This window comes from Pongo abelii, chromosome 4 (genome assembly GCF_028885655.2).
Source record: "Pongo abelii isolate AG06213 chromosome 4, NHGRI_mPonAbe1-v2.0_pri, whole genome shotgun sequence".
Lineage (NCBI taxonomy): Eukaryota > Metazoa > Chordata > Mammalia > Primates > Hominidae > Pongo > Pongo abelii.
Window position 1 is genome coordinate 181,588,402 of NC_071989.2, and position 262,586 is coordinate 181,850,987.

Consider the following 262,586-nt stretch of genomic DNA (forward strand, 5'->3'; position numbering starts at 1 on the left):
ACCTCTGTCCTCTTCATAGGTTCCCAAGTCAGTGTTACCCTGAGCGCATGGCACGTGCTTCTCATTCCTCTACAGGAGGGGACATATTCCAATAGCCGTCCATTGGGCAGTTGTTCTCATTGGACAGTCTTGGGTCACATGACTACCCCTGAACCAATGCCTGTGGCCAAGGCAATGGGAGGCATTAACTGGTTCCAGCCCATCAGAGCCCTCCTTGGAGTTGAGGGAGCTCCCCTCCAAGCAGGCTGTGGTGGGGCGGGAGGGGGGGTGGTAGGTACTTAGAAGGAGATCTGGGGATTGTTAGAATGAATGGCTGCTGGGTAGGCAGCCAACAAGTGTCCCCAGCTCCTGAGTTCAAACTTTGACCCTGCCTCTTCTGTCACCGTGGGCAAGTCACTCCACCTCTCCAGGCCTCGGTTTCCCCACCTGTAAAATGGAAGAGTTGTGTTTCCATCACAGAGTGGTTGTGAAGACTCAGGGAGACAGAGTCTAAGAGCCTAGCCCAGTGGGAGGGGCCCAGGGGTGGGTCCCAGGGTACCACCTTCTTGGTTGCTGAGGTTCTCAGGCTAGCTCACATTTCTCCACAAAGGAGCAGTGGTCTAGCCTATGAGAAATGTCACATGAGAAATATTTCTTGTTGTTTGTGAGACAGGAGAGCACGTTTGTCCCAACGGGGCCGGCCGAGCCATTCAGGGGACAAGAAGGGCCTGTATCTCACCTGGACTTGGAGTCCATCTCAGCAGCACTGGGCGCATCCTCGTGCTCAGCCCCTGATCCGTCCCAGACTCACTGGTGTCCCTTGACACCTCAAGTGTTCTCTTCTGCAAAAGGGGGCTGCCTGGCCATGTGTTCAAGGGCACAAACTCTGGAGCAGGTGGCCCAAGGTCACCTCCCGGCTGTGCAATTTGGGGCCAGTTAACTGACCTCTCTGTGCCTCAATCCCCTCATCTGAAGAACAGGGACAATCATCATTCCTACCTCCCAGAGTTGTTACAAAACTTCAAATAAATCAAATCTTTATAAAGCATTTTATGAATGGCTATAGTGCAAAGCTAAAGCTATTGGACCTGGTTCAATGAACGCCAGAGCATTGTTTTCCAAACTCAGTCAGTTCCAGCATGCTTTGATGATTTTTGCTAAATCTGCAGAGCACTTGTTTTCAAACTTAATATTTGTTTTTAATTGGCTCACTGAACTAAATGTATCTTAAAAGGAAACGTTGCATCACCACCCCGAATGGAAAAGTGGAAACATTTCCCATCAACACAAAAATGAATATAACAAGTGCTTACCATGTGCCAGGCACTCCGCTAAGCACATTACAAAAATTAACTCATTCATCCCCATGAAAACCTTATGAGATGGGCACCACTGTATCTCGGTTATATAGAGGGGGAAACTGAGGCACGGGGCTCTTAAGTAACTTGCACAAGGTCACAGCTGGAATGCAGCAGCATTATGATTTGAAACAAGGCAGCCTGGCTCCAAGAAACAGACAGATAAATAAAACAAGGTCACCTCTTCTGTCTCAAGGCGGTCGCCTCCTGCAGGCTCTGTGCTAGGACCGCTATCTGTTTGTCATGACGGTAGATCAGCAAGTGGTAAAGAGGCGTTAAAGCCCGAGTAGCACAAGCTGAGACTTTCTCCTTAAAGCAATCAGAGAATGGAAGGACAGACAGAAAAAAACAAATTTCTCACTGCGGGATTTACTGATGTCCTTAATGCCAAGTGTATATAAAAGCATCTTTCCTGGAGCCAGCAGTGTGCAGCCCGTATTTTGTGAAAGCCTAAAGGAGAGGGAGCACCCAGCGGCACCACCAGCATTTGCATCCCCCCATCCACACCCCCAGCCCCTGGCATTTTTTAGGTCAGGACATTGTTCAACATCGAGATGGGCAGAGCCAAAGACTGGGATTAAGAAAGACATTAAATCCATTTAATAAGAACAGGCGAAAACCTAAAATTAATCACCAATAAAAGCAAATTAACTACCTGTACAGCAAAGTAATATCATATCACTGTCATACTACAGAGAGGGGGAAAAAGGGCAAACCCATATAACGTCTTAACAACCTGAAGGCTACGTTACCCTTGGTGTAAAGGCAACAGTACTGGAAAGAAGGCTTGAACTTTATTTAATAGATTTATTGTTCACCAGGCCTGAAACGATTTTGTGGCTATTGTAGCTTTCAGCAAATGAGCAAATATGTTAATGTTGAAGAGTCAGGGTTTCACCAAGGAAGCTGCAGATATGGAAAAGGGGAGTTAAGAAAGAAGCCTGTGGTGTTGGACTGGAATTTGAGGTAAAAGCATGAGCTCATGACTTAAATATACCCAACATACTCTGTCTGCTGCAAGGGCCTAAGCCCAGTGACACCCCCGTGTCAATGAGCCCACCTACCACCTATCACCCCCATCTTGGTTTCTTTTATTTATTTATTTATTTATTTGAGACGGAGTCTCACCCAGGCTGGAGTGCAGTGCAATGGTGCAATCTCAGCTCACTGCAACCTCTGCCTCCCCCAGGTTCAAGCGATTCTCCTGCCTCAGCTTCCCAAATAGCTGGGATTACAGGCACATGCCACCACGCCCAGCTAATTTTTGAATTTTTAGTAGAGTTGGCATTTCACCATATTGGCCAGGCTGGTCTCGAACTCCTGACCTCAAGTGATCCACCTCCCTTGGCCTCCCAAAGTGGTGGGATTACAGGTGTGAGCCACCATGCCTGGCCCCTAATCTTGGTTTCTAAATCTCCTTCCCCAACAAAAGGAACCAGGGCAATTTGAGGAAATGGACAAGTCCAAGGCTGAAGGAGGAAAGATACAAGATGAGCCTGGAACATCAAGTTTTGCCAAGAAATAAGGAAGTGACCAAAGAATGATGGGGATGCATCAAAAGGACACAGGAGCCAGTTTAAAGAGGCCACTGTTCCAACTGTGGAACAATTTGGGCATTGACTCATCGTGGACAATTGAGCATTGAATAATGATGGCAGTGGATTATAGCATATTAAATGAAAGAGAACGCATGAATTCACCCTGATAAATATAAAATAAAGGAAAAAAAGGAAGGAGAGAAAGAGGGAGGAAGGGGGAAGGAAAAGCTTTTCCTAACAGAAAAATGGCACCTAATAAATGAAGAGGGAAAAGTGGGTTTATACAATCCTCATTTGTTAATTATCACAGTAAACATTGATTCATTTATCATCAGTGGATGTCAGTGGATCATCAGGTCAGAATCACCCAAGAATGGTGGAACTAGAAAATCATTAGGCTCTGTAAAAGTCAAAATTGATTTGGGTAAGGGAGAGAGGTTTGTTGGGAAGTGGGCAGGACCTATACACAGTCTCGGAGCATCATCCTCCGTACCGCTTATGGATCCCAAAAGGGAAAAGTGGCCCTTAGCAGTGGAGAAATCTGGCAGATACCAGCTTAACCAAGGGATCAGCTGGGACCATCCAACGTTGTGCGCCTCTTGTTATGATGTGCTAAGGACACGGCCGCACTGCTGTGTAATCCTTGCCAAAAATGAGAAACCTGAATCTCATCACAAGGAAACAATCTAACAGACCCAAACTGAGCTGGAGGACATGCCCAAAACAATGAGCCTGTGTTCTGCAGAAAATGTCAAGGTTGTGAATGAGGAAGAGAGCTGAGGACACAACTACTCCAGATTAAAGCAGGGGAAAGAGGCGTGGCAGCCAAGCATCGGCTGGATTCCGAGCTGGAGTTTGGGTGGGAGAAAGAAGTACTATCAAGGGTGTTATTGAGACAAAATTGGCAACATCTGAATGGAAACTGTATATACGATTCTCATATGGGAGCAATGTTGCCTTATCAAATTTCTACTGTGACCATGCAGCGGGGGATACTGAAGTTTAATATTTAGAGATGAAGAGCCATGATCATGATGTCTATAACTTACTCTCAAAGGGTTAAGCAAAATAATAATGTGTGTGTGTGTGTGTGTGTGTGTGTGTGTGTGTGTACAGAGGGAGAGAGAGAAAACACGTGAGTCAAACATTAGCCATTGGTCAATTTAGGGCAGAGTTTCTCAAGCTTGTCACAACTGACATTTTGGACCAGATAATCCTGTGTTGTGGGGACAGCTGGCCCTGTGTATTGTATGATGTTTAGCAGCATCCCTGGCCTGTACCCACAGGCGCCAGCAGTGTTCCCTAGTTGTAACAACCAAAAATGTCTCCAGACATTGCCTGCAGACAGGTCCCCGTGGACAGCGGTCATACCCAATGGCTGAGAGCCACTGGTGAAGGACAGAGAGGTGTTTATTGAGTTATCCTTGGAACTTTTGAAATTTTTCCAAATAAAAATTTTTTAATGTTAGGCTATACACCAAAGGAAGAGGGCTGCAGATAGTGGGAGCAGGGTCAGCGGAGGGTCATTTACTCTCCTGGCTGAGCTTTTACAGCTTTGCCGCCCCCGCCACCATCAAGCTCCTTACGGGTAGATGACTTTTTCATCTCCATCGCCCCGCAAAGGAGCTTGGCCACAGTGATGTGCATCAATGCTGAGCAAATTCACAACACTGTCACTTACAACTGGTGATCAGTTAATCAGCCATCAGATGGGCCTTGTCACCAGTCGATAGAGCCAGCGTCAAGTCAACAGAGGCGAGGCTGGCAATGGAAGCCAGACCCAAAGGGCAAAGGTTAGGCTGACAAGTGCAGAGGGCGGCTCAGAGCCACAGCCGGGACTGGAGCTCCCAGTGGATCCGGTGTGGGATGTGGAGACTTTTGATGGAGCTGGACAGAGGGGATGTGAATAAATATTGATTGGGGTCCTAGGACCTCAGTCAGACAGAACAGCCACATCTAACAGTGAAGGGACATCAGGCCCCCAAATGCACCCCTCCAAAGGCAGTGAGATCCCTGACTGCAGCCTTCCACCCCTGCAGTCACCATGGCCATCCCAAACTGGACTGATGGAACATTCCAGAAGGAGAGACTCGGACAAGAAGAAGGAGAAAGGGGTGGGGGGCATCTGTGGGATGTCAGTCCCTCCGCACAAAGCAGGTGTTTTATCTGGCCTTGCCTGGGAGCAGACTGCTGACTTGAACCCAGCCTTGCTAGAACATCTGTGGCAGTGCCAGGGCCCCAAAGACAAGGGTCCGGCAGCCCCGCCTGGTCTGGCTGTCAGTACCTCTCTGACCTCCTCTCTAGTGCTGTTCTCCTCCCTTACCCCGCTGCAGCCACGCTGGCCTCCCTGCTGCTCCTAAGGCTCATTCCACCAGTCTCCCGGCCGCAGGGCCTTTGCACTTGCTGTTCCCGCTATTGGGAACACTACCTCACGTCCTGTTGGCATTCCTCTCTTGCTTGTTTCAGGTCTCTGCTCAAGGATCACCTTCTCAGGGAGGTCCAATCCAGCCACCACCCCCACCCCAACCCCCACCCCCAGCCATCCTACCCGTCTTACTTTGTTCACAGCATTTATCACGCCCTGAAATGACATTTTCATTTGCTCACTTGGTAATTCCCTCTCTTGCTAGCAGGTAAATTTTGTGAAGATGAGGACTTTGTCTTATTTGCAGTCATATAGCCTGCACTAGAACAATGCCTGGCACATAGTATGTGCTCAATACATACTTTAATCAATGAAATGACTTCATTAATTCATTTTCCTTCTGCTCTTTGATAAGATTGCTTTCATCTTCAGAGGAAAAATGTGAAACCTGCCTCTCTTCCTCTCGAGTCCTTGCTTGGCCTAACCCTTTTCTCCTACTCCAGGGGAGAATTTGATTAAGTGCTTTTTGTTTTTTGAAGGGCAGAAGAGACCACAGTGAGCATGCCATTGAGCCTCACTTATCACCGCTTTGCTCTTGAAAGTAGATCCCTGAATGCAGATTCTGACCAAACCCAACATCCTATTGCACAGCATTAGGGCCTGGCTTCTGAGCCTCGCCACAGCTGTTCCCTCTGCTGGAATGCCCTTCCCTCGCTGTGTGTATGAAGACTTCCTGCTAATGACCCTTTTCACCTTAGCTCAAATGTCGTTTTCTCTAAGAAGCCTTCCCCAATCTTCCAGTCTAAATTAATCTCTCCCACGAAAGCAAATTCTCTTCATTGTGGGGCTCACATTTATAATGAAATACTCTCTGCTCATTGGTTGATTTTCTGCCTCCCGCCCTAGACTGTCAGCCTAGGAGGGCAAGGGTCTGCCTGTGCGGTGTCCCACTGCACACCTAGTGCCCAGCGACGCCCTGCAGCAGGTGTTGGCCGAGCTTGTGTTGGAGGAGCTGGAGAACAGCCCCTTCCCGGAAGCCTGCAGCCTACAGAGCCCACCTCACTGGTCCTCCTCGGTGAGAGCTCATCTGTGTCCTGTCTGCTAATAGAGGAGCCCCACAGCCCAGCTGCGCTCCGTGTGTCCCAGGAATTCTGCTGGAACACGCCAGAGACAGGCAGCTCACTACCTCCTCCCCAGCACTGCGCTAGGCATGGGATGGAAGGAGGGCGCCACTGGGGAATTTTCTTGAGCAGTAGAAGGGCCCCTCCTGGCCATGGGGTTGGGCATGGAGACTGTCCCTTTGGGGAGGATTCAGCCCCTCAGTCCCCATCCCCCCACCCCCCATGGTAAAATAAAGGTTCCAGTTCAAGGTCATGACCTTCACTGTTAACACGTCAAAGGGAACAGGTCCTGGTTCTCATCCTCCCCAACTTTCCAAAGCCCTCCCGAGGCTCCCCCTGGCCGTCAGAGAAACCCCTTAGCCTGACATTCCAGGATCCCAACTGGTGACAGCTCTGGTCTCATTTGCCACCACTCCTCCCTCCCCCACACCTCCTCTGCCACACCTGGCTGCCCAGCATCCCGGGGCACCCGAGCCCTTTCACAACCTCACGAGTCTGTGTGTGTGGAGCCTCTTCCAGGACACCCTCCTGGCAGGGCAGAGCTGGCTTTTCCTACTGCAGCGCACCTTCGTCTAGCTGGGCCCCCGAGCCTCTGCAGCAAAGGCAAACCTATGCTGAGCACTGGCCCATGCAGGACATGGCCAAGGTGCTGCTCATGAACTCATTCAATCTCACAACAAACCTATGGGTAGGCGCTATTCATTCATTCAGCACGTGTTAGTTAAATATTGACTGTGGGCTACACACTCTTTTAGGTGCTACGGATACAGCAGACAACAAAACACACAGAAACCCTGCCCTCTGCAGCTTCCATTTTAGTGAGGGGAGGCTGTCAGTAAGTAAAATCTAGGAGATATTCCGTGATGATTGGAGTTATGTGGAAAAATAAAACAAGGAGGGTGACAGAGAGGTCCTGGGGGGGATGGGAGCTGCCCTTTAAGTATGAGGGTCAAACTGTGGGAGGCTGAGGTGGGCAGATCACCTGAGATTGGAAGTTTGAGACCAGCCTGACCAATATGGAGAAACCCCATCTCTACTGAAAATACAAAATTAGCCCAGCGTGGTGGCACATGCCTATAATCCCAGCTACTAGGGAGGCTGAGGCAGGAAAATCGCTTGAACCCAGAAGGTGGAGGTTGTAATGAGCTGAGATCACACCATTGCACTCCAGCCTGGGCAACAAGAGCGAAACTCCATCTCAAAAAAATAAAATTGGGGGTCAAATAAGATGCTTGAAGCAAAGACCTGACAAAGGTGAAAAAGTGAAGGCCCATGTCTGGGGAAGAACATTCCAGGCAGAAGGCACAGCCAGTGCAAAGTGCCAGGGCAGGACTTGACCCTGCAGGTGAGAGGGAGGCCAGTGTGGCCCAGGCAGAGAGAACAAGAGAGGGGTGGTAGGAGATGAGGCAGGGAGGTTAGGGGAGGCCATATGGAGAGACCACGGGCCACATGAGGACTGCAGTTTGTACTTTGATCGAAACAGGTAATCACTGCAGAGCACTGGGAATGAGCTATCGGGAGCTGTGGCGGGGAGCAAAGAAAACAAGCCGATGACCCTTGCAATATGCCAGGTGAGAGGCAATGGGTCTGAGCAGGGGAATAAACCGGAAGGAGAAAGACGCAACTGGACTCCGGAAATATCTGAAGGTAGGGCCACCTGGACTTCCTGATGGATCGGATTTGGGTGTAAGAAAAAGAGAAGAGTTAAAGATGTCCGCCACGTTCTGATCTGAGCCACTAGAAGGATATAATTGTCAACTCTTTTATAGATAAGGACACTGAGGCCCAGAGAGTCAAGTAACCTGCCCAAGATCACATAGCTGGTCATTAGCCAAGCTGGGATTTGAACCTCTGGCCTTGGAAACTTTGACCTCGCCAATCTGCTCCAATTCACCGTGGTGCTTGACAAATGTTGAACTTTGGAAGTAGGGTTTTCAAGAGAAATAGACACAGAGAGACAGAGTCAGTCCCTGACCTTGAAACACGACTGCTTCCAGGGTTGAGATGGAAAGTGCTGCTTTGGAGCGCATGGACTTGGGCTTACAGAGCCTCCTCACGACTGGCTGGTCTACATGCCCTGGGCCTGCCCTGGGCCTCACTTTCCAATGCATAAAACAGAAGAATCATGATCACTGCCACCACTTATAGAGCAGTCCCTGGACCTACTTCACTTTATCCCGCCTAATCCTCCTAACAACTGTATGAAGTGGGTGTTAATATCCCTTTTTCACCGATGAGGAACCTGAGGGTCAGACAGGTCCACAGCTAAGAACCAGCAGCCTTGGGATTTGAGCTAGAACCAAATGGACACTGGGGCCTGGATAACTTAACTCTTGCCTAGAGCTTTCGGAATAGAGGACTGAGTACTGCACACAGGAAGCCTTCAACCCATGCAAGTTCTTTTTCTCCCTCCCCATGTTCCCCTACCCATGACCCAGTGTGGGAGTCTTCCACACCCATTTGCAGGTTCTCAAGAAAGTGCCTGTGTGCCAGTGCCCGAGACCTAGCTGCTCCTACGGGTTCACTTGGCTGGCCCTGGCCTGTGCGAGCCGGCTGTTTCCTGCAGTGTCCCAGGGATGGGGACAGCACCTGCGGGTGCCTGACACAGAGGACACTCCCTCGCCCCCATGCAGCTTGGGGCACTGTCACCATGGAGAGGCACCAACAGGCCTCTGCAATATTTGGGTAACACAAGCTGGAAGGGTTCCTCCTCGTTCCAGGGCCCAGGCCTGGGCACGTCGGGCTGTGGGCTTGGGGAGGGGCCTGGGGAATTCTGAGGTGCAGCCTGACAACCCCAGAGGAAAGCAGAATCCACGATCAACACCAGTGGGGTTCCCAGCACCCTTCGTCTCAGCGCTTCCTCCCTCAGTCCCACCAAAGAACAACCGCTAATCCCAATTTTCGTATAGGGAAGCTGAGGCTCAGAGAGGCAAGGTCATTTGGCTGGAGTGAAACAACCCAGAAATGGTAGAACCAGGATCTGCACCCCAAAGCCTATGTTCTCTCGCTGTCACAGGCCTCTCACTAAGCCCAGCACGAGGGTCATCCGTTCTGGCTCACGATCCCTTACCCATAATTCCAAAACCCTGAAAACCAAAAGATAGTTCATAAGTTTGGCCCCAAAGCTCATTTGGCATGACCCAGCTCCACCATTCACAAGCCGTGAGGCCTTGAACAAGTAATGTCATCTCACTGAGCCCCACAGTCCTGTAAAATCTGTAACATGGGAGAGTCGCCATGCTGTCCTCACCAGCAGCCAGGAGGCCTGAGTGACTATGGGGGCCCAGGATTCTGCATTTAACAAGCCCTCGAGGGACTTCTGATGCACACTCTGTTTGGGCATCACTCTTTTAAGGCATCTACCTGACCATGCCACTTCCACGCTCTAAAGTCTTCCATAGCTCCCTATTGCCTTCTGGATAAAATCCAAGAGCCTTAGCATGGCCTGAACTAATGGGAAGCTACATACTAATAGTTTTTATTTTTTTCCACTTTGCATATGCATGTTTTGATGCAGAAACAGCTGTGTGTTTGTTTATGGATGAAGACCCCCACTGGGTGTGTTAGGTGATAAAGGGTGTACAGTTAACCCTTGAATAACACAGGTTTGAACTGAATAAGTCCACTCATACATGGATGTTCTTCTGCCTCTGCCATCCCTGAGACACCAGGACCAACCCCTCCTCTGCCTCTCCCTCCTCCGGCTGCTCACCATGAGGAGTATAAGGATGAAGATCTTTATGATGAGCCATTTCCGCTTTATGAACAGTAACTATATTTTCTCTTCTTTATGATTTTCTTAAAAACATTTCCTTTTCTCTGGCTTACTTATTGTAAGGATACAGTATATACAACATATAAGACACAAAATATGTGTTAATTGACCATTTATATTATGGCTTCCAGTCAGCAGCAGGCTATCAGTCATTAAGTTTGGGGGAAGTCCAAAGTTATAGGTGGATTTTGACTGTGTGGGGGGTTGGCACCCCTAACCTCCATGTTGTTCAAGGGTCAACTGTATTTCCCTTTTTAAAACCTGAAAAACCCAGAATCCTGAAACCTCCAGCCTCAACGGATTGTGGGCCCTTAGTATTCTAAGGCACCTGTTGTTTGCTAGGCACCAGGCTGAGCGCTTTGCACAGGTGATCGTATTTCCTCCTAGCCGACCTAGGCAGACGCGCAGTTATCATCCCCACTGGACAGATGAGAACACTGAGGCTCCAGAGAGTGAAGCAACTTGGCCAGTTCACACGGCGGTAACAGAACGAGCCTCGAACCGCCACCAGGAGCCACACACGTCGTTAGCATGTGCTATCATTTTCTCCTGCCCTCGTCCCTGTCTGTCAGCCTGGCTGGGCACCAGGTAAACAGGTCCGAGGCATGAGTCACCTCCAGCAGCCTATCACGGGGCTGGGAAAACAGGCTGGCCACCTCCTGTCAGCCAGGGCCATAAGGGGAGGGCTTTGAATGCTGGTTAGAGCCTTTCAATTTTATCCAGAAAGCAGCTGGGAGCCATGGAAGGGTTTAGAGCAGGGAAGTGTTGTGGTTATGTGGATGCCCTAGAGGAGTGGTCCCCAAACCTGAGTGCACGTCTGAATCCCCAGGAGGCTTGCTCAACACAGAGCGCTGGGCCCCACCCCAGAGTTTCTGATTCAGTCGTTCCAAGGTGGGGCCGGGGAATTTTCATTTCTAACAGGTTCCTGGGCAACACTGTTGCGGGTGGTGTGGTGACCACACTTTGAGAACCAATGTTCTAGAACAACACAGTGGGGGGAGGGTAGCAGGTGTGCCCGGACTTTCCACTGTAATAAGAGCTGTCATTTTGGGGTGCCAGGGATGTGCCACATTCATCACTTAACCCCCATAGCTCACACAGGATGAACTGAGCCTCAGTAAGGAGAAACTGCCTGCCCAGGACCACACAGCTCAGAAGTGGTGGCCAGGGACTCCATCTTGGGGACTGGGGTTCCAGAAGGATCCCCCCACGACTGCCCTACCTCTTACATGGTACCTGTGACAGCTTGGAGGATAGCATGGGAGGTTGTCCTTAGTGAGCTGCGCTGAACCGCTATGGACTAGATCAAGGCACTCTGGAGTCGAGCAAACAGATGGAGGAATTGGCATCTCCGAGCTCTGGACCCCCAGACCCACTCCTTCTCTGGACCCCAGACCCACTCCTCCTCTGGACCCCCAGCTGTAAAGAGACTGTTCTGACTCCCCGTCACTCAGGCAGGGCGAGGAGCAGTTTCAAGCAGACCCAATTACAGATGCTGCAGAGGGAGGGAGGGGTCGTCAGAGCGAGCCTGGAGACCCCCATCCCTGGAGAAGCCTCTGCCTCCAATCCCCCAAATGGCTGCATCAGAGAAATCCAGGGCATTTCTCCCACAAGCCCTGCTCGCCAGCCGGATCGTGCCCTCAGCCTCCCCTCTGAAGGGCTCATCCTGGAGATGGCCCTCCTCCATGTACCCCCAGGAAGGGATGGCACTGGGTGAAGAGGGGCCCATCAGTGGCTGTCATCGCTCTGCTCCCAACAAGGCCTTGGCTCATTGTCCTGGTCCCCTTTCTGGCTGAGTGACCTTGAGCCCCAATCTGGGCTTCTCTTTCCTCATTTGCAGACTACTTGCCTGCCTCACTGGCTTTGAGGTGGGACGCAACAATATCAGGAAAACCACTGCTCCCTGAGGACCCACTGTGGTGCCAGGCCTATTTTCAGAGACCTGCTAGACATCCATGACGGATGTGATGGGCATTGGAATGCACACAAAGACGCTGCCCCTTCCAGAGCCTTCTCTAGCTCTGCTGGTCAGCTTGCTCCCCAGACAGGCCTGGGGACACTCCACCATCACCCCCTGAAACAAATCAGGCAGATCATTAAGGGTTAAATAGGAGTGACGGCTGTTTGGCCGAAACATGATTTTCTGAACTTTTCCATATGCTTGAGATATTTTATGGTACAATCACGCCGGCCCAGTAAGTGTGAAGCTGGCCTGGGAGAGAGGAGGCAGGATGGAGGAACTGGGTCAGGAGCTGGCCAAGCTCCTGGCCATCCAGATGTAATGATGGAGCAGATGGGAGGCTGTGAGTCACTGAGAAATGCCCGGATGATTGGGATGTTGCTAAAACTCTGAAGTCCCAGATTCCCTTGTGGGCTCCTGGCAAGGGTGTGGAGCCAGTGAGCGCATCAACCAGCAGAACAAACCAGGATGTCCAGGGTGACTGAGTCTGGGAGCAGGGACCAGCCAACTATACCCTTCTCAGTCTCTCCACGTGGTGGAATGGGGAAGTGAAGCCATTCCTGGGAGCCCTTGTGGTTCTGTGTCCAGCCTGAGCCACAGCTTCACCCAACTGGCACCGGCCAGGTGGACCTCCTGAGGTCTTGGGGTGGGCCTCTGGCTCCACAAGCCAGCCAGAAGCGGCAGATCAGCTCCCAGCTCCTAACCCCTGGGCCTGGCCGGAAAGCACCTCAGCTCCAGGGACGGGTCAGCTGCAGCTTGTTGTGCTGTTGCTAAGTTCTGTGCTGATCAATCCGGGCCTCATGGGTTTTTTCCCTCTGGTTTCATGTTCTGACGGGAACTGAGTGAATCTGGAGCGAGTTAATTACAGCCACAGCATTCCAGAGGGTGTTACGCTGCAAGTTCCTCCCTGGCCCCAGCTCCCCGAGTCCACACCCTCCCCGGCTGTGGGCTGGAGGCTGGAATATGAGCAGCTCTACAGGACTGGACCCTGAAGAATCCACTGTTCTTTCTAGACACTGACTTGCCTTCCAGGGAGAGGAAAAAGGTTTAGGGTCAAAAACGCAGATCTGCCCCTTGGTTCCACACCTCTCTTTTCTGGCATTTAAGGCTCCACACATTTTGTTCCAAAAGTCATCCCCCAGCCTCATGTCCCACAGTGCCCTGTGCCCTCTCTGAGCCAGCCGGACCAGGCTGTTCCCCACATATCCCCGCACCGGCTCACCTCTCCCCTCCTTGCTTTCTCTGCCCAGCCAGATCTGATCCACCCTCCCTCCCTCCCTCCCTTCCTTTCTTCCTTCCTTTTTCTTTCCTTCTCTCCTGCAGATGATATTTGTGCTGTCATTCAGTGAGACAGGCAATATTGTGAAGCTTAGAAATAATTGATTTATACATTTCATAAATAAAATTATCAGAGAATATAATTTCAGGTGGAAATGAGCACTTTGAAAAAAAACAAGGAAACAGATGAAGAGGGGACTAGGCTGTGTGTGTGTGTGTGTGTGTGTGTGTGTGTGACATATATACCCTAGTCTCTTCTTTATTGCTTCCCTCCTATTTATTTATTTTTGAAACAGAGTCTTGATCTGTTGCCCAGGCCGGAGTACAGTGGCTCAATCTTGGCTCACCGCAACCTCCACCTGCCAGGTTCAAGCGATTCTCCTGCCTCAACCTCCCAAGTAGCTGGGATAACAGGCGCCGGCCACCACACCTGGCTAATTTTTGTATTTTTAATAGAGATGGGGTTTTACAATGTTGGCGGCCAGGCTGGTCTTGAACTCCTGACCTCAGGTGACCCACCCATCTCGGCCTCCCAAAGTTCTGGGATTACAGGTATGAGCTACCACACCCAGCCACCTCCTTAGCTTTTTAAAGTGCTTCTTTCTACCCAAAATTATTTTATCTTTTAATTTTATGTATGAAATGCACAAATCACTTATTTATAAACTTTACAATATTGTCCATCTCTCTAAAGTGTAAGCTCTATGACAGCATATTGTATGTATGTGGACTTGCGTGTGTATGCTGTCCCTGTGTATGTATGTGTGTGTGTTTGTGTGTATATCTATGTGTATTTGTGTATGTGTGTGTGCATGTGTGTGTGTGTTTGTGTGTATATCTATGTGTATTTGTGTATGTGTGTGTGCATGTGTGTGTGTGTGTTTGTATGTATATCTATGTGTATTTGTGTATGTATGTGTGTGTGTTTGTGTGTATATCTATGTGTATTTGTGTATGTGTGTGTGCATGTGTGTGTGTGTGTTTGTGTGTATATCTATGTGTATTTGTGTATGTATGTGTGTGTGTGTTTGTGTGTATGGGGGCCAGTTGGGGAGACCAAGGAAGGCCTCTCTGAGCAGGTGAATTTGGGCAGAGACCTGGGGGAGATGCTGGCACTGAGGGGCAGGTGCCCAGGCTCTGCGGGCACCTGGGAGGGAGGCCTGCAGGGTAAAGCAAAGAGAGCGAAGGCAGGGAGGGGGTGGCAGGGCCTGAGCAGCTAGGGCTTGGTGTACCGGCCAGGCATTGGGGGTGTCCCCCGAGCGTGTTGGGGAAGCGGCACTCTCAGAGCCATATTTTCAAAGGACTCCTCTGGCTGCCTTGTGGCCAAGGATGGAAGCCCAGCAGGGACTTGAGGCTAGGCGAGAGACAACCGGGCAGTCCTGAGGGGTGGGCACCGGAGGCGTGGGCAGCAGCCCGGCCAGCATATGTTTTGGAGGAAGAGCTGTGAGGCAGGCCTAGGTGGGAAGGAGATAAAGTCATCAACACAGCTCCAGGGTTTGGGCTGATCCACTTTCAGGAAGGGATGGAGGCCACGGTGGGGAAGATGGGAACAGAGCAGGGTCACAGAGGCAAACCCCAGAGGTGCGCAGGGTTCCAGCCCACAGGCAGCCTTGGGAGCCCTGCAGGCAACCAACAAACCCCCTCTGGACTGCTCTGAGGACAGCAGAGGAGCCACCGAAGGCTTGCAGGCAGGAGAGTTCCAGAACAATTCCAGTGTGACCTCCTCGCAAGAGCCTCTTGGTGCACGTGGCCTCTCCCCTGCCCAAAGTCATAAAGTCACTTCATCTGGTGATCTTGACTCAGTTTCCCCAATAATTTGTTGCATTCTAAAAGCTTTTGCTCTGTGCCAGGCACTGGACTAACTCCTATACCAGCGCTGTTGCATGAATGATGAGGCAGAGACTATTTATCCCTCCACTATTTCACAGAGGCAAAGACAGACACAGAGAGGGACAGCCACTTGCCCAAGGGCACACAGCTGAGAAGCTGGGATTCAGACCCAGGCAGTCTGGCTCTCGAGTCTGCGTGTCCAACCACTCCACTCCACCCCTTGGCTCCCCACACACATACATGCGTGCACACACACACACACACACACACGCATAAACATACACACGTGTGCATCTGCACGTGAGGCGTGGAGAGCCTATGCTGGAGGATGCTGTCCCAGCCTGGTTTTATGTGCAGGGCTCCCTCTGTGTTTATTCATTCACTAGATAAATATTTCTATGGGAGGGCCAGACTGGGGCTGCTGGGAAGCCGAGGTGAGGAGCCCGCGTTTCCTGCCTGCACAGGGATAGGGAGAGGTGGGGACCCGGGGCGGTGAAGTTCGTCAGGCAGGTTGCGCGGTGCCTGGAGAAAGGGAAGCCCCACACGGGGCCAGGGGCGGGCAGGAGCAGGGACAGGAGAGCATGGGGAGTCACCCCAGCCCTGTGTGACCATGGGCAAGTCACCTCCGCTCCCAGCCTCAGATTCCACCTTGCTGTCACGGGGACAGTGACGCCTACCTCCTAGAGCTGTCGTGAAGGTTCAGCAGGAAGAGTCACAGCACAAAACCTCTCATGGTTGTTCTTTCTTTCCTACCTTAGCGAAAAAATGGTGACTGTTACACTCCATGGAGGGAAGCAGGACTTCCGTTTCACAGACTAGGTGTAACATTCCCAGGGCCTTTTTTTTTTCTCTCTCTCTGAGAAGTTCCTTTGCTCAGCAAGGCTGTCAGGGGCACTGGTAAAGGTTGGGTGCTGGGTCTTGGCTCCTTAGCACCCCACTTCCCACCCCCCACCCCCCACCCCCCACCCCCAGTGACTCTGGCAGCGGATGTGGGGACGCCGAGCCACAGGGATTCTCAGCTGCCGCTTGACACAGCAGATCCAGGGCCCTTATTTACAGCCTTGGCTCGGGGGGCTGTGGGAGATGCTCTCTGTCCCAACAGTAATTGCCTTGCTCTCCCCACCTCCTCACCCTCCTAGGGGTGGGGCTCAAGAGCTCAGACTCCCCAGCCTTGGGTCCGGGCTCAGAACCTTTCCTGGGCCCTTCCAGAAACCCTCCCTGCCACTGGCTGACCAGTGGCCTGGACCCCTCCATTTGGTAGCTGCTGCGGAGTGAGTTAGTGACCTGGAGAGAAGGGAATAGAGGCTCCCTCTGGAAGGGAGGTGTGTTATAAAAATGTTTCCCTCTGCTGGGACACCCAGACCCCTACCAGTATCATTGGAATTGAACACCACGTTAGACAACATGTGTCTTCATAAGAATACACATAACATAGCAAGATGGCCTAGAAGGAAGACTAGAAGGAAAGATGGCAACATGTTGATATTCCCGTCTCTGGGTGGCGTGAGGTTATGAGTGGTCTTTATTTACATGTCTTTTTTTTTCTGTATTTGCTAAATTTTCTCCATTGAAAATGTACTACTGTTAAAATCACAAGAAAAAAGGACCTTTTAAAAAGGATATAATATTTTGTTAAATGGAAGCATAAGATATAAAATATCTCACTTCTGGACGCAAAAATACACGTGTAACATTGAAAAGTGAAAATTATAAGATTAAAAATATGACCCACATGAGAACAGAACATATGTCAGATCTGTGACTACAGTAATGTATATGTGTATGTGTAGATTTTGAATAAGAAAATTATATGTGAGAGAGAATGGAAGTACTATGCCCTGTAGGGTCCCCCACTACAACACAAAGAGAGGGCTCCCATTTATTTATGTCTGACTGTTGTGCTAGGCTACGAGGCAATTGAGGGTCAAGGGAAACTTTTACTTCTCTCTGTGTCCTTCTGAGGACTTGACACTCAATAAACATTTGTGGATGAACAAGCAAATATTTGCTTTAAAAATAAATGGGCTGGGCACAGTGGCTCATGGCTATAATCCAGCACTTTGGGAGGCCGAGGTGGCAGATCACTTGAAGTCAGGAGTTCAAGACCAGCCTGGGCAACATGGTGAAACCCTGTTTCTACTAAAAATACAAAAATTAGCCGGGCATGGTGGTGGGCGCCTGTAATCCCAGCTACTTGGGAGGCTGAGGCAGGAGAATCGCTTGAACCTGGGAGGTGGAGGTGACAGTGAGCTGAGATGGCGCCACTGCACTCCAGCCTAGGTGACAGAGTGAGACTCCATTTCAAAAATAAATAAATAAATAAATAAACACATTAAAACTCTACAAACAAAAAGCATACCAGGAAGTGGTGTATGAATGTGCCTGGTAAGTCAGTAAAACACAGAGGGTTGCATATTTTCGTTTTTTTTTTTTTTTTAGACAGCGTCTCACTCTGTCGCCCAGGCTGGAGGGCAGTAGTGCGATCTCAGCTTACTGCAAGCTCCGCCTCCCTGGTTCACGCCATTCTCCTGGCTTAGCCTCCCAAGTAGCTGGGATTACAGGTGCCCACCACCACTCCCGGCTAATTTTTTTATATTTTTAGTAGAGACGGGGTTTCACCGTGTTAGCCAGGATGGTCTCGATCTCCTGACCTCGTGATCTGCCCGCCTCGGCCTCCCAAAGTGCTGAGATTACAGGCATGAGTGACCGCGCCTGAACAGATATCTTCAAGGGCCCTTGGGGCTGCTTGTGGACCCTCTGTCGTGCCCACCAGGCTGGGAGGTCCAGGTGGATAGGGGCTCTCTTTGTTAATCTCGGAACCTGAGGCACCCAGTGCAGTTTGGATGTACTTGGGAGTACAATGAAAATATGTGGAAGTGGCCAGGCACAGTGGCTCACACCTGTAATCCCGACACTTTGGGATGCCAAGGCAGGTGGATCACCTGAGGTCAGGAGTTCAAGACCGGCCTGGCCAACATGGTGAAACCCTGTCTTTACTAAGGATACAAAAATGAGCCAGGTGTCTTGGCACGCACCTATAATCCCAGCTACTCAGGAGGCTGAGGCAGGAGAATCGCTTGAACTCTGGAGGCGGAGGTTGCAGTGAGCCGAGATCGTGCCACTGCACTCCAGCCTGGGCAATGGAACGAGACTCCATCTCAAAAAAAAAAAAAAAAAGAAAAGAAAAAGAAAAAAAAAATGGAAGTATGTTGACAATCAGAAAAAAAGCAATAGGCAAGATGCTCTTTATTTCATAAAAGAGATCAATAGGTCCTCAACGTCAAAGATAGGGACAGGTGTGTCCCAAGTACAGGCCAACATCCTCCTGAAGATGGTGCTTTCTCTTCCTACTGGGGCTTCTCCCGTGGAGACAAGAGGCAGCCCACAACAGGAATTTAGGGGACGTGCCATTGGCTCAAGAAGGAAATGCCAAAAGTGAGGAGGATAGAAAAGAGTCCCTGCTATCCTTCCTGTGTCCTGGTGCTGGGTTTACTTGTCTGCGTTTCCCTCTAGAATGAGTTCCTTACATGCGGGGGCTAGGGTTGGGGGTGCTTCTCCATCTTTGTCTAGGGAACCCGAAACAATCAATTAAATTCAAGTAGCATATTTGTCACATTTCTACCCCCGGGCCTTTTCACTGGGGACAACAGAATGAGTGAGCATTTGGGCATTTGTTCAGAAATATTCATTGGGCTTCCAGGATGTGCCAGGCACAGCTGTGGCTCCCACGCTTGTGAAGTTCACTTGTGCTATTGCAACTTCAATTGACATTTTAAATCCACTCCACACTGTATGCATTTTGACTTGGGGAATGTTTTTTCTTTTTTTTTTTTCTTTTTAAAAGAAAATAGTGGCTGGGCATGGTGGCTCACATCTGTAATCGCAGCACTTTGGGAGGCCAAGGCAGGCAGATCACTTGAGGTCAGGAGTTTGAGACTAGCCTGGCCAACATGGTGAAACTCCATCTCTACCAAAAATACAAAAATTAGCCGGGTGTGGTGGCGCATGCCTGTGATCCCAGCTACTTGGGAGGCTGAGGCAGGAGAATCGCTTGAACCCAGGAGACAGAGGTTGCAGTGAGCCGAGATCATGTCATCGCACTCCAGCCTGGGTGACAGAGTGAGACTCTGTCTCAAGAAAAAAAAAAAGAAAACAGATTTCCACTCCTAGGAATATACTAGGTATATACAAGAGAAATTAAAATATACATCCACACAAAAACATGTACACTCACAAATGTTCATAGCAGCATTCTTCATAATAGCAAAAAAATGGAAACAACCCAAATGTCCAGCAACCAAAGAATGAATAATAAAATATAGTTTATTCATACAACGATGGAATATTATTTGGCCCTGAAAAGGAATACAGTACTGATATGTGCTATGACATGGAAGGCCTTGAGAACATGAAGCTAGGTGTAAGGAAACAGTCAAAACAGGTCACATCTTGTATGATTCCATGTATGTAAAATGTCCAGAGTAGACAAAACTATGGAGACATAATTGGATTATCAGTTGTTTACGCTGGTGGTGAAGGGGAAGAGGAGTGACTCCTAATGGGGTAGGGGGTTTCTTTCTGGGGTGATGAAAATGTTCTTAAACTGATTGTGGTGATGGTTGCACAACTGTGAATATACAAAAACCATGGAATTGTCCATTTTGCATGGGTGAAGTATATGGTATGTGATTATATTTCAATAAAGCTGTTATAAAACAAAAAAGAAAGAAAATAGAGAATTTCCCCTTTCAAGCACACCAAGTGTCACGGAAATTGATTTCACAACCGAGTGGTCTGCTTTGGTTTACGAGTGGAATTTTTATTTTTCAACAGCTTTGAGCTCATTCTTCAAGACTCCTTTTCTCAAGGTTTGCTTTGTCCTCAGAAGTTTCCCTTGCCACCGCCTGTCTCCAGTCCAGAAAACGCTATCTGTAGCCCTTGGCCCACCTTGTTCCTCGCCCACTGCTGCCCCCACCCCCAGTGCCCACCCTGCCAGGCTGCTGCCAGCTCCCAAATGCCAGAGCTGCCACCTGGGGCCCTGGAGACGCCGGGGCCCACAATGTTGTGATGTGTTTGGATGACGAGTGCATTCGGTGCCAGCGTTACCAGGCTCGAAGGGTGACTAATCCCGTCTGCATTTTTGGTTTCAGCTGCCTGGCCTGCTCAGCTGGAGAACCCCGCATCTGTCAGCTGTTTTCGGAGAAGCTCACCTCACAGTTGTGGATGCCAGAGCGTAAGCCCATTCCCCAGCCCCTCAGCACCACCTACACATGAGTGTGAGCCACAGAAATCGATTGAACACCTACTATGTGCTGGGCACTATTCTGAGGACACAGCAGTGATAAGAAAGAGTACTTGTTCTAACAGAATAACAAAAATACACAGGAAAGAAGGAAGGAAGGAAGGAAGGAAGAAAAGAAGGAAGGAAGGGAGGGAGGGAGGGAGAGAGGGAGGGAAAAAGAAAGAAAAAGGAAGGAAGGAAGGAAGAAAGGAAGGAAGAAAAGAAGGAAGGAAGGGAGGGAGGGAGGGAAGAAGGAAGGAAGGGAGGGAGGGAGGGAGGGAAGGAGGGAAAGAAAAAAGAGAGAAAGAAAGAAAAAAGAAAGAAAGAAAGAGAAAAAGAAAGAAAGAAAGAGAAAGAAAGGAAGATCTAGATAATGTTAGAGGCTCTGCTCATCTAAATTAAACAAGGTGAAGCGATCGAGAATACTTAGAAGAACTTCTGATTGGGTGGTCGGTGTGGGGAGGCAGCCTCTCTGGGGAGGTGGCTGAGGACAAACTGTCTGCGTGAAGATCTGGAAGGAGAATGAGCCAACATGGTTCTTACCTCACAGCCAAGAGGAAAGGAGAAAAAATGAAGTTGGGGCAGGGAGCAGGCCAGGTTTTCCTTTTTAAATGCCACAGGGCCAGGTGCGGTGGCTCACACCTGTAATCCTAGCACTTTGGGAGGCCAAGGTGGGTGGATCACGAGGTCATGAGATCGAGACCATCCTGGCTAACACGGTGAAACCCCATCTCTACTAAAAATACAAAAAAAATTAGCCGGGTTTGATGGCATGTGCCTGTGGTCCCAGCTACTCGGGAGGCTGAGGCAGGAGAATCGCTTGAACCTGGGAGGCGGAAGTTGCTGTGAGCCAAGATCACGCCACTGCACTCCAGCCTGGGCAACAGAGCAAGACTCCATCTCAAAAAAAAAAAAAAAAAAAAGCAACAGGAAACCATTGGGGGTTTTCACTACAGAGGAACAGAATTTGATTTACATTTTTTGAAGCTCATTCTGGCTGCTGGGTGGGGAGTGGACAGGTGTTGGGTAACGGGAAAGTTGGGACCAGGACAGCCTTCAACCCTGGTTCAGGCCCTGCTCTGTCTGCTCCCTACTTCTTCCAATGGGGCCTGGGCAAGACTCCCCCACTCACTCTGGTAACACTGTAGTGGTTTTGGTTGGGGTTTATTTTTCAGCCTCGGGATCTTGCTCTGTTGCTAGGCTGAAGTGCAGTGGGCTCAAGCAATCCTCCTGCCCCAGCCTTCCAAGTATCTGGAGTCACAAGCATGACCCATGGCACCCAGCTAACTTTTTTTTTTTTTTTTTTACTTTTTGTGGAGAACAGGATTTTGCTGTGTTGCCCAGGCTGATCTCAAACTCCTGGGCTCAAGCAATCCTCCAGCCTCAGCCTCCCAAAGTGCTGGGATTATAGGTGTCAGCCACTGCACCTGGCTTAACTTTATTTTTTAAAAGGAAATTATATCATGGCCAAAGGCCATGGGTTTGATGCACAGGTTACATATGTTTTCTAATCCACATGAACATAAATATATAACTTTTTTTTTTTTGAGACAGAATCTCACTCTGTCGCCCAGGCTGGAGTGCAGTGGCGTGATCTCGGCTCACTGCAGCCTCTGCCTCTCAGGTTCAAGCGATTCTCCTGCCTCAGCTTCCCAAGTAGCTGGGATTACAGACATGTGCCACCATGCCTGGCTAATTTTTGTATTTTTAGTAGAGACAGGGTTTTGCCATGTTGGCCAGGCTGGTCTCAAACTCCTGACCTCAGGTGATCCACCCACCTCGGCTGCCAAAAGTGCTGGGTTCACAGGCAAGAGCTACAGTGCCCAGCCTCCAAAATATATAACTATTTTTAAAGTTTAGGTGAATGAGTGAATATAGTCTTAATACTAAAGATAAATAGTGAAATTATAAGAATAAAGGTTTATGGGAACACATGGATTTGACACAGTATTTTTTCTAATATACATTAAAATAAAATAATTATTTTTAAAAAATGTTAACCCAAGTACCAGTTTGAATCATCTCATGCAAGTTTGGGAAATAGCAATACATAAATTAGGGTTGGCGACTTCATGCTAGCCGGGCTCTGGCTATGGTATTTCCTGGCTGTGAGGCTTTAACCTGGTTACTTAACCTCTCTGAACCTGAGTTTCCTCTTCAGTGAAGTGGAGATAATGACCCAACCTCATCAGGGTGTTGTGAGAACTAAATGTATGAGAAGTGTTTAGAATGGTTCTGCACAGAGCACTGGCTGAACACACAATATCTAGTTACACAAATCAAACAGGCTGCAATTAAATTCCACCAGAAGGCCGGGTGCACCACTGCACTCCAGCCTGGGCGACAGAGTGAGACTCTGTCTCAAAAAAAAAAAAAAAAAAAAAAAATTCCACCAGGCTTTCCTGAGCACCTACTATGTCCTGGACCCTGTAATAAGGACTAAGGGTCCAGAGGTAAACAAGAACAGTCCCTGCCCTGATACTGTTAATCATCTAACTGGGAAGACAGACAAGCCTCTATGTAATCACAACCCACGGTAAAAGGGGCATTGTAAAAGGATGCTACAAGGGGCACAGGTGGTCCAGAGGAAGGAGGGAATGCTGCTGCGCAGGGCAAAGTCATGGACAGCTTCTAGGAGAAGGTGCTGGTTAATCTGGGTTTTAATGGATGAATAGGAGTTGGCCAGGCAGACAGAGAGGAATGAGAACATTCCAGGCACAGGAAACAGCATATGCAAAGGTATGGAGGCCTGAAGTAGGAAACTACTAGAGCATAAAGTGCAAGAGGTTGATGGCGATACCTCCAGGTCCTACCTTTACCTCAAGCTTGGACGGCGCCTAAATCCATGAGGGCTGTGAACCCACGCCCCCACCTCCATTTTCTCCTGAGCCTGAGCGGAGATAAAGAAACTGGTGATTCGAAGATGAATAGAAAGAACTCACACTCCAGAGTAGATGGCCATGGCGTGAAACCTTTTACCCTGTGCAAACGGGTCCATATTTTCCTCATCTGTGACATGGGAATGAGGTACCTGATTTGCTGAGAGTTAAACAAGACAATGTGAATAAAGGGCTGGGCACATGCCTGCCTCACGGTAGGCACTCAATGCCAGGCTTCCTCGTTCTTGTCCCCACCCCACCCCCACTGCAGTGTGTAGCGAGCTGACCCACCCAGGGAGGGTTGGAAGGAGACTCCCAACAGCCTGCACGCCCAGCCCAGCAGAAGCCAGACCAGCTAAGCCAGCCCCAGCCTGTCCTTCCCCTGGCCCCACCATGCCACTCTCCACACCCGGGAGTTCCCAGGTGGGCAGGTCATGGCAAATGAGATGCATACACATTGCTGAGGACAACTGAGTGACCTGTGTGCTCCAGCCTCTGCACACACGATTCCAGCCAAGGACCCCTTTGCTGGATCTTATCACAGCCCATTTTATCACCTACTGTGCAGACAAAGAGGCCTTGTCCAAGGTCACACAATCAGGATCAGGATTGAAACTCTGATAGGGGCTCCAGGATTCCTTCTTTGTCTCCTGCACACAAAAGTGCATGTGTCTGTGTGGTCTGAGTCCCTCCAAGGGCCCCCCCGACCTGCCTTTCTGGCCACCAGCCCCACCTCTGATTTCCTCCCTCACTCCCTCCACCCACATCATAGGGAACCGCTTGCAGTCCCCGACGACTCTGCTTACTCTACACCCTTTGCCTTCTGTGGGCTATCCTCCACACCTGAAATGCTCTCCCTTAACCCTCACTCCTCACTTCACTCCTCTCCCATCTGCCAAACTCCTACTCATCCTTCGGGGCCCAGCCCAATTGCCTCCTCCAAGAAGCCTTGCCCAACAGAGTCAGTCTTATCATCCTCCTTGATCATAGGGTATCTTTAAATCCAATGACTGAAGAGAGAACAGACTTTCAACTTTGATCCTCTTAGTGTCTACTAATAACTTTTTTTTTTTTTTTTGAGACGGAGTCTCACTCTGTCGCCCAGGCTGGAGTGCAGTAACGCGATCTCGGCTCACTGCAAGCTCCGCTTCCCAGGTTCACACCATTCTCCTGCCTCAGCTTCCCGAATAGCTGGGACTACAGGCGCCTGCCACCACACCCAGCTAATTTTTTGTGTTTTTAGTAGAGACAGGGTTTCACCGTGTTAGCCAGGATGGTCTCGATCTCCTGACCTCGTGATCTGCCTGCCTCGGCCTCCCAAAGTGCTGGGATTACAGGCGTAAGCCTCCGCACCCGGCCTACTAATAACTTCTTAATGAACAAATAAGAGAATTCATAAATCAACTACTTTGCCATTGCATGCTTTTAAGAGCTGCAATTTTGTTTATTGATTTTTGTTGTTGAGAGCACAGTGTGGCACGCTGATGGGGTTGCCATGTGCAACCTCATAGACTGTGCACTGCACAATGCCTTGGGGTGCTGAGCACACAGGCAGCGATGTGAATTACACTGTCTGGAGATGGGCAACGTGTCAGCCCTGACCCTTGGCCATTCTGGAAATATCTGCAACCCATCAAGTGGTGGAGCAAAAGGGGCACAGGCATTGCATTCAGACTCACTTGGGTTCAAATCCCAGTTTTGCCACTTCCCCACTGTGTGCTCTCAGACAAATGACTTAACCTCTCTGAGCTTCTGTCATAAAATGGGAACAGGCACCCACCTCACAGAGCTTCTGCTAGAGTTATATAAGTCAATAGAAAATGTCTAACATGTAGCAGGCCCACAATAAGTGTTCATTCCCCTTCTTGAACATCTGGAATTCCTGTTCTTCTCCCCTAACTTCCAGATTGTTTGCATGTCTAGGATGCAAATGAGATATCCTAAGCCAGGCTCTTCCTAGACTGGCTGCAATACCTTTTTTGTCCTTGCTCCTATAAGCTTTGGCACTAGGTCCAGTTCTGACACGAATTAGTAAGGTCCTATTCCTCCAGGAATTTATCTCACTGGTGATCTCATATATGTGCAAGAGAATGTGCACTGAAGTATTGTGAATAGAGGCCAAAGACTGGAAACAACCTCCATGCCCATTAGAAGAAACAGATGAATGAATTACATGCATGCATGCAGTCGGTACCACACAGTCGTAACAAAGAGGCAGCTCTCCACATACTCACAGTAAGTCATCTCCCAGATAATGTAAGAGAAAAAGAAAGGTATGGGATAATTTGTTGAATTGAGCAGCTGGGGGTCAGGGTCTAACCACAGAACAGAGAAAATGGCATGAGGGACTAATGCTCAGTTTGCCCAAGGATGGCGCAGACCTGGAACCATAGGGATGTAGAGGAGAGAAGTTAATTCCTTACACACCACAGATGCCATGGGGCATTGAGACCTAGTTCTCTTGTGGAAGCCCCCTGAGAAAGCCTGGACAGACCATCTCTGGAAGGACATGCAAGAAACTGATAACATCAGTTTCTGGAATAGAGAATGAGGTGACTAGGGGTAGGCTTGGAAAGAAGTCACTTGTCACAGATCAGACCCTTGAGTAGTTTTAAGTATTTTGCTATGGATGTGATTTAATCTGTAAAAATGAAAGCAAACCATTTTAAATAAGGATTTTGTAAGGCCCATATGTATGAAATAATAATAACTTGCTGTTTGACCTTGGGTGGGACTCATGGGGACTCCATATCTCCATCTTTGAAATGAAAAGACTGTCTCAAGAAGAAATGCAGATTCCACATCAGAGACTCATTCCTGAGTCCCACCACCCAGGGCTGTGGGCCTGGGCAGAACATTGCATTTCAATGGGGCCAAACCAACCAAGACAGGTTTGTCCTCAGAGGGAATGAGACATCAGCCATCCTGAGCCACTCCAGATTCAAGCACACGCTTTATGTCCCAATAACAGAAGCTTGTTGTTTACATCGTTTCCCAGGGAGCAGGATTACAGCAGCCCCTGGCTCAAGGGGCCTGATTTTAAACACTGGGTTCTGGGCAGACAGAATAAAAAGACCAGACCCTGGCTACCTATAAGACACATGTACTTAAAAAAAAAAAAAAAAGTGACCCTGAGGGCAGATAACAGAAAAGAGAAAACAGTCTCTCCCTCCTACCTTTCTCCTCCCACAAACTGACTTTTTCAGCAAGTACCTATCCTCCAGGAGCTCCAAGGAGCAGGAGACAGACAGATATCACTGCCTTGGGGGCAGTTCGCATTTAACCCAAAGTCTCAAAGCTGCCTGATCCTAAGAATCCCATCTGGGAGCATCAGTTCAAAACAGATCACTAGGCCCCAGACAAGTGGTTCTTAGGGATCTATTTGAATTTCCTGATTATTTCATAATGTTTTTCATTTGTTTGATTGGTGAGTTGGCTTCACAGTTTGTTTCGATCAGAGTCCTAATGAGATCCAGACATGGTGACTGGTTGGCATGTCTCCTAATCTGCTTTACTCTAGACATTCCCCCTCCCTGTATTTATTTATTTACTTGTTTATTTCTTATTTGTCTGTCTTTTTTCTTGCATTTTATTTGTAGAAGAGACCAGCTGTTTATCTATAGAGTGTCCCACATCTGAAGTATGCTGACTACAACCCTGTGGTGCCACTTAACATGTTCCTCTGTCCCCTGTAGCTTCTGTAACCTGGTTGAATCTAGGGACTTGTTCAGATTCAGGTTAGAGTTTTGGGCAAGACTGTTCCATGGGCGGTGCCATGTTCTTCCACCCACAGGCTCGTACTACCTGCTTGTCTGTCTCTTTGTGATGTGAGCAGCTGTAGTTGCCCAATGCCTGGTTCCAGTACTCCATCAGGAGTGGAACGATGACTTTCTAGTCTATCATCCCTTCTACATTTTTAAGCAGAAATAGAAACTTCCACTCATCAACCATTTGATTACCTGGAGGTGCCGTTTATATAGAAAGGGCAGAATTAATTATTTAAATCCTTTTGGCACAGTGAATATGAACTTGCAATGTGAGTGGGCAGGTTCCTCTGAGCCGGTCTCCACAGGTGTAAACTGGAGGTGCTGGTGACCTCACAGCTTTATCCTGGTATCTGGGGAGAGCTCATTCTCTTAGCAAATGCTGTGTACATATGCATGCTTTCCAGGGCACCTCACAAGGTTTTCCAGCCTCTTCCCTGGCCCCAGCCTCAGTCCCAAACCCACTGTTGAAAGATGGCCAATGCCCGTAGGACCCTCTCTAAGCAATGCACAAATTCTAAACAAGACACAAATCCAGTTCGCCTCTGTGGCCCTCTCTGCAGATGAGAATGCTAATACCTCCCTCGCAGGGTGGCTGTGGGTACCAAATGAGATAAGGCAGAAGGCCCTGACACTTGGGGAAACCCAGCAAGAAGTCCTCCCTTTTCCCAGTCAGGAAGCATAGGGCTCTACGGCCCTCCCACCGTAAGGATGGTGCGCGCGCGCGCACACACACACACACACCGGGCATCAGTCCCTCCCAGCAGCCCCGGCAGCCAGCCGGGCAGCCCTATTGTTCAGCCACTTTCCCAGCCCGAAGGGGGCCGCTGGGAACGCGAGGAGGCCCCGGCCCTTCCTGCTCCGTCGCTGACGCGCGGCCTGCGGAAGGAACAGCGCGTCTCTTGGGGCCAAACGCATTCCATTCATGCCCCGGCCGGCAGCACGCACGTCCGCACCTCCACTCCCAGCGCACAGGCTCACTGGCGATCCGGGCCCAACTTGCTTAGGGAGAGAGAGACTTGGTTGGAGAAGTCAGATGAGCAGATCCCACTTGATCTCCCGAACCCTCCCTCCGGGAGCCCTGCGAGGATGCGCGCATCAGCCCATTCTACGGCTAAGAAAAGTGGAGCGCAGAGACCGGGTGCGGGAGCTCACTCCTGTAATCCCAGTTCTTTGGGAGGCCAAGGCGGGCAGATCTCTTGAGCCCAGAATTTCGAGACCAGCCTGGCCAACATGGCGAAACTTTGTCTCTACAAAAATACAAAAATTTGCCTGTTATGGTGGCGCAAGCCTGTAGTCCCAGCTGCTTTGGAGGCTGAGGTGGGAGGATCACTTGAGACAGGGAGCCCGAGGCTGCAGTGAGCCATGATCGCACCGCTGCACTCCAGCCTGGCTGACAGAACAAGACCGTGGAGAGAGAGAGAGAGAGAGCCAACACCTCCTAAGCACCTGCTTTTCTGCTTTCATCCTCCTGACAACCTGGCCAAATACAGTGTCTTTCTAGGAAGTAACTGAATCCAGGTTTTTTCTCCACACAGCACAATGGTGGACTCTGACACCATCACAGCAGAACTTAAATCCTGGCTTCATCACTCAGATAGCGGCCAGGCAAAGGCAAGTTGCAGCATTTCTCTGTGCCTCAGTTTCTTATGTGTAAAATGGCGATGATAACAGTCCATACTGATAGGGTTATTGTGAACATTCTAGAAAATGATACATGTAGTTCAAGCTATTGTTATAATTTAGCTTCTAGAACGTAAAAAGCTGTGAAATGGAGCCGGAGTGACCAACTGTCCCAGTTTGCTGGAGCTGAAAGCCCTTCATGCAGGAATTTCCATGCTAAAACCAAGACAGTCCCTGGCAAACCAAGACAGATGGTCACCCATAACAAAGCTGTTGGTTTTTTTGTTTGTTTTTGTTTTGTTTTGTTTTGTTTTTGAGACGGAGTCTCACTCTGTTGCCTAGGCTGGAATGCAGTGGTATGATCTCGGCTCACTGCAACCTCCACCTCCCGGGTTCAAGCGATTCTCCCGCCTCAGCCTCCTGAGTAACGAAGATGTTTTTAAAAGTCCATGCTCCTCTCTAAAGGGCAGGACGATGGCCATTTCATGCTCTCACTATTGAGATTTTCCCAGAATTCCTTGGGCCTTGAGCCCTTTGTCCTGCTCTCCCTGCTCCACCCTTGCTTAGCCAAAGGGAAACCAGACATTCTTGACATGAAAATTTTCCACATCCTTCAGGGCAATCTTTTGGTGCCAGAAATAGTCAGTAGGATTTGGGAGTTAGCCCAGGCCACTAAAAATAGCTTTCATTGCCCCCCGGAAAGCCTGCGCCATCTCGACTCCAGACGGCCTAATGAGCTCCCCGCCTGGGCCAGCGCCTTAAATGACCAAGAGCTCTGCTGGTCTGGCTGATCAAGGGCGCAGAGGAGGTCAGCTCCCACTCAGCTTCCTCAAACCGGCTATCAGGCCAGGACCACCCGGGCCACCCACCCAGAGACATCCCCTCCTCCACCCACTGACATGCTTATGTCCTTGACCCAGGCAAGCACAGCACCAGCGCACACGTCCACACCTGGACAATCACCCACAGCCTCACGGGCGTCCCTACAAACGGGAACACACAGCCACACACATGCACTCATGGCTAGCATATCATTTTCACTACATGAATGTCAAGCTGTCCTCTGCATTCCTAACATAGTGGTTCCAAACTTTTCTATCTTTGCATCTATTCCTCCGCAACTCCCACTCCATCCCAGGAAGATTTTTGTTAAATTTGCATTTTTCTATTGGGACCTGGAGCTTGAGAACAAGAAAACAAGAAGTTTGAATATACATTCTCAAAATATTTTCAAACTGTCTGCTGCTCCCCCGATCAGACATCTGTCCTCTATCTGCCTCGTATCAAGTCAATGAGAATCCAAGGCCAATAAAAAAGAGGATCCGGCCAGGTGTGGTGGCTCATGTTTGTAATCCCAACACTTTGGGAGGCCAAGGTAGATGGATCACCTGAAGTCAGGAGTTCGAGATCAGCCTGGCCAACACAGTGAAACCCTGTCTCTACTAAAAATACCAAAATTAGCTGGGCGTGGTGGCAGGCACCTGTAATCCCAGCTACTCGGGAAGCTGAGGCAGGAGAATCGCTTGAACCCAGGAGGCAGAGGTTGCAGTGAGCTGAGATCATGCCACTGCATTATAGCCTGGGCAACACAGCAAGACTCTGTTTCAAAAAAAAAAGGAAGGAAGGAAGGAAAGAAAGGAGGGAGGGAGGGAGGAAAGAGAAAGAAAGAAAAGAAAGAGAAGGAAAGAAAGAAAGAAAGGGAAAGAAAGAAAGAAAAGAAAAGGAGGGAGGGAGGGAAGAAAGAGAAAGAAGGAAAGAAAGAAGGAAAGGGAAGGAAGAGAAGGAAGGGAATGAAAGGAAAGAAAGAAAAGAAAGAAAGAGGAAATCCCTGGGGAGCACCCAGGGGGCTCCAGATCCTCAGCCCAGCCTCGCAGTTTGACCCTCACAGCCTGGTGTAGGAGGGAGAAGGTGGGAAGGTGCCCTGCCCAGGGTGAGGGACCATGGCTAGGAGGCCAGGACACCTGGAGGTCATTGCTACCTACAGGAGCAGAAGCATTTGCTGGTACTTCTACCTAGATTCAGCCCCAGGCTGCCTGCCTGCTCTCTGAAGGGGAAACAGAAGAGGAAGAAGAAGAGGTCTATACTGGAACTAGCCCACCAAAAATGTGGAGGCCACATCTTTGCCCTGCGGAAAAGCAGAGAAAGGAGAACTGCCTGCCAGGGTCTGACAAGACCTCAGCAGCGAGGCAGGAAGTGGGGTTCCCACCAGGACCCTCCCACCCGCATTCTGACCTGTGCCGGGAACTTTCCCTTCACTATACTTCAGCTGCTGCTGGCAGGTGGTGTACACAGGGCACCTTCCTGTGCAGACAGTCCATGTTCCTGTTCATTCACTCATCCATTTATTCCAAAACACATTTCTTGAGCACCTGTTATGTTCTAGGCCTGGGCTGGTGCTGGGAGAAACAGCAGTGAACAAGACCGCCAAGGTCCCTGCCCTACAAGTGCCTACAGGGCTGTCAGGGAGACAACACTAAGCCACAGTCACCCTTTAACAGAAGCTGGAGCAGTGCCTGGGGCATCGTGTGCTCAGGGAATGCAGGCAGCATGGGACAACCATGGCTGAGGGTGCTATTAACCAAGTAATGGGTGCCCAGACAGAGCAACGTAGGCCACAGGAGGTAATGCAGTCGATAAGACCCTCTGAGCAGGGGGAGAAGCCAGTCTCACAAAAGGGAGTGGACAGGGGTGGGAATGTGTTGGGTGTGAGTGTGCATGTGTGTGACTGCATGTGAGTGTGTATGGGAATGGGTATTGTGTGAGCAAACATATTTGAGTGTGAATATTACGTGTGTGGGTGCGTGAGTGTGTGTGATTGCTTGTGAGCGTGTGCGTGTGTTTGTTAGTGTTCAGGAATGTGCGGGTGGGTGTGAGCATGCATGAGCGTGAGCATGTGTGAGTGCACGTATTTGAGCACGCATGTGAGCGTGTGAGAGTGCACGTATTTGAGCGCGCATGTGAGCGTGTGTGAGTGCACGTATTTGAGCGCGCATGTGAGCGTGTGTGAGTGCACGTATTTGAGCGCGCATGTGAGCGTGTGTGAGTGCACGTATTTGAGCGCGCATGTGAGCGTGTGAGTGCACGTATTTGAGCGCGTATGTGAGCGTGTGTGAGTGCACGTATTTGAGCGCGTATGTGAGCGTGTGTGAGTGCACGTATTTGAGCGCGTATGTGAGCGTGTGAGAGTGCACGTATTTGAGCGCGTATGTGAGCGTGTGTGTGCATGTATTTGAGCGTGTATGTGAGCATGTGTGGTGTGCGTTTGTTGGGTGGAGGGGTTAGAGTTCCAGGCAGAGGGAAAGGTGCAAATGCACTGCAGAGGGAATAAGCTCAGTTTCTCGAAGAAATGAAAGAAAACCCACGTGTTGTTTGCAGTGGTCAGTGGAAGGGACACTATGCCATAGTGATACACAGTGAGGGCTCGCCATGTGCCTGACCCTGTGCTTACTACAGTAACTCATCTGGCTCTCTCCACAACCTGATGAGCTATATTCCGTTACTAATCAATTTTACAAGTGAAGAACCTGAGACACTGAGAAGTTAAATAACGCCCAAGGTCACAGACATCGGAAGCAACACCACTAGAATTTCAACCACAGGCCTTGCTCTTAACCACTCTGCCAGAGACCCAGACTAGCTGGGCCTATGGAGGACACAGAAAGAGTTGGGCTTTATCCTGGATAAGATGGAAAGCCACTGGAAGGTTCTAAGCAGAAATATGACTTCATGTATTAGAATTAGGTTCATTTCCAATAAAAGCCCAGCATCACAGTAGCTTAAACAACACAGAAAGATAAAAATATAGTTTGCTCACACACACAAAAAGTCCATCACATTTAAGAGAATGAGAAGACAAGCCTCAGGCTGGGAGAAAATATTTGCAAAAGATATATCTGATAAAGAGCTGTCATCCAAAATACACATAGAGCTCTTAAAATTCAACAGTATGGAAACAACCCACTTTAAAAATGAATAAAACATACCTTAGATACCTTACAAAGAAGATACACAAATGGCAAGTGAGCCTGTGAAAAAATGCTCGGCATCATGTGTCATCAGAGAAATTCAAATTAAAGCAACAATGAGACACCACTACACACCTAGTTAAATGGCCAAAATCCAAAACTCGGATGCCACCGAATGCTGGAGAAGATATGGGGCAATAGGAAGTCTCATCCAGGGCTGGTGAAAATGAAAAATGCTACAGTCACTTTGGAAGACAGTTTGACAGCTTCTTACAAAACTAAACAAACTCTTGCCATGCAACCCAGCAATTGCACTCCTTGGCATTTACCTAAATGAATTGAAAATATTTCCACACAAAAACCTGCACGTGGATGTTTATAGCATCCAAACTCACAATTGCCAAAATTTGGAAGCAAGCATGATGTCCTTGAGTAGGTAAGTGAATAAACTGTAATACATCCAGAGAATGAAATATTATTCTGTGTTAAAAAGAAATGAGCTACCAAAGCCATAGAAGAGACATGGATGAATCTCAAATGCATATTACTAAGTGAAAGACATCGATGTGAAAAGGCTACATACCATATGACATTCTGAAAAAGGCAAAACTACGGAGACAGTGAAAAGATCAGTGGTTGCCAGGAGTTATGGGGAGGGAGGGCTGAATAGGCAGAGTACAGAGGGTTTTGAAGGCAGTGAAACTCCTCTGTATGATACTGCAATTGGGGATACCTATCACTATACATTTGTCCAAACCCACAGAAAGTCCAATACCAAGGGCAAATCCTAATGTAAACTATGGACTTTGGGTGATACTGATGTGTCAGTGTCGTTAACCGACTGTAACAAATGCACCACTCACTCTGGTGGGGAATGTTGACAGTGGAGAAGTCTATGTGTATGTGAGGACAGGGAGTATATGCAAAATCTCTGTACCTTCTGCTCAATTTTGCCATGAGCCTAAAACTGCTCTAAGAAATGGAGTCCATTGAAAAAAATTTTTTTAAAAGAGCCAATGATGCACACAAAAACATGGATTAATCTCAAAAAGCATGCTAATTGAAATAGACACAATAAAGGAATACTAAATAATTCCATCCATAGAAAATTCTAGAAGTCACAACTTTAATCTATAGTGACAGAATGCATCATGCTAGTTGGCTAAGGTGGGGAGATTACGGACTGATTAGGAAGGAGCACAAAGGAATTTTTGACAATGGATATGTTCCATATCTTGAATGTATTGGTAGGTATAATACACTCTGCAAACATTTGTTGAAATTTAAAAATATATAAAACTGTGTAAATCTGTCAGAATCTATTAAATTGTAAGCTTAAGTGAGACATATTTATTAAAATAAATATTATCTCAATGAAGTTAGAAAAAGGAAAACTTTAAAAAGTGCACCAGAGCTAATGATAGTGCTCTGCTCCATGAAGTCCTTGTCAGACATATGAAGGGTCTGAGATTTATTTTCTCCTACTTGCAGACTAACAACTAAGCTTACCACAATTGCACAGATGCCAGCAGAAAACACAGGACTCTTAGGTCAGAGACAAAGGACTTTATTACTCACAACACAGTAGGCAGCGAAACCATTGTCTTTGCTCTGGTTTACTTGCCCCCTAAGTTCCATGGGGCTGGAGCAGGAGGCCCAGGTGGATGCTGTGCACACAGGGCTCATGTCAGAGCTGAGATATACTGAGCTTAGGAAACTCCTAATCTTATAAGCATAAGAGGCTGCTAACAAACCTGGTCAACATTTGACCTGGAGAAAGGCATTATCTTTATAATCCTGGTCAGGAAATAAATCTGTCCTCTGCTCCAGAGTGAGACACTATTCCTGCTCCCCCAGGCTATTTGCCATACAAACATCCTTGAAAAGATGGTTCCATGCAAAAGGTGTCACAAGATTGCCCCTCAACAGTCCTAAGGGAAGGAGACTCCTTCTGTCTTTCTGCTCTGCCGTCATTCCCAACATCACTTCATGGTTAAAAATGGCTGCCTCAGGTCCAGCCATCACTCTGTATTCCAGACCATGGAAGGACAAAACAGGGAAGAAATGAACCAGCCCTCTCTTTAAGGACACTCCCTGGAAGTTGCACACACATTAGGTTTGACATTCAAATAGCTATGCCTGGCTGCAAGAGAGGCTGGGGAATGTGAGACATATACCTGGCTAAAAGCCTATTACTAAGGAAGACTAGAGCCTGGGGAAAAACCAGCCTTTCTGCTCTACATAGTCAGCGTCACAGTGGTCTGTAAATCTCTATGTAGTCAGCATCACAATGGTCTGTAAGTGGTCTATCAAGTGCTGAGGACACAGGACACATGAACCTTTATTCCAGGAGTCCTTGGGGGAGCTTCTCATTTAGTAGCCATCCTTGGTACTTCCTACTTTCCCCAACCTTAAAGGGGATGTTAGGCCCCTGAGTGAGGGTGGGATTCACCCTTGTCTTGCCTGGTACAGTGGAAGGCCCTGCCAGGCTTGGGTCTTGGACCACACACTGTGTTAAACCTGAGCTGTGGGTAAGTCCTCTCCTTCTCCAGGCCTCAGCTACTTACTCCAGGTGACATGGTGTATTAGTTTGTTTTGCATTGCTATAAAGGGATACCCAAAACTGGGTAATTTATAAAGAAAAGAGGTTTATTTGGCTCACAGCTCTGCAGGCTGTACAGGCAGCATGGTGCCAGCATCTGCTCAGCTTCTGGTGAGGCCTCTGGAAGCTTCTAGTCATGGTAGAAGGTAAAGGAAGGAGCCTGTGTATCAAATGCTGAAAGGGTGCAAGAGGGAGAGGGAGGAAGGGCCAGGCTCTTTTAAATAGCCAGATCTCAGCAGGTGCGGTGGCTCATACCTATAATCCCAGCACTTAAGGAGGCCGAGGCAGGCAGATCACTTGAGGTCAGGAGTTCAAGACCAGCCTGGCCAACATGGTGAAATCCTGTCTGTACTAAATATACAAAAATTAGCCTGGCGTGGTGGCAGGTGCCTATAAACCCAGCTACTCGAGAGGCTGAGGCAGGAGAATTGCTAGAACCCAAGAGGTGGAGGCTGCAGTGAGCCGAGAGCATGCCACTGCACTCCAGCCTGGGCAATAGAGTGAGACTCCATCTTAAAAAATATATAAATAAATAAATAAACAGCCAGATCACACGTGAACTCGTAGTCAGCACTCACTTGGCTGGGCACAGTGGCTCATGCCTGTAATCCCAGCACTTTGGGAGGCCGAGGCACGCGGATCACTTGAGGTCAGGAGTTCAAGACCAGCTTGGCTAACATGGTGAAACCCCGTCTCTACTAAAAATACAAAAATTAGCCTGACGTGGTGGTGGGTGCCTGTAATCCCAGCTACTCAGCAGGCTGGGGCAGGAGAATCACTTGAACCCAGTAGGTGGAGATTGCAGTGAGCCGAGATCAAGCCACTGCACTCTCCAGCCTGGGTGACAGAGCGAGACTCTGTCTCAAAAAAAAAAAAAAAAAGAACTCACTCATTACCCCGAGGACAGCACCAAGCCATTCATGAGGGATGAACCCACCCCCATGGCCCAAACACCTCCCACTAGTCCCCACCTCCAATACTGGAGGTCACATTTCAAGGTGAGATTTGGAGGGGACAAAACATCCAAACTCTATCAACGGTTTGCTAAACGTGGCAATAATAATAAGCCCACCAAGCAGGCTAGATGGATGTATTAAATCAATCACATATGTAAAGCAAATACTGGCTGAGACTCTGTCTCAAAATAAAAAATAAAGCAGATAAGTAGGAATCTGAAGCCCAGAGAGGTGATGTAACTTGCTGAGAGTCACACAGCAAGGAAATGCTACACTTGGGGCTAGAACACAAAGCTGCTGCCTGAAGTCTTTGGCTATGGCTCAAAAGGTGTTAAGTCATTGATGATGATAAGGATATGACGAAGCAGAGTGGCCAGTGAAACCTACAACAGACCCTTCCTCTGGCTCATGATGAAGGGAGAACAGCCTAAACTGCTCATCCGATGATGACATTGAGGGAAGCTGGGGCCAGCGGCCAGGCTAGTGCTTTCCAGTCCTTCTTCCCGGCTGGTCATTTCCTTGGCTTCAGAGCAGCACGGTGCCCACACTCTGAAACACCCACCGCAGGGGACACGGGGCTCTGATCCTTTTTGAGTAAAATAGCAGGATAAGGGCAGGGACCCTCATGCGGGCTCTTGGGAATTCAGTTCTAGGGAAGAAGGTTGGGCCTGGAACAAGTCCTGGGGCCTTTATTCCTCTTATAAAATCTATGGAACAGCAATAAATTGGCATCAGGTCATCCCTCAACACTTGAGATGGGAGTCCTTCCTGTGCCATGTGCTCAGCCTTCTAGGGCTCAAAGGTCACCTCTTCCAGGAAGCCTTCCTGTATTGTTCTCTCCTCTGCCAACTCCTCCCTGCATTTCTCCAACCCCTTGCTCTGCCTGCACCTCGCCTACAGCCCCCAGATCACTGTGCCAAAATCATGGGCCAATGCATCAGTCTCCACCACTTGCCAGGAGAGCCTGGGGTCAGAAACCGTGTCTCCCCCATCCCTGTGCATCCAGCCTCCCACGCAGGGCCCGGCACTACTAAGAGGTCAGTATGGTTGGTTCCCTGACTGAACTGTGGGCGGGGGCTAGAGCATGTGTCTCCACCAGAACTGTCTTCCAAAGCCTCCCTAGCAACACCCACAGCAGGACCCCAAACCCTGCCACTGCCTTGAGGCTTTTCCAGGCTGGTCATATCCTAGAAGGAGGTCCCTTGCCCAAAAAGTGTTCCTTCATGTATTCAACCATTCACTTCCTCAACAATGTGCCTAGCCCTGCAGTGGGGGCTGGGGACACAGAAATGAAAAAGGCACGATCTTGCCCTCAGGTGGCTCACAGTCAGGTGAGGGAGGCCAAGACCCTCTCCTCTGCCTCCCTCCATCCTTGCCTGTCTTCCTTCTTCCTTTCCGTATGTATTTATTGGGCAGGAGACACACAACTACACAGTGACAAGTGCCAGGAAGGTGGCTGTTGAGAGCTCTGTGGGAGTCCCGAGAAGAATCCCCAGCAGTCACTAGAGGCCTTGGCGAAAGAGATTTCCAGGAGACTCAGCATGGATGTCAAATCTTCCTATTGGAGGAGAAGCTGTGAGTCATAAGCCCCAAGCAGCCCTGCAGATTTCCCCATGAATCACTCACTGCCCTCTTCTCTTCGTTGGAGACACACGCCATGGGGAATTCTCCTTCGGACGGGAGGGAGGAAATATGGGGGAAGTGGTAGGAGGACAGGGCTCAGAGTGGAGTCCCCGAAGTAGATTTTCCCGTTATCTTTCTAGACCCAAAACCCTGACCCCAGAAGCTGAGCCCCAGGATGGCCCCGGTCTTGAATACCCAGGACCCTCGTGTGGCTTCCTGCTTACAAAGTGCTCTCACACACTTTATTTCATCTGCACACCACTGTGTGTTATGGGAAGGTCTCCAAGGGAAACTGCTTCATGAGGAAGGGAAAGAGGCTGGTCGAGCAGCAAAGAATCACTTCCCCCTAGCTTGGGCCCAGGACCCACCCAGGAGGGAAGGGAATCGTCCGCAGCCTGCAAAGATCTTTCACTTATCCATCACATTCATTGAGCACTTCCCTGCACGCCAGGCACTGTTCTAAGGGCAGGATGGCCAAGGTCCAGGCAGAAAGAAGAGCATGGGGCCCAGTGCAGGAGTGAACGTTGCCAGTGCTAGATAAAGCAATGAGGCCGGGCTGGCTAGAAGAGATGAATGAGGGAGAAGAGTGGCAAAGATGCGGTCAGAGAAGTGCAGCAAGATAGTATGAGGTCTTGTAGCCTTTGTTGGGATGTGTCTTTTAGCCTGAGTGAGATGGGAGCCACGAGAGGGTTTGAATAGAGGAGAAAAATTATCTGATATGCTAAAAGTTTCCCCTCTGGATTTTTAAAAGCCTGACTCCCTTCTAGTCATGGCAGAGCATGGAATTCAGAACAATTCTACTGGTGAGGACAAGGTAAGTTGGACAAAATATTAACATATTTTCGTTTAAAGGCATTATGACACTAAAAGGCAGTGAGGAGCTTTGGGACCAAGACCTGGGAAAAGAAAAGTCAGAGAGATGAGCTGGGCGCAGTAGCTCACACCTGTAATCCCAGCACATTGGGAGGCCAAGGCAGGTGAATCACCTGAGTTCAGGAGTTCAAAACCAGCCTGACTAACATGGAGAAACCCTGTCTGTACTAAAAATACAAAATTAGCCGGGCGCGGTGGTGCATGCCTGTAGTCCTAGCTACTCGGGAGGCTGAAACAGGAGAATGGCTTGCACCCAGGAGGTGGAGGTTGCAGTGAGCTGAGATCACGCCATTGCACTGTAGCCTGGGCAACAAGAGTGAAATTGTGCCTCAAGAGAAAGAAAGAAAGAAAGAGAGAAAGAGAGAAAGAGAGAAAGAGAGAAAGAGAAAGAAAGAAAGAAAGAAGGAAGGAAGGAAGGAAGGAAGGAAGGAAAGAAAGAAAGAAAGAAAAAGAAAGGGCAAGCAAGCAGGGAGGGAGGGAGGAAAGGTAAGGAAGGAAAGAAGGAAGGAAGGTTGGTCAGAGGGATGAACAGAGCCCTTGGGGCCTCTTTTCCCCAAAGGGTATCTGCCAATTCTGAAATAAAAGGACCAAAGGCTAAGAAGTTGAGTGGAACTTTTAAAAGACTCATGGTTCTAATGGGATGAAAGTTAAAGCTCAGGGCACACCAAGGGAGATCCTGGCACACCCCTATGCTTTTGGGAGTATTACCCAAAAAAAAAAAAAAAATCCAGGCTGGTGGGTCTGGTAGATCCACCAAGCTTTTAGTTGAAACTCCAAAGGGATGCACCCTTGGACTAAGAATGAACCAGTCATAACAGGATCTAAAGCCCAGCTTCAAGTCATCTCAACCCATCTCAATCTCTGCTTGGATTAAGGTGATGTGGGGTTCCTAACACCCCTAGACACCTCCTACAAATGGAAAATAACATTATCTTAAGCTTCAAATGATCTCTAAAATTTTTCATATACAATGCCTGACAACCAAAAATATGAGAAAATGAAACATAATCAAAAATCAAGAGAAAAAATAGGCAACAGAAATAAACACAAGGATCCAGATAGTTATTGGTTACACACATTAATTCTGTTTAATATGCTAAAGTATATAAATGGAGAAATAAGAACTGAGAATTATCCAAGGCAAATGAAAGGCATTAAACCACAGATTCAAAAACCCCATGAATCACAAGCAATATAAACAGGAAAAAAAAAACTATAGGCATATTATAAATAAAACTGCTAAAAATCAAAAACAAAGAGAAATTCCTGAAGCAGAAAAAAAAGACAGATCACCCTCAGAGGGACAACAAGGCAGTTAGCTGACTTCTCAGCAGACGTAACAAGTCAGAAGACAATGGATTGTATCTTCAAAGTGATTAAATAAGGTCAAAACTTGAATTCTTTACCCAGGAAAAATTATTCAATAATGAGGCCGGGCACGGTGGCTCACGCCTGTAATCCCAACACTTTAGGAGGCCGAGGCAGGTAGATCACCTGAGGTCAGGAGTTCGAGACCACCCTGGCCAACATGGTGAAACCCTGTCTCTACTAAAAATACAAAAATTAGCCAGGCAGGGTGGCAGACACCTGTAATCCCAGCTACTCAGGAGGCTGAGGCAGGAGAATCGCTTGAACCCAGTGGGGTGGAGGTTGCAGTGAGCCAAGATCACACCACTGCACTCCAGCCTGGGTGACAGAGCGAGACTCCATCTAAAAAAAAAAAAAAAAAAAAAAAAAAAAAAAAAAAAATTCTTCAGTATTGAAGATAAAAACATTTGTAGGGAATTAGAAACTAGAATTTATTCTCAGAAGCTAATGCCCTAAACACAACACTAAAAGGAAGCTTTGCCTGCTGGTTGAGAATAGACATAGAGGGGCTGTGCTGAGGCAAGAAAGCCAGCTTGGAGGCTGCAGTACGTAGGCAAGATATAATGGTGGCTGGACCGGAGAGGTAGGTTTGGTCTCAAACTCCTGGCATCAAGTGATCCTCCTGCCACGGCCTCCTAAAGTGCTAGGGTTACAGGCATGAGTCACCATGCCTAGCTCAGAGAAGTAGTTTTGGAAATGATGAGAAGTGATACGTTTGGGAAATGGATGTGTTTGAAAGTGGACCTGTCTCAATTTGCCATTGAATTAAATATAGGTTAGGAGGGAAAGGGAGGAGTCAAGGGTGTCTCCAAAGTTTTTGACCTGAACTAATGGAAAAATGAAGTTGCTATTAACAAAGGTGGGAAGACTGCAGAAGGAGCTGGTTTTGGGTGACTCAAAAGTTTGTTTTTCGAATTGCCAAATTTGGAAGTCTATTTGACAAACAAATGGAAATGTCAAGGAAGCTAATGGTTATTCAAGTCTGCAGTTAGGGGACAGGTCTAGGCTAAAGATATGAGTTTGTTTCCTTTTTTCAAATTTCCCTTATAATGATGAAGATAATGACAATGATGGTTAAAATAGCTAGCATTTATTGTTTACTATGTGTCAGGTACTGTGCAAAACATTTTATATATACTATTTCATTTCATCTTGACAGCTACCATGTGAAGCAAATACTTTTTTTTTTTGAGATGGAGTTTCACTCTTGTTGCCCAGGCTGGAGTGTAATGGCGCAATCTCGGCTCACTGCAACCTCCGCCTCCCAGGTTTAGGCGTTTCTCCTGCCTCAGCCTCCCAAGTAGCTGGGATTACAGGCATGAGCCACCATGCCTGGCTAATTTTGTATTTTTGGTAGAGACAGGGTTTCACCATGTTGGTCGGGCTGGTCTCGAACTCCTGACCTCAGGTGATCCGCCTGCCTCAGCCTCCAGAAGTGCTGAGATTAACAGGTGTGAGCCACCGCACCTGGCCATGAAGCAAATACTTTAACTCCCTTTTTATTTTATTTTTTTTGACTTGCATCACCTTTTATTACACAAAATAGATTTCAGCCGTGTTGCACATTCATTCTCGCTATAGATCTGGCTTTTAAAAAATCCCTAGGGATTCAGTCTCATCGATTTCATGATTTTCCTTTCATTGATGTCATGCCTCTATTGTAGTCAGAGCCCTCTCAAAGGACAAAAGCAGATGTGGCTGCCTTGGGTCAGCTGCGCACAGTGCACTCCCGGCCTGCCGGCTGGAGGCGCGGCTCCCATCCACCTGGACCGCGACTGCTAGGGACTGTCAAAGCGGCAACATGCCATCGCCTTCTCCAGCCCTTCTCCAGCAGCACAACCAGTCCTCCCAGCTGGTCCTCTGGGGACCAGCCGTCATGGCGACGTGGTGGCAATGTCCCCAGGCAGCCGACCATCCTGGGCTTCTCTTTGGGCAGGCCTGGGCCAGGACCTTAGGGGATCTCTGTGTCCATGGTGTAAATCTGAATGAGATCAGACACAATATTATCAATGATCGGCTTGGTAAGGTCGTCACCAAACACCTGCCACCACGGCTTCTCAGCCTCAACCTCGGCGGGCACCTCAACTCCGTAGACCTGCAGGGCCAGGTAGAGCACCGCCACCGCGATGCGCTGGGCCTGGAAGCGGAGGCACAGACCCCCGTGGTAGCTGTCCCGCAGCAGGGCCCAGGCAGTGACGGCAACCGGGGTCCGCTGCCAGCTGTGGCGGTTCAGCCAGTTCTTGAGGGAAACCAGGTAGTGGAGCAGGTGCTTGTGTGGATGCTGGAAGGAGACCTGGAAGCGCAGAGCTCTCAGCATGAGAAGCTCACACTGCACAATGCTGTCCCGGAGCTTCCAGAAGCGGGAGTCCAATTCCAGGGGCTCACCGCTTGGGTTAAAGTACCTGTTGGACACACTGATGATGTCACGAGTCCGCAGGTGCTGCTCTTCCACTTTGCCGGCCAAGTAAATGGAAGACACAGCAATCAGGTAAGGATCATAGGCGTCCAGGTTGGTATCGCAAAAGAACTTATGGTAAATGGTGCAAGCAGTGGCAATGGGAATGGACCTCATCCCTAGCTTGACACCTGCCTCCATGATGAAACTCACCACTCGGAAGTGCACCCTGGCTTCGGGCGCCGGCTGCCTCTCGGGGCCCCGCGCTGCAGGACCCCCTCCGCCGCCCTCCGGGGCTTCCATGAGGCCCCGCGGCCCCGGCGGAAGGAGAGGCGGCCCGGCGCGCAGAGGCCGGCAGAGAGGAGGGTGCTCGCCGCTCCTCCGCCCCGCCCCGCCCCGCAGGGCCCGCATCCGAGGGTCTAACTCCCTTTTTAGAGATGTCAAAACTGAGGGTTTGAGAGGAGAAATAATCCACTCAAAGTCATACAGACACTAGTTGGACCAGGTATTTGGAACAGAATCTCAAAATTTCCTTTGGTGGTATGATTTTCACATCTACTGAGTGTTTTACAAACCATGGGTACTTAAAATATGTTTATTGAATGAGTGAATGATTGGTGTCGATCTTGGTGAAACTTTTAAATCCCATCTTTGCAGTGTGCTCCACTGCAGAGGACTGTGCAGGCTGGCAGGGAAGGAGGGCCCAGGGGTCAGAGGTATGCAGTGCCCCCACAGGCCCTTGTAGGGGAACCCATCCCTGCAAGAACCAGTCACATCTCCATAACACCAACCGACCTTCTGAAGGTCCAGGATCCCTCACTGCCTCTTCTCAGAAAGTGTCTATTTCCTCCCCACTTTGTCTCCCTGAACCAGCCTTCAGGAACCCTGGGGATTCCAGGACCCTCCCAAGTTTGGGTATGGAAGGGACTTAGCACTGGCAGATGGGTGGGAGAGGAGAATAGATGAGGTTCACTGCAGGTTCTTCTTACACATGAGGGAACTGAGGCCCCGAAAGGGGAAGCAGCTTGCCCCAGGTTAGTGGAGCAGGGCTAGATGGGCTCAGAACAGAGGCCACTTCTCCAAAGCTCTGATGGCCCAGAGAAAAGCATTGTCTGATGCAGGCCCAGGATGTCACTTTGGCGAGGCAGCCCACTTTTGTTTTTGTTTGCGACACTCAGGAGGGGCGCTCCTGCTTGAGGGACAGAATGGAGAGCAGCTGAGTCACAAGAGAATGATATTACTGGGCCATATTACAGATTGGGAAAACTGAGGTTAAAGAGTTTGATAGCAGGCCGGGCGCCGTGGCTCATGCCTGTAATCCTAGTACTTTGGGAGGCCCAGGCGGGTGGATCACAAGGTCAGGAGATTGAGACCATCCTGGCCAACCTGGTGAAACCCTGTCTCTACTAAAAATACAAAAATTAGCTGGGCTTGGTGGCGTGTGCCTGTAATCCCAGCTACTCAGGAGGCTGAGTCAGGAGAATTGCTTGAACCAGGGAGTCGGAGGTTGCAGTGAGCTGAGATTGCGCCACTGCACTCCAGCCTAGCAGGAGAGCAAGACTCCATCTCAAAAAAAAAAAAAAAAAAGAGAGTTTGATAGCTTACACACCACTAACAGGTGGCAGAGTCAGGACTTGAACACAGGTCTAGCCAACTCCAAATCACACGCTGTATCCACTAGTCCACAAACATACCTCTCAAACCTCAGGTCTTTGCTGCTCTCCTGGCCTTGGAGCCCTCTTTCCAGTTCACCTCTCAAATGGGCCACTGGGTTATATCATTCAGGTCTTAGTTTATCCTGCCTTCATAGCCTTCATCCTTATCTTATTTTGTGATTATCTTATTTCTATAACCCCCCCCATATATACTGCCATGAGATGGCAAGTGACAAAGTAAAATTACTTTTGCTGTTTAGCGAAAATAGCAAAAGTAATTTTAGCTACTTATAAGTAGGAATTTTGTCTTGCACCTAAGTATCCCCTGAGACTATACTTATCAATATTTGTTGAACACATGAATGAGTGAATGAATGAATGAGTGAATGAATGAATGAATGAGTGAATGAATGTGTGGGCCTTCTGCCTAGCTTTAAAAGCTACAGTCAAGGAAAAGGTGGCTATGAGCTTATCTTCCTCGGCAGGGCACAGTTTTGTCCACTGTGGCGCTAGCAGAGAGCACACCCTTTGTTCTCCACAGGGTGGAAGACACCTCCTCGGCGGGCAGAGGGGAGCAGGGCTGCTGGTCTGCACCTACAGGCTGTTCTCAAACAGGCTCACCCCGCAGAGCTCTGGAAAAGAGGTGAGCAGCCCTCCCACCTGCTCTCCAGAAAGCAACCTGCAGAGAAAAACAGCCCGAGATGACCTGGATCCACCCGGGGGGCGCGGGGCGGGGCCGCAGCGGCATTGTTTGCCTCTGTGTATGGCAACCAGAAACCACCGCAGCCAGCACTTCTCAGAGGCACCCCGCCCCCCTTTATTTTAATCTCCTAAACTGATTTGTCAGCAGCAGGAAGTGACATGACAGCTTTCCTCACAAAAGGGAAACTCCTCCGCGTTACCATGGGGATAGAGGCCACTGTAGGATCACAGATTTATATAATCTTAAAGGTGTACACACAATGATGTCATCCTCTGACGGGCCAAGGGAGGGAGGGAAAGGGACGCCAGAGGCTGCAAGTCCAAAGCAAATTAGCTACGATTTGCAAAATTCCAAGGAAAGGAGAGGATGCGGTGGAGATGGGGGAGGGGGAGTGTTAGAGGTATTATAATGAAATAATGGGTGCCTGGAAACCACAGAAAAGCATAAAGTATGCATTGATGCATTTTCTACATCCCAGAATTAGAGAGATGGGAAGAACAGTACTCAGATCCAGTGCAAATTGGTCATTTTACGGGGTGGGAAAACTGAGCCAGGAGAACTGCCAGAAGCCATTAGGACAGAGACAAGGGGACGGAAACTTTCTCCATGGCCCACTGTGTGCCAGGCACTTTACATTCATCAGCCCATGTCTTTCTCACAAGCGAGCCTCAGTTTTGTCCTCTGTAAAATGGGTATTGCTGTTAAAGGTTACTTAACCTTAGCAGTACCTGGTACACAGTGCTCACTCTAAAACTGGCAACCATCATTGCCACATTATCAGTATTAAAAGTCTTATTTCAATCTCTTCCTGGGAAAAAAACACATTAATAGACTTTAAGTATCTTTCATCACAAGGTATTAATTTTTTCCCAAGGAAAGCAGTCTGAGGCCAAATATGAGATTTTCCGGAGGGTCTGAACACAGTGACTCCGGTACATGGGGATCGGGGGTTATCATCCCTGGCTCTCAGGGCTGGCATGAGGCAGAGTGGCTTGAGCCGGGAGAAGTGAGTGACTTGTTTTCACTGGCGGCTCCCTTAGGCAGCCGCTGTATTTTTCCACTGCGTGGATCACACTGGAGATTAATTTTGGTTCAGCCAGTGCCTGCCAAGCAGAAAGTGAAGGCCCTAGCCCACGGGGAAGTCAGCCATGGCATCTGTCACAGACTCAATGTCGCTGGTACATTTCCACGGAGAGAGATATTTACAATAGTAAATTTCTAGGCTTTGATAAAAACACTGGGTACGATTTGTTTTGATAGGCATGAACATACTTGTAATCCGAAACCCAGCTGAGGAAATGAGCTTGCCAGCCCAGGGTAAGTTCTTAGAACTTAGAACACACAGATCTTTCAGACCCTGGGAGTCAAGTGGCAGACAGTGAGCCAGAGGGGCAAAGTCAAGGACACTTACTCTGTGTAAAGACCTTGAACAACAGGACAGGAGCAGAACCATAGCACAGGGTGCTCCTGGATAAGGCGAATGGGATATTTCCTTTTCTGCTTCCCATAGCACTTTGCCCAGAAACAAAGAGTGGGGTGGGGAGCTAAGGGGCCAGTAATCCAAGAGCTTCGCTGTTTCTTAACACAACATTATAGACTGGATTATGTATTGGTAGCAATTACATCTCTTCTGTTTTTTGCCTGCTTGGCAAAGGAGTACAAATTCAGAATATTATCCTAGAACAAGTCAGGTTTAACTGCTTATTGTCAACAAAATGATGAAATCAGAGCAGCAGGTGACCTGAAGGAGGCAACTACCAAAAATGCCATGTCTATATGCAGAAACGCCAGCGTGCATGTCCTCCACAATGTTAGCAATGGTCAGGTTGGGGATGGGCTGTTGCAGGTGATTTCTTTACATGGTATTTGCTTATAATGCTTGGATTTTTTTTTTTTTTTTTTGCCAATGTATTTAAATTTTCACAAAAACAAAAGCCTTTTTAAAAGCAAAAAGATAGGTCAGGAGTTCGAGACCAGCCTGGCCAACATGGTGAAACCCCGTGTCTACTAAAAATACAAAAATTAGCTGGGCATGGTGATGTGCACCTGTAATCCCAGCTACTTAGGAAGCTGAGGCAGGAGAATGGCTTGAACCTGGCAGGCGGAGGTTGCAGTGAGCCGAGCTCACGCCAGTGCACTCCAGCCTGGGCGACAGAGGGAGACTCCGTCTAAAAAAAAAAAAAAGCCATGAGATGAGCAAGTGAAAGTCCGAAACAGATGTAGATTCCAATTCTCCTATTTCTGCCACTTAGCCATGCTGGGTCTCAGCATCTCATTTGCAAAAGGCCTTGCTGAGTTTCTCTGGGGGCAGGTAGCACACACCTGCCTTATGTCATGTGTTTGGAAAAATGTCTCCTCATAACTCCAGCACAGCTCAGAGATGGGAAGGCGACTTTTTATATTAACCTGAGGAGGGTATTAAATGAAGAAGGCAATCCAGGCAAGTGGCTATTTCCTCCTAGCTTTGGCTCTGGGGACACCTTGGCATCCTGGGTGACATGGTAGGTTACAGAGCTGCGAAAATGGACAGGGGTAGACACACTGATCCAATACTAAGAGTTCAGCTGTAGCGTCTGGTGTTGCATGATACTCACTTGTCTTCCTCTCTTGCAACCCAGCCATTTCATGGGACCAACGGGCCACCACAGGGCATGGGATCACATCTCGACACATTCTGCAGGCCCTTGAAATTCTTCCCTAGTTCACTAGTGGGAGAGGGATTGGGTGTGGTTGCCAAAGAAATAAAAGCATTGAAATTTCAATAGAAATGCCATAATTTATTCCATTGTATAAAAAAGTCATCCTTATGTAACAAAATGTCTTCTTAGAAGAAGAAATATATTATTTCAGGTCATAAATAATCAGCAAACATACAACTGTTGGCAACTAAAAAAAAACCCAACACTGGTATTTTCCATCAGTGCTGAAAACAAACCTGCTTACGATATATTTACAGGATAGTACAGTACTCAAAAACAAAAATTGAGGTATTTGGTTCTTCTAGGAGTAGACAATGACATTTGTGAAGGCAGACACCTACACAAAAATAAATAAGGTATATTCTCATATGTATATGTGTCGTCGGGAATGATAATACTGGTAGGTATGTCAAGCATGAAGAGATTCTACAAAAAACAGGGGTGAGCAAAAAGAAACCAGCTCACACACCGAGTCCTTTCTCTTCTGCCCCATTTTGTCAGATGGACTTGATGTACCCACTATATATTGGTCCCGAATGTGCTGAGTTCAGCAGATGTCTTGACGCTAAGTCATCACCATGACTGCTTAGGAACCCAGTGGAACTCGGGTGAAGTTAAATAAATAAGGACCAGCCCTCTTGAGCCCCTCCCAGAGTTATTGCATTTCTCCTCTCAAGGAGCCTGAAGTCCCAGTGGGATGTGAAGAGCCTCACCTCCCGTGGCCTTTCAGCAGCTGGGAGAGGTCGTAATGGGGCTCTGAAGGTAGCTCAGCGCACTGTTCGTGGAGTGGACAGGGATGGAGACGGGGAAGTTGAACACGGTGGTGGTGGAGGTGCCTCGGTCGAGCACAGCCATGGCAGGGCTCCCAGCCTCTGCCGAGCAGTGCGGGGCCAGCACCTGGGACTCAAACTGCAGCAGCTGGCCCATGAAGCTGAAGTTGGGAGAGATGATGCTTCGCCTCTGCTTCACAAACTCAAAGGCCTCGTCCAGCTTGACTCGGTTAGTCCTCATGAGGTAAGCAAGGCAGATGGTGGCTGACCGGGAAATGCCTGCCTGGCAGTGGACAAACACCCTTCCTCCAGCATTCTTGATGGAGTCTGGAAAACAAAAGGAGCGGCTGGTTACTTGAGAGCTCAGGAGAACCACCCCAAGCCCAGGTACAGTGTATCTGAGAAAGGTCATGTGTGTCTTGTCTAGAAATGGTCAACATCACCACATGCCATCACATGGATACTGTTCATGGAGGCAACGTGGGCACTGTGCAAAGGATGGCACAGGATTTAAACTCAGACTGGGGATTTCCACTTAGCAGATAGATCTCAGACCAGTCAATTCAACTTTGTGAGCTCCAGTTTGCAAATCTGTAAAGTGGGACATCAAATCAAATTCATATTTTACAGGAATGTTGCCCACACCAGACTGATACTGAATGTGTGGAAGAAGGCTCAGAAGACTTCAAGCTCTTGCCACAGAGGTTGGGCTTAGGGGCTAAAATGAGAAGAGAGAGGCAGAAAAGCCCCAGGCATCCGTTCCATTTACCTATGAAGTCAATGGCCTCGTTGAACCAGGAGCTGATGTCTGCCTTGTGGTTGTCCTCCACAGGGATGCTCTTGTACTGGTAGTGACCCTCAAAATGGTTGGGACAATTGGCTGAGACGTTGATCAAGGCAGTGATGCCCAAGGCATCCAGCATGTCCTTGCGGGAAGCGTGATAGGCACTGCCCAGGTACAGAAAGGGCAGGATTTCCACCGGGCCACCCTGAAATCCAGAAATATCCAACATTCATCAAGCTTGCTCAAAGCCAAGGCCAGTGCCCATACCCACGAAAACTTTCTGCTGGAAAAATCAATTTCAGATGCCGAGTGAACTCAGTTCTGTTGCTGGAGGATAAATAAATAGGGAATAAGCCCATTTGCCTGGGCAGGACCAGCAAGTTCATTTCTGTAGAGCCTACAATTAGACTCGACTCCATCAGACCACTTAAATGTGGAATAAATCATATCCCTGTGTCCCCTCCGTTATAAATAATGCTGCAGGTCACTTTCTATATTCTCCCTGGCACTACTCTTCCATGCCTTTGCCAGTTCTTCTCCCCTGTGGCAGGGACACCTACTAACCTGATCGTAGAGTGGGGTACTGCAGGAACTGCACCCAGATTCCGCGCTGTCAGGGACGCTAGTACTCAGGGGAAGGCTGAGCCCCATGGGGGTCGACTGTTTGCTGCACAGCTCCGGGCAGGAAGCCGAAAACGCTTCGTATCCTCCTGGGAATACAAAGACATTTTTTTTTTTTTTCCCATTAGAGACGCCGGGGCAGGGCACCTTCATACAACTCCCCCACCCACCAAGGGCTGGAAGTTTACATCGGAAAGGCCCAGGCAAGTCTTTGTTCCCACAGCCAAACAAAGCCAATGACAAGTTCCAGAGATAAATGTACTCCAGCGCCCACGCGCTGCAGGTGGGGCGACCCTCCGGGAGCCGAGAGCCAGGGGTACCGGGCAAAACCTCAGGGGTGTGCGGCCCGCCCCGAGCTTCCCCGAGGGCGTACCTTTGAGGAAGAAGACTTGCGCCGCGCGCGCCTCGCGGCAGAGCGCGCCGGCCGCCAGGGCCAGGGTGCCGTCGCGCTTGGCGCCGTCCAGGGCGGCGCTGCGCTCGTCCAGCAACACCACGGCGTGGTAGGCGCCGGCCAGCAGGCGGCCGCGCAGCTCGGCGTTGGGCACGATGTGCTCCAGGCCCATGGCGCCCTTGGCCCGGCGCCGCACGATGGTGCTGAAGCGCACGTTGACAGAGCCGGCGATGTGGCCGGCGTTGAAAGCGAAGAAAGAGCGGCAGTCCAGCAGCAGGCATTGCGCCGCTCGCTCCCCCAGCAGCGCCCGCAGGCCTCCAGCGTCCAGGGTGCCCACTTCCATGACCATGGCCGGCCTCAGCGCCCCCAGCGTGATCGGCCCTGCGGTGCTCTTTGTCTGTCCTCGGGGCCAAGGGCAGGGCGGCGCTTTTCGAGGAAAAGCTAGACCCCCGGGTCTCTCTGCGCCGAACCAAAAGCCGCTTTTGGACTGAGAGAGGAGCGTCACGCGGGGCTCCGGGCTCCTCGGCTTCTTCGCGGTTTCCCCGACTGCCCCTCCGACCCGCGTCCACACACAGCCCAAATGTCCTTCGCAACGAACCTGGCCCGGGGAGCGCGTTTATATGCGGCCTTTCGGGGACGGGGCGGGCCAGACCCGCGCTCAGGGGGAGGGGGGTGTTTGTTTGAATGGCGATCACGTGACGGGGCGGTGACGTCACCCGCCCTGCCAGGCCAGGCGCCGCCGAGCCAGAGGGGAAGACGTCATCAGCCTCGGAGCTGGGTCCGCTCGCCGCGCGCTGGCTCGCGGCCCGGCCCCCGCGCTGCTGTCCGACCTGCTCTTGGCGCGTCCCCAGGGACCGGGCCCGCGCCGCGCTCCAGGCCCAGCGGGGAGGAGGAGGGCTCGCTGCCAGCTGAGGCTGACCTCCGGGATGCGAGCGGCCGGGAGAACGGGCGACGTGCCACCTGCCTTGGCCTCGCCGCTCCTCCCTCTCTCCCTCCTCGAGTCCCCCTTCCCCGTGCCCCTCGGCCGCCGACCTGAACCGAAAGGGGCTTCCTGTGCTTTTGCATACTCTTGTGCCCCGTTCTCTCATTTCCTCATCACTAACAGGCGGGGAAACTGAGCTTCCCCAGGCGAAGCGACAGACTTGCCCAGAACCACACTACTGGGGTGGGGGCAGCAAAGAGGCGCCTAAGATGAAGTTTAGAGAAAAATGAACAACTCTGCCGATAGAAAAGTCGTCCCTACCAAGACCGACTCCAGCGAGTTGGGGCGGAGAGGTTCAGGGCAATGCTTTCCCGTTTCCCAGACTTTCTTTAAGGTGGCTCTAAAATATCAACATTTGCCATGAAAGTGTAAGCAAGCAAACCCTCACCGGGAAATAATGCTATTCCTAGTCTTGTGGCCCCGGGAAGACTTGGAGCCAAGGGAGGCAAGTCAGGGGGCTGAAATCCCGGTGAGGGGTCGCAAGGCCCCGCAGTGGATTCCAGGGTTTGGCGTTTGGAGGGGTGAGGGGCGACCCGCAGCGCGACTCGACGGCGCCCCCCAGGGGCCGCCCGACACGTTTCGGTCAGCTTGGCTCCAGACCGAGCCTCTCCATCCCTTTCTTTATTATACAAATAGGCAGTATACTGAGTGAGCGCCCACTAAGCGCTGGGCTGGGGGTCTCCAACCCGGAACAGAAGCCGGCCACAACCCTCGCTCCTTGTCCTCGCGGCCGTTATAGGCCGAAAGCAAAATCCAATCCCGGGCCATTCTGGGCGGATTGCCAGAACCTGGATCGCAACGCTTGGGAAGACCCCCGCCCCGCCCAGCGATATACGTGCCCTGAGTCCCAGTGACGGCCCCCTGGACAGCGGAGCCTGCTGCAGCGACGCGACGCGCTAGGTACACAAACATAAACATTGCGCCACCCGTCCGGGTGCCGAGTCAGGAACATTCTGCGGTTTCCTCCCCTCCTGGGGGAGGGGATTTCGCTGGCCACCCTGTGTCGTCGCTGTGCGAGCTGTATCACCAGTGGCAACTTCTGCATTTGCCTCGCTTAGCTTGTGTGTTTTCGCCTGCGCAAATGTTCTGCCTGGATTCTTCTAGAAAAGTTCAGGGCATGGAGTGCTTTTTTTTTAAAAGGGCGTTTTCTACCTTCATTTGAACATTGGTCAAGGACAGCAAAGAGGTTCTCAGATAAGAGCAACACCCTCCCTGTATGGAGAGATAGAAGAAAAAGAAATTGTTTATACTACTTATTCAGCTGAGGAACTCAACATAGTTTTTGCGTTGAATCATAGAATGTTACAGCTGCTGACTTTTCACTGCATACCGACTTGATTTGTCCCATTTTTTTTTTTCTCACCAAGAGCATTTATTATACCTTCCCCTACCGAAATTTTTCAAAAAGAAAACTTTTTTAAGAGCTGGGCGCTGTGGCTCACACCTGTAATCCCAGCACTTTGGGAGGCCGAGGGGGGCGGATCATGAGGTCAGGAGATGGAGACCATCCTGGCCAACATGGTGAAACCCTGTCTCTACTAAAAATACAAAAATTAGCTGGGCGTGGTGGTGGGCGCCTGTAATCCCAGTTACTCGAGTGGCTGAGGCAAGAGAATGGCTTGAACCCGGGAGGCGGAGGTTGCAGTGAGCCAGGATCATGCCACTGCACTCCAGCCTGGTGACAGAGCAAGACTCTGTCTCAAAAAAAAAAAAGAAAGGAAAGAAAACTTTTTAATACCATTATCACAGTAGTAGTGGCACAGTTTGGCCCTAGAGCCAGGTGTCTGCTGGCCTCTCCTGATTTTCTGTCTCCTCCCTTGCTGGAAAGAGTGCAGAGAGTAGACTTGAACCCTGTCATTTTGCTGCTGGATGGTCAGAGGTGAGTCTCGACCCCTACTGAGCCTCCAAGCCCACATCTGTACAGTGCGTCTACACTGGCCCACTTTGTAGATGGTTTGAGGCCCAAGTGAGAGATGGGGGGTTTAGGGAACCCAGGCCCTACCTCACCCCTGGTCTGTATGATTCACTGTATCTCTAGGGTTTCCCCTTCCCAGCAGAATGGTTCTTTATATATCATCATGCCCCTGTGCCTTTCAGAGACTTGCCTCAGAACCAGGTAGAAGGTCACTGCAAGCCATCTGCTTATGAGAGACATCGGTGGACAGGGGCCCAACTCAGGGAGAGCTCCTCTTTAAGACCCACTAACACACAGTGCTCGGGGTCAGTGGGTCACCTGCCCGGAGACAAGTGGTAAACGTGTAGCCACCTAGGCCCCCAATCCAGGCAGTGGAGATGCTGCTTCTGACTGAGGATGGAGCCAAAGAGAGCCCAGCGGAATCTGGTCACTGTAACCACAGAAGGAGGGAGGGACTGGACTTGTGGGCCTGGCTGCCAGAGGGAGGGAAGCAGATAAATCAGTGGCTGTTGACTCAGGGGAGAGAATTGGGCCTTTCTGACTTGGGCTGTTCCCAATTCTACCTAGTCCTGCTTAGGAATAAACCTGGAGACAGTGAGGAGTAGCGGGAAGAAGGGTTCAGGGTTCCATACTCCCCAAAAAGCTGGCCTGGATTTTCTACCTTTAATGTGTGGCCTTGAGTAAGTGCCCCCATGGTGCTGAGCTCCACCCACTCCTTCCCATGATGGAGAGAATAATAATAACATTCACCTCTAGGGACTCTGGGGAGACTCAGTGTAGCCAGGGTTGGCCCTAGCTCACAATCCCTGTCCTAATCCTGCTCTCAAAGGCGACTTTGGATCTCTCTTGGGATCACAGGAAAAGAAAAGAGTTGAGCTCCCGCTGATGACAGTCAGAAAGAGGCCCCCGCTCACTGTCTGCTTGGTAACCTTGGGCGAGCAGCTTACCATTTCTGAGCCTCTGTTTCCCCATTTGTAAACTGGGAATAATATCCATTTAGGACCAAGTAAAACAGTGTATAAGAACCTGATGTGGATGACACCCAAAGAGGGTGCTCTCAAGAGAGGGAGCAGAGCCCCACATTCATGTTCCCTCTTTCAAAACCCACAGCCTTTTTCCTGTGTCCCCTGTGGTGTATGGGGGTTCCTCCCCTCAATATCCTTCTATAACTCCCCATTTCTTAGCAAATCCAAAACTCATTGCCACTGGGCCTCGGCCGTCTATATGGCTCAGCTTCCCACTCTCTTTTCGTTCTCTCTTGTGCTCCAGGAAAATTCTGTGGGCCTGTGTTCCTAGAATGTTCTTGTCCTCTCCCACATCTTTGCTCACATTCCTCCCCCTCCCCCTGCCAGACAGTGGCCCCTCTGGGCTCCCCCATAGTCTTTCCAGGTGAAGACTCCTCTGGTTTCTCCAATTTCTCCCTCTCCTGCGTCTGGAGGAGATTGTCTGTATATTCTGATTGTGTACAAGTCACCTAGATCTTTGTCATACTCCTCCCAGGTTGTAAGTTTGTCAGCTTGAGGGCAAGGGGTGTGTTTTTCTCAACATTGCACTCCGCAGCCTACTACCTTTGATGCAGTGCCTGGCACATAGTAGATTCACAATTTGAGAAACAGTAGAATTGTTTCAAAGGGTACTGTAGAAAAGTGTCAGAAGAGAGGAGGGTGGTCATTGACACTTATTAGGCCTCACTTCTGGGCCAGGTGCATTACAGATATCATTCCATGAATCTATCAGTGATCCTGTGAGGTGCTTGTTGTCCCCAATTTATAGGCAAGGAAAGAGGCTCAGAGAGGAGACATGCCAAAGGTCACATGCCTGAGGTTATAAAGCTGATAATCATCAGACACAGATCCAAATCCAGCGCCTGTCTGACTTGAGAGAGGGAGCTGGGCCTGGGTCTGTTAAGGCCTCCGCGTCTGCCAGCCCCCTGTCTGGCAGCACTGCCTGAAGCCTCTGCCTCCCAGCTTCCTGGAGCTCTTCTCGCTGGACGGAGTGGTCCCTGGTGTCAGCCCAGTAGGGAGCCTGGAGCCTTCTAAGACTCCCAACTCAGGCCCTAGTGCCGCTGCTAAAGAGACTCTGTAGCCACTCAGGCCTACCTTGAGGGACTGGCAAGGGGCTGACTTCATCCTCTACACCCAGGCAGTTGGGACAGAGCTAGCTGCCGTTGCACAATCTTTACAAACAGATCTCCATGCTCAGACCTGGCAGGGCCCACAGAGCTGTGTCATCCTGTCTAACCTCCTCATTTGAGAATCAAGGGCCCAGAGAGGTTAGGCAATCTGTCCAAAGTCACACAGTGTTCAGAACATTCTAACTGTAGTCAGCATTGTGTGAGCTGTGTGTCCAAACCCTTAAGAGTGTTTATCTTTGGAAGGTGGAGTTCCTCTCATTTTCTTCCTTATGACTCTGAATGATTTGAACTTTTTAAACTTAAATGTGTTGTAACTTTTGTAACGAAGAATAAAAGATAAGATCAGAAGGCAACCATATGTAGGTAACGGCATTGTTAAAACCAAGTTACAGAGTTAGACTGCCTGGATTAGAATCCCAGCTTGCTTACTCACCAGCTGTGTGTATTTGGGCAAGTTACTTTACCTCTGTGAGACTCAGTTTTCTCATCTTTAAAGCGGGAATAATAATCATATTGATCTTGTAGGGCTGATAGGAAGGTTATATAAAACAGTGATTGGCACATTAGAGCCTGTGAGACAAACCTAGCTCGCTACCTCCTTCTGTACAAACCACAAACTAAGACTGGTTTTTATATTTTAAGTGGTTGGGGGAAAAAAAATCAAAAGAAGAATCTCATTTTATGACATGTGAATGTCATATAAAATTCAAACTTCGGTGTCCATAAATAAAGTTTTATTGGAACACAGCCACACCCGTTCCTTTACGTGGCATCTGTGGCTGCTGTCACACTACAATGGGAGGTATATATTGTGACAGAGACAGTATGGCTCACAAAGCCTCAAATATTTACCCAAGTCCCTTTACAGGAAAGTTTGCCAACCCCTGATAGGAGCTCATGGATGAAAAGTACTGTAGAACAATGCCTGACACAGAGTAAGTGTTTAGAAAACTTTGTTATTATTATTATATAGGTATTTATAAAATCTTCTTCCCTTCCGATGTTTTTAAAAGCAGTAATTGCTTTCATCATATAATTCATTGTGTTGAAGGTACAGTTTTCGTATTTTAGCATTTCTCAGAGTGTAACAATTGGAGGCATGTCATCATTAATTGACAGCATTTTTCTTTCTTAATGGTGCACAGATTAATGAAAGGGCCTCAGAACTGATGACATCTTAGAGCCTGTAGGTGCAGTAAAGTATAAAAGGTTTAAGATGGAAAAGAATTAAAGTGCTACAGTCATTCAGTTAACAGCCGTTCTAGTGGTGGGACAGACTTGTTAAGTGCCAGGATAGAAACTGGGTAGCCCAGGAAAGATGCCCAGAGGAGGGGACGTCTACTTGGAGATGTAAAGGCTGATGTAGGATAGAAATACCTGGAGGAAATGCCTTTGAGAGGTGGGCCTCAGTTACCTACCACTTTCCCCCAGAAGCCTCACCTCCCCATAAAATAAGAATAGTAATAACCCCTAAAGACCACTTTGTGATTCCTTTTCTTTATTTTTTTTTTTTTCAGTTGGAGTCTCGCTCTGTCGCCCAGGCTGGAGTACAGTGACGCGATCTCAGCTCACTGCAACCTCCGCTTCCAGAGTTCAAGCGATTCTGCTACCTCAGACTCCTGAGTAGCTGGGATTACAGCACCTGCCACCACGCCTGGCTAATTTTTGTATTTTTAGTAGAGACAGGGTTTCACCATGTTGGTCAGGCTGGTCTCAAACTCCTGACCTCATGATCTACCTGCCTTGGCCTCCCAAAGTGCTGGAATTACAGGCGTGAGCCACTGCGACCGGCTTATCAATGATCATTTCTATCTCTCCCACTAGCTTGGAAGCAAGGGCATGGTTTCTTGTCTCTCTTGGACCCCAGTATAAATCTCAAAGCAAGGCTTGTTGGACAAATAAATGAAGACAAGCCCAAGAGCCCAGGAAAGGGACCGGGAACAGCAGGGCCTCCATGACTCACACAAGCTTCATCCCTGAACCAAGGACGCAGCCTGCCAACAATGGCCCCAAGCCACACCCCGCCACTGGGGGAACTGATGCTGTGGTGAGAAGTGACAGCTTTCTGTTGACTCTTTTTTTTTTTTTTAAACAGAATATGAATTGAGACGTAATTTCATTTTCATAATCAGAACCTAACACTTAGTAACTAATGTTGGTGGAAGCAAATGAGATCGCAGTTTGTCTGTTCCAAACTCATCTCTGGGAAAAGGAGGAGGAAAAATTATTGGCGCTATGTTCAGAATCATAGCTGAAGATGCAGAAATTGTTCATCCCAATGTTGCCTTTGTAAGTAACGTGGGGGCAGTTCTTATTAGTAATTGCCAATCTCTACTAAGACACAGTACTTTGCTAGGCGCTTTATATTCGTTTCCTGGTATGATCATGACATTAACCCTGTGAAATGGGTACCCTTACTATCTCCATGTGAAGAAATGGGGGAACTGAGGACCAGAGAGGTGAACTAACTTGTCCAAAGACACACAGTAAGGGGTCTGACTCTCCGCTTTCTAAGATTTTTGTTGTTATCTCTCCACAGCACATAGCGGGCATAGTATGAAGGTGGCATGCTGCACAATTTCACTGTTTGTTTCTTGGAATAATAATTTATAGGGGGCTGCTTCTAGATTCCAAAGGAAAGAGAAAGGAAATATGCCCCAAACTCAGGCTTTCTGCGTGGCCCTGCCTGACTCACTGAGCTGCATTGGACAAATGATTCATTCACTGGCCTTGACCTCAGTGGGTTTGGCCACCCATTGAGAGTGAAGTCACACCTCCAGCACTGCGATGCACTCATTGATCCACTCACCTAGCTTCATGACAGGCAAGAAAGAGGCCTGTGTGAGCCTGCCCGGGATCAGCGACAGGAGAGCACACAAGTGTTTCTGGATATCCTCAAGCTGTAGCTGGGCTGCTCAATTCTTCCCTAGGAGATCCTCCGGGGGCCTGAATTAGTTTGCTAGGGCTTCCGTAACAAAGTGCCACAGACTGAGCGGCTTAAATAAAAATGTGTCATCTCATGGTTCTGGAGGCTGGAAGCCTGAGATCAAGGTGCTGGGGATTAGGACTTGAACATATGTTTTTTGGGGACACACTTCAACCCGTCGGAGGGCCTGTGCCCCAAAGAGAGCCTCCTTCTGTGTGCAGTGAAGGTGCGAGTTCTAAACATGAGAAAAAAACAGCCCTTGTTCTTGGATAGGGTGACTCAATACCACAAACAGGTACAATTGGCCCAGGTAAATATATCCATTTAACATGAACGTCACAAAAATATTGAGGGTAGGTGTTTTTTTCTGGAGTTAAACAAGTTGATTCTGGAGTTGATATGAAATAATAAACAAGCAAAAATAGCCAGAATTTTTTTTTTAAAAGAGGGCAGTGGGGTGGAGGTAAGCCCTACCAGACATTAAAATACACCCTAAAGCTCCTGTAATTGGCAGGGCACAGTGGCTCATGCCTGTAACCCCAGCACTTTGAGAGGCTGTGATGGGAGGATTGCTTGAGCCCAGCAGTTTCAGACCAGCTTGAGCAACATAGCGAGACTCCGTCTCTACAAAAATGAAAAATTAAAAATTAGCTAAGTGTGGTGGTGTGCCCCCATAATCTCAGCTGTTCCAGAAGTTGAGGTGGAAGGTTTGCTTAAGCCAAGGAATCTGAGGCTGCATTGAGCCATGATCACACCACTGCACTCCAGCCTGAGGGACGGAGTGAGATCGTGTCTCTAAATTTTTTTTTTTTTTTTTTTTTTTTGAGACAGAGTCTCACTCACTTTGTCACCCAGGCTGGAGTGCCGTGGTGTGATTTCATCTCACTGCAACCTCTGCCGCCCATGTTCAAGCAATTCCCCTTCCTCGGCCTCCCAAGTAGCTGGGATTATAGGCGCCTGCCACTGCGCCCAGCTAATTTTTGTAGTTTTTAGTAGAGACAGGGTTTCATCATCTTGGCCAGGCTGGTCTTGAACTCCTGACCTCATGATCCAGCCGCCTCAGCCTCCCAAATTGCTGGGATTACAGGCGTCAGCCACCACGGCCGGCCTCTAAATATTTTTTTTTAATGTTTTAAAGCCTCTGTAATAAAAATGGTGTACCTGGAAACGAATAGCCAGACAGACCAATGGAACACTATAGAAAGTCCAGAAATGTATCCAAGTACACAGGAAGATTTGGTGCACGGCCAAGGTGGCGTCTCGGATCACTGGGACATAAGACTTCTTAATAAACAGTGCTGGAACCACGGGATTGCATTTAGAAAAAAGATAAAAGTGGATCCATACCTCACACCAAACATTGGAATAAACACCAAATGGTCCAGAGATCCAGATTTTAAAAAACGAAACCTTACAACTTCTTTTTTATTTTTCTTTTTTCATTTTTTAAGACTAGTCAACTACAGTAGCGAGAAGAGGGGAAAGGGTAGAACAAGGAGTTTGATCAGTAACTGACAGTCAACAATTCATTGAGATAACTCACTACCTTTGAACTAGCCAAGGAAAGTTTACAACTCTTTTTTTTTTTTTGAGACAGAGTCTCACTCTGTCACCCAGGCTGGAGTGCCGTGGAGCAATCTCTGCTCATTGTAGCCTCCGCCTCCCAGGTTCAAAAGTTTCCTGCCTCAGCCTCCTGAGTAGCTGAGACTACAGGCACCCACCACCATGCCTGGCTAATTTTTCTATTTTTAGTAGAAATGGGGTTTCACCATTGTTGGTCAGGCTGGTCTCAAACTCCTGACCTCAAGTGATCCGTCTGCCTTGGCCTCCCAAAGTGCTGGGATTACAGGTGTGAGCCACCACGCCGGCCAGTTTACAACTTTTAAAAGAAAACAGAGGGAAATGTATTTATAACCCAGGAGTGAGAAAATTTTTTATCTATTTAGGACTCAAAAGCCACAAATAATGAAAGGAAATTTTGATAAATTCAACTATATAAAAATTAAAGCCAAATTTTTAGAAAGCTTTTTTATGCCTAAAGCTCCTTAAGCAAAGTTAAATTTTATTTAAAAAAAGGGCAAATGCGGCCGGGCGCGATGGCTCATGCCTGTAATCCCAGCACTTTGGGAGGCCGAGGCAGGTGGATCACGAGGTCAGGAGATCAAGACCATCCTGGCTAACATGGTGAAACCCCATCTCTACTGAAAAAACAACAACAACAACAAAAATTAGCCGGGCATGGGGATGGGCGCCTGTAGTCCCAGCTAGTCTGGAGGCTGAGGCAGGAGAATGGCGTGAACCCAGGAGGTGGAGCTTGCAGTGAGCCAAGATCACACCACTGCACTCCAGCCTGGGCAACAGAGTGAGACTCCATCTCAAAAATAAATAAATAAATAAAAATTAAAAGTAAAAAAAAGCAAATGGGAAAAAAAAATTTGTAATTTACAGATGAAGGCCAATTCCACCAATCTTAAAGGAGTTCTTAAAAACAGAGGATGAAAAAGCCAAAAATATTGTTTTAAAATAGACAAAAACCGTGAGCAGATAGTTTACAGAAAAAGAACTACAGTCCTTCTGAACACGTAAAATGCCGATTTTTTTTTTTTTTTTTCTCCTTTTTGAGACAGAGTCTCACTCTGTCACCCAGTCTGGAGTGCAATGGCATGATCTCAGCTCACTGCAACCTCCATCTCCCGGGTTCAAGCTATTCTCCTGTCTCAGCCTCCCCAGTAGCTGGGACTATAGGCACCCGCCACCACACCTGGCTAATTTTGTAATTTTAGTAGAGACAGGGTTTCACCATGTCCTGACCTCAGGTGATCTGCCTGCCTCGGCCTCCCAAAGTGCTGGGATTACAGGCATGAGCCACCGCACCTGGCCAAGATTCCCATTGTTAATCATAATAAGAGACAAGAAAATTACTTAAGAGACTGTTTCTCATCCATCATCAGATTAGCCAAAATCCAAAAACTTGACAGCACCCTCTGGGACAAGGGAAACCTGACTATGGACTGGATATTAGGTGATGTTATGGAATTGTTAACTTTGGTGGGTGCCTAGAAGAATATGTTGTTCTTCAGAGATGCATGCTGAAGTATTTAGCAGAGAAGGGTCATGATGTTGGCAACTTGGTCTCAAATGGTTTGGGGAGGAAAAATATGCACACAAATAAATCAATTAATCTTGGCAAAACATTAACAATTGTTGAGTCTCTCTGATGGGCATAAGGGTGTTCACGTGCAATGCTGTTGAGCCCAGAGGGCATTATGCTGAGTGAAATAAGCCAGACACAGAACGGGATCCCACTTACATGTGGAATCTTAAAAGTCGAGCTCATAAAATCAAAGAATAGAATTGTGGTTGCAAAGCACTGGGAGGTAGGGGAAATGGGGACATGTTGGTCAAAGGGTACAAACTTTCAGTTATTGAGGATGAATAAGGGTTAAGGTTAGGGTTAGGATCAAGTACACCTTATATTTATATAATTTTATTTGTCAATTATACCTCAATAAAGCTGAAGAAAGCCACCACTAAGAAAACGAAAAGAGAAGCAGCAGACTAGGAGAAAATATTTGCAAAACCAAATCTGATAACGGACTTGTATCCAGTATTTGCAAAGAACTTCTACAACTTAGTAACAACAACAACAACAACAACAACAAAGGAGCAAAATCCCCGGTGGTCTAGCGGTTAGGATTAAAAAAGAAAGAGAAAAGAAGCAAAATATATGAACAGCTATTTCTCCAAAGGAGATATACCAAAAGCTAATAAACATGTGCACAGATGCTCAACATCATTAGTCATTAGGGAAATACAGATTAAAATCACCATGAGGTACTAGTTCACACACACTAGAATGACTAATCAAAGACAGATAACAAAAGTTGGCTAGGATGTGGAGAAACAGAACTGCTATGGTTTTAATGTCCCCTCTAAAACCCATGTTGAAATTTAATTGCCATTTGCAGTATTAAGTAGTGGGACCTTTATAAACTACCCAGTCTGTGGTATTCTGTTATAGCAGCAGAAAACAAACTAAGACAAGAACCCTCATACATTGCAGGTGGGAATATAAAGTGGTGCAGCCTCTTTGGAAAACAGTTTGGAGGTTCCTCAAAAAGTTAAACACAATTACCATATGATCCAGCAATTCTACTCCCTAGGTATCTACCCAAGAGAAATGAAAACAGGTACTATACAAAGACTTGTGAGTCACTGTTCATACAGCATAATCCACAATAGCCAAACACTGGAAACAACCTAAATATCCATCCACTGATGAATGAGTAGGCAAAATGTGCTCTATCCATGCACTGGAACACTATTCAACAACAGAAAGGAGCAAACTGCTGACACACGCTGCCGTATGGATGAACCTCAAAGGTGGGAAAGTGCAAGAAGCTAGGCACAAGGAACTGCATATTGTATGATTCCATTTATATGAAATGCCCAGAAAGGCAAATTTAGAGAAACAGTAAACAGATTAATGGCTGGGGCTGAGGTGGGAACATGATTATCTGTAAGTGGGCATCAGGGAGGAATCTTCCTGGGAACCATGAGAATGTTCTAGAATTGATTTTTAATTAATTTTTTTTGTTGTTGTTGTTCTTTGAGATGGAGTCTCGCATTGTTGCCTGGGCTGAAGTACAATGGCGGGATCTCGGCTCACTCCGACCTCCACCTCCCGGGTTCAAGGGATTCTCCTGCCTCAGCCTCCTGAGTAGCTGGGATTATAGGCGCCCACCACCACACCCAGCTAATTTTTTGTATTTTTAGTAGAAACAGGGTTTCACTATATTGGCCAGGCTGGTATTGAACTCCTGACCTCATGATCCGCCCGCCTCGGCCACCCAAATTGCTGGGATTACAGTCTTGAGCCAACGCACCTGGCCCTTTAATTAATTTTTTAAGAGATGGGATCTTGTTCTGTTGCCCAGGCTGGAGTACAGTGGTGTGATCCTGGCTCACTGCAGCCTCAACCTCCCAGGCACAATCAATCCTCCCACCTTAGCTTCCTGAGTAGCCGGGACTGTAGGCATGAACAACTGTGCCTGACTAATTCTTAAATTTTTTTTTGTAGAGATGGAGTCTTGCTTTGTTGCCCAGGCTAGTCTTAAACTCCTGGGCTCAAGCAGTCCTCCAGCCTCAGCCTCTCAAGTAGCTGGGATTAAAGGCACAGGCAATTGCTCCTGGCTATAAAATTGATTTATAGTGATGGTTGCACTACTTGGTAAAGTTACAAAAAAAATTGAATTGTATACTTGAATAGGTTGAATTTTACAGTATTTAAATTGTACCTCAATAGATCTATTTTTTAAAAAAGATTCAAGGTTCTTTTTTTATGGTAATCGAGTATTTTATTTGTTCTGTCCATTAATAGCTATTATTTGAGAACATCTACAATATTAATGGAGCTTAATCTAAGATAAATTTAACTTACTTTTTTAAATATCTCAATACTGGGCATTAATTAAAAAAATAGTCAAAATAATTATGGTCAAAATTATGCCAAAAACTTAAAAACAAATGCTTCGTATTAGTATGTCTACACACAGTTCAGTATTTGGCATAAAGCTTTTTGGCTGCAAGAAGGGATGTTAGTTTTACTTCACTACAGGGTGTATCTCTTAATGCTTGGATGACCTCTTTTGGTATTCCTTCTGTTGTTGGTTTTTGGCCTAGTTATCTGTGACTGTATGAATGGAGTTGAGTGGAGGGGTATCCATTATGTTAATTCCAAATAAGAGTGCATAACTTACATAGTTTGGATATTTGTCCCCACCCAAATCTCATGTTGAATTGTAATCCCCACTGTTGGAGGCGGGGTCTGGTGGGAGGTGTTTGGATCATGGGGGTGGATTCCTCATGGCTAGGTGCTGTGTTCATGATAGATCTGGTCACACCTGTAATCCCAGCACTTTGGAAGGCCAAGGCGGGCAGATCACTTGAGGCCAGGAGTTCGAGACCAGCCTGGGCAACATGGCAAAATCCAGTCTCTACTAAAAATACAAAAATTAGCCAGGCGTGGTGGTGGGCGTCTGTAATCCCAGCTACTCAAGAGGCTGAGGCAGGAGAATAGCTGGAAGCTGGGAGGGGAAGTCTGCAGCGAGCCAAGATCGTGCCGCTGCACTCCAGCCTGGGGGACATAGTGAGACTCCATCTCAAAAAAATAAAATAAAAGTATATGGTACCCCCCACACCCTGTCTCTCTCATTCCTGCTTTCACCGCGTAATGTGCCTGCTCCCCCTTGCCTTCTGCCATGATTAGAAGCTTCCTGAGACCTCCCCAGAAACAGATGCTGGTGCCATACCTCCTGTATGGCCTGCAGAACCATTAGCCAATTAAACCTCTTTTCTTATAAAGTTCCCAGTCTCAGAATTTTTTTTTTCTTTTTTTTTTTGAGATGGAGTATCACTCTGTCACCCAGGCTGGAGTGCAGTGGCTCGATCTCAGCTCACTGCAACTTCTGTCACCCTGGTTCAAGTGATTCCCCTGCCTCAGCCTCCCAAGTAGCTGGGATTACAGGCTCCTGCCACCGTGCCCAGCTAATTTTTGTATTTTTAGTGGAGACGGAGTTTCACCATCTTGGCCAGGCTGGTCTTAAACTCCTGACCTCGTGATCCACCTGCCTCAGCCTCGAGAAGTGATAGGATTACAGGTGTGAGTCACCGTCCCCAGCCTCAGATATTTCTTTATAGCAATGCAAGAATGGCCTAACACAATAACTGATTACTAAAATAAGGAATAAGGAGATAGACAATGTAACTGCCCAATAATTTTGAGGTCCATAAGTTAAGCCTAAGGAGTTTAACTGCGATTCAGGAATAAAGGCCCACACAACATACAGTATGAAGTTAAACTGGAAACAAGAAAAAAAACAAGGCTGGGCACTGTGGCCACACCTGTAATTCCAGCACTTTGGGAGGCTGAGGTGGGAGGATCACTTAAGTCCAAGAGTTCCAGACCAGCCTGGGCCACATGGCGAATCCTCGTCTCTACAAAAAATACAAAACTTAGCCGAGTGTGGTGACACACACCTGTAGTCCCAGCTACTCAGGAGGCTCAGATGGGAGGATCGCTTGAGCCCAGGAGGTCAAGGCTGCAGTGAGGCAAGATTGTGCCACTGCACTCCAGCCTGGACGACAGAGCAAGATCCTGTCAGAAAAGAAAAGAAGAGAAGAGGAGAGGAGAGAGAAGAGAGAAGAGAAGAAAAGAGAAGAAAGAAAAGAAAAGAGAAGAAAAGAAAAGAAAAAATCCATAAATGCCTCTTTCTGGCAATAGCAAGGGTGAACCTTCCACCATTTTCCCTGTGACTTTGGACAATCTCAGCACGTCATTCACATTGTTCTCAGCTCAACTCTGGCCAGGGAACCACAGGATCCAGAGTTCAAGGTTCAAGTTCAATAATTCAGTGTTGAACACCTGACCCAAAAGGCCTTCTGGCTGTGCTAGGCAAGGATAGGACCCACTTCTTTTGCCATGGAGCCCTTGCCGGGCATGGTAGCATTGTAGACACTGCCCCACCCCACGTACGATGGGTACTGGTTTATATTCATTTATATAGTCAGCTCCCCACTTCGGTATAAACTTCTGAGGACAAATGGGACTTAATAAAGGCTTACAAAGTTAGTAAGTGTGATTTGGAAAGCCAGAGCCAAGCAGAAAGAGAATGCCACTTCTGATTTTATTTCATCAAGGAAGTCTTTGATTGAGATTTACATTAGTGTGAGGATAATGAAAAAGAAAAACTTAGCATGGCAAAAGTACAATATATTTAACCTAATGTGATTTTATCCTAGATATAAGAGAACGCTGGGCAAAAGGGAAAATAGCCCACTTAATGTGAATGAAGTGAGCAAACAACCTACTGTTTCCCTAAAAAGGGTTGGTGGAGAATAGAAAGTAAGAGGATATAGGTAAATGAAAACTTTGGTTGGAGAAGCTGATGCATCTTGATGATAAAAACATGTTATATGAAAGAAACAGAGAGACAGGAAGAATGAATGAAGAGAAGGAAGGAGAGAGAGAGGAGGCCAGTGTACGCGGACAGCATGAATGAGGGGGAGAGAGGAGGAAAGAGTGCAGAAAGGTAGGGGACCAGACTCTGCAGGGCCTCTCAGGCCATCGAAAGGATGGGGGGCTTCTCCCCTGAGTGAAGCAAGAACCCTGGACACAGTGGACAGAGCAAGGACGGATGGTCGTGTATGGTACCGGGACAGTAGGACACACTTCATTTGGGAGGGTGAGGAGGAGATGGGTTTACAGGAAAGTCCTCAGCACAGTGACACACATTAAGCACCATGCCCACCACTTATATCATGAGCCCTATTCTATCCCCCAATACCTGCAGGCCCAGAGAGGTAAAGCGGCTGCTCAAGGTCACAGCCACAGAGACACACAGACACACACAGACACACATAGAGACATTTGTCTAGAGGACCGTGGGGAGCCGGGCTAAGCGAGCGGGAAGTCCAGAGGCAGGTTGGCTGCTGGGCAGGAAAGGGCAGAGAGTACATGGTTACCGTGCCACTGTTGGCCTCTAAATCTGTTCCTTACCTAGGGGATGGGGGAGTAGCAGTGACATCTCCTACATGAGTCATTTAGGTGGCACACACACACACACAAAGAAACACACACAGACACACAGAGAGACATAGACACACAGAGGCACACACAGACACACACACAGAGACATACAGAGACACACATGCATACACACAAACACACATACACACAGATACACAGAGAGACATCTAGAGACACACAGATACACAGACCTCTAGAGACACACAGACATACAGAGACACACACATACATACACAGAGACACACAGTTATACAGACACATAGAAAGGAATACAGAGACACACACAGACACACAGACACAGACACACACAGACACACACATTCATACACACACACAGAAACACACACGTAAACACACATAATACATTAATAAACTGAACTGCCAAATTGTCAAAATAACAAATTCCAGAATGAGCTAAGTGTTGATGAAATTCTTCCTGTAGAAATGAACAGAAGAGGTGACACCAGGGCTAACCTACTCAGGAATGACCTGGGTAAGCTCTTCCGAGGACAAGCTGTCACAGTCTCCCCAAGGAGAAAGACAGACTATGCCATTATGGTTAAAATAAAGGGGTATTTCCTTGACTTCCCTCCCACCATTGTCCCAGGCAGAAGGCAGCACAGTGAGATTCAGATGCAAGGACACACTAGTTTTCACCTTGTCAGGCCTCTGGGCCCAAGCTAAGCCATCATATCCCCTGTGACCTGCACGTATACATCCAGATGGCCCAAAGTAACTGAAGAATGACAAAAGAAGTGAAAATGGCCTGTTCCTGCCTTAACTGATGACATTACCTTGTGAATTCCTTCTCCTGGCTCATTCTGGCTCAAAAACTCCTCCACTGAGCACCTTGTGACCCCCACCCCTGCCTGCCAGAGAACAACCCCCTTTGACCGTAATTTTCCTTTACCTACCCAAATCCTATACAATGGCCCCACCCCAACTCCCTTTGCTGACTCTCTTTTCGGACTCAGCCTGCCTGCACCCAGGTGAAATAAACAGCCTTGTTGCTCATGCAAAGCCTGTTTGGTGGTCTCGTCACACGAACTCAAGTGAAACACCTCACATGCCACGTGGAGGGCCGGCTCCGATGCTAGCGGCCCGGAGAAGCCCAGAGCAATACTCCATCCCAGGCTCCTCACCTAGGACTTTTCATGATTCCTGCCTCTTGGGTCCCACCTCCAGAACCTCTGATGTCACTCACTTGGGGTAGGCCTGGGCGTGTGGACTTTAAACATCTTCACAAGGGTCCCAATGTACAGTCTCAGGACTGCAAACTACTGACTTAAAGGGTTATCTTTCAGGCCCAGCATATATTATGGAGAGAAAATAGCAAGTCAAGGAATCTGCACGGTGGTTGGCAAATAGTAGGTGCTCAGCATATGTTCACTGGAGGGTTGAAGTATCCAGCATGGATTCCCTCCTGTTATTAGACTTGCCCTTTTCCATGCTTATGCTTTCTAGCTTTGGCATTCTTTACTCCAAGCTTGTATGATTTTTTTTTTTTTTTTGAGACGGAGTTTCACTTTTGTTGTCCAGGCTGGAGTGCAGCCTGGACACCGCAGGCTCATTGCAACCTCCGCCTCCTAGGTTCAAGTGATTCTCCTGCCTCAGCCTCCTGAGTAGCTGGGATTACAGGCATGTGCCACCATGCCCAGCTAATTTCGTATTTTTGGTAGAGACAGGGTTTCTCCATGTTGGTCAGGCTGGTCTCGAACACCCGACCTCAGGTGATCTGCCCGCCTCGGCCTCCCGAAGTGCTGGGATTACAGGTGTGAGCCACCGCGCCTGGCCGCTTGTATGCTTTTTAAAATCAATAATAATGGAGACGGTTTGCCAGCTGTTCAAGGACCCACAGGTCAGGTTTTTTGCTTCCTTTTTCTTTCTCTATTCAAGGGACAGGAAATGTCCATAAATAGCCATGGAAAGGAAACGCCTCAGTGGGGGCTGAATCTGTGAGCTGAAGCCCACAGGGCTGAGCTGCTGAGCCCTCCAAAACCCCTTCAAAAGTCCCTATGCTCTGCAGCCTGGATCCCGCTGTGGGTTGTGGTAACAGAAAAGCTTGGGAGGCCCTGGGGGCTGGTGGCACTGGTGGGGGTTGGGGGTGGTCCTGGGTTCCTGAGTCAGCTAGCCTTGGAGCTCCACGAGATCACTAGATCAAGGTCATGGAGACAAGTCATTCTAGTGACCTCACACTGACAGCCACCAGGCCCCGCCTCTGGGTGTTTCAGAGAAAACTCCAGGCAGCGGTACAGAGAATGCTCCAAGGGCTGTGTTATCTAGGGTAAAAGCCACGTGACACTCTGTGAGGGCCAGCTCAGGGTCCTTGGGCCGCTGATAGGGACACCAAGGCCAGGCTCAGGGTCCCTCAGTGCTGGTCCTAAGCCACACAAGCTCCTGAATTTTAGGACCCTGAAATTCATGGCATCCTGAGGCTCGGCTCCCCTCCCGCACCATCCTGGGACTCTGCCTCGGGCTCTCCTGGCTAGACACAGAGCAGGAGCCAGGTAACTCTACAGCCTAAGGAAGACCCCCAGGAAACCTGAAGCACGGGAAAGCACTGGGAAATCCCCGCTCCAGCCCTAAGCCTGTTGGAGCAGGGTCCTAGCAACTGCTTCCCCAACCAGAAGCATAGCACCTGCCAGGCCAGGAACTTAGAGAAATGAAGGCCTCCCCTAATCCCAGGGAGGCAACACTATTATTCCTCCTGTTTACAGACAAGAACCCTGGGGCTGAGAGCAATTTGGTCACATGACCAGGGTCTTCCCTGCAAAAGGGGCAGAGCCAAGTCCCCTGACCCCGAAGTGCAGGTCTCACAGTGCTTTCAGAGCGCCTGAATGGTGGAGGGGGCTGAGGGCTTTCTTCCCAGCCCTGGTCATCTTGCCCCAGGCCTCAGCTGTGGGCATCTACCCAGGAAGGCCAGGAGAGGCAGGCCTGAAGAAGAATCTGGAAGGAGGAGATCCACCATGGGGCATCAAATACTTCATTTGTATGCTGAGCCAAGCTGGGCTGGAGGCCGGGGGCCCCTCGAGGGCAAGCCTCTGGGCCGGGAGCCAGGCTGACCTCTGCCCACTGAAGCCAGGATGACTATGTCCTTTTCTGCCTCCCTCTTTCTTAGAAGTACTCTCAGCCCAGTACTTCCTGAGATTTCTGCTGCAGTGCCAAGCAGCCTGCTTAACCCCTCACCTCCCACTCCTTCCGAGGCGACTCAGAACCCAGAGGGGAAGGGTCAGAGGTGTACAGGTGCCTAGGGGTTCCAGGGAAACACAGCATGCATCTGGGACCCTGGGGTTCCAGGGAAACAGAGCATGCATCTGGGACCCTGGAGGGCTCTGTTTCAGCTTTACCTCTTAGCCTATGCCTTAGATGAACCACTTCACCCCTCAGAGCCTCTTCAGCTTCAAATGGAGTTTGGCAATGACAACAGCCTGGTAGAGCATGCTTGCAGATGGAACAAAGACAGACCTAGATGGGACACCAAGCACCTTCTCTGGGCCAGGCACTGGCATTACCGATTGACGTGAATTTCCTATTCATTCCTTGCAATCACCCAGTGAGGTGGAAATTAATATTGCTGCCATTTTATTTTCATGGGACTAAAGCACAGAGAGGAAAGGTAATTGTCCAGGGTCACGCAGCTGGCAGGTGGTAGAGCTAGCGGGTAGTTGAGTAGAGGCAAAAAGAAGTCTCATTTGGCCTCTGATGAGTATTCTCAGCACTTTAGGGGCTTCTGGTAGACTGTGGCTCATGCAGGGGTCAGGCCTGGCCCACTCACCGTGCATCCCAGCACCAGCACCTAGCAGGATGCCTGGTGCAGAGTCGGTACTCTGAATGGCAAGACAGCAATAGGGCAGACATAGGAACGAAATTCCCTGGGATCTGGAGTGAGGACTCCCCTCCGTCCCCCCACGCCCACTGTTTGCCAGCTCTCTCACTTCTCCACTCTGTTACTGCATGATTGCTTCTGCCTCTTGGAACCTCCGTCTCCTCATCTGTAGAATACAATTATAATATGGTACCACAAAGGGAATTGTGAGGATTCAAGGGTAAGAGGTGCACATAAAGTCCCCTTACACCTGCAATGCTTGATAAATGGTACCTGCCATTATTAATTGGAAATGGGGAACTGTCTGCAAAGGGACTTTGAAGAGCAGACCCAGTGTCTTCGGGTATGTTTTGCTGCTATTGAACTTCCTGAGTTCACAGACAGAAAGAGAACTTTCCTAGGTCAGGATGAAGGTGTGAGGGCCTCAGCTCAGAGGAGGGACTCAGGGATATTTGATGTCATCTTGTGAGCCAGCGTGTGATGGGGCCAACCAAGGATCTGAGACACGGCCTGAGACTCGGGTGGGGCCCACCTGGGAGCAGGCTGCCTGCTCTGGCCCAGAAGAACCCGCTGAGGGCTGCCAGCCGGATTCTCAGACCAGAGCCTAAGGCTGATGCCAGCCAGGTCAGGGGCATCAGGCAGGTCCTACCCCCACTGCCTTAGCCAGCTCAAAGAGCCTGCCGGGACCACCCCCACCCACACCCAGCTCTTTCATTCTGATAGGGAAAAGCAAGGCCCAGTGAGGGGCAGGGACTGGCCAAGGTGCCCAGCAGGCACTTGGCAGGGACCAGGATGCCTGGCTCTTGACCCCAGCCATGCCCCTCACTTGGCGGGGCACTCCAGCTGAGGCCACCCTGCCCACCTCCAGTGCCCAAGAGAGGACAGACTGTGGACAGGTTGATTTCTGCCCCATGATCGCCAGCACCAAGCTGATCTTCCCTGGTTCAGGCCCTGGCATGTGGTAGGGCTTGGAAATACCCGCCGTGCAAGTGAGACCCTACTTGGTGCTGGGCGCAGGGGTAGGACCCTTGGAGCCTCACGGGGCTGCCCACCAGGAGACCGTGAGGTCACAGAGGTGGAAACCATGTGAATCAGTGAGGAGGGTGACACAGGCGTGATTTATTAGGGTAGCAGATTTATTAGGGTAGCCGGCTGGTGTGGAGGGTCACGGGCTTTGGGCCACACTGTCCAGGTTTAAATCCCAGCTCTACCAGGGACAAACTGTGGGGCCTTGGGAAAGTGCCTTAGCCTCTCTGTGCTTCAGTTTGCTCGGTTCTGGAGTGCTGACCCCCTAGGGTTGCCATGAGGATTAGTGAGCTATATGAACTTGGCATGGCCTGGAGTACAGTCAACACTCACCCAATGGTGGCCATTGTTGACCTCCACCATCGTTGTCTCCAAGCCATGCACATGCCTGTATATGCGTGTGGAGTCCCAAAGAGCCGCACTGCTTCCAACAAGGAGCTGTCACTGCGACGCACTGGGGCAGAGCTTTCTGAATGGTGTCAGCTCTTCCCTGCTGCTGCTGGCTTTTACATTTTTATTTATTTATTTATAAATAAATAAAAGGCCCTGGTGACAGGGCCTTGCTCTTGTCACCAAGGCTGGAGTGCAGTGGCAATCCTAGCTCACTCCATCCTTAAACTTCTGGGCTCAAGCAATCCTCCTGTCTCAGCCTCCCAAGTAGCTGGGACTACAGGTGTGCTCCACCATGCCTGGCCAATTTTTTTGATTTTTTTGGTCTTTTGCACAGACAGGATCTCACTATGTTGCCCAGGATGGTCCTGGCCTCAAGCAATCCTCCCATCTTGGGCTCCCAAAGTGCTGGGATTACAGGCATAAGCCATTGCATCTGGCCTCTGCTGCTACTGTTAATTCCCTCCGATCTTTCCAGATGACTCCAGTCCATCTGAAGCCCCTTCATTCCTGCCCTGGGCTGTCACTCAGCAATTCCCGGGGGTGGGGGCACTGAGGCCCATGGGCCTCCTTACTGTAAATGGCCCCAGTGTGCTGGATGAATTGGGGTCAGCCAAGAGCCCTGGGCAGTGGAGCAGGGCTTCTATCCTGGCTCTGCCTGTAGTTTGCGACAGCCTCGGGTGGGGCATCTCTCCCCTCGGGGCCTCCACATTCTCGTGGTAAGGTAGCAGATGATCTAAAATAAGATGGTGATCTCCACGGCCTCTTTGATAGCACAGACTCCGTTATTCTATTTTTGTGTGTTCTATTAATAGCATTGTTGTCCTCAACAGTAGCGAGCATTTACTGAACACCTGTTATATGCCAGAGACTGAACTTGGTGGTTCGTATCACGGTAGCTATCAGTTACTGCATGCTCGGATCCACCAGCCTTGAGCGTGTGGCAGGAGCGTCTCATTTAATCATTACAGCTCCCTTCTGGGGAGGAATTATGATCATCCCAACCATAAGGATGAGCAAAGCAGGTTCCACATGATGAGATGCCCTCATTCTGCCAATTTGGACATAATCACCAAACCATGCCCAAATCCCACCGCTTTGTGAAGGAGGAATTTTCATCTCCCATTTACTGATTAAAGAAAAACCAAAACCCGCTGCCCAGAGAGGGGAAGTGACTCAGCCCTCATCCCACTGTTTGAGATGGTGGCCTCTGAGGACATTCTGCCTCTACTCTCTATCTTCTTTGATGCCAATGGTCTCAGCTGAGGCTTCAAATAAATGTGGCCTGGGCTTTGTGACTCCCAGTTCCTCCTCAGAATTCCTGTTCAGTTACTCTGGGCCTACGGTGGACGCCAGGTAACTAAGGGTCTAGCCTTTGGCCAGAGGTCTGACCTCCAGATAAACTTGAGCTCTAGGGAAGAAAGGCAGAGATCATGGAGGGTCACACCCTCTCCACTGCTCCTTCCTCCCTGAAGCTCAAGCAGGGGCTTCTTCCCACCTGGGCCACCTGCTCCGTGATGCACCCACGTTATCTTCTTTGTGGCCTGTGACAATTTGCTGGCTCGGGATGAGGATCTTCATTTTGCAGACGAGGAAATTGAGGTCGAATGGTTTATCCAAGCAGGGAATCATTGAGTGGTGCCCCAGGAAAATAATATTATCAAAGACGCTTTTTAAAATTCCAGCAGACTGGAGAGGGTGGGTTGTTTTTCCACTTTTGGGTAAGTGGATTTGGGTAAGTGGATTTTGGGTAAGTGAATTTGGGTAAGTGGATTTTGGGTAAGTGAATTTGGACTTCAGCCTGCAGGCCCTGCCTCCAGCCAGGCAGAGGAAAAGGTCGCATGAAAGATGCAGCCCTGGTTCAAAGGTCCCTCACGGAGAAGCCTTTTCCTTCCAGCAGCCGCCACGGAAGGCCGACTTACTTGCTCTTTTCAGGCCTCTATTATACTCACCTTTTACCCCTGAGAGCAAAGAAAAGAGGAAGCAAGCTGCTGTTTGCTTTCTGGAGGCAAAGTGAAAATAGGAGCACCCATGAGAAAGATGGTGACTCATTCCCTGACGGAGGGACAAGGCCAGCTAGAGCAGACGGGCCTTGGGAAGACCTGGGCTTTTGTTCCTTTTGGGACCAAAATGAATCACTGATCTCATTAAGTCACACCGGCCAGTCCCAAACTTTCCCAGGTAGAACCACTGCAAGCATCAAATCTTAGGTGAGGCCCCATCAATGGGCGTGAACAGGAGCAAAAAGGCTGAGCTTCTCCTCATTCAAGAGGCCAGACAAGACCTTGTTCTCCTTGGAGCAAAGTGGTAACTGGACCCAGAAGAGGAAGGTCAGGCACGATGCCTTGAACAAGGCCGGTCAGCAAGGTGGTAGCCCCCTACCTAGGCACACTAGTGCTTTGGGACGCCATACAACACACCCACTCATTTGCCCATGGATTCAGACAGGTAGTCAGCAAGCATTGACACGACATCCAGCTGGTGCCAGGTGTTCTACATGCCATCTCTTCTCCAGACCCTGCATAAGAGGAAGAGGAGCCTCATTTCACAGACAAGAAAACAAAGGTGGCTGGGCGCAGTGGCTCACCCCTGTAATCCCAGCACTTTGGAAGGCCAAGGTGGGCTGATCACCTGAGGTCAGGAGTTCGAGACCAGCCTGGCCAACATGGTGAAACCCTGTCTCTACTAAAAATACAAAATTAGCAGGGTGTGGTGGTAGGCACCTGTAATCCCAGCTACTTGGGAGGCCAAGGCAGGAGAATCGTTTGAACCCAAGAGCTGGAGGTTGCAGTGAGCTGAGACCACACCATTGCACTCCAGCCTGGGCAAAAAAAGCGAAACTCCCCCCTCAAAAAAAAAAAAAAAAAAAAAAAAGAAAGAAAGAAAGAAAGAAAATGAAAAGAAAGGAAGAAAAAAGAAAAGAAAAGAAAACCAAAGCACTGGCCTGGCTCACACAGCCAGGAATCCATCCCAGAGCTGGCTGACCCCGAACCTTTCTTCTTTTGATGTTTTCTCTACAGAGACCTACTCTTCATCAGCAGGCACTGAAGGCACATTTCACACATCATCATCTGCGTTTGTCTAGGAGAGCCTAGAAAGTCAGAGATTTTTCTCGACAAAGCCGCCTGGGTTATTTCAGAGGAGGAACCTGCTGCATGGAGAAGCAGAAACTTGGGCTCATCCTCCAAGGCCTCAGCATTCCAGAGGCCAGATGTGTGAGCCTGACGTCACCCACCAAGTCGTGGCCCCATTCCAGGCTGCGCTCCGATGGATTGCGACCCCTGTTCCTCCATGCTCTCTCCTCCTCCCTTTCCTCGGCGTGAAGGAGACTGAGTGGTGCTGGCAGCCACTCCCCAGCATCTGGCGGAACATTCTGCCCCATAGTTGAGCTCTTTTCACTCCCCAGCTTCCCCTAGGGATGGCTGGTGACTCATATTTCCATTTTCAATGTGGGGCCAGGAGCCTGATCTTTCCATGACCACCAGGACTGGCTATATAGCATTGGAATCAAAGACATGAGCTATGACGTCAGATAGGCCTGAGTTCAAATCCTTCTCTACTGCTTGTTGGCTCTGTGATTTCAGGCAACTAACTCACCATCTCTGAGCCTCTCTTTCCCCAATTGGAAATGCAGACCACAATGATCCACTGTGATGTCTTCCCTCTTGCAAAAGTCCCTTCCCTTTTGCCTGAAGCTCTGAAAAATGAACCATTCCCTCTATCAGCTTTCTCTTTTAAATATTTACCTTTCACAAGACAAGGAAAGAGGAAGCTGATATTAGATTTTTTGAAATAGAATAGTAATATTTATATGCCATTTACTATGTGTAAAGGATCTATTATCAGGTGTTATTATTCACCCCATTTTATAGGTGAGGAAACTGAGGCCCAGAGAAGTAAAGTAACTTGCCCGAACCAGTAAGTGGCACGGCTGAAATTCACACCCAGGCTGTCTGGCTTCAGAATCCATGCTCTTAATCCCCATACAGAGAAATGCAAATGAGATGAAATGGGGAAGGCCGTGGCACAGTGCTGGGCCCACAGTGAACTCCAAGTAAGTGTTTGCTGCTAGTACTATTACTACTATTACTTCACCAGCATGTCAGAGTCTCATCCTTGCACACGAGAAGAAGCAGGGCAGGGATCCCTGCCCTTCTGGCCAAATCCAGCAGTCAAGATGCTCTTAAGTTAAAGAGGGCCAATCGCTCACCCCAAATGTGGGGGTCCTTTGCATGCCAATGGAATGTTCTTGTCACGTGGCTTGCCAGAGGGGGATGCTCTCCCTTGTCCTTAGGATGGAAACAGGAGAGGAAGTGCTGGGTGTATATTGCTGCCCCATAGATGTCAGCAGATTGTCAGGTGACCGTCCAGCCCAGGCAGCTTGGCTCCAAGAGGCCAGGTTTAACCACTGGGCTCTCTGCTTCCCCGAGAGACCACTCCTGTCAAAAGGTGAAGCTTGAGATTTAGGCCCCAAAACCAAAAAGCCAATGAGATGCTGGTAACAGAAACCCTACCAGAGACAAAGTATCCCTTCGTGGTTACAAGTGAAAGGCTCGCCACAGGAGTAGCAGGAAAACACAAACAAAAAGAAAGCAGGGCTAGCAATATGGATGATAGACAAGATAGAATTTGAGTAGAAATGCATGAAATTGAGGGATAAGGGGACCTCTTTGTCTCCATGTGCCACCTCCAACTGGCCTCACATTTTTATTATCCTTCCTAGACCTCTTCCACCTCATCTAGTTCTTCTGTGGCCCCTTGGTGGCCAAGGCCCGCCCTCTTCATGCCCCACGAGAGATGAGCCAGCCTCCAGGCCTCCCACTGCTGCTTGGTTTCCTTTCTCAGGGGCCTTTGGGAGGTTGAGTTTTTTTTTTTTTTTTTTTTTTTGAGACAGAGTCTTGCTCTGTCGCCCAGGCTGGAGTACAGTGGTGCCATCTTGGCTCACCGCAACCTCCACCTCCTGGGTTCAAGCAATTGTCCCGCCTCAGCCTCCCGAGTAGCTGGACTACAGGCGTGCACCACCATGCCTGGCTAATTTTTGTACTGTTAGTAGAGACGGGGTTTCACCATGTTGGCCAGGCTGGACTCGAACTCTTGACCTTGTCATCCGCCCACCTCGGCCTCCCAAAGTGTTGGGATTACAGGCATGAGCCACTGTGCCCAGACGAGGTTGAGATCTTTACTGCTTGGTCTTCCCCCATTTCCGAGGTTCCAACTCTGCCTGTTCTCAGGGCACTAGGGAGCTTGCCTCCCAGAAGGAGTGAGAGCGAGGGTGGACACCCAAAGGCCCTCTGCCTGGCTGGTTGCTCACACAGCTGTCTTTGAGTGAAGCGCCTGGCCCATGGTAGACATCCATAAATGTATGTTGCCTAAACTCAATTGAACCCTTAGTCTATAAATTCTGTTACTTTAACTTGAAAAAAGTGATGAGGAGGTCTTATCTGACAGTATTCATCCTGAGCTATAGAGATCATTCTAGAAAATTTCCTACCGAATGTTTTCAGCTGGAAAATAAGCTCACTGGAAGCTCCCAAGCCCATGCCTGTCCCTTATTTCCTTCATTCATTGAGCATTGATCAAGATTGCTACCCAGCACTTGATGTTGTAAGAAAGGCAAAACTGTGTAAGGCTTCAAGCTGCTAACACTATAGAAAGGACAGGAAGTCCTCCAGCCACGGGTCGATGTCTATGGAACATCAGCTATTTGATCCCAGATATTGATTACATACAGTGCAACAGGAAACAGAACACTTCGTGGAGCTCATAGTCTCCAGCAGGGGATGACAGACATCAAAACCAAAATTACAGCCCCAAGCGCAATCACCCCGAGCCCCCATCACAGTACCAGGCACCCCATACAAACAGCTGCCTTTCAAGACACTCGCTTCAGAGTTGAGCTTGGCTGGCTAGCACCTCAGCTGCATCACTTACTTTGTGTGACCTTGAGCAAAAGGTATAAACTCCCTGAGGCTTAGTTTCATTTTCTGTAAAATGTAAATAATAATCACTTTCTTCCTGGGGTCATGATAAAAACGAAAAGCAATGACCCAAGTAGCTGGCATATCATTATTATTATTATCATTATGATAATGACCATGACAATATAATAAATACCAGATGAATAGCCCAGAAATGGGAGAGGGAGGGAATACTTCTTCCTGGAGAGAGGGTGGTATGAGGATAATTTTCGGGAGAAGGTGGGTGTTGGTGCTGAGCCCTAAAGGAGGGGTTGGATTTCTATACAAGGAAGTGGCGAAGAGTGAATCAGTTCAAAAGTAGAAAAATGAATGATTCAGAAGGTCATTAAAATAAAACAAATAAAGAATCTAAACCAAATGACTGGGTTCCTTAAAAATAGGACATTGCATTGCCAAGCTAAGAAGCATTAGTCAGGCGGAGGAGGTGGTTACTGGGAAATTTCACCCAGTTCAGCATTATTGAGAAGTTGTGGGTTCCTGAAGCCTTCAGTGGGCGTTGTGCAATCCTGAGGGGTTAAGGTAACCCAAACCCTGGTCCAGGGAGTGAAAGGGAAGTGTTTAGGTTGGGGTCAATATTAGAAAAAAGCTCCTTGAAAAGCAGTGGTCTCCAGGGAAAGTGGTTAAGTGTGTTGGAGGAGTCTGGGGCGGTTCTATGGGCCAGAGGGCATCTGTCCAGGGAGCCATGACAGAGAACATCCGGAAGGCTGGAACTGTGCAGCCCGGGGTCTGGGTCTGACCCATTCATTCTCCCTGCAGTGTCTTGCAGTCTCTCCTTGCTTCTCTGTGCACTCTTCTGTGACAGGCACACTCCACCTTCCCTGTCCAACTGGTGGAGCTTGGTAGATGGGGCTCAAACCCCAGCTCTGCCACTCACTTGCTGTGTGATGTTGGGCAAGTCACCTCACCTCTCTGTGCCTTCATTTTCCATCCGTAAGAAGGGTGATCGTAATAGGAGTATGGTGAGAAATGAATGAAACACGCCTGACACACATAGGTCAGAAAATGTTAGTTCCGGCACCTTCTCCTGTTCTCCTCCTTGTCCTGGCCTCATCCTCTCCTTCTCTACCTATTCTGATGATTTCTTGCTGGAGGTGACCATGGATTCTATTAGGCAAATAAATGAACACCTCCTGTCTGGTGTCCTGCCAGACAATGACAAATGTCATTGACTCATTTGTGTCATTCCACTTACATTAACAAATAACTATAACATGATGAGCATTGTTCTTAGAATGAAAACAAAAATATGATACACAGACAAAGGGACGAGGGGCATACGAGAGATGGAAAGGAAGTGGCCAGGGACTGGGAAGGGAGAAGCCAACATCTGCAGTGCCCCTGTTGTGTGCTGGGCATGGAGAAGGACCCCCAGGATCAGGAGGAGAATGGGGCCCAGCCTGGACTTTGGAGGTGCCACAGCGCCGTGGGAGACAGACGCGCAAGCCTAAATGTTGGGGGGCCCAGGAGAGACTGTGGTTTTACTGTCTTGGGTGAGCTGGGGAAGGCTTTTGAGAGGAGGTGATAGAGGAGCTGGATGCTGAAGGATGAGTATTTACCAGGAAAGGCATTTTAAAACAAGAACAACCCATGTGAAGGCCGAGCGGCATCAAAGAACAGAGTATTTGGGAAATAGTTGGGTGTTTCTTTAGAGTAAGTGAAATTAAAACTTTTCATTTAGCATAGGACCAGACACAGAGTAAGTGCTCAGTTAAGTGATTGAGCATGGGTCCAGCACGTTGGTACTGTTAGATCGTCCATCAATTTGCCCCCATCTCTAAGCCCATATTCCTCAGGACAGCCCCATCATCTTCCAGGATGAGGGCAGCCTCAGGGTCAGAGGGAGGAGAGAAGTGAGCTACAAACAAAGAGAGGCAGTGGAGTGGGACAGGCCAGGGCTCGTTTCCTGCTTCTCAGGGGCCTGTGCAACGTCTTTCCTGCCTGGGGCCAAATGTTCTGTTCCCTTCTCCAGACAGAACCCAAAGTTTGAGCCAGCCCGCTGACCCGGGCTCAGCTAACGGGAAAGTGGGCCGCACTGGGCCCCAAGTCATCAGCTCACCCTGATGAGCCAGGCCCTGGAGATTCCGCCAACCCCAGGCAGCATTTAGAGAAGTACCAGGCCGAGTCATCAGCTCTGTGCAGTCACTGCCTGCTAGGGCTGCGCAGGGTGAGTGGGGAAATAAGCAGATTGCGGCACTGAGCTGTGGGAACCAAGCGCTGGGGCACTGGAGCTCTCTCCCTGGGTTTGTTACCAGAAGATGGTTATGTAATCGGCTCACTCATGCCTTCAACAAGCATGTATTGAGTGCCAACTGGGTGCCAGGCACTGTTTCTAGGCTCTGGAAATATAGCTGGGACAGATATAGAGACCCTGCCTCAGGAAGGTGACATTCTGGTGGACAAACTCATGTGAACACTGTCCTCCTGCGTTCAGTGAGTGTTTACCGTAAGCCAAGCTCTGTCCCAAGCACTGTGCTGATGACATCTCATTTCATCCTCTCTGTCACTGTAGGAGGCAATCTTTATTGTTATCCCATTTTACAGAACACACTCTCCTGCCTTAAGAACCCACCAGCAAGAACCCCCTTCCCCACATCTTCCCATGGTCCTTCTCATCCTTCAGGTCACATTGCTTCTCAAAAGGCAGTGAGGGCCAGGCACGGTGGCTCACACCTGTAATCCCAGCACTTTGGGAGGTCAAGGTGAGTGGATCACTTGAGATCAGGAGCTTGAAACCAGCCTGGCCAACATGGTGAAACCCCCTCTCTACTAAAAATAAAATGTAAAAAAATTAGCCAGGCATGGTGGCGCACACCTGTAATCCCAGCTACTCGGGAGGCTGAGATGGAGACTCACCTGAACCCGGGAGGTGGAGGTTGCAGTGAGCCGAGATAGTGCCACTGCACTCCAGCCTGGGTGACAGAGTGAGACTCCACTCAAAAAAAAAAAAAAATGCAGTGAGGTAAGATGGGGCGCAAATGGTGACACCTTGCCTTACTCCCAGCTCTTGGTGATCTAATGGGTCAGGAACGAGGGCCCTGTCATCCTCTGATAACAGTCAGGCCCTGCCCACCCAAAGCACTCTCCCGAACTCACTGGAACTTAGAACTTTCAAATGCTGTCAGAGCTTTGTAATTATGCCTTTTCCAGCATTCCTTAATCATCATTACTCTGGGCTCAGGCATTTAATTGCTCATCAGTTTCTTCATACTTTCATGAATGGAGAATGTCTTCATTCTTTCAGGGCAAGTACAGCCTTTGGTCAAATTGTGCCGTAGGTGAGTCCTCCCCACCCCACCAACTCTACCCCTGCCCCATAACTGGTATTCTGCCATATGCCTTCACTCACTCACATGAGCCCTGCTGTGTGCTAGGAAATTGGGTCAGGAGCCCCAAGGGAGGCAGAAGAAGAAGCAGCCACCATGATCAGGGGCCAGAGAGAAGGTGACACCGGGGAATTGGTGAGCCCAGGGATCGTGTCACCCCACAGAGCTAAGAAAAACATTGCCTGCCATCAGCTGCATCTGGAAGACTAATAGAAGTCATCCAGGTTCAGGGCTGTCTGGGCAGAGAAGAGTGAAAGGACATGTGGCCTTTGGGGAACCTGAACATAGCCAGGGGTGCACCACAACTTCTGGAGGGTAAAGGGGCCCAGGCAGCCAAAGGGCCAGCAAAGAGATGAGGGTGGCCAAAAGGGCAAACTCATGGGAGGTCTTCAGATTGGCATTAAGAATTTAACTTATTCATTCAAGAATGAATTCAAGTTGTTGAGCCATATTTCTGATCTAGGAACTGTTCTAGACCTTAGAGACTTGACTACGAAGAAGAAGGCAAGGCTCCTGCCCTCAGTGGAGTCTACCTGGTAGTGGGAGAGTTGGAGCTAGATTGCACCTGCTCACAAGAACAGGTTGTTTTAGATTTTCAGGAATTTGGACAGCCATGTGACATCACTTTGGTAGCTTGAAATTGGCCACAGTGGGTATGTTTACACCACAGAAATTGGCAGACGCTATAAGGCAGCCTCCCCACTACCCACAACCATCCTGCACCCAAAAGCTGATTGTTAAATATTTGCTAGGATACCACTAGGGGATACATTCAATAAACAAGCAGGCAGATAGGCAAATGTGGTAACAATAGATTGTACATAAGGGAAAAAATCAGCAGGGCCTTATGGTACAGAGGGACTGATGGGATGGGGGTAACCAGGGATGGCTTCCAGGAAGTGAAGTCACCTGAGGCTAATATCTAGATCCTGAGGAGGAAGGAATCAGACTTTTATTTTGTTTTTTTGTTTGTTTCTTTTGTGTTTTTTTGTAGACACAGGGTCCTACTTTGTTGCCCAGTCTAGTCTCAAACTCCTGGGCTCACGCGATCCTCCCACCACAGCCTCCCAAAGTGCTGGGATTACAGGTGGGAGCCACCATGCCCAGCTAGAACCAGGCTTTTGAAGAACTGGGACAGTGTTATAGACTGAATTGTTACCCCCTCAAAATTCATATGTGGAAGCCCTAACCCCCAATACTTCAGTATGTGAATGTATTTGAAGATAAGGCCTTTAAAGAGGCAGTTAAGTTAGAACAAGTCATTACAGTGGGCCCTAATCCAATGACTGGTGTCCTCATAAGAAGAGGAGATTAGGACAGACACCAAGGATGCATGAGCACAAAGAAAAGACCCTCAGAGGACACAGTGAGAAAATGGTTATCTGCAAGCCAAGGAGAGACCAAACCTGCTGACACCTTGATCTTGGACTCTCAGCCTCCAGAACTGTGAGGAATAAACTTTTGTTGTTCCACTATCACACACTATCCAGTGTATGGGATTTTGTTATGGCAACCTTAGAAAGCTAATAGAGACAGTATTCCAGGTAGATGGTACAGCAAGTGTCAGCAGCCTGGGGATATGGAAGGAGGCCAGTGTGCCTGGAGCACTGTTGGGAAGAGGGGCCTTGATAGGTACCTTTTCAAAAAATTTTTTTGTGGAGACAGGATCTTTCTAGGTTGCTCAGGCTTGATTCAAACTCCTGAGCTCAAGGGATCCTCCCACCTCGGCCTCCCAAGTAGCCAGGACTACAGCCACACACCACTGTGCCTGGCTAAAGTACCTGGTTTTCATTTAAGTGAGTTGGTGACCCATTTGGAGAGGTTTTATTTTTTAAATTCATTCGTGACTTATTAAGATGACTTTTTTGGTGATCTTTCTAATATTTTCATTAAAAACTTTTAAATGGTATTATATATAATTGTACATATTTATGGGGTACACATGATATTTCAATACATGCAGACAACCTGTAATGATTAAATCAGGGTAATTGGCATATGCATCATCTCAAACAGTTATTATTTCTTTGTACTGGGAATTTTCAAAATCCTCTCTTCTAGCTGCTTCAAAATAAATAATAAATTATTGTTAATTATAGTCACCCTGCTGTGCCATAGAACATCAGAACCTATTTCTTCTATTTAACCGTTTGTACCCATTAATCAGCCGTTCCCTACCCCTCCTTACCCACTTCTCTTCCCAGCCTCTGGTAACCACTATTCTACTCTCCACCTCTATGGAATCAACTTTATTAGCTCCCACTTATGAGTAAGAACACAGAATTTATCCTTCTGTGTCTGGCTTATTTCGCTTAGCATGATGTCCTTCATTTGGAGAGTTTTAAGCAGGGAGTAACAATATAGAGCTCAGCGATAATCATTTCTTCTTCTACCATATTACGTGGGGGATCCAACGGGATCCAATGAGATGGTGAGCATTCCACCTGTTAACTGCTCTAAATATGATGAAATGTGAGAGAAATTGGAAGAATGGTAATAAGGGGGAACAATCCAACTTAGAACAAGGAGACTCAGAGGCAGACGGTTTAATGATGGGAAGTTCTTCTCCCTCTGTAACAAGCCAAGAGGCAACACGCCTGCAGAAATCAGCTTCTAGATTCAATTCACTTCAACAAGTATCTAGTGAGCCATTCCTGATGTGCCAGGCTTGTTCTAGGTTCTGGGGATAACCGAGATTTAAAAACAGCAGACAGTCCAGGTGCAGTGGCTCACACCTGTAATCCCAGCACTTTGGGGGGCTGAGGCAGGAAGATTGCTTGAGCCCAGGAGTTCAAAACCAGCCTGGGCAACGTAATGAGACCCTGCCTCTACACAAAATACAAAAATTAGCCAGGTGTGGTGGCACACACCTGTAGTCCCAGCTACTCAGGAGACTGAGGTAGGAGGATCGCTTGAGCCTTGGAGGTTCAAGGATGCAGAGAGCTATGATTACACCACTGCACTCCAGCCTGGTTGACAGAGTGAAAGCCTGACTCAAAACAAAACAAAACAAAACAAAACAAAAACAAACAAAGAACAAAACCAGCAGACAAAAATCTCTGTCTTGTGGAGCTGGCATTCTGGGGTGCGTGTAGGGGAGTTGGGAGACAGCAAACATGTAAGTAAGATATAGGCTATGGCAGGTGAGTGTGGTGGGAAAATAAAGCAGGGAAGCATGGGGGAGGGTGCTTGGGTGGAGAGGGGTTGCCATTTTCAACATGACAGCCAGGGAAGACGTTGATGAGAACATGACACTGGAGTGAAGAACCCAAAAAGATGATGCGGATGCTGCAGGGCCTGTGGGCCCCAGGGAGATGGGGACCGCTGGAGGGCTATGAGCAGGAGAGAGACACAATTACTCTGAGTGTTGTACCAAGAATAAACTCTCACAGGGAGACAAGGAGACCGGGTGGGAGGTTACTTCCAGAATCCAACAAATGCCCTTTTAAAAAATTGAATGGATGACTCCAGGCCTGTCCAGCCCAGATGCCACATGTGGACATAGTATCTCTTCAACCTTCAAGAATATGTCTCCTAACACATGTAGCCAACTTTGGAAGGGATGTCACAGATCATCATGGGCTGATGTAGCCGTCCAAGAGAGGGCATTGAATTTAAAAATTAGGTTGCAGAACAGCATAATCCATTTTGTGCATGAAAAGTGAGTAGGTGATAGATAATAATAGAAGATAGATAGATAGATAGACAGACAGATAGATAATAGATAGACAGATAATAGGTAGATGGTGGGGAGGAAGGGAGAAAGAGAGGGAGTGAGAGAGGACGAAGGAAGGAAGGGAGGGAGGCAGGAAGGGAGGGAGGGAGGGAGGAAAGGGAAGGGAATAGAAGAAAAAGAAGGAAGGGAAGGAAGGAAGGAAAGAAGATATGGAGGGAGGGAGGAAGGAAAGAGAAAGGAACAGAAGAAAGGAAGGAAGGGGAGAAAGGGAAGGAAGGAAAGAGGGAAGGAAGGAAGGAAGACAGGCAGACTCAATACCCACTTGGTACTAGCTCCTTCAGCTGCTCTCCTGCTGAACTGAAGTCAGTCCCACCAGAGCCCATCTCCTTCCAAACCGCAAATTCAACCCTATAGTATTGCCAAACATGTGGATTTTAAAAAGTATTTTCTTTATTATGAAATATACATATAAGGAGTATATATGTTCAGGTCCACCATATTGCCAGAACCCAATGTCTCAATCACATAGATTTTACTGCTGTTTTCCTCTAGAGATGGAGGAGGGCGTTGCACCACACAAGGCCCATCAGGGCTTCTGAAAACTCCGCTTAAATGCCCCTTCTCTTTTCCCCAAGCTCCTCTGTCCACGGCATCCCTGACACCCCACCCTGAGCTGTCTGTCAAATGCCCCTCCCAGCTCCGCAGCACTCTGGCTGCCTTGCTTCTCTTTGCTCTTCCTAACATTTCCAAAGCTAAGAGACTGAGAACTGGGCAAAACAAACAGTGGGCTGAGGGCCAAACTGGGATGGTGCGGTCCTCCAGGACTTCCCTGGGGGCCTGCTCAGACTCACAAAAAACTCTCTACAGGGGTTACCTGTGGGGAAGGCTCAGGGGCTTTAGCTTTACCATTTGCCACCCTTTTGAACAATTTCTTCCTTGGAGGTATGTCGGTTTTAGAGAGACAGTAATCATACCCCCACCCAGGCCTGTCACTCCCAGTTTGGGATACAGGGAAAGAGAGCAAAAGGAGGTCCTCGATCCCTGGCTACCCCTTCCTTTCCTGTCCCTGATCCAGCCTCTGGGAAGCTGTGTGGACAGCCCAGCCTGAACTTGTCTTGCCTGAACTCTCACCCCTAAAGCTGCCCTTTGGTCATCCCTCAGCCCTAGGTCTACTCTTGTTAGATCAGATGTGGAAAGAGGCCTAGGTAGGCCCTGGAAATAGATTTGCGGATATTTTAGCAGGGAATTATGTCCTGGGTGCCCAGAGCATGGGGTGTGGAGTGGCAGAACAGAGGGGAGGTTAACACTGCATCCACCCAATGATAAGATTACCAGCATCTTTTTTTTTATTTTTATTTTTTTGAGAGTCTCGCTTTGTTACCCAGGCTAGAGTGCAGTGGCGCAATCTCGGCTCACTGCCAGCTCTGCATCCCGGGTTCACACCATTCTCCTGCCTCAGCCTCCCAAGTAGCTGGGATTACAGGCGCCCGCCACCACGCCTGGCTAATTTTTTGTATTTTTAGTAGACACGGGGTTTCACCGTGTTAGCCAGGATGGTCTCGATCTCCTGACCTCATGATCCACCCGCCTCGGCCTCCCAAAGTGCTGGAATCACAGGCGTGAGCCACCGCGCCCGACCTGTATTCTGTATTTTCTATCAAGCAGAACCCTGATGATCTTTGTGTAGTCTCCAAATGGTGCGGCCGCACTGGGAGGAATCGAGAGGACTACACAGTGAAGCACAGTGAAGAGGAGGCCTGAGGAGCCACGAAGACCTGTAGCGCATTCTGGATTTTGTCACAGCTTAGCTGGGTGCCCTGAGCAAGTCCCCTTGGCTGTCTTGAGCCTCAGTCTCCTTCTCCGTAAAACAGGAATAATAATAACCACGTGAATGGCACAGAGATTTTTAAGATGTAGTTATTACTATTTTTTAAACGTCAATTGATGCCAGGAATATTCTGCCAGCCCTCCAAGGGTGGTTTCAGCAGGCTTATTTCCTGGTCATAATCACTTCCTCCATCCCCGGCTTCTGTCATGCTCAGCCCTGACCTCACCACCAGCCCGCCCTGCCCCTCCCATTAGCTGCGTCACCACTGCCTGCCCCCACGTTTAGCCCAGCCCCCAGCCCAGATCTCAGCCTTAGGTGAAAAGCGTCAGCCCGCACACTTTCTATTTTACGTCCTGCCGCCCTTTTAACCTTTACCCTTTCCCTGCTCCCTTTCAGACCCTCTTACTCACCTCTACAGATGACGTGTAAAAGAGCTCAAATCAGTGTGTTACCTTTCCTGGGGTTATTTTCTTTTTAAACTGAGGTTTTGTCCCTTAGTGAGAAAGCCGGGGTACCGCTGAAAAGAAAGCCAGCCTGGGAGCAAGAGACTTGGATTTAAATCTTGCATCTGTACTTTCTAGTTGTGGGGTCTCTGATGAGTTACTTTAGCTCTCTGAACCTCAGGGTTCTCATCTATAAAATGGAAGAATGTCCAATGCTTTGGGAGGCTGAGGTTGGGGGATCGCTTGAGCCCAGGAGTCCAGGACCAGCCCGGGCAACGTAGCAAGATCCCATCTCTATGAAAAAAACCCACAAATTAGCTGGGTATGTTGGTTCCCACCCATAGTCACAGCTACTTGGGAGGCTGGAGTGGCCTGATTGCTTCAGCCCAGGAGTCCCATGTTACAGTGAGCTGTGTGATCACACCACTGCACTCCAGCCTGAATGACAGAGCAAGACCCTGTCTCTCAAAAAAAAAAAAAAAAAAAAAAAAAAAAGAGAGAGAGACAGAATGAATGATTGAAAAATTTCTACCCAACAATTTTGTATATCGAACCACCAACATGTGTAAGACACAGAAGAGGAGTTTTGTCAGTGATAGGTATGTACCGCCCAGTGGGTTCGTCTTGTCTGCTGCCCAAGGGGAATGGAAATAGAGACAGAGTTTATACACGCAGAGCGTTTTCCTGCTGAACAGGAAACCAGAGTTTTATTATTGTGCACATCAGCCTTCCAGAAAATTTGGAGGCTAGGGTTTTTTAAAGATAGTTTAGGGGGCTAGGGTATGGGTGCTGCTGACTGGGTGGGGATGCAATCGTAGGGGTGAGGAGAATGGTCCTCGTGTTCTGAGTCCACTTCTGGGTGGAGGCCTCAGGACTGGGTGAGTGGAGAGTCAAGGGTCCAGGTAGGGCCATCCAGTTGTCAGAAATGCAAAACTCTGAAAAGACATCTTAAAAGGCCAAACTTAGGTTCTACAATAGTGATGTCACTTACGGGAGTAATTGGGAGGAAGCTGCAAATCTTGTGACCTCTGGAATAATGGCTGGTAATCATTTAATGATGCCTTTAATGATGCCTACACCTTAGAATTCAGGCCCCTCTCATTGTCCTAAACTGGTGGCCTTTCATTAGTTTTACAAAAGTGGTTTAGTTTTTGGGAAGGGCTACTGTCACTTAAACCAAACTTATCCAACCCACAGCCCTCAGGCCACATATGGCCCAGGACTGCTTTGAATGCTGCCCAATACAAATTCGTAAACTTTCTTAAAACATTGTGAGGTTTTTTGTGGTTTTTTTTGCGTTTTTTTTTTTAAGTTCATCAGCTTTATTAGTGTCAATGTATTTTATATGTAGCCCAAGACAATTCTTCTTCCGATGTGGCCCAGGGAAGCCAAGAGATTGGACACCCTTGATTTAAACTATAAACTAAATTTCTCCCGAAGTTAGCTTGGCCCATACCCAGGAATGATCAAGAGCAGTTTGGAAATTAAAGGCAAGATGGAGTTGATTAGGTCAGATCTCTTTTACTGTCATAATTTTCTCACTGTTATAATTTTTGCAAAGGTGGATTCAGGTGGAGGCCAGATTATACAGGGCCTAAACAAGCAGATTAATGAGTTTAGACTTCATCTTGAGGGCACTAGGGAGCCATAGAAGGCTCTAATCAGAGGGTGGCAACATTGGGTGGTATAGTTGAGATATGGGAAGGTTTGCTCAGGTGGCAAGATAGGGACAGGTAAGAGGCAGGGAGACCAGGGAACAGCCATGAGAACTGAACTCGGGCAGTGGCTGGGGAATGGGGAGGAAGAAAGGATTCAAGACCCAGTCTGGAGGTGGCATCCTCAAGGGAGGAGGTGTCCTCACACTCCACTCTGCTAGCAACTGGAGGGTCTGTAAGCCCTCAGGCCAGCACTGATCACCTGTATTTAGCTCTGGCAAACGAGCGGAAGGAGGAATAGTGTGTGAGAGGGAGAGAAGGTGAAAAAGAAAACAGAAATCCTGATTTTTCTGTCCCAATTTTTTGAACACTGATATCAGCTAGAACAATCAATATACAGCAAAATAGAAGAAAAGGAAAAGTTTTTGTTGAGAAATGGTAATAGCTCACTTTCACTGAGCTCTTGCTACATGCCAGGCACCATACTAGGCATTTGACTCTATTATCTCATTTAACCATCACAGTTAGCTCACGAGGGAGGTATCCCCATTCTTTCCTTGTTAAAGATGAGAAACACAAGCATAGAGGAGTTAAAGATGTGGTCTAAAAGCAAGGATTGCAATTCAAGGTTGTCAGGCCCAAACCCTAAATTCTTTTTCTTATTCTTTTTTTTTTGAGACGGAGTCTTACTCTGTCGCCCAGGCTGGAGTGCAGTGGCACGCTCTCTGCTCACTGCAAGCTCCGCCCCCCGGGTTCATGCCATTCTCCTGCCTCAGCCACCGCGCCCAGCCCCTAAATTCGTTTTTTATTTGATTTTTGTTTGGTTTTGTTTTCTTTTATTTTCCAAGATGGGGTATCGCTGTGTTGTCCAGGCTGGAGTGCAGTAGCGATATAATGGCTCACTGCAGCCTCAACCTCCCAAGCTCAAGCAATCCTCTTGCCTCAGCTTCCCGAATAGCTGGGACCACAGGTGTGTGCCACCACACCCAGCCAAGTTTTTATTTTTCTGTAGAGATGGGGTCTCCGTATGTTGCGCAGGCTGATCTCAAACTCCTGGGCTGAAGCAATCCTCTCACTCAGCCTCCCGAGGTGCTGGGATTACAGGCATAAACCATTGAGCCCAGCCCCTAAACCCCAAGTTGTTAGGGGAAAACTAAACACCTAGTGAGACTACAACAAAATGAGAACCAGAAATGTGGGTGTCCGATAATAGCAGGTTAGCCACCATAAGGAGAAGAAAAGCACATTATATGCAGTGTGACTATAAGCACATTTTTAGGAAACCTATACATGGATACAAGATAATATTTACAAAAGCAATCACAAATATAAAGTCTCCAAGATAAGTCGTTGTGGTATTATGATCTGTATTGATTTTCATCCACAGTTCCTGGTTCATAATTCCATAGCCCTAGTTACAGTGTTTTATTATAATGTTGAGTGAGTTGGGTCTCAGGAAACAAACTCTCCTGACCTCATTTCACTTACTTCAAGGAAGAACTCTAATCTTCCCCCATCTTTTTGACTGTGGGTTTTAAGACCCTCCCCAGAAAGGGTCCTGCCCTATATCCTGGAGGAAGGAATGCTGACTGACATCATTAAGCTTCCATAAAAACCCAAGAGGACGAGGTTTGGAGAGCTTCCAAGTAGCTGAACATGTGGAGGTTCCCGGAGGGTAGCATACCCAGGGAGGGCATGGAAACCCCGCATCCCTTCCCCTATACCTCACCCTACACATCTCTTCTTCTTGGGTTGGGAGAGGATGGCCAGTCTTGGGAACCGAGCCCTCACCCTGTGGTATCTGACACTACCTCCAGGTAGATAGTGTTGAAATTGAATTGGAGGACACCCAGCTGTTATCCATTGCTTGGTGTATGGGGAAAATCCCACACATTTATTTGGTCACAGAAGTCTTCTGCTGTGTTGGTGACTGTTGTGATGGTGTGAGAGCAGAAGAAAACCATGGCTTGAGAGAGGTTTTCCCTGCACAGTTGTCAAGACTTCTTTAAGAAAATTATAAATTATATTAAGTGGCATTAAAGAAAACCTAAATATATGGAGATGCATACCATGTTCATGGACAGAAAGGCAATTATCTTCACATTGTCCTAATGCTATTTGTTTTTTCTTCTTTTTTTTTTCTTTTTTTTTTTTTTGAGAGAGAGTCTCACTCTGTTGCCCAGACTGGAGTGCAGTGGTATGATCTCAGCTCACTGCAATCTCCACCTCCCGGGTTCAAGAGATTCTTCTGCCTCAGCCTCCCATGTAGCTGGGACTACAGTTGTGTGCCACCACACCTGGCTAATTTTTGTATTTTTAGTGCAGATGGGGTTTCACCATATTGGCTAGGCTGGTCTTGAACTCCTGACCTCACGATCCGCCCAGCTCAGCTTCCCAAAGTGCTGGGATTATAGGTGTGAGCCACTGCACCCAGCATCCTAATGCTATTTCAACCAAAAGCCCCAAGCAGTTTTTCGTATAATTTGACAAGCTGAAACTTCAATTTATATGAAGGAGCAAAGGACCAAGAAAGGCTAAGACTTGCCCAAAGCAGAATTCTGGGCAGGTACTTGACCTCCATATATTGAGATTTACTATAAACAACCACAATTAAGACAGTATGAAAATGACATAGAGATTGACAAACGAATGATGGAACAGAATGAAGGGCCTCAAAATGGATCCACACAGGGATCCAGAATCCCTGCTTTCTGGTGGAGGATGCCCTGAAGACTAATGGGCAAAGAACAATTTATTTCATCAATAAAGCTGGGACAATTGGCTATCCAAATTGGAAAGACAATACCCCTTAACACATAAAAACTCAATTCTAGGTGGATCAAAGTCCTAAATGTGAAAATAAATCCTTAAAACTCTTAGAAGAAAATGTAGAATATTTTTATGATCTCAGGGTAGAGACAGATTTCTTAAGCAAAATACAGAAAATGCAACCACAAAGAAAAAGACTGACATTTTTTTGAAACAGTAAGTATGTGATTAAAAAAAAACTGGCACGTTTGATAAAATAATTTCTGTTCATTAAAAGACATCATAGGTCAAGCACAGTGGCTCATACCTGTAATCCCAGCACTTTGGGAGGCCTAGGTGGGAGGATTGCTTGTGGCCAAGAGTTCAAGACCAATCTAGGCAACATAGCAAGACCCTGTCTCTATAAAAAATACAAATTAGCTGTGTGTGGTGGCATGCACCTGTAGTCCTAGCTACTCAAGAGGCTGAAGTGGGAGGATCACTTGAGCCTGAGAAGTTGAAGCTGCAGTGAGCCATGATTACATCACTGCACTCCAGCCTGGGTGACACAGCCAGACAGTCTCTTAAAAAAAAATTGTTTTTGTCTGGGCACAGTAGCTCACGCCTGTAATCCCAGCCTTTGGGAGGCCAAGGCGGGTGGATCATCTGAGGTCAGGAATTTGAGACCAGCCTGGCCAACATGGTGAAACCCTGTCTCTACTAAAAACACAAAATTAGCCGGGCATGGTGGCGCATACCTGTAAGCCCAGCTACTTAGGAGGCTGAGGCAGGAGAATCACTTGAACCCCGGAGGTAGAGGTTGCAGTGAACAGAGATCACATCATTGCACTCCAGCCTGGGCAACAAGAGTGAAATTCTGTCTCAAAAAAAAAAAAAATTGTTTTAAATAATAATTTAAAATACATCATAATACATGAAATGATAAGCCATAAATTTAGAGAAGATATTTTAATGTATAATCAATAAATGATTAGTATCCAGAATAAAGTCCTACCAATTCATAAAACTAAGATAATCTCATAGAAAAATTGGCAAAAGACTTAAACAGATATTTTACATAAGATGAAACAAATGTGACAAAGGAACTTATGACCAGATGCTCAATTTCATTATCATTCATGGAAATGCAAAATAAAACCACACTGAAATATCATTCTGTACCCACCAAACTGGTAAAAACCAAAAGTCTGACAATAATAAATGTTAGGATGTGGAGCAACTGTGATGACCATATACTCTTGATGACACTGTACGTTGGTGCTGCCACTTTAGAAAATAGAACACTCGGGCTGGGCGTGGTGGCTCATGCCTGTAATCTCAGCACTTTGGGAGGCCAAGGTGGGTGGATCACAAAGTCACGAGTTCAAGACCAGTCTGGCCAAGATGGTGAAACCCCATCTCTACTAAAACAAAAATGCAAAAATTAGCCAGGCCGGGCGCGGTGGCTCACTCCTGTAATCCCAGCACTTTGGGAGGCTGAGACGGGTGGATCACGAGGTTAGGAGATCGAGACCATCCTAGCTAACATGGTGAAACCCTGTCTCTACTAAAAATACAAAAAATCTGGTGGGCGTGGTGGCGGGCGCCTGTAGTCCCAGCTACTCAGGAGGCTGAGGCAGGAGAACGGCATGAACCCAGGAGGCGGAGCTTGCATTGAGCTGAGATCGCGCCACTGCACTCCAGCCTGGGCAACAGCAAGACTCTGTCTCAAAAAAAAAAAAAGAAAAAAATTAGCCTGGCGCGATAGCAGGCGCCTCTTATCCCAGCTATTTGGGAGGCTGAGACAGGAGAATTGCTTGAACCCAGGGGGCGGAGGTTGCAGTGAGCAAGATCACGCCACTGCACTCCAGCCTGAGAGACAGAGTGAGATTCCGTCTCAAAAAAAAACGAAAAAGAAAATAGAACACTCACATCTTATGACCCAGCAATTCCAACTCTAATTACATAACTAGAAAAACCTCTTGTACATGTGCATCAGGGTATATGTACAAGAATGGTCATAGCTGTCATTTATTAAAAATTCTGGAACCAGCTGGGCGTGGTGGCTCATGCCTGTAATCCCAGCACTTTGGGAGGCTGAGGCGGGCAGATCACTTGAGGTCAGGAGTTTGAGACCAGCCTGGCCAACGTGGTGAAACCCCGTCTCTACTAAAAATACAAAAATTAGCCGGGCATGGTGGTGCGTGCCTGTAGTTCCACCTACTTGGGAGGCTGAGGCAAGAGAATCACTTGAACCTGGGAGGCAGAAGTTGTGGTGAGCCAAGATTGTGCCACTGCACTCCAGCCTGGGTGACAGAATGAGACTTCGTCTCAAAAAAATAAATAAAATTCTGGGACCATTTTCACACATTAGGATGGCTATGATAAAAAAAAAATTTTAAATAAAAATACCAGAAAATAACAGGTGTTGGTGAGCATGTGGGGAAATTAGAACGCTTGTGCACTACTGGTGGGTAATGTAGCATGGTGCAGAGACTGTGGAAAACACACGGTGGATCCTCAAAAAATTAAACATAGAATTACCATATGATCCAGCAATTCCACTTTTGAGAATACACCCAAAATAACTGAAAGCAGGGGTCTGGTGTGGTGGCTCACGCCTGTAGTCCCAGAACTTTGGGAGGCCAAGTGTCTCACGCATCCATGTAAAGAGACCACCAAACAGGCTTTGTGTGAGCAATAAAGCTTTTTAATCACCTGGGTGCAGGCAGGCTGAGTCCGAAAAGAGAGTCAGCAAAGGGTGGTGGGATTATCATTTGTTCTTATAGGTTTTGGGATAGGTGGTGGAGTTAGGAGCAATGTTTTGTGGGCAGGGGGTGGATCTCACAAAGTACATTCTCAAGGGTGGGGAGAATTACAAAGAACCTTCTTAAGGGTTGGAGAGAAACAAATCACAATGGTGGAATGTCATCAGTTAAGGCTATTTTCACTTGTGGATCTTCAGTTACTTCAGGCCATCTGGATGTATACGTGCAGGTCACAGGGGATATGATGGCTTAGCTTGGGCTCAGAGGCCTGACACGAGGCAGGTGGATCACTTGAGGTCAGTAGTTCGAGACCAGCCTGGCCTGAACATGGTGAAACCTCATCTCTACTAAAAATACAAAAATTAACCGGGTGTGGTGGTACGCATCTGTAATCCCAGCTACTTGGGAGACTGAGGCAAGAGAATCGCTTGAACTCTCTTGAGGCAGAGGTTGCAGTGAACTGAGATTGTGCCACTGCCCTCCAGCCTGAGCGACAGAGCGAGAATGTTAAAAAAAAAAAAAATTGAAACTCAAACAGATATTTTATACTGATGTTCATAGCAGCATTCTTCACAATAGCTAAAAAAGGTGGAAGCAACCCAAATGTCCATCAATGGATAAATAAATAAACAAAATATGGTATATACATACAATAGAATATCTTTCAGCCTCAAAAGGAAGGAAATTCTGACATATGCAACAACATGGATGAACCTTGAGGACGTTATGCTAAGTGAAATGTGCTAGACTCACAAAAAGATAAATACTGTATCATTCCGCTTATATGAGGTCCCTAAAGTTGTCAAATTCATAGAGACAGAAAGTAGAATGCTGGTTGCCAAAGGCTGAGGGGAGAGAGGAATGGAGAGTTATGGCTTAATGGGTGCGGAGTTTTAGTTTGGGAAGATGAAAAATTCTGGAGACGGATGGTGATAATGGTTGCACAACAATGTGAATGTACTTAATACCACTGAACTATACACTTAAAAATGGCTAAAATGAGGCTGGGGGTGGTGGCTCACACCTGTAATCCTGGCATTTGGAAGACCGAGGCAGGTGGATCACTTGATGTCCAGAGTTCAAGACCAGCCTGGCCAACATGGAGAAATCCCATCTCTACTAAAAGTACAAAAATTAGCCGAGCGTGGTGGCAGGCGCCTGTTGTCCCAGCTACTCGGGAGGCTGAGGCAGGAGAATGGCGTGAACCTGGGAGGCGGAGGTTGCAGTGAGCTGAGGTTGTGCCCCTGCACTCCAGTCTGGGAGACAAGAGTGAAACTCTGTCTCCAAAAAAAAAAAAAAAAAAAAAAGAAAGAAATGGCTAAAAAGGTAAATGTTTATACGTATAGACAGAGTATAGACATATATACACGTGTATACAACATAGACACATGTATATGCTGTATGTACATGTGTATATCATAATACAAAAATACCAGTAATCATTTAGCTTAATAAAATGTTTTAAAGATAAAAAAAAAAATTCCTGGAAACCACCCACATGTATATCAGCAGGAGCATAGATAAATAATGTACAGTATATTCATACAGTGTGTTATTGTACAGCAATGACAATGAATGATCTAAACCCACACCATCAACATGGGTGAATCTCACAAACATAATACATGAAAAGGGCAAATTGCAAAATAATACAATCCAATTATATATAAACGTCAAAAACATTACATCATTTTGGGACTCTATCTATCTATCTATCTGCAGTAAAACTATATAAAGAAAAGCAAAGGGGCCAGGCGTGGTGGCTCACACCTATAATCCCAGCACTTTGGGAGGCCGAGGTGGTAGGATTGCTTGAGTTCAGGAGTGTGAGACCAACCTGGGAAACATGGCGAAACTCTGTCTCTACAACAAATAAAAAATTAGCCAGGCATGGTGGCGCATGCCTGTAGTCCCAGCTACTCAGGAGGCTGAGGCAGGAGGACTGCTTGAGCTTAGGAGGTCAAGGCTGCAGTGAGCCGTGATTATGCTACTGCACTCCAGCCAAGGCAATAGAGCAAGACCTTGTCTAAAAAAAAAAAAAAAAAAAAAAAAGATTTGCACAAATTCAAGATGGTGGCTACTCAGGGTGGGTAGGAAGAGGCACATGATCAGAGTGGGGCATGAGAGGGCTTCTTGGATATTGATGATGGTCTATTTCTTAAGCTGGGTGATGGATACATGGGTATTTATTCTACATTTATTCTTTAATTTATACATATGTGTTATATACACTTTTTGGTATCTGAATGATATCACATAATTATTTTAAAATGCTATATATAGAAAAAAGCCTGGAAGAACTCTAAATATAATGGTGTCTCAGTAGTGGGACTTTCTTTTTACTTTCCACTTTTTGTATTTTTAAAATAGTCTTTTGTACTTTTATAATATAAAAAAAAGCATTAAATTACAATAAGAAAAAAAGAAACAAAGAGAGTATTTCCCTCAAATTTGTTCAGAGAAAAGGGAAGTGAGAGAAGATGGGTGAAAGCTCTGGGCTTCCCCCAATTCTACTAGCAATAAAAGATGACATTGGAATTTTGAGGTTAAATGCTACTTAGGAGATAATGAGTTTTAATCGTTATCTTGAGAAGGGAAACTTTCCTCCGAAAAGCAAATTCCCTGGTCCCTTTTCTCAGAAATTCCCTGCCAGTTTCAAGAGTGGGCAGAGAGTTTTGATGTCCTTTGGAAACAAGGGGACATAACCAAGGAGATAAAGCCACGGGACCCAGCCAGTCCTTGATGGGACTGATTTCAACTGAAAATCTTGACACAAATCCCCTTTCAACAGCCTAAAAAGCAGATGAAAGAGATGAAAAAGAGGAAAAAACGGAGCTAAGAGAAATTGTAGAGCTGGGAGATGGCTTGAGAATATATGGTTCAACACAGGTAACATACTTCTGGGTAGTGCGATGGCCTTTTGGCTAAATTTGATTCAGGAGATCTTAGGTTTCTTTTCTTAGTACTATCATCTTATGTACCTGGTCTCTTTCCCTTCATCACTCCCAACACAAGATAACAAACTCAACCATTCTCTCTCTTGAGGCATCTGTGTGCCCCACAAACACGTATGCAGCACCCACCATGTCTGCAAGCCTTGTTCGGCACCTAGAGATGCAGGAGAATGACACAGTGACTGTCCCTTCAAGAAGCTACCCCCTCAAGGTTGGGAGGCAGATACAATGGCCATTAGAATGGAATGTACAAGACATTGTGGGCCATGAGGAAGGGACTAACCCAGCTTGGGGTAATAAGGAGGGCAACCAAAAAGAGATGGCCCTTGTATGAAGTCATAAAGGATGAGCTGCAATAAGCCAGGCAAAGAGGGGTTAAGGTGAGTTCTTCCAGGCAAAGAGGACTACATGAGCAAAGACATGGAGGAGAAAAACAGCATGGCAGGAAGGGAACCGCAAGTACTGTAGTTTATTTCTTCCTGGGAAGGTGACCATGAGGCAGAGCCTGGCCAGGGGAGGGTGGAGAAATTAATGGGAACCATGTCTAGAAGATCCTTTCTCATCAGGTAGAGGGACTTAGACTCTGTTTCTTGGGTACTGGGGAGCCATGGAGGTATTTTAACTGGGAAGGGAGGTGGCCAATGAGTTCTTTGCATTATGACCAATCTTCTATTTAAATGGCCCACTTGATGATGTCAGGGAAACAAAAAAAAAAAAGAAAAAAAAAAGAAAGAAAGAAACTATAGGCAGATTAGGGAGAGGACAGATTCATGCTAAACTTGGAGAGACACATCCCCGTCTGAATCCTGCCTCACTACTCACCAGCCGTGATGAGTCACTTCAACATTCACTGAGCCTCTGCTCATCTGCAAAGTGGGGGTGGTGTGGGAGCATCCAATGAAATGTTTTTGTGGATTTGTACTCACCTGATCTCCCAGATATATTGTTAACCCAGAAATTAAGTGGCTGGATAATATGCACAATATCATTAATCCTAAAAGACTAATAAAGCAAAACACACATGTATGTAAAATGCAGAGAAAAAAGTTGGAAGGATTCACACCAAATCGAAAATAGGGGTTGCCGCTGGAGAGGTGGAAGCAAGCCAAGATTGGAGCTGGAGATCAAAGGGAGATTTAGCCTCATCTGTAGTTTTCATTTGTACAAGGAAAATGTACTCCTACGTTACTTTACTTGTGTCCTTAAAAATTAATTTTTAAAGGCCGGGTGCAGTGGCTCACAACTGTAATCCCAGCACTTGGGATCACAAGGTCAAGAGATAGAGACCAGCCTGACCAACATGGTGAAACCTCGTCTCTACTAAAAATACAAAAATTAGCTGAGCATGGTGGCGCACGCCTGTAGTCCCAGCTACTCGGGAGGCTGAGGCAGGAGAATCGCTTGAACCCAGGAGGCGGAGTTTGCAGTGAGCCGAGATCACGCCACTGCACTCCAGCCTGGGCGACAGAGCAAGACTCTGCCTCAAAAAAAAAAAAAAAAAAAAAAAAAATTAATTAATTTTTAAATAACCTAACAAAAGCCCTTGACAGAGAGTAGGTGTCCAGTCCGTGTTATCTCCCTTCCTGTCACTTACACAGTAAAGGTCTTTCCAGTTCCATTTCCTAATTCACCCTCATTCCAACTTCAGTTCGAGGCCAGAGTTATTTCTGGCCCGTCATAGTCACTCAGTAAATATTTGTAGAAGATCTTCCCTAAAGGGGTCAGTTGATCTCTTGCAAGTGAATTGAAGATTGTCTTGGCAGAACCATGAGCCCAAGGCTTTGACGCCCTGGAGACCACAGAGGAACTGAGCTAATCCTCAGCAGCCATCCTGAGCCATACTGAGGAGCTGCCACCCCTCTAGCCTTCTGGTAGACCCTGAACTCCTTGGGAATCGTCCAGTCTTGCTCCTTTCACGATTCAGAGCTCCTGGCTGGGAAGACAGAGTAATCGCTGCCTCCATTGCCTTCCCAAAGAAAGGCCAAGATTATCCCTGGCACATCAAAGAGCCCAGTCTAACAAAGGAAACCATCAGCAGTGGTGGCCTTTGCACCAGGGGAGGAGGGGATGCCAGAGAGATTTCACTTCCTGCTTAGGGACCCTTTTCCATTTTTTTTTTCTTTCTTGAAACAGGTCAAAAATCCTCTGTCACCCATGCTGAAGTGCAATGGCATGATCACGGCTCACTGCAGCCTGGGCCTCCAGGGCTCAATCAATCCTCCCACCTCAGCCTCCTGAGTAGCTGGGACTACAGATGCATGCCACCATGCCCAGCTAATTTTTGTATTTTTTGTAGAGATGCGGTTTTACCATGTGTCACAGGCTAGTCTCAAACTCCTGGCCTCAAGTGACTGGCCCACCTTGGCCTCCTAAAGTACTGGGATTACAGGCATGAACCACTACACTTGCCTTCCTTTTTCTTGTTTGAATATCTTGTTTAAATGTTACTTTTTATTTTTTATTTATTTTTATTTATTTTTATTTTTTTGAGAGAGAGTCATACTCCAGCACCCAGGCTAGAGTGCAGTGGCACGATCTCAGATTACTGCAACCTTCATCTCCTGGGCTCAAGTGATCCCCCCACCTCAGCCTCCTGAGTAGCTAAGATCACAGGCATGCACCACCACACCTGGCTAATTTTTGTATTTTTAGTACAGATGGGGTTTCACTATGTTGGCCAGACTGGTCTTAAACTCCTGGCCTCAAGTAATCCACCTGCTTCAGCCTCCCGAAGTGCTGGAATTATAGGCATGAGCCACCACAACTGGCCTTATGTTACTTCTTAAATTAAATACATACTATTCCTTTAATTGGATGAGACTGGGTGCATTCAGGATAGATAGAGTATGGTATCCGGTGGGAGTATCCAGGGTAGATAGAGTATGGTATGACCATAGACCATTCTTTTTTTTTTTTTCTTTTGAGACGGAGTTTCACTCTTGTTGCCCAGGTTGGAGTGCAATGGCGCGATCTCGGCTCACCGCAACCTCCGCCTCCCAGGTTCAAGCGATTCTCCTGCCTCAGCCTCCCGAGTAGCTGGGATTACAGGCATGTGCCACCACGCTCGGCTAAATTTGTGTTTTTAGTAGAGACAGGGTTTCTCCATGTTGATCAGGCTGGTCTCGAACTCCTGACCTCAGGTGATCTGCCCACCTCGGCCTCCGTGCTGGGATTACAGGCGTGAGCCACCGTGCCCGGCCAGACCATTCTTTTAATTAATTAGTTGATGCAAACAAAAAATAAATTTTACAAATGTAAATTCTATTTTGATAACTCTGATTTTGGCCAAATGAGATTTCTTGCTGAATATATGATTTCGGGGGTTATAGAAGAAAGAACAATGATCATTTGATGATTCCTTTTTTTTTTTTTTTTTTTTGAGACAGTGTCATTCTTTCGCCCAGGCTGGAGTGCAGTGGCACAATCTCGGCTCACTGCAAGCTCCGCCTCCTGGGTTCACGCCTTTCTCCTGCCTAAGCCTCCTGAGTAGCTGGGACTACAGGCGCCCGCCACCACAACCGGCTAATTTTTTGTATTTTTGGTAGAGATGGGGTTTCACCGTGTTAGCCAGGATGGTCTCGATCTCCTGACCTCGTGATCCGCCTGCCTCGGCCTCCCAAAATGCTGGGATTACAGGCGTGAGCCACCACACCCGGTCGATCATTTGATGATTCTAAATATGAGCAATGGTTGTATTACTTTTCTGGAGAGGATACAGTTGATGTCTGTATCCTGCCCACATAACTCCTTAAAGCACTTCCTGAGGCTTGAGTGGAGGATTTATTGAATTTAATTCACATAGGAAGCCAAGTCCAGGGCCTGCTGAAAATGTGGCTGTTTTGTACAGGAGGGGAAAAAGTGAAGAGAAGATGGGATGAAGCCACAGAGCAAGGAGAGGCCTCGGTTGCTGTCCTGACCAGTCCCCTCACTTCACCAACAAGGCCGTGAAACCCAGAGAAGGGATGTGACTTGAGATCCAGCCAGAGCCAGATCCAGAATTGGGAGGGCGGGGGTGCTACAATATGATCACAGAATCAACACTTGACCCCTCCCAGCGACCTGGCAAAGTGGGCACTAACTCCATTCTGCAGAGGTGGAAACTGAGGCCAGTGTGGGGAATGGAAATTGACTGGGCTAAGCTTAGAAGCCTGAACTCTGACCCCAAAGCCCTCTCTTGTACCTTTGACCCCCTTGTCTTGTCCTGTAGTTCTTAAGGTTACAGTGAGCCAGTTTTTCATTTTGCCTTTCTCCAACAGAGGCACCTTGGAAAATAGGGATCCGGCTAGAGCAACCTGGAACACTTGATGATTGGGCTTATTTATATTTACAATTATCTATAGAGTGATAAGCACTTATATGCGGAAGGAGAGAGTTCCTGTCCTGCTCACTTGCTAATGAATGGATGAATGAACAAATACTAATCCTCACAGATCCCCTCTCTACAGAGGAAGAGGCTGAGGCTCAGGGAGGTGCAGTGACTTGCTTCAGAGACACAGGAATCATGCCAGGAATTGTCAGGCCTCCCTGTTTTCTCAGAGAAGAAAGATTGTTTCTGTTTCCTCCTCCGTCATGCTGGGCTTGTCAACCAGCCAGTCACCGGCCCTCCCTGAGGAAGCGCAGCACAGTCACCAGCCAGGAGAACAGATCCACCTGCCCCGGGACGTCAGCGCTGCCCACACACGGTGCCGCCCACGCACTGTGACACACACTCACACTTGGGCCCCAGACTCCCCAGGTCCAACCAAGGAGCGGGAATGGCAGAGGAGCGCGCAGGGGTGGGGCAGGCACTGAACCCCACTGGGGAATGGAGGGGGAAAGGGTGGGACAGGCCCCACCCAGCCCCAACTGTCAGACAACGAAAGAAAGGGTGCAGGTGGGCTCCCTGCACCCTTGCAGGTTGGAGAGGAAGGAGGTGAGCCAGCAGAGCCGAGTCATGGCAGCCTGCCAAGCCGACTGCTGAGGCAGAGTTAGCACTGGCTAGATGAGACACTTCACACTTCACAGCTCCTGAAAAGTGTGGAGGAAATGCCCACACCCTACACAGACCAGAGAGCCACTATCTGCTTGAAACAAATGGCCCCTTCCTGGACATCCTTTGTTCCCCTTTATGGACAAAATGCTACTACCTTCACTTACACCCTCCCTAGAGATCTCCCAAAGGAGGATGAGGGAAGCTGCCTTTGGTTGAGTCTATGCTATGTGCCTGACTCTGTGCCAAGCTCTGGACCTCCACCAAGTCAGGTGACATGATGATATGGGCACTACTAACCCTGGTTTCCCAGTGGGCAAACTGAGGCACGGCACAGAGTGGATCAGTAACTTGCCCCAAGTCACACAGGCTGGTAAACAGGGGAGCCAGGATGGGACTGAAATACAGGTCTAGCTCAGCCCAAAGCACATCACATCAAGGGTCTCACAGAGCAGGGGTCCCAGGAAAGGTTACTGTGTCAAGCAGAAAAGGGCCAGGCAAGCAAGTCTTCAGCAAGAGCCAAGACTGCACTGTATCTTGCAAGGGGCATTAGACGCTTCCAGATTTATCTGGATTCAATGACAGAGTGAGGACTCATGAAGGAAGGATAAGGTGGGGCTCAGAAAAAGAGGGTCCAAAGAACTGAGATCTCACGTGCATTGAAAATGTTAGAAAGTTGCCTCCCAGGGGGTGGTGACAAAGTGGGTTTTGACATGGCTGTGGGGAGCATCTGAGCACTTCACGTAAAATGGAAACACTACCCACACACTCATTTGCTCATGTGTGCACACACTTATAGGTGTGCACTCACATACACACATGGATATGTATCCTCCCAATGGCTGTGCATGTGTGTGGCATGCAGAGGTTGGTGCTGGAGCAAGAGGGGAACACATATCTACCGTCCATATACCTGGTTACTAATGAGCACCTACTGTATACATGGCGCTTTGCCAGACACCGGTTGTCCAAAGGGGAGTCACTGTGATTCCCGGCTCCGAGGTGGACTATATGTATAGGCACGAAGAGTTAGCTCTTCAGACTTCTCATCACTCTCCAAAGGCCTTGGATTGGTAGGTTGCTTTGTAGCTTCCAAAGCACTTCTATATATGTTCAGTCTCAGTGAAAGGAAGAGCCCAACCCGGTGAGTGTGGGAGGAAATGTGAAGAGTGCCCTGAGCATCACCACCATGGATGAGTCTTGCCTGAATCAATTACTGGGATGAGTGTCAAATGGTTTTCCAATTCCATCATTCCTTCTATGTCTATTTAGTTGACATCCTACTGCAAGGGAGACTCTCCCTTCTCCCTGTGTAGGGATCTACTTGTTTATATTTGTATAAACCCAGATTCTTATTTTATTCCATGTGTAATCAACCATGATCATCATTACTGGTTTTGATGTTGAAATTTCCCAGATTGGCCCGTATTTGGCCAGTGGGAGCTCCTTCAAGCTGGCTCCTTGTCCTTTCACATGCATGTGCCCATTATACCTTGAGCACGTCCTTACTTCTGACCTGAAAAGATGCTCCAGACTCATCTGGCACTTCCCCCCGGCCCAGCCAAAGAATCAGCTCTGGGCTGAGTAGCCTTTATCTGAAATGCTTGGGACCAGAAGTGTTTTGGATTTGGGATTTTTTTTTCAGATTTTGGAATATTGTTTGCGCATACATAATTAGATATCTTGATGATGGGATCCAAGTCTAAACATGAACATTTTTCAGATTTTGGAATATTATTTGCACATACATAATTAGGTCTCTTGGCAATGGGATCCAAGTCTAAACATGAAATTTCTATAAAACATTCATGTTTTATACACATCATATACACATAGGCTGAATAAAATTTTACACAATATTTTAAATAATTTGGAGATGTTTGTTTGTTTCGGTTTTTGTTGTTGTTATTTTATTTTACTTATTTATTTATTTATTTATTTATTTATTTATTTATTTTTGAGATGGAGTTTCACTCTTGTTGCCCAGGCTGGAATGCAATGGTGCGATCTCAGCTCACTGCAACCTCCGCCTCCTGTATTCAAGCGATTCTCCTGCCTCAGCCTCCTGAGTAGCTGGGATTACAGGCATGAGCCTCCGTGCCCTGCTTGTTGTTTTTTGAGACAGTGTCTCACTCTGTTAACCAGACTGGAGTGCAATGGTATTATCTCTGCTCACTGCAACCTCCGCCTCCCGGATTCAAGGGATTCTCCAGCCTCAGCCTCTTGAGTAGACGGGATTACAGGCATGCACCACCACGCCTGGCTAATTTTGTATTTTTAGTAGAGATGGGGTTTTACCGTGTTGGCCAGGCTGGTCTCGAACTCCTGGCCTCAAGTGATGCTCATCTCTTGCCAGGCAGGATCCATCTGCGTTGGCTTCCTATAATGCTGGAATTACAGGCATGAGCCACTGTGCCTGGCCAGAAACAAAGTTTTGACCACATGTTGACTACAAGCCATTTCATGAAGTCAGGTGTGGAGTTTTCCACTTGTGGCATCACATCAGTGCTCAAAAAGTTTTGGATTTTGGAGCATTTTTTATTTCAAACTTTCAGATTGGGGATGCTCAACCTGTGCTTCTCCAAGGACCCCTGGTTCTATTACATGGAGATTGGTATTTAGAAACCACGATCTGGGCAGTAAGTATGTCACTAGTGCTTCCTAGATGACAGAGCTAAGAAGATATATGCATATTCACACACACACATTTCTCCATCTAATCTATCTATCATCTCTCTATGCACATAGTAAAATCCATGAGTTCACACCAATACCTCCAATTCCAATACAAAAGGACAAGGCTTCTTCTAGTCTTCCTTTTTTCCGTATTTGCAATTCCCATCTCCAAAGAACCTGATTCCCACCATCTCCAACACATAAACTTCATTGTTCAATGCTCCTGTATGTAACAATTTCCCATTAACACAGGCCTCTTCCTTGGCCCTGGCCTTGCTGGACATGGGGGCCACAAAAGCCAAGTTCCTGCTGGCCCTGGTATCACTTCACTCTGATTTACATTCATTCCTTCAATAAATCGTTACTGATCACCTACTGTTTATGTGCCAGTCATTATTCCAGTTTATGGGAACCAAACACCTACCAAAAAATCCCTACCATCATGAAGCTGAGGTTCTAGTGGGGAACAGAGACAACACGCAAAATAGGTAAATGAAAAATAAATGAGTGGAATTGTATGTTAGAAGGTGATGGATGCTATGAAAAAAATAAGAGTAGGGTAAATGGGGATCGGGGGTGTTGGGGAGGTATGTAACTTAAAATAAGGGGCCAGGAAAGCCTCCCTGAAAAGATGTTTGGGCAAAGACTTGAAGAGGAGGGGGCTGGACAAGCAGCCACTGGGGGAGGGCAGCAGTGTAAAGACCAGGGGCAGGAGCATCCCTGCTGGCTTGAGGTGTGAAAAGCCACTGCAGCTGGAGCCGAGTGAGCAAAGGGAGGGGACCAGGAAAGGAGGTCAGAAGCACACTGAGGCAGACCCTGCAGACTGCAGGCCATCGTAAGGACTTGCCGTTTATTCTCAGCGAGACAGGAGCCTCTGGCATGTTCTGAGCAGAGGAAGCACATGGTCTGACTTCTGATAAAAGGTCAGTTCTGGCTGTGGTGTTGGAAACAGGCCGAAGGTGACAAGACTGAACGCAGGAAACCAGTTGAATAGCAATGCCTGACCCAGGTGAGATATGACGATGGCTTACATCAGGACAGCAGTCATGTGAGGTTATTAAAAGGGCTCAGATTCTGGATCTGAATTTTGAAAGCCAGGGAGACTGACATCAGAGTCAGGGTCTGCCACAATTTGATGACCCTGGTAAACCTCCCTAGCTTGGGCTGTGACCCTGAAGGGGCTGTACCCTAGAAGTAGGGGTGAAATAAGAGCAAACTAGTCCTGAGCTTCAGGTCATCTGGGTAACCTAGTAAATTTCAGCCTCTGAACTTGAAATAAGGTGATCCTACAATGCTGATTTGCTCCAAGTGCCTGGAGAAAGGGATTTAAAAAAAAAATCATCCCAGCCCTAAAATTATTTTTATAAATATTTTTCCAAACACAGTTTTTTTTTTTAGCACATAATCGAAGATAACTAGATTTCATGAGGGGAAAATACACCATGAATGGTAACAAGCAGAAATGGATCTCAAGGACTCCAGACATGGAAATTATCAGACACTGACTATAATATAATTATACTTCCTATGTTTAAGGAGATTAAAAGTCATGCCTGAAAATTCTGTAAGGAGACTGGAAACTATACAAAGTAACTGTGTCAGTCATGTCTTGTCCTGAATATGATGGCATAATCTAGGTGGTTAGAGGGGAGTTTAACTAAGGGATGCTTTTATTTTTATTTTCATCATTTTTTGAGACAGGCTCTGGCTCAGTCACCCAGGCTGGAGTGCAGTTGCATGATCCTGGCTCACTGCAACCTCCGCCTCCCAGGTTTGAGCCATTCTCGTGTCTCAGTCCCCCGAGTAGCTGGGATTACAGGCACGTGCCACCAGGCCCAGCTAATTTTTGTATTTTTAGTAGAGACAGGGTTTCACCATGTTGGCCAGGCAGGTCTCAAACTCCTGACCTCAGGTGATCCACCCACCTTAGCCTCCCAAAGTGCTGGGATTACAGGCATGAGCCACTGCACCCAGCCAGATGCTTTTAACAGAATGAAAAGAGTATAGGGAAACTACAAGAGATATTCTAGAGCTAGTACCCTGGAGTAAGTAACAGTGGAGTGCTATTACTATCCCAAGGCCTGAAAGGGCACGGAGAAGAAGTGATTACTGGAACTAAGAAGAGTGGACCTAGGTGAAGAGTACCGCCTGGTAGAAATTATGATGTTCACTGAAGGACACAATCAACCTGGGTGACCACTCAGGGCAGAAGCTGGGCAAATACATACCAAAACTTCATTCTTCTCCTTCCTTCCAATCTACTGCAGGTACTCCCCACAGGCTGAAATCAGTCAGAAGCCAAAAATAAGGAGCCATCAAAACAGGTCAACCTCCCAGCACACAGAAAAGGGTGAAGAAGCAGAGTTATCCTGGAGGGACAAATAGAAGGCACCTGGCACAGTGAAGTCACATATTTGAAAAAGAACCAAACACAAATTCCAAAACTGGGAAATACAATGATAAAATTAATAATTCAATGGTCAGGTTTAATAGCAGATTCAACACAACCAAAGAGAGAATTAGTAAACTAGAAAACAGGTCAGAAGAAACTATGTAAAATGAACAGAGAATAAAAGCAAGATGAGAGAAGAGAGATAACAGGGCAAAGTTAATATCCACAAATAAGTAGTTGGTAATTTTCCAGGACATTGAGAAAACATCAATCCACAGATTCAATAAGTCCAATGAAACTCAAGTCTACACTCATACTTATTATAGTGACCCTGCAGAGACAGAGAGGAGTCAGGGATGATGGTAAGGCTAACAGGCAAATGGAAGTTAATGGAGTTGCCCTGGACTGAGAGGAGGAGACTGAGAGGAAGGAAAATTTGGGAAATCTGACGAATTGTCTGCCCGGCCCCTGTAAGCCCTTGTGTTTGAGCCCCCTAGTCCCCGGTCTTCTGAGTAGTTCTACTGCCTCCAGACCCATTCCCCACTCCCACTGACTTGGGCCTACTCCCCGTCTCTTCTCAAGAGATTGTAGCAACCTCCTCCTTGGCCTCTCACGCCAGTCCATTCTCCACATTGGCTGCCAGAGTCATGCTTCTAAAAATGGCAAATTGTTGGTGGTGTGATGTGGCCTAATTGTGGGTGATATACTTTCCTACTGCTCTGGTTTCTACAAAGAAGGATTTCCCCTTAATACTCTGGGCTCCCCTCAAGCCCCACCAGGTAAGATGGGTGAATTCTGACTGGTGAGTGTGGGACTGGAGTCTGAAACAGTGGTGCTCAGCTCTTCCTTTCTTCTTCCTTTTGGGAGAAGACCACCCGCAGGGAGCTGCATTTTGCTCTCCTCTCCCCAAGAAGGCCTGTACTTTTTCTTCGCTTTTAATGCCTCCTCTGTGGGTCTGTCTGCCAAATTCTGAGGTTCACCATTAGGAAGCCCTCTGTAGATAGAAATCACATTTGTTCAGAGCATTGGCAGAAAAGAGAAACTATATTGGGTTCCCCAAAACTCCCAAACCAAAATATTGCAATACATCCTAACTTAAAATGCTTCAGGGCTCCTAACTGCCTACCAGAGAAAGTTCACATTTTTAACACAGCCCTCAAAGTCCTTCACCATCCAGCCCCTACCTCTCCAGCTTGATATTAGCCCAGGCTGCATCCATGCTGTCCTCTCTCCCACCACCCATGTTATTTGGATCCTTACCCAGTATGTAGCCAGTCCCTTGAAGACTACTTTATAAAAGGCAGACTCTCTTTCCTCACTCACACTGGTGAAGTCATATCATGAGCAGCATTATGGAGAGGTCCATGTGAGAAGGACTGAAGCCTCCAGCCAACAGCCAAGTGAGTGAGTGTCTATCCCCCAGCTCCAGTCATCTGCAGAGTCTGTAGCCTTGACCGTGCCAGAACCACCCAGCTAAGCTGCTCTTGGATTCTTGATCCTCAGACATGGGGGCATAATAAATATGTGCCATGGTTTAAATCCATCACCCAAATTTTATGTATTAGAAACTTAATCCCCTAATTCATGTTGATGGTATTTGGAGGTGGGGCCTCTGGAAAGTAATTCGGATTATATAAGGCCATCAGGGTGGAGTCCCCATGATGGTACTGGTGGCCTTGTAAGAGGAAGAAGAGGTCAAACACGGTGGCTCACATCTGTTAATCCTAGCACTTTGGGAGGCCGAGGCAGGCGGATCACCTGAGGTCGCCAGTTCAAGACCAGCCTGGCCAACATGGTGAAACCCCCGTCTCTACTAAAAAAAAAGAAAAAGGCAAAGAGTGGCCTCAGCTGACATGCTCATGCCCTCTTACCGTGCTATGCCCTCCAGCATGTTATGACACAGGAGAAAGGTCCTCACAAGAGGCAGCCCCTCAGCCTTGCCCTTCCCACAGCACCTAGAACTGTAAGAAATATATTTATTTTCCTTATAAATTCCCCAGTCTGTAGTATTCTGTATAGCAACAGAAAATGAACTAAAACCATGTGTATTGTTTTAAAGTTTTAAATTTTGGGTAATGTATTTTGCAGCAATAGATAACTAATGTACCCAGCCTGCTTCTCTCCCCTTGACTAACTTCTTCATCAGGTCTCAGCTCAGACTCTTCCTCCTCCCAGAAGCTTTCCGTGACTCTGTCCAAGACACCTGATGGTTTAGCCTCCCAATACTTCCTTCTCTGGCTGCACTGCCCAGACTTTTCTTTAGGGAACCACTCTTCTTCCATATGAGTCTGTGTGTGTAGGATGAGGGTGACTCCATCCCAGGCTTGAAGGCCTGGCTTCCAGTCTAGGCCTGGCCAATCGCACTCTCCAAACCCCTGGAGCCACTGTTTAGGCTGTGACCTAAGCCAAACCCTTGGGGGTCAGCCCAGGAGCCCTTCAGGAGGTATGGGGGAAGTGGTAATCTTTATCTCCTGGCATTGCTGAGTGGGAAAATATCAGCCTGGAGTTACAGGCACACATTTTGCCAGCACAAGGGAAAGTCTGCCTCAAGATGAAGCCAGAGGAAAAAAAAGAAGAACCTGGGGATGGGAAGAGACAGATTCCTGATGCAATTGTTGAAGTGCCTGGATCCAACTGTGCCTGAAATCCAAATCTACCTCTGGACTTTTGGACTTTAATTTTTCTTTTTTCTTTCTTTCTCCCTCCCTCTCTCCCTTTCTTCCTTCCTTCCCTCCTTCCTTCCTTCTTATCTTTTTCTTTTCCTTTTTTTTGAGTGCCATAGACAGTGTGTGTTGATTTTAGATGATTTCTGTCACTTTCAGCTGAAAGAATTCAGACCAATTCATCCCCACAGGTGGAATCAGGGACTCCCTCTAGACTCCCAGATCCTCTGGTACCACCCTTGTCACTGCACTTATCACAAAAAACTGCACCAGAGATACGTGACCCTGTCCCTGTCCCTGATTTTTTTGTGATGGTATCACACTTTTGTTTACCTCCTCCCTTCTTTCTTGAAATTTGAGGTATGTCAGGTCCACTGCTACATCCAGAGTATCTGCCTAAAAGAGGTATTCAGTGAATAATGGTATAATGAACAAATACAAGAAAGGACGAATGAATGAACACACGAGTGTCTTCTAGTTGGTCAAGAGACTTTAATAGAGTGAGAAAGGAGAGTTGTTTCTCCAGAGACCTACCTGCTATGAGATCTAAGTTCACTAAAGTCCTCTCTGAGCTGACAAAGGATTATTATTTTTAAATCTCTCTTCACCCAGACCACAGCTGAACCGGCCACACCCATGGGACACAAACTGATCTCCCATTACAGAAAAACAAATCTGACCCAGCCATTCTCTGCTTAAAACAACTTTCGGTGACATTTTGGACAGGAGTGGGTGGAAGGGAGTGAACATTTGGATTCAGAGAACATTCGGTGTTATAGAACATTCATTTGTTTATTGACTGACTCATTAGACAAGCAATGAATTAGCACCTACTATGTGTGGGCACTATACATGTTACTCCATCCTCACAGCAAGCTCTGTCTTAGGGCAATGTATTTGTTATCTGCTACTGCATAACCAATTACCCTAAACCTAGGGGCTAAAGCAATAAACATTTGTTATCACACAGGAATCCAGGTGCAACTCAGCTGGCTGCCTGTGGCTCAGAGTCTCTCATGAGGTTGCAGTCAAGCTGGGGGCCAGGGCTGGGGTCATGTCAAGGCTCCACTGGAGCAGAAGGATCCATTTCCAAATTCATTCACAGGGTTGTTGTCAGGTCTTAGCTCAACCTTGTCCAACCTGTGGTCTGCAGGCTGCCTGTGGCCCCAGACAGCTTTGAATGCATCCCAGGACAGCTTTGAATCCAGCCCAACACAAATTCTTGAACTTTCTTAAAACATTATGAGATTTTTTTGTGATTTTTTTTCCTCATCAGCTATCATTTGTGTTAGTTTTTTTGTTTGTTTGTTTGTTTGTTCATTTTTGTTTGTTCTTTGAGATGGAGTTTTGCTCTTGTTGCCCAGGCTAGAGTGCAGTGGCGCAATCTCAGCTCACTGCAACCTCCGCCTCCTGGGTTCAAGCCATTCTCCTGCCTCAGCCTCCCGAGTAGCTGGGATTACAGGCACCCACCACTACACCCGGCTAATTTTTTGTATTTTTAGTAGAGACAGGGTTTCACCATGTTGGTCAGGCTGATCTTGAAGTCCTGACCTCAGGTGTTCGGACTTGGCCTCCCAAAGTGCTGGGATTACAGGTGTGAGTCACCGCACCCAGCCCTTGTTACTATATTTTATGTGTGGCCGAAGACAATTCTTCCTTTTTTTTTTTTTTTTGAGACGCGGTCTCCCTCTGTCACCCAGGCTGGAGTGCAGTGGCTCCATCTCTGCTCACTGCAAACTCTGCTTCTCAGGTTCAAGCAATTCTCCTGCCTCAGCCTCCTGAGTAGCTGGGATTACAGGCATGCGCCACCACGCCTAGCTAATTGTTTTTGTTTTTAGTAGAGATGGGGTTTCAGCATGTTGGTCAGGCTGGTCTCGAACTCCTGACCTTGTGATCCGCCTGCCTCGGCCTCCCCAAGTCCTGGGATTACAGGCGTGAGCCACCACGCCCAGCCCCTAAGACAGTTTTTCTTCTTCCAGTGTGGCCCAGGGAAGCTAAAAAATTGGACACCCCTGCCTTAGAAGAATCACTTGCAAACTCACCCACAGGGGCTTTTCCTTAGGACACAGAAGCCACACACAGAAGCCAGGTTATCCAGGGTGACTGATCCAAGAGATAGCAAGAGAGTGTCCAAGACAGAAGTCACCATCTCTTGATAACCTAATCTCAGAAGCAACATGCTCATCACTTCTGCCATATTTTGTGCATTAGAAATGAGTCCATAAGTCCAGCCTACACTTGAAGGGAGGAAATTACACAAGGGTATGAATACCAAGAGGTGGGTTAATTGGGGCAATTTCAGAGGCTACCTGCCACAGGTAAGGTATTATTATCCTTCATTTCATACCTAGACACCCAGCTAGTTAGGCAACTGGTCCAGGTCACCCAGCAGAGAGTGATCTGAAACCGAAGTGGTTTTCTACTTCCCCAGGCTGGCGGGGGGTGAGACGGAGGAAGGCAGGGAGAAGTTACCGGTAGGAAAAAAAAATAATGAGGATGGAGTCTCTGTTATTTATCTACTGCTGTGTAACTAATCACCCACAACTTAATGGCTTAAAGCAAACGTTTATTATCTTATAGTTTCTATGGATCAGGAATTCGGGAGCAGCTGAGCTGAGTGTTTCTCAGGGTCTCTCAAGAGCCTGTGGTTAAGCTGTGGGCTGGGGATGCAGCTTTGAAGACCTGACCAGGGCTGAGCCGCTACTTCCAAGAGAGCCCGCTCACATGGCTGTTAGTGGGAGGCCTCATTCCTCACCGACCAGGCCCCTTTATAATCATGCTTGAGCCTCTTTAGGACAGGCAGTTGGCTTCCCTCAGAATGAGTGATTCAAGAGTGGCTAAGCAGAGCCTCAGTCTTTTGTGACGTAGCCACAGGAGTCATAACTGTCATTTCTGCAATATCCTATTGATTACACAGGATAGGTCAGCCCTATTCATTGTGGGAGGTGATTCTAGAAGGGCATGGGAATACCAGAAGATCAGGGTCACTGGAGGCTGGCTACCTACCACAGGCTTCCACAAGATTGATAATCCGAAAACTTAACTTGTATTGTTGTTCCCCTGCTCAAAGAGACCCAGAGCCTTCCCACATACTGCAGACACAATCTGATTTTCTTAGCTCCATCTCCCTCTGGCTCCTGAGTGGATGGACCATCTGGGATTGACAGCCTGGTCTGCTCACAGACCTCACCAGTCCCGCAGTAGAGGCCCATGTTGATACCTCCCCTCCCATCCGCTGTTCTGTTGGTAAGGCCTGCCTCCGTGGGAAGGCCTGCCTCCCTGGGAAGCCTCTATTCAGACTTCAACGCATAGTTAGTGCATCCCCAGCATGTGCAGGGTCTGGCTGGATGCTAGGATATGATGGTGATACCACCTTCTCTCAGGGAACTTTCCTTTTTTTTTTTTTTTATTATACTTTAAGTTCTGGGATACATGTGCAGAACATGCCGTTTTGTCACACAGGCATACACTTGCCATTTGTGTATGGCATCATCGTTTGTGTACCCATCAACCCGTCATCTACATTAGGTATTTCTCCTAATGCTATCCCTCCCCTAGCCCCCTACCCTGCGACAAGCCCCTCTCAGGGAACTTTCACTCAGATGGGGTAGTAGTTACTAGCGAATTAATAGTAACCTAATCACACGCCATGCCGACTTCTCCCAAGGAAACCTACAAGGTACCATGCGATTATATAACAGGGCACTGGCCTAGTCCATGAGCATTTGGGCAGTCAAGTAGCTAGCCAGGCTGCATAGGTGTATCAGCATTGGGTTTAGGTGTAAGTGTCTGAAAATACAGAATAACAATAGCTTAAATAAGACAGATGTTTGTTTCTCTTGGGCACGTGTTTGAGGACAGGTATTTTGACACTTAGAGACAGGGACTCAGGTTCTTTTTTTTTGTTGTTTTTTGAGACAGAGTCTCACTCTGTCGCACAGGCTAGAGTGCAGTGGTGCGATCTGGGCTCACTGCAACCTCTGCCTCCCAGGTTCAAGCGATTCTCCTGCCTCAGCCTCCTGAGCAGATGGGATTACAGGCACGTGGCACCACGCCCGGCTAATTTTTGTATTTTTAGTAGAGATGGGGTTTCGCCACATGTTGGTCAGGCTGGTCTTGAACTCCTGACCTCAGGTGATCCGCCCGCCTTGGCCTCCTAAAGTGCTGCAATTACAGGCATGAGCCACTGGGCCCGGCAGGAACTCAGGCTCTTTTTGTCTTGTTGCTCTGCTCTGTGGTGGCCTCCACCTTATGGTCCAGGATGGTGACACCTACATTCCCGGCAGCCAGATGGAGAAAGGGACACAGAGGGTAAAGCAGACATACCAACTATCCCAGACGCCCCACAAGACACTTCTCTTTACTTCTCAATGCCACATCTAGCTACAAAGGAAGCTGGGAAATGCAACTTTCACTGTGAGCACCCACATGCCCAGCCAAAAGTTGGGAGCTCTATCCCCACTCGAAAAGAGCAATGATAGTCAATCCTGTTTTCCTGTTTTGCATTTACTCTGTGCCAGGCATTTGCTGACCTTGGAGATCATCCCAAATGCACACTTGATTCAGTAGGTCTGGCCTAGGGACAAGAGTCTGTCCTGTGATGGCCATGTGGCTGGTCTGTGGACCACAGTTTGAGGAGGGAGGATGGGAGGTCAAAGATCCATCATTGCATGGTTTCTCCCACATGGGGCCAACGAATGGCTGTTTGGAAGCAGTGGCTGCTCAAGGCCCCTTAACTCTCCCTGCTGTCCCTAGGTTTCCAGTTCAGGCTGAGATTTCCTTCTCTCCCCCAACAGTGTCAGACCACTGACACTGAATGAATGAATGAATGAATGAGTGAGTGAGTGAATGAAAAGGGAAGGCAGAGGTCAGGTCCCAGCATATGCTCTAGGGGAAGGGTTTGGTTCACCACGCCACCCTACCTCAGACCCCGTGCTGGTGCTGTCCCTTCTGAATCCTCCCGGAGGAACCAGCACTGCGGTTCCCCTCTATTTACACAGGAGGAAACTGTCCATTGACTCTGCTCTTTGAACCCGAGCCCTCACCATTCTCCCCTGGGTTTTTTCAAGCCTTGTGCCACCACAACCTTGGAGAAAGGGCCAGTGACAGAACCTGGGGGAAGTTCAGGGAAGTTCAGAGTGAGTTTCCCCTACTCAGGTCTTGTGTGACCTCAACTACCATCTCCTCTAATCCAGCAGTCACGGAAGCAGCTGTTCTGTATTCCTGAGGAGGAAACTGAGGCTCTAAGAAGGAGACAATCGGCACAGTCCACGTTGGCCAAGTCACAGTACAGGCCCCATCTGCCTCTGCCACAACCCTGCATGTTCTCGATGGACCTGGTTCAGAGCAGATGCTCTATGAACGCCCACTAGAGTGAACCACAGGGGCAGATGGAAGCAGGGACAGCCACTGCCAGCCTCAATAGTTTCAGGTGCCTGGCACTGTGCTAAGCCAGTCTCCTGTTTCTCAGCTGATCCCCAGGAAAACCCTCTCGAGTAGGTGTCATCGTCCTCTGTGCAGATATGCAAAAGGGGCGTGGCGGGGGGGGCGCGCTCTGAGAAGCCCAGTGGCTTTCCCAGAGAGGCACGGCAGGGGCAGAGGTGGGTCCACCTTAACAGCCTAGGATGCCCGACCTCTTCCCTTCCCCCACAGTATTAGGCCCTCACTCAGAGCTAGACGCTGTGCACGGCCAAAGTCTGTATCACCCGCCCCCCCCCCCCCACCACTCAATCACAGTTCTGTGAAACTGTTTACAAATGCAAAAAACGGGGCTCGGAGAAGCAGAGAATTTGTCCGAGGTCATCCAAAGAGATGGAGAAGGAAATCTAAGTGGGAGGCTTGAAGGAATGAGTACTGGAGTCTTTGGGGGACTCCCTTCCCTTCCGACAGCCTCGACTCTCCGCCCCTTCCCTGCCTGCCCGCGGGCCCCTTTAACCGGGTGGCGGAAGGGGCGGCCGGGCGGACGGCGCCCAATGGGCTGCGCGGAGCGTCACTTCCCGGCAGCGGGAGGCGAGTGGCGAGTGGCGAGTGGCTAGTGTCAGGGGGGCGGCCGGCGGGGGCGGGGCGGCCGGAGGAGGCGTTGGCAGCGGGCTGGGACCCACGCGGCGCCGCGGCCCGCCTGGCCTGCAGCGCTCCCACCCCCGGCGGCGGCACGATGCCCTTTGACTTCAGGAGGTGAGTGTGGCGACCCCGGCCAGTCGGGAGTTCCCTCAGCGGGCAGAGGGAGCGCCGCGGCACGCCGCGGACCCCTCCCGCCCTGCATGCAAAAGCGGCTCCCCGCCCTGTGCATGCCTCCGCAGGCCCCTAGGGATCCCAGGCGAGCCCCCTGCCGCACACGAAGCCAGCCAGAGCCGCGGAGGCCCCCTCGTGCAGCGGGAGACAAATCCACCCACCTTCCCTCCGCCGAGCCCCCTCCCCAGCCTGCCCGGATACCTTGCATTCCCCTCCCCCACACTAGGAAACATTTCCTCCCTCCTCCCAGATGGGAACAGCCCTTACACCCCAGCATCCCTCTCCTCCCTCTACTGAGCCTCCTTGGTGGACTCCACCCCAGCTGACAGGTGGGGCAGGGCACCTGGAATGAGTCCGGAGGGGCCTGGGGCCCCGTGCAGCCTGCGGGCAGCTGGAGGGTTTTAGGTTTCTATAACCTGAGGCTCCCCCAGGCCGGGCAGATCAGGAGGCTTGCCCCCGCCCCTGCCTCCCTCAGCCCCAGCCCTGTCCGCTGGGTATGGGGGCACCATGGGAAGGGGAGGAGGCGCCTTGGGCAGGACTCTGCAGAAGGGCCACCGGGGTCTGGCCTTGGCTTTCTGCAGTCACCACAATGGGTCCTTTGTGGGGTCCAGCTGCCTCATGGTCTAGGTTGCATGGGGCATTCTGGAAGCCTGCGGGGGAGGAGATCTCCACCAGAGGTTCCCTTGAGGTGTGGAGCCCCAGGGGATGTCCTGGCCTGAGGCAGCCACACTTGGTGTCTGGCTGGGAAAAGAGCAGGGCTTTAATGCAGGGAGGAGCTGGATTAGAATCCTGGCTCTGCCCTTTCTACTGAACAGCTCGGTATATTCTAGAAGTTAGGGGCAAAGGCTCTGGGTTCAGAACTCCCTGTCGCTGCTCGGCTGACTGACCTCAGCAAGTCTCTGAGCGCTCTCAGTTTCACCACCTGCAAATTGGGGCTAAAAATAAGGTCTCCGCTTGTGACGACTGAGTGCGTGAAACACCCTTAACAGAGTCTGGCACGATTTAGAGCTCAGAAATAGGGCATTAGTGGATGGGGGGTGTTCTCCAGGAGGGGTTTTCTACATTCACAAAATAGTGATTCAGATGCCTGTGCCATAGGAGGTATTTCTTCCCCTCTTTTTACACGTGAAGGCAGTGTAAAGTGACAGTCTTCCCAGAGAGAAAGGCCCTTAGCCTGCCATGACCCCCATAGCATGGGATATATTGGGGTTTAGGCCCAAAGAGGACACCGGCCTTGGACCTCTTGATTGGTTGACGTGGTTTTTCAGCCTGTCCTGGTCCCTGATACCAGCTAGCAAATGTTTGCCGGCTTCTTGCCCCTGCCGGGCAGCCCTGAGGCTAGCAGACCTAGGCAGTTTTGAACAAGGAGAGCCCCTCTGATGGAATTCAAGGCCAGTCCTAATAGCATCAGTTAAGTCTGAGCCATAAGAGCTGTGGTCGGCACATCAATTCCTGGTTCCACAAAGCCTCCCCTTACCCAGGCTGACCGTAGAGGTTCCTGCCACCCCCCTTACCCGCCCCCTGCCGCTGTGTGATTCAGTAGGTTTCGGTGATTTTGAGCTTGCTGGGGAAATTGCTGTTTTTGATCTTTTAATCCTTTCTCTCTGCACCTCACCCTTCTGTCCTACTGAGCAGGAAATGAGGCTCCAGGGATGAGAGCCTTATTTTGGACTTTATGGGTGCTAAATGGGAAGGGTAGACTTAGGTCTCAGGTCACACATGGCTCCCAACCTTGTGCTCCTTGAATTGGTGGCTTGTGGGGGCAGGTAAGGGAAGTAAGGAAAATGGGTAAGGCCAGCTCTCGCCTTTGGCCTTGGAAGGGCCCTGTATCAGGCATTGATATTTAAAGAGAGAAATGCTCAGCTCTGAGAAGCTGGCTAGTCTGGGTCCCCTTGGCATACTTCAGATCCCTGAGCGCCCAGGTGCCAGGGGGCCCAGCTTAACTAGGAAATACTCTCAGGGCTTACCGCGGAATGGTGAGAATGGATTCAGTGCTTCACATTTGCACCTCGGAGGATGAGCCATGTGTGCCCAGCAAACCTGCACTCTTTAAGCTCTGTGAACTACAAGGCTCCAGGACCTGGGTTCTACCATCCCCATGTGCCTTCCTCCTCTTCAGTGTGCATTCATCAAGCATTCATCAAGTGTCCAGTCCATGCTCAGCCCTCTGCCACAGACCCCACTGTGAGGAGGTGGGTGGCATGTGGTCCGGCTCTCTTTGCATTCCAAGATAAGGGAGGAGGGCTTGATGGGGTCCCAGGAGTAGGGGTGTGCGTGAACTGGCACGCAAGGAGCATCTACCACTGTATACACACTTTGGGGTGCAGACATCGATTCCCTTGTCACCTGAGAGAGGGGGTTTTAATCTTCATTTTAAAGCAAAGGAGAGGGGAGCTCCATTGAATAGAAGCTGTTTGCTCTGGCCATGCAGTGCGTGAGCTGGTGGATCTGGGATTTGAACTAGGGGCTGTTAGCTCCAAAGCCTTAGATCTGGGAGAAAAGGGAGAGCTCGGAGGGGCCCACCATCCTGTCAGCTCTTTTAAGAATTGTGGGGAGTGGAGAGGGGTATACCATGATTAGACCTCCTCCCCCAGTTCAAGGCCAGGGAAAACCAGCCTTCCTGCTCGTGTTCCTCTTCTTAAAATCAGAAGCAGGAAAAATAGTACACTCTTGCCCTTCCCTACGGATACTTCTGATTTTCTTACTGCCTGTAGAGCCAGCCTGGTGCAACTGAGTTCTGTGTTTTCCTGTCTGTGAAATGGGCATGAGGAGAGTACTCACCGAAGTAGAACAGTTGAGGAATGAGGCAGTGCGGAAAGCATTTAGACACAGAGTAAGCGCCCCATCTATTTTGGCTGCCATATTTATTTGTGTCATTTTATTTAAGCACCCATCATCTCCTAACACATTATATAATTCACTTAATTATCATGCTGCTTCTCTCTCCCTCCCATTAGTACATGAGCTCCGAAGGGCAAGAAGTTTTTATCTGGCTTCTTCAAGGTTGCATCTCCAGCACCTAGAACTGTGCTTGAGCCAAACTCAATCCTTGGAGATGCCTCTTGAAATCTGTCAAGGAAGCCATAGACATGACGTGACTTGATATGCCAGCTTCAGTGGGCAGATTTTCAGCCATTAGTGGAGAAATCTCCCCTCTCCACCCTTGAATCTGCCATTCCTAGATTGTTTTGGGGGTTAAGGAAGGAGGCAGAACGCAGGGGAGGGAGGCTGAGCTTTCGGTGATTTATTGTGTTTGCTTTGCTCTTGTTAAATTGTTTCACTAATGGCTGGATGTTGCAGTTGTGGAACTGGCCTTGTGACCCACATCCGGGTGTGTTGTTTCCAGTTCCGGCTGGCCTGGGGCCAGTAGCACCTGCTGCCTTCTGCACACCAGCCCGGAGTGGGTGAGGAGGGAAGATAACAGCATCCGGAAGCCCTGTGCCCAGGCCCAGTGGTGCCTGAGCACTGCCTTCCGGGAGGTGCAGGTGGCTGCTGTCCCACAGTGACAGCCCCCATGTTGAAACCCCAAGGCCTGGGGGGTGCCGCTGCACTGGCACTGACCAGATGTGCTCTGGGACCATTGACTTCCCCTCTCGGAGCCTCCATTTCTTCATTTTAAGGAGGGGATGTAAACTTCGCTGCCTCACCTGGTGGAGTAGATGTAGAGGCAAGTGTGATCAGTGCACACTTGCAGGATCAATGTGCAACGCAACTTGCAATGCAGGATCAGGCCCATAATTTGTGGGGCCCAGTGCAAAATGAAAATGTGGAGTCCCTTGTTGAAAAAGTATTAAGAATTTCAGGACGGCAGCAGCAGCGCATTCAGCCAAGCATGGACCTCTCTGAGTGTGTGACCCTGTGTGCCTGCACGGGTCATGCGGCCCTGATGGGGCTGGCCCTGCTGCAGGGCCTTGGTTTGGCCTCTACCATTTTTCACTCTGGCCTATCGAGTGGTCTTTCCCCTCCAGGATACCCCAGACCTCCTCAGGACTCCCTAGTGAGCTTTCCAAAGTTGATCTGATATTTTCATGTCCTGATTTCAGCCTTCAAATGGGGTCTCATTGCTCTGAAGATCCAGTGTGAATTCCTTTTTTTAAAAAAATTATATAGAGATGGGGTCTCGCTATGTTGGCCAGGTTGTTCTTGAACTCCTGGCCTCAAGTAATCCTCCTTCCTTGGCCTCCCAAAGTGCTAAGATCACAGGCATGAGCCACTGCGCCTGGCCCTGTCATAATTCCTTAGGCCCCAATAGGGAATGGGACCCTGGTAGCCCCATCAGTTCCTACACCAAGCTAAGCCCCAGCCACCACAGGGACCTCTGAGCACAGAGTTAACATTCAGCAGAGAGTAGCTAACATGAATGCCTGTATTTCTACCCTGCTGTTTCTTCCAGAAATAATTCCAAGGAAGTTGACAAGAACATATACTTTATAGCAAGTTTTAAAAAATATAAAATGAGCGCTGTGGCTCATGCCTGTAATCCCAGCACTTTGGGAGGCCAAGGTGGGCGGATCACCTGAGGTCAGGAGTTTGAGACCAGCCTGGCCAACATGGTGAAACCCCGTCTCTAATAAAAATACAAAAATTAGCCGGGCGTGGTGGTACATGCCTGTAATCCCAGCTACTTGGGAGGCTGAGGCAGGAGAATTGCTTGAGCCCGGGAGACGGAGGTTGCAGTGAACTGAGATCTTGCCACTGTAGTCCAGCCTGGCCAACAGAGCGAGACTCTGTCTCAAAAAAAAAAAAAAAAAAAAAGGTGTATATATATGGGCCAGGTGTGGTGGCTCACACCTGTAATCCCAGCACTTTGGGAGGCCGAAGTGGGAGGATTGCTTGAGGATTGCAGGAGTTCAAGACCAAGCTGGTCAACGTGACAAGACCCCATCTCTATGGGGAAAAAAAAATGGCCAGGTGTGGTGGTGTGCACCTGTGGTCCCAGCTTCTTGGGAGGCTGAGGTGGAAGGATCACTTGAGCCCAGAAGGTGGAGGCTTCAGTGAGCCATGTTCGTGCCATTGCATTCCACACTGGGTAACAGAGCAAGATCCTATCTCAAAACACACACACACACACACACACACACACACACACACACACACACACACACACACACACACACGCTTAAAAATCAGGGCAAAAAGAAAATAAAAATTAGACCAGAGAGAAAATTATGTGAAAAGGCCAGTATTTCGTGTTTATTGAACATTTGCTAGTGCACACACACACACACACACACACACACACGCTTAAAAATCAGGGCAAAAAGAAAATAAAAATTAGACCAGAGAGAAAATTATGTGAAAAGGCCAGTATTTCGTGTTTATTGAACATTTGCTAGTGCCAGGCACTGTTGTAAGGATCTTACTGTATCAGCCCATTTAATTCTCCACAGTCCTACAAGGGAGGTACTGTTGTTACCCCACTTTACAGATGAGCCAGTGGAGGTGCCACAGAGTTCGGAAACACGGTCGTTCCCATTCCTGGAGCTGGGATTGGAACACTGCCATTTGGCACCAGAGCTCCACTGTGTCCTGTAGGCTCATCTCTAAAGCTTTCTCTTTTCCATTCACTAAATTCAGAGAGAACTGAGAACTCTTCTAATTGGATTCATTGGATTTCTCTTCACTAATCCTCACCCAACAGTGCTCATTAAGAAGCTTAAAGCCATCAACTTTTTTCCCCCTAGCCTCATGTAGCCTGACACCTGATTCTGAAATGGTCTTTAAAGACCCTCACACCAGCTAATGGCATCACCCTCGAGGGGCTCAGTTTTCCCACGCTGACCAGTGGGGGTTTTCCAGCTTAGAGCATCATGTTTACCTGCTCGCCGGGACATGGAATGAGATGGAATGTCCTCTCCTCCCAAGGCAGTTTGGATTCCTGACTATGGTGCTCTAGTAGCAGGAGACAGGGCTTTAGCCAGCTATGTCCTGGTTAAGTTACATTCCCCATCTGGTAATCCTTTCGTATTTTATTTGGAGTTACTCCTAGCCAGTTTTCATCAGGCGTGGGAGAGACAGGCAGGGTGTGAAGAGGGCATTTGGGGTGAGGCTTACCTGGTACATCTAAATCAGTGAGCCTCAACCCTGGCTGTACATTAAAGTCTCTCATGATTCTAATGCACAGCCAAGACGGAGAATTGCTCTGAATTGGGAGAACCAATAGCAAGCAGGGCTGAGAGCACCAGGGGAGCCAGGTCGGGTGGCGGTGGAGAGCCTTGCCTCGGGAGGTTGGGGCGTGGAGTTCCGGTCCCACCCATCACTCCTGCGTGACCTTCGGCAAATCTGTTACCCCACCAGTAAAGTGGACAGTAAGGGGCCGTAACTTTCTACTAATAACCTTGCTCTTCAAAGTGCAGTCGCAGATGCCAGCTTCAGCAGCACCTTGGAGCTTGTTGGAAGTGGAGAATCTCAATGCCCACCTGGAATCTGAATCTGTATTTTAACAAGATCCCCAGGTGATTCATGTATTCATTAAAATGTATAAAGCCCTGGTCTGTATGATTGATTTGACTCAGTGTCCTCCAGTCTGTGTCCCTCCGTGCCGCACTGGCTGCCTCACTAAGGGCTCTGAAGAGTCCGGCACTGAGCGAACCAGAGTTATTTGGCTCAGCCCAGGATTTGCCACATGTATAGTCTCAGACACCCTGTTGTTTATGGAGCAGCTAGTACCATTTCTCAAAACACAGTTTGGGAAACACAGCCCTAATTGATCCTTTAAGGAAGTGGCAGTTAACCTAATTGTCTGTTGTCAGCTTTAACTTTTAGGTCTATTAACTTAATTACATTGATTGTATATGTGGGAAAAGTACAGGACAGGGAAAAAACCTCCAACGCTGGCTGTATTTGTTTTAAAAAAATCTTGACCCACGGGAGAGGCAGGGTGAACTCAGGGTTCTCCATACAGCCAAGAGCCAGGGGACATGTGGGGTCCTTTACAGATACCTCTTCTCCCTCTGAGTGGGCATGATCCTTCCTGTTTTATGTCCAGGGAAACCGACCCTCAGAAATGCTGGGTCACAGCTGGTGCATCTGACAGCGTAATCCTCATGCCCTTGACAATTAGCCTTCCTCCTGGCACCTGCCAGGCAGCACAGCTACACAGGAAGGAAGATCCGCTTGAAATGGACAAACCATTCTGTTTCTCCAAAAGGTGGAAACCCTATTCGAGATGAGAGGCCTGGCTGTAATTACAGTTAGTATAGTCAGAGGACCCGGATGTCCCTGATGTACTGGGGACTGGTGTTGTGATAGCCCCTCCATACTTTAGCTTTCCTTTCTCAGATTCTGGTCTGGGTCTTGAATATCTTTGAAGGAGAAGAAGTAATGCTCATCTTATTAGCAATACCTCACGGCCCTTCAGCTTGTAATGTCTTGAGCACTGGGCTAGGCATGTCATTGGACTTATAAAATCACACTGGCCTTACAGACAGATACAGTGATTCATGATTTATTTTCTTTGTTTTATTTTTAAAGTTAGTGTATGATAAAATTAATGTGTGGTTGTGCACTCTTCTATGAAATTTAAGACTTGTTTATCATGTAATCACCACCATCCAGATACAGGACAGCTCCATCTCTATCACCCCTCACATCTCATGCTGTCACTTTATAGTCATACCATTAATTTGGTTATTTTTTGTGTGGTAAGAATACCTAACATCAGAGCACCCTCTTTTTTGAGGCGGAGATTCATTCTTGTTGCTCAGGCTGGAGTGCAATGGCGCAATCTCGGCTCACTGCAACCTCCACTTCCCAGGTTGAAGCAATTCTGCCTCAGCCTCCCAAGTAGCTGGGATTACAGGCATGCACCGTCAAGCCCAGCTAATTTTGTATTTTTAGTGGAGATGGGGTTTTGCCATATTTCCTATTTTAGATACTTCATGTAAGTGGAATCATGCAGTATTCATTCTGTGTCTGCCTTATTTCACACAACATAATGTCCACCAGGTTCATCAATGGTGTCACAAATGACAGAATTTCCTTTTTTAAGGCTGAGTAATATTTCAAGGTGTATATATACCAATATTTACCCATTAATAGACATTTAGGTTGTTTCCACATCTTGGCAGTTATGAATAATGCTGCAGTGAGCATGGGAGCGCAGATGTCTCTGAGATCCTGATTTCAATTCTTTTGGATAAATACCCCAAAGTGGGACTGCTGGATCCTATGGTAGCTCTATTTTTAATTTGTTGAGAAATCTTCCTCCTGTTTTCCATAGTGGCTGCACTATCTTTCCTTCCCACCAATGGTGTACAAGGGTTCCCTCTCCCCACATCTTGCCAACGTGTCTTTTGTTTTTCTGGTAATAGCCATCCTAACAGGTACGAGGTGCTATTTCATTGTGATTTTTATTTGCATTTCCCTGATGAGTAGAGATTTTGAGCATCTTTTCAAGATCTTAGCCATTTGTATGTCTTGTTTGGAGAAATATCCATTCACATTTTTTGTGCTTTTTAAAATTGGAGGGTTTTTGGCCAGGCATGGTGACTCATGCCTGTAATCCCAGCACTTCGGGAGGCCAAGGTGGGTGGATCACCTGAGGTCAGGAGTTCAAGAACAACCTGGCCAACATGGAGAAACCCCATCTCTATTAAAAATACACAAATTAGCTGGGCGTGGTGGCATGCGCCTGTAGTCCCAGCTAGGTGGGAGGCTGAGGCAGGAGAATTGCTTGAACCTCCGGGAGGCGGAGGTTGCCTTGAGCCGAGATTGCGCCACTGCACTCCAGCCTGGGTGACAGAGTGAAACTCCGTCTCAAAAATTAAATAAAATAAAATAGGAGTTTATTTTTGCCACTGAGTTTAAGGAGTTGCTTATATATTCTGGATGTTAGCCCCTTATCAGGTGTATGGTTTGCAAATGTTTTCTTCCATTCTGTAGTTGCTTTTGCACTCTGTTAATGTTTTCGTTATTAATTCAATTTTAAAATGGTAAGCCAAGGTACAGAGCTGGAATGGGAACGGCCCAGGACACAGCTGGTGAGGTACGGGGCTGGGGTCCCGGAGCCTGGCATCTCACACGGTGCTATCCTGCTTTGCTGATTTTTCTTGTTGATTTTTATTATTCTTCACTAGATCTTCTCCCCCTCCCACTTTCACACCAGGAGTCACCAACATATAGAATTACCCAAAGTATCCTTTGAGAACTTTGGGAAACCCTGGTGATATTTGGCGTGTTTTGATGTCTTGCTGGGTCCGAGAGTATGTTCATGGTGTGCAGAAAGAGTCTCCAAGTCTTCAGGGGAAAGTGGTATGTAGCGGTCCAACCCTGGCCACCCTTTCTGAATGGTCTTCTACCTTGCAAACCCCTCTGGGGACTGACCACAGGTCCCCTGGGGAACGCTGTCAAGTGCCCTTGGAACTGACCCTCACATTGCACTCGTTCGGCAGAACTCTCTGGATTGAAATCCCTTCCTCAGTGTTTACCAGCTGTGGGGCCCAGGACAAGACACTTTGCCTCTGCAAGCCTCAGTTTTCCTCATCTGCAAATTGGGGTGCTCATACTTTCTTTGCGGGGATTTTGTGAGGGTGAGATGAGCTCATGTGGAATGTGAGACAAGTGTACTTGGAGGCGGGAGGACATTTCCCTCTTCTCTGCCTTTCCTGGCGGCATAGTCCTGTGCACCTCGCCGAGCCGTGATAGATGTCAGTGGTGGGTCTTCTGGTAGGTGGACGTGGTAAAACCAGGGCCTCCGGGGTTTGCAGGGCACAGATGCAATCACATGGGAACACCTGAGATGGTCAGACCCAGAGTTAGACCCCTCTCCCTTTGTGGTACCCACACGGCCATAGATGTCAAACACCAGTCTGTGGTAAGGGAGAAAGTGGCCAGAGGGTCACACACTCAGGCGCCCCTACCTATCAGCAAGTACCTCAGTAGGTGATTGGGCAAGATGTGGGCCGTGGCTACCTGGAGCACGAGGCCCTATGGGGAAGGGACAGCTGACATGCAGCTCTGTTGCTTACTGCCTACAGATGCTCTGATTTTTCAAGAGACGATGAAAATGTGATAAATTGCGTGAAAATGGTTGGCCACTGATCTCAATTTTATTTCTGTTAAACACCAAACAAATCCTTCTGAGGGCTGACAATGGCCTGTGGCAGGCAGGGTGCCGCCGCGTGTGTCACACATGGCAGTGTGACCAGGACAAGCTCGGGGTGGGCAGGACCTTGGGCTTGTGGGAGGTGGCCTGGTGGGCATGGACTTGAGGCTGGAGGGAGAGGAGTGAGGGACCCACAAGTCAATTGCTTTGGGCACAGGCAGCCTCGGGGCCCCATCCCACGCTAAGCCCCCTCCCACCCGGGGCCTGGACTGGCCCTAGGACCTTGACTCCTTCAGGTGTCAGCTGGGGCTCCCTTCCTCTGATGGTGTGGGAATGGCACCACCGGCCCCTGCCATTGGACCTACTGTCCTCTTTGGTGGTCCTAGGGCTGGCCCAGGTCCCTTTGGAGTGACACACCCCTTTTTGCAGATCCTTCAATACCTTCGTCCCCAGGGTGTCTTTCAGGTGACTTCCCAGGGCTATGCTGTGACAACAGTAGTGCCCACAATAGTCACTGCTTATCGAGTGCTAGACTAAAGGCTTTTCTTGGATTCCCTCAGTCCATCCTCAAGTCAGGTAGGAGCCATTTCCCATTCCCATCTTCTTGAGGAGGACGCAGGGGTATACAGGGGGGTAGAGGACTTGGCCGAGGTCACACAAACAGCGGGTGATGCAGCCAAGACCCAAGTGCCTGTCTCCGTGCCAAAGCTGCCTTTCTTAGCCAGTATCATGCCCCAGGAGGGGAGTGTTGTTGCCTTGATTTTTTTGCAACCCCTCCATGGATACCCCCCATCTACTCAGTTGTGTTTATAGTCTGTTGCCTTGGAGGCAACACACTGTAGAAGTGGAAGCCTTGGGGGGCCCTGGTTGCTGGAGAGGAGGCCGGGCCTGGTGACCATTTCCTACCACCCCGTGCATCTGTGGGCGAGAGATTATGCTGAGCCCCTGCCGGGGGAGCCAGGAGGGCGTGCAGCACTTCCTGTGGGCAGCGGGCAGGGCTCGTCCTCTTGCCGGAGGATGCTCTGGCCAGTCCCCAGGGCCCCTGTCCACAGACCAGGAGCAGCTGGGCCGTAGAGTCATCTGTTGGTTGAACACGTTGATTGAGGGCCTGTGTGCCAGGTATCATTCTAGAAACTGGGGACATAGTGCTGAGCCAAACAGACAACCCCTGCCCTGCAACTCATGATTTAAAATTCATGTTTTAATTCTGGTATTTTGCTTCTCTCTCTCTTTTAACTAAATACACTTTTTATTTTGGAATAGCTGAGATTTACAGAAAAGCTGCAAAGCTAGTACAGACACCCTACATCCATTCCGCGAGGGTCCCCACCTTCCAATACCACATTCTCACCACTAAGAAGCTGACCTTTGCTCATGAATAGTCTCTAAACTCTGGGCTTTATTTGGATTTTGCCCATTTTCCACTGATGTCCTCGTGGCACCCCAGGATCCCATCCAAGGTCCCACATTTGCATCCAGAGCCCGTGTGTCCCCAGGCTCCTCTGGGTGGGGGCAGTTTCTCGGTCGGTCCCTGTTTTCTATGACCTCAGCAGCCTTGAGGAAGACAGGCCAGGCATCCTGTAGAATGTCCTAAGCCTGGGTTTGTCTGATGTTTCTTTCTAAGTGGACAGGGTTATGGTTTTGGGGAAGCATCCCCAGAGGCGAAGCGCCCTTCTCAGCACATCCCATGGGGGTCCATGGCATCCATTTGACGTCTCTGGTGATGTCGGCCTTCAGTACCTGGTTAAGTCCTCATTTGGGTTGGTGGTCTTTCTCCCCCTCCCCCAATCCCCTGCACCCGTCTTTCCTGTAAAGTGACCCTCCTGGAGGGAAGTGAACTGACTCCCAGCATCTAAAATCCCTTGTGTGATGCTACGTGACTTAACAGTGCCTCTTTCTGCGCTGTCTGTGCAGGACGCCCAGCACTGGGCACTTTGACTCACTTCTGAGCCCAGCAGCGTAAGATGGGGCAGGAGAAGGAGCTTGTAAGAACCCATTGTCCTCCCTGGCCTGCCCCTTGTGCCAGGCTGATGTCAGGTGGTTTATAGTCATGATCTCATTTCACCATCATTACACACCTGCATGGTAGGAGAAACTGTCTTGGCTCTGAGTTGGGAGACAGCAGAGCTAGGATTGTAGCCGATCTGGGTCCCCACTCCACAGTCTTTGGATTATGCCCTGTGCCCTTTGTAAGAAGAGCCAATAAGAAGGGCTATAGGAACCATGTCATAAGAGTAACCTTCAAAGGACTAGGAAGGTTTCTCCTGGCACAGGGAAGTGTTTTAAGAGGTGAGCATGAAACTTGACCCAGAGTCTTTTAGGCCCCTTACAGTAGACAGTGGTGGGCCTGTCTGGAGCTCATTGCTGTGGATTCAGGATGTGACTCTTGACTGCCGTGAGGACTAAATAAGTTTGCCTCTGTAAAGCCCTTAGAACTGTGCCTGGCATCTGTTAGGTGCTTGATATCTATTCGTTACAGAAAAAAGCACCAGGATATCCAGGCTGTCAGAGAAGATTTATGGATGGGCAGGAAATTGGACCAGAGATGCCTCCTTTCTGTTAGCCTAAGTCAGCTAATTCCTATAAACAACCTGCAGATCTCAGTGTTGTAATGCAACACACGTTTGTTTTTTGCTCAGTGTAACTTATGCTGAGACTTGATGACTGCTCATGAAGTCCCAGCAGAAGATGGGGTGCTCCACTCCCCCTGGGTACTCAGAGGCCTTGACTCCTTCCGTCTTCTGGCTCTGTCCTCCTCTGGGGTGTGCTGGATCCTCTCCTTGGCCTGGCAGTGGTGGGGAGAGAAAGGAGGATGGGGACAATTTGGTGGCAGGTCAAGATGTGGGGCCATCACTTCTGCTCACACTCCTTTGTCCAGAACTCAGAGACCTGGTCACACCTAACTGCAGGAGGGGTCAGCAAATGCAGGCTAGCAGTGTGCCCAGAGGAAGTGGGAAGAAAGGGCTTTCATGAGCACGTTAATTAGCATGTCTGTACCATGGCAACTGAAATCAGTGGTTTTTACCCTTCCACTATTCTGCTACTATCATCATAATTTTTGGCAGATTCCTAAACAGCATGTGATATATATATATATATATATATATTTGTTGTTGTTGTTGTTGAGAGGGAATCTTGCTCTGTCGCCAGGCTGGAGTGCAGTGGCATGATCTCCGCTCACTGCAACCTCTGCCTCCCGGGTTCAAGTGATTCTTCTGCCTCAGCCTCCCAAGTTAGCTGGGACTGCAGGTGCGCGCCACCACACCCAGCTAATTTTTGTATTTTTAGTAGAGACGGGGTTTCGCCATGTTGAGCAGGATGGTCTCGATCTCTCGACCTCGTGGTCCACCCGCCTTGGCCTCCCAAAGTGCTGGGATTACGGGCATGCGCCACCGTGCCCAGCCACATGTGTTATTTACTTAATATTTTTTCTTTGAATTAATCAGTTTTTGAACTTAACACTTTTATTGATGAAAGGTGACCTTATAACATCTTTGAAAATGGAAAAGCAATAGCTCCCGCTGTAAATTGATACAAATAATTGCAATGTGTTTGGTTCTCACTAGCATCTGGTGCCTGGTGAAGTTGCTGGGTCTGTTAAAAAAGAGATATTAGCAAGTGCTAGAGAGAGGAGATGATGAAGACATAGTAGTACCACCCTGAGACTTTCTCGTTGATATTCTGAGCATACTCAAAAGAGAGCTGAACAGGGAATAACTTTTTTCATGGTGAGGTCTGATGTCATTTAACCACCAGGGAAGTGGGGTTCATTCCTTTTTTCCCTCCATCAAAAATTTATTGGAGGGATTCTGGGGAAAACAAGACAGACACTGTTTCCACCTTCATGATGATTCCAGGCTATTGGGGAAGATGGGCAGAACAGCAGGGAACAAATCATTGCACAAGTGGTTATTTTCCATTGTGATGAGTGCTGAGAAGGAAGGCAAAGTAGATGGGGTGATAGAGAGTTTATAGAGAAGGAGCTCACTGGATTAGCTTGGCTAACTAGTACTCTTCCTCAAAAAAGATCTTCCCAGACTGCCTCTTCAACCTAACTTGGGTCACCTGCCACCCCTTTTCTGGCCATACCTTTTTATGACACCTAGACAGGTCCTTCAGATCACTTGGCACAATTAGCACAGTTGCAGTGATTTGTTTGTGCAGTTTGTCATCTTGTGTCTGTCTTCCTTGATGGAGTCTAAGTCCTCGAGAGCAGGGGCCATGTCTGTGTGTTCATCACTGGATCCTGGTGCTGAGCCAGGGTCTGCACGCTGTGGGTGGTCAGTAAATGTTGATTGAATGAAGGAAGTAGAGAGACAGGGAGGAAGGGTCCAGCTGAGACCCTCCTGCAATGTGGCAGAGGGGTTCACCTCCGCAAGAATGGAGGACTTCATTGCTATATCCCTTTGTGTTTGGAAAATGTTTCTAGTTTTCTCCTAAGTGCATCTGAAATAATTTATTTTGACTGAGTCCTGAGGAATTGGGAAGTCAGACATTACTGAGGCCCTGCCTGAAGGAGGGGTGGGTGGCCCACTACCTGTCCTGATGGGAGGCCACCACGTGCCAGCTCCCCTTGCTTGAAGCCATGTTAGTCCCCAGAACAGGAGTAAGGCAGCCGGGAGAAGACACCTGACATTCCACCTTCACTCCTGCCTGGGCATTAGGACTCATTGTAATTATTCCCATTTTGAGGAAATGGAGACCCAGAGAAGTTGAAGACCTGGCTGAGGGTCATACCTCTGGCAAAGCAACAAACCCAAGCCCTAGCTGTACTTTCCGACCCCCAGAAAGTAATGCTTTCAGTTAGATCACCTAACCCTGGAAATCTTAGTTGCCTGTTTTTGAGTTGAGCAACTGTGCTCTCTCCAGCAAACTGGCCAGTTTCCCTAATCACCTGGGGCCCTGTGTGGATCTGGGAGAGTCAGATTCAGGTGGCCTGGGAATCTGCATTTTCACCAGTGTCTTCAGTGATTCTTAGGGTCAGGCAAGCTGGGGAGACCCTGAATAAGGGTTCCTCCATTATGTTCCCAGTGTAACTCTGGAACCGGGTACCACAAATCTTTGTTAACCTAGTAATGACCATCACAAAAGCGAGTAATGGGACTAAGACTTCAGAAAGCCCTTGAAGATGTATGTGCTCTAGGGATCATTGTTTTCTCTGCAGATGAGGAAGCTGAGGCTTTGGGGGGTTGAGAGTTGGGGGTCACACCTGCAGGAATGCAGCTCTTCTGAATTTGAATGCCATACATTTTCCAGTTGATGGCAGGAGTCATATGTGTCTTGGTGAATGTTAGGTCCTCACATACCCCCAATGACAGCAGCTGTGGGTCTCCTCTCTGTCCTGGTGCATAGCACAAGACCTCACCCACGCTGTCTGCACTCAACTTGTTTCTGGAAGGCAGGGAGGAAGGAAGCTGCCAGTGCTAGACATTTGCAGGGGAACAGGGGTGGGTAGGTGGTGATAGTAGAAGTAAAAACATTCACTGAGCATCTCTGGGGTATCAGGAGCAGTGCTACAAACTATAAATATCATCTTCTGTTCTTACCCATCAAGTTGGGGCTTTTATTGCGTCATTTTACAGGTGAGAGAACCGAGGTGGAGTGATCTGATCTAGTGTTGGGTGTGTGTCAGCGTCGTGTGCTGATTCGAATTAGTGAACACGGAAGCTGGAGGGGTCCCGGGACGGGTTCAGTGTCGCCCTGATGTACCCAGCAAGCTAGGTGGCAGGAGCTGGTTCCACCTTTCGGGCCTGCCTGACTTTCCCCAGTTCGGCTTCCGTTGGCCAAGCTGCAAAACTGGGTCACACTTGAAGCCAGGTGATTGGTCAGAGCTGAGTTAACCCTGAGTCAAAGAAGGGCATGAGAAGGTTCGCCTACCCGCCCCCTCCCTGCCCCACCCCACCCCACCCCACCCCACCCTGGGCCAGGCCCCTCACAGTGGAGCCACACAGGCACGTCATCCTGCTTGGGCCTCCGCCTGCCCCATACTCACTGGAGCATGACAAGTCAGCCACCTGGGATTTGGCTGTTCTAGAGGCACTGTTCCATGCTGCCAGGCAGACCTGGGACAGCTGGGCTGAGGGCTGGGGGGAGCAGAGGGAGGTGGGCACAGTGTAGTGTGGAGAGGCCTAGGGCTTTGGAGTCTGGTGGACCTGGGTGCTGATCCTAGTGCTCCCACCTACTCGCTGTGTGTCCTTGGGCAGCTCACTTCACCTCTCTGAGTCTGTTTTCTGATCTACAAATGGGGATATAACCCTGGCCCCAAGCAGCTGCTGTGTAGAGTTAACAAGAGCCTCATATAGCCCTAGGTCTTATTTCAGTGTCGAGCCCCTCTTTTCTTCCTGCATTTATGAAACTTCCTGACACATTTGGTCTTCTAAAGCGGAGGTTGCAAACTGGTGGCATCAGAGGTTGAGTTTTGCCCACAAATGTGATTATTTGGCCATCACATTTTTAACAAATTGAATTTTATGTCAGCATTTTTGAATGAAAATATTTCATATAAAAATTTGGATTTCCAGCCGGGCACGGTGGCTCACGCTTGTAATCCCAGCACTTTGGGAGGCTGAGGTGAGCGGATCACTTGAGGCCAGGAGTTCGAGACCAGCTTGGCCAACATGGTGAAACTCCATCTCTACTAAAAATACAAAAAATTAGCTGGGCGGCGTGATGGCATGTGTATGTAATCCCAGCTACTCAGGAGGCTTAGGCAGGAGAATCCCTTGAACCCGGGAGATGGAGCTTGCAGTGAGCTGAGATTGCACAACTGCACTCCAGCCTGGGCAACAGAGCGAGACTCCGTCTCAAAAAAAAAAAATGAAAAATTCAGGCACAGTGGCTCACATCTGTAAAGCCAGCACTTCGGGAGGCCGAGGCGGGCGGATCACCTGAGGTCAGGAGTTCAAGACCAGCCTGACCAATATGGTGAGATCCCGTTTCTACTAAAAATACAAAAATTAGCCGGGCGTGGTGGCGTGCACCAGTAGTCCCAGTTACTCAGGAGGCTGAGACAGGAGAATCGCTTCAACCCCGGAGGCGGAGGTTGCAGTGAGCTGAGATTGCGCCACTGCATTCCAGCCTGGGTGACAGAGCAAGACTCCGTTTCAATAAAAAATAAAAAAATTGGATTTCCAATGCATCTGGAAAAATGGACCTCAGTGGCCACATGGCAGCCCAGGGCTGTTGCTGGGCATACCTCTGGGACCTTAAAGCGGGAGATGTGAGAGCCAGGATCAGGTTGCAGGGCCTAGACAGGGAGGGGGGGGTGTGGTCACCTCAGGGGTGCCCGAGGACCCCTCTGAGACATGAGGACAGTCTTCCAGTGTGACTGACTTAATTCCACCTAGTGAGGAGGTGGCTTTTAGAGTCTGGATGCCCCTGGGTAAAAGGGCTCCACTTACCAGCTCCTTGGGCCAGTCACTGACTTGTCTGTGCTACTTTCTCATTTGCAAAACAAGAGTAATGGGTTGTTAGTAAGCACCATGGTAAGCACCCCACTCGTGTCAGCAGCTCATATGAGTCCATCCCAAGTAGGAGATTTGCCCGAGATCTTCTTTGAGAGATGTCTTTCTAAAGGTTCCTGGAGAGATAGGCCTGTGTCTGGAAATCCCAGGCAGGAACTCTGTGATCAGGCCTCCGCCTGTCAATGGGTGAACCAGCCAAAAGGAGACCGCCAAAGCATCAGGTGCATTGCCAGGGGCATTGCCATGATTTGATTGGGAGGGAGTGTCAGTGTGGCATTTTTTGTACCCCCACTTTGAGCCCTGTGCTTAAAGACACCATCAAGGCCACCCCCTGATGGTCTTGGGAATGGATAGAGCTGAAAAGAGTGAGTCCCAGAGGCAGCTTTTCGTTTTCCAAAACGCAGGCAGGGTCTGCCCAGGTGTCCTTTGTCGGCTTGTTAGCCTCCAGGAGCTGGTTTCTGCTGGCTGATGCTAAGTCAAAGAGGTCTCCTGGCTCTAACTCAGACACTTCCTCATACAGTCTTCTTAGTGGGCTTCGTGCTGACAGTGGATGCCAGGGACCCAGGCAGGGAGGTCTCCCTTTTGAAAGGGGCCACTGGCCTTTGGGAAATAGTAGAGACCAGTGATTAAGAGCTTGATCTCCAGAGCCCCTCATAGGCCGACAGTGACATGAGAGCAGAAACCGGCTCAGCCTTGTTCTTTACCAGGTCCCCAGGGCCAAGGACACTGAAAGCCCTTTTTAAAAAAAAGTGTTGAATAGTAAATGAGCAGGGTCTTCCTCTTGGGTCTGAACCGCAGCTCTCCTACTTGAAGCCTCTCTTGACTTGCCAACAACTTACCGTGTCATCAGCGGGGATGGTAATGGTACCTTCCTCCTGGGGGACAGTAGAGTTTCAGTGAGATAACATGTACATCACTCAGCATGGCACTCAGCCATGTGACGTGCTCAGCACATATGGTGGCTGTGATGACTGTTTGGTTTGCACAGGCATTTCTATGTGTGGACCTTGACACAGGTTCCCACACAGGACTCTGGTCCCATGGGTGACGGTGTTACAGCTGTCCTTTTGGAATCTTCACCTCACCTAAGCTCCCTGGCAGTAATAGCCCAGAGGAGAGAGGGCATGTGGGTTTGGCCAAGGGAGAGGACCTCTGGGGAAAGTCACCCTGTTTGTCCAAGAAGCGCCTGTGTGTACGTGTAGGTGTGAGTGTGCAAATGTGTGAAACCGTGTGTTCATGCCTTTGCTGCAGGCCCACAAGGTGGTTTGCCACGTGCTGTTGTTGCCTGGAAAGGTATTGCACAGGATGCCATGTGGTATGATGTCCCTGGCCCCAGCAGCCCCAGTGACTGGTGAGCGGCTCCTGGGTCTGCTCCTGCCTCCAGTAGAAGCAGCCACAGGAGTCCCGGCCGCAGCCCCCATTGCGGCCCCCATCGTGCTGGGTGCTGGCTTTTGGAAATCCCTGCATACCCGCAAGGGCTCCCGTGGTGGGGGTGGAGGTGGAGGAGCTGGTCAGGCCGCCCAGAGGCATCTTCCTCAGTGGAGCCTTCTGCCAGGTACCTCTCAGCTGTTTTCCAGATGACTACTTAGCATTTCCCTGCCTCTATCCCCACAGCAGCCCTGTAGGGAAGGAGTGGCCCATTTCACAGATGAGAAACTCGAGGCTTAGAGTCAGTCTGCGCAACTGGGGCTGGGGGCAATGTGCTGGTTAAAATGCAGATTCCCGTCTCCCCCCTACTCCCCGCCCCGGAGGATGGGATGTGGGAATCGGGGTCCAGGCCTTGGTGTTCTAAGCAGCCTCTCCAAGGAGCTGCGTTGTCAGGAGAGTGGGAAACAGAAGCAGGAGCCTTGGACCTTACAGTTCTGGGAATGTGCTCTGGCCCTGCTGTTTGCTCAGTTGGGGCGATTGCATCAGCTTTCTGGGCTTCCTTCAGCTTCCTCAGCTGTGAGCTGGAGAGAGCAGTGCCCACCTCCAAGGGTCCTGGTGAAAATTCCATAATCAGTTCATTTATCTCACTTGGGATAGTGGAATGCCTGGAGAGTTCAGTAAAATGGTTTGTTGCTATTATTCCACATGGAATTTACTACAAAAGCAATTTCAGAAACATCCAAAAAAGATACCCATGTGCATAATTGACAGTAGTGTATCTGCTCATCTCCTTTGAAGTGGGAGTTTCACAGGATGGTGAATCAGGGTTGCTCTACCCCCATTTTAGAGATTAAACTATAGCAGGCAGGGCACGGTGGCTCACGCCTGTAATCCCAGCACTTTGGGAGACCAAGACAGGAGGATCACCTGAGTCCAGGAGTTCGAGACCAGCCTGGGCAACATAGTGAGACTCCATCTCTACAAAAAAAAAAAATTAGCTGGGCATGGTGGCCTGCACCTGCGGTCTCAGGTACTCAGGAGGCTGAGGCAGGAGGATCGCTTGAGCCCGGGAGGTTGAGGCTGCAGTGAGCTGTGATCATGCCACTTCCACTTCAGCCTGGACAACAGAGCGAGACTGTCTCAAAAAACAAAAAAAGAAACTACAGCAGACCCTTGAATAATGTTTTGTTATAAAACATTGATGAGAAAAAAAGTATTTCCTGGCTGGGGCCACTGTCTGTGTTGGGTTTGCACGTTCTACCCACGTCTGCGCAGCTCTTCTGCAGGCACCCCCACCCACCTACCCACATCCCAAACCTGTGCCTGTCAGGTTCATCAGCATGTCCGCATGGTCCCAGTGTGGGTGAGTGTGAGTGTGTGGGCGTGTGTGCCCTGCGATGGGAGGGTGTGCTGGCCAGGGCTGGTTCCCGCCTTGTTCCCTGAGCAGCTGGGAGGGGTTCTGGCCACCTGTGACTTGGAACTGGAATAAGTGAGTAAACAGTGATCTTACTTGTTTTGACAAATCTTTCTTAAGTGTATGTACAGCTCACATGTATTTTAATGTCTAATAGTAGAAGTGTTTTGATCTTTATTTGGAAGCTTGGTGTTTTTGTGACCAGAAATATGCCTTAGGAACTTAACTCTTGTTTATATCCATTAGCCTGTGGGGAAATTGTTTTTCATCTTATGCTGTTTCCCTCAAAGTCATGGTTTCCAAGAACCTACCGACAAACTTAAGTGAGGCCTTGCTGTACTGAGGGGCCACTTGGGACTCACGTAGGTGTTTAGCTACCAGGGCTCTGGGGCTCCTGAAATGGACTCAGCTCTCCTTCAGAGACCTGCCTGGGCTGTGTTCCCCCAACAGACAGTGGTGGGTGTGGGTTGGGATGTCACAGGTCACTGCACCACCTACCACCTCCCTGGAGTGGCATTTCCCAGAACACCAGGACACACTGCCGGGTGGGAACAATGGCGCTGATTTCCAGGAGAGCAGTGGGGGTGGGAGAGGAAGCATGCCTACCTGTCTCCCATACCTGATCTGGACCTAGAGAACACGGCCCTGAGGTGCTCCACGCCCCATACCTCTCTGCTGGGGGCTCCACCCACAGCCCTTCTGCTGAGATGGTCTCGGGCCTAACCAGGACCTTGTTGACCCATTTGCTCACTCAGTCATGTAAGAGGTGTCTGTTGCCTGTTTACTGTGTGCTGCGCCCTGTGCTGAGGCTGGGGTATCTGGCTGACTCCACAGACATGGTCTCCACTGTCATGGGTCTTACACGTAAACAAGGAAGATGGACAGTTGGAGGATGGAGAGTTTTCCCAGCAAGAATATCCAGGGAACTCTGGGGAAGTTCTGATCCAGCCTTGCGTGGGGTGCGAGGAGGTCCTCCCCACGATGTTCAACTCAAGGCCTTAGTGAGGAGCAGAGCTGGTTTGGTGCTGGGGCAGGGAGCCAGGCCCTTCCAGCACGTGGTACACCGATGAGGGAATGCACCAGGCAGGCAGAGCCTTTGGGCACGGTGAGGAGTGTGCCCTGTCCTCAGCACAGAGAGGCCACGCCTTGTGTTGGGGAGCCGGGTTCCATGTGGGCTGTGAGCAGCCCACTCAGCCTGTGCTTCAGAGGCTGGCCTGGGTGCAGCCTAGCGGGGGCCAGGCCAGCGACTGTCAGCTCCTGTGGCGTCCAGTCTTGTTGCCAAGAGGCCTCTTTAATTCACATTTTCCACATCGACTTGATGTTTTGAAAATGTTGACCTTTAGTTCATCAAATATCACTTATTAAATCATAAGTCACATCCCATTCAATTAAAAAAAGACAATGGACTGGTGACTCAGTGTGTGGTCTCTTGGCAGGAGAGACCCTGAAGCACTTGAGGCCAGAGGAAGACATGCGCCTTGTCAGTGATCCCTGCCTCCCTAGGGGTGGGCAGCATGTCATTCCTGTGAGAGGCTAGACTGGAGAGAGGGACCGGGTTGGCAACCAGGCTGGTGAAGCTGTGACCAGGCTGGAACGCCAGGCCCAGGCAGCTGGACTTGAAACTTACTCACAAGAAGCAAAGAGCCCTGTTGGAAAGGTGAGGTTTGGTCAGTCAGGCCAGAGAGGAGTCAAGGCCATGCATGCAACAGTGCTTGACTGAAAGAGAAGCAAATGGCAAAGTGTGTACAGGCAGAGAGTGAATCAGGGGGCTTCCTGGAGGAGGGACACTTGAGAGATGAGTTGGAGTGAAGTCAGTAGAGGTGAAGGGATTCTAGCCAAGGGCTCTGCAGCCTGATGAGAGGCTGGGAGGTGGGAAAGAGTGGGGGATACAATGGGCAGGTGAGATGGGGCTGCATGTGCTGCCTCAGGCACTGGGGAGCCCTAGCAGGTTCTTGAGCATGTGTGTTGCTCAGGAAGAAAAATAAGATCAAGTGAATGTAAAAGCTCCCTACAGCTTGGAGGAAGGAGCACCGAAAGTCTTTTGGTATGGGTTAGAACGGTTCCCAAAGGCTGTGAGGGGAGGGTTCTCCCTGCTGAGATGACTGCACCTTATTCAGACCTTCATGGAGACAGAAGACAGACTGTGGAGGCCAACCTGAGACTGGATTGTAGCCTTGCCCTCCTACCCTTGCACCTCAGTATCCCCATTTATGAGGTGGGAGAAGCAGTAATCTGCCTCACGGTTGTGCGAAACGTAATTAAGCCGTGCATACAAAATGCCTGAAGCATACTGCAGGCATGTAGACAGCACTGGGGTAGCCAAGGGTTGGGGCCCCTGGAAACCCCACAACAAGAAATTCACAGCTGGGGAATTTAAGAGCTTTTTGAAAAAACAGTGTTGGGGCCCCAAGGCCACCAGTAGACCTTAGGAACATGATGTACGCTGAAGTTCATTCAAATAACACGATAAAGAGACTAGCCACCATGTTTTATGTATCTTAAATTAGGAATAAGGGGAACTTCTTGAAGCCTCAGTTTCCTCATTTGTAAAATGGGACTAGTGACTGCTTCATAGGGCTGTTGTGAGGATGAAATGAATGGGGCTGAGACACTTGGCATTGGACGTGGCTGAGGTAGGGTCTCAGGTGATATCCCTGGAATGGTTCGATTCATTGCCATGCACCATCCTTCCTCAGTAAAGGAGTACACATTTCTGCTCCAGTAGTTTCAAGGAGATGCTTATAAATGTGCGTTCCTTCCTTGCAGACATGCCTGGGAGAGGAGACTTCTCTTGATCCTGGGACTCACTGCCTTGTATGCAGCAATGAACAGTCACAGCTCTGGCCCTACCCTTTGCTGGCTTTGGGACCTTAGGCAGGTCCTTCATCACCCTGGGACTCAGTTTCCTCACCTGTAACAATGGGCTAATAATGGTGCCCCCCCACCCACCCTCAAGCATTGTGTGAGGCCAAAATGAGAATAGTGCACATGAACTGCCAATAAGGGCTCAGCCATGGCCACATTGTCATGGACCCCTTCCTCCTGGGGTCCCACGTGGCCCCAGGACCCCAGGCACCCCTCTTCCACGGAACTTGGCTTCCTCCCTGGGTTCTTGTCTTACAGCTTACATTATGGTTCCTGGAGTGAGAGGAGTAAAATCGGTCTCCCCATCTGCTCTCTGCTTTGCCTTCCTTTTCACTTCCTTTTCACTTTTCATCTCCCCGGGCTGTTCATTCGCTCATTCATTCATACATTCACTCACTGACACATTTACAAATATTTATACTGGTCACTGTGCCAGGCACTGCGAGACCCGGTGGTGAATGGCAGGGATATAGCCCCGGCCCTCATGGAGTCTTGGGCTTCAGCAATTAAACATCCAATTAAATGTATAATTCTCAGTTGACATGTGACTCTGTGAGGCCTGCGTCTTCTCGGGGATCGGGGGAACCTGACTGCAGTGGTATTTGATGGCTGTCTGAAAGGTGCTTAGGGTTCACTGGGCCAGTGAGAGGCAGGGAGGCCCAGGTAGAGGGAGAGCATGGGCAAAGGCCCTGAGGTGGGAGGTCACAGGTCGGACAGCTGAAGTGGCTGCCGGACAGAGAGCTGGGGAGTGCCAGGGCTGGAGGACTCAGCTGGCTAGACCATGAAAGCTGCATAAAACACCGTAAGGAGTTTGTCCTAAGAAGCTTCAGCCCTTACAGGGTTGTGAGCAGATCCTCACGAACTCTTGATGGGAAGGGAAGAGCGGACCCATTCGGGGTCTCGGGCAGTGTCTGAGCAAGGGGTCAGCGGTCTGCGCATCTGCACACTAGGCCCTTCCTCTTCAGTCACACGCTAGAGGAACAACTCATGATTTGCACTTAGTCCTGAATCCGGGTGGTGACACAGAAGAAAGTCATAGACACTCGGGGTGGGGCAGAGGGGCCCTCACTGAGTCCTCTGCCGTCATCCGGTCCTGATGATTGATTCTAATCCAGGCCGCTTCTGAGGACGCGAGGAAAAGGCTGTTAGCATAGGCCCTACTGCGTACCTGGCAGACCCAAGTTCATCATCTCAGCTGACCTTACCCGCCCCCCGCGGGCATGGGTGGGGGTCCCCTGTTGTCCACAGAAAGAAAACAGGGCTGGGAGCTTGTGAGGGCCCTGCCCAAGATTCCAAGGCCCCTGCCAGCCAGATGTTTGGGGCCAAAGTCCATGCTTCCCTGCCCTGTGGGTAACACGGGGGAGATTCCTGTTTGAAGTACTTTGGACAGTCACACCAGGTCAAAAGCTCTGTGTGGTCAAAAGCTACAAGGCCTGTGGCTGGGGGAGCTGCGCTGAGGACGTGATTTTGAGGCTTTCTTAGTCCAGACTTACCTTCGTAGCTTCCTGGGATCTCCCAGGTCTGGGTCGTCATCGGCACCCTTACCGGGGAGGGCTCTGCTCCCCTAAATGCCCCTGTGCACCTGCCCCTGCCCCTTCCCTCCCCCTGATACTTGGGTCATGCCGTTCCCTGTGCATGCCAGTCCCCTTACATGCACATTTTTCCTCTATGATTTTTCCTGTTTTGATGAGACATTGCTCTTGGCCGTGCTGGTTCCCAAGAGGGGACCAGGCCCCGGCCTGGCCAGCCAGTCATTCAGGAACTTTGCTCCTAGGCCCAGCCCCACACCCAGCTGCATTCCACTAGGGCCAGAACCTTTGAGCTCCGTGTGAATGGGGCCTGTCCCACCCATCCCCAACTCCCATGGCCGCCTCCTTATCACCCTTCCCAGCTGACGGAAAAGGCCATATTCCATCCTGGAATTAGCTTGTCCCCATTTCTGTTTTCTTCCAGACTGAAGGGTGGGGAAAAAAAATGTCCTAAAGGTCACAGTGCCATCCCAATCCTGTGAAGTGTGGTTGCTCTCATTGGCTCCACTTAGCAGGATGAAACTGGGGCTCAGAGAGCTGCCGCAGGTGCCTGGTGCTGCTGGTCGCTTCTTTGCCACCTCTGAGGGAATCACCTTAAAGGGGCCCCTGGAGCCCTCCGTAGCCCTCACACCTCCTGCGCTGGGCCTGGGCTGGATTGCAGCCTTTGCTGCTATCCTCCGCAGGTGCCCTTGGACGGGGACAGCCTGCCCAGCTGTACACAGTGACCTTGCCAAGACCACAGCGTGGCCCATAGGTGGTGGCTTCAGGATTTGGAAGCCCAGTTTCTCTAACTCCAAACTCCACAGTCAGTACTTTGGGGTTCTGGATTGTTTGTCAGCTGGGTTAGCTCTGTTCTATTTTTCCAACTGTTTCTTGCCTTTAAGCTGTGCTTTGCCTACAGGCCTTTTCTTAATTATTCAGCTCTGCCAGAGATGCTTCTGTAGAAAGTACTTGTCCTGAGTAATTTCAAGCTTTTAATCTTACCTTTGGTGCATATTTAACCATCCCATGCTCCTATGTGTTTGTTCATTTCTTATTCATTCTTTCACCCAACAGCATTGATTCAGTGCCAGGGAGGGGCAGGGACAGAGGTGAACAAGACGTGTCTCCAGCCTCAGGTAGCTCAGGTGTGTGAGGCAGTGCGCTCAAGTGGGCTCATCAGTTCCCTGATGGGGAACTAGCAGAGGAGGGCAGGAGGGTGTGGAGAGATGTGGCAACCTTGAAGGACTTTGGTGATGGTGATGATCATAGCCAGCCCTGAATAGGGTTCTCTTTATGCCTGCACCATTCTGCCCCTTCACTTCTGTTAACATGCTTCATCCCCACAACTGGTCATTAGGAACAACTTACACATTGGGAAGCCAAGGCACAGGGAGGTTAATTAACCTGCCCAGGGTTGCCTGAGCCAGGGCAGAGCTGGGGTTTGAACCCAGGCCTCCTGGCTGCTGCATCTGCCCCCCTCACCACTGCACCTCACTGCATGCATGGGAGCTCTTTGGATGCAGGGATGGGAGCAGTGTGTGCAAGCCTCAGAGCTGTGACCGTGAAAGAAACAGACTGCTCTGAGGCTTTGCTGCAGAATCTGGGCCAGCAGGTGTCTGGGAGGAAGCCACCCTTGGGCTGGGGCCAAGCATAGGTCCTGGGGTCAGGACAAGGAGAGGGACTGGTGCTTGAGTCCTTTTGGAGTTGCAGATCCACGGTGGGGCTTCTGAATGATCTTGTGTGAGGAAGGAGTCCAGGGTGTTAGCCACGCCTGTGTTTCTTTGTGAGCACAAAAACATATTCCATAGCCAGAGTTCCACAGTGTTTGGAGCTCTGCCTGAGGACCTAGGCTGGGGCTGTGTGGGGAGGAAGGGCCGGCGAGGGCGAATGTAGGCTGAGCCAGCCTCGGCCGGAGACCGGCCCTGGCACTGACTGCCCGGGGTCACTCTGGGTGAAACTCATCCACCCTCCTGGGCACTCTGCGCTCTGCTTCAAATCCACCACCAAAAACAAGCCGAGTCCTGCCCCAGCCTGCAGGGCCTGTGGGATGTGTCCTCCATCCGCCTCGCTGACCTCGTCCCGTGCCACCTGCCCCTCCCTACGTGCCAGCCGCAGTGGCCACCTCTGCTCCTGACACAGGCCAGCCACACACCCACCTCAGAGCCTTGGCCAAGCACGGGCCATTCCCTCTGCTCAGAATACTCTTCCCGGGCACTTGGCATAGTGGCTCCCTCCCTTCCCTCGGGTCTCTGCCCTGACCTTACCCAGCCTGCAGTTTCCTCCATCCGGCTCTGTCAGACCCCCGTGTTCTCTTTCATAGCTCCTCCCACCCTCTGGAACAGTCCCATCTCCCTTTGGCTTGTTTATTGTCTGTCCCCTCCGTGGGAACCTCGGTTCCTCAGAGGCACAGGCTTTGCCTGAATTGTTCATGCCTGTTACCCCAGTGCCATCAATGGAGCCTGGCACTTGTGGATGCTGACTACTCGTTGGCTGAATGAATGAACCTCAGTTGCCTTATTTGTAAAATGGGAAGCATCACACTGATCTAACGTTGGTGTAAAGATGAAAGGCATGTTACTTGGGTCAAGGCAACCAGCACCATGCCTGACACATAGTAGGTACTTAGGAAGTGGTAAATAATGCATGTGTCAGCCCAAGTGTGAATTACTGGCCTTGTTTAGACAAAGTGTACGTGGCATAGCTCTATTTTTTGACATTGCCAGGACAGCCTGGTGCTCCCCAGCTCTAAAACTCAGGGTGATAGGTGGGGCAGAATAAGGTAAGGGCAGAAAAGAAAAGAGGAGGAAGGGAAAAGGAAGAAGCCCTTTGCAGTGTGGACTACTTTTCAGTAGAAACATAGAAAGACATAGTTTACCTCAAGGCCTCGCTTTGCCCACTGGAAAGTTTATAAATTCCTGCCAAGAACTTTTATTCATTTATTTATTTTTTAAATTTTATTATTATTATTTTTAGATGAAGTTTTGCTCTTGTCACCCAGGCTAGAGTGTAATGGCATGATCTCGGCTCGCTGCAACCTCCGCCTCCTGGATTCAAGCGATTCTCCTGCCTCAGCCTCCCGAGTAGCTGGGATTACAGGTGCATGCCACTGCACCTGCTAATTTTTATATTTTTAGTAGAGACAGGGTTTCACCATGTTGGCCAGGCTGGTCTCCAACTCCTGACCTCAAATGATCTGCCCACCGCAGCCTCCCAAAGTGCTGGATTACAGGTGTGAGCCACCTTGCCTGGGCAACCAAGTGAGACTACATCTCAAAAAAAAAAAAAAAAAAAGATGGCACAAGATAAGGGGGGAGATAAGGAAGTGCAGTAGAGGAAGATGTAGGTGGAGACTTCCTTACGGCATCGAGACCACACAAATGGGCATATGTTTATAGAAAGGCCCAGTGGTGAGGACAGCAATGGTGGTGAGCACTCCCGAGCACAAAGGTGGATGCCCTTCAGCTGTAAGATCTCTTTTCCTTGAAGAATTCTCCGCAGCAAGCTGGCTGGCCAGCCTTGACTTTTCTCTTCCTGAAGGGAGCCTGGTTCTCTACTGACTCATCAGGGAACGTGTCCTTTAGTGCCACTTATTAATGTCAGGATATGAAAAACTTCCCCAACCTCAAATTTGGGACGTCCTTACCAGTGTTTCTCAAATTTCAATCACTCTAGGGCCACTGTCACAGTTTGTGTCGCACCTACATCTACTCCTACTGTTATATGCTTTGTATTTTATTTAAATGGACTCACTTTTTAAAAAGCTTGCATAGATGAGTTTTAAAAGGCAAACAATTTACCTTCTCTCTAAAAATGGAAGACCAGGATCACCCACCATAAGTCCAAGGTACCTGTGAAAGTCAAAGCAGTGAGATGAATGTTCTAGCCTAGAGCTATTGCTGGTAGACAGTTCTGTGCCTGAAGCCTAGCCTTCTATTTATTTATATGTACACATATACATACATATGAAGTCTCCCTCTGTCACCCAGGCTGGAGTGCAGTGGTGCAATCCCAGCTCACTGCAACCTCAGCCTCCCCATTAGCAGGGACTACAGGTGGCACGCCATCACACCTGGCTAATTTTTGTATTTTTAGTAGAGACAGGGTTTCGTCATATTGGCCAGGCAGGTGTCGAACTCCTGACCTCAAGTGATCCGCCCGCCTCGGCCTCCCATAGTGTTGGGATTACAGGCGTGAGCCATTGTGCCTGGCCTAATCTTCTTTTTCTTAAAAAGTGAGATTAAGTGTAAAAAGACCTACTAGCACCAAATGAGATTTTTTTCTAAACTCGATTATGAGAATTGAAAGAAAAGTGGAAAAATAATCACTTCTTCTGTGGGTGATTTGTGTTATTTGCTGCCCAATCTGGGTTCCACCTAAAACTGTCTCAGGTACACCCACTGCGCAGCCTCCCAGAACCACCCACCTCCTTCCTGAGGGCCAGGAGACAAAGGACCCTTAGGCGCGATCAGCCGCACCTTCAGGCTGAGTGGCCAGGAGTCCTCCTGTGGCCCAGCCCACCTCTCTCTTCCAGGAATTCAAGTCAGAGTTTTTGTTGGTCCAGATCTGAAGCCACTTCTTCCAGGCAGCTGCCCCTGATCTCTCAACTTCATAGCATTTTGGCTCTTTAAAAAAAAAAAAAGAAAAAAACCAAACGTGTGACTTTCTTAGAGGTGTTAGAATTATCCTCCTGGTATGTTATTATTCTGACTTAATTCCGAGAGCAGGGCTTTGTCATATGGAGCTGGTACCTACTATGTCACAGCACTGCATGTGGCTCAACAGACCAGGGCTTTTAATCACTTTTGACATCTACTCTGAAGAAATACATTTTATATCACAACCCAGTGTACGATATATGAAAACTCAACATGACCGGGCGCCGTGGCTCATGCCTGTAATCCCAGCACTTTGGGAGGCTGAGGCAGGTGGATCATTTGCAGTCAGGAGGTTGAGACCAGCCTGACCAACATGTTGAAACTTCGTCTCTACTAAAAATACAAAAAAATTAGCTGGGCATGGTGGTGCATACCTGTAGTCCTAGCTACTCGAGAGGCTGAGGCATGAGAATCGCTTGAACCTGGGAGGTGGAGGTTGTAGTGAGCCGAGATCACACCACTGCACTCCAGCTTGGGCCACAGAGGGAGACTCCATCTCAAAACACAAACAAACAAACACCTCAACAGTGCTTTTCTTACTACACACAATGACAATAAATATTTTGTAGTCTTTTTTTTTTTTTTTTGAGATGGTGTTTTGCTCTGTCACCCAGGCCAGAGTGCAATGGCATGATCTCAGCTCACTGCAGCCTCCACCTGCCTCCAGAGTTCAAACGATTCTCATGCCTCAGCCTCAGTAGCTGAGATTACAGGCATGTACCACCACACCTGGCTGATTTTTGTATTTTCAGTAGAGACGGGGTTTCACCATGTTGGCCAGGCTGGTCTCGAACTCTTGGCCTCAAGTGATTACAGGCATGAGCCACCACACCAGGCCGTCTTTTTTTTTTTAAAAAAAATGCTGGTTGCAATCTACTATGATTTCTTAACCCACTAGTCATCCTCATCTGCAGTTGGTAAAAACATTACTGTAGAAGGTTAAAGCATGAACCATATTAACAGGTCCCCCCCTTTTTTCTTTTTGAGCACCTATTATATGCTGGGCACAGTGCTGAACACTGTCTCATTTTATCCTAACCACGTTTTGCATATCAGGCCAGAGTCTCAGAGAGGGACATCACTTAAGCCCGGCTCACACAGCAAGTAAGAGCAAATTAAGATTCCAGCCTGGGTCAGCCTGACTTATTTTCATGTCCTCAGGGCCTTGGAGCAGTTCCCTTGTGTATATGCCGCAGAGCCTTGCTCAACACTCTTCCCAAAGGAAGTGATCGAATGAAGGAATCAAATATCAAATTGCTATAGAAAGAAATTCTTTTTTTTTTTTTTTTTTTTTTGAGACAGAGTCTTACTCTGTCACCCAGGCTGGAGTGCAATGGCACGATCTTGGCTCACGGCACCCTCTACTTCCTGGGTTCAAGCAATTCTCTTGCCTCAGTTTCCCAAGTAGCTGGGATTACAGGCACCCGCCACCATGCCTGGCTAATATTTTGTATTTTTAGTAGAGACTGGGTTTCACCATGTTGGCCAGACTGGTCTCGAACTCTTGACCTCAGGTGATGCACCTGCCTTGGCCTCCCAAAGTGCTGGGATTATAGGCGTGAGTCACCGCACCTGGCCTATAGAAAGAAATTCTAAAACAGTCTCTTTAATATTAACCTAAGCCAGTGCAAAGGGTTCCCAAATGTGGCTGATGACTTGGTTTTCTTTCTTTCTAAATGTTTAAGGAATTTTTAAATTGAGGTATTGCAGATTGTAAAGTGTTCTTAAGTATACAGCTCAATGGCTTTTTACCTGATACCCCCATGTGGCCACCCCCAGATCAAGGTGCACACCACTTTCAGTACCCCAGAGAGCTCCTGCATATGCCCCTTCCCAGCCAGCACCCCCACCGTGGGGTGACCCATCTCCTGACTTCCCTCCTCTTGCCTTAGTCTTGCCTGTTCTTCAGGTCACATACGTGGAATCATACGATCTGATCTGTGTGTGTTGGGCTTCTTTCATCCCATGTCCCATCTGTGGGATTCATTCATGTGGTTGGATCAGTGCTTCATTCTTTTTTATTGTTATAGTACCTGATTGGGGTACTTTTGAGCTTATTTTTTATTTCATAGAATATTTTGGACATATAGAATCATATAGAATCACACCCACCTCCCATCCTAAGAAGCAAACCTTAAGCCCCTATATTCCTCTTCTGTCTGCACTTTCCATTTTGACCCATCTCCATCCCATCCCAGGAGAAATACTCTCCTAAATGTGGTATTTATCCTTCCCGTGCAAGTTGGTATTTTTGTGCTACCTATGTACAATTTCTTAACAGATCCTTTGAGTGAGTATACACTCTCTTTTTCTTATTTTATATTGCCAAGTCCAATTAAATTTTAATTTAAATGTTCCAAGTGTTTCTGGGATTCAGAACCTCAGCTCCATGCTCTAGAGGTCAAGAGAGTTGGAGCAAAGTCCAGAAGGAAAGGCCAACTGGGGAGACGCAGGAGGAGAGCAGAGTTGGGAGAGAAGCGGAGGGAGGTGGGTGTGGGAGGGAGATGCTCACAGACCTCAGACAGCAGCCATGACCTGGTGGGGGCCCCTGCTGCTGCCCTGGTTTTTCTCTCATCTTGGACCTATGGGGAATGCACTGTGCCCCTCTTTCTGGCCTAATTTCCTGTGTCCACTGGTGCCACCTCTTTGCAGAGGCAGCCTTCAGAGGGATTTGTGGGGGAGAAGCAGTTTCTCCTTTGGGAAGAAAATGCCTGTGGTCCTCCATGTACCCTACACCCTGCAACTGCGTCACAGGGGAAGCACTCCCCCATGGGGGCCAGGCACTGTGCTAAGCCTTTTCCCTGTGCTAACATGTGAACCCCCTCTGAGCAAGCCAGCGAAGTGAGCAGTATTTGACAGCCTGAGAAACTGAAGCACAGGCCGGTGAAGTGAATTCCCCGAGGCTACAGCTAGCAAGTGGCAGAGCTGGGACTTGAACCCAGAAAGGGCAGCTCCAGGTTCACCACCCGTATACTCTCCAGTCTATTGTCTAGTGGAGGCACGGGTGGCCCAGGGGCCTTCCCCGATGCTTATCTCATTCTGTAACTCTGCATTCTCAGTGGAGGTTTTCTTGACTCTAGCTCCAGGCAGGCAGAGACTGCCTTTGTTTGGCTCCCATTTTTATCATTAGCAGAGCAGGTGCTAGTGATATTTGCTGAACAGGTGCTGAATGAATGCACGAACAAATGCATGAATGTGGAAATGAAAGGGGATGCAGATGGAGATGATGCAGATGGAGAGCAGTGGCCATGCAGAGTCTTTGCAGACCTTGGCTTGGCTTCAGGCTGTGGGGGCTCTGCAAGCCAAGGGTTTGAGTTCCAGCTCCAGTGCTTGCCAGCAATGCCACCTTGGGTGACCTTTATCGTGCTACCTGGAAAGTGGGGATGCTGGCAGCCCCTCCCTCCTGGCATCACTGACACTGCATGGTCAGGGTGTGATCCCTTTGGGTACAGGCGGGGGTGGTGGACCTCCCAGGTGGGCAGGTCCAGTTTGGATGAAAGGCCAAGGACGATTCATAGGAGAGCACAGGAGTCCTTGCTTAGCCCCAGCAATTCCACAGAACCTGCTGTGAACTGCTGGCCGCTGCCCGTAACTTTTCCCTGTCCCTATTTCCACTCCTTGGAGGCCGCAAGAACAACTGCTGGCTGGCCTTGGCTGCTGCCTCAGTGTTCCAGCCTCTGCCGTCATTTAACACCAAGAAGACAGCCAGGCAGGCCTTGGCTCACTGCAGAGGTGTTACTCCACCCCCCAGTCCTAGCCGCCCCCTGTCCTCTGGGTCCTGGCTGGGCTGGGCAGGAGGGCACTCACCTCTCCCTTCTCTTTCTGCCCTAGCATGAACCAGCAGAGGGGTTCTCAATCCTGGTGCTGGGCAGTGGGTCTAGATTTCCCTCTCCATCTGCAAATATACCCACGATTTCCCTTCTCTGCATTCTGCGCTCAGCAGGGCTATTCACAGGAAGCACGGAGGACCTCTCCTTCGCAGTGAGCAATTGACCTTTTTTGAGCACCTATTGAATGCCAAGGGTTTTTTCTACATTTCAATTCGTGATCTCATTTGTTTCTGAAAATCTCCCTAGGAGGGAGACGTAATGCCCCTCTCCATCTTACAGATGAGTAAACTGAGGCTCCAAGAGGTTCAGCCAGTTGCCTAGCAGAGTCAGGATTTGAGCCGAAAGCTGGGTTGTCTCTACTCCCCTCGATGCTGCTCTGCGGAAGAGAGAAGCCATAGAAAGCTCAGGAATGTAGTGACAGTCACAGTGCTAGCGATGATGATAATCACAGCTCACATCCACCATGTGCTTGCTACGTGCTGGGAGCTGCCATTCATGCCTTACATGCGTTTCTGCATTTAATCCTTACTCCTGTGAGGTAAGCAGTATTTTAACCCCATTTTACAGATGAAAAACACTGGCGGTTCAGAGAAAAATCTGTCCAAAGTCATGCAGCTAATGCATGAAACAGCAGAGCCCCTGGCTCTGAAAATCCGTGGGGATTGAAATACCAAGCACACTGGTTCATCCAGACAATGGGATATTGTTCAGGACTGAAAGGTAATGAGCTAGAAAAGTGTGAAAAGACATGGAGGAACCTTAAATGCCTCTTACTAAATGAAAGAAGCCAATCTGAAAAGGTTCTATACTGTATGATTTTAACTCTGTGACATTCTGGAAAAGGCAAAACTATGGAGACGGTAAAAGATCAGTGGTTGCCAGGGGTTGGGGGGAGGGAGGGATGAATAGGCAGAGCACAGAGGATTTTTAGGGCAGTGAAACTGTGTGTGATACTGCAGTGATTGATACGTGTCATTATACATTTGTCTAAACCCAAGGAATGTACAGCACCAAGAGTGACCCCTGATGTCAAATATGGACTTTGGAAGACAATGATGAGTCAGTGTTCATTCATCAATCATAACAAATGTACCCTCTGGTACAGGATGTTGATAGTGAGGGAGGCTGTGCATGTGTGGGGACAGGCAGGATATGGGAAATCGCTATCTTCTGCTCAATTTTGATGTAAACCTAAAACTGCTCTAAAAAAATAGCCTATGTTTTAAAAGAGGGAAAAAAGAAAAACAGGTTCACGATGCACTTGGTGCTTGACCCACCACAACCCCCAGCAGTGATGTGCAGCGGGGCGTGGCTCTGCACTGTGTGGGGGCTTCCCTGGCTGGCTTATCTGTGGGCTCATCTTTTCCAGTGGTTCTTCCAGGCCTGCTTTCAGGTGTAGTTTGAAATCCAGTTCAGGAGCGCACCCTGCGTAGGGAGCTAGAGGGAGGCAATGGTTGCTGCTGGGTGACTAGCAGAGGCTGAGGGGATGGCAGGCATGCCAGGGCTCTGCCAGTGTACAGACAGATCTTCCCCCCTGGGGAGGAGGAAGGAGGAGGTGAGGGGGGTGACAGCTACATTCTTTGGTCCCCATTCCCCAGGATGGCGTGTGCTCAGGGGAGGCTGGCCTCACCCCTGCCAGAGAATTGCAAAATTCAGCCTCAGTTGAATGAGTGTCCTTTGGAAAAGTACATTTTGCTCAGGAGCCAAGTAAAACTGAGGACTCTGCAGCCAGCACACTAAAGTCGCTAGCCATGACTCACGCCAAGTGGGATAGGGAGGGCCAAGCTGGGAGGCAAGCCGTGGCTCTCTGGTGGGTCCAGGCTCCCTCTGGCGCCAGACCCCTCGGCTGGGCTCAGGTCCCTCAGCTGGGATATTTTGTGTGCCAGAGGCAGCAGCCTCAGATGGCTCTGTCAGGGTTCAGACTCCACTTGCTGTTTAGAAAAGATGTTGTCTCTAAGAAGTCATGGAGAAAATGAATCACTGTAAAAATCAAATTTTCTTATCCACTTGCATTATTGGTTTAGAGATGGCTTCTCTCCAAGATAAGTTTTTGGTAGACTGCAGATCAAAATGTTTAGGGGCATCTGGGGGTGTCATGAGAAGAGCCCCAGATGGGACACCCATTCTTCCTTGTGACATTAGGGAATTTGGTACAGCTTTCTGGATCAGTTTTTGCCTTTAAGATGCATGTGGACTCATCAAACCCAGAAAGTGTGGAGCAAATGTTCCTATTCCCATGTCCTTGGCAGACATTGCTAATCTATCTCAGGGCTCCAACAGAGTTGGGTCTCAGCCTTCCCAGCCTGGCAACCACTAGACTTGATCCCTGAGATGAAACCTCTTGACCACACAGGAACTCCGTGATCTCGAAGCTCCCTTCTGGCTCTATAACTTTTGTGTCTGTCTCTCTTCTTGCTATATTTTTCATTCTACTGACTATTCTGATACAAAAATACTTCACGTTCAAGATTTAAGGCCAAGTTCACAAACTGATAATACTCAGGCCAAATCTGACCCACAGAAGTGTTTCCTTTGCTTTGCGTATTATTTTATTTTTAAAACACTTGCCATCATTTTTTAATTGGTGACTTTACCTAATTCCCCAGATTTCTGGTTTCACTTACCGGGCTGCCCTCGGACCCCTTGGTTCCAGCCATGTGCCAAGCTGGGAGGCTTTCTATGGACTCCACAGTTTGCCACAGGCAACACCCAGCCCACTTCTCTAAATTTCTAGTTCCTGCCTATTCTCAGTAGGCATTTTTCTACTCCAGAGGAGTATACTTCTGTCCCACATGTAAGGCCTGGCTGTCTCTCATTTGCTGATGTGAGCTGCTAGGTGACCAGTGCTTGGGTCTGTTAATCACTTGGGATGCTGACGTTTCCTGGAATCTCTTTCAGAGGGAAAGGTGTTTCCTCTCCATGAATAATAACTGCCTGATGAATTAGTTTTACATTTTTATTTTCTCATGTGGGCTTTCCTCAGAGCAGGGGCTCAGTTACGCCATGAACTGTTGAAGAAAGCACAGGTTGAGGCAGATGTGGGAAATTTAGCAGGGGGAGCGGGGAGCAGAGCCCTTCCCTCCCTCTCTCAGCCACTCCCTTCCTCCCCGCCTGCCTGCCTGGATCTCCTCTGTGAAGCCTCATTGCTGGTGGGTGGTGAGGAAGCCAAGTGGCTCCCCGAGGGTACTCGCCTGCACAGTTCAGGTGAGCTCTTGGCTCAGGAAAGACCCACAGTCTTCCCTGGCTCAGCGGGTCTTTTGCTGCTTAAAGATGATGCTCCCCACTTCAGATCACAGTGCCAGCCCCTGGGGAACCCCAAGACGCGTAAGACAACCTCCTGCCCTTGAGGAATTCACAGCTTTGAGGGGAAGACACCAATAGTATTAACGAGGCAGTGTGGGCCGTGCTGTTGTTTGTGAATGCAGTGCACGCATGCTCAGTGACATCAATCATCGCATGTGCCTGTAGTAACAGGGAGACCTCAGGGGCTGCAGAGGTCCCCGTGGGGGCACTTCATCCGGCCTGAGGCTGACTGGAGATGGTTTCTCAGAGAAAGGGATGCGTGAGCTGAGTTTTCAATTGCCCGAGGCCTCTGACCTCACTGGCCACTCCAGCTGTATCAACCTCCCTGCCGTTCCAGGAACTCGAGGCCTTTGCACTTGCTGTCCCTTCTGCCTGGAATGCTCTTCGCTGGCTATCCCTGTGGCTGTTGTCTCACTTAATTGCCATTTCCATTTGCATGCCATGATCTCCTTGTCTGATGAGCCCCATCTGAAGGGCCCTGGCATTACACTATTTCCTTAACCTGTTTTATGTTTCTTCATAACACTTATCAGCACTGACATATATGAGTTCATTCACTGTTGGTCTCTCCCACTAGGAGATAATCTAGGTGAAGACAGGGAGATTTGTGTCTGACCTCCGATGTGCTCCCAGCACCTAGATCAGTGCGTGGTCCACAGTAAGCACTAGAAAATGCAAAGTACTGTGAGCTGATGAAGGAGAGAGAGGGGGTGATGCAGACAGATGGCACCAAGCTAGAATAGCAGTGGTCTTTGGGGAACAAAGAATGTTGGCGGGCAGTAGGGTGGGAAGGAGGGGCAGATAACACACAGCCAAAGACAGATCTGCTAAGACAGGCCCTGACTGTGTCTCTCTTTTCATTTGTAACCTGCTTATTATAGAAAAAGTGACAACACTGAGATGTGCCCAAGTGGAAGTGATCACCAACTAGCCTTTCAGCCAAGCCGACAAGGAGAACATTCTGACCCCTTTCCTAAGGCCCTTTTGCCTGGGATTGTGTGGAGAGTCTCACCTTTTCATTTGTGAGCCAGATCTTGCTTTCTAAAGCGCACGGCTGCCTGCCCCTTCAGGTCTCTTCGCTGTGCTCCCAGCCCAGTGCAGTAACCTTGTGTTCAGATGGACGAGGACATGTACCCCAGCTTGGCCACGAGATAGAGTAACCTTGGGCCTGAGGGGGCCATGAAGCTTTGCAGGAACCTCCACCCTTTCTCCTCCAGCCTTGTCCCCACGTGTCTGCCTGTACTCAAGGCCTCAGTCTGAGTCACTGTCTCTACACAGTCTTTCCTGAACCTCAGTTTTATTTTTCTGTAAAAATGGGGATGAAGCTAGTGTTTATACCTTGAATGGTTTTGAGGATCAGATTTGAGGATCAGATGAGACAATATGAGTTAGTACTTGGGTTCATGGGAGGTGCTCAGTAAATATCATTCTCCTTCCCCTCCTAAAATCTTAATCCTGCACTCTGCTTTTACCCCAGGCCTCACCAGAACTCAGCCTTGACTTATTTCTCAAGGTCACTGAGAGTGTTGTCAAAAGATGGTCTCAGGCCAGACTCGGTAGCTCACAACCTGTAATCCCAGTACTTTGGGAGGCCGAGGCAGGTGGTTCACTTGAGGCCAGGAGTTCGAGACCAGCCTGGCCAACATGATGAAACCCTGCCTCTAGTAAAATTTCAAAAATTAGCCGGGCATGGTGGCACATGCCTGTAATCTCAGCTACTCAGGAGGCTGAGGCAGGAGAATTGCTTGAGCCTGGGAGGGGGAGGTTGCAGTGAGCCAAGATCACACCACTGCATTCCAGCCTAGGCAACAAGAGCAAAACTCTATCTCAAAAAAAAAAAAGAAAAAGAAAAAGAAAAAAAAGGTGGTCTCATAGCACAAAGCAAAGCTGAATCAATTGGGCAGGTGGAGGTCAAGGGACACTTGGGGTACCCAAAAGGGGCACCTTTCACAGGTATCTTGGCATAGCTCCTTCCCCTAAATACTCCCCTCCTAAACTTAAAAACACTGACACCAACAGTTTATTCTTTTTAAATCTCTGTGAAAGGCCGTGCCTGGCGGGGAGCCACGGGCATGAGAATCCAGTCCCCGGAATAGCTCCTGCCGCTCAGCATTTAAATGCCGTCTGTATTTTTATCCGATGATGGGCCACTTTTGAAAAACCCCGCTCATGCTCTGCCCCTCTAAGAATACATTTCCATTTATAGCATCTGCACACAGGATGTTGTTCTATCCCGGTGTGGGGCCTGTGGGGCCAGGAGGCCGTGTCCTGTTTCCAGTGAGTTGGAAACACTTGGGGGGCCCTTGCTCCCCCCGGCCCAGCACTCCCTGTGGCCTTGACAAGCGGGAAGCCTGACTCCCGGCCAAGCCCTGGCTGCCTTTCCTCTTCCTGTGCAAGCCGGAGCTCGTCTGTCTGTTGCAGGTTGGGGAGGCGAGTGGGGGTGAGGGGCCCCTCTCCAGCCTTGCCCAGCCAGGGCCTCCAGGTGGCACAGCACCACAGTTCCTCAGCTCCGTGGACCCTGCATCCTTCACTCACTCACCCAGTGCCACGGCCTGCTGTCAGCATGGGCCCTGCATGGCACAGGAAAGCAGCGATGAGTACAGAGAGCCAAGGCTTCCAGGGCCCAGTGGGGAGCTTTTGGGAGGCCAGGGAGGATCAGTGTTCAGTCTCCAGGATGAGGCTGGCCAGGGTTCCAGTCCTGACTCTGTTTCTTGTTAGCTGTGTGAGCTTAGGCAAGTGGCTTGGCCTCTCTGAGCCTCAGTTTCTGCATTTGTTGAAGGAACCTCAGGAGTAGTAGAGAAGATTCTGTGGATAGAGTAGGCCAAGTGTCTAAGCAGTGCTTGGCCCATAGGGTGGGAGTCCAGGAAATGCCAGTCCCCTTTCCCGTCCCTCTGTTGATCTGTGGTAACCCAGGTGGGTGCAGGCTAAAAGTCTTAGGAAATCTGCTTGAAGTTAGACATAAACACATGCCTTACACCTTAGGAATTCTAGCACTCATGGGCATCTCCAGTTGTGCTTTTCAGCAAAGCAGATTCCTGCCCTGCCCGCCTCACCCCTCACCAGTTTAGTTCATTCTACACTAGGGCCCTGGAATCTGCAAATTTTTTTTTTTTTTTTTTTTTTGAGATAGAGCCTTGCTCTATCCTCCAGGCTGGAGTGCAGTGGCATGATCTTGGCTCACTGCAACCTCTGCCTCCCGGGTTCAAGCGATTCTCCTGCCTCAGCCTCCCAAGTAGCTGGGATTACAGACACGCCACCACGCCTGGCTACTTTTTTTTGTATTTTTAGTAGAGATGGGGTTTTACCATGTTGGCCAGGCTGGTCTTGAACTCCTGACGTCAGGTGATCCACCCGCCTCGGCCTCCCAAAGTGCTGGGATTACAGGCGCGAGCCACCATGCCTGGCTGGAATCTGTAAGTGTAACCAGCTTCCCACAGATTCTGAGGCAGTGGTCCTTGGACCATATTTTGAGAAATGCTGCCTTCTTCATCCATTGCACAAGTGCTTCTGCTGAACCTACTCTATGCCGGGCACTTTTCTAGGCCCTGGTGATGTAGACAGATGGGGTTCCAGCTCTCTGGTGACTTATGTTCTGATGGAGTCAGGCAGTGATCAGATACACATAACTCAACATCAGGGAGTGATTTTAAGTGCTATGAAGAAAGAACAGGGCAGAGGCTGGGCGTGGTGGCTCACGCCTGTAATCCCGACACTGGGAGGCTGAGGCAGGCAGATTGCTTGAGCCCAGGAGTTTGAGACAGCCTGGGCAACATGGCAAAACCCTGTCTCTACAAAAAATACAAAAATTAGCCAGGTGCCGTGATGCGCGCTTGTCCTAGCTCCGTGAAAGGCCAAGGTGGGAGGATCACCTGAGCCTAGGGAAGTCGGGGCGGCAGTGAGCCATGATCGCGCCACTGTACTCCATCCTGGGCAAGAGTGAGACCCTGTCTCAAAAGAAGAAAATTAAAAGAAGAGGGCAGAGTAAGCACAGGCTCCCCCGAGGAGATGACATTTGAAAATAGACTTAAGTAAGGGAGCAAGCCATACAGAGATGCAAAGGCAGAACTTTCCGGGTAGAACGGTGATTCATTCAAGTTCTCCAGCTGTTGAGTGGCAGAAAGTCAAGGCCTTTCCATACCTCCTCTGCTTTTTCTTTTACATGCTATCTATAAGGAGTGCTTTTTTTAGCTGAAGTAACAGAAAACTGGACTAGAAGAGGTTTAAATAAGAGTTTTTTTTGTTTTCATTTTTTTTCTCATGTAACAAGAAGACTGGAGGTAGCTTGCTCCTGGTGTTGGCTCAGCATCTCAAGGATGCCAGAGTTTTTATCTCTGCTCTCAACTGCACTTTTCCCTTATGGTCTCAGAGGAGTTCCCCCAGCTCCAGATGTTATGTCTGCACCCAGGACAGAAAGATGGGGTTGGAGTAGAAGTGTTAGTGCCGGTGATGTGTGACCCTTTGATTATAAAACCAAAAAGCACCCTACCCCCAGCAGGCTTCTGCTTATTATCATCAGTCAGAGCAGTGTTATATGGCTACCCCATGCCACAAAGGAGGCTGGGAAAGTGAAAGTAAGTGGTTAGGGTTAAAGGGAATCAGAATCCAACAAGGTCTACCTATTGCCTATGGGTTTTCTTGAGACAGGCTCTCATCCTGTTGCCCAGGCTGGACTGCAGTGGTGCAATCATGGCTCACTAAAGCTCAAACTCCTGTGCTCAAGTGATCCTCCCACCTCAGCCTCCTAAGTAACAGATTACAGTCATGAGCTGCCACACCTGACTAATTTGTTAATATTTTGTGGAGACGGGAATCTCGCTATGTTGCCCAGGGAACTCCTGAGCTCAAGCGATTTTCCTGCCTTGGGATAACAGGCATGAGCCACCATGCCTGGTCACATCTTTTATTTATTGAAGAAACTAGGTCATTTATTCTGTAGAATGCCCGCATTATGGATTGAGCTTATTGAATCATGTAACCTGTTCCTGGTATTTTCTGTAAACTGGTGGTTAGATCTGGAGCCTTGATTAGACTCAGGGTCAGTTCTCTTGGCAAGAAGCATTACTGGGTGCTGCTGTGTGCTTTGTATTGTGTCACATTGAGAGGTACAGAACAACTGGCTTTCTTCTCTTTGAGATGCTCAGATGGATCACTGCGTTCAGGCAGGGGCAGCCTGGTCTGTTAGGAAGTTTCCTGTCATTGCTGATTATTGTCTAGATCCAGGATTTCATCAGGGGATGCACAAAGAGGATTTTTCTAATTCTCTTAGTCTTTCTGCATACATTCTTTGAAGTTATTTTATAAAACAGAACTTTGCCCTCATCAACTATTTGGCTAGCTAGAAATACATTTTATACCAAGAAAAAAAGTCAGAGTAAGTGCATTCTCTTTATTTACCAATTTTCAGAATAATGAGTTGGTGTAGGATCTTAAAGGTGTCCAACAAGGCTTGTTATTTGTTTTTAGGAAGGATCTTTATGAACTCATGGATCACTTAATGTATGGGATGTATTTCAATCATGGCTGTTATTAAAATGTTTTATTCAGACAGCTTTATTGAGGTGTAATCGACCTACAATAAATGTCACATGTCTAAAGTGTACAATGTGAAAAATTTGACATATGTATACATCCATGAAACCATTATCACAGCCAAGATCATGGATATCTACACCACACCCCGGAGCTTGCTCCTCCCTGTCCTTTCCGCTCTCCCTGGGCAGCTGATGATCTGCTGTCACTCTAGATTAGTTGGCGTGTTCTAGCATTTTATATAGACAGAACCATACCATATGTACCCTAGTTTGCCTGCCATTCAGCATAATTATTTTGAGAATCATCCATGTTGTTGCAGTGAGCCGAAATCGCGCCATTGTACTCCAGCCTGGGCGACAAAAGTGAAACTCCGTCTCAAAAAAAAAATTTAATGAAGCCTAATTTGTCATTTTTCTTTTATTACTTGAGCTTTTTGGTGTCTCATCTAAAAAAATAATCTTTGCCTAACCTAAACTTACAAAGATTTTCCCTTATGTTTTCCTCTAGAAGGTTTATAGTAAGTCTGGACATCAGATCCAAATTTGTCCTTTTTCACAGTTGCTTTGGCTGTTCTAAGTCCTTTGTATTTCCATATGAATTTTAGAACCAGCTTCTCAATTTCTACAAAAATACTTGCTGGGATTTTGATTGGAATTGAGTTGAATCTATGGATAAATTTGGGAAGAAATGCCATCCTTACAATGTTGAATCTTCTGACCCACTAACGTGTCTATATTTCCACATTTACTTTTGCTTTCATGTCTTCTTTAATTTCCCTCAGCAGTATTTTCAGTATATGGGTCTTGTACTTTTTTCTCAAATGTATCTCTAAATATTATATACATATATATATATGTATATATATTTTTTCTTTTTTTTTTGAGACGGAGTTTTGCTCTTGTTGCCCAGGCTGTTGTGCAATGGCACGATCTTGGCTCACTGCAACCTCCACCTCCCAGGTTCAAGCACCACCCCCCTGACACAGGGACACACACATAAAATGTAACAGAATGCAGCATTCTGCCTTGGACTTTTCCTCTTACTGTATCCTGGAGATTTCCCTGTGACAGTGTCATTCTCCCATACAGCTGTATCACCCTCTGCATTATGGATGATCTGTAGTGTCCTCTTTGGCTGGATGTTTGGATGGTCTCCCGTGATTTGCTATTACAGCTGGTGCTGTGGTGCATAGCCTTGTGCAGACGTCAATTTATATTTTCACCTGGCGTTCACTGAGTGCTATTAATGGGCCAGGCCCTGCGTGACCCACAGGAGATTCAAGGACAAATCTGACCCAGCCCAGCAAGAGTGGAAGACCCCGCAGCCAGCCTGGGGCTGGGCCGGGTATAGTCCCCAGAGCCTGCAGAGATGGGGGAGCTGCCTTGGGATGGGGAGTGTGGTTTGTCTGGCCTTCTGGAAGCCAAGCAGTCAGATTTACTCCTCTTCTTCTTTGTCCAGACTTGGTCTTTGTGGGAAGGAGGGGAGGGGAAAGGCCAAGACTTTGTGGTCAGAAAGGGTTATCACGGATGGGAGAGGTCACATGTGGAGACGATTGGCGTAGAAGTGGAGGCTGCTGGAGCTGGGAGGCCATGCCACGGGCACCAAGGTCTAGGGAGAGAGCTGCAGGGAGAAAACCTTATATGCGTTGGTGACATCAGCATTATGTGCTATGTAGACCAGGAGTCATCACCCAGATTTCTCATAAATCCAGGCCTTCACTCCTTCACCTGCCAGCCTGTCTCCCTCTTCCAGGCAGGCATGTGGCCCAGGGGTGAGAAGAAGTGTTCTACTGCCAGACTGTGCCAGTTCAAGTCCTGGCCCTGCATCTTGGGCAAGTAAAACAGAAAGAATGCTACTGTCTGCCACACAGGGTTATGAAAGTGATCTGAGATACTGAACACGAAGTGCAAGCCCGAGGCCTCGTGCACAGTAAGCCCTCGCAATGAGGGTAGCAGCAGTCATAGCCGTGATTGTTACTATTATTATTATTATTATTATTATTCGTCCCTCAAAGCTTCTCCATTTGGGCTGGAGACAGAGTTGGACCTTTTTTCCTTTGGACAGAGGGAGAGAGTGGTATGAACTCATCTTAGTAGTGTGAATCTCAAGGTCGGGATTTGAGGGGGGCGATGAGAATGATTCTAGGGCTCCCTCCCGCCTGCCTCCACTTGGCTCTGGTGTGTTCATTTGCCTTCGTGCCCCCCAACACACATACACGCATGCACACGTGTGTGCATGCACACATATACACTAGCACAGCCCCCGGGCCAGTGGTTCTCCGTAAGGTGGAGGGAATGAGCAGGTGAACACACGAGTGAGTTTTTCTCCTCACTCCCTGGCACTGGGCACCGAGGGCTCCGACAGGCTGGTGGCCAGGGCTGACCAGCCAGAGTTTCAACTAAAAGCCTTGATGGCTATTTTTGGGACAAATGACCCACCACTTCCAATGACTTGCTTCTAAATGGCATCTAATTTCATTAAGCCTTGGAAACAGTGACATCACAAGTGCCTGCCCGGTAGCCGCCCACATATGGCGAACCACAGAGTGATCCGAGATTCATCTGCAAGAACAGGGGAGAACTAAGGTCCCAAGCAGCAAAAGTTAAAATAGCAAAGCTGAGGCATTCTGCTATGAAAAGAAATTACAGATGAAATCCATTAGTCAGACATTTCCAGCGGCAGTTTCCTTGCTTGGGAGCAGGGGAAGACGTGTTTATTTGGGGTTGGGCTCTGCAGCCATTCCTCACTCTGTAGGCTAGATGTGGCCCGGAAAGTGGATTTCTGTTAAGGAAATCCTATGTTCTCATTGACTTTTAGCACCGACCTTCCCATACATTCTCATGGAATTTGCTGTATCCTAAGGCGGGAGGAAGCTAGAGACATGGATTTGGCACCTTTTTGATTAACATAGTGACACTTGTACTTACCACACCGTTACAGTAAGTCACAAAGTAAATTCAGTTGGACTTCATCTTTTCCCTGTTGGGTTCCTTTGCTTTGTTTTTTTCCCAAGTGAGCGCTGCCTTCTCAGGCGCAGAGCAAAAAGGGAGAGGGAAACACTGCCTAACTCCAGATTCCTGGTCTCCATGGAGGCCATCGAGGCCGTGGCCGTGACATCACCCATCGGGGGCAGGAGCAGCTGGAGGCCCCTCAGAGAGAGCGTGGGATCAGTGGGAAACCTTCCACGTGGAAGGTTTTATTCCTCACACAACAGAGCTTCCCAGCCTCAACCCTATTGACACTTGGGGCTGGTCATTCTTTGTTGTGGGGGGAACTTCTTGTGTGCCATGGAATGTTTAGCAGCACCCCTGGCCTCTACCCATGAGATGTCAGTAGCACCCCCACACTCAGCGACGGCCCAAAAGACAAATGTCCGCTGAGAGGCAAAACCTCTCCTGACATGAGCACTATCAAGGATTGATTGGAAAGCTTTTTAGTGGCTTGTTTTTATTTATTTACTTTATTATTTATTTATTTTTTGGAGGCAAAGTCTTGCTCTATCTCCCAGGCTGGAGTACTGCAGAGCCGCGATCTTGGCTCACTGCAACCTCCACCTCCCAGATTCAAGGAATTTTCCTGCCTCAGCCTCCCCAGTAGCTGGGATTACAGGCACCTGCCACCATGCTCGGCTAATTTTTGTATTTTTAGTAGAGACAGGGTTTCGCCATGTTGGCCAGGATGGTCTCGAACTCCTGATCTCAGGTGATCTGCCCGCCCTGGGGCTTGTTTTTATTTTTTAAAATTATTATTATTATTTTATTACTTATTCTTGAGACAGGGTCTTACTCTGTCTCCCAGGCTGGAGTGCAGAGGCATGATCTCAGCTCACTGCAGCCTCGACCTCCCTGGGCTCAAGCAATCCTCCCACCTCAGCCTCCCAAGTAGCTGGGACTACAGGCGACCACCACCACACCCAAGTAATTTGTGTATTTTTTTGTGGAGACAGGGTTTCACCATGTTGCCAGGCTGATCTCAAACTCCTGACCTCAAGTGATCCACCCACTTCAGCCTCCCAGAGTGCTGGGATGACAGGCGTGAGCACCACACCGGGCTTTGTTTTTGTTTTCAATACTCTGAGTTTAATTGCACCTTCAACTGAGCAAGGCACACCTCTCCTTAAGGCTTTGGTTTTCTCTTCTGTAAAGTGAACGGGTTGGACACAATGATTTCAGAGTCCCTGAGAGAGCTGACCATGAGGAGCGTTGAGGGCAGGGGGCCCTTTGGAGTCTCTGTTTGGGTCCTGCCCCAGCAGGGGATAAACCGCGTGCCCAGCTAGCCCCAGTCCCCACTGCCATTCCCTTGACCCCTGGCATCCAGGTTAGTTTTTCTTAAGTCCAGTTGGTTCCTCTCTTGCTTTAATTTTGGCCCATTTTCCTTTTTAAAAAATGAAAATGTGGCTGGGTGCAGTGGCTCACACCTGTAATCCCAGAGATTTGGGAGGCCGAGGCAGGCGGATCACCTGATGTTGGGAGTTCGAGACCAGCCTCACCAACATGGAGAAACCTTGCCTCTACTAAAAATACAAAATTAGCCAGGCGTGGTGGCACATGCCTGTAATCCCAGCTACTCGGGAGGCTGAGGCAGGAGAATCGCTTGAACCTGGGAGGCGGAGGTTGCGATGAGCTGAGATCACGCCATTGCACTCCAGCCTGGGCAACAAGAGCGAAACTCCGTCTCAAAAAAAGATTTAAAAAAATGGGAAACTGTCTAACTATCCACAAAAGTAGAGAAAACAGTACAGGGACCACTGTGTACTCATCGCCCAGCTTCACCACTGCCCATCTTATCTTAGTCTCATGTTTAAGGCTAACCACTGGGCCTTATGCTTGTGCAGATCCATTCATGGACTCAGTTCCCCAAGGGCCTAGGCTGGGCAGTAAGGAGAGCAGGAGAGGAAAGGTCTGGGACCTGTCCTTGAGAACTCATACTCCAGTGGCCGGGGAGGGCTGGGAGGGAGTGTTTCTCAAATAATAAATATTTATTATAATCCGTCCTTTAGCTTTCTGTGTTTGAGGCTAAGCAGTGCAAATCTTTAACTTTTCTTCCAAATATTTTCCACCCAAATGGGCCTGATTTGTCCCCACACTGTGGGGGGAAAGCAACAGGACCATAAATTAGATCTGGATTCAGATCTCTGCCGTGGCACTTCATAGGTGTGTGAGCCTAGCCAAGTCTCCAGCCTCTCTGAGCCTCATCTGTAAGATGGAACAATAATCCCTAATTTGCAAGTCAGTCAAGACAATTAGATGTGAACATGCTGGTGAAAGGCCTCTGTGGCCCTAGTATATAGCAGGTTTGCTGTAAGCACCCCTTGCCCTCCTCCATTCTCTTCACCCTTTCCTCCACATTCTCTTGACGGAGAGCTGGCCACAACTGATCACATCACCGCAGCAAGGGACTGACTAATGTCAGCCAGGGAGGACGGCTCACTTCCTGGTCTGTCACATGCCTGGGGTTCTCACCAGCCTCCTGATAACCCATTTTCTTAGTGACATTCATGCTGACTCACTTGGCTTGTGGTCAGTTCTGAAACCAGGGTCTTTCTGAGCTCTCCCTTTACCCCACCACTGCTGCCCAGCGTGGCTCTGTGGCGTGGGAATGGAGTCAGTATTACAGTACGCAGTGTGGAGGTGGCCACTCCCAAGGAGCCAGAAGCTTTGCTAGATTGGCAGCTTCATGGGGTGGTGTCTGCCTTGATCACTTTCATTTCCCCACTGTCTAGAACACTGCCTGATATAGTAGGTGCTTAGCAAATCGCTGTTGAATGAATTAATGAATTTTCAACTGGTCCCTGTTTTCCAGGTGACTCTCATCTGCTCTGGGGCAGCATCCTTGGAAAAGCAGATGAGCAAAACCATGAGACCTTCATCTAATTTACCAAAAAGTGAGCTCTAAACTGGTGATTCCCAGAGTACAGGCAGTGGAAGGACCATGCCCTGTGGACTCAGACTTGGGTTTGAATCCTAGCTCTGCCACTCACTGGCTTGGTGACTCTGAGCTTCCGTTTTCTCCCTGGAAAAATGAGATACCAGTATTTTCCAGGGTTTTGTGAGAAATACATGCAAATACATATGTCAAAGTGCCCAGCATAGAATGGAAGTGATTATGGTTAAGCATCATTTACTCTTTCCTTTGATTGCCTTCTGTAGTTTTGGTCCAAATCTCACCTCCCTCTTAGAGCTTCATCATCACCCAGCCTGCCCCTCTACCCCTGTCCCCATGCCCAGCAAAGACTTACTCTGCCTGACACCCAGGAGTCAGGGTTAAACCAGCACCTCAAATTCAGCACCTCTAATTCAGATGCCTACAAGGACCAGCCATATGTGAAGACAACAGGCTAAGTGGGATGGTGGTGATGATGATGATGATGATGATGATGATGATGATGATTACTATTAGAGATGGTGGTCTCACTCTGTTGCTCAGGCTGGAGTACAGTGGAGTGGTCATAGCTCACTGTAGCCTCAATCTCTGGTCTCAAGTGATCCTCCCACCTCAGCCTCCCGAGTAACTGGGATTATAGGCATGCTGTAAGTGTGATTAAGTGGCATCTCTGTCTTTCATGTTTTTTTAAATTTCCATTTGAAATACTTTTTTAACTTTTTGTTTTGAAATAATTTCAGACTTTTCCCCCAAACTGCAAAACTAGTACAGAGTTCCTGTATGCCCTTTACCCAAGCATCCCCAGATGTTAACATCTTACATAATCACAATACCATGATTAAGAGCAGGAAAATCCGTTAGACAGTGCTGCCGGCCAATCTGCAGATCGTACTCAGCTTTCTTCAGGTGTCCCACTGATGGCCTTTTTCTGATCCAGGATCTCATCGGATTTAGTTGTCATGTCTCTTTAGTCTCCTTCAATCTGTGGACAGTTTCCCCATCTTTTCTTGTGCTTTATGACCTGAGTGCTCTTGACAAATGCCAGCCAGTTTTTGTTTTGTTTTGTTTTGTTTTTTTTGTAGACTGCCCCTCACTTTGGATTTGTTTGATGTTTTCTCATTATTAGATTGAAGCTGTACCTTTTAGGCAGGATCCCCCAGAAGTGGTGCTGTGCCCTCCTCAGTGCAGCATATCAGGAGGCACGGGGTGCCGATGTGTCTCCATGCTTCCGGTGCCCACTATCTTCACCTGGTTAAGATGATGCCTGGGCCAGGCACAGTGGCTCATGCCTGTAATCCCAATATTTTGGGAGGCCGAGGGGGGCAGATCGCTTGAGCCCTGTAGTTGAAGACCAGCCTGGGCAACATGGCAAAACCCCATCTCTACAAAAAAATTAAAAAATTAGCCAGGCATGGTGGTGCATCCCTGTAGTCCCAGCTACTCGGGAGGCTGAGGTGGGAGGATCACCTGAGCCTCGGGAGGTTGAGGCTGCAGTGAGTCATCACATCACTGCACTCCAGCCTGGGTGACAGTGAGACCCTATCCCTCCAGCCCCCATCAAAAAGACGATGTCTGCCAAATTTCTCCACTGCACAGTTACTCTTTCCATTTTGTAATTAATAAGTGTTTTCTGGGGAAGTGCTTTGAAGGTATGTCAATATCCTATTCTTTATCAAAGTTTTGATTTATTCATTTCTTTATTTCTATCTATGTTTTATCCTTTCTGTTTTATCCAATGGCTTATAATCTGTGATGATTGTTATTTATTTTGATGCTCACGTTGTCTATTCTTCAGCCAGTGGGAACCCCAAGCTTTTTTTTTTTTTTTTTAAAGACAGGGCCTCACCCTGTAGCGCAGGCTGGAGTGCAAGGCTCACCATAGCATTAAACTCCTGGATTCAAATGATCCTCCCACCTCAGCCTCTTGAGTAGCTAGGACTATATGCACACACCACCACGCCCAACTTTTGTTGTTGTTTTTTTGTTGTTGTTGTTGTTTGTAGAGGTCTTGTTATGTTGCCCAGGCTTTTCTTGAACTCCTGGCCTTAAGCGATCTCCCCACCTGGGCCTCCCAAACTGCTGGAATTACAAGCATGAGCCACTGACTGTGTCTGGCCTCTTCTTGTCCTTTTGACATGTCCTTTTCATTCTTTGAACACTTTCTTGGTTTCTGACATAAGAAGGTGCTCCAGGCCCATTTTGTATTTTTCCTGCCCAGCCTAGAATCAGCCATTCCAAGGAGCTCTGACTCCTTTAGGTAGAGAATAGTGATTAGAAGCCAAGGTTTGGGTGCTCGTTACACTCACTGCTGTTGGGCTGTTGCTGTTGCTGGATCTTCTCTATGGAAAGAGCTAGGAAATGTATGTATATATGATACGTATATATACATGTGCATATTTCAGTATTTGGGTATATTGAAAATGATTAATTCATACTGATATTTCCATTACCACTATAATACCATGTTTTCACCTCCCTTCCCTGACAGTGAGGCACCTGGCCCCACTATCCTTGTACATGTACATGTTTGACCAGTCTCTCTGTATGTAACAATCTCCTATCTCTCTCTTCCTCACCCTGACTGAACTTACACACTCTGCCCCGAGCCACCGCTGCCTCCTCACCCAGAACAGCCTCTGACTTCCAGTTTTGAAACAATGGTTCTTATATTTTTTATTTTTTAATTTTTATTTTATATATATTTTTGAGATAGGGTCTCACCGTGTTACCCAGGCTGGAGTACATTGGCACCATCTTAGCTCACTGCAGCCTCAACCTCCCAGGCTCGAGTGATCCTCCCACCTCAGCCTCCTGACTAGCTGGGACTACAGGCGCACACCACCATGCCCAGCTAATTTTGTTCGTTTTTTTGTGGAGATGAGGTCTCTCTGTGCTGCCCAGGCTGGTCTCAAACTCCTATTCTCAAGCAGTCCTCCCACCTCAGCCTCCCGAAGTGCTGGGACTACAGGCATGAGCCATTGCGTACAGCAGATTCTGTATTTTTAAAACTGTGAGGCCCAGTTTCTGCTTGTTGGTCCCTGATGGTGACCTGGACAAAAGCTGGGCTGTTAGCCACCTGGGGTATCGAGCCCCAGGACACTGCTGTCAATTCAGCTTTAATCTGCACGGGAACTTTTAGATCCCCTGTGCACCCCCTCATTTCATACTCAGAGAAGCTGAGGCCCAGCAAGGGCCAGGGATTTTCTGAAGGTCTAAGACGAAGTTGGGGTGGAGTGAGGACGAGACCCCTCCCGCTGCAGCCCTTCCCTGCTGCCTCGCTACCTGCTGCTCATTTCTCCAGTCTTCTTAGGAGAACCCACGTGCCCTCCCCACTGGCCCAGGCTGGCCTTCCTATGACACAAGGCGGACCACATACTTCTCCAGCTCTGCAGGGCCTCTCCGCTCAAATGGTCACCGCCTAGGCCCCGGGCCTCATGTCATCTGCAGACATGTCTCATTTGTCCTGTAGAGTGTTGGCCCAGCATTTGAGAATGGTGAACTTCCATGTAAAATTCCATATTTTTGGCTTCTCTTGGACAATCAGAAGGTCTGGCCTCCTGAGCCCGCATCTCTGCCTGGCAGGCGTCAGCTGGGGCTCGGTGATGGCCACCCGCTGGTTTGTTTTCTCTCCATTCCCTCTGCCCACCCCCACCTCCCAAATTTGCTGACCTCTCACAGTCTCCCACAGCAGACCGCCCGCCGGGCCCCATCGACACTTGGTGTGAGACTCCTAGCCACAGCCTGGCCCTCAGGACCCTCTCTTCCAGCCCTGCCCCAGCTTTCCATCCTCCTCTCCCTCCACGTGGGGCTGTACCCCGTGCAGGAGAGAGGACAGCGCCCAGCTTCCCGGCTTCGGTCCTACTCTGTCTTTGCTTCTGCTCCTCTCCTTGCCTGGGCTGCTCTTTCCCTCCACCCACCCATCTTCTCCCCCTCCTGCTCTGTGCACACATCACCCCCTGTAGGAAGCTTCACCAAGAACCCCAGGCCAAGTCAGGTACCCCCTCCTGAGTTAATCCAGCACCTCGTGATTAGGATGCCACTACCTTCTCCTTCCCTTTCTTTGCCTCTACTGCTAAACTACAAACTCACTGGGCCAAGGGTTGATTTTTATCTCCTTGCCTGAGGGCCTAAAAGAGGGGGTGCGTTAGTAGGCACTGCGTAAATGTTAGTCAAACAAGCGTTAACAATAATAGTAACCACAAATATCCACTTGGCATTTCTGGGGTGCCAGGCTCCACCTAAGTACTTTATATGTGCTCAGTCATTTGAGCCTCACCACCATGCTGTGAGATAGTTACTGTTGTTGCCCCCACTTTACAGACAAAGAAACTGAGGCACAGAGAGGTTAAGTGATGGGCCCAGGGTGGCACAGTAGTGGTCATAGTTGAACCCAGGCACCTGATTCCACAGCACATGCTCTTACCTCTCACACACCTCTCAGTGTTAAAGTGGCCCCCACTTTCTGACTAAGGGATGTGAGTAAATATGGACAGGTGAGTTGCAGAGACTCCCGACCTCCCGTCCACACTCCAGCCCCAGCTTCTAGTACCCTCAGGGGCACAAGCACAGGTGACTGGGAGCTAAGCAGGTGGCAGAGAAAGTGGTACCTTTTAACTTGGCAGCCCGCAGGAATTTTTCTCCCCTGAGGTCTTAGGAAACTGAGCATGTTTCACGTGTAATTAGGGTGAGCACACTGATTCAAGCATCAGCCCTTACGCAAGGTTTCCAAGGCATTGCGTCGGGTTTAGCTGGGCATACTCTTGTTTCCCAATCATCAAAGAGGAACCGCACACCAGCCTGTCACCCCCAAGGGCTGGAGCCGCTGGCCTCTCCAGCAAGTCAAGTTCTGTCTGAGAGCTGGGATGCCGTGTGGACTGAGGAGGGTTCTGTCGATCAAACTCTGCTGTGGGAGAACTGTCTGCTACGCAGGTTCAAGTGAAGGAAACGAAGCCAAGTGCGTGGGGAGCCTCCCCTGCGAGCTCTCTGCGTCACATCCTTTACAGACACTTCTTTCCCTCACTCCTTTCTGAGGCCTCGCAGGGTCTAGTAGTAATGGTCTCATTTTTACAAAGGAGGAAACAGGCTCCGAGAGGTGAAGTCGTTTGCTGAAGTTCACACGGTGAATGAGAGGACCAGCTGAGATTTGAACCAGGGTAGTCTGATTCCAGGGTCTTAACTCTTAAATAGCTGAAGCAGAGCCAGAATTAAACCTGTGTCTGATTTCCAAAACCCTGAATTCTCCCACTACACCACACGATTTCCCTGTGCTCTGGTGGGATCCATAGGAAAGAAAGACATCTGTCTGCTTCTGTGAGGGAAAGAAATCACACAAGACAGGAACCAGAGCCATCACGAGCTGATGCTGAGACTGTGGGCTCCTGGCAGGACTTTCTGTTAACCTCATGCCTTAGCATTCTTAAGAAGAATCTCCATGAGGCAGACAGCAGGAGCTGGGGGGGTGCAGCAGGAGTGGAAACAGGAGGAGGCAGGAAAGGGAAGAGGGGGAGGAGAGGTGACGTGGAGCAAGAATGCAGCATCGTCACATAACTTGAGCAGGGCTGTGCGTTTCCCTGCTTCCTCTAGCGTCAGTCACCCCCGATTCAGGGGTTCCATTCATTCCATAATTATCCAGTGCCTACTACGCACCAGGCCCATGCTAGGGTTTGGGAACGTGGCAGGGAACAAAACCTAATTAGGCCCCTGCTCCCGCAGAAGTTACACTCTGATGGAAGACCCACTGATGAGTGGGAAGGTCATCTGGTGGTTCACGCCTGTAATCCCAGCACTTTGGGAGGCCAAGGTGGGCAGATCGCTTGAGCTCAGGAGTTCGAGACCAGCCTGGGCAACATGGCAAAGCCCCGTCTCTACCAAAAATACAAAAATTAGCCAGGCATGGTGGAGCGTGCCCGTAGTCCTAGCTACTTGGGAGGCTGAGACACGAGACTCACTTGAACCTGGGAGGCAGAGGTTGCAGTGAGCCAAGATTGCACAACTGCACTCCAGCCTGGGTGACAGAGCGAGACCCTGTTTAAAAAAAAAAAATGTTATGAAGAAGAGATGACAAGGGGATGTGATCTAAGGGTGTTGTGGGGAGCAGGGGTTCCATCAGAGAAGCATCTTGGAGAAAGTGTCCTGAAAGAGCAGAAAAACTGTGGGAAGAACCATGGTTTGTTGAACCACGTGTCACACGAGCCAGCACCACTGCCTGCTACCTTGAGACCCACCCTTTGCGCCCACGTCACTCCTGTTCCATTTGCTCTCCACAGGTTTGACATCTACAGGAAGGTGCCCAAGGACCTTACGCAGCCAACGTACACCGGGGCCATTAGTGAGTAGCCACCCTCTGGCCATGCCCTCTGCCCCATCTCCACTGCCTGTGCCTGCTCTCTCTCTGCAGACTATCTGGGCCAGGGAGGAAAGAAATGCTGAGCATCTTGCGGGGGCCCTTCAGGCATTTCCTCACTTACTCTCTATCCTCACTGTAACCCCACAAGGCATAGGCACCATCTGGAAGGACGTGAAAGAAATTGTCAAGAGTAGCTGCCAGGCTGGGGGCGGTGGCTCACGCCTGTAATCCCAGCACTTTGGGAGGCCAAGGCGGGTGGATCAATTGACATCAGGAGTTCGAGACCAGGCTGACCAACATGCTGAAACCCTGTCTCTATTAAAAATACAAAATTAGCCAGGCATGGTGGTACATGCCTGTAGTCCCATCTACTCGGGAGGCTGAGGCAGGAGAATCGCTTGAACCAGGGAGGTGGAGGTTGCAGTGAGCCGAGATCACACCATTGCACTCCAGCCTAGGCAACAAGAGTGAGAATCCATCTCAAAAAACAAAACAAACAAAACACACACAAAAAAAACCAGTAGCTGCCCCTGGGAGAGGAATTGGGCCCAGGGGTAGGAAGGAGATTTACTTTTCTCTTTATACCTGAGAAACAATTTGAGTTTTCCACCAAAGCATGTTTTTAGCTATTTAAAAAAAAAAAAAAAAATCACAATCTCATCCATATTTGGGTTCTAAAGACCTTCAATAAAAGGAACCATTGCTCCTTGGAGAAATGGCTGATTTCAGGGCTAGGCAGGGTAAAGAAAGAGGAGCCTGGAGTGCCTGGTGTCAGCAGGACCTAGGAGCCAACTTGAAAGCCAGCCTGTGGCAGTTTGAGTAATAAAATAATGACATTATTGGCTTAGAAGCCAGAGAATTAAGAAAGAGTTCTGTGAGTCCTAATTGATACCAATAAATGGGGGAGAAGAGACAAATCCTTACAGAAGAATTCCAAATAATATACAGGCTGAGTATCTCTTATCCAAAATGCTTAGGACAAGTGTCTCAGATTTTGGATTTCAGATTTTAGAATATTTGCATTATACTTATCGGTTGAGCATCCCACATCCAAAAACCTGAAATCCAGAATGCTCCAGTGAGCATTTCCTTTTGAGCAACATGTTGGCACTGGAAACGTTTCAAATTTTGGAGCACCTAGGATTTCGGGTTTTCAGATTTGGGATACTCAACGTCTGTGTAGCTGTTCTCCCATCCAGGTGGTGGAGTTTAATTCCCCTCTCTTGAGTGTGGACTTAGTAACTCTATTTCAAAGAATAGAGAATGGGAAGGAAAAATAAGGCCTTTGCTGAGGAAATGTGGCAAGTGCCAGGGAGGAACCAAGTGAGAAACGTTGGCATCACCAGTGATAAGCCACGTGCATATCATGAGCCCCTGATAGGATGCATGGAGGCATCTTGCCTCCATGGAATCGTACCAGAAAACCACAGTTCAGTCTAATCATGAGAAAACTCACAATCCCAGGTCAGGGGACATTCTACAGGATACTTGGCTAGTACTCTTCAAACGTGGCAAGGCCTTGAAAAACACAAAAGATGGAGGAACTGTCACTGATAAGAGACTAAGGACCCAGGATGAAAATGCAAAGTGGACTCCCAGATCAGTTCCCGGAACAGAAGTCTGGAGTTTGTGGGAAAACTGGTGAAGCCCAAATAAAGTCCGTAGCCAAGTTCATGGTACTATACTAATGTTCAGTTCTTCATTTTGACAAATGTAAGATGCTAACATAAGGGGAAGCCCAGTGAAGGGCGTATGGGAACTGTCTGTACTACCTTTGCATCTATGATTATTCTACAGTAAAAAGTTTTAAAAACAAACCAAAGCCACCTTGCAAACAGGGGATGCTTTTGCCTCATTTTCCCAATGAGAAAATGAGCTGAGAGAGGTGAGCTGAAATTTCACAGCTCACAGAAGATGGAGCCACGACTCATACTCAGGTGGGCCTCCTTGCACCCCACAAGCCCCCCTAGTGCCTGGTGTGGGAGAGGGAACTGCCCCCCTGACGGTCCCAGCCCTGCTGCCTGAGCAGGGTCCTGGGCCGGGCAGTCAGTCATATTGGAGTCCACTTCTCCCAGGTCAGGCCATTCTCAGTTGGGGGAGGACCTTGGGGATCCGGCTGGGCTTGTTGAAGCTGCAAGATGCCTTTGAGAGCCCTGAGGAAGGGACAGCACAGCCGCGTGGCAGGATGCATGTCACACAGGCTCTGTGTTCAGGCAGAGCAAGGTTCATCCTCCCATTTAGCAGCAGTGTGACTGAGCAAGTCACTCCCCTCTCTGAGCCTCAGTTTCCTGATCTGGGGATTAAATGTGTCGCAGGATGTGTCTTGTGCAGGGCACGTGCTAACCCCTCAGTGCATGGATGACTCTCCTCTTCTTCTCACTGTCCTCCCAGAGCCTGCAACCCATGAGGGCCTGTAGCCTGAGAAGCTGTGCAGCTTTGTGCCTCGACCCCCGAGGAAAGGATATGGAGGGGACCATGAGAGGAAAGAGCCTTGGTAGTTTATGAACCTGATCCAAAAAAATCAAATGAGGCTTCCTGCCCCATTCCTACCGTCCAGCAATGGCTCCATCCTCTTCCCTCTTCTCCATCTCTGCAGTCTCTCCCTTGTCTGGTATGTTTAACAGTCAGGTGTGTATTTTTCTAGAGTTTTTAAAAGAATATTTAGGTTTTTTTTTTTTTTTTTTTTCTTTTTTTGAGACGGAGTCTCACTCTGTCCCCCAGGCTGGAGTACAGTAGCGGGATCTCGGTTCGCTGCAACTTCTGCCTCCTGGGTTCAAGCAATTCTTGTGCCTCAGCCTCCCCGAGTAGCTGGGACTGCGGACACCCACCGCCATACCAAGCTAATTTTTGTATTTTTAGTAGAGACGGGGTTTCACCATGTTGGCCAGGCTAGTCTCAAATTCCTGACCTCAAGTGATCTGCCCGTCTCGGCCTCCCAAAGTGCTGGGATTACAAGGCGTGAGCCACTGCACCTGGCCTATTTAGGCTTTGATATGCCTATATCACTGTTGGAAACACAAAAGGGAGCATACTCTGCACACTCTTCTTCTCCTGCCTTTCTTCCGCTGATACATCCTGGGCACCTTTCCTGCCAGCGGATAAACAGCCACCACATTCTTCTTTCCAGCTGTGTCACATTCTGTTATCTGGCTGACCTACGGGGCCTGTGGCCAGCCCCTGAGGGTAGACATTCCCCATTCTGGTTTGTTGGACATCCTTGTCCATATCTTTTTGTATCCTTGTACAGTTATTTCTGTAAGGTAACTTCCCTAGAAGAGGAATTACTGGGTTAAAGAGTATGTGTGTTTTGAAACTTACAAGGTCCTGCCAAAGGGCCCTCCAGGGACATGGTCTGATAGACAGTTTCAGCCACAGCACAGGAGACAGCAAATTTCCTTACACAAGAGGAAAGGCGTGAGGCATAGGAAGCCAGCCCTTAGCTACCATTTAGTGAATAAATATTTATTAACCAGGTCCTTGGGCCAGACGCCATGCCAAGCCCTGGGACTGTGCTGATGAACGGGGCTTCCATCTTTGTCCTTGAGGAGCACACGGCTGGGCAGGGCGGGCCGACTTGGACACACACCATTTCATTACTTTGTGATGGGTGCTATTAATAACTGAAGGAAAGATCACGGCATTGGAGACTCACAGCTCAGGGTTTAAATTTTGCCTCCTCCACTTACGTGACTGTGTGACCTTGGACAAATTCCTTAACCTCTCGGAGCCTTGGGTCTCAGGTCCAGTGCCCCCTTTGGCTGGCCGTACCAGGTTTCCTACCAGCAGGCCTTCTCCTGGGGTCACATTCCTACTGTCCAACGCCTGAGTCAGTTTCAGAAGAAGTCTGGAGTTGGAGAGCCTTAGAGTCTTGCCCAAACATGGACTGAAAAACCTTCATCAAGCCTTCAGTATCAGAAGGCCTTTCTGGTTGAAATAGTTTTTACCTCCTATTGTGTTTTTCATTCATTCATTAAATAAATGTTTATTTTATACCTTCTCTGAGCCAGGCACTGTGCTAGTCTCTGAGGCCACAGTGGCATTGAGACCTGGTCTCTGTCCTCCTCCTCTGTCTGGGGTAAGGGTAACACACGCCATGAACGCGTGTGATCGGGACCTTTGGACCACTTGAGTCTCTGCCGAGCAGACTTGGCACTTATTGTGTCCACCTGCTGGGCTGACCAGGCTTCAGTCCGAGCCTTGAAAAAGCACACAGATTTCAGAAGGAGGCCTTTCCATCCCATCCCCCCGGCTCTGATGTGGATAGAATTAGAACCCTGGGACACACATCTACAGGCATGGAACACGGAAGGTAGCTAGGAGACCTGGACCCATCCAAGTCAGCACCGACCTTCGTGAACACTCCCTGTTTTGTTTTGTTTTGTTTTGTTGAGACAGAATTTCACTCTTGTTGCCCAGCCTGAAGTGCAGTGGTGTGATCTCGGCTCACTACAACCTCCACCTCTCGGATTCAAGTGGTTCTCCTGTCTCAGCCTCCCAAGTGGTTGGGATTACAGGCACCCGCCACCGCACCTGGCTAATTTTTGTATTTTTAGTAGAGATGGGTTTTCACCGTGTTGGCCAGGCTGTTCTCAAACTCCTGACCTCAAGTGATCCGTCCGCCTCAGCCTCCCAAAGTGCTGGGATTATAGGCGTGAGCCACCATGCCCGGCAACACTCCCTATTTTGTGCCTGTTCATCATTACAGCATCCAATGGGTTGTCGGGGCTTGGGGGAGGAGGGTGCAAAAGATTCTGAAATGTGGGTCCTATATGATCCTGGTCAGAAAGTTGCAAGCTTCCAAAGCAAGGATGTTTTGCCTGCTCAGTTTTCCAAGAGGTTTAATAGCCTCAGTTTGCAGGTGAGAAAGGGAAGAACAGGGGCCAGGAAATTTGTATTGATAGCTGATCTCTTCCAGTGGATTTGTTCAGCAGCTGGAGAAGACAATTTGAAATTTATCTTTCTGCCGTTCGAAAACGAAAGAAAACATGACCGCTCAGTAAACTGATGTGGAACCTGTTTCAACATAGATTGCTGAGTGAGCAAAGCACGGTGGAAAAGAGTGTGCCCGTTACGCTGCTGTTCGCTTAGGGGGATATACATATATATATATTTAAATGTCCATGGATGGACACATGAAACTGTAACAGGGAATTGGGGGCTGCAGATCAGGAGAGACAGACTCACTTTTTTATACAGCTGGATTTTTTTTTAATAATACGCATCGTTAACTATTTTTTTCTTTAAAAAATCTTTTTTTCTCGCTCTGTCTTATGGTGCTGATGATACCTTTTTTTTTTTTTTTTTTTTTTAAGTAAAACCTTTAAATGCTTCCCCGGTACAACTTTTTCTTTTTTTTTGAGACAGAGTCTTGCTCTTTTACCCAGGCTGGAGTGCGGTGGTGTGATCTTGACTCACTGCAACCTCTGCCTCCTGGGTTCTAGTGATTCTCCTACCTCAGCCTCCGGAGTAGCTGGGACTATAGGTGCCCGCCACAACGCCCGGCTAATTTTTGTATTTTTAGTAGGATGGGGTTTCACCATGTTGGTCAGGCTGGTCTCGAACTCTTGACCTCGTGATCCGCCCGCCTCAGCCTCCCAAAGTGCTGGGATTACAGGCATGAGCCACCGCGCCCGGCCAACTTTTTCAAAGTTTGGGAGAAATTGGGAGTGATTCTAGTATCCCCCATGTCTCAGGGTGGTTGGAGAGACTCAGTGAGCAGTCTGGGGACATCCTGCACTCGGAGCCTAAGTTCTTGAGGTTCCTTTTCTCAGGGCATTGGCTCTAAAACATATGGGTTCCAGTCCTGCCTTTCCTGCCCCCACACAGTGAAGCCTTGGGCCAGCCTCCTTGTCTCACTGTGCCTCCATTTCCACACCCTTAACATGGGCACCACCCCCCTCAAGGTGGTGGGAGTGTGAGGTGACAGGACATCTGTTAATGCAGTCACAACAGGGCACATAGTAGGTGCCCAGCAAACACTCTCTTTCTTCCCCCTTCCCTCAGAATGCATCTTTGGCTGTTTGTTTTGAAGAGAAGATAGATGGCTATTTGCTTTGAAGATAGATCGATCAATCGATCAATGTTTGGCTGTTTGTTTTAGATAGGTAGATAGGCAGATAGATATACATAAATAGATACGGACTAAGAAAAATAATAGAGGTAACTGGCTGTCACATCCGTGACGCTGGCTCTGCCAGTCCAGGTGCAGGCTGTGGAGAGTGCAGCAGAATCAGCAAGAGGGATTGGGAAGTCTTCTTTGCAGGAAACTAAGGGTCAACCAATGTGTTGAATCACTTTCCCCATATCACCAAACCCTTCCCACATATCTCTGATGTAAGTCCTACTCGTGAGCTGATGCTCAAGTAATTATTACCTGCCGGGCTCTGTTTCAAGCTCAATCCTTGTGTTATTGAGATCCTCAGGCAGGTACTACCATTGCTGCCATTTACAGGTGAGGAAGTGGAGGCACAAAGAGGTTAAGTAACTCACTTAGGGCCATGCAGCAGGTGAGCAGTGGGGCTCCAGCGTGGTCCTTGGTGAGCCCTTGCCCACTAAGTGCCTCTGGGATAAACTCAGGTGTGGCGTATTCAGCCCTCATTTTGTATCCTGGGAGCCGACTCTCTGCTGTACACAATACCTGTTAGTCCCCAGCCCCAGGCCAGGCACTGAAACTCCAGAGTATTTGTCTTTCTGGATATCAGTCTAGTGGGAGAAACGGCCACAGATAACTGATAAAATATGGGACATGTTCAAGTAGAGGCTGGGAACACAGAGGAAAGGGTGACCAGCTCCACCTCTGGGAGTAGGGGAAGCTTCCCATCAAAAGGGACATTTGAGTCCGGCCTGGGAGGATGAGTAGGAGTTCAGCAAGCAGAGAGGATAACCGTGGAGGAGGAGGGAACATATTGGACCAGCCGGGTGTGGTGGCTCATACCTGTAATCCCAGCACTTTGGGAGGCTGAGGCGGGTGGTTCACTTGAGATCAGGAGTTCAAGACCAGCCGGCCAATGTGGTGAAACCCCGTCTCTACTAAAAATAAAAAAATTAGCTGGGTGTCGTGGCGAGCACCTGTAATCCCAGCTACTCAGGAGGCTGAGGCAGAAGAATCGTTTGAACCCAGGAGGTGGAAGTTGCAGTGAGCCAAGATTGCGCCACTGCACTCCAGCCTGGGTGACAGAGCAAGACCGTGTCTCAAAAATAAAGAAATAATAAGCATATTGGACCATTCTTCACTTCCATAAAGAATTATTTCTTCTCTTGAAGCACCGCTGTCTATAGCCCCTTCTAAGGACAGGGGCACCGTGTGGATGGCACCACAGAGGGTGGTGATAAACAGCAACAGACTCTGCCTCAGCCTCAGAACCAGAGAGGAAGACGGGAGTGGTGGGGCCTGTGGCAAACTCATGGGCTCAGACCCTCTGTGGGAACAAGGGTTAGATGTTCTGGAGAAGCCAGAACGCTGGCCTTTTATGTGAAATCTGCTGATTGTTCAAGGTGGACTCCAAATCGTGAAATATGTTGTCACTCGAGCCAAACAGAACACATTTGTGGGCCACCGGTTTGCAGCCTCTACTTTTGGCTGGCCTCTGCATTAAAGAGCTCTCCTGGAAGGAAGCAGGGCCAGCCCCAGGAGGATTGCTCATGTCAGCAGGTTGATCCACACCTGGAGGCCAGACCAGTACCCCAAAGGCAGGGGGTGGGGCTGCTTCATATTGAGGCTCGAGTCAGAAGGGGCTCTGGAGGGTCTGTGGGCACACCCCCTCACCCTTGTCCTGGGGCCTCTTTCCTCTTCCCTCTAGGCTGATCTCCCTTCGTCAGTGCCCACCACCCTTAACAGTTTGCATTTCTGTTGTTTCTTCCAGTCTCCATCTGCTGCTGCCTCTTCATCCTCTTCCTCTTCCTCTCGGAGCTCACCGGATTTATAACGACAGAAGTGTAAGTCATGCTTTCCCGATGGGGCATTCCAGGATGTTCTGGGACCCCAGACAAGAAGAGGGAGGGGTCTTTGGCCAGGTTTGGTGGCTAACACCTGTAATCCCCACACTTTAGGAGGCCGAGGCGGGTGGATCACCTGAGGTCAGAAGTTCGAGACCAGCCTGACCAACATGCTGATACCCTGTCTAGACTAAAAATACAAAAATTAGCTGGGCGTGATGGCGGGCGCCTGTAATCCCAGCCACTGGGGAGGCTGAGGCAGGAGAATTGCTTGACCCTGGGAGGCAGAGGTTGCAGTGAACCAAGAGTACACCACTGCATTCCAGCCTGAATGACAAAGCAAGACCCTGTTTCAAAAAAAAAAAGAGAGAGAGAGAGAGGGGTCTTAAAAAGGAGAGCAAGTTTCAAACCTTCCAACTTCTGTCTCCAAGCCTGTGGCATCAGTTGCTTTTCTGTTTCTTAAAAGGACTTTAAAGTCAGAGCAAAAGTGAATATTGCCTGTTAAAGCTGAAGAGAACATTTTGGTTCCATTCCGTGGGGGTTCTCCTGGGCTCAAAGATTAACAGAAATAATTTGCTCATCTCTGCCATCCCTTTGCTTGGCCAGTGGGCTTTTTTTCCTTCTGAATCATCACGGGGTCATTTGATGTGAGAGCCGAAGAGTTCAGTGAAACTAATGGGTACAGCTTCCTACCGGAGGGGGCAAAGTTGCTGACATCAGCGCCCGGCCCCCTGGACTAACCCCCTTCCCATTTCTCAGGCCCACACTTGGTGAGGAATCGGTGCAGGCTTCCTGGCAGTGGCTGACGCAGAGTTAATCCATTCCTGATTCCTAGAATTATCTGTTGTCTGGATAACCTAGTAAACGCTCTGGGGTGTGTGTAACAGAATGCCATTGGAATTATGCAGTCACGACCTCATCGGACGCCCCTGTGAAATGGAATTAGACCCAGGAGCTTCCTGCCTTTGGCACTGGCTTGAGGCTTCAAAGCCTCTTCGTTTCTGTGTTTACAGCCCGGAAAGTCATCACGGAGCTGGGCCCTGGCCACCCACTCTCCTGCTCAGCACTGGAATTTTCTTTTTCACTAATGGGATTTCTTGGTTTCCTTTGCCTCCACCCAGCCACAAGACAATAGGAAACTAAATACATAGCTGCTTAGCCCAAGACGACTCTCATTATACAAGCATTACCACCTTTAGTTCTCAAACAGCCTCAGGAGGGAGCTGCCCCCTCTTTACAAAGAGGAAATTGAGGCCCAGGGAGGTGGAGAGACCTGCCCACAGCCATACAGTTAGGAGCTGGCTCCCAGCCCTGCCTGTCTCCCCAGCCCACGTGTGTTTGACCAGCACACTGAGAGGCCTATGAGACAGGAGGGCTGGTCTCACCTTGTTTCTGGGTATACCTTTCAGCCCTCCCCTAATATGGGAAAGTTTGCCTTTCCTGGTCATTCTGATCCTGTTTTAACCCTGATGGCGCCAAAGCCCAGGGGACCTTTTACAGTGGTGGGAAGAGTACAAGATAAGGCATTGGGAGACCCAGGGCCAGGTCTCTGCTTAATTACTACTTTGCTGTGTGACCCTATGCAAGTTGCCAAACCCCTCTGGGTCTCAGTATTGGCAGCCAAATGAAAGAGAGTAGACCAGAGTCAGAGCTCCCTTCCAGCTCTGGGAGAGGTTGGTCTGCTTCCAAAGACATGACGCTGTGGCCATGCAGGGTTCGAAGAAGGGGTTTTATTCCCCCCAGGCCTCTAATGGGAGATGGCCATGTCCAAGTCAAGCATCTTCCCCTCTGGACATCTTAGGATCACCCTATCATGAATCAGAGGTCGAAGCAGGGAGAGCAGCAAGAGGTTGAGACTTGCTGATGTTATGAGGTACCTGTTGTATGCCAGGCACCCGCTGGCCTCTGCAGGCTGTACCCCACCCTCTAGGAGGGGGCCTGCTTGGCTTGGCAGGCCTGTCATGTTCTGAGCAAGGTGACAGAGGCACACATGTGTCATCTGCTGAGACCAGGCACCAGGCAGGTGGCTTTATGTGCTGTGGGCAGGACACCAGCAGGTGCAAAGGGCCTCAGGCAGGGATGAGCTGGTGTATGTGAAGGCAGGAAGAAGGCCAATCAGCCAGGACAAAGCGAGCAAGCGGAGAGGGTAGGAGGTAGAGCAGGCAGGAGATGGAGAGGGGCCAGGCCTTCTGCGCTACCAGGTAGAATTGGGACTTACTTCTTCTTTTTTTTTTTTTTTTTTTGGAGACGGAGTCTTGCTCTGTCGCCCGGGCTGTAGTGCAGTTCGCTCTGTCGCCCAGGCTGTAGTGCAGTGGCGTGATCTCAGCTCACTGCAAGCTCCGCCTCCCGAGTTCAAGAGATTCTCGTGCTTTAGCCTCCTGAGTAGCTGGAATTACAGGTGAGCGCCACCATGTCCAGCTAATTTTTGTATTTTTAATAGAGACAGGGTTTCACCATTTTGGTGAGGCTGGTCTCGAACTCCTGACCTCAAATGATCCACCTGCCTCAGCCTGTAATCCCAGGCTGGGATTACAGGCGTGAGCCACTGCGCCTGGCCTGGGACTCACTTCTTGATGATGAGCTCGTGGAGCCCAGGGCTGGACCTGCTCACTCACTGCTCTGTGGCTCCACACATGGAGGAGCTGAAAATGCCAGTGGTAGACACAGTCAACAAGCAAACAAAACTAGACTATATCGATCAGGGGCAAGTACTCCAAAGACAAGAACTAAAGCAGTGCAGGAGGTAGAAATTGAGATGGCTGCAGGTACATGATATTTTATGAGGATCAAACAAGACTATTTAGCTGAAAGCTAACTTAATATAGTGCCGGATATACTTTAATATCATAAGATCCATATCTCTTCGTGCATTTATTCATTTCCTACATAGTCCGCATCTAACTCTAAAAAGGTTTTAAGGCTGCTCTGCACCAGGCATATAAGTACTCAGTAAATGTGAATTCTTTGTCCCCTCTTCCGCTTTGAGTTAAGGAGACGCCTCTCTTGCCTGCTGCTGACAGCATGTGGGGTGGCATTCCCAGCTCATCCCACATGAGGTGGGGCACTGAGGCAATGGGCTGCTGACAAGTGAGTTTTGACGTCACAGCTTGAGGCCGGAGCAGGTGGGGCCCCACCCGCAGAATGCCCGGGAGCACTGGGGAAGGGCCTTTCCAGCAAGCCCGGACAACTCCTGCAGCTTCCCAAGGGCAGGGCTGCTGCTTTCTGAAGAGCACAGTGTGTTCCCGCTGCTCCCCATTCCCCTGCACCAGGACTTCCTCTCCCTCCCTCCCAGGGGCACCCTGGATGCTCTGATCCCACCGAGTCCCTGGAGAGGTACAAAGCTTAGGGATGAGGGGAGGAAGGGGGCCAGGTGCAGTGGCTCACACCTGTAATCCCAGCACTTTGAAAAGCCAAGGCCAGAGGATCACTTGAGCCCAGGAGTTCGAGACCAGCCTGGACAACACAGTGAGATCCTGTCTCTGCAAAAAAATTTTAAAAACATTAGTTGGCCATGGACGCACACACCTGTAGTCCCAGCTACTTGGGAGGCTGAGGTGGGAGGATCACTTGAGCTCAAGAGATCCAGGCTGCAGTGAGCCATGATTGCGCCACGGCACTCCAGCCTGGGAGACAGAGCGACACCGTATCTCAAAAAAAAAAAAAAAAAACATGAGGGGACATTTTTTGAGCATTTGCCTTGAATCCAACCCTGTGCTAAGTCAGCGGCTGGAGAGAGGGAGGGAGGCAGGGATGAATAGAGAGATCTGTCTGGAGCTCAGGCCAGATGCTGCAGCTATGAAGATGCAGTGATCCTAATGTCCCCTTCCCTCCCTGCTGCCTCCTTACTAAGGTATAGGAGTTGCCCGAAGGGCCTCTGCAGGATGAGCCTTAGGACTTACTGAGCGATCGAGAGGAGAAAGCATCGCATCTTTGGGGTCTTCCAGTTGTCAGAAGCTTGTGACCCCCAGGAAGCCCTGCAGGTTTGGGAAGAACTGAAGGTCACAGTTCCCGTTTTCTGGATGGCTGGCCCTCTGTGGCAGGTTTGTGGCCACAGTGGGGTCAGTGCCCCCTCCCGCCACCATGAGATTGTAACTTAAGGAAATGAGGTCACCGTTGGTTGGATCAACATGGCTCCAGCCCCAGCCTGTGGTTATCAGTGACATAAGACGCTTATTCTGGCCTGGGCCTGGTGGGGGGTGAGGGGGAGGCACATTTGTTTGGGTGGTTGGGCTCCAACCTGGCTTTGGACAGGCCGGTAATTATCCTTGGGAAAGAGGCCCCACAGAGTGTTCTGAAACTCCGTGTTTTCAGGGAGCAGGCCCCTCCTCAGGCAACCTGGCCACAGAATGTTCCAGCCTCTGACTGCCCAGTCTCTGACTGCTCTGAATAATTATTAACCTCATGAGGATTTATACTAATAAAATATAGTAACTGGAACTCTCCATTGATAGTTTATAATGTAATATAACTCATGGTACCTTCCATACTATAACTCATGGATTTATCATGTGCATGCCAACACCTAGGTCAGCACTTTATTTTTTTTGTTGTTGTTGTTTGTTTGTTTTTTGAAACAGGGCCTCATTCTGTTGCCCAGGCTGGAGGGCAGTGGCTCAATCATGGCTCAATGTAGCCTCGACCTCCCGGGCAATCCTTCTGCCTCAGCATCCCGAGTAGCTGGGACTACAGGCATGAGCCACCACGCCTGGCTAATTTTTTAATTCTTTGTAGAGACAGGGGTCTCCCTGTATGTTACCCAGGCTGGTCTCAAACTTCTGGGCTCAAGCGATTCTCCCCCTTGGCCTCCCAAAGTGCTGGGATTAGAGGCGTGCATGCTGCGCCCGGCAGGTCAGCACTTCATGATGGTCATCTCATTGGTCATCACAGAACCCCTTGAGGTAACTACTACTGTTCACCCCATGTTACAGCTGGGGAAACTGAGGCACCAGGCGACCAAAACCACGTGAAGCAGTAAGTGGTGGGACTGGAGTCAAATGCGGGTCTGTGATGCTAAAGCCCAGACTCAGCACCTCCCCTTTGTTGTACCCCACTTCCCTGCCCCGAGCATTTCAGGGCCCCAGGCTCATGGGAGCCACTGCTTTTTGATCAGAATAGTTGACTGGAGGACTTGGATGCACCCTTCCAGGGTGAGGTGGCCAAACAGGCAGATGGAAACCTGGGAGGTGGGAGCTTGGAGGTCACCTGGAATCATGTTCTCACAGGCTCCCCGTAGGAGGCCCGGAGTGGGGAGCAGTGGCTTACCCAGGAGGAGGAGCTGGAAGTCTCCAGGTTGCCTGCCTTGAGCCTGGGTTGTGAGCCAGGCTGGGGAGAGGGCCCCAGGCATCCCATTAAGGAGCATGAAGGACATTGCTCTTAGCAATAGGAGGCCTGAGGGCGTCTGAGTGTGGAGTGACGGGTTTATGTCTCAGACAGCTCACCCCTTGTGAATATGGGTTTGGTGTGGGGCCACCCAGAGGCCAAAGCCCTGATGGGAGCTGGGGGATGACCCAAGTCAGAGGGGCCGAGGGTGCTGGGACTTTGGCTTTGGAGCAGGGGTGGGCAGAACCCAGTGACTGGCTGTCAAGGGATGTATCTTAGACGTCCACCTGGTTGGTATTAGATGCACCTACTTTTACCTGGATGACTCAGGATTCAAAACAAAAGGTTCCGGAGCGCGTGCCTGCAGAATCTCCATCCCTCCCTCCACCCCACCCCAAGCCCTTGCGGCGGGCCTCACCGCTGCCTAAGTTTCCATTCGATCAAATTTTGAAGCATAGAGGTCAGAGACTTCAGGCAGGAATCTGAACTATTTAAGGGCTCTTCAAAAAGCAAATAAAATTGTTTTGTATAGATGTCATCGAACTCATGCCTCAGACTAGAATTTCAAGGCCCTCCACCACATTCCATTTACACTACCCCCACCCACACCTCCCCGGGCCCTTGCGTACCTCTCCCTACAAGGCCACTGCCCACCCACACCACCCACCCTCCCACGCACTCGCCATGCTGGGCCTGACTCCCTGACGCCATCTGGCGTCCCCCACCTGGAATGTGCTCCCGACTGCTCCACCAGCGCGCTCCTTCCCTGCATCCTGGGAGTTCTGCTGAGGACTCCCTCCTCCACTGAGGCTCATTCCACCGAAGTTTGTGAGCACACGCTCTGTGCTGAGGCTCAGGGAGCCCTCGTCCTGGGGGTGTTGACGGGGGTAGGAGAGGCTTGTGGGACAGACGCAACTGGACCCCTAAGCACCCCTGTACCCTGCAGGCACCTGGGCCCTGGTGGGAGGGGGCACACCTGAAGATTATGAAAAAGGACTAGGATGCCTGCATCACAAGTCCACAAGTCCACAAGGCCCCTCAGCTTTTCACCGATTCCCATCCCATCCAGGCAGTGCAATGCCTTGGAAAGGGCATGGGCTCTGGGCCCCCTGTCCCTGGGCTCGGATCCTGCCTCTGCCTCCTCTTGGTCTTATGATCTTGGCCAGCCAGCTGTGCTCCTCTGAGCCTGGTTTCGTTGACGTGAAGGGAGAACAGTACCCTTGTTAAACACTGGATCAACTCATTGAGCGTGGATATTAATAGTAATGATAAAAACAGTAGACATTTATTGAGCACTTACTGTTTACTAAGACCACACTTAGCATTGCTCTTGTTCTCATTTGATCTTCTCAGCAACCCCTATGATTGTCCCCATTTTACATCTGGGGAAACTGATGGATGGGAAGCCCCTTGCCCAAGTCAATCAGCCAAGAGGTGGCAGAGCCAGGATTTGAACCCTGGTAGCCTAGGCTTCCCCTGCGCTGCTGTATTTTCTTTACCAAGAAGGGTCTGGAATCAGCCCTCAAGAGAGAGATGTCTCACACATACACACACACACACACACACAGACTCACACTCACTAACACACACACACACACTCACTCTCCTGCCCTGAGGCAGCGAACAGCTTGACCTGGCAGTCCTCCAGCAGCCCTGTGAAGTAGATGGAATCTTTATCCTTATTTTCCTCTTTTTCTCTCCTTTCCTCTCTCCCTCCTTCCTTTCCTTTCTTATTTTCTTATTTTAGTGAGGTATGTGTAACTTACATACAGCAAAGTACACAAATATTAAGGTAGAGGCCTGATGAATTTTCACCTGTGTTTACACACGTAACCATCACTCTGATGAAGACATAATACATTCTATCACCAAAGAAGGGTCCCTTGAGCCCCTCCCAGTCAGTAGCCCCCACCACTATTATTCTGACTTCCATTGCCATAGATTACTTTTGCTGATGTTCAAACTGATTAAAAGCTTTTCCAGTTTTACAGATGAGGAAGCTGAGGCTCAGAGAGGTGAAGCAGTGTGTCCTAGGTCTCCCAGCTCCTAAGTGGCAGAGCCAGGAGGTGAGCCCACACCTGTCTGCCACTGCCTCCATAGGCCTTCCCACTGCCCACACTGGTGACAGGGGAGTCAGGTCCATGGAAGTCCTCAAACCACAATGAATCCACAAAAAACATTTGCTTTTCTTCCAGGTGGGTTGATTTCTGGCAGCCCGTTGGCCTTTTAAACTCAGTTCAGCCCTAGCCAATGAAGTTAGTTAGCCTTGGCAGGCCCCTGCCGTGGGGTGGTTGTGGGTGAGCTCGTGGCGCTGGCTGGAGTGGCAGGAAGCCAGCAGCCCTGGAACATTTGCCTTGGACAAGAGAAGGCGGCTTTATTGACCTCATCAGGCAGCCCAGGTGATTGAATTGTGTTTATCCCACAGCCTGGGGCCCTCCAGGAAGGAGCCTGGGAGCAGCCAGTTCTGGCCTTACATAACCAGCCTGGCCAGAGCGCCGCAGGCCGTCCCTGCCCAGCACCGCCGCCCCCTTGTTCTGGGTGGCCTTCTAGCCCTGCGGAGCCTGTTCTCTGCTTATTCTGGTTAGGAAGACAGGGACCCACGCCTAGGAGAGGCTTCTTGGGGCCTTGTGGGTGAGCTCACCTTGGCGCCACACCCGGGATTCACTTTGCTCTTGGCTGAGGTCACCTCCAGAGGGTTGCCAGTGGATGACATCATCCCACAATCCCTCAGTGCTGTGCAGAGGCCCAGCGTCGCCAGGTGGGAAAGGTGAGTTACTTCAAGGAAGAGTCTCAGGTGGCTTCCTGGCTGGGAAGGGGAACGCAGGCGCTCCTTAGTTGACTGTGTGTTAATCACCCAGCAATTTCATTACTCAACAGCTCTCCAGAGTTGCACATTACAGCTGGGGTACAAATTGGGTGCTGAAGGCCAGGCAGAGCATTTGGCTGTAGGGAGGCCAATCCTCCTCAGGCCTGTTACCAGCGGGTCTTTGTTCTTAGACCTGGGGTTCTTGGCCTCACGGATTCCAAGGAATGGAACCTTGGGCCATGCGGTGAGTGTTATAGCTCTATTGGAAGCCGTGGGTCACGGAAAAGAACTGTGGAACCCAGCGACTACTGTTCAGCTCATTTAGGACAAACCCAGGCACTTAGCCACACAGGAACAATGGCCAGCCTCTAGCCCGATCGGGAGCGGCAATGGGAGCCTCTCTGGATAAGCACAGCGGACACCCTGCCGGATCCAGAGGGGTGGAAGTCAGCGGCGGGTCTGTGACGACTGCGATCAGCACCGCGAGCTTAAAGCTCAGCTCGAGCTGGAACAAACATGGATCAGAAGAATGTGCAGTTGCAAGACTTAATAGAGTGAAAACAGAGCTCCCATACAAAGGAAGGACCCAAAGGGCGTTGCCAGATCCAGCTTGAATGCCTGGGTTTATATCCCCATCATTGTCCCTCCCCCTGTGCTCTCAGGCGATAGATGATTTGACTATTTCTTTACCTCCTGCTTTTAGCCTAATTGGTATTTTAGTGAGCTCCCTTTACTACCTGATTGGTTGGGTGTGAGCTGAGTTACAAGCCCCGTGTTTAAAGGTGGGTGCGGTCACCTTCCCCAGCTAGGGTTAGGAATTCTTAGTTGGCCTAGGAAATCCAGCTAGTCCTGTCTCTCATAACCTCCTGGGCTCCTGTTTGCCCCTCTCCCTCCAGCTCCTTTGTTCTTGGTGGCCTCTGACTGGGGCCAACACTACAAGCAAGGTCAAGCGCAGGCCCCTGTCTCCCCTCTCCCATCCTAAGGCTTCCCAGGACCAGGGCCCTCCTTCATTTTCTTCTTTGACCCTGATGCTGAGGAGTGGGCTGGGAGGCAGCCTGAGCTGTGGAAAGCCTGGGTTGAGATTCTAGCTCGGCCATTTCCTAGCATGTGACCCTGGGGATGGGACACACCCTCTCCGAGCCTGTTTCCTGGTTTTAAGATGGGGCTCAGGGCATTTCACAGGCGCGCGTGGGACGGCGTGAATGCACGTAGTAGGCCTCCCCCAGCTTAACGAGTGGGGGCCCATCTGTTGCACTCTTGTCTCTGGGAATATCGTTGTGGGCCCCACAGAGAAGCCCCAGATGTCAGAGCCCACCGTTCCTTGTGAACAGCATCACACCAGGTGTAGGGGTGCAAAGATGTGGTCTTAGTAAAAACGAAATTCCTTCGCCTTGGTCTGACTCATCTTTCCCTAAGATGTGGCCATTTACAAAGCTCTCTTGGAGTCTTCATTGCTTAGATAGGGCAGTTCTCTTTTATTTTACAGCCTAGGGACTAGACCCAAGGGGCCTAATAAATGTTTAAAATAACCACAGCCCAGCCACCTGAAGCACTGCCCCTTCAGCTGTTCCCTAGGGCAGGCCTTTAGATTTGGTTCCCTCTGGGTGGGGGACATTATCTGGGAATCAGATGCAGCCATCAGATATCCAGCAGCTACTTGGGGATGCCTCCAAGACACCTGGGCTCAGCACAGCCTCTGGCACTCAGTACCTCCCCCTCCTGCTGGTCCTGCTCCTCTTCCAAGGGCTCTCAGCCCAAAGAATGGGTCCAGGAAGAAACACAGCAGTGTGTCTGCATTCCCCCCTCGCCTCACCCCACTCCGCCCCAGTCCCATCCATCAGCAAGTCCCGCCTGCTCTACGTGGGTTCCTACAGCCCTCCTCCTCTCCATTCCCATCCCACCCCATCCAAGGCGGCGCCATCCCCCGCCTGGTCTCCCTCTTGCACAGCAGCCTCTCCAGTGGGTCTTCTTCGCAGCAGCCAGAGGGAGTCCGTGAGAGTGCAAGCCTGACCCCATGGCTATGCTCATATCAAGTCTAAGGGCCTCAGCCGGGCACGGTGGCTCATGCCTGTAATCCCAGCATTTTGGGAGGCCGAGGTGGGCAGATCACCTGAGGTTAGGAGTTCAAGACCAACCTGGCCAACCTGGTGAAACCCCACCTCTACTAAAAATACAAAAATTAGCCAGGCATGGTGGTGCATGCCAGTAGTCCCAGCTACTTGGGAGGCTGAGGGAGGAGAATTGCTTGAACCCGGGAGGCGGAGGTTGCAGTGAGCCGAGATCGCATCACTGCACTCCAGCCTGAGGGACAGAGCGAGACTCTGTCAAAAAAAAAAAAAAAAAAAGTCTAAAGGCCTCGTGCAGCCTCCTTATACTGCAACCACGGTGACCTTCATTCAGTTCCCCAAACCAGCCATACCCTCCCCAACCTCCAGGCCTTTGCACATGCTGCCAGGATGATGCCTACGCATCCCCCAGACCTCAATCACACCTCAGAGAAGTCTTCCCAGCCCCTTCTCCCCAAAGGTCAGTGGCCCTGTAGTCCCTGTCACGGCCCCCTGCAGCTTTCTGTCAAAGTACTAATCAGCGTTGGGGGTGGCAACATATTTAGGAGCTGAGTGATGTCTGGTTCTTGTGTCTATAAGCTTGAAGAAGGCAGAGACAGCGTCTGTCTGATTCATTGCTGTTTCTGGCTCCTGACAGGTAGTAGGTACTCAAAAAGTATTTGTTGAGCGAATTTGGATTGCTAACAGATGCCACCACTGTGCTGCTGACAGCAAGGTGACATGGCTGTCTGTGGAGCCACCAGCCCCTAAATATGGCCGATGTGGTAGACAGAATAATGGCTCCCCGCCCCCCCTGATGTCTAGGTCCCTGTCCCTGATGCGTGTGGCCACGTTACCTTGCGTTCAAAAGGAACTTTGCAAATGTGGTTACATTAAGGATCTCGAGATGGGGAGAGGATCCTGGGTTAGCCAGGTGGACTGGATGAGTTCCTGTAAGAGAGAGGTGGAGGCCAGGCACCGTGGCTCATGCCTATAATCCCAGCACTTTGGGAGGCTGGGGGGCGGGTGGGGGTAGATCACGAGGTCAGGAGTTCAAGACTAGCCTGGCCAATATGGTGAAACCCCACCTCTACTAAAAATACAAAAATTAGCTGGAGTGGTGGTGCGTACCTGTAGTCACGGCTACTCGGGAGGCTGAGGCAGAAGAATTGCTTGAACCTGGGAGGTGGAGGTTGCAGTGAGCCGAAATCTCACCACTGCAGTCCAGCCTGGGTAACAGAGTGAGACTGTCTCAAAAAAAAAAAAAAAAGAGAGAGGTGGAGGTCAGAGAAGGGGGAAGCTGCTGGCTTTGGAACTGGGAGAAGGGGCCACAAGCCTAGGCAGCGCCTAGAAGCTGAAAAAGGCAAGAAAATGCATTCTCCCAAGAACACAGCCCGTTTTAGACTTCTGACCTCCAAAAGCGTAAGACAATACATGTGTGTTGGTTTAAGCCATTCCCGTTGTGATAATTTGTTACAGCAGCCACAGGAAATTAATACAGCCATCCAGTTGTTTCTCAGAACCGGTTCTGCCCCTAGGGATGAGCATCAGGGAATTCCTGGCTTCCCAGCTGCGGGGAGGGGACCTCAAGAAAGGAGGCTGTAAGGTCCTCTGTGCCTTTTGGCGCCAGGCCCTGATCCCTTATAAGACCCCTATTTCTCATTTTAGTGTTCAAACCACCTTATTTGTAGTGGATGGTGTTATCCCCACTTAACAGGTGTGTTCACAGAGGTGAGCATAGGAAGTGCCAGAACCAGAATTTGAACTTAAATCTGTCTGACTGAAAGATATGCTCTTACCACTGTGCTATCCCACCCCACCCCTTCTCTTTCCTGAGCCCCAGCCCTCCCCTCTTTTTTTTTTTTTTTTTTTTGGAGACGGAGTTTCACTCTTGTTGCCCAGGCTGGAGTGCAGTGGTGCAATCTCAGCTCACTGCAACCTCAGCCTCCTGGGTTCATGATTTTCAGCCTCCCAAGTAGCTGGGATTTCAGGCATGCGCCACCATGCCCAGCTAATTTTGTATTTTTAGTAGAGACGAGGTTTCACCATGTTGATCAGGCTAGTCTTGAACTCCTGACCTCAGGTGATCCACCCACCTTGGCCTCCCAAAGTGCTGGGATAACAGGCGTGAGCCACTGCGCCCAGCCCAGCCCTCCCGTCTTGAGAGGTAAGGCTGCACTTGAAGAGTGCAGCCTAGACCCGTGCCTGAGGGCACAGGAGGTGCAGGCTCTGCCCAGATGGAGTCTGGGTTATCTAAGTTGTGGTCACCAAGTGAAGTGGTCCCCGGCTGTCCCCTGCAGCTGAGATCTTTGCCGCCATCTCAACAAAGGTTCCTATACTTGTCTTTCCCCTAGTGTGAACGAGCTCTATGTCGATGACCCAGACAAGGACAGCGGTGGCAAGATCGACGTCAGTCTGAACATCAGTTTGCCCCATCTGCACTGCGAGTGTGAGTACTCCACACAGCCCCTCCCTCCAGCAGGACACCTCCTTAGGGCAAATGTGTGTGTGCAGAAATGGCAAGATCTCCAGGACAAGCCAAGCCAACATATGGTTCTCCCCACTCTTTTTTGGAGGAGAATATAATTGAGTATGCATGCACTTGGAGGTTTTCTGGCATAATAAACACAAGACACTACTCATAGGGGTTACCCCTGAAGAGCAGCTGATTTGGTGCAGGGGGGTGGGGTGTCTCTTAGGGTCATGTTACAGCTTCGCAGCAAAGCCTGAGAGTCTCATGCAAGTGACTTGTTGAGGGGAGGAAGCTGTAAAGGAGTGAAAGACGCAGGATAGGGCAGTACGACAGGATAAGCAAAGATATGTGTTCAGCTGAAGTCCGAACTCAGCCTGATCTCACAGGATGCTGTGGGGTATGAATGACACCATAGCATTTGTCACACCCAATAGCAATGGGACCAGGCTGTTATTATCCATGTCATTGGGTAATGGCTGCAGAGTGGTGTGCGTGGCAGGGGTCACATCACCTCCCAAGCATCTCAAACGAGAAGACCTCCGGTCAGCCAAGAGCATTCATCTGGAGAAGGGTGCAGCTCTGAGTCACTGCTGACACCTACAGAAGCTGGAGCGGTCCACCATCCATGAGAGAGTGCACGACAGGGCTCAAGAGCATCTGCGACAGTGAAGGGCTGGGAGATTACCTTTTTGACTTCACACCTATTTTGTTTTAACCAAAAGAATGAATTACTTCTTTTTTTGAGACGGAGTTTCACTCCTGTCACCCAGGCTGGAGTGCAATGGCACGATCTCAGCTCACTGCAATCTCTGCCTCCTGGGTTCAAGCGATTCTTCTGCCTCAGCCTCCCGAGTAGCTGGGATTACAGGTGCGCACCACCATGCCAAGCTAATTTTTGTATTTTTAGTAGAGATGGAGTTTCATCATGTTGGCCAGGCTGGTCTTGAACTCCTGACTTCAGGTGATCCACCCACCTCAGCCTCCCAAAGTGCTGAGATTACAGGCATGAGCCACCGTGCCTGGCCCAGAATGGATTACTTCTACAAAACAAAACTCATTTGAAGTCTGATTTGGAGTCAGATCCTGGCTGCTTTGCTGGCTAAAACTGTGACCTTGGCTAGGGTGACCTCTCCAAGCCACAGCTTCCTCATCTGCAAAATGGGCTTAGTAATGTCTGTTGTCTGAGGTTCTTGGGAGAATCTAATGCCATGGTCCCTAGACTTGTCAGCGAGTGGACTGGGCGCCCTCTCCTGGACTGGGGTTCCAGCCGTCCCTCTGCCCAGCCTGGCACAGAGCCTGCTGCAGGCCCTTCTCTCCCCACCCCCTCTTCCTGTTAAAGGACACAGCTGAGAGAACACTGCGTGCATCTCTGGCCAGAGATAGGAAGAGTCTCAGCCCTGTCATTGCTTTTGGTGAGATTTACGTCACAATTTTGAATCTTCGCTGGGCCCCAAGCCAGGGAACCTGTTGAAATAGGTCGGTCTTATTTTTTGTTATTTTTTTTTCTTTCACTTAGAAAAATAATTCATCTGGCAGATTCTCATTCAGGAGTGACTGTCTCTCTGGAACAAGGAAATTCTTAGTCAGACCAGAGGACTGGGACAAGTGCGGTAGGAAAGGGAAGAGATGTGGTTCCAGGAGGGGCCAGGCAACCTCCACCCCATGCCCTGCCATGCCCTGCTGGATCTGTGGGGCTATAACCTGAACCCCCAACCCCCTCACCCCTGTTAGAGCCCAGCATTCTGGCTTTTCTTTAAAAGAACTTCACATTTTTATTATAGGAAAAAACGCATGCTCATCATTATACTTCTGGAAAACACAGGGAAGCAAAAGAGATCACCCATAATTCTGCCACCCAAGAGCAGTGTCGGTGACATTTTGACATCATGCTGTCCAGCTGGCCTTCCTTTCTGTGTTTCTGAACATAGCTGAGATCATACTGCATGTATGATCTCATATCCTGCTTTTAAAAATAATATTCTTCATTATACAACTAATAGAATACATTTTAATCTTTAAAAAGACATACATTCAAAAATACAAAAATAATATGTTTTTTAAAAAGCAAAAGTACCCCTCCCCTGTCCCCCTTCTTGTCCCAGCATGCCATCTTCCCCAAAGGACACCTCTGCTAGCAGGTGGGGCCCCCGTTCCCCACCCCTACATGTGTGTGCGTGTCTGTGAACATATATTGGGTTTGGGGTTTTTTTTGTTGTTATTGTTGTTTTTTCTTTTTACATAATTAATTGGGACCCTACCATATGGGAACCTTCTGGAGTTTCTTTTTTTTTTTCTAGCTAGTGTCTTGGAGCTGTTCTCATATTACTCATAATATGAGTAAAATAATAACAGCTGCCATTTATTCCATTCTTCCAGGCCAGGCCCTGTCCTGTGTCCTTTGGCTATATTAAATGCATTGGGATTTGAGGTGTCTTAGCAGAATGGCTGAAGGGTGTGGGCTCAGAAGCAAATCTACCTGGATTTCATTCCAGGCTCTGGTGTTTCCTAGCTGTGAGGTCTCTGTGCCTCAGTTTCCCTAGATGTAGAATGGGACTGATAATCTTATCTTCCCCACAGGGGTGTTTAAATGGTGTTTTTTTGTTTTGTTTTGTTTTGTTTTGTTTTGAGACAGAGTCTCACACTGTCACCCAGGCTGGAGTGCGATGGCGTGATCTCAGCTCACTGTAACCCCTGCCTCCCGGGTTCAAGCCATTCTCCCGCCTCAGCCTCCTGAGTAGCTGGGCTTACAGCCACCTGCCACCATGCCCAGCTAATTTTTTGTATTTTTAGTAGAGATGGGGTTTCACCAAGCTGGCCAGGCTGGTCTCGAACTCCTGACCTCTGGTGATCCACCCGCCTCAGCCTCCCAAAGTGCTGGGATTACAGGCGTGGGCCACCGTGCCCGGCCAAGAAGGTGTGTTCTTACATAAAAGGCACTTAGAAGAGAGTCTAGCACATAGTAAGTGCTATTTTACTTCTCTTTTCTTTCTTTCTTTTTCTTTTTTGAGATACAGTTTTTCTCTGTTGCCCAGGCTGGAGTACAGTGGCATGATCTCAGCTCACTGCAACCTCCGCCTCCCGGGTTCAAGCGATTGTCCTGCCTCAGCCTCCCGAGTAGCTGGGATTACAGGCTCCTGCCACCATGCCCAGCTAATGTTTTGTGGTTTTAGCAGAGATGGGGTTCGCCATATTGGCCAGGCTGGTCTCGAACTGCTGGCCTCAAGTTATCCGCCCACCTTGGCCTCCCAAAGTGCTGCGATTACCGGCGTGAGCCACTGTGCCCAGTCCTATTTTACTTTTCTTTAATCCTCACAACAAGCCTGTGATAGAAGAGGAAACTGAGGCACAGAGATTAAGTAACCTGCTCGAGGTCTCAGCACTAGTAACTCAGCCACTGATCTGCTCTCAGCCTCCTCCACCCACCTGCATTTAGCCCATTCTTTGTACCTGCCGCACGGCACTGGGAAGAGGGCTGTTCCACTGGCTCCAGTGACAAGCAGTTGAATTTCTTCCAATTGCCACTATTTCAGATAAGGTTGCCTGAGCAGCTTTGCACACACATCTGGACACACATCGTGGATCTAGAGGACAGGCTGCCAACATTGGAACTGCTGAGTGAAATGCGGACCTGCTTGTGTTTTCTCTAAACTTCACATTATACCATTGGCATTTCCAGTGTCCCGTGGACCCGTGAGGGTCTTTTCGAATGGCTCCAGCACGTTCCCTTCTATGGATGGATCCTCACTTACTTCTCTGTCCTCATCAAGGAATACAGAGTTGTTCCCAATTTTCCCTTTTAAGGTTGTCCCTCTTTAAAATTGCTTCCAGCTGTTCTTCCTCCGTATGGCACCTCCTTTCTAGCGCTTCTGCCAAGGACATTCCTACATTTCCATAGTTCACAGGGATCATCTCACCACTGGCTACTTGGACCATCTCTGGGGATGCAGTTGGCATTGGCCTGCCCATTTTACAGATGGGGAAGCCATCTGAGTCACAGTGAGGTGACAGAGGGCAGGGCCTGTCTTTTCCCTTTGTGCATCCCTGGTGCTTATCATAGAGCCTGGTAGCATAGGCGATGGGTAAAGGAATGTGTGAATGAATGAATAAGTGAATGATGGGTGAATGGATGAGGGGCCTGAGCCTATTCACCCCATAAACCCAAAAACGCTCTGAAGGCCAGGAACGGTGGCCTACACTTGTAATCCCAGCACTTTGGGAGGCTGAGGCAGGTGGATCACCTGAGGTCAGAAGTTCAAGACCAGCCTGGCCAACATGGTGAAACCCCGTCTCTACTAAAAATACAAAAAAATTTTTTTTGTATAGGTGGACACCTATAATCCCAGCTACTTGGGAGGCTGAGGCAGGAGAATTGCCTTAATGCAGGAGGCGGAGGTTGCAGTGAGTCGAGATCATGCCATTGCACACCAGCCTGGGCAACAGAGCGAGACTCTGTCTCAAAAAAAAAAAAAAAAAAAAATACGAAGACTATCTGAGATACAAGAGCTAACATTTATTAAGCACTTTCCACCTAGCATTCATCAGACCCTAAGCATTTTCTACATCTGTGAACTATTTGATCCCCATAATCTTTCAAGGAAGGTTCAATTATGGTCAACCCCCCATTTTACAGAGAAAGAAACTGAGGCATCCAGAGGTTAAGTACCTGAGGCAGGACCCAGATTCAGAGGATCAGTATGGCAGACCCCAGGGTGGCCCCGGGACCCCTACTATGCACTGCCTCCCCTCGGCCTCATATTTAGCAGAGTCATTACCCTGTCCCCTGTAGTCTTTGGACCCCAGACCATGAGCTCCTGGAGGGCCCCAGCCCGGCCTGCCGCTGGAATGGATGAATGAAGGCTCTCAGAGAGAACAGGCTGGCCCCCATCCTCCCGTGTCTCTGGGTTTGTGACTGTCGTCTCCCTTTGGCTCCTGCAGTGGTCGGGCTCGACATTCAGGATGAGATGGGCAGGCACGAAGTGGGCCACATCGACAACTCCATGAAGATCCCGCTGAACAATGGGGCAGGCTGCCGCTTCGAGGGGCAGTTCAGCATCAACAAGGTATGGAAGCCCTCCCTCAGCCCTTTCTACCTGCTCCCCTTTCCTGCTGTCTCCTCGCTCCCTGGAAACTGGTTGTGGAGGCACTCACTCGACCTGACCCCAACACAGCCCCCAACAAGTGAGGGTTCGTGTCCAGCTGCCTGGCCATTCCTGCTGAGAATCTGGATGGGGGGTCCAGGCTCCCTGGGGTTTTAAGCCCCTGATGGCTGGTTCAGGAAGGAGCTACTCTTCTCTCCAATGAGGGAGGCAATGATGAGAAGACCCGAGGATTTGCAGCCCCCAGCCCTGGGTTCAAGTCCCAGCTGTACCCCCTCTTGGCCCTTACAAGTCACTTGACCCATCTTAGGCTGAGGATGTGATGGTGGTAGTAGTATCACGATACCACCCACTTCACAAAGTTTGTGTGGGGATTAAATGAGCTAATGCAGATTCATTCATTCAGAAAAATTTTTGAACGAGCACCTTCTGTGTTCCAGGGTCGGTGATAGGCTCTGGGGCAGCGTTCCTGGGCTGGTTGGGCTTCCATTCTGTTGGAGGGAGACAGTCTACAAACCAGAAAGCATCAGGGATGCTAAGTGCAGTGATGAGGAATAAAGCCAAGGGGAGTGAGATGAGGTGGGCTTGAAAGTACCTTGTCCGCTCTGAAGGACCATTCAAGGTTCACTGTTGTTTTGTCCTCAGAACCAGGAGCTTCAGATCCTAAGTCAAGTGGGTGAACGCAGTGCCCTTGGGAGGGCCGAGGCACCCGGTGACAGCTGGCAGGGTTTTGCTCAGCACGTGCCGGCCTTCCTCGAAGCTCAGTACTGTCACAGTGGAGCCTCTCAACAACACTGTGAGGCAGCACCATTTGACAGGTTAGGATGCTGGGGCCCAGAGAGGTTAAGTGTCTTGCCCGAGGTCACACAGCTATCTGCATGTCCCACAACTCCCCTTCCCAGCCCCAGCCAAACTGAGCCACTGGCCACTCCTGGCTTCTTCTTGTCTCTCCTGCAGCCTCTGCTCAGAACGCCCTTCCTCCAGACACTGACACCTGAGCTGGGGTTGCAAAGTCACTGGCCACATCCAGCCCAAAGATAAATTATGTTTGTCCAGTATAGCATTTAACTGCATCAGAACCAGTATGAAAAGATCAGGAATCCAGATTTCTGGCTTTTAAAAGTCAGAGGCTCTCACTACATTGGGTCCGTGTTCCCGCTATGACAATGACCTGGCACCAATGGGCAGTGTTCCCCTTTAGAGAGAGCGTGTGCTGTCCCTTCCCACAGTCCCTGGCAGGCGGCTGGAAGGCCAGGCCTGGTCATCTTTCAAGCAGGGTGGACTTCTTACGTGACAGTTCAGGGCTCCCTTAAGTGCTAAAGCAGAAGCCGCAAGGCTTTCTTAAGGTTTCGGCTGTTGCTGGGAGAAATCTGCTGCATGTTATGGGTCAAAGTGAGTCTCGCACCAGCCCAGGCCCTCAGGAGGAGGAGAATACCAGGAGGCAGGGATGCTGGGGGTCGTGGTTCACTGGGGGCTCTCTCTGCCCATGAGCTGCCACACAGCACCTTTGCCATGCCCCGTAATTTGGATTTTATGGTAGTTGTGATGGAAAGCCATTTGAGGGTTTTGAACAGGGAGGCAATGTAATCAGATTTATGCCTTAGAACTGGACTATCCAATAGGTTGCCACCAGCCACATAAGGCTATTTAAATTAATTCAAATTAAATAAAATGTACAATTCAGTCACTCATTCTCATCAACCACATTTCAAGTGCTCAAAGCCACGTGCTGGCTAGGGGCCACAGCGTTAGACAGTGCAGAGAGAAAGCACTTCCATCGCTGAGGAAAGTTCTGCTGGACAGCACACCCTTAGAAGGATGGCTCTGGTGGCCGGGCGCGGTGGCTCAAGCCTGTAATCCCAGCACTTTGGGAGGCCGAGGCAGGTGGATCACGAGGTCAGGAGATCGAGACCATCCTGGCTAACATGGTGAAACCCCGCCTCTACTAAAAATACAAAAAAAAACCAAAATTATCCGGGCGTGGTGGCGGGCACCTGTAATCCCAGCTACTCGGGAGGCTGGGGTGGGAGAATGGCGTGAACCCGGGAGGTGGAGCTTGCAGTGAGCCAAGATCGCACCACTGCACTCCAGCCTGGGCGACAGAGCGAGACTCCGTCTCAAAACAAAAACAGGATGGGGCTGGGCTGGAGAGGGTGGCAGGCAGTGGTTGTGGCAGTGGAGCTGGGGAGATGTGGTCGGATTAGGGAGGTAGAATCAATAAGACTCCATGAAGAATCGGATGTGGGGGTGAGGGCACACGTGGAATCAAAGAAACCTTTGACATCTTTGTCTTGACAACCAGGTGGTCCTGTTTCTAGACGTGGAAGCTTAGAAACTAAGCCTGGATTCTGTGGGAAGCAGGTAGGGCTGGGCACTGGTCATTCCACTCTGGTTTCCTTTGGGGTTCCCATTAGGTGTCTACAGGGAGAGGTGAAATTGGAAGTTGGAGGTGTGGAGAGTACAGGAGAGGGTTCTGGACCACAGATGTTGAGGTGAGAGTCATCAGTGAATAGATGATGTTGGAAGTCATGGGTCCTCAAAGTGGGGGCTCCTTAAGCCTCCAGGCCAGCAGCATCAGCATCACCTGGGAGATTGTTAGGAATGCAGATTCTCAGGCCCCCCTCAGACCCACTGACTCTGTGCTAGAACAAGTGCCCCTCAGAGATTCCGATGCCACTGAAGTTTGAGGAGCATTGGTTTAAGCAAGATTACCTACGGAGAGGCCGTAGATCCGTGTGCTAAACCTGGGGTCCACAGGCACCCCCAAGAAGAGCGGATTGAATGCAAGAGATCTATGAAGTTGGATGGGGGAAAAGTTGACATCTTTATTTTTGCTAAACTCGAACTAAAGTTTAGCATTTCCATCTGCGATGAATGTAGGCCACAAACCACAGCAGTATTAGCAGTGCCTGGGACCTCCTCAACAACAGAAATTGCCGATATTTATAGCACGTTACAGTTGTTGCAGATAATTTCCAGAGACTGTTTATATGCATCACTGTTTTAAAATTACAGTGATTGGCCAGGCGCAGTGGCTCACACCTGTAATCCCAGCACTTTGGGAGGCCAAAGTGGGTGGATCACTTGAGGAGTTCAAGACCAGCCTGGTCAACATGACAAAACCCCATCTCTACAAAAAAATACAAAAGTTAACCAAGCCTATGCTTGTAGTCACAGCTACTCGGGAGGCTGAGGTGGGAGGGTCTTCTGAGCCCAGGGAGGTAGAGGCTTCAGTGAGCTGAGATTGCACCACCACACTCCAGCCTGGGTGACAGAGTGAAACCCTTAATCAATCAGTCAATAAAAATTACGGTAATTATTAGACCCACCACTAGGTCATCTTATTTGATGCATCAGTAAAGCAGCATATTCAAATGTGGATTTTTAAATATTTTAATTACTATTTAAATATCTCTTTACTTTGTAATCCTACGCATTTTACACATTAAAACATTTTAAGCATTTAAAACATAGGTATCATTACACTGGCAAAGGATCATCCGTGGCACCAAAAGCCTTAAGAACCTAAGGTCTGGAGAGAATTGCAGTTTGAGGACTGAGTTCTGGCGCCCCCCAGTCACTTCGAGGTGGGGAGATGCAGGGGTAACAAAAGGTGCAAGAAGGGGCAGTCAGACAGGAAGGAGGAAGCAAAGGCTGGGCGGAGCCTGCAGCCTGGAAAAGAACATATGTATAGATATCAAAGAGCAGGGCTGGCGCTGCCAGGCTCAGGAAGGCCAGGTTGGAATGGACAGTGATCTAAGTGCTGCAGAGGGTGCTCCAGAAAACGCTGATGATGAGGAGAGAAGGGGCCGCTGCAGGAGCCACGTCCTTACGAAGCAAGCGGAGCCAGATGCAGGCCACAGTTGGGGGTTTAAGGCCTTGGAGAGGTTCACAGTGCCAGCAGGCAGGTGGGGGGATTGGTGGGGGACCTCTGCTGGGCCTCCATACCCTCCCTCTGTCCCCACCTCATCCTCTTGGGGAACCACTACTCACCCACAGGCCTCAGCTGATGGATGTGGGTCCCTCAGGGGAAGTCCTCCCTCCCCTTCCCTGCCCGCCCACATTCACTCCCCACCCCGTCCCTCATCACGCTGCGGCTGCTGTCTGTGCCTCCTCTTTGACTCGGCCTCTCCCTTTGACCACTCCACTCAGGCTTTCGTGCTATTGAGCATCCACCTTACGCCTGGCTCTGTGCTTGGTGCTGGGCTGCAATGGGAGAGAAACAGCCATGCTCCCCGCCGTTGGTGGCCAGTGGTCTATAACGGGGACAGCCAGTGCTCAGGTAAACAGGAAATGTGTGATTTTGATAAAGCAGCCATGAAGAGAATGATGGGGTGCTGTGGTGGAGAATGAAAGAGGAGACCCCTGAGGTTACAAACGAAGCCCTGTCTGAAGACTGAAGATGAAGTTGAAGATGCACAGATGAACAGACGTGCACGCACACCTCCTCATTGTGGGCCCCCTGCCCCCAGGGAGATGCAACCACCTGGGCTGAAAAAATATATGTGCCCCAGATGGTGATCAAAAAGGGATCCTGCTTATTCAAGCACCTGGAGTGACAACCCACGAGACAGCCCTGCCACCAAGCCCTCCCACCTCTTGGCAAACATGCCCAAGACTGCAGTCTGCTCCCCTTAGAATGGGCTATGCTGGAGCCCCCAGCCAGCTCTGGGTGAACTTGTCCTTTGGGGTCAGACAGACCTGTGGTCAAGGATCCCGGCTACCATAGTCACTGGTTGAATGACTCTGGGCAGTTTAGCTTCTCTGAGCCTCAGGTTCGTCATCTGTAAAATGGGGATAATAATACCTCACAGGCTGTGAAACATGAACAAACTCTGCAGTAGAGACTGGACAAGCATCCTGGCCTGCCTTATCTCCTGTCAGTGCAAAGTTTCCATGACCTCATCAGCTGGCACCCACCTTACAAGTGCGCCTGTGAAAGGCACATGGAGGGCGTCCAAGAAATGGGTCCTCTCTGGTCAGCGGAGTGCCAGGGAGTCTTTGAAAGGCTCACACCAGCCTTTGTTAGACCCACGTTATGGCTGCCACGTACTGGGTTCTTACCCAGCCCTTTTCACATATTAGCTCCTTTAGTCTTCACAGTAGCCTGGAGGAAACTGAGGCACGGGAGGTTAAGTGACCTGGTCAAGGTCACGCAGCCAGGATTTTCACACAGGCAGCCTAGCACCAGGTCCCTGGCCCTCTGAGCTCCCAACATCTTGGTTACACATGTCATGACCAGCTGTGTCTGTGTGCCCCGGGTCACAGCCTAGGGCACCCTCTGCCCCATACTCCTGGAGGGAGTAGAGACCGTCCCCCACCCCAGCCCAGCCACTCTCCCTTTGAGGAACCGCCCATCAAGAGGTGCTCAAAGAAGCCACCGGGGTCCGTGTGCTGTGATGGCAAGGTCAGCAGCCAGTCCCCACACCTCTCTCCCAGCATCAGGCTGAGACTTGTCCCATGGCCTCCTTATCCGACCCCCGGGAAGTTGGCCAGCAGCCAGATGTCAGAGTTTGCGTGTTTTGAGCAGCAGCGGCAGCCCCACCTGAGACCCCACGGTGACCTTGTTTCATCAGCCAGCCCCGCAGGAGGAGGACAGGATGGGGTGAGGGGTGTGGGGCCTGGCTCCAGCTATATGTTTTTAAAATCCATCAGAGACACTGACGTAGGTTCCTAAGTCACAGGCTCTAAAAGCGTTGCTGTTTCTTTCTTCAGCCCAGCATGTGCTGGTATGAGTCAGCCACCTGTGATGGATTTGGTGTGGAGGGGGAGTGGGTTCCTGAGTCACAGCCTCGCGCGGCCCGGCAGGGGTGGCAGGTGCTGAGGGGACAGCCTTCTTGACTCACTTCACTCCAGGAGCACAAGGCCCAGGCCCCACTCCCTGTTCTGAACTCTGCCATGGCCCGATCTGCAGAAGGAAGGCCCTGTGTCACTGTGTAGAAAAACTCTGGGAGGACACACGCCTTATGGCTGTGGGTTTCTTACTCCCAGGGGTGGTCAGCAACAGGGTCTTTAGTCTGACCGTGTCTCATGACTGTTTTATCATGAAAATGTATCCAGGCATTATTTTTATCAGTGAAAATGAGGCATAAATGTTAAAACTCACAGTGGGCTTTTCCTCACGCCCTGCCCGTGAGTGTTCCCTCTTCCGGGAGGGCCCTTCTTGGTTGGCTCCGATGACAAACGTGTTCACCCTACAAACCCGATCTGAGGCCAGCTGTGGGCTGCTTTGCATGCATCACCTCAATGAATCCTCCCAGTAACCTTCTGGCTTTACGCCCATTTTGCTGATGGAAAAACTGAGGCATGGAGTGGTTACTGACCTCGCCTAAGGCTCCCCACCTAGGAAGTGGGGCTGGGCTTGAGGACACGTGTAGAACTCAGAGCAACCGCTCTACCATGGGTTATTGGATCCCTGAAGCAGGCGATGCTGTCCCTCGAGGGAGATCTTGCCACGCTGTTGTTTCTGCTCCACTCCTGACCCAGCAAGTGTCCCTTCTCCACTGTAGCCTGCAGCTCGCTCCACTGCGAGTTTGCTGAGGCCGAGGCCACAGGCTGTCAGCTTGATGCCTCCCCTGTCAGTCACAAGCTCGGGCCCTGCTGAAGTAGGAATATTCCTGCAGGAAGTCCACAACTTTGTGTTTGAAACAGACATGCTTACAAAATCAGACTTTGATGGGCTGCTGCACAATAAGCTATATTCCCTCCTCAGACACAGCTCACACAGTCTTCTTTATTGGGCTGGAATAAGGTAAACCCTGAATTTTTCAGTGTGGCATTTGGGGACCTCTGATAAACAGCCCCAACTCCTCCCTTGTGCCTCTTTGTTTCCTGCTGCTGCCAGCACCGCCACCTCCATCTAATTTGGAGTTCAATAATACCAGACTCTTTTAGTTCCTTAGACAGCCCACATGCTGGGCAGTTTCTGTCCTCTGCACCTGTTCATGCCGTTCCCTCTGCCCAGATGCATTTCGCTCTCTTCCTGAGTAATGCAGTCTCACCTTCAGAGCCTTAACACAGGATGTCCTTTCCCCTGGGAAGCCCTCCCTGAATACAGCCTGCACCCTCAGGTGAGCCGGGGGCCTTCCCTGTAACCCCCATGGTCTGCAAATTCCTCTGGGCCAGGGTGGATCCCACAGAGTCTCATTGTCTGTTCCAAGACTGTGTCACAGGGGCTTGGCCAAGGCCAGATTCTTGTCTGCTCATCTCCCCAGTCCCGGCATCTCCTGAAGAACTGGCGCCATGTGGCCATCAGCCCAGGCTGCAGAGGTAGATGGCATCCAGGCATCAGAGGAGGGAGCAGTGTGTCCAATAGACGTGAGCTCAGACTGCAGCTCTCGACATATGACCTTCGCAAGTTTCTTCACTGCTCTGAGCCTCCATTTTCTTTTCTGTAAAATGGGAATTATCAGATGACAAAGTCAAAGGATTCAGTGTCGTTTGTTTAGTCATTCATTCATTCAATAAGTGTCTATTGAGCACCTGCTATGCGTCGGAGTCTGGGGAGCACAGCAGGGCGTGGACATGCTAATGGGAGGAGGCAGACGAGAACAGGATGGGTATGAGATGGCAGGTGATCCCAGAGGCTGTAGCAGGTAAGGGGATGAGGAATGGGGGCCAGGGTGCTCTTTTGCACAGGTGGACGTGGAGGGCCTCTCTGTTGGGCCCTGAAGGGCCGAGGGAGGGCCATGTGGAAGAGGGTCCCAGGAAGGGGTGCAGGCACAAAGGCCTAAAATGGGGCCAACTGGATGCTGTTCCCGGCACGGCAGGGAGACCAGACAGGAAGCAGCAGAGGACACAGCGGCAGGAGGCCAAGAGGTGGGGACATGATGCTTGGCCAGTGGCCAGATGTGGCCTGTGGGCCCCCACGAGGACATGGACCTGGACTCCGAGAGAATAGAAGCCGTGGAGGGTTCTGGGCAGAGGAGTGATGAGATCTGATGTAGGATTTAAAAAGATCTTAACAGTCATTATTGGGAAAAGGCCCAGGCTGTGGGGAACGTGGAAGCTGGGAGCCCAGGGAGGAGCCTGCCATTCTTGTCCATGAAGAAATGACCTTGGACCAGGGCAGCAGAGAAGAGGTCAGGCGCCAGGTGTGTTTGGAAGGTGGAGCTGACACGGTTTCAGCTGATGGATGGGATGTCGGGAGTGAGAAAGGGGGGTTCCAGGATCATACCAAGGGTTCTAGTCTGAGCATCTGGGAGGAGGAGGAGGAGGAGGGACTTCGTGCTGAAACAAGGAGAAGCTGAGGTGGCTCCTGCCACATGGTTGTCACCAGCATCCTTCGTTCTATAAATACTCATCCAGCACCTCTTGCTGGCTTGGCTCTGCAAGGGCTTGAGACCCAGGGAAGAGATGAGGCTACCACAGTCTGTCCATCAGGGATCCCCTGTCTAGGGCACTGGGGCAAACTTGGGAAGGAAATGATAGGGGTTTGGAGTCCGAGGAAGCCGCATTAGTCTGTAGGCTCAGAGGTCATCCCCCAGCTGACTGTGGGGTCAGCCGCCCAGAATCCACAGAGCTGGAGGGGGAGCAGCTGCCATGAGTCCTGGCTTTGTGCCCATCGCCCAGATGGGCACTTCACATGCACCCTCTCACCAGATAGTCCTGGCAGCCTCCTCGGAAGCTATGGTAGTGCCCCCATTCTGCAGATGAGGAGCCTGAGGCCCAGAGAGATGGGATGACTCCTTTGCACAGTTGAAAATGATACAAGCAGGATCCAAACCCAGATCTGCCTGATTCCAGTGTCCTCCCTGGATCACACAGGGCGAGGCCCCAACATTCCGCCCCCTGGAGAAGTCGACCAAACTCCTGAAACTCACATTTCTCCCCCAGGTCCCCGGCAACTTCCACGTGTCCACACACAGTGCCACGGCCCAGCCACAGAACCCAGACATGACGCATGTCATCCACAAGCTCTCCTTTGGGGACACGCTACAGGTGAGCAGGGGACACTCGAGATGGCATGGCCGTGGGTGGGCCTTCAGGGGCTCTGTCACCCAGTGCCCTCTGCCCTCTCTGGGCACAAGGAAGAGTTATCCTTAAGGTGACATCTAAGCCAAGCCTGGAAGGGTAAGAAGGGTTTCACCAGGAACAGAACAGGAAAATGTGTCCTAGGCAGGGGCGTCTCAAACATCACCCCTCTCCTAGAGCACCCAGCTGGCAGTTTTCATATGAAAGACCCTCAAGGTTACTTTCAGAAAACTGGATCAGTAAGCGTATGTGACACGGCATGTTGTTCTATGCCGAGATGGTCCAGGGCACAAGGGCTCGCTTGGCAGCTGAGAGGGCCCAGAGCACTTGCCTGAAGTGGGAGCCGGCAGGTGGGGTGTGTGGGGTGCGAGAGACCCATGTTAGATTGAAGAAGGTCGAGACTGAAGGTCTGGTTGGTGACTCAGAGCACCCATCTGCAATGAGGAAGATGGACCCAGGAGGCAAGACTATAGGCAGGGAGGTGAGGGAAGGGCCCAGACCAAGGCAGGGTGGAGGGGAGAGGAGCAGAGGAGGAGCTGAGGAGTGGGGAGCAGTGGTCTCGCATTGCCGCATGCAGGGGCAAAACAGAAGGACACAGAAACTACAGTCCCAAGTTTAGTCATTAGTGGGGTGGAAATCTGATTTTTTAGAAAATGTACAAAACTTAGCTTAGGGCCCATCCATCCATTCATTTTCTGTCCATCCATCTATTCAACAAATATTTACGAAGTACCTACCGTGTGCCAGGCCTCGCATACCTTGGTGAGGACAAACATGGTCCCTGCCCACCTGGAGCTTCCAGTCTAGGGGGGAAGACAGATGTTGATCAAATAATGGTACAGGCCGGGCGTGGTGGCTCCCACCTGTAATCCCAGCACTGTGGAAGGCTTAGGCGGGTGAACTGCTTGAGGTCAGAAGTTTGGGACCAGCCTGGCCAACATGGTGAAACTCCACCTCTACTAAAAATACAAAAATTAGCCGGGCGTGGTGGCGGGCACCTGTAATCCCAGCTACTCAGGAGGCTGAGGCAGGAGAATCACTTGAACCCGGGAGGTGGAGATTGCAGTGAGCCGGCATCGCGCCACTGTACTCCAGCCTGGGTGAAAGAGTAAGACTCCTCTCAAAAAAAATAAAAATAAATGGTATAAATGAATGTGAGATAAAGCCATGACACATGACAATGGAAGAGAACATTCTAGCCTTCTTGTCTCTGTAACCACCATTCTCATGGGTTAGAAATGAAGCCTTCACACGGTCAGTCTCAAGCCAGCAAATAGACAAACTTCCTTTTCCTTGTTGAGGAATTGCAGTTCCTTCCAGTTGTTGAGGAGTTGCTTGTTGAGAACATGCAGTTGTGTTAAGTGCTCAGTAAACATCAGCCGCCTGAGACCAGGATCAGGGATTACGCCGCCCCACTGCTGCCCGCTGCTCCTGGAGTGGCCATCTCCACAGAATCACGTCCCCACCTACCTCTCTGATGTCTCCTGCTTCCTTCTATTCAGACACCTCACTCTCCTTCCTCCTGGGGGCCATGTAGGCCTGTCTCCATACTCAAGCCTTTGTACATGCTGCTTGCCAGTTTAACTTCCCACTTTCCTCCACATCTTGGTGTCAATGTCATTTCCTCCAGGAAGCCCTCCAGGGTGTCTAGCTCGATAACCCCTGTTAACCATGCCCATGGTAGCACGCTCCATTTACCAGGTATGCCTTGTCCTGCTTTAGATGTTCCTTGAGGCCAACCTGGTTTCCCATTGTCCTCGGAGAAAAGGTGGGATGTGGTTTTCAGCCCCACTCTACAGCAGCCCACCCCACTGCCCGGAGGAGGGTTCTCTTCACATCTGCTATATGTTCTCTGCAGCAGACATGATGGGGGGCCCACAGCTCTGGGGCATCCCTGCCTGGACTCCTCTATGGGCCTTTCAGAGGACCCTGGGATCTCAGGAGAAAACTTCTGGGACCCAGAATCCACGTTCACTTGAATTTTCTGTGTGACTTCATGGAAAGAGTCCAGCTTAGTGTCAGACAGACCTGATTTCAGAGTTTAGCTTAGCCACTTACCAGCCGGGCAAGTTTTGGTGTCTTTCCAAGCCTTGATTTGCTCTTCTGTAAAATGGGCCCAATAATACATCATTAGGGGCATGAAATGAAATTATATGAAGGGGCCAGGATGGAGCAGCACATAGTAGGGGCTAGAGATGGGAAACAAGCTTGTGCCTACTGTGTGCCAGGCCTCTGCTGCCTCTTGCTCCCCACAAATCTGCTGGAGCCCCCTTTTACACATTGGTAGGGTTCCTAGACCAGGTGGTACCTGGCCATCCCCCACAGCCAGGGCCAGGCCTGGAGGTGGAGGTGTCCTGGGGACCATCCCCTCACTGCATTTTTCCACAGGTCCAGAACATCCACGGAGCTTTCAATGCTCTCGGGGGAGCAGACAGACTCACCTCCAACCGTATGTATCCCTGCTGGGAACAGCCTTCTGCTCGAAGATGCGCAGTACAGCAGGCAGGGAGGGGGAGGGCAGAGAGGTGGGGGTGCCTGTGCAGCACCCACTCCAAGGCAGGGAGGCTGCTGCTTACACTCCATTCCCACAGCTAGCCAGTGGGAGGGTGGACCCAGCCCCGTCCAGACCCAGACCCTGACGGAGAAGGAAGAAGGCTTGTCCCTGGGAAGATACATGCCCTCCCTTGGCACAGCAGACGCACGCACACAGTGGATACCAGCTGTTACCATTATTGTTGCTGTCATCACAGCCACATCATCATCCTTAGTTGAACTAATTACCTAAGATCCCACAGGGAGCTATGGCAGAACCAGAATCTGTTCTGGCTCCAGGTCGCACCGTGAGAACAGGTCTGTGGGTGGCCCAGTCAGCTCTGACCACATGGCTGCCTCCCCCACACCTCACTCTCCTCCTGCTCAGACTCCTCCCATCGACAGTGGCTCCTCCTAGAGTCCTCGCCCTCCTTAGCTCCCTGGCACTTTGGCCCAGATCAAAGAGAACAGCACATCTCCACACGCAGACAGGACAGCACACATACTTGTGCGTGCACACCAACACACATGAGCTCACGTGGGCTCAGACACATGCACAGAATGGGCCCGGAGGCCTGTCCGCTCAAGCAGACCCGCAGACCCACTGCTGCACAGGGTACCTGGATTTTTCTTATTTCCTCACTTGAGCTCACCTTTTAACCCACATCTTTTCTTATTATTTCCTGAAATGTGTTTGCTCTCCCGTTGTCAGGGATCCAAGGCAAAGAAAACATCCCTCTGTGACCTGCCCCCTGACAAATCAAACCTCATTTTCCTGTGTCCCTGTGAATCCTTGTCCGTAAGCAGAAGTCACTTTTCTTTTTTTCCAAGGCATGGATTGCAGTTTATCGTCTGCTTTTTGTACTTGACCTTATTACATAGCCACGATTTTCTTACTTTCCAGTTGTAATGGGAGCACAGTTGTCCATCTTGCAGCTCTGCTGTGCTTTTCTTTTTTTTTTTTTTTTTTTTTTTTTGAGACAGAGTCTCACTCTGTCACCCAGGCTGGAGTGCAATGGCACAGTCTCAGCTCACTGCAACCTCAGCCTCCTGGGTTCAAGCAATTCTCCTGTCTCAGTCTCCCGAGTAGCTGGGATTACAGGTGCCCACCACAATGTCCGGCTAATTTTCTGTATTTTTAGTTGAGACAGGGTTTCACCACATTGGCCAGGCTGGTCTCGAACTCCTGACCTCAGGTGATCCGTCCCCACTCTGCTCTGCTTTTCTAAGTCATTGTCTTCTCACTGAAAGCATCTGTCGTTTCCTGTGTTTCACTGTGGCAGTAATGCCTCTGATATGTACAGGGTTGGCGCTCTGTTACCCGGTTGCTTTCCAGCTGTGTCTGGTTCCCATTCATGCTGCCTCCAGCAACGGATAAGTATACGGCAGCACCTCCTTATTTGAGTGCAAATGTCTGGTTGTAATAGAGGTAGATGATTCTTGGTGTGGTGCCGTGGTCACTGTTGTTTTGTGTCATGGTAACATGTCATCCAACGTTGGCTGTCCACAAATGTCTGCAGCTACGACAGACCCTCAGCTGCTGGACAGGAAAGAGGATCAACATAAGAAGGCCCGGAGTGTGCAAGCAGAGAGAAGGTGTGGATAGAAAACCTTGCCTTCTCCAGGGCTAGTGACGAAAGCCATCTCAGGCTGGCTTAAGTGGAGAGAAAAAAGCATGAGATCAAGCAATGGACAGCCGGGGAAGGGCTGGCTTTTATTTCCTCGGCTCCCAAGCTCAGTCCCCAGCGCTGGGCCTTTGCCTTTGTAGGTCCCTCTGTGCCCACGTCTTGCTATGGGGGTTGTTTCTTGGCATTAAGGTCTCAGTTCAAATGCCACCGCCTCCAAGAAGCCCTCGCTGGTCACCCTATCTAAAGTAACCCTCACTCCTAAGGACAAACCTGTTTTTTCTTCCTAGCATAGACCACTCTCTGAAATCACCTTGTTCTCCCACTCATCTGCTGCCCTTGGCTGTTGCACCAGCTAGAACATAGCACTCTGCCTTGCCCATGGCTTTGTCCCCAGGACCCAGCCCTATGCCCAGGGTATAGTGGGTATATAATCGATGATAAGAGGCCTGGAGGCCACTGTGGAAGAGCTCCTGCTGGATGGTGGTGGAGTGCGGTCATGAGGACCTCGGCCTCCAGTGTCTTGCTCCACTCTTTCCCAGCCCTGTGGTCTTGGGAAAGTCATTTAACTCTGCTAAGCCTCAGTTTCTGCATCTGTAAAGTGGGAAGAATCCTCTCCACCTTAAGCCTTGCCATGAGGATTAATGAGATACGTGTACAGAGTTTAGTACACGGCCTGCCACATTGTGAGCGCTCAATAAATGTTGGCTGTTCTCTTCATTGTCGTCAGCAGCTAACTTCAGGAACGAGATCCCCTGGGGCAGAATCGAAGGAGAACCTTTCCTATATCGAATTGTATCTTGTATTGTGGTACTGAACTGTTTAACTGGTCCCGAATGATATAACTGGGATGAAACCAGCTTGTCATGTATATGTATTCACATAATATGGGCTGTCATATATATATATGTGTGTGTGTGTGTGTGTGTGTGTGTGTGTGTGTATGTGTGTATAAGTATACACACACACACATATATATGGGCTGCTGGTTTTAAGAATGCAGATTCTGGGCCCCACTCCAGTGGTGGGATAGGGATTAAACAAGATTGGCCGTACGTTGGTAATTGCTGAAGTTGGGAAATGGGTACGTGGGAGTCCATTATACGATTCCCTATGTTTTAGGTTTGAATTTTTCCATAAGAAGATTTTGCGGGTAGGGGAGGAGGGAGTGAGCCTGAAGGGAATGTGGGCCGGCCTAGACCAGGTTGGAGCCAGCAGTCTCTAGGAATGGTCAACTCACAAGGAATCCACATGGGTGTAATTAACTGCAGTGTCTCCAGTGGGCATTTGGCAAATTGTATCAAAGGCCTCAAAAATGGTCATTGCCTTTGAGTCATCAATTGTACTCATAGGAGAGTAAGCTAAGGAAATAATTAAGAGAGTGTACAAAGATCTAGGAAAATAATGTTCATTAGGTCATTGTTTATAAGAATGAAAATGAGGAACCACGTCAGTGTCCAGCCATAGGGGGTTGACTGAGCATGGTAACTGCCCAAGATGAGCGAGGTGTGTCAGGACCTTACTGGCAGTCAGGCAGCAAACATTTATTGAGCACCTACTATATTCTGGGCATTGGGCTAGGTTCTGGGGATAGAGAGATGAATAAAACAAACTCTCTGCGGAGCTTATGTTCTGTGTCTTAGAACTTATGTTCAGTTCTTAGAAAAAGATGGCTGGGCGCGGTGGCTCACGCCTGTAATCCCAGCACTTTGGGAGGCCGAGGCGGGTGGATCACAAGGTCAGGAGTTCAAGACCAGCCTGGCCAAGATGGTGAAACCCCATCTCTACTAAAAATACAAAAAATTAGCCGGGCGCGGTGGCAGGCGCCTGTAGTCCCAGCTACTCAGGAGGCTGAGGAAGGAGAATCACTTGAACCCGGAGGGTGGAGGTTGCAGTGAGCCAAGATCATGCCACTGCACTCCAGCCTGGGTGACAGAGTGAAACTCTGTCTCAAAAAAAAAAAAAAAAAAAGATACAGTATGGTCCTATTTTAGGAAAATATAAACATATGTATAAACATGTCTGGCAGTTTATATGTGAGAATGTGAACCATAGTTTTCTGAGGATGGTCAATGTATGGTGATTTTTTATTTTGTCCTTGGTGATCACCTGTGTTTTGTACAATTTTTTCTTTTTTTTTTTGAGATGGAGTCTCGCTCTGTTGCCCAGGCTGGAGTGCAGTGGCGGCTCACTGCAACCTCCACCTCCCGGGTTCAAGCGATTCTCCTGCTTCAGCCTCCCTAGTAGCCGAGACTACAGGTGTGTGCCACCAGGCTTGGCTAATTTTTGTATTTTTAGTAGATATGGGGTTTCACCATGTTGGCCAGGCTGGTCTTGAACTCCTCACCTCAAGTGATCCTCCCACCTCGGCCTCCCTAAGTGCTGGGATTACAGGCATGAGCCTTGTACAAATTTTAACAAGAAATATTACAGGGGTGATTTTGATAAGGCATTCACTTTTTCATTCCATCAAGTTTTTAACCTAGGGCAATAGGCGTTTGGACACCACTCTCAAGCATGGTCTTGGGCTCTTGTTTTAAAAGTGCAAATTCTGAGCTCCACCCTTGACCCATTTAGCGGGATCCTCCTGGAAAGAGGTCCAGGTGTCTTTTAATTCCAAATGATTCGACTGCTTCTGACATCTGAGAACCATTTCAGGGTTGAACAGAGGGATGTTGGAGTCTTCATGGACTGGGCTCTGCGGCTGCAGGACTTTTCTCGGGTTTTCAGAGGAACCTACTCAAAACAATTCAGGAAGCGCTTCCTTTGCTTACTGAGATATGGCTTTGGCAGCAAGGGGCAGGGAGGGAGTGTCAGGGCAGTGAAAGCTGTCTGCATCCCCAGCCTTCTTACAGAAGGGGACTGACTCGACTATGCGACCAGGATTAGAACCCACAGGCCTAAATTTCTGTGTTATTTTAGCTCTGTAGTCCATGACGCAAGATTCTGGAAGGCCCATGAGCTTCCTATAAGCATCCCAGAAGGCCCAGGAGAGTTCATACCTTTCCTGAGTGATATTTGGCAGCTCTGGGCCAGCATTTTATCAGCCCAGCATAAACTGGACTCCAGTTACCTCATGCTTATCAGCAGCTGATTCATCTGTGCTTTCATTCATGCCCCTGTCCAGTCATCCTTCCATCCGTTCATTCATTCAGTAAGCATTTGCCACGGTCCACTTGGTACCAGGCCCTGCATGGGGCTCTGGGGACACAGAGATGAGTAAGGCTCCATCCCTGCCTTCAGCAGCTCCCCCATCCAGGAAGAACTGATATGCTGTTGATTTCTTTCCCCATTTTCAGTTCATCAGTGCTTCATTGGTGCAGTTTTTCTGGTTGATAGGCTCTTTTCTTTTTAATACTGAAACCTAGTTTGTTTTAAAAGTAAAACTATTCAAACAATGTCAGAGGATGTACAATGAAATGGGATCTTTCTCAAATCCTGCCTTCCTCCCCAGAAGCTAAAGCTGCCCGTGGTTCCTTGGGCATCTTTCCAGATAATTCTCCTATATATTTACATGGATAGAGAGTGTCTCCTCCTCCCCCAGTCCATGGACACATGTGTATCCTGTCCCATGACTTGGTTCTTTTCCCTGTTGGAGAATAGCTGCTCCTAGCACCCACTTTTTTTTTTTTTTTTTTTTTTTGAGACGGAGTCTTGCTGTGTCGCCCAGGCTGGAGTGCAGTAGCGTGATCTTAGCTCACTGCAACCTCCGCCTCCCAGGTTCAAGCGATTCTCCTGCCTCAGCCTCCTGAGTAGCTGGGATTACAGGCACCCGCCACCACACCTGGCTAATTTTTGAATTTTTAGTAGAGACGGGGTTTCACCATCTTGGGCAGGCTGGTCTCAAGCTCCTGACTGCAGATGATCCACCCGCCTCGGCCTCCCAAAGTACTGGGATTACAGGCGTGAGCCACTGCGCCCAGCCAACACTCACTCTTTCATGGTTGCTCTATTGATGGACATTTGGGTTGTTTCCAGAATTTTAATAATGTATACAGTGCAGGAGGAAAGATCCTGATGCATAGAGTCTCCCAATTCCCGGTATCCAAGGGGAGAAGATGAAGAGCAGTTAGTTGGTGTTAAAAGTGGGGAATGAGCCCCCTGCCGTGCCCAGGGAATTTAGGCTTAGGATTGAAATGACATAGAGCTGTCAGCGGGCAGTGCCCATCCCCCTGCTTCATTCTGCTGTGTCCTTCCCGCAGCCCTGGCCTCCCACGACTACATCCTGAAGATTGTGCCCACGGTTTATGAGGACAAGAGTGGCAAGCAGCGGTACTCCTACCAGTACACGGTGGCCAACAAGGTGCGCGGGCGGTGGCTGGGCCGAGCTGTGTGCGGCGGCGCCCTCTGCTGACGGAGAGCAGAGACGACAGGCGGCTGCACAGACACACTTTCTTCTGGTTCCTTTCTGGAGGCCTTTCCTGGGGATTAGCTTGGGCCAGGCGCTGTCTCTGGGTAAAATTGAAAGGCCCAGTCCCTGCCATGTGGCAGTCTCAGAGTCAAGGAGAACAGATCTAACCAGGAGATAGGGTGTGATGCGTTTGAGAAAGAGCAGGTAGTCTCCATCCTACAAAGGTCCTGGGGTTGCAGGTCTCAAACAGCCCTGCATCTCGTCTGAGTCCTTTAGACCCAGACCCCTGGGTGCTCACCACAGACAGACACTCCTGCTCTCAGGACACAGGCACTTTACCCAAGCTCATGAGGCTGCCGAGTCACACCAAGATGGCTGTTGATTAATTTGCTGTTGATTGACAGGGGTGTCCCCAGGACCCCAACACTCAAAGTCATGGAGAAGACGCCAGGCCTTAGTGGGCAGCAGAGCATGGTGAGAGTCTGCAGAGTGGGATGATCCGGCAATTAGTGGTCTCAAGACAAGACAGGCTTGGGCTTCCCCGGGGGTATCCCACCAATGGGACATGAATACTTCAAACCTGGTGGTTGAAATGCCCCTGCTAGACCCTGGTGGATGGGTTTTTCCCACTTACCACCAGGACTGTCCTTTTTCTTCTGTTCCAAGGCTGCCCAAACCCCTTATAAGTGATACCTGTTTAGCTCAGTTAATTATAACAATAGTAGGAGGCATAGCTGTCACTCATTGAGTACTTCCTGGGGGCTAGACGTGCTAAGCTCTCTTCTTCCGTCTTCTCAATCATCATGACAGCTCTGATGTTGAGACTGTTATTGAGCCCATTTTGTTGATTTGGCCATTGAGGCACTGAGAGGTGGTTGTAGAGCTATAAAGTGGCTGAGTGGGGATTAGAACAGGTTTTGCTTGGGCTCCAGAGCCTGGCTTCTTGATCACCTCACGCCTCAGTCTGAGGAAGGGGCTGTGAGTCTGCCCACCTGCGAGCTGCTCTCTGTCCAATGACCTAGTCCCTCTGTTCTGACTCGCCCTAAATTGATGTTCCCAGGAGCCCTGTTTCTTTTATTCACTGTTTCACGGGGGGCATCTCATTGTAACCCTTACATGCTCATAGCAGCTAACAGATGGAAAATCACAGATGCAAGCTCAGGACCACGCTGCAGTTCAAATTCCAGCTCAGTCATTCACTAGCTATTGACCCGAGACATGTCACATAGCCACTGTGTGCCTCAGTTTACTCATTCATAAAATGGAGATGATACTTTATAAGAGTGCTGTCACATGAGGCAATGTTTTCAAAAATGCCTAACCCACCAAAAAAAAAAAAAGCCTTTAGGTAAATGATACTGACTGCTGCTGTTTTTCACTGTTTTTCTTTGTCCCTCAACTCTGGCTTGTGACCCAGACAGTCACCCTGCCCCAGCAGCTCTCCTGGAGAAAGCTGGTCTTCCCTTACTCAAAGCTCCTTTTCCCAATGCTTTGGCAAGGCCCAGCAGCCAGAACAGCTTGCTCAGCTTCTCTATGGCTGCAGCCGCACTCTGCCCGGGAGCAGGCTGCAGTGACCCAGTGGGAGGTCAGGGCTCAGTGTTACTTACCCCTGGAGGGGCCTCGGCTCCTCAGGCTCAGCATGTGGGGTTGGGGGTACCCCAGTGGTTCAATTTGGCCTCCAGTTGTTGCAGACTTTAGCACCTTGAAGTGCCCAAACTGGAGAGATCCCAGGAGTCATCATCCCAGGCCCATCTGTGTTTAGATGGGGAAGCCAAGTCCCTGAGGGAGGGAGGGGCTGGCCCAAGGACGCACTGTTAGTTCAGCCTCTTAGTATCCTTAGTCCCTGCTGTGTGCATTCTCAGGGAGGTTGGTGGCAGGGCGGGGCCTTCTGGCTTTGCAGTTCAGTCTATTTCTCTGAAGAAGCTAGCCCACTCCCCACACGGTGTTTACACCCGTCACACGCACACACACTGGGACTCCTGCTTATTCATCATGTGTGGCTCAGAATGTCCCCTCCCCAGTCTCCCAGATGCCTCCCGGGAGAATGGGTCATTCATTCATTCCCCTCAACTCTCCATGTCCCTCCATCCCACATGCGTGATGTCGCAGTGTTAGGGATATTCTTATGTCTTCCTCCTTCTGCAGACTGTGACTCCCTCTGGGGAAAGAGCAGGACGTTCAGCAAACCATTGTTGAATAAATGAATGGATTTCGCATGGCCCAGAGGTTGAAGGAGGCAATAGCCAAAAATTGCACTTTTCCTTTTACAGCTCTGATTTCTAATTTATTTTCTGATTCTGGTGCTGCTTGCAGCTCACATGGTCAATTTCTAAACAACCAAGGGGGTCAAAAATGCCCAGCTGTGCACGGCAGAGTTTAGGGCCTCCAGGGGAAGGGATGTGAGAGAGGGAGTGGGGGAGTCTGGCTTCATGGGGCGGAGAGGGAGGAAAGTCCTTTCTGGAGGGTTGCTGGGGGGCCCTCTGCAATCCAGTCCCCACCCACCCTGAGACACAGTTTGTACTTCTGATTCTCGTATCCTCTACCCCAGGAATACGTCGCCTACAGCCACACGGGCCGCATCATCCCTGCAATCTGGTTCCGCTACGACCTCAGCCCCATCACAGTCAAGTACACAGAGAGACGGCAGCCGCTGTACAGATTCATCACCACGGTGAGTGGCCTGGGGCAGTGGGCCGGACCCTGAGCCAGCCACCCTGTGCCTGCTCTGGGCCTCTTTCCTTGGCACCCCTCACCTGCTCTCGCTGAAACAGGATGCAGCCTGCAGGGCTAGGGGCTCTGGCTGGGCACAGGAGGCTTTGACCCTAAGGATGCTGAGAAATGTCAGAAACACATCAGTATCAATGACATTTGTCTAGAAAGTATTTTCCAGAGGGGAATGCCCTGAAATCCATTTAATTCCTGAAGCAAGTCTCCATATGTTTCCACTAGATGTTTAGGATTTTCTCCAGCTTTTTATTGTTATGGAAATTATTCTTAGCAGAGTTTATCCTTTAATGTATAAATTTTGCACCAAAGACTTAACTCATTTTCTTTCCAGGTCTAATTTCCAGTTATAGCTGCTGATAGGGTCCGATTTTTCTCTTTCCTTCCTCCCTGTTCTCTCTTTTTTGCCATGGTCTCTAGCACATCCAGTTTTCTCTAGGGCAGCTTCAAGCTGATGTTAGTTTTCCTTTATGCTGATTATTTCTATCACGTCTACTGTTTCCTGGCCTCCCATTCAGAAGGTCCTGGGGTCAGAACAGGAGGGTCAGGGTGCCCTTCTTCACCCAAGAGGCCCAGGAGGTACTGAAGAAGCTAGAGTTAGCTGAGGTGGAAGAGACAGGGTGGCTATCCCCACTTCACAGATTTGGAAACTGAGACCTAAAGATAAATATAGCATTGGGAGGCCCTTATGCTTCTGTATTTCTTTATACTTGTAACGATGGTTCAAGATCAAGGGTCTTGGCTCTTTCATTTCCCACAATAACTAGGTCAGTATTAGTCAGGACTCTGTTACCGAAGATCCAGAACCAGACTTTGAGCTGGCCTGAGGAGGAGATGTTCTCAGGCATGGCTGGATCCAGCCTCGAATGTTGCCAGGAGTAGATCTCTATCTTCGGATCTGCTTTCCACTATACTGGCTTCATCTTCAATAGAATTTACCAGTAGAAATGGCCTCTTTCTCAGTCATTCTAACCAAGTCCTAGATAGGACAGAGCTCTCACTGGCCCAGCTCAGGCCTCATGCCATCCTTGTGGCCTGGGAAATCAAATGTTCTCGTTGGCCAGGCTTAGGCCCTGTACCCTCTCTGATGTCAACCCCATCCAAACTGCAGGGACACAGATTGTGAGGAATGAAGTTCCTCAAGAGAAAAGGCAGGGACCAGCTACTGGAAGAGGAAAGAGTGGGTGCCAGGAGGCAGAACAGTGGGATGTTGTGACAGGGTCTCTGCCTTCTCATCTGTGACGTAAGAACGATCATCTCTGTTCCTGCCACCTCCCAGGGCCTTGTGGGACTCAGAGGAAATCGTGAAAGGAGAAGCTGTTTGCAGATATGAAAAGCCAAGTAGGACGGGGCACAGTGGCTCACACTTGTAGTCCCAGCACTCTGGGAGGCTGAGGCAGGAGGATCGCTTGAGGCCAGGAGTTTGAAACCAGCCTGGGCAACATTGTGAAAGCCTGTCTCTAAGAATCTTCTTAAATTAGCTGGGTATGGTGGTGCACGCACCTGTAGTCCCAGCTACTTAGGAGGCTGAGGTGAGAGGATCACTTGAGCCCAGGATTTTAAGTTTAGAGTAAGTTATGATCATGCACTCCAGCCTGGGCAACAGAGCGAGACCCTTTCTCTAAAAAACAGAACCCCCCGGAAAACAGACAGAGAGATACAAAGGGTGTCATAAGTCTGGTGCTTACATGAGCCTCAGAACAGTTTTTTGCTGTTCTCTTTGACCACATCAAAGTTAGAAACTTCTGTTCAACAAATGGCACATAACATAACGCAAAAATGTCACACGCAGCCTGGGAAAAGATACTTGCCATCCATATGGGAAAGGGGTAGCCTTCAGAATTCATATGTAAAGAACTCCTACAGATCAGTAAGAAAAAATTAACAACCAAAAAAAATAGACAAGGCCAAGGACCAGCTCTTCACAGAGGAGATGATACTGGCAGTGACAAGATGCCCAAGTTCACTAGAAATTGGAGGGATGAGATTTAAAACAAGACTCAATTCAGGCCAGATGTGGTAGCTCACACCTGTAATCCCGGCACTCTGGGAGGTGGAAGCAGGAGGATCACTTGAGGCCAGGAGTTTGAAACCAGCCTGGTCACCGCAGCAAGACCCCCTCCCTACAAAAGAAAAGTTAAAAAATTAGCTAGACATAGTGGTGCATGCCTGTAATTTCAGCTACTTGGGAGGCTGAGGTGGGAGGATTGCTTGAGCATGGGAGGTTGACACTGCAGTAAGCCATGATGCTGCCACTGCACTCCAGCCTGGGCAACAGAGTGAGACCCGGTCTCAGAAAAATAAAAATATTAAAAGACCCAGTTGAATCCTACTGGACTGACAGAAATTGAAAACTTGCCCGGCTCACACCTGTAATTCCAGCACTTTGGGAGGCCGAGGCAGGCAGATCACCTGAGGTCAGGAGTTCAAGACCAGCCTAGCCAACATGGCAAAACACTACTAAAAATACAAAAATGAGCGGGGCATGGTGGTGTGCGCCTGTAATCCCAGCTACTTGGGAGGCTGAGGTGGGAGAATTACTTGAACCTGGGAGGCAGAAGTTGCAGTGAGCCAGGATCACTCCAGTGCACTCTGGCCTGGGCAACAGAGTGAGACTCTGTCTCAAAAAATAAAAAAAAAGAAATTGAAAACCTGCTACTGCAAAGATTGGGAAGATGTGAAGCCATGGGAACCCATATGTAGTACTGGTGTGCAGGGACATGGGTACAGCTACTCTGAGGGGAGATGCACAGACCCCGGGACCCAAAAAATCAGGGGATTTGTGAGCAAATGATTTAACCCAAGACCCCGCAGGGTAGCACACCCCAAGTGGGTCTTGGTGCTGATTCTTACTGCAGCTCTCCTACTCCACACCCATGATAAGCCACACACAAAGATACAAGTAGGTTCCCTGGTGCCTCCATGAAGGTCTAGACCACTCCTCAGAGGCCCTAGGGTCTGTAGGATTGACTATAGCAGAGAAACCCCCTCCAGCCATGCCTCACAGTAGAGTTCAGAAGGCTCTTCTCTGTCCCCATTTCTGTTTGCTCCTGTATGGAAAGCAGCTGAGACTCTGGGCATTACAATCATTTGGCAATGGCCGGGCATGGTGGCTTATGCCTGTAATCCCAGCACTTTGGGAGGCTGAGGCGGGGGATCACTTGAGGTCAGGAGTTCAAGACCAGCCTGGCCAACATGGCAAAACCTCGTCTCTAGTGAAAATACAAACATTAGCCGAGCATGGGGGTGAGCACTTGTAGTCCCAGCTACTCAGGAGGCTGAGGCCGGAGAATCCCTTGAACCCAGAAGGCAGACGTTGCAGTGAGCTGAGCTGATGCCACTGCACTGCAGCCTGGGTGCCAGAGCGAGACTCTATCTCAAAAAAAAAAAAAAAAAAAAAAAAAAAGGAAAGAAATCGGCAGGGCACGGTGGCTCGCACATGTAATCCCAGCACTTTGGGAGGCTGAGGTGGGTGGATCACCAGGTCAGGAGTTTGAGACCAGCCTGACCAACATTGTGAAACCCCATCTCCACTAAAAGTACAAAAAAATCAGCTGGGCGTGATGGCACGTGCTTGTAGTCCCAGCTACTTGGGAGGGTGAGGCAGGAGAATTGCTTGAACCCGGCAGGCAGAGGTTGCAGTGAGCCGAGATCACGCCACTGCACTCCGGTCTGAGCAATACAGTGAGACTCCATCTCAAAAAAAAAAAAAAAGAAAGAAAAAAGAAAAGAAATCACTTGGCAAGTGGCTGAGAAATGAGGCAACTTCATTTATTCACTTAACATTTCCTAGAATTCACTATGTGCCAGCCCCTGTAGCAGGCACCAGGGTTAGCTGAATCATACACAGTCCCTGCCTTGAAGGAGCCCCCTGCTGGAGGAGCAGATGAGTGAGCCCAGGGAGCACTGACCGGCTCTAGTGGAGTTGTGCGCCAGACACTGCAGGCAAACAAGAGGGCGCCATCCCCTTTGTTTGGGAAGCTCTAACAATGGAACCCTGTGATGGGCCTTGAGCTGAGGAGGAAGGGCCCGGGAAAGGGAATACTATGTGCAGAGGTGCCCAGTATAACATGTCCTATGGGGCCATGCCACCCCCTTTGGCAGGTGACGGACTCCCCAGTGAGCTGCTGACCTTCTGAGAGCAGGAGGCTCCAAGAAGCCACGGGGAAGACCCTTCCTTCGTCAGAGACCCAATGCCTCTATGACTCCTCCTTCTCTTCCTGTCCTTGTCCTCCATCTCTGCCCCATCCACCTCTGCTCAAGCGTGGGCTGGCAAAGCCTCAGGCTTGTGGGCCACACTGCTGCCGGGAACTTCCTGACATCATTAGCCTGGTGGTTCTTCTGAAGGCCCCGTGCCACCACCTTGGTTGCCATGGTAACCGTGGGGTCAGCTCTGAAGGAGCCAGCCGGCCGGCTGTCCCTGGCAGATGGCGTCATTGTGGAGCTTCAAAGGCCCTTGTCACAGGGCAGCAGATGTGGGGATGACGCCAGCACTCAGACACACACATACACACACGGCACAAAGATCCCTGGGAGCCCTCGGAGGGCGGGGTGGGGCCGGGATGGAAGTGGAGGCACCTGCTGTGGCTTCTCTTTCTCTCTTTTTAAAATTAAACACTTGCGTGCAAAGCCCCTAAACGGCAAATGGGGGCCTCTGCAAATAGCTCCTTAGAGGGGCTGCAGATGAAGAGGGGCTTAGGTCAGGATGTCGTCATGTGGCGGCTGCGGGGCTGGGAGGCAGCTGTGGGTGGGCTGGAGGGTGGGAGGGTAGAGGCAGGTGGGGCCTCCCAGATGCATTACCAAGTGTTAAGTACCTGGCTGCTTCCAGGTTGCCCCTCCGGGGTCTCATTGTCCCAAAAGGGCTTGTTTATCCCTAGCCTACAACAGTTTTTCCTCCTGGAACTCTTTAGCCAGGCTTCCTGGAACTCCTCTCTCTCGGCACATGGGGCACCTTGCTCAGAGCGATGCTCTGTGCTGTATCAGAACATTCCAGCGCCAAGGGAATAAACAGATCTTGTTTGACGACATGCAAGTAATCCCCTCCAAAGTGCTCCCCTCCCACACACACATTTGTCCCCTGCCACTTGCTGTAGCTCCCTTTTTGAGATTGAGATTGCCTTCAAGTGGGTTGTGGTGACAGACTGGATGGCTTCAGAGGTGTCAGATCGCTTTCCTTGAATGGTTTATTTTATTTTGGAGGAACAGCCAGAAGTCACAAAGTGCCAGTTGGGCCAGTATGGCCGGGATGGTTTTTGCCTACCAAGAAGTACTGGATGGCGATGGCACCCTCCCATTGCGTGCTACTCAAAACCTATCATTCTTGAAGAGTTGCGCAGCTCACTTAACTCAAGTGGTGCTCAGGGCCCTTGGCCACAGCTTTACCTGGGTATGAGGGAGAGTTGCTACAGGCAGCCCCACCCACAGACGTTCCTCCCTGCCGCCCTCCTTCATGCTTTCTAACCTGGGGACTAATCCCCCAGACTTTAGATTGCCCTGCATGGTTGTCAGGCCTGATGATGACCTCCAGGTCTGACTTACCTGTGTCCCCAGCATCCAGTGAAAGGCCTGGCTTGGACACAGGTGCTCAGAAATGTGTAAGGGGCAGCTGCCTAAAGAAGTGATCATATTTTCAGCTGGGCGCGGTGGCTCACACTTGTAATTCCAGCACTTTGGGAGGCCAAGGTGGGCAGATCGCCTGAGGCTAGGAGTTCAAGACCAGCCTGGCCAACATGGCGAAACCTCGTCTCTACTAAAAATACAAAAAATTATCCAGGTGTGGTGGTGCATGCCTGTAGTCCCAGCTACTGTGGAGGCTGAGGCAGGAGATCTTGGCAGTGAGCCAAGATCATGCCACTGCACTCCAGCTCTGTCTCAAAAAAGAAAAAAAAAGATGATCATATTTTCCCTAGCCAGACAGGATGAGGGAAAAAAGTGAACATATAGCTACCCTTATTAAGCACCTACTATGTGCCAAGTAATTACGTAGTTACCTCCTTTAGCCCTCCCAGCAACCTCTCAAGGTAGATGATTTTGTTCCTGCTTTATAAATGGATTAAACTGAGGCTCAGAGAGGTGAAAAAAACTCATCCAAGATCACACAGCCAGCAAATGGCAAGGCTTGGACCTGACCCCAGTGCCTGCCTCTGCAACATCCCCTACCCCCAGCACTGTCTCGGGAGCCTCTATCTTCCAAAACAAGGGCTGTCAGGGGTGTTGCAGCAACAAAGCCCCCAGAAGTCACAGAACTCTTGGTAGGACAGACATCAGGATCATTTGATACAGTGACTTTCATCCTGGGAATCAGGAAGAGATATTAGAGCAGGAAACAAAGTTTTATTGTGAATATGCATGGTGAAATCACAGCTTCACACAAACCATTAAAAAAGCCAACGTCCATCTAAGGCAGGTTGGCTGATAGTTTGCAAGTTTTTCTGCCCATGTCTAACACCTTTTGTTCATCTGTTTAGGCTTCTGCAAACATTTGCCAGAAACTAAGGCAGCAAGTGCTGGGGGCAGGGAAGAGGACAGGGGCATTGAGAAGAATTGACAAGGCCGGGCGCAGTGGCTCACGCCTGTAATCCCAGCACTTTGGGAGGCCGAGGTGGGCGGATCACGAGGTCAGGAGTTCGAGACCAGCCTGACTAACATGGTGAAACCCCGTCTCTACTAAAAATACAAAAATTAGCCAGGCGTGGTGGTGCACACCTTTAATCTCAGCTACGTGGGAGGCTGAGGCAGGAGAATCGCTTGAACCAGGGAGACGGAGGTTGCAGTGAGCCAAGATCGTGCCATTGCACTCTAGCCTGAGCAACAGAGCAAGACTCTGTCTCAAAAAATAATAATAAAAAATAAAAAAAAGAATTGACAAGAGACAAACTTCAAACTGAGAAGGTTCTACCCATTAAGATGATGTGAGTTGGAAAAATGACCATCTTGGCCCTGGAGTGGCAGGAGAGCCTTCCCAGCTCCCATATGCCGCCTCGGTTCTCTCCTCTCTGCCCCCGCTACCCTGCTCAGGGTTCCCTCCGTGTCTCTCTTCCCTGGACCACGAGCTCCGACAAAGCCAGGTTTAGTCATCTCTGGTCTCCAGATCCAGTGCATCAATGTGGGTAATAAATAGGTGTCAAACAGTGAGCAAATAGAAGGAGAGGTGTACGCCTTGGTCCACCCCCAACCAAGAAGAGTTCTGTTATCGGAGGGACAGAACAGAACCCATATTAGGAGCTTGGTGATTCAGGTCTGGAAATGTGCGAAACGCTTCAGTTCAGATCCTTCCGTGGTATTCCGAGCTGAACTAGATCTTCAAGAAGGTGTTCCAGAGACAGATTGCTCCAAACTGGGTCTGTACACAGAGAGGGGCCTCCGGGCGCGTGCGTTCCCAGAGCAGGTTCAGAGGCGGAAGAGGAACATGAGACCGAGTGGGCTCCATTTTGCACACCAGGCTGGTTTTTATAGACGCACAGCTTCTGACTTCACACACTTTGCTGACGGAGACCCCTTACGTCAGGATATTTGCTACGTAAACCTTAACAGAATTGAGAAGACAGATTCCCTGCAAGGAAGCTATCTGTACATGAAGAGAAGGGCTAGGAAGGGTCTTCCGGCTGGGAATGAGGCAGGGTGGGCTAACAGAAAAAGCAGGCCCTTTGCAGCCTCCCAAACCTGGCTTCTAGTGATCCTTGCTTACTCGGTAGGCCTGTGACTGTGGACAAGTCATACCCTCTCTGACCCTCTGTGTGCTTGTCTGTGAAATGAGGGTCACCTAGCAGTGGCAAGGATTGAATGAGAAAAGAGGAGAAGGTGCCATCTCAGACCCAGCACATAATAGGTGCTCAACCAAAGTGAGGTTCTTTGGAGGTGGGGTGGGTGGGTATTTTGCAGCCCATAGGAATTGTAAAAATGTCAGCGGGAGGCCTCTCCCGAGGCCCCCCGGAGCTCTGGAAGGCCTGATACCACACTCTCTCCTCCCCCACCCCCAGCCTTTCCAGGGCCCAGTCAACCACTTCCCTGCCAGGACTACACCCCCCACCTCTGCCTCCTCCACGACTTTGGTGTTCTCATCCCCGGCTCCAGCCTGTCTGCCGCTGCTGGAGCCTGATGAGACTCCAATTCATTATTTATTTCCTCATGCGGCACCTCCTCCACACGCTTTTAAAGCAGTGCTGAATGAACAGGGAAAGTGACTGAACAGTTCCTGGGCACTTAGGGTACAGCAGGCAGCTGGACAGTGTCATCCCAGTCCCTGCAGTGGGCCCCATTCTACAGATGGGGCAACTGAGGCTCAGATAGGTAAACTGGCTTTCCCAGCCAGGGCCACAGAGCTGGGACTGGACTGCAGGAGTGTTTACTCCAAAGCCCACAATCTCACCTCCCACGGCGGTGTGTATGGTGCTTCTCCATTGCACGCTATGGGAGAGTAGTGGAGAGGGGAGTAAGGATGCAGTGGGAAGGCGTTCGTGCTGGTGGAAAAACAGGCATTTAGCTCCCCGTCCAGTGCGGCTGGAACACATCCTTCCCATATTATAAGGGATTAAGAACCATAATGAAAATGTAAGGGAAACACACACGCACCCCTTTTAAAGGTAGACAAGCTGACTTCATTCTAGTCACAGTGGAAGGCCAAGAAGCTGACGGGACCCCTGGGAGGAAGTTGCTGGTGGGAACAGAGGGGCATTATCGGATGACGTCTGATGAATGCCACTTCCTGCACTGCCCTCAGACTCACTGGGGCCCAGGTATTGAATTGTCCTTGTTTTTGTTTCTGGAGCTGTGGCTGCTGCCCAGAGCAGTGGTGCGTGCACTGGCCGAGGTGGCCCTCCCTGGCTCAGCGGCCCTGCTCCCTCATCCCCCACGGGGAAGACCCCACCCCAGCTTGTCTCCGAGCCTTGAGGCCTGCTTGGGAGATACAAGAGCGTGGCAGTGGCAAGGGACCAAGCCACTCTCAGTCAATGCCACCACAGTCCTAGGGGGTGAGGATTATTAGTCTTCCTTTTTTTTTTTTTTTTTTTTCTGAGATGGAGCTTCACTCTTGTTGCCCAGGCTGGAGTGCAGTGGCTCGATCTTGGCTCACTGCAGCCTCCACCTTCTGAGTTCAAGCAATTCTCCTGCCTCAGCCTCCTGAGTAGCTAGGATTACAGGCACCTGCCACCATACTCAGCTAATTTTTGTATTTTTAGTAGAGACAGGGTTTCACCATATTGTCCAGGCTGGTCTCGAACTCCCGACCTCAGGTGATCCACCCGCCTCGGCCTCCCAAAGTGCTGGGATTACAGGCATGAGCCACCGCACCCAGCCAGTCTTCCCATTTTTAAAAACCAGAAAACTGAGGTACTGGGAGCTAGGGTGGCACAAGAGCACATGGATGGGAGGAGTCCAAGCCAATTCTGCCAGCCTCCAAAGCCCAGGCCCTCTATGGCATCGCTTTCCAGGTGCAGGGTCTCCAGGCACAGCAACTTAGTGGAGAGGGGCACCTGCTGCCTGCCCCGTCCGGGGTCTCCCCCTCCAGGCCCACCTTTTCATCAGCACTGCCTTCCCCACGCCCCCAGCTGACACCCCTGAGCGAGTCACCTTTGCCCCTGCCTTGGGTGTGGAACTCTGTGCCTTTCCTGAGTAGTCATTCACTCCCTCACTCTGGAACCCACCCATCGGCTCCTCATTCTTTCTCTCACTCACTCCTTTACTTATTCAACAAACACATCTTGTGCACCTCCCATGTGGTCAGTTGTGTCTGCTATCTTCTCTCCCTTGGTCATTCAGGAAAATGAGAGTTTTCCCAATAGGCTTGAGGTGGTGAGATTCAGGGAGCTCCCTCACTGGCCAAAGGATGGAACCCACCTGTGGCCTAAGGTACTTTGCCCCACAGGAATGTTCTTCATCACAAACACATCTTGGAAATTGCCTGAGGGGACAGGACACCCTGTCTGGGCCTCAGCTACCTGATCTGTTGAATGGGTTGCTGTGTAACTTCAGAGGGCCCTTAGAGTGCGTGGGCCCCCGGCAGCCACAAAGAATCTGCCTGCGGTGCCTGGGACACTCTTGCTGTCCTATTCTTGTATGATTCGTCTTGCCTTCTGCTAAAAGTGCCAGAGAGAGAATGGAAGTTGAGACCCAAAGGCGTGCTCTGGGGAATAAGTAATATTTTACTGATTTTTCTGGTTAAAATGGGTCTCACGTTTAGAAAATCCCAGATCTTAGCCACAAGGTTAGAGCCTTCCAGTGAACTGAAAGATAAGATCAGGTTCCATTTACTGAGCATCTACTAGGTGCTAGGTGCTCCAGATGTGTTTTCAGCAAAGCCGTAGGGGTTTTCCCATTTTAGTTTTAGTTTTATGTATTTATTTTGGCAACAGAGTCTTGCTCTCTCACCTCGGCTTGTGTGCAGTGGCTGAATCTCGACTCACTGCAACCTCCACTTCCCAGGTTCAAGCAATTCTCATGCATCAGCCTCCCGAGTAGCTGGGATTACAGGCACCTGCCACCATGCCCAGCTAATTTTTGTATTTTCAGTAGAAACAGGGTTTCACAAGTGACCAGGCTGGTCGCAGTCTCCTGAGTTCACATGGTCCTCCTCCCAAAGTGGGGTGATGGGGGCACATTGAGCAAAATCAGTAGATACTCATAGGGAGTCTGCCTCAGGGTTCCCCCTTAGCCTTCAGGCTTGCAGTCACTCACCCTGTGACTGAGCCAGTTGCATAGCAGTTTCCATGCCCCAGGGCCTCAGTTTCCCCTCAGGCGGTGTGCTTTCCTGTGTACCTCAGTACACACATTGTCTGCCTCTGGTCTGAGCCAGCCCCATGAAAGGAGAGTTGAGACTGGGTGCCAGGTGTCTGTGAGTCATAAGCATTTGGGTTCCAAATTGTGTGTAGATGAATACAGATGTGTTTTGTGTGTGTGTGTGTGTGTGTGTGTGTGTGTGGTTATTTTTTATTTTTTGCTTCATTGCACGTAAGTCACATTTTCCTATCTTCTGATCCAAGCTCTAAAAGCGTTTTGTGGTATGAAATCTCCCATCATCTGATCCACTCTACCGAAATAAACCAGCTCCCCTGCCGTCATCTTCCCTGAAAAGTCCCCCTGCGTCATGCTCTGAGGCCAGCAGGGAGGGACCTTGCCCACTTAAAACACTTCACCATAATCCCCCCAGCGCCCCCGGTCCTCTCCACTCCCTGGGGGGCCGCTCCAGTTTCCTGGGCTGTTATTACTGGAGGACCAGCTGCTCCCCTGCCACCCATCCATACAGACCCAGTCTGTCCGTCCTGGGCCTCACAGGCCCCCGCTGAGCTCATCTCATGGAAATATCATTTAAAAAAATAAGCACTTGATTCGCACTTCCCTCTCGCCTTTGCTGTGTCTCCTGGCCTCCCACCACTGGGCACCAGTTCATCTATTAAGGTGTTCTTGGCTCCCAGAGTTCCCCAGAGGTTGCGGGTCAGTGGCTGGCCGTCCACCTGTGGTGCCTCTGGGGCTGCTAATGGCCTCTGGAGCCACACAACTGTTTATTTCTTCTGAGTCCTGTGGTCATTTAAATGCCTCTTAAATGTGGCATGGGGGAAAGAATGAGTGCCACATGCACTGTGTGACCTCGGACAAGTTATTTCCCTCTCTGTACCCCTTGGGTACCTCAGTGAAGAGGCATCTCCTTCATGGGCTGTAGGGCTCCTGCTGCTCTGAGGCCTATGGCTGCTTCTAGGATGGGAGGTGTTGGTTCTTATGAATGACATAAAGTAGATGCTCAAGAGGAAAATATGTTTAAAGTTTTCTTGCAAGGCCTGGAGCAGTGGTTCATGCCTGAAATCCCAGCACTTTGGGGGGCTGAGACAGGTGGATCACTTGAGTCCAGGAGTTCGAGACCAGCCTGGGCAACATAGCGAGACCTCACCTCTACAAATTAAAAATTAAAAAAATTAGCCAGGCATGGTGGCAGCACCTGTAATCCTGGCTACCCTGGAGGCTGAGGCAGGAGAATCACTTGAGCCTGGGAGTTGGGATCTGCGGTGAGCTATGATCACCCATTACACTGCAGCCTGGTGACAGAGTGAGACCCTGTCTCTACAAATAAATAAGTTTCCTTGCAAACCTTCTGTGAACTTCATTTGTCTTCCGTCATCCATGCTTTGATTCTCTGAAGTCATCAGAAGGCTATTTGTAGGCCATAACATTTTGAGTAAAACATAACGTTAGTTTGATTAGTCCCAAATGGTGTTCTGACAACTGCAAAGCTTTGTGATTCAATTAGGTGGGTGTTCTGCGCCTGAGAAGCAACAGGGTGTCACATTAAGAGCACAGACTCCAAAGTTTTGAACCTCTATTCAGCCACTTGCTGTGGCATTGGACGAGGGATTCAGGGTCTCTGTGCCTCAGTTTCCTTGGCTGTGAAATAGGTCTAAGAATAGTACCTACTGCCTAGGGTTGAGGTGGGGACTCACTGGGGCGGTAGGCATGGAGCACTGTAACCCACCTGGCCCAGAGAAGGTGCTGCATAAGTACTGTGTATTTTGTTGTGATTAGTGTATTATGATGTGGCAGACAGTTATGAAGTACAGACATAGCAGGTGACATTCATTATCCCCCTGCTACCGCCATTCTCAACCAGGGGCAATTTTGACCTCTGGGGACATTTGGCAATGTTTGGAGACATTGTGGTTGTCACAACATGGGGGAGGGGGGGATGATCGGCATCTCCTGGGTAGAGGCCAGGGATGCTAAAATCCTTCTGCAAAGGACAGCCCCTGTGGCAAAAAAATTCTGTGGTCCCAAATGTCAATGGTGCCATTAGAAACCTTGCCCTGGCGGGGCGCGGTGGCTCACGCCTGTAATCCCAGCACCTTGGGAGGCCGAGGCGGGCGGAGCACGAGGTCAGGAGATCAAGACCATCCTGGCTAACACCCCCCCCCCACCCCGTCTCTACTAAAAATACAAAAAATTAGCCGGGCACAGTTGCGGGCACCTGTAGTCCCAGCTACTCGGGAGGCTGAGGCAGGAGAATGGTGTGAACCCGGGAGGCGGAGCTTGCAGTGAGCTGAGATCACACCACTGCACTCCAGCCTGGGAGACAGAGCAAGACTCCGTCTCAAAAAAAAAAAAAAAACAGAAACTTTGCTCTTATAGAAGCTTTCTGGTAGCACCAAAGGCCTCTCTCTCCTTTGTAGCACTCGCCGTGGTTATAATTTTGCATTTATTGGTATGATTATTTGCTTACTACCCATCAAGTCCCAGGATGCCATTTCACGGCTGTGTGACCTTGGGCCCCTGGGACTGTCTTTCAGAACCTCCATTTCCTTCATCTGCAAATTGGATTGTAAATATGTGATAAATTCAGAGTTGAGGTTAAGACCACAGGCTCCAGGGTTAAGACTTACCTGTGTTCAAGTTGCATCTCTGCTACTTACGTGGTGAACTTAGGCAAGTTACCTGATGAACATCAGTTTCCTCCCCTGTGAAATGGGTCTAATAATTCCCTTCCTCATTCAGAGGGTGAATATGAGAATTAAAGGAGCTCATAATGGTGAAAATTATTTTATTATTATTAAATCCACCATCCAACAACTGGTTTTCTTTGAGCCCTAAGTATGTTCCGGACTCTTGGTGACTATGTAGTGGGTATTATGGGCTTAACGGGCAATGTCTGCCTTGCAGAGCCCATCATCTCATGATGTGGGAGGGGTCTGACCTGGTGCATCCTCCAGCACTGACTTCTGACACTCCCACCCCACCCCTGCCCTCTTGCAGATCTGTGCCATCATTGGCGGGACCTTCACCGTCGCCGGCATCCTGGACTCATGCATCTTCACAGCCTCTGAGGCCTGGAAGAAGATCCAGCTGGGCAAGATGCATTGATGCCACACCCAGCCTAATGGCCGAGGACCCTGGGCATCGCCAGCCTTGCCTCCAGCGCCCTGTCTCCTTTGGCCCTCAATCTGGTCCCAGATCTGGCTGTGTCCCAAAGTGTGTGTGGGAAGTTGGGGGGAAAGTAGAGGATGGCTCGATGTTTTGCAGCTACCTCTTTTCCCCGTGTTTCTTTTTAGACAAATTACACTGCCTGAAGTTGCAGTTCCCCTTTCCCTGGGGAGCCCCAAGAACAGAGTCAGGCAAGGGGTGGGGAGTCCAGGGGTCTTGGGGACCCCTCCTAGGAGAGCTGCAGTCTCTTCCCTCAGGGGAACATCCCAGAATGCATATCGATCAGCTCTCAGCCAGGCTTCGACAATCTCGCAGCCCCCACTATGTGGACACACCAATGATTTGGTTTCTCCCCTGGGCAGCCAACCTGCCCCAGAGGCACCAGACCTGGGCTCTCAGCTTTGGGACCAGGCTGCCCAAAGGTACTCCTTTATACACCCGGCACCTTCCACGAAAGATGGTACTTCCTAAGCAAGCCTCTATGATTTGTCACTATAGATGGAACCCTGACTTCTGCCCCATCCCTTCCTGCCCAACCTAGAACCCAGGCCTCAAGTCTTTACCCCACCCCTTTCTTCCAAGAAGCAGATGCCCAGTTGCTCAGCAGCAGCAGTAGACACTTGAGTCTGCCCACCAGTCACAAGACGGGTCACAGATTCCTCTTCCTCTCTTCTCCTCGTTCCTCTGAACCCCCCACCAATGTGCCTCAGCCTGTGTGCTGTGTGGCAACAGCATTTCTTGGTGAAGGAGCTGGTTCCCACTGCCAAGATCTCCCACCACTCTGCAGGGATCTGCAGTGGCAGGGAGTGGGGGTTGTGTGAAGGGGAAGTCATCTTTTGAGACCCAGATAGACATGGTTTGTGCACTTACGTCCAGATGGGAAGCATCCTTCCTGCAACCCTAAAATAATCATGCAGCCTCTCAGACGGACGCCATCAGTCCCAAGGCCTTAGGTGGAGGAAGCAAAGCAAGCCATCCCTGTCCTGTCCGTGGACCTCTACCTTCTAAACTCCCTACGGGTGCAGAGCACTTGGGTCTCTCTACAGCCATCGTGGCCCACTTGACACTGTGCTCATCCATCAGCTGGTCACATGCCAACACGTTCCCAGCCCCTGAGGGAGCTCCAGGGTGCCCCACCTGCTCCTGAGGTGGGTCCCTACCCTGCTGCTCCTCTTCATCCTTTCGCTTTTGTCCTGAAAGGGAGGGGCAATGGTCCAGGCATTAATTCCACCCAGGGAATTTTAGCTATGCCCTCATGTCCCAGGGAGAGAGCCACACACCTGTTTTCCATTTATAGCAAGATTGTTTGCATACTTCTGTAATGAAGGGGAGTGTCCAGTGGAAGGATTTTTAAAATTATCTTATGGATAGCTCAAGTCTCTGCCATTTGTAATTTTTGGCTCTAAGCTCCAATTGGAGACGCTTCTCCTTGTGCATATGAGTTGACTGATGTTGTGAGTGAAAATGCATTTGGTTATTTCTGGTATCTGTGGCCAATTGGATGGATTTCTTTTTTTACATTCTGTTCCCCAGTTACAGGAAGGAGTCCCTTTGGTGTGTGAATATGTGTGCCTGTAGAGGGTGGGGCAGGGTGGGGTGGGGATGGAAATGTGTGGCATGCACGTGAGTTGAAATTCTACTTTTATGCATTTTTTTGAAAACAAACAAAAAAAAACTCTGAGGACATAGGGGATGTCAGTTTCCTATGGAAGAGACACCTCTGACCCGTTATTCTTATAATCAAAATCTGAAGGGAAAAAAATGTTTTAGTTCTTTCCCCACTCATTGGGTTCAACTAGATTAAAAGGCTGATTTTCAGAAATATTATGGTGTGATTCTTTCTACCTCGACTGGGGCTGGGTAACCCAAAGGCTGGAATCACAGCCAGAATGGAATTCACTTCTAGAAGAGAGAAGGTAGAAGAGTTGAAAAGGAGATCTGTGAGGACAATCAGAAAGTCAAACCCCGGCCAGGGGCAGTGGCTCACGCCTGTAATCCCAGCACTTTGGGAGGCCGAGGTGGGCCAATCAGGAGGTCAGGAGATCGAGACCATCCTGGCTAACACGGAGAAACCCCGTCTCTACTAAAAATACAAAAATGAGCCAGGCGTGGTGGCGGGCACCTGTAGTCCCAGCTACTCGGGAGGCTGAGGCAGGAGAATGGCATGAACCCGGGAGGTGGAGCTTGCAGTGAGCTGAGATCATGCCACTGCACTCCAGCCTGGGCGACAGAGCGAGACTCCATCTCAAAAAAAAAACAAAGTCAAACCCCCTTTGGCCAGGTGCAGTGGCTCACACCTGTATTCCCAACACTTTGGGAGGCAGAGGCGGGTGGATCACCTGAGGTCAGGGGTTCAAAACCAGCCTGGCCAACATGGTGAAACCCCATCTCTACTAAAAATACAAAAAAAAGCTGGGCGTGGTGGCAGGCACCTGTAATCCCAGCTACTCAGGAGGCTAAGGCAAGGAGAATCGCTTGAACCTGGAAGGCAGAGGTTGCAGTGAGCTGAGATCGCACCATTGTACTCCAGCCTGGGGGACAAAGCGAGACTCCGTCTCAAAAAAAAAAAAGAAGAAAGAAAGTCAAGCCCCCTTAGATTAAGTCCTTCCTTTATTGAGTCCCTACAGAATGTTCTTGGGTCTGCCACCTTCTAGCTGTGCAGCTTCAGTCCAGGTCCTTAACCTCTCAGTGCCTCAGATTTGTTGGGTGAAAATGAGGATAGTAATAAAACTACCACATAGGGCTGTTTCAGAAATAGAATCTATAATATGTGCACAGAAATTATATTAGAATGAGATTGTCTATGTAGAAGAGTGTTTATTGCTGGTACACAGTAAGTTTTCAAAAATGGTGATTGGACCATTATGAGCATTCCCAAATAGGATATAATTTTCTTGAGAACAAGACTAACCTTCTTCTTTAGAGCTTTGAGCTAAGGGCTCCATAAATGAAAGGTGATTCATAAATTCTTCTTGATTTCATAGGACCTGGCACTCCTTTTTCGACCCTAAGCTCAGCAATGAGAGATCATCATCAGCTATGAGCAATGGACTTCCATGGATCCTTCCCATCTTGCTGCCCAGTCCTACAAGACTTTCATCAGAATAGCACTAACACGGATAAACACACCAGGGATGAATGTGGGAGGGAATCAGTCTGTGAGAAATTCTTCATTAACTCTCCCCATGCTCTCGCTCTTACATCCTGATACTTGAGTTATGTGTGTTCCCAAACCTGTTTATACCAGTTGTGCTTTTATACTGGTAGGATGTGATTTGGGGAACTATCAGTTAAACCAATGAGCTACGAGAAATGAACCTAGTAAAACTAAGTTGAATGCTTTAGAGAGACTTGATTAAGGTGAGTTTTTACCCTTCCCAACTCAAAATGCCGCTGAATGAGAAGTGAACAAGACAACTGTAAATGATTTGGGAGGCTGAGGTGAGAGGATTGCTTGAGCCCAAGAGTTTGAGACCAGTCTGGGCAACATGATGAAACCCCATCTCTATAGAAAAAATACAAAAATTAGTGGGCGTGGTGGCCTGTAGTCCCAGCCACCTGGGAGGCTGCGGTGGGGGCAGGGGCGGCGTGGGGGAAGTCGGGGGAGTGGTGGAGGCTGCAGTGAACCAAGATCTAGCCGCTGCACACCAGCCTGGGTGACAGAGTGAAACTCTGTCTCAAAAAAGAAAGAAAGAGGGAGGGAGGGAGGGAGGGAGGGAGAGGGAAGGTGGGTGTGGAGAGGGAGAGAGACAGAGAAAGGAACAACTGAAGCTTTTTGGTTGGTTTATGTAAGGAAAATGAAGGTGAACACCGATACAGGTTTCTCTCTAAGGTAGAGCCTTAGCCCAGGGTCATTGTCGAATGTGTTTTACGTTGGCATACAACATTTAAGGGATGGATGCCATTTTTATTATTTCTCCTTTCAATGAACTTTTCCAATTGTCTAGCCAGATGTGGATTACAGTGGTTTCATATAAGAGGATTTCTAAATCAGGATTACAGAGCAAAACCCTCCAGGGGTGCGTGATAGGTTGGGAGCTGTGGTGGTCCAGGCAGAAATGGCTTCCCTGGGAAGGTGTTGCGGAAGAGGCGTCTCTGCAGACGCGCTTCGTGAGGAGAAGCTGAAGTGTTGCAAACAACACTGGCTGGGGTGGGTGAAACCTGGGAAGAGGGGGTGAAACCTGGGAAGAAATGGGGTGTGGCACTAGGGTTCATAAATAGTAGCTGTGGTTAGTTTTTTGTTTTTTTGTTTTTTGAGACGGAGTCATTGCCCAGGCTGGAGTGCAATGGCGCGATATCGGCTCACTGCAACATCCGCCTCCCAGATTCAAGCAGTTCTCCTGTTTCAGCCTCCTGAGTAGCTGGGATTACAGGTGCCCGCCACCATGCCCAGCTAATTTTTGTATTTTTAGGAGAAACGGGGTTTCACCATATTGATCAGGCTGGTGTCGAACTTCTGACCTCAGGTGATCCGCCCGCCTCAGCCTCCCAAAGTGCTGGGATTACAGGCATGAGCCATGGCACCCAGCCTGTGGTTAGTTTTTATTACTATATGTTACAAATAATTTTTAAATTCTTGCCGGAAACCATGTGGCAGGCCACTGGAGGTCTCAATCCCTTCTTAAGAAACTGGTCCTTTATTCCAGAAGGTTCATTAGCTGCTGCGGCAGTTAGATGCAGTGGTCCAGGAAAGTGAGTGGGGATGTGTGTGGACAAGAACACTCACTGGAGACCCTTTTTTCTTGCCCCAGCAGTTGTTTCCTGTCAGTTATGGAGTGATGAGGTCATGCACTTCATTCTGGCCAGTCATTGATATGATTTGGCATTCTCTGCATGCCAGGCAAGAGTGACTGCTCTTCAGGCCAGATCTTCCTTCGAGATGGGTGTTATCTCCTTTTTAGGAAGGAGGAAACAGAGAGACCTCGTAACTTGGCGTGGCCACACAGTGAGTCACGCAGTTAGTAAAGATGGAATTCATACCCAGGTCTGCCTGACTCTGGGATTATGAAGAATTACATGGTTCCACCTCAGTCCCAAGGTCATCTTTGCTGTGCCAAAAGGGAAAACTGGAAATAGGGGTGGTCAGAGCAGGAGGTGCTTTTTTTGGTTTTGTGTTTCCTTTAAAACAACCTGCAGAGAAAATCTAAATTAAACATTCGCAGGGATAGCGTTCTTACAATTTTTTAAATCTTCAAAATGTAATTTTAATTACACAAATAACACAGGCTCATAAGCCCACTGGAGGAAAATCATCAAATACTAAAAAAAGTAAAAGGGGAAAAACGAAAGTCACCCATAATCCCACTAATCAGAGATGATCATTTAATGATAACATTTTAGTGATGCCTTTTGATAAGGAAAATTAGATCATACTGTTCATATTATTGTATAGCTTAGCCCTCACTTAACAGACATCTTCCTAGATTAATAAATACGGATCGCATTATTATCTTTATGGGCTGCAAGATAAATAATAACCATATTGAGCATCTAATGGTAGATTATGTCCATCCTTTGTTCCCATCTCACTCAGAGCCTCAGTTTTCTCACCTGTAAAAGGGACAATTCATACTGTTATTTAACAGACTGAAATGAGGTAATGCTTGTAAACCTGTTAGCACAATGCCTGACAGTAAATGCTCAGCCCATTAAGAAGAGCCATTATTATTCATCTAATAAATAAATAAATTCTAACATTTATTGAGTTCTTCCTCCGTACCAGGTATGGTGCTAAGGATTCATTTAATCCTGACACCAGGCCAGGTGTGGTGGCTCACATCTGTAATCCCAGCACTTTGGGAGGCTGAGGCAGGTGGATTGCTTGAGGTCAGGAGTTCAAGACCAGCCTAACCAACATGGTGAAACCCTGTCTCTACTAAAAATACAAAAATTAGCCAGGCGTGGTGGCATACACCTGTAGTCCCAGCTACTCAGGAGGCTGAGGCAGGAGAATCACTTGAACCCGGGAGGTGGAGGTTGCAGTGAGCCGAAATTGCGCCACTGCACTCCAGCGTGGGCGACAGAGCGAGACTCTATCTCGAAAAAAAAAAAAAAAATCCTGACACCAAACCAATGAGGTAAGTACTATCATTATTCCCATTTTTCAGATGGGAATAAAGTGAGTGACCAAGAGGCTGAATATCTTCTCCAAAGCCAAAGAACCAGGAAGTGTCAGAGATCCAAACCCAGGCGATTTGGGTGCCAGGGCTCAAGCACTTCCCCATGCAGCCACTGCCTCAAGAAATAAAAAGACTCACCAGACACTTCCTCTGTGCTAGGTGCTTGAGTTCCTGCGCATGTTTCCAGGGTTGGGCATGAGACAAGACAGCCAGTCCCACTACATTGTTAGAATGACAGCCTCCAGCTCTTGTCATCCAGGATATCATTGTGCCTGTTTTAATTTTACTGAACCACACAGCATGTTAAAAACAAAACAAAACAAAACAAAACAAAAAGCCTTCCCTGCTCTGCTTGATCATGGATACTCCTTGATGATCTTGGGTTCGCAAGATCTGTCTTTATATGGCTGTCCTTCACCAGTGAGGCTCTGAACTTCCTGGGAGCACTCCTCCCCAGATCTCTTTAATCAAGACCTGTACCTGGCTCCATGTAGGTACCAAATAAATTGATGAGCAAATGAATGAATGTATGAGTAAATAAGTAGGTGAATGACAATAAATGGATATGTGATAGAGAAGTGAGTGAATAAACAGAACCAGTGAGTGAGTGAATGAATTTTGACTAACACCTAAGGACTGTTCTGAGAAGAACCTCTGACCTTTTCTGTGTGTGAACCGTTATGCCAGCGTCTGCTCCTGGCAGATGGGTAATGACTTCCTTTCTTAGGACTGCCTCCCAACCTCCTTATTCTTGGAGCCTGGGCACACGCACAGCTGGGTGGCCCTTCAGCTGATACTGCCTTAACTGCTTTAACTCCGCTTGCTGTGCTGTCCAGGCTTCTGCAAATAGCCCAGGTCTGGCCATCCTCCAGAGGCCTCCAACATTAACTGTGAAGGGCCCGGAATAAAACCTAGTATTAGTAGGCCAGGCATAGTGGCTCACGCCTGTAATCCCAGTACTTTGGGAGGCCGAGGTGGGAGAATCACCTGAGGTTGGGAGTTCGAGACCAGCCTGACCAACATGGAGAAACCCCATCTCTACTAAAAATACAAAATTAGCCGGGCGTGGTGGCGCATACCTGTAATCCCAGATACTGGGGAGGCTGAGGCAGGAGAATCGCTTGAACCCGGGAGGCGGAGGTTGTGGTGAGCCGAGATGGTGCCACTGCACTCCAGCCCAGGGAACAAGAGCGAAACTCTTATCTCAAAAAAAAAAAAAAAAAATCTAGTATTAGTAAACGCAGGTGTTTAACAATGTCACCACTACATGTCAGGGAACACTGATAAACTAAGAGAGAGCACGGGACCTGCCTGGGTGTGGCTGCTGTACTTGCAAGACATCTTCGTCTCTGAGTTTCAGCATCCCGGCGTTTGGCACTAAGTTGGCGTTCAACATATATGGAATGAATGAACGAAAGGGAAAGCTGGAGTTAATAATACCTTGCACAGAATAAACCCCGTCGGTTCTTAACCTGAAGAGAGTGAAGACCCAGAGCCCTTTCCCTCCCCGCCGCCACGGTGCCCACGGAGAGGGCGTGGTTGATCTCCCTCACAGCTCAGTCGGGACCAGAGACCCGGGGACATTTTACACCCAGGGTCCGCGCAGAGTGTCGGCCTAGCCAGTGGTTGGGTGGCGCCCGGGCCTCCAGGCAGTCTTCCAGGGGTCGGCGGACGAAACGCGGAGCTCGGGAGCGACCCGGCGGGGCAAGGCGCGGGCAGAAGGGCCACGAGGGCCACAGGTGGGCGCGGAGCGGCCGGAGTGGGCGGGACCTGGATGAGAGGGGTGGGGTCTAGGGGAGAGGGGCGGGGCGGCGGCCACAAACCCACAGGCACTCCGCGGCCGTTTAGTCCCAGAGATAGAAAAAAGCAGAGGTAGGAGGGCGCGGCAGCTCATGCCTGTAATCCCAACACTTTGGGAGGCCGAGGCCGGAGGATCTCTTGAGGTCAGGAGTAAGTAGATGAAGAGCCAAGCACAGTAGTGCGCGCCTGTAGTCCCAGTACCCAGGAAGCTAAGGAGGGAGGATCGCTTGAGCTCAGGAGTTCGAGGCTGCAGTGAGCTATGACTGCACCACTGCACTTCAGCCTGGGCAACACAGTGAGACCCTGACTATTTTAAAAAAAAAAAAAAGTAGGGCCTGGCACGGTGGCTCACGCCTGTAATCCCAGCACTTTGGGAGGCCGAGGCGGGCGGAGCACGAGGCCAGGAGATCGAGACAATCCCGGCCAACTTGTGAAACCCCGTCTCTACCAAAAATGCAAAAATTAGCCAGGCATGGTGGCGTGCACCTGTAGTCCCAGCTACTTGGGAGGCTGAGGCAGGAGAATTGCTTCAACCCGGGAGGCAGAGGTTGCAGTGAGCAGAGATCACACCACTGCACACCAGCCTGGGCGACAGAGCGAGACTCCATCTAAAAAAAAAAAAGATAAGGCCGGGCGCGGTGGCTCACACCTGTAATCCCAGCACTTTGGGAGGCCGAGGTGGGTGGATCACGAGGGCAGGAGATCGAAACCATCCTGGCTAACAGGGTGAAACCCCGTCTCTACTAAAACTACAAAAAATTAGCCAGGCGTGGTGGCGGGCGCCTGTAGTCCCAGCTATTCCGGAGGCTGAGGCAGGAGAATGGCGTGAACCCGGGAGGCGGAGCTTGCAGTGAGCCAAGATCGCGTCACTGCACTCCAGCCTGGGCGACAGAGCAAGACTTTGTCTCAGAAAAAAAAAAGATAAAGGTAGCACACCCGGAGCCCCAGCTACTTTGGTGCAATGCACGCAGAAAGCTTACAGTGTTCATCATCAAGAAGTGATGATAAAAGTCTGAATGTGAGGACTCTGGTAAATGTGAGGTCCAGCCTTAGGTCTGTCCTGGAGCAAGCCCCACACATAGGTCTCTCCTTTCATCAGAAATAGCACTGGCGAGGCGCTGTGGCTCATGCCTGTAATCCCAACAATTTGGGAGGCCAAGGCACGCGATGGCTTGAGCTCAGGAGTTCGAGACCAGCCTGGGCAACAAAGTGAGACTCCTGTCTCTACCAAAAATACAAAAATTAGCCGGGCGTGGTGGTGCCTGCCTGTGGTCCCAGCTACTTGGAAGCCTAAGGTGGGAGGATGGCTTGAGCCTGGGAGGCAGAGGTTTCAGTGAGAGATCGCAGCACTGCACTCTAGCCTGAGAGACAGAGCCAGACCCTGTCTCAAAAAGAAAAGAAAAGAGAAAAAAGAAAGAAAGAAGAAAAGAGGCCGGGCGCGGTGGCTCACGCCTGTAATCCCAGCACTTTGGGAGGCCGAGGCAGGTGGATCACAAGGTCAGGAGATCGAGACCGTCCTAGCTAACAAGGTGAAACCCCGTCTCTACTGAAAATACAAAAAAATTAGCCGGGCATGGTGGTGGGCGCCTGTAGTCCCAGCTACTCAGGAGGCTGAGGCAGGAGAATGGCGTGAACCCGGGAGGCGGAGCTTGCAGTGAGCTGAGATCGCGCCACTGCACTCCAGCCTGGGCGACAGAGCGAGACTCCGTCTCAAAAAAAAAAAAGAACACCAGTAAGCCTCTACCGCAGGCCCTACACAAGTAGGCCCTTGTACTCACTGGCATCGCCCTCCCGGGGCCCCTAGGAATGAGGCACTGAGATCCCACCCCAAGCCGCTGGGGGCGCCATTCTACTTCGCTCCTACGGAAATGGGGCTTCGCTGTCTTTCTGCGCTTGCGCGGCACGGAAACTCACTTCCGGCCCTGCGCACTCAGGGTCTGAAGCCGGTGGTAGCTGGGTGAGTGGAGGTTGGAGTTTTCTCGGGCTCTGAAACCTACCGCCCCGTGAGACCCTGCCCTATGTGTCGCGGGAACACGTCACCCCACAGTTCTCTTTGAGTGACCTCCCGACCACTCATTCCTGCCTAACCCTAGCATTCCTTCCTCAGCCTCAAGGTCCCAGTGCCACCCTCTCCCCCACGACCCCTTTAGACAGGCATGCGACCTCCACGTCTCACTTTATGTGATAGTCAGACCAGTCGCATCTCTCTCTCCTCCCTCAGTTGCCTTTTTAGAGGCTACCTCCCCTGTAGAGCCTTTGTTGGGGGATGAGGAGGAGTGTCTTGCGTCGAGAACAGGCACCTGTAACCCACTGAGCACCCCTTCATTCCGTCTCTCTCCGCCCTTTGTAGAGGGTCACCATGAAGTTCAATCCCTTCGTTACTTCGGACCGCAGTAAAAACCGCAAACGGCACTTCAATGCCCCCTCACACGTGCGCAGGAAGATCATGTCATCCCCGCTCTCCAAGGAGCTGCGGCAGAAGTACAATGTCCGCTCCATGCCCATCCGCAAGGACGACGAGGTCCAGGTACGTCTCCCTCCGGCGCTAGTGGCGCTTGGACACCTTTGCCTAAGAACGTCATGCGTGGAGCAGTCACAGACTCACATGCCTCAGGACTCTGGCAAGTAGTGTGACCCTTCAGATGTGTTAGGCCAGAGATAGGGTTCAGAGCCACCAGCGAGTGCCTGCGTCGCTTTAGAGCATTTAATTATTTAATAGTAATAGTAAAATTTAATAAAACAGTATGTCAGCCAAGCAAAAACCTGCTTTTTTGTTTGTTTTGTAGAGATAGGGTCTTGCTATGTTGCCTAGGCTGGTCTCGGAACTCCTGGCCTCAAGTGATCCTCCCACCTCAGCCTCCCAAAGCACTGGGATTACAGGTGTGAGCCACCGTGCCCCACCAAAAATACTTTTGATTTAACCTTCTGGCTGCTAGTTTGCCAAGTGTTGTTGCCCAAGGTGGCTTGTTGAACCAGACTGTAGGGGAAAGTGCTGCAGTGAGAGTAGTGTTTTAGTATATTTGGGTGTAGTGGGATTGATGGACAGAGATTTGTGGGAGCTGGCCATGTGATAGCATTGGATTTCGTAGGAGAAATGGTAAAGATGCAGCGAGTCACTCTTTCATAATTTCTAAAAGACTGGCCCATGTGAGAACGTACAAGCCCTCTGTTCTCTGTGATTGGAGCTTAGAATGCGTGAGAGGAGGGAAGGGAGTTGGATATGAGTGAAATAAGCAGGGGCTAGATTCATTCCTCAAAGGAATATTTATGGAGCGCTTACCAGAGATTGTTCTAGGACAAGATTGACAAGGCCCTTGTTCTCATGGAGATCACGTTTTAGAGCAGGGTTTCCTAGCCTCAGCTCTATTGAGATCTTGGACTGGATAACTGTTGGGGGTGGGGGGTGGGGGCTGTCCTGTGCATTGTAGAATGTTCAGCAGCGTCCCTGGCCTCTCCCCACTAGATGCCAGTGGCACTCCCTCCCTTCACAGTTGTGACAAAAGCAAAAATATTTCCAGATATTGCCAAATGCTCCCTGGGGGGCAAACTCAACTCTTCCCTCACTCAGTTAAGAGCTATTGTCTTAGAGAATGAAATGACGTAAGGTGGTGAGGCTTGGTATATCATCTGAGACACTGGGACTCTTTGAAGGTTTGGGGATATGTTAAGGAGGAAAAAATGTGGAGTTAAGCCGGGAGTGTGACAAGAAGAGTGGAAAGAGTAGTTCAGAGGTATGATCAGCAGTTTCAACCCCCTCTCTCCTGGATCCTTCCCATTAGACATGTTCTAGAATGGGGGAATTGCAAACACTTAGAGGGGATAGGTAGGGATGGAAAATGGCAAACTGGAAAGCTCAAGCCTCACATATAAGATATAATCATCTACCTTTAGCCCATTGATGCCTGGGGGAAATGCAGGCCCATTGTTAGATTCTTGGATTTTCAAAGAGAGCTGGAAAATTTGGATTCACTTCCCTAGCCCACATTTCCTTCCAGCTACTACACTTCGTTCTCTCTTCATAACCAACCTCCTCAAGAGAGCTGTCTACACTTCCTCATCTCCCATTCACTCTTGGATACTCTTCAGTCTATTCCCTGTCTCCACTACATTGTAGAAACTACTTTGGCGTAGATCACTAATAACCCCTTCATGACTGAATCCAGTGGACACATCTAGCATCTCTTTCTGCTCTGTGTTCTCGACGTAGGTAAAGAATAGGTAATAATCCATTCTTAGAGCTTTAAATGTCTGCTGTGTGCTAACAACTCCCTCTTTTATATCCCAGTCCAGACCACTTTAGACAACCTGTATATCTGACTACCTATAACACAGACCTATAGATCTGACTACCTATAACACAGACCTATAGATCTGACTACCTACTGAACATCTCTATTTAGGCAGCCCATTGACATTTCAAGCTTCTTATCTAAGAGTACTCTTGATCCTAACACTCTCACTGCCTCCAGAATCCAACTCTCCTCCCATCTTCCACATCTCCAGTAAGTGCCATTTATATCTCCCCAGTTGCATATGCCCCTAAACCTTTGTTATCTTTAACAATGCTCCTTAACCCCCTCTTGTAATCTACCATCAAGGCTTGTTGATTCTACCTCCAAAGTAAGTCTTGAACCTATTTCCAGTCCAGTTCAAGGCAGCATTGCAGCTCTCTCTCTTACCTTTGTCCATTTTCCACAGAGTGGTATTATTTGCAAATCAGGTCCTATTTAAAACCTTTGGCAGGCTGAGCATGATGGCCCACGCCTGTAATCCTAGCAGCTTGGGAGGCCGAGGCAGGTGGATCCCCTGAGCTCAGGAGTTTGAGACCAGCCTGGGAAACATGGTGAAACTCCATCTCTACTAAAATTACAAAAAATTAGCCAGGCATGGTGGTACACACCTGTAATCCCAGCTACTCGGGAGGCTGAAGCATGACAATCGCTTGAACCTGGGAGGCAGAGGTTGCAGTGAACCAAGATTGTGCCATTGCACTCCAGCCTGGGTGACAGAGTGAGACTCTGTCTCAAAAACAACAACAACAACAACAAAAAAAAACGGCCAGGCACAGTGGCTCACACCTGTAAGCCCAGCACTTTGGGAGGCTGTGGCAGGCAGATCATGAGGTCAGGAGATTGAGACCATCCTGGCTAACACGGTGAAACCTGTCTCTACTAAAAATATAAAAAATTAGCTGAGCGTGGTGGTGGGTGCCTGTAGTCCCAACTACCTGGGAGGCTGAGGCAGGAGAATGGCGTGAACCCGGGAGGCGGAGCTTCCAATGAGCCAAGATCGCGCCACTGCAGTCCAGCCTGGGTGACAGAGTAAGACTTTGTCTCAAAAAAGAAAAAACAAAAATCCTTTGGCAGTTTTATATCTGCCAAACTGACCTGTGCATTTTACTGTATGTAAATGATGCCTCAGTTAAAAATAAAATGATTTCAAATTGTGTTCATTGCTATGAAGAAAATATAAAGGATGCTATGATATTGATTAAAGGACCTGGGAAGGCTTCTCTGAGGAACTAATAAATTTAAGAGAAGGCCTGAAAAATGAGGAGTTAGCCAGGTGCTTACCAATGGTGCCTGATATGCTTATAAAATCTAAAATCATGGCCAGGCACGGTGGCTCATGCCTGTAATCCCAACACTTTGGGAGGCTGAGGTGGGTGGATCACCTGAGGTCAGGAGTTCGAGACCAGCCTGGCCAACATGGTGAAACCCCGTCTCTACTAGAAATACAAAAATTAGCCAGGTGTGGTGGTACACACCTGTAATCCCAACTACTTGGGAGGCTGAGGCAGGGGAATCGCTTTAACCTAGGAAGTAGAGGTTGCAGTGAGCCAAGATTGTGCCACTGCACTCCAGCCTGGGCAACAGAGTGAAACTCGGTCTCAAAAAAAAAAAAAAAATCTAAAATCATGGACTTAAGACCCTGTATGGGCCAATCCTGGTCTACTTCTCCAACCTCATCTCCTCCTAACCCCCATATACTCTACACTTTAAGCACACTGGGCTTCTGGGGTCTTTAAATACACCTTGATCTTTTCTCCCGCTGGAATGTTCCCTCTGCCTGGAGTGCTCTTCCTTCTCTCCTTTACCTAGCTAACTCCTAATTTTTCAGGTCTTACCTTAAATGTCCATTCCTCAGAGAAGCCTTCCCAGATCCTTTAACCAATATTATAGCATAGCATTCTTTATTTTTTCTTCGTAGCAGTAAGCACAATTTGAAATCATTTTATTTTTAATGGAGGCATAATTTACACACAGTAAAATGCACAGGTCAGTTTTGGCAGATGTAAAACCAAATAGCCATTACCCTAATTATGATTAGACCATTAAAAAGACCATTTTTAATCATCCCAGTAAGTTCCTATGTGACTTATTCCAGTTAGTGGTCATGTATTTGTATATGTACTCATTAACTGCTTACTGGCCATCAGGCTAAGCTCCATGAAACCAGAGAGTTCATCTTGTTTGTTGTCTGACCTCAGTGCAGAGCCTGACACTTGGAGAGGAGAAGGGTCAATATTTGTTGAATGAATGAAAAAAATTTTTTGACTAGATAAGATGGATGGATCGCTCGAGGCCAGGAGTTCGAGACCAGCCTGGCCAACATGGCGAAATTCCATCTCTACTAAAAATGCAAAGATTAGCTGGGCGTGATGGCACATGCCTGTAATCCCAGCTACAAGGGAGGCTGAGGCAATGAGATATCACTTGAACCCAGAAGGCGGAGGTTGCGGTGAGCCAAGATCACGCCACTGCACTCCAGCATGGGTAACACAGCAAGTCTCTGTCTCAAAAAAAAAGAAATATCCCTATTTCTGCCTAAGCCTAATCCATCTGCCGCTGGGTGCTGCTCCATTCTTCTCTTGGAGCTTTTTTGGTCCCTTATCTTCTTTCTCTGTAGTTTCTTTTACCCTTTTCCTCCATACTTGTTCCTTCCCATCAGCATTTAAACACAATCATGTTTTCCCTTCTTTAAAAATAAAAAAAAAAAGTTCCCTTAGCTTTCTATCCCCCTCAAACATCTATCCCCTTCTCATCTTCAGAGCCAAGCTCCTTTGGACTGTCTTTTCTCACCTTCACCTTCTCACCTGGTACATTCATCACTTTACTGTAAATGGCTTCCATCCCACCACTCACCGAAGGCATTCCAGCCACAGCCACTGGTGATGACCTTGTTGTCAGATCTGTTAAATACCTTATCCTCTGTGTACTTGATAGTCCCACAGAACTTGACATTCTTCTTTTGGCTGCTGTAACACCACACTTGCATGATTTCCCATTCTCTCTGGCCACATTAATCTCTCACAAGCTCTTTCAAAATGCTGGCTTTTCTCACATGTGTATGTTCTGCCCTTTTCTCATACCATCAGCTCCTTGAGCAAAATGAAGCTTCTGATTGCATCTCTGGATGACTCCCACGTCTCTATTGCTGGCCCAGTTGGCATTCCAGCTGTGTCTGAATTCTCTATTAGAATGTCCCCAGATGCTTCAAATTTAGCATGTTCCAAACTAAACTATTTCCTCCTAAAATACGAGGCTTCCCCTATGTTCTCTGCATCTGGCAATGGCATTTCCATCCACCTGGTTGCCCAAGCCAGACTCTGAGTATCATCCTTCCCTCTTCATCCTCACCTCTCTAGTCTAGTTGACCAGTCGATTTAGTCTTATCCTGTCTCCTATCTTCCTCTTCAATCCAGAGGTTGTCCATTTCTCTTTTTAAAAACTTTTTAAATTAATTTTTAATTTTATTTTATTTTGAGACAGGGTCTCACTCTGTCGCCCAGGCTGGAGTACAGTGATGCAAAAACAGGTTGCTGCAGCCTCAACCTCCTGGGTTCAAGTGATCCTCCCACCTCAGCCTCCCGAGTAGCTGGGACCATAGGTGCATGCCACCGTGTCTGGCTAACTTTTTTTTTTTTTTTTTCTGTAGAGACAGGGTCTTGCTATGTTGCCTCGGCTGGTCTCCAACTCCCGGGCTCAAGCCGTCCACCTGCCTCAGCTTCCTAAAGTGCCAGGATTACAGGTGTGAACCACCATGCCCAGCCTAAGATCTTTCTTCAGTCTTGGCCAGGTGCAGTGGCTCACACATGTAATCCCAGCACTTTGGAAGGCCAAGGTGGGTGGATCTCTTGAGCTCAGGTGTTTGAGACCAGCCTGGGCAGCATGGTGAAACCTCATCTCTTAAAAAAATTGTATATGTGTGTATCTTTCTTCAGTCTTGATGGTAGTTTACAAGACTTCTTCCAGGTGTGTCCGGAGAGTCTCTGGTCATGTAGTCTGTGGTAGATTTTTCATTGAGATATGATTGTCCTCTTCAACCTAAAAATTGCCTTGGAAAGTAAGCTGAACAAGCTATACGTAGACATTTTAGGAGTATTGGGGTTCTCTAGTTCTTTATATATGGTATTTCCTCTATGCTTATTAATCAGAGTCGCATCGTACCTGGTGTTTTTTTTTTTTTTTTGAGACGGAGTCTCACTCTGTCGCCAGGCTGGAGTGCAGTGGCACCATCTCGGCTCACTGCAACCTCCGCCTTCCAGGTTCAAGTGATTTTCCTGCCTCAGCCCCCCGAGTAGCTGGGACTACAGGTGCCCACCACCATGCCCAGCTAATTTTTGTATTTTTAGTAGAGATAGGGTTTCACCATGTTGCCCTGGATGTTCTCGATCTCTTGACCTCATGATCCACCCGCTTTGGCCTCCCAAAGTGCTGGGATTACAGGTGTGAGCCACTGTGCTCGGCCCCCATGCATGGTGTTAAATAAGCTCTTGCAGCTGGGCATGGTGGCTCACACCTGTAATCCCAGCACTTTGGGAGGCCGAGGCAGGCAGATCACTTGAGGTCAGGAGTTCGAGACCAGCCTGGCCAATATAGCAAAACACGGTCTCTACTAAAAATACAAAAATTAGCCAGGCCTGCTGGCGCACGCCTATAATCCCAGCTACTTGGGAGGCTGAGGCAGGAGAATCACTTGAACCTGGGAGGTGGAGGTTGAGCCAAGATCATGCCACTGCACTCCAGCCTGGGGGAACAGAGTGAGACTCCGTGTCAAAAATAAATAAATAAATAAATAAACTCTTGCTTTCAAGGAAACCCTAATCTAGTTGGTTTTTGAATAGAGTAGATTTTTAGTACAGTAAAACAGTCTGTGAGATTTTAACTTTTTTTTCTGACTTTAAAATATTTGTATTAAATTTAGAAATGTTGAAATTTAGAAGAATATAAATCTGAAAAACAGTCATCTGTAATCCTACTTCCTGCCTAATGGCAGCTGTTACCAATATTTATATATATATTTTATCCCACTGTGTCATGCTATATATATGAAATGTGTGTGTTTATGTATACATATATAAGTACATATATGTATATGTATACATATATTTATATATGTATATGTATACATATATTTATATATGTATATGTATACATATATTTATATATGTATATGTATACATATATTTATATATGTATATGTATACATATATTTATATATGTATATGTATACATATATTTATATATGTATATGTATACATATATTTATATATGTATATGTATACATATATTTATATATAAATATATGTATGTATATGATACATATATGTATATATTACATATAAATACATATACATATATATGCACATATGTAATATATATTATATATATACATACACACATATAGTTTGAGTATCTCAAATTCAGAATGCTCCAAAATCTGAAACTTTGTCAACGTGATGGTCAAACGAAGTGCTCTTTGGAGCTTTTGGGATTTCAGATTTTCAGATTTGGGGTGCTTAGCTAGTAATGCAGATATTCCAAAATCCCAAAAACCCTAAATCCAAAACACTTGTGGTCTCAAGCATTTCGAATAAGGGATACTTGACATCAGAATATACTACTGAATCAATCAAGTCCACCTGGCCTGCCTCAGCCAACTGTGCAGGGAGTACCAAAACACCAATAACTTTTAACAGTATTGACACACTCCATGGCTGCTATTGCCACTCAGTCCTTGACCATACCTTCAGAGTATATTCTATATGTAGTTTTGTATTCTCCTTTTTTCTCTAAAGCTCATATTGCACATTTCTGTGGGATCCAGGTAAAAAATCTCCACCCAACCATAACACAGCACAGATTTACATCAGAAAAGTAGCTAATTTTTGACTGCCAGGATTAAGCTGCTTTTGACAGAGTTATATGTTTAGCCCATGTGTTCCTGATGGTTAGCTTCTTCATTATGATCATGCACTACAAATGGAGGGGGATTCTCTTTTGTATTTTCTCTTAGGTAGTTCGAGGACACTACAAAGGTCAGCAAATTGGCAAAGTAGTCCAGGTGTACAGAAAGAAATATGTCATCTACATCGAGCGGGTGCAGCGTGAGAAGGCCAACGGCACAACCGTCCACGTGGGCATTCACCCAAGCAAGGTATGGTCAAGGACTGAGTGGCAATAGCAGCCATGGAGTGTGTCAATACTGTTAAAAGTTATTGGTGTTCTGGTACTCCCTGCACAGTTGGCTGAGGCAGGCCAGGTGGACTTGAGTGATTCAGTAGCTTTGTGATATCATCAAGGATCCAGATTTTTCTTCTCTTTTCTGTTTTGCCTTTCTTGGTGATGGCTGTGTCTTTTTTTTTTTTTTTTTTTTTTTGAGACAGACACTTGCTCTGTCACCAGGCTGGAATGCAGTGGCGCGATCTCGGCTCACTGCAAGCTCCACCTCCTGGGTTCAAGTGATTCTCCTGCCTCAGCCTCCCAAGTAGCTGGGACTACAGGCACACACCACCACGCCCAGCTAATTTTTATTTTTTAGTAGAGATGGAGTTTCACCATGTTGGCCAGGATGGTCTCGATCTCCTGACCTCATGATCCTCCCGCCTCAGCCTCCCAAAGTGCTGAGATTACAGGTGTTAGCCACCGCACCCGGCCGATGGCTATGTCTTTAAGCTGGTTGCAAGAGGCTTCCAAGTGTTCCAGACATCACTTCCCCTACCACATAATATTCAGAGGAATAAGAGAGAATATATCTTCCTGTAGCCCTCATGCCTACCTAGTGGAACATGCTATTTCTCCTTTGTGTTCCTATTTTGTATTGTGTTATAGGGTCTGTTTTCCTTCCAGAGTTTCAGTTCCTTAAAAGCTGAATGGCTGAGGTCTTACTTAACTTATGATGTCTGTATTGCTCAATAGCTGGTGAGGATGCGGAAATAAAGATCTGTTTTCTCACTCCCGACAGGTGGTTATCACCAGGCTAAAACTAGACAAGGATCGGAAAAAAATTCTTGAACGCAAAGCCAAGTCTCGACAAGTTGGAAAAGAGAAAGGCAAATATAAAGAAGAACTTATTGAGAAAATGCAGGAATAAATAGAACCTGTTGTGCAATCACAGTTTAACCGGAGATTTTTGAGGCTAGTGTGTATTTCTTTTGAACTTTTTGGAATGTCTCTGAAACATTTCATTTCCTGTTTTGTTACCTGTGGCTCTGTAAATCTACTTTTGCAATTTTAATTAATAATTTTATGAATAAAAATGGGAAATGCTTCCTAATTCCAAATAGTATTTGCATTGTTTTATAAATAAATTCCACTTACTATCAATTCCCCTTGCCAGTCTTTTCCTATGTAATGTGTGGAACAGCAAAATCGCAGGGGTAGGGTTAAATGGCCCTCCTCTTGCCTGGACTCTTGTGCTGATGAAGTAGAAAGGGCAGGGCTCTAGTCCTATATAGACAGGCCTCTTCATCTTGCCCAGGCTGGTCCTGAACTCCTAGGCTCAAATGATCCTCCTGCCTTGGCCTCTCAAAGTGTTGGGATTACAGGCATGAGCCACCATGCTCTGGTCCTTGACGCAGGGATTTGCCCCACTCAGTAGCAGTTGTAATGTGCACTGTCACATCTCAGGCCTGACAGATTGCTCTCTGGCCTCCTGACTTGTGTTTCCCCAGCTTTCTCTCCAAGTGCCAACCAAACCAAATCAAGTGCAGCTCCCGAACAGGCTTATCTTCCCAAAGTTTTGACTTTGCAATTGCCATTTTCATGTGACTAAAAAGCCCCTTTTCCTCTGGAACTAACTTGAGAAACTGGCAGCCTACAGCAAAGATTTAACTGAGATACTGTTTTTCACTATATTTTATAATTTTAAAAAATTTCCAACATTTAAAATGTGGGAGACTCCACAGAGAATCACCTGCTTCACCTGGCTCCACGGGGCTCTCCCTGTTTTACAGTGTGAAGTGCAGCCAAGGGCTTGGTGGTTCCCTATCCCACCTGCTCTGCTCCCATACGCTTCTTGCCTGGCCTCCATTGGCCTCCGCATTAGACTCCTGGTCTAACTTTCAAATCTTGAAGATTTAGTTCCTTTGGCCAGGCACAGTGACTCATGCCTGTAATCTCAGAACTTTGGGACACTCGTGGGAGGATGGCTTGAGCCCAGGAGTGTAAGACCAGCCTGGTTAACTACTGAGACTCCACCACTACAAAAACAAAAAAATTAATTTTTTTAATTAGAAAAAAAGATTTAGTTTCTTTGAGAGGTATGTAGTGAATAAAATTTTTTAGAAAATGTTATTTCCAGGGCCACATCCAAAATCCTCTGTCCCTGTGGGAAAAAAAAATACTTTTTTTTTGAGACGGAGTCTCCGTCTTGCTTAGGCTGGAGTGCGGTGGCGCTATCTCAGCTCACTGCAACCTCCACCTCCCGGGTTCAAGTGAACCTCCTGCCTCAGCCTCTCAAGTAGCTGGGATTACAGGCCTGCGCCACCACGGGGTTTCCCCATGTTGGCCAGGTTGGTATCGAACTCCTGACCTCAAATGATCCGCCCACCTCAGCCTCTCAAAGTGCTGCAATTAACAGGCATGAGCCACTGCACCTGTACTAAAAAAAACACAAAAAAATTTTTTTTAAAGAGAGGGTCTTGTTCTGTCACCCAGGTTGGAGTGCAGTGGTGTGATCTCAGCTCACTGCAGCCTTGACAGCCCAGGCTCAAGTGATCCTCCCACCTCAGCCTCCCAAGTAGCTGGGACTACAGGCATGTGCCACCACACCCAGCTAATATTTAAATTTTTTTGTAGAGATGGGAGTCTCAGTATGTTACCCAGGCTGGTCTCAAATTCCTGGCCTCAAGTGATTCTCCTGCCTTGGCCTCCCAAAGTGCTGGAATTAGACATGAGCCACCATGACTAGCCTAAAAAATAATAATGTATTGATTAAAATATATCAAACAGCCTTTTATGACTTTCTAGTAATGGCTTATCTGACACACTGGAGTTTCTTAATAAATGTTAATTGAATCAGTGTTGTTTCCCATTTTGACTGATGAAGAAAACAAACTTAGGTTAACTGTCCAAATCACAGCATAAGAAATGAAGCCAAGATTTGAACCTGAGCCTGACTGCATCAAAAGGCCATTCACTTCCCACATTAGCCACTTATCTTTAGTCTTCCTTCCTTCACTCTTGTCAGCCTTTCACTGGAGTCTGATAAGAGACTGGACATTTATGTGAAACAGACAAGAACCTATGTGTTTGCAGCCAGTAGTGCTACTTAGAAAAGCATTATCACCAACTGTCCATGTCTAATCCAACTCTGCCACTGGGCAGTTAGCCTTTGAGCAAGTTACTCATCTCTGGACTTCTAAACAGATGATAATACCTGCTCTGCCTTCCTATCTCATCGAAAATGCAAAGATAAGATGGCAAGATCAGATGGGCCATTTCTGAGTACTCTTTGAAAGCTATGAGTATACAAATGTTAATTTCACTATCATTGTTCAGTTTACTGATATGTCCAATTCTGACATTCACTCTGCACTCAAAGAGGCAATTATTTTTCAGAAAAGAAATCAGTGAGTGTGGCAGGGCGCAGTGGCTCACACCTGTAACCCCAGCACTTTGGGAGGCCAAGGTGGGCGGATCACTTGAGGTCAGTAGTTCGAGACCAGCCTGGCCAACATAGTGAAACCCTGTCTCTACTAAAAATACAAAAATTAGCTGGGTGTGGTGGCACGCGCCTGAATCCCAGCTACTTAGGAGGCTGAGGCACGAGAATCGCTTGAACCCGGGAGGCGGAGGTTGCAGTGAGCCAAGATTGCACAACTGCACTCTAGCCTGGGAGACAGAGCGAGACTCCATCTCAAAAAAAAAAAAATCGTGCGTTCAAAAACCACAAAACTCAAGATGAGCTCTCTGACTTGGCATTGATACACTGAACTCACTGATACAAGGTAGACAGATACTGTCCTGTCCCTGGAGTCAGACAGATTTGGGTTCAAATCCTGCTCTTGTCCTTGGGAGGTCATTTTTCTGATTCTCTGTTTTTCTATCTGTGTAAAAAGCTGCCAGGCACAGTGGCTCACGCTTGTAATCCCAGCACTTTGGAAGCCCGAGGTGGAAAGATTGCTGGAGCCCAGGAGTTTCAGATCAGCCCGCGTAACATAGCGAGACCCCATATCGACAAAATAATTTAAAAACTAGCCAGGTGTGGTGGCCCATGCCTGTAGTCCCAGCTACCCAGGAAGCTGAGGTGGGGAGGATTGTTTGAACTCAGAAGGTCAAGACTGCAGTGAGCCATGATGACACTGCACTCCAGCCCGGGCAACAGAGCGGAACCCTGCCTCAAAAATAAAATAACAAATAAATAAAACAGAGTAGGTGCCCACCATACAGCAGCTGTGTAATCATTAACATGCTGAGCTATGTATCTAATGAGTATAATGAGTAGGTTAACTAGTAAATTCTGAAATTTATATTTTCTAATTTGATTATTGTCTTCGTTCTCAACCAATACGTATTTTAGGACTCTAAGAGTTGCATGAAAGTCAGATTTCATACTAAACTCACAGCTCCTTACTCTATAGTCTGATACCTGGTCTGAGCTCCAGGCTCCAGCCATTACTTTCATTAGTCAATTTAAGTTATGATATCATCTAGGAATCAGACTTGGCTTGTTTTCAGCAACTTATTCCAAGAAAAATGACCAATAAAAGCTTTGAGAGCTGCAATCCCCCTGTAGGTATCCAAATCATACCACACTGCTTATACTGAGCCAGGCTGATAATAATAATGCACAATCAAGAGCAGGAACTAGGCCTCAAGTTGAGTTCTAATCTTAGCTCTGTCATTTCCTAGCTGTGTGACCTTGGGCAAACTGCTTAACCTCTCTGGGCCTCAGGTTTGTCATTTATAAAATGGAGATAAAATTAGTACTTACTTCATAGAGTTGTCAGACTTATTACTTGAGATACTGTGTGTAAAGCACAGAGTGCTCAGGAAGTTTTAGCTATTGTCTTAAAGGGGATTGGCAATGGAGTTTGTTCACAGAAACATAGAGAAAAGTTTTTCTCCAGGGAGTTGAGACAAATACTGATTCTTGAAAAAAAGGGAAGGTTTAAGGGCAACAGTGATGTGTTTGGGCTGCTGCAGGAAATGAGGATTGGAGAATGACAGATGGGTGGGCCTGCCTATCAAAGTTCAGGCCATGGGGTATTAGCTTGTTTTCTGGAATGAATGAATTATACAGTTTTCTACTGACCTTTTCATCACATTTGCAGATGTCCATTCCCTTGAGTGGTTCCCTTCTGCTATTCTCGGAAGATGCTAAACTTTTAAACTTCAGATAACTGCTTTTGAATGTCTGCTTTCACATTGCATAGGCATGAGAGATGTTCAGCCACATAATTTTTTTTTTTCAGACAAGGTTTTGCTGTGTCGCCTAGGCTGGAGAGCAGTGGCATGGTTTCAGGTCACTGCAATCTCTGCCTCCCAGGCTCAAGCCATCCTCCCACCTCAGCCTCCCAAGTAACTGGGACTATACAGGCACATGCTACCACTCCCAGCTAGTTTTTGTGGTTTTTGTAAAGACGAGTTTTCGCCACGTTACCTAGGATGGTCTTCAACTCCTGGGCTCAAGCAATTCACTTGCCTCGGCCTCCCAAAGTGCTGGGATTACAGGCATGAACCACCACACCCAGAAGCCACAGAACTTTTGACGTGAGTTGGATGAGCAAGTAATTGAACCTTCCAGGAACCAGACAGAACCCTACTAACCAAGAGTCCACTATTCTCTGCTGATGCTGCAGACTTTGAGCAGTTCCTATCTGATAGTTTACCAGAGTCTTGTTCATTGTCCTTTTAAACTGGTATTTTTTTAATTAGATAAGTAGTGCTTATATATGGTACAAAATTAAAAGGTAAAACAAAAAAGTAGATGGTGAAAAGTATGTTTCTTTGTCACCTTGAGTCTCAGTCACTCAGTTCTCTCCAGAGGTACTGTTTCCAGTTTCTTTTGTATCCTTCCAAAAACAGTATTTATTATATTCATATACAATTGAATGTTTATTGAAAGTTTGATCCATGAGAAAGTCCTCATGAGAAAAGCAGGCCATCCAAATTTAAACAGCTATATAAGGTAGATTTATTATCTGAACACCATAATTACAAAAACATGCACAGATATGAAAATGTTCTTTGCCCATCAGAAATAACTAAATTGGCCGGGCGCGGCAGCTCACACCTGTAATCCCAGCACTTTGGGAGACCGAGGCGGGAGGATCATGAGGTCAGGAGATCAAGACCATCCTGGCTAACACAGCGAAACCCCATCTCCACTAACAAAAAAAAAAATACAACAATTAGTCAGGCGTGGTGGCGAGTGCCTGTAGTCCCAGCTATTCAGGAGGCTGAGGCAGGAGAATGGCATGAATCCAGGAGGTGGAGCTTGCAGTGAGCCAAGATCACACCACTACACTCCAGCCTGGGTGACAGAGCGAGACTCTGTCTCAAAAAAAAAAAAAAAAAAGAGGCCGCGTGCGTTGGCTCACGCCTGTAATCCCAGCACTTTGGAAGGCCGAGGCGGGCGGATCACGAGGTCAGGAGATCAAGACCATCCTGGCTAACACGGTGAAACCCCGTCTCTACTAAAAATACAAAAAAAATTAGCTGGGGGTGGTGGCGGGCGCCTGTAGTCCTAGCTACTCGGAAGGCTGAGGCAGGAGAATGGCATGAACCTAGGAGGCGGAGCTTGCAGTGAGCTGAGATTGCACCACTGCACTCCAGCCTGGGTGACAGAGCGAGACTGTCTCAAAAAAAAAAAAACGGAAAAACACTAAATCAACCACTTTCCAATTTATTCTTAGCAAGAGGGTGGCTAGTTCTAGAATAGGCTTTTAAAGGTCTCATCTTATGCAGCAGATGATGTCTGAATCTTGTGAAGTTGTGTGTAATTTAGGATTCTTTGTATGCTGACTTATTTCTTGAAATAGGAGAGGCTGTCAGTCGGCGCCACGTGTGGGCTGGTGGCTCTGTGGTAGTGGTGGCAGCTGGACTCCAGCACCATGAGCGACTTCGGCACCAAGGAGCACGCTGCACCCTTCTCCCTGGAGTACCGAGTCTTCCTCAAAAATGAGAAAGGACAATATATCTCTCCACTGAATATATTTCATGATATTCCAATTTATGCAGATAAGGATGTGTTCCACATGGTAGTTGAAGTACCACGGTGGTCTAATGCAAAAATGGAGATTGCTACAAAGGACCCTTTAAACCCCATTAAACAAGACGTGAAAAAAAGAAAACTTCGCTATGTTGCGAATTTGTTCCTGTATAAAGGATATATCTGGAACTATGGTGCCATCCCTCAGACTTGGGAAGACCCAGGGCACAATGATAAACATACTGGCTGTTGTGATTACAATGACCCAATTGATGTGTGTGAAATTGGAAGCAAGGTATGTGCAAGAGGTGAAATAATTGGTGTGAAAGTTCTGGGCATATTGGCTATGATTGACGAAGGGGAAACCGACTGGAAAGTCATTGCCATTAATGTGGATGATCCCGATGCGGCCAATTATAATGATATCAATGATGTCAAACGGCTGAAACCCGGCTACTTAGAGGCTGCTGTGGACTGGTTTAGAAGGAATAAGGTTCCTGATGGAAAACCAGAAAATGAGTTTGCTTTTAATGCAGAATTTAAAGACAAGGACTTTGCAATTGATATTATTAAAAGCACTCATGACCATTGGAAAGCATTAGGGACTAAGAAAACGAATGGAAAAGGAATCAGTTGCATGAACACAATTGTGTCTGAGAGCCCGTTCAAGTGTGATCCCGATGCTGCCAGAGCCATTGTGGATGCTTTGCCACCACCCTGTGAATCTGCCTGCACAGTACCAACAGACGTGGACAAGTGGTTCCATCACCAGAAAAACTAATGACATTTCTCTGGAATACAAGCTGATGTTGCTGCATCGTGTTCATCTGGGTGTATTAGATGTAAAAGTAGTAGCTTTTCAAAGCTTTAAATTTGTAGAACTCATCTAAGTAAATTCCGCTGTGACCAATCCAATGTACTCAGAATGTTATCCATCCAAAGCATTTTTCATATCTCAACTAAGAGAACTTTTTAGCACATGCTTAAATATCAAGGCAGTTGTCATTTGGAAGTCACTTGTGAATAGATGTGCAAGGGGAGCATATATTGGATGTATATGTTACCATATGTTAGGAAATAAAATTATTTTGCTGAAAAAAAAAAGAAATAGGAGAGGCAACATGGCTCAGTGGAAAGAACAGGAGCTGTGAAGAGCTGTGTTCAGATCCAGGCTCTGTCACTGAAAACAGCTATGCTTTGGACAAGTTACAAATTACAAGTTACAAGCCTTTTAGGACTGGGTGCAGTGGCTCACACCTGTAATCCTAGCACTTTGGGAGGCCGAGGCAGGTGAATCACCTGATGTCAGGAGTTCGACACCAGCCTGGCCAACATGGTGAAACCTTGTCTCTACTAAAAATACAAAATTAGCCAGTTGTGGTGGCGGGCACCTGTAGTCCCAGTTACTCAGGAGGCTGAGACAGGAGAATCGCTTGAACCCAGGAGGTGGAGGCTGCAGTGAGCCAAGATCGCGCCACTGCACTCCAGCCTGGGTGAGACAGAGCAAGACTCTGTCTCAAAAATAAATAAATAAATAAACCAAATCTAAGCCTTTTAAAATTATGTACAATAGATTTAAAAATACCTATATTCAGTGTCGTGAGCATTAAATGAGACAGATAATTCAAAGCACCTAGTCCAATGTCTGGCAGGTGGCAATCACTCCAGCAATGGTGGCAGCAGTAGTACTGGTGGCCATACACAGTGCACGTTCCATATACATTACTGGGCTAAGGAGTAATAAATCCTGCTAGGATTTTCAGCTGCCCCAGTAACTTCCAAGTTTCCAGAGTAGCTTGGAAAGGGGCTTTATGACACCATATCTTCGTGAGTCTGCATGCCCGTTTTTACCTACAGGACTGAGTTTAGGAAAGAAGGGCTCCTCAGCTCGTTGCACAATAGTGTTTCAGTCAACTCTTGTTTCCTTGATGCTGCTGGGGGGCCTCTGAGGTTTTTCCTCCGGTGGTGCTTCTCAAACTTTTTGGTCTCAAGACCTGTTTACATATTCAAAAACTATGGAGGACCCAAGGGACTTACATTTATATAGGTTATAGCTATTGATATTTGCCATGTTAGAAATTAAAACTTCAAATTTTAACATATTAATTTTATTATATTATTATTATTATTTGAGACAAGATCTCACTCTTCACCCAGGCTGTAGTGCAATGGTGCAATTATAGTTCACTGTAACCTTGAACTTGTGGGTTCAAGCAATCCTCCCTCCTCAGCCTCCTAAGTAGCTAGGACTACAGGAGATAACACCACATCAAAATTGTTTTTTGTAGAGATGGGGGTCTCATTATGTTGCCCAGGCTACTCTGGAACTCCTGGCCTCAAGTGATCCTCCTGCTTTAGCCTCCCAAAGCACTGGGATTATAGGTGTGAGTCACTGCATCTGGCCAACATATTTATTTTAAATTCACATAAAAAGAGCAACAAGAAACCCATAACATGTTAACATAACATTTATATGAGAAATAGCTGTTTTTTCCAAAACTAACAAAAAATGTAGTTGGAAGAGTAACATTGTGTTACATTTGGGGAGAATTCCTTGACCTCTGGTTTAATAGAAGACAAATGCATTCTCATAATACTACTGCATTCAATCTGATGTGACATGTTGTTTTAGATGAACTATAGGAAGAAAATTCAGCCTTACAGAGATTCACAGTTAGAAAAGACCTGGTGGGGTGGCCGGGCGTGGTGGCTCATGCCTGTAATCCCAGCACTTTGGGAGGCCAAGGTGGGTGGATCACAAGGTTAGGAGTTTGAGACCAGCCTGGCCAAGACGGTAAAACACCGTCTCCACTACAAATACAAAAATTAGCTGTGCGCAGTGGCAGGTGCCTGTAATCCCAGCTACGCGGGAGGCTGAGGCAGGAGAATTGCTTGAACCCGGGAGATGGAGGTTGCAGTGAGCCAAGATCACGCCACTGCACTCTAGCCTGGGTGACAGAGTAAGACTCCATCTCAAAAAAAGAAAGAAAGACCTGCTGGGGGAGTCTCGGGGACTCCCCAGGGGTCCTTCGACCACACTGCCCAGACTCTGATTTGTTTCCTGAAGACTTTAGCGCCGTGAGGGCAGAGAGTATTTCTTCATTTGATGGGTCACTGAATGGGGACAGTTTTCATTTGGTGTGTGATAAAATGCTTTTGACAGATTGGCTGATAGAGGGAGCTATAGGCTAATACTAGCCCACATATATAATACTGAGATACTAACTTTTCTCCTTTCACAGATGAAACCAACAGATTTAGACAGAATTGGTGTCTAAAGAGTTACATCCGGCCGGGTGTGGTGGCTCACGCCTGTAATCCCAGCACTTTGGGAGGCCGAGGTGGGCAGATCACAAGGTCAGGAAATCGAGACCATCCTGGCTAACACGGTGAAACCCCATCTCTACTAAAAATACAAAAAATTAGCTGGGCATGGTGGTGGGCACCTGTAGTCCCAGCTATTCGGGAGGCTGAGGCAGGAGAATGGCGTGAACCCGGGAGGCAGAGGTTGCAGTGAGCCGAGATCACGCCACTGCACTCCAGCCTGGGAGACAGAGCGAGACTCCATCTCAAAACAACAACAACAACAACAACAACAACAACAGAGTTACATCCCTGGCCGGGTGCGGTGGCTCACGCCTGTAATCCCAGCACTTTGGGAAGCTGAGGCAGGTGGATCACCTGAGGTCAGGAGTTCGAGACCAGCCTGACCAGTATGGCAAAACCCCATCTCTACTAAAAATAAAATAAAAATAAAAATAAAAATTAGCTGGGCATGTAGCACGTGCCTGTAATCCCAGCTACTCAGAAGGCTGAGGCAGAAGAATCGCTTGAACTCGGGAGGCGGAGGCTGCAGTGAGCTGGGATCGTGCCATTGCACTCCAGCCTGGGCAACAAGAACGAAACTCTGTCTCAAAAAAAAAAAAAAAAAAAAGAGTTACATCCTTGCACTTCCAGACATTGCTTCTCAAAGAGGCTGCCTAGAAGATAAAGCAAAGGTCAGACACAAAAAGGGATCAATTTAAGACAAAAATTTCCACTTGTTTAAGAAATGGGAAAGAATTCACAATAGCCAAAAAGCGTAAGCAACCCAAATGTCCATCGATGGATGAATGGATAAACAAAACGTGCTGTATACACACATGGAATATTATTCAGCCTTAAAAAGGAAGGGGACATTCTGACACTTGCACAACATGGATGAGTCTTGAGGATATTAAGTGAATAAGCCAGCCACAAAAGGACAAATGCCGTATGATTCCTCTTGAAGGAACCTAGAGTAGTCAAACTCATAGAGACAGAAAGTAGAATGGTGTTTGCCACGGGCTGGGGGAGGGAATATGGGAGGTGGTTGTTTTTTTGTTTGTTTTTTGAGACAGAGTCTTGCTTTGTCATTAGGCTGGAGTGCAGTGGCGTGATCACAGCTTACTGCAGCCTTTACCTCCTGGGCTCAAGCAATCCTCCCACCTCATCCTCCACAGTAGCTGGGACTACAGGCATGCACCGTCATGCCCAGCTAATTTTTTGTTTAAATTTTTTTGTAGAGATTGGGGTCTCACTACTGCACCTGGCCAGAGGTGGTTGTTTAAGGGATATGAAAAAGTTCTGGGCTGGGCGCAGCGGCTCACGCCTGTAATCCCAGCACTTTGGGAGGCCAAGGCGGGCAAATCTCCTGAGGTCAGGAGTTTGAGACCAGCCTGGGCAACATGGCAAAACCCTGTCTCCAACTAAAAATACAAAAATTAGCTGGGTGTGGTGGTGCATGCCTGTAGTCCCAGCTAGTTGGGAGGCTGAGGCAGGAGAATCGTTTGAACCCGGGAGGCGAAGGTTGCAGTGAGCCAAGACCACATCACTGCACTCTAACCTGGATGACAGCGAGACCCTGTCTCTAAATAAATAAATAAATAAATAAATAAAAATTAAAAGGTTAAGAAAGTAACTTTTATGTTACCTGTATTTTACCATTATTAAAAGGAAAGGGCCTGACTGCGGCAGCTCATACCTGTAATCCTAGCATTTTGGGAGGCCAAGGCAGGAGGATTCCTTGAGGCAGGAGTTCAAGACCAGCCTGGGCAACATGGTGAAACCCCATCTCTACACACACACACACACAAACACACACACATACACAAGCGCGCACACACACACACAATTAGGCCAGCATAGTGGCATGCGCCTGTAGTCCTAGCTACTCTGGAGGCCGAGGTGGGAAGATCCCTTGAGCCCGGGAGTTCAAGGCTGTAGTAAGCTATGATTGTACCACCATACTCCAGCCTGGGTGACAGAGCATGACTCTACCTCAAAAAAAAGAAAGAAAGAAAGGGGCTGGGCGTGGTAGCTCACTCCTTTTATCCCAGCACTTTGGGAGGCCAAGGCGGGCAGATCACTTGAGGTCAGGAGTTTGAGACCAGCCTGGCCAACATGGTGAAACCCCATCTCTACTAAAAATTAAAAAAAAAAAAAATAGCCTGGTGTGGTGGAGGGCGCTGGTAAATCCCAGCTACTCAGGAGGCTGCGGCAGGAGAATCGCTTGAACCAGGGAGGTGGAGGTTGCAGTAAGCCAGTGTTGTGCTACTGCACTCCAGCCTGGGCAACACAGTGAGATTCCATCAAAAAAAGAAAAAAGAAAGAAAGAGAGAGAGAGAGCAGGGAAGGAAGGAAGGAAGGAAGGAAGGAAGGAAGGAAGGAAGGAGAAAGTAGAAATGAACTTCTTTCTCTAATTTTGTTCTGACTGATTTCATCCCTTCTTAGCTACTCAATTCAGTTGCACAATTATTTATTGAGCACATTCTATGTATAAAGTCCTCCCAGAAACAAAGATCAGTGAAACAGTGCCTATTCTCAAGGAGTTGGCCCTCTAGTAGAGGGTTGGTCAGGATACGTATACAACAAGGCCAAAGAGATGCGCTAACAGGATGAAATGGGTCTTGGAGAAGGCAGTGTTTGGACTAGAACTTAAGGACCATAATAGGATTTCTTCTGGGGCTAAGTTTTGGGGAAGCATTATGAGCACAAAGGAGACAAACTAGTTTCCTACATTGCTGATCAGGTTAGAGGCTTAGAATCATGTCTGAAAAGTTGGTACAGATGTTGAAGATTATTGGTCCAGTTTCCCATTTAATACAGGAATCCATTCTACTTGATGAAAGAAATCAGGAGGTAATGCAATGTGGCTACTGCAAGGAAACCATGGTCCCTGGTAAAGCACATTGCATTTAAAGACCTGCTTTCTACCTTGCTTTCACCTGTAAGCTTTATCATCAAGCTCCTCAACCTCTCTGAGAACTGGCTTCCTTGTCTATTCCAAGCTTGGCGCATACTATAACTAACATATGTGAAAATTCTCAGCAAGCGTTATAAGCCCTGTTTATCAGCTCAGCACAGTGGCTTATGCCAGTAATCCCGGCACTTTGGGAGGCTGAGGTGGAGGATCCCTTCAGGCCAGGAGTTTAAGACCTGCCGGGGCAACATAGCGAGGCTCTGTCTCTACAAAACATTTTAAAAATTAGCCGGGTGTGGTGGTGCACACCTGTAGTCCCAGCTCCTCAGGAGGCTGAGGCAGAAGGATGGCTTGAGCCCAGGCGTTCCAGACAGCAGTGAGCTATGGAGCACCACTGCACTCCAGCCTGGGTGACAGAGCAGGGCCCTGTCTCAAAAAACAAACAAACAAACAAAACTGTTTTACCTTTTTTTTTTTCTATTTCTTTTTCTTTTTCTTTTTCTTTTTTGAGGCAGAGTCTCACTCTGTCGCCAAGGCTGGAGTGCAGCGGTGCGATCTCAGCTCACTATAACCTCTGTCTCCCAGGGGTTCAAGCGATTCTTGTTTCTCAGCCTCCTGAGTGGCTGGGACTACAGGTGCATACCTGGCCAATTTTTGTATTTTTAGTAGAGATGGGATTTCACCATGTTGCCCAGGCTAGTCTTGAACTACTGACCTCAGGTGATCTGCCCACCTTGGCCTCCCAAAGTGCTGGGATTACAGGTGTGAGCCA

The 262,586-nt window shown here is 48.9% G+C and overlaps 5 protein-coding genes, 1 long non-coding RNA gene and 1 pseudogene across 10 annotated transcripts; 4 read left to right on the top strand and 3 right to left on the bottom strand.

Annotated features, from left to right (window-relative positions):
• The first annotated feature begins 38,382 nt into the window (after positions 1-38,382).
• On the top strand, positions 38,383-47,203 carry LOC134761453 (uncharacterized). Its single transcript, XR_010140076.1, has 3 exons — positions 38,383-38,711; positions 44,730-44,831; positions 46,152-47,203. It is a non-coding gene; the product is annotated as an uncharacterized LOC134761453 (long non-coding RNA).
• On the bottom strand, positions 40,617-44,738 carry LOC100434883 (cyclin-Q-like). The gene has a single exon (XM_054556239.2). It carries the CDS (start codon positions 42,942-42,944, stop codon positions 42,090-42,092), a length of 855 nt encoding a protein of 284 aa, XP_054412214.2. The 5' UTR covers positions 42,945-44,738; the 3' UTR covers positions 40,617-42,089.
• Positions 47,204-47,647: 444 nt separating the features above from the next.
• On the bottom strand, positions 47,648-53,100 carry DUSP1 (dual specificity phosphatase 1). The gene is made up of 4 exons (XM_002816204.6): positions 50,139-53,100; positions 49,709-49,854; positions 49,130-49,349; positions 47,648-48,687 (listed from the first exon to the last, which is right to left on the bottom strand). Exons 1-4 carry the CDS (start codon positions 50,503-50,505, stop codon positions 48,317-48,319), a joined length of 1,104 nt encoding a protein of 367 aa, XP_002816250.1. The 5' UTR covers positions 50,506-53,100; the 3' UTR covers positions 47,648-48,316.
• Positions 53,101-63,669: 10,569 nt separating this feature from the next.
• Positions 63,670-65,416, bottom strand: LOC112133502 (phosphatidylinositol N-acetylglucosaminyltransferase subunit P-like; annotated as a pseudogene).
• Positions 65,417-116,006: 50,590 nt separating this feature from the next.
• Positions 116,007-233,580, top strand: ERGIC1 (endoplasmic reticulum-golgi intermediate compartment 1). Of its 3 annotated transcripts, XM_009241289.4 has the most exons (11): positions 116,118-116,189; positions 170,382-170,443; positions 172,853-173,072; positions 178,324-178,396; positions 190,921-191,015; positions 195,975-196,099; positions 204,971-205,075; positions 207,497-207,557; positions 213,468-213,568; positions 216,165-216,287; positions 230,069-232,058. In XM_009241289.4, the coding sequence occupies exons 3-11, from the start codon at positions 173,021-173,023 to the stop codon at positions 230,174-230,176; spliced, it is 843 nt and encodes a 280-aa protein (XP_009239564.2). In that variant the 5' UTR covers positions 116,118-116,189; positions 170,382-170,443; positions 172,853-173,020; the 3' UTR covers positions 230,177-232,058. The 3 variants fall into 3 exon arrangements, with proteins under 3 accessions (XP_009239562.2, XP_024102646.1, XP_009239564.2); XM_009241287.4 differs by lacking the exon at positions 172,853-173,072 and having other exon boundaries at positions 116,007-116,189; XM_024246878.3 differs by lacking the exons at positions 172,853-173,072; positions 230,069-232,058 and adding an exon at positions 233,221-233,580 and having other exon boundaries at positions 116,013-116,189.
• A 6,486-nt stretch (positions 233,581-240,066) lies between these two features.
• Positions 240,067-249,721, top strand: RPL26L1 (ribosomal protein L26 like 1). Of its 3 annotated transcripts, none has more exons than XM_024246879.3 (4): positions 240,067-240,112; positions 240,506-240,682; positions 248,455-248,595; positions 249,403-249,721. In XM_024246879.3, exons 2-4 carry the CDS (start codon positions 240,515-240,517, stop codon positions 249,529-249,531), a joined length of 438 nt encoding a protein of 145 aa, XP_024102647.1. In that variant the 5' UTR covers positions 240,067-240,112; positions 240,506-240,514; the 3' UTR covers positions 249,532-249,721. The 3 variants fall into 3 exon arrangements, with proteins under 3 accessions (XP_024102647.1, XP_054412215.1, XP_054412216.1); XM_054556240.2 differs by having other exon boundaries at positions 240,068-240,158; XM_054556241.2 differs by having other exon boundaries at positions 240,095-240,269.
• A 5,733-nt stretch (positions 249,722-255,454) lies between these two features.
• Positions 255,455-256,702, top strand: LOC100442029 (inorganic pyrophosphatase). Its single transcript, XM_009241290.4, has one exon. It carries the CDS (start codon positions 255,497-255,499, stop codon positions 256,373-256,375), a length of 879 nt encoding a protein of 292 aa, XP_009239565.3. The 5' UTR covers positions 255,455-255,496; the 3' UTR covers positions 256,376-256,702.
• Positions 256,703-262,586: the final 5,884 nt, after the last annotated feature.

Coding starts and splice junctions, on each gene's coding strand:
- DUSP1 (XM_002816204.6), bottom strand. CDS start 50,505: ATGGTCATGGAAGTGGGCACCCTGGACGCTGGAGGCCTGCGGGCGCTG. Junction 49,855..50,138: donor GCAAGTCTTCTTCCTCAAAG/GTACGCCCTCGG, acceptor TTGTATTCCCAG/GAGGATACGAAGCGTTTTCG. Junction 49,350..49,708: donor GTACCCCACTCTACGATCAG/GTTAGTAGGTGT, acceptor TCTGGATTTCAG/GGTGGCCCGGTGGAAATCCT.
- LOC100442029 (XM_009241290.4), top strand. CDS start 255,497: ATGAGCGACTTCGGCACCAAGGAGCACGCTGCACCCTTCTCCCTGGAG.
- LOC100434883 (XM_054556239.2), bottom strand. CDS start 42,944: ATGCGGGCCCTGCGGGGCGGGGCGGGGCGGAGGAGCGGCGAGCACCCT.
- RPL26L1 (XM_024246879.3), top strand. CDS start 240,515: ATGAAGTTCAATCCCTTCGTTACTTCGGACCGCAGTAAAAACCGCAAA. Junction 240,683..248,454: donor GCAAGGACGACGAGGTCCAG/GTACGTCTCCCT, acceptor ATTTTCTCTTAG/GTAGTTCGAGGACACTACAA. Junction 248,596..249,402: donor TGGGCATTCACCCAAGCAAG/GTATGGTCAAGG, acceptor CACTCCCGACAG/GTGGTTATCACCAGGCTAAA.
- ERGIC1 (XM_009241287.4), top strand. CDS start 116,170: ATGCCCTTTGACTTCAGGAG. Junction 170,444..178,323: donor AACGTACACCGGGGCCATTA/GTGAGTAGCCAC, acceptor TGTTTCTTCCAG/TCTCCATCTGCTGCTGCCTC. Junction 207,558..213,467: donor AGACAGACTCACCTCCAACC/GTATGTATCCCT, acceptor TCCTTCCCGCAG/CCCTGGCCTCCCACGACTAC.